General features: G+C 42.5%; 7 protein-coding genes and 4 long non-coding RNA genes across 13 annotated transcripts; 6 read left to right on the forward strand and 5 right to left on the reverse strand.

The window, feature by feature from the left end:
• Window positions 1-811: 811 nt before the first annotated feature.
• On the forward strand, window positions 812-61,903 carry LOC105921344 (stonustoxin subunit alpha-like). The gene is made up of 5 exons (XM_036133748.1): window positions 812-892; window positions 29,847-29,948; window positions 30,076-30,175; window positions 59,955-61,436; window positions 61,671-61,903. Exons 3-5 carry the CDS (start codon window positions 30,085-30,087, stop codon window positions 61,901-61,903), a joined length of 1,806 nt encoding a protein of 601 aa, XP_035989641.1. The 5' UTR covers window positions 812-892; window positions 29,847-29,948; window positions 30,076-30,084.
• LOC118561595 lies at window positions 36,880-40,940 on the forward strand. The gene is made up of 3 exons (XR_004930152.1): window positions 36,880-36,902; window positions 38,384-38,580; window positions 40,646-40,940. It is a non-coding gene; the product is annotated as an uncharacterized LOC118561595 (long non-coding RNA).
• An 18,409-nt stretch (window positions 61,904-80,312) lies between the features above and the next one.
• On the reverse strand, window positions 80,313-84,742 carry LOC105921337 (vesicle transport protein SFT2B). The gene is made up of 8 exons (XM_012857052.3): window positions 84,502-84,742; window positions 83,899-83,988; window positions 82,591-82,676; window positions 82,392-82,473; window positions 82,273-82,308; window positions 82,128-82,186; window positions 82,027-82,056; window positions 80,313-81,949 (listed from the first exon to the last, which is right to left on the reverse strand). The coding sequence occupies exons 1-8, from the start codon at window positions 84,574-84,576 to the stop codon at window positions 81,910-81,912; spliced, it is 498 nt and encodes a 165-aa protein (XP_012712506.1). The 5' UTR covers window positions 84,577-84,742; the 3' UTR covers window positions 80,313-81,909.
• A 96-nt stretch (window positions 84,743-84,838) lies between these two features.
• si:ch211-207l14.1 (E3 ubiquitin-protein ligase MPSR1) lies at window positions 84,839-91,527 on the reverse strand. Its single transcript, XM_012857053.3, has 4 exons — window positions 90,771-91,527; window positions 86,381-86,605; window positions 86,208-86,306; window positions 84,839-85,948 (listed from the first exon to the last, which is right to left on the reverse strand). Exons 1-4 carry the CDS (start codon window positions 91,086-91,088, stop codon window positions 85,841-85,843), a joined length of 750 nt encoding a protein of 249 aa, XP_012712507.2. The 5' UTR covers window positions 91,089-91,527; the 3' UTR covers window positions 84,839-85,840.
• A 723-nt stretch (window positions 91,528-92,250) lies between these two features.
• LOC105921339 (zinc finger protein 2) lies at window positions 92,251-103,363 on the forward strand. 2 transcript variants are annotated; one of them, XM_012857054.3, is made up of 11 exons: window positions 92,251-92,392; window positions 92,864-93,051; window positions 93,126-93,194; window positions 99,423-99,518; window positions 99,598-99,696; window positions 99,773-99,896; window positions 99,962-100,214; window positions 100,285-100,417; window positions 100,486-100,945; window positions 101,019-101,474; window positions 102,659-103,363. In XM_012857054.3, the coding sequence occupies exons 1-11, from the start codon at window positions 92,386-92,388 to the stop codon at window positions 102,877-102,879; spliced, it is 2,106 nt and encodes a 701-aa protein (XP_012712508.3). In that variant the 5' UTR covers window positions 92,251-92,385; the 3' UTR covers window positions 102,880-103,363. The 2 variants fall into 2 exon arrangements, with proteins under 2 accessions (XP_012712508.3, XP_012712509.3); XM_012857055.3 differs by having other exon boundaries at window positions 99,426-99,518.
• Window positions 103,364-103,414: 51 nt separating this feature from the next.
• On the reverse strand, window positions 103,415-121,612 carry f2 (coagulation factor II (thrombin)). Its single transcript, XM_021313279.2, has 16 exons — window positions 121,535-121,612; window positions 121,283-121,435; window positions 119,941-120,021; window positions 119,477-119,556; window positions 119,375-119,399; window positions 118,875-118,940; window positions 118,695-118,803; window positions 116,638-116,774; window positions 116,233-116,532; window positions 116,039-116,155; window positions 112,844-112,970; window positions 112,603-112,770; window positions 110,807-110,980; window positions 107,800-107,978; window positions 107,274-107,344; window positions 103,415-103,638 (listed from the first exon to the last, which is right to left on the reverse strand). The coding sequence occupies exons 2-16, from the start codon at window positions 121,353-121,355 to the stop codon at window positions 103,483-103,485; spliced, it is 1,863 nt and encodes a 620-aa protein (XP_021168954.2). The 5' UTR covers window positions 121,356-121,435; window positions 121,535-121,612; the 3' UTR covers window positions 103,415-103,482.
• Window positions 103,645-106,342, forward strand: LOC118561596. Its single transcript, XR_004930153.1, has 3 exons — window positions 103,645-104,904; window positions 105,240-105,377; window positions 106,031-106,342. It is a non-coding gene; the product is annotated as an uncharacterized LOC118561596 (long non-coding RNA).
• A 14,055-nt stretch (window positions 121,613-135,667) lies between the features above and the next one.
• LOC118561592 lies at window positions 135,668-142,728 on the forward strand. The gene is made up of 3 exons (XM_036133749.1): window positions 135,668-135,982; window positions 136,125-138,318; window positions 139,840-142,728. The coding sequence occupies exons 2-3, from the start codon at window positions 136,330-136,332 to the stop codon at window positions 142,093-142,095; spliced, it is 4,245 nt and encodes a 1,414-aa protein (XP_035989642.1). The 5' UTR covers window positions 135,668-135,982; window positions 136,125-136,329; the 3' UTR covers window positions 142,096-142,728.
• Window positions 142,729-176,276: 33,548 nt separating this feature from the next.
• LOC118561621 lies at window positions 176,277-184,417 on the reverse strand. Of its 2 annotated transcripts, none has more exons than XR_004930173.1 (3): window positions 184,335-184,417; window positions 183,981-184,175; window positions 176,277-176,308 (listed from the first exon to the last, which is right to left on the reverse strand). It is a non-coding gene; the product is annotated as an uncharacterized LOC118561621 (long non-coding RNA). The 2 variants fall into 2 exon arrangements; XR_004930174.1 differs by lacking the exon at window positions 176,277-176,308 and adding an exon at window positions 181,565-182,613.
• Window positions 184,418-229,562: 45,145 nt separating this feature from the next.
• On the reverse strand, window positions 229,563-248,405 carry LOC118561620. The gene is made up of 4 exons (XR_004930172.1): window positions 248,366-248,405; window positions 238,676-238,756; window positions 238,322-238,516; window positions 229,563-229,595 (listed from the first exon to the last, which is right to left on the reverse strand). It is a non-coding gene; the product is annotated as an uncharacterized LOC118561620 (long non-coding RNA).
• Window positions 248,406-264,408: 16,003 nt separating this feature from the next.
• Window positions 264,409-265,937, forward strand: LOC118561616 (zinc finger protein OZF-like; the record flags this gene model as incomplete). The annotated part of the gene is made up of 2 exons (XM_036133851.1): window positions 264,409-264,586; window positions 264,671-265,937. Coding segments are annotated over exons 1-2 (1,404 nt in total), but the record flags the coding sequence as incomplete, so codon positions are not given.
• Window positions 265,938-284,467: the final 18,530 nt, after the last annotated feature.

Consider the following 284,467-nt stretch of genomic DNA (forward strand, 5'->3'; position numbering starts at 1 on the left):
CTTCCACAGGCAGCCAGTTACCCAGAAAACAGAAAAAAGGGTTTATTCGCCTCGTCCGTGGGTCCATAATACCTGTATATAATAAAAAACGTTTTAAAAACATCTAAAGAAATAATAATACTGGCACTTCTGGTACTGGTAATTCTATCACAATTCTATACAGTTCTATCTGAAACCTATCATTTCTAATATCTTCATTTGTCAAACTACAATTAAAAACAGCTGTTTGTGATTTTTAGCCATGGTTTCTAAGAGCCAATGTGGAAATATTCAAACAGCCTCAGATTAAATCATGACTTGTTTCAGCTGTAACTGGGTCCAGGATCGTTCAGGAGCTCATTGAACATTTACAGCTGTAGCCCTGAGCATCAGACATCAGGGAGGCTCCCACTGCCGACGCTCTGGAGAATCATTTAACTGCACATCTGGACTCACTGCCTGTTTCTTTATTTCTTTATGTGCTGGCATTTCTATACCTCTGCACAGCACTTTGTTCAATGTTGCCCTTTTATCTACTTGTTATATGAATAGATGTGAACTTGTGGGTGTTCCAGGAGTTTCAGTGGGTGGAGTTATAAGGATATAAGAACACCTGGCCAGTCAGACAAGTGGAGAAAGCTTCAGCACACCTTCACTGAAGAACTCATCTCCACCAGGTAAGGAAAGCGTCATGTTTCTGAAGAGCTGCATAATTGTCTTCTGGTCTTCCTGGACTTTGTAGAACACCAAAGTAGTTTTATTTCAATTTTCTGGCATTGTTTCTGTGTTGATAGACTCTGTTTGTCCTCTTAGATTTGAGACATGTCCTCACATCAGATTGAGATTGCTGCTCTAGGCCGGCCTTTTGCCTTAGGAATGCTCTATGATGCTCGCAAAGATCAGCTGATAACAGGTGAGAACAGACCTGCTGGTTTCTATGGTTTATTTAGACTCAGAGGGACGGTAGTCATGGTTTAAAACACTTTTTCCCAACACTGGACTTCAAGGCCAACATGTTTTAGGTGTTTCTCTTCTTCAGTACTAAGACTTTTGCTGAACGGCAGTCACCTGAATAAGTTGTGTTAAAGTTGAGTAGCATATACCAGGTAGATGCTGATATGAAATTATATAAAATAAAAAGCTATAATCAGAAGGTCTAAGTTCAGCTCTGGGAGAAGGTTCAATGTGTGCTTATTAAGACTCAACACAGTATTTAAGTGCAAGAATGTGTAATATGTGAAAAGGGAAAGATATTTACAATATTTACAGTTGTACATGATAAGGACAGACAAGTCAGTTCTATTTTTTTTTAATGAACGAAGTCCAACAAAACGGATACTAAATCCACGCGTGGTTTGCGGTCTCCAGCTCATATAGCCCCCACAAGGCTGTATAATTGTCCCAAAAGGTTGGTTGTGAGAAGTGATCAGTGATATTTTAGTGTTGGTATATGGATGTGTGTGGTTTGGGGGAAGCAAGCTGCAGCGTCTCCTACTGAACTTATGGGAGTTGCAGTTGGCTTCTTTCCGGGCTGAGGCATAACGCCTACTTCTAGCTCACCACCCAACGAATGGGAAGATACGAACCTGGCCTGTATAAACATGACCAACAATTAGCACCATAATTAACAATGCTTAGCTCCTAATTGATACCATAAACATTAGATTTGTTATATTGCAATTACACACAGTTTAAAGTTATTTAATGTTTAATAAATAATTATCTGTCTGTTAGGTATTGTCTGGTGAATATCAGCCCAAACAGCTGATATCAGGACAATAGTTGAAAGGGATGATACGAGCACTGGCGATGTTTTAACAGCAAACTCTGCACACATATATAATAAATGAGTGACAACTTATCTTCAAGTTCAATAATTTGTTAACAGAAATAAAATGAACATCACTATATAATGCTGTTTATCTGAATTAACACTATATTTCATTCAATAAATCCTCTCTACTAGGCTAGTGAAACTTAACTAAACTACTAAGCCAAAGAACTATTTACATGCAAAAACAAACAAAACAAAACACAAAACAAACGTGGTTAATCATCATCAGAATAATTCAGTGAATCCTGGTTCACTGCAGATCTGATTTAAAGAACATGGAATGTAGTTAAATTAGCTTAACTAATTTAGAACATTTGGCATGTTTCAATCCATTGACAATGCGAATTCTGAGTAAACAAAACATTATTTGATGAAATAACATTTTGTTTGAGTTAAAGACTGATTTTCTCGGTAAAATCATTACTTTAGGGACGCTCGATTTTATCAATGCGATGGGATTGCTGAAATCGGCTAATGTAAAGTTATACAAAACGCCTTTAAATCGACATTAATATTCAATATTAATGCCGTAATAACGCTCATAGCACTATAGAAACGATGGCGGAGCGAAACAAACAAGCCTTATGCTTGAAACGGGCTTTTGTTGAATAACCGGAAGTTACCAGAAGCTAAATAGCATTTTGGCTAGCGGATGTTCGGCGCTAACTTTAAAAACCTTCAGTTTTTATGTTAGTCATAATGAGTGGCCGGATAACATAAATATTAATATCCCATTAATGTATGAAACCCTTGTGGAGATAACGTTTGTTATAACCATAAAAACACACTCGAATCATATCAGCAATGGCCTGAAACAGAATGTTAGCATGAGCTATGTCTGTTAGCTCTTTGTGTTTAGAAACACCATGTACGCATTACACAAACATTTCCAAATGAACCATTTACTCTCCCTCCCTCAATCCTGCCAGACCTGTCGGTGCCTTGTGTGAGTTCGGTCCACTTTGGCCATCCAAGGAAGAGAGCAGTGATAGGGACTGCCGAAAGGGGTAGCAGCAGCAAACATGCAGCTGTGAGCTAGCCGAAACGTGGTCGAGGGGAGGCCAGGCCCGACGTCCATTTAGTAGTCTGAGCTCTCAGCTTGTCTGGTGAGGGAAGGCATCTGCCGTCTCGCGTCTGCTTTCCTGCCACAGCTGACAAAAATAAACAATGCTGTTTCGGCATTCCTTCACGGCTGGTTGCACAGAAGTCAGGGTGCAACTTAGCTTCGGTCGGGTCGATGAATCCTCGAAACCAGTCGGATCCTCCGCTCCGTGGAGGACGAGTTTCTCCCCAGCTTGTGGGCATTCGAGTCTCCTGAGGCCCGCATGGTGGCCCAGGCACCTCCTCTCCTTCAGATGTCCCAGGCAGAAGATGTGAAGACTGGGAGTCTTAGTCTGTGTGGCTCGCAGGGCGGCTAGCTGCTCCCAGCCCCCTGCGGGCCCTGTCCTTCACAGCAGACCCAGGAAGAAAGTGAAGAGTACTGGGCTTTGTCCTGTGGGAGCAAAGTTTTATAGGATTCGTCTACATGTACATGATTAATCTTAATTCTTTGTTCAAATAAAATATACAAAACAATTATTCATCGAATACTCAATTAAACAGTTCATTACCATATTAAATGGTATTGCAAGTACAAACTAGAAATGCATTTCAAACATTTATACCTATAAATGTAAAGGCTGTTAGCCAATAACCATCATAAAATAAGGTTGTTGATTTTAACCCAATTGGTCAAATGAAAACAAAATAACAGGGTAATGCAACATTACTCTATAACTGTCAGGATGCAGCTTATGGCTGCATGCTGAGCCTCTCTCCCTCTCTCTTGTTCCTGCGCAGCCTGATCGGTTTCACCTGGCAGGCTGCAATTAACCCACAACTGCTTCCACCTGGTTTCACCCTTACTTAAACTCACCTCTTTCTGCTCTCGTCGCCGGTCCGTAGCGTTCACTCCCGCTCCGTCGCTGCCAGAATCCTTATCAGCTCAGTTTTTGTTCCAGTCAGCCATTAGAGTTTCCGTCACCTTTGTTTTGTTCCAGTCGTAGCCTAGATCCAGCTCAGCTCTGTTCCACTCCAGTTCTCCACTCCTGGTGAGCTGTTCTGGTCTCAAGTCCACGGCTCCGACGTTCTGGTTCCAAGTCCACGGCTCCGACGTTCTGGTTCCAAGTCCACGGCTCCGACGTTCTGGTTCCAAGTCCACGGTTCCGACGTTCTGGTTTCAAGTCCACGGCTCCGACGTTCTGGTTCCAAGTCCACGGCTCCGACGTTCTGGTTTCAAGTCCACGGCTCCGACGTTCTGGTCTCTAGTCCACGGCTCTGATGTTCTGGTCTCAAGTCCTCGGCTCAGATGCTCCATCCTAGTCTCAGGTCTTCGGCTCCAGAGTTCCTCCTGGTCAGTCTCTCTGCACTCCTCCTGCCAGCCAGCTTCCGCACCCTTCATCTCCGTCCATCAAGACTCTGGTTCCTCTCGTCATTAACCCTCCATTCTGTACAATAAAACTCACTTCAAGAACAAGCTCTGTGTGTGCGTGCTGTGTCCGGGTTCATCCTAGAAAAATACCATGACAATAACTGTGGAAGCTAGGTAATATAGTTGTTAGCTATGATTCTGTAAACAATGGAAATCCATCAAAACTGCAGCTAGCGCCCACGCTAAGCTAACACTATATCAAACAAGGCATTAGCGTTAGCATGCTACAACAAAACAGTTCAACACTCACCAGTTCCGTCTTTTAGTGAGTTTCACAAGGTTGAAACATACATCGACTTTTCAATGGTAGAGGTATCTAAAAGGTGAGAGGCATACCAGTGAGTGTCATAGCAGTTAAAGATGGAAAATATATACTTTAAGTCGGCTAATTGCCTACCTGCAGCAGCTCCGTACACTCACCAGCCCCACACGAAATACAACACAGTGCGCAGCCATACTTAGTCGACTCTCATCAGGAAGTCTCGTGGGAAAATATCGCGGCAAGTCTCGCAAGATTACAGACTTGTGCATGTATGGAGAAAATTGGAAAGGTAAAAATGGAGAGGAAGAAGCCTAAAACAGATTGGTTACAGAAACCTTTAAAACTTGCGAGGCACAGTGCTTTAAAAGAACCCAGATCCTCAGGCAGTAGCAGGTTTCGTCCCATCAGCAGTGGAGATTAGCCTCAGGCGTCGGCAGTTTAGCTCCCATGTGTAGAGGTCAGTGGGAGGCAGGCGGGGTACATCCTGGACAAATTTCTAGTCAGTCACATGGAGAGAGCAATAGAACCAACAACTATGCACTCTCTGTCATACCTAAGCCCAACTCAGAGGTAACCAGTAGCCACAACAGTAATTTGTTTGCCACTATGTGCGGAAGCTGGAGTACCTCCAGAGAACCTGCATATGCACAGAGAGAAAAGCTCATGTAAAACTAAAGCTAATGGAATATGTTTCTGTGAACTCCACAGGTTTCAGTCTGTGTGATAAAGAAACAATTACGAAGAACACTTCCACTAAGGCTCAGAGCAGCAGTTCCTATCATGTCACTGCATCTGACTCCTTTGAATCCAAGTCTTCTCTGCTGGACGTCAATGTGTCACTTAAAGCCAGTGTCCTGGGTGGTCTAATTGAGGTTGGAGGCTCTGCCAGTTATCTGAATGACACAAAGAGATTCAAGAACCAGAGCAGAATCACCCTTCAGTACAAAGCCACAACTACATATGAACATCTGTCTCTCTCTCATCTTCAAAAGACGGACCTAGATGCTGGAGGTTATAAACCAAATCTCAGTGCAACACATGTAGTGACAGGCATACTCTATGGAGCCAATGCCTTTTTTGTCTTTGACAGCGAGAAGTTAGAGTCCAGCAATCTGCAGAAGATTGGCGTCAGTGCAGAAGTTGCTATTAAAAAGATTCCAATCTTTAGCTTTGAGGCAAAAGTCAAAGTAGAGCTCAGTGAGGAAGAAAAAGCTGTAACCAATAAGTTCTCCTGCAAATTCTATGGAGACCTAATTCTTGATAAGAACCCTGCAACGTTTGAAGATGCAGTGAAGACGTATTCCAGGCTTCCAGAGCTCCTTGGAAAAAGTGGAGAAAATTCAGTTCCTATTAAAGTCTGGCTGACTCCTCTGAAGGATCTGGATCCATCTGCATCAGAGCTGCTGGGAGACTTTTCTGTTGGTTTGGTCAGAAAAGCAACTGATACTCTGGAAAGTATCAAAGAAATGGAAATGAGATGCAATGAAGCTCTGGACGAGAAAGTGGTGAAAAGTTTACCACAGCTTCACAAAAAGTTCAGACGCTTCAAAGATCTCTGCACTGACTACACAACAATGCTCAGACAGACCATCCAGAAGAAGATTCCCCTGATTCGTGAAGGTAAAACAGATGAAAAATCAGTAGAGAAACTCTTTGATGACCACAAAAAGTCTCCATTCAGTGAGGAACACTTAGATAAGTGGTTAGATAACGCAGAGAGAGAAGTCAACATTATCAGGTCATGTGTGGACATCATGGAGGGAGTCAGTATTGTCCCAGATGAGTCTGACGTGGACAGAGAAGCTCTGGCTTCAGGAGTAAAAAGTGCCCTCTGCTATGTTTTCACCTCTGTGGAAACTGATGACCCCTTCACTCAGCAGATGACCAGCTATCTGAGCAGAGACACGGCAGCAGCTCCACCCAGAGTCATTCCACCCACCAAAGACCACTGGTTCTTCATAAATGATGTTGTGACCAGCATGAGGACAAAAGCCAGTGAGTTCTACACGATGGCCAAAAACCTGAGAAGCAGCAGAAGATTTTGTTTCCTTGTAGCAGCTCTGCCAAATGACAAATTCAAAGGAGCAACCATCTACCAATACAGGGACGGCCTTCTGAAGACGCAAGATTTCTCAAAACCTCCTATTACTGATGTTCCAGCCCAGTTAGATCGAAAAGACCTCTTATACTGTAAGTACATTATCTCGATCATTATGTTTTTGTTTGAATATGTAATTTTAATTTGAACTAAGACATTCAACATACAGACTTTTCTTTTAGGAAAATATCAATTATTGTTCTAATAAAGCATGTCTTAAATTAATTTACCGCCAACTTGTATTACCATTTATTGCACTGGTACATTTACATAAATAAGCTAATTCTGCTGTTCTAAAATGAACTACATGTAACTAAATGGACTGTAACAGACTGTCTTCCTCTGTTATCAGACTACTGTGATCTTACCCTGGACCCAAACACAGCCTCTGACTCACTCCGTCTTTCTGAGGGGAACAAGAAGGCAACATGCACAGATGAGAAACCTACAACCAACGTAGTTCCTCATGTTCTGAGCAGGGAAAGGCTGACCGGCCGTCATTACTTTGAGGTCACTTGGACCACAGACATGAACAGTTACGTAGGCGTGGTTCTTGTATGCTCTGGTGGAAACCCTGGAAAACAAACATCATTTGAGTCTTATCATAAATACTGGACTTTTTCTAGTTTTTATTTGCACACTGCAGGACAAAACCATGGCTTGAGTTACACTGTTTATCCTCCACAAGGATGCAACAGGTTTGGGGTGTATCTGGACTGTCCTGGAGGTACCGTGTCCTTCTACGCTGTCTCTGGAAACAATTTCATTCACCTTCATACCTTTGAATACAACATCACTGAACCAGTTTATCCAGGTTTTTATGCGACATTTAAAGACAACTATGTTACCTTTTGCCCTCCTGAATAAGTGTCAGATGTAGACGATGGAGTTGGTTTGTGGTGTTTCATCTTCTGATTCTCATCAAGAATAACCATTTACATTCCTATATTCAACCTTTTTTAAATCATTTGCCTGAACCATACCCTGAAAAACGGAAGCATGATAAACCCCAAGCTCTTTTTAGCTTAAAAGATATAGACCAGATGACAAAGTTTAAAGAGTGACTGAGAAACCCTGATCTGTACTCTGCCTTCAGTGAATGTGCCATCATCAGGCTGCAGAGGACACGCATTTCTGTCATGTGACTTCAGGCAAACTGTATTTAATTTACTTTGCAGTCTGTTTTATATTTAAATACTACAGTTACTGTTTCTGTTAAAGACCTCTGGATGATAAACTTCACAATCTGATCATTATTTGGAAGCTGCAAGTTTCCATACTTTTACATCTTCTAAGTGTCAGACCTTTGTGGACTATTAGAAAAGTATAAAACAGTAAACTGTTTTATACTTGTTTAAAAAGAAAATCTTTTTTATGGAGCTTTAAAGTTTTTCATTCTGTTTTGCATTGAGATTATGAAATCTTGTTTTTTTATTGACAGCTTTAAAACAAATAAAATTTAAATATCCTGTTAAAAATTTAGCTACATGCAAGTGATTTAGTAATCCAATTATTAAGTAAGATTATACAATTCTTGTGTTTTTCTGCGATTTAATCGTAGATTTTTGATATTTTTTAATCTTTTTGTACATTAGGGAAATTTGCTTTATGTTGTCTTCTAACCAGCTTATCTTTAATAGGAATTAGATGCTCGGGTGTATAGGAACATAACTGTATTGATATTGTTTTGTATAAATTCTCGATTTATGTCTTAACTTTTGTTATTCTTTACATGAATCTAATGAACCACTGAGGAAATGTATTCTGGTGGATGGTTTGATCCTGATCAAGTAGATCACCAGCTGAATTTCTGCTTTTAAACCCACAGCATGGACACTAACATGATATTACTGACATGTGCTTTTCAAAGGCTCTTCTGCTTTGGTTTTGGGAAATGCTGCCACCTGCTGGAAATCCTCAATAAAGCTGGATCCTGAGTTAAACTGAGCTTTCTGATTGTCTGTATTCTGATAAATAACCTAGTAATAATGGAAACATGTTTCAGTGACATTATTCAACACTATGTTCAGTTTTATCTCTGAGAATTTTTATATTTCTTTATATTTTTTATAGGAAAGGGACAAAAGTGTCCATAACAAGCATAGATGATTTGGTGATTAACACAATTGTAATGAAATAATACATGTTTATTTTAAGTTTGACAGATTCAGTCTTCTCTAACTCTCTATGAAAAGATGGAACAAATCAAAGTTAACGGCTGAAAATAAAGAGGGATTTTATAAACAATGTCTGATTTCTCCCCACCAGGTGGTGATATGAGACAGGTGTGATGGCTGACATCAGGAGTTTTGACGTCCTCTGTCTCAGCTTCCTCCATCCTCACCTCAGCCTTTGAGAGCTCACCTCTGGCAGCACTCTGTCTAAAACCATCTGATGCTCAACCTGTAACTGAAGAAACTGTTTAGCTTTCAGTTAGGATCTTTGCTGATGCAGCAGGGTGATCTGGCAAAGAACATCTGTAATCACAGCATCTTTAGTTTGGTTTGCAATAAAATTCATTACTTCCTTAATCATGTTATCGCATGCAGCAAGGTTAAAACTGATTAAGTTGCTCCACTCATCTGCAGATACGTTGATGAGGTCGGCTACAACAACCTTCTGCCTCTCTATGTCTGCTTGGTCCACCACCAAGTGTAGCTTCAGATGTGAGACGTTCTGGCTCCATCTTGCTAACACAAAACATACAAAAGTTAAGACAAAACTTTCAAAATAACATAAGATCCAGTCCTTGCACAATTAGCTAAGCATGTGTGTTTAAAAATACATTTTGCAAACACTTGTTTGTGTGTGTAGAAACAGGTGCGCAGGTTGACCGTTCAACATGCAGTTCATGACGACACTATTCTTTCAGTGTTAAGATGCTAAACCTTTAGGAATTACGAGCTCTGTAGCGACTGCTCACCTTTCTTTAGGAATTACTAGCTTTTGAGGAAGGCTTCACCTTTTAGGGAATTACTAGCTTTTTAAGCTCATGCTTCTTACTTTTCTTTAAAGGGAAATTAGCACTTTTAGCTTTATGAGCACCCCCTTTCCACATAAACAGGGTGTCACCTCAGATTAACTAGGAGTTAAATCTGGAAACAAATATGTTCTACACAACACAAACTAAAGTCTTAAAATTTCCTATTAGACACATATGCAAAGCATCTTAGGTTAGGTATAGGAGCATCTAACTCCTCTGGACTGCAAGTTAATTTTGAAAATGCATAACTTTGGACTTTTCATTTAAGACTGGTGGTTTAAGCAAACATGAGGATAAGGCACAGCATCTGAACTCAGACGTTCAACAAAATTTGGTTCAGTCAGTAAGATTAACTTTACAGTTAAATCAATTATCAGACAGTTGGTTACACCAAATATCTTGATTGATTTAAGCATTTGAATTTAAACTTTTCGTAGTACAGTTTATTATCACAAGCTGAAATTCTTATTAGTTAACTTTTATTTTTCTAAAAGTCTAAAAATGTCACAGGTGATATTCTCATATGTGTGCAGAGCAGCTGTGTTTACCATCGTCCACTCGGCGGGACGCATAATATGTAGACGAATGCCCACCCAGGATGCTATAATATGTTGTACAATTATACACTGTTTAAAAGTTATTTAACGTTTAATAAATAACTCTCAGTCTGTTAGGTATTGTCTGATGGATGTCAGCTCTAGAGCTGATATCAGGACAATGGTTGAAAGGGATGATTCGAGCACTGGTGGTCTTTTAATGACAAACTCTGCACACACATAGAATAAAGGAGTGACAACTTCTCTTCAATCCAAAAAAGGTTCTGATGACTTTCCGTCATCAGAACCTTACAACACCGGAACGAGCATGTCCTACTAAAACAGAAGGGAAGCACAAGGAACAGAAACACATCAGAGATGCCCTCCAAATCTGTGGCTACCCTAACTGGGCTTTTGTCAAGTCAGCAAGAAAATCCAAAAGACCCGCTGCAGAACATAATGGTGAGAAGAATAAACGCAGAAACATCGTCATCCCATATGTTGCTGGAGTCTCTGAAAAACTCAAGAGGATTTTCTCCAAACACAAAATCCCAGAACATTTCAAAGCAAACAGGACCCTCAGACAGAGGCTGGTGCATCCCAAGGACAAAACCCCCAAACCTAAGATGAGCGGAGTGGTGTCTGCAGTTCAGTCAGTGAGGAATGTTCTGATCTTTATATTGGAGAAACCAAACAACCTCTCCACAGACGCATGGCTCAACACAGGAGAGCTACCTCCTCAGGACAAGACTCTGCTGTAAAAACAGTGGAGATGGTTGTGGACTTCAGGAAGAACTCAGCCCCAACTACCCCCATCACCCTCTGTGACTCCACCATGGACACTGAAGTCTTTCCGCTTTCTGGGAACTATAACCTCCCAGGACCTAAAGTGGGAGCTGAACATCAACTCCCTCACCAAGAAAGCCCAGCAGAGGATGGACTTCCTGAAGAAGGCAGCTGAAGAAATTCAACCTGCCAAGGACAATGATGGTGCAGTTCTCCTCCTCCATCATTGAGTCCATCCTCACCTCCTCCATCACCATCTGGTACCCTGGTGCCACCGCTAAGGACCAGAGCAGACTGCAGCGTGTCATCAGAACCAGAACCAGAACAGGCTGCGCTCCATCAGAACCAGAGCAGACTGCAGCGTGTCATCCGGTCTGCAGAGAAGCTGATTGGCTGCAATCTTCCATCTCTCCAGGACCTGTACGCCTCCAGGACTCTGAGGCGTGCAGGAAGATTGTGGCTGATCCCTTCACCCCAGTCACAGACTATTTCAGTCACTTCCCTCTGGCAGGAGGCTGCGCTCCATCAGGACCAGAACCAGAACAGGCTGCGCTCCATCAGAACCAGAACCAGAACAGGCTGCGCTCCATCAGAACCAGAACCAGAACAGGCTGCGCTCCATCAGGACCAGAACCAGAACAGGCTGCGCTCCATCAGAACCAGAACCTCACGCCACAACAACAGTTTTTTCCATCTGCTACCAGCCTGATGAATAAGACCAAGAGCCGCCTGTGACTCTGGACACTGTCTCTCTCCCCCGTTCAGGACTTACAAGCTACACCAACGTAGCATCTCCAGACCTTCTGCGTTACATTAACGCTGAGTCTACTGTGTATATATTCTGTATATATATCTATTTTGTCTGCACCATCAACACCAAGTCAAATTCCTTGTAAGTGCAAACCTACTTGGCAATAAACTTGTTTCTGTTTCTGATTCTGAGATGAGCTTTGTCTTGGTTTTGGCAGAACTAAATGCAGTGGATCAACCTTTCTAGACTCCAACAAGGAACACGTGTTTCCCATACACACACAACATTTGGTGAGGTTTTAGAGCATTAATAGGACAATTAAATCAAAATGGTCATTGTGTGGCAGAAAAATAAAAACGTATACATTTAAATGAAATGATGTCTCCTTGAACTCATTCCATTAGTTCATTTATTCTGAGGAATGTGAAATCAACTTACATTGGGAGGCTGTTGGATTTTTTTAGTTGGACATGTAACACTAGCTGATAGTTTGGTTCAATTAAGTCCAAACGCAAAGCTGCAGTGATCCGGTAACTCGCCATCCTGGGTTGAAACAGGGGGTGGAAAAAAAAGCTGACTGTCGAGTGGTTGACTGAAAACACCCAATGTAATCCTTCGTCTATGTTAATTAGGCTTGATTCAGCAATATTCTTCAGCGATTTTGGAAAACCCAACACAAGCAGCTAGCCACAGCGACAGCAATGGAGAGGATTCAAGTTCACCTTTGACCCAGAACTTAAAGTGTGCGGTCAGTTTGACCCGCCAAAATAAAATGTGGGTTGATTATTTTGTGCAGGTTACAGACAGTTATACAAAATGGTATAATAAAAATTAATTAGAAATCTCTAATGCCAATTTGGAGCACCAGGATTATCAAATATTTCCAGCAGAGCATCCCTTTATGGCAGCACAATGATGCTTTGAAGTTCTGCAGTTATGCGTCTATTTTCCCCAGAAGATATTTTATCCGGCGCATTTTCCACAAATCATGCAGGCAAAAATGTCTGAATGGGACAGATGAATGCCACCGCGAACAATATTTAAACAATTAAACAAAAAAGCAAACACATGACTGAACATAAATATTGGGCAACATTACTTCAGAAAACCTGAACATCAACAGCTACCAAAAAAATCATGGAGCAAAAATTATTTCAGTGATAAAAGAAATAAAGAGAAATTACTTGTGCACCAGAGTCCTTTACTGGTCCAATTGAACATTATATACACACACAAATATATCCATCTATCTACCTATTACTTCCGATTTTGTGGTCTGATACACCTTGGAAATGATCAAGGCATGCCATCAGACCCGCTACACTGAATTTTATGAGTCACTTTGTTTAAGAGGGTTAGGGAGAGGGACGTCTGGGCCTCCCTACTGAAGCTGCTACCCCCGCGACCCGAACCCCGGATAAGCGAAAGAAGATGGATGGATGGACTTTGTTTAAGAGACCTCGAGTTTGTGGCTGTCTATTGATGGCAGAACTAGCAGAGACCATGGGGTGTCCATTGGAGGGCGTTCTGACATGCATGCATGCTAGGTTTTTTTGTTGTTGCTGATCATAAAGCTGTATCAGATTCCATGGATTCTCTGAAAGGAGATGGCAAGCCAACCTCTGTTGAAGAACTCCATTCCTCACACTGACCTGAACTTCCCAGTAGTAACAACACCAACTACTGAACAAAAAAAAGAAAAAAGAACTTAACTTGCAACATAATTTGACTTGACTGACGACTAAAAAAGGACGACTGAAATATAGTGAGCTCAAAGATGGAGACAGCTTCTTGATTTTTTATTTTTTTACATACTAGTTTTTCATCAATATTGTACTTGTTAAACTGTATTTTATTTAATTTTATCTTTTGCAAAAAAACTGCTTTTGCTCATGTCTTGCTTCCAGCTGCGTCATTGTGCACTCATTTTAGTTTCTTATGTAATCCTGCCAAACCTAACAACTGGTCCAAAATACGAAGCAGAGATCAAGGTTACAATAAATTTGGGGAGCCAGCCAGGAGGGTTTTTTCAAGTTTTTTCCCCCCAATGTTGTCTTAAGCTTTAACATACCAAAAGATGGACATCGTTGAGCGTTCATAGTGAGTGGAATGGCTGGAAATGAGCAAATAGAGCAAATAACTGAGTTTTTAAAGCAGTTTGGGTCAATCTTGAAAGTCATAAATGTAGAGGACTTTTATTACCTTAAAGAAAGAAACATACTTTAGTGTGACCTTTGACATCATAAACTTGCAGTTTCAGGTATACAAAACAATCTTGACAATTGACCATTCAGTGACCAGGAAAGGGAGGATACACAGCTGGCTGGGTGCAATTCATCACAGATAACATAGAGCTTTACAAAAACAATCAACATTTATGGTGAGGCTGTTTGTTGCACCAGGCCTTACTCTGTAACATAGAAAAAAGAGATATCAGTCCTTTGAAAAACACTAATGTCTGAATAAACTCAAACCTTAAAACCCTTTTTAAAAGTAATTAGTAAATACATCATAAAACATATAGAATAGTAAAATCAATTCAATTAGTGGGGAGTGATACAACTAAGACATATCTCAGTGAAATAAAAAACCTAGCTAAGATGGGTGGCAGAGATTTTGCAGATTTCCTGAAGGATATGATGTCACAGATTTCTGAGTCAATCAGAGAACCTGGAAAGGATCAAACAGAGCAGAGTAACTTTTCTGAGAATCCACCAGCATCTCCCTTGGTGGAGTTTTGGCCTACCACAGTTGATGTCAGTGTTTCAGTTGCACAACCATCGAGTCAGTTAAATTACACTGTGAGTAGCCTGACTCGTAGTGTACCCACCATGTCTGCACATGATTTAAACCCCCAGAAGTGCAGCGTATGGTGGTTGAATACATTGTGAAAAAAGAAGATTACCTAGTGCAACCGTTTTCAAAGACCGCCGGCCAAAATATGAGCCAGATTGTGATAAGTGGTGTTCCAGTGTGGAACTACCCATGAGTGATCTTACCATTTCCAAGTGCAACTAAATGCAACAGTCGCCAAAGATACTTGAGTCTGTAACCATCAGCAACTGATGTAGTTAAGCATTTGAGCCCTAATAGTTCACCCGCAGAGTACCTTAAGAAGGAGAGGGGGTCAGTCATCTTCCCCCTGAGCTTGCAGGAGGAGTTTTAAAGTTGATAAAAGGAATGTTTTGGTAAAACTAATTTTAGACAGACTTCCGACCGCGCGGTGAAATCATCTTGATTGGTAATGTAAACTCTGTCTCCATATTTAATTTCTATGAATTAAATATGCATTTAAACTGTTCTACCTCTTGATTAATGTTTTCTCACTTGCGGTTCCGGATTTCGCAAATCCGGAACCGGGATAAGATGGGTTTTCAATAGACATGTAACAGCAGGCCGGTACACCCAATCTTTAACATGATGCCGTGACCGTCGTATTTTGGCAGTAAGCAGAAGAATTTGAAAACTGGACACGAAAAGAGGACTTTTCTGTAGGGTTGATCGAAAAAGTAAGGAGATTTTTCTCCATTGGCAAAATGTTAGATGTGTAGGCTAAATTAAGTGGTGCTGTGGTTTAAGATACTCTCTTTTCAAACTATCAGAGGCTGAACAGTACAACTAGGTTTGAATGGAATTTATGTTGAAACCGAGAAATGATTGAATGGGAGTAATGTGTATGTCCATGTCAGAAAAACGCAAAATAAGGTAGAAACTTAAAATAGAATAAAAGCCAAGAAGCCGTAAGTGGTGAGGCTGTTGAAAAATACAATAAAACAAAATAGAAAAGATATAACATAAAAGCAAAAAAAAATATGTCCGGGGATTGGCCACACGGACACCACCCCTTCAAACTGGTGATATTAGGGCTGAGGGGACTGTGCTACCTCTTGAGAATTAGGGACACTCAAAAAGAAGCAGGGGATAGGAACTGCCGAGAATACATAAACATCTAAAAGTTGAGGCTAGGACAGCAAGACCTTTAAAGTGAGCTGTAATAGATGAATATAGAGAATTATAAAGGGGCCCCAGGAGAACAACTTGAGTTGTTTTCTAGCATCAGAATGGGATTCTGAATGCACAGCTGTTAGACAAGGCGAATTTTTAAATAGATTGTTCCACTGATATGAAAAGGATGCTGAGATCCTTCTGCTGTCTTTGATCTATGTGTGTTTTGTTTCTGTTTAACAAGTTTGTTTAGGTAAGAATGGGATCCATTGTGTGAATAATCAAGAGCAGTCCGCGGCTCCGGTGTGAGTCTGTCTGTGTGTGTGTGTGCGCGTGGCTTCGAAGTCTCTTGGGTGTGTGTGTCTTCATGAGGGTGTCAATTTCCCCACGTGCGTGGGCCCCAAGATAAGAGGAGTGCTGTGGGGCAGAGTGCATCAGGTTAAGTAAAAATATGGGTAAAAAACTAAGGGGAATTTGGCAATAATGATGTTTGTTGAAGTGCAGGAGAACGTTCAATGCAGTAAAGCATTTGAGGTATTGGCTGCAAGCTGATTGGTTGAGTTGCATTGGAGAGAGAGCACCGCCGGCTGCATCTTGGTGAGTTTTGGAGAAATTTTTTATTTTAAACTGTAGCCTAAAAGTTAGAAAGAGGTTAGAAGTTTGGAAAAGTTGTTGAAAATTTGGGTGAACATTAAACATCTGTTTGAGGCTTTATAAATTGGGAAAAAACAAAAAATGGAAGATGCCTTCTGTAAAAGTGTAATTCTAACTAGCGTTATCTATTGCAAAATAGCATTTTAAAATGCCTAATGAATGTATACACTTAAAATATAAGTTGCGATTAAAATGTGATTAAAATGTCTTCATCGTTTGATAGCCCTTGTTATAATAGATAAATAAATAGATGTAATCCGTCAGACTTAAATCTAGCTGTTTAATAGCGAATAGTAAACCCTATCAGCTTTTGCTCACTTGCAGGCCTGGGAAAACACGAGTAAGCAGAACTAAACAGAGTTGAAAGTTAAGGTTAAACTGTACCTAATAGAGTGGGCAAATGGATATTGCGGTTGATTTGACAGATTTTGTTAACCCTGCAGTTAGTCATGAGTCAGTTTTGAAGTTATCCTCAAATGAAGCAGCTACAATTGAGGAATTTATGACAAATGTTAATGGCTTTTATCATTTTATTATAGATACTGATATTACAGAATGGCAGAAATTAGTAGAAACGGGAAATATTACGGGATAATCACAGGATAGTCCCCATATTATTCAGTATTTGTATCCACATTTTCAAAGTCCTACCAAAATGCAGATGCCCTACTTGTTCACTTGGGGATGTGCAACTTCTGATGAATAAACTCCCCAGTATCAGTGCTGGTGGTCGATCATGGTTGGTTGAATGACAAAATTTAACCAAAGGCTTACAACTGGCTCTCGGTGATTTTAGAGCCATTTTAAAACTTTCTGTGTCTGCGTCTGTAATAGCTGTCATCGAAAATGTTGCTCAAACGTCCCACATGCCTGATGCAACTTTATTGTCTTCAGTAATTTCGTCCTTGGAAGTTGCAATTACACAGCACTTTCCATTATCCACATCAGTAGAGCTTCCTGAATTCGCCTGGGACCCACAACAGTGTCCTAAAGATTACATATTTCAAGATGCAGAGAAATGGATCAAACACACGGGTGTGGATCCTAAAACAAATTGCTCTAATCTGGGTGAATTATTTAGAGGGGCAGTTTTGGATGGGGTTCCTTCTTTAGTGTCCCTGCTTATGAAACAAAATCCTGATATGCCTGGGTGTTCGTATGCTCGCTGGGAAACCCGTTTGATAGACTATTTGCATGTGGCTCAAAGGGAGGACAGAAAGTCTAAGCGAGACTTAGAGGACTTGCAACTTCAATTACTTAAATTACAGTTACTAGAAGCAAAGCAGAAAGTGAGCAAGAGAAAGCAGGAGATGGCACAAAGAAATGTCTCTGCGGGTGTATCATGTGGTGCTCAAACCCTGACGGTTCCACCACAGTCTAATTTCATTCAAGGAGGGGGGCCGCCTCCTCCGCTTTTTTATTCTTCATTTGATTCCAGCTTTGTTGTTCCTGCGCATGGACCCGGATGGCAGTGTGGCGGTCAGCGCAGACATGGGAGAAGGAGCAGAGGACCGAATAGACGAGGTGAACATATCAGCAAGTCATCCTGGCATCGAGTCACCAAATCCTGGCATGAAGTCCCAATACGACCTCACCTCCAGAAGGTCAGTACCCCAGCAGGGGGATAACGCTCCCATGAACAATGTTTTCTCACCCTGGAAAAGTGGCCAGCGCTCATGAACAGCGCAGATCCCAAGCTGTCAAGGGAAGTGACTATGAATTTTCTGCGCACATTGGAACCGGCTGTTTCATCAGACTCTGAGTTGTGAAAAGGGGACTTTGTCACTGAGGTACTCGCAAAGACATTACAGCGATCAGCTCCTGCAACACTGGGGAAGAAATGTGGAGTGTCACACATGAAAGCCTTGAATATGACGTCTTAACTCCGATCTCATGTTTGCCTGGTCTGTTGCATGTCAGTCCGAGTCCATCTCAGGAGCCACGGACTGGTATCAAACATCTTTAAGGTAAAACACAGACAGTTATTTTTAGCCATATACTACTCAACAAATTTAATGGTATGTGATGTTGGATGACCTGTTTCCTCATATTTTCCTTTCTCTCCATCTTTAAGCTCCCAGGCAAATGAATCAGGGACATGGTTAAACATTCTTTTCAGTCAACTGATTGAGTGTATCCCAGCATACAGGTTTGCGGTTTTGAAAAATATTCTAATTTCTATAAAAATTTTTGCTGTGTAACTGATGTTTTCCTTTTAAACATGAGTTTTAATTCTATTATGTCCAGGACGATATTGCTCATAATTAAACAGCAGCAGGTGTATTTTACCATATCTTCTATGGGCAGAAAATCCACTGGGGTGGGAATATTTTTTACATGCTACACTTACATTTAGGTTTCTTAGGTTGTCTCTCTACTTAACAGATGCATGTCATAAATTTACACAAGTGGTTGCGAACGTCATGGGGAGACAGGTTTATTACATGGGCCTCTCTGGTAAGCACAGATGTGTCCTGATTGAGACATTCTGTTTTTTAAACAGAATGTCTGGATGTTGGATAATTGGATAATTAAAATCCAATGTTGGATAATTTACTAAAAAAATAAAGTGAAAGTGAATGTAAACAACATCGGTTAAACGGATCTGTTAGGTCATTTCTTAATAGCTCACAAGTATTGAGAATTTTCTATTGTACAAATAACTGTTGCCTGCTATGATAAACCAGCTTTTCACCAGAAGTTGCTATGTTACCATGTGTTTTATTCAGGTTCCACTCTGTCTCAGTATGTAAGTAACTTGGAACATCCAGCATTCTCACAAAATCAACTTGTGTGCAACTGAGGCCATCAGTCTACAGTCATCATTTCAATGGGTACTCTGATCTTACACAACTTTTGAAGGACTTCTTGCAGATCTATGGTATGATGAAATTCCATTACATTTTGATTTGGATTCAGGATACAGGGAAATGGTCTTCCTACTTCAATAAAGACAAGTGTTTGTAGTTAAATTGTCTCCACTTGTTCTCGCTTGATGTTTTTGTAACAAAATTACTTTTGTTCCATGGAGGGAAAATTAGGATAAGATACAAAAAAAAAACTACACAAAATGGAAAAGGGGATACCGGTAATTGACCTGGATGAAGGGTTCTTTTGCAGGACCCAAGCGGAGGTATGTGACTGCGTTATAAATTAGATAATGGTTGTTTTAAAAAAACAAAACAAAGAACTCTCTGAAATGTTGGTTCAGTCTACTCCCAAAACACAAGCCTGGACCATAAATTAGATTTAATGGGCGAAGTGTCAGATAGAACGTATCTGCTGGACAAAGACTCCACAAGGCCGGTTAGCTCAGCCCCCTTTGGGTTCCTGGAAAGGCTTAAACAGTTTAAGCAGTACAATAAAGTGAATGTTAAATACAATAGAACTACATAAACTAGGAAAAACTGGATAAAATAGAAAAACAGAGAAAAACAGAGGGTAACTTAATGTAAACTAATTCTATTAAAGACCCTGTTCAAATAGGATTCAAAGCCACATATCTCGTGTTGGAATTAACTGGATCAGGGTTTGAACACTTGATAGAACAATAGGTGAACAAAATGGGGGTTTGCTTTTTCTTTCAGATTAAATATAGGAACTTTTTCGTAGCACACAGAATGGGCATCTGAAATTGGAGCAGAGGTTACAGTATTTAATAGAGTGGTGACATGGTGAGTAGTTTTGTGTGCAATGTCTGGTAATTTTTTGAATCCAAAAAAGCATGCTGACATTCTTACAGGATAAATGTACTTTGATTTCAAAACTGCATTAAGTAATTTTTGATTTTACAGACAAGGCGATCCTCACCAAACTATGTGTGCTTGCTGCATTTTCTTACAGGACAATCAGAGGCCCAGCGTACGGAAAGAGAAATTGCGATAGAGTGTCTCATTAACTATTACATTTCTAAAATAGGTTTCCCATAGGATGGAGAAGGAACAATGGAAGGTGGTAAAGATTAATGGGGATAATTCTAAACACAATTGGCTAAAATTCTGTGCACAGTACAAATTGAAAAGGGGTCAAAAGCTTCGATGGGTGTTTCTTGTGGGTGTGTTCAGTTAATTTTATTACAGCGTCTGTGTCGAGAGGAGCCGGGCGGTGAGTGAGTGGTTGCAGCTGGCGATGAGGAATTCAATTAAATTCAATTCAATTTTATTTATATAGCGCCAATTCATGAAACATGTCATCTCGAGGCACTTTACAAAGTCAAAATCAAGAATATTATACAGATTGGTCAAAAATCTCCTATATAAGGGAACCAGTTGATTGCTTCAACGTCCCGACAAGCAGCATTCACTCCTGGAGAAGCGTAGAGCCACAGGGAGAGTCATCTGCATTGTACATGGCTTTGCAACAATCCCTCATACTTAGCATGCATGAAGCGACAGTGGAAAGAAAAAGCACCCATTAGCAAGAAGGAAAACTTCCAGCAGAACCAGAACCGGGCTCAGTATGAACGGTCATCTGCCTCGACCGACTGGGGTTACAGAAGACAGAGCAGAGACACAACAAGACAGACAAACAAGCACAGAAGCTCACATTGATCCAGTAATCTGTTCTACATTAAAGAACAAAAAGTTAAAAGCTGTAATGACAACAGTCATTTCAATGTAATGCAATGCAAAACTGGAGAACAGTAGAAATTAGTATAGTGAGAAAATAGGCCCTGATGTCCTCCAGCAGCCTAAGCCTATAGCAGCATAACTATAGAGGTAGCTCAGGGTAACATGAGCCACTCTAGTTATAAGCTTTGTCACAAAGGAAGGTTTTAAGATTAGTCTTAAAAGTAGACGGGGTGTCTGCCTCACGGACCAAAACTGGGAGTTGGTTCCACAGGAGAGGAGCCTGATAGCTAAAGGATCTGCCTCCCATTCTACTTTTAGAGACTCTAGGAACCACCAGCAGACCTGCAGTCTGAGAGTGAAGTGCTCTGTTAGGAACATACGGGGTAATCAGAGCTCTGATATATGATGGAGCTTGATTATGAAGGGCTTTATACGTTAGAAGAAGAATTTTAAATTCTATTCTTGGTTTAACAGGAAGCCAATGAAGGGAAGCTAAAACAGGAGAAATATGATCCCTCTTGTTGATTTTCAACAGAACTCTTGCTGCAGCATTTTGGATCAGCTGAAGGCTTTGAACTGCATTTTGTGGACTTCCTGATAGTAAAGAATTACAATAGTCCAGCCTTGTAGTAACAAATGCATGGACTAGTTTTTCAGCATCACCCCTGGACAGAATGTTTCTAGTTTTGCCGATATTCCTGAGGTGAAAAAAGGAAACTCTGGAAACCTGTTTAATATGAGATTTAAATGACATGTCTTGGTCAAAAATAACACCAAGATTTTTTTACTTTATTACCAGAGGCCAAGTTAATGCCACCCAGATTAAATGATTGGTTAAGAAGTTTATTTTTTGAGGACTATGGTACAAAGATTACAACTTTGGTCTTGTCAAAATTTAAGCGCAGGAAATTTAAAGTCATCCAGCTTTTGATGTCATCAAGACATGACTGCAGTCGAAGTAATTGATTGGATTCATCAGGATTTATGGATAAATATAGCTGAGTGTCATCAGCATAACAGTGGAAATTAATCCCATGCTGTCTGATAATTTTGCCAATGGGAAGCATATATATAGTAAAGAGAATTGGTCCAAGGACTGAACCCTGTGGTACTCCACAGGTGACCCTAGAGTTTGAAGAAGATTTATTATTAACATGAACAAACTGGAATCTGTCCGCCAGATAAGATTTAAACCAGCCTAATGCTTTCCCCTTAATCCCTACAGTATGCTCAAGTCTTTGTAGGAGAATATTGTGATCAACTGTATCAAACGCAGCACTGAGATCTAACAAGACAAGTATAGACACAAGTCCATTATCTGAGGCCATGAGAATATCATTAGTGACCTTCACCAGAGCTGTTCAGTGCTATGATGAGCTTTGAAGCCTGACTGAAACTCCTCAAGTAGGTCATTACTTTGTAAATGTTCACAAAGTTGATTAGCAACTACTTTCTCTAGAATTTTAGATAAGAAAAGAAGATTAGATATAGGTCTGTAATTTACTAACTCATCTTGATCAAGAGATGGTTTCTTAAGTAAAGGTTTAATAACAGCTACTTTAAAAGCCTGTTGTACATATCCATTTACCAAGGATAGATTAATCATGTCTAAAATAGGACCACTGATCAGAGGGAATACCTCCTTAAACAACTTGGTTGGGATTGGGTCTAACATACAGGTAGAAGGTTTAGATAAAGCTAAAATTTTAGATAGCTCAGAAAGCTCTATTGCTTCTTCACAAAGGAAGTGGGAGCAGCTACGGCAGGAGCAGCAGCAGCGGCAAGAGAGAGATGAGCTGAAGCTAGATCCGTAGCAGGAGCTGCAGCGGACTCGGCAGCGGCAGCGGTAGAAACGGCAGCCGTGGAGGAAGCTGCAGCGGTGGAGAACGAGAGTCTGGGAGGAGGCGCTTTGCTGAAAAGCTGAGCCACTGCAGCCATGTGGTTCCACTCCAGCTCCTCCATCAGCCCCGTAGCCTCAAAGAGAGGGAGAAGCTCGGCCTGATTTTTCCACAGCTTGCGTACCTGGGCGACCACGTCTACCCGCCTCCAAGGTGGACTGAGCGAGGTGCGGATCTCCAAACAACCCCGGAACTGGGCTATGAGCTGCTCCGCTGCGCTGTTGCCCGAGAGTGGAGCAAGATCCCTTCTGCCAGGTCCTGCATGGAGGCTCTGTGTGGGTGTCGGGTTCACGTGGTCGGTTCGTTCTGTCATGTTTTGTAGATTGAACCCGAACACACCACAACCAAAGAGGAATAGTAGTGTTTTTATTGAATGATGATGATAAGTGGAAGCAGGAGACCAGAGAGAGACTGAACAGGACCGGCGCCGGGGGATGTTGATGGCAGGAACTGGCAAACTGGAAGGAGTCAGGACAAGGAAGCAAAACTTGACCAGCAGCACGGCAGAGTGGAGACTTGGAACCAGAACTTGACCAGCAGCAGTAAGCAGCACGACTAGGTGAATACTTGTAGGACCGGTCTGAGATCAGAACCAGAACCACAGCAGGCAGGCGGAGATTAAGGGTCTTCGGGCTGGATGAGAACTGCATGAGGTAAGCAGCAGTAATAGAGGTAGCAGAAGTAAACAGGAATAAGCAGAACGATCCGACGAGGAAGGACTGAATGCAGGAAGCTTAAATAGAGAGGCTGACAGGTGTGATGAGTTCTGGCTGATTAGTGACTAACAGGTGAATGTGATTACTGAACTGTGGGACCAGAGCTGTATGGAAGGTGGAAAGTGTCCTGAAATGTCCATGGTGCCGCAGGCAAAGCTGCAGCATGACAAGGAGCCTTTGTCTACATAAGTGTTCATTTCACATGTAAGTGTTGCTCTGAGAACATGACTTCACTACGTATAAGTAGCTCCCCTAGGGTGATGGGTTAAAAGCAGAGAACAGATTTCATTGTAATGTATGTTTCAATGTATACATTACATTGCAGTGTTGTAGTACTCGAGTCCGAGACTCGAACTCGAGTCCGAGTCATTAGCTAAATTTAGAGACTCGTGACTTGACTTGGACTTGAGCACTGATGACTCGAACTTGGACTCGGACTCCTACATTCAGATCATTCTGACTCGGAAATTGAGAAAAAGACTCGACTTTTTTTATATCATTAGGCTATAATTTTAATATGTCATTAGAATATTATTTGGTGTATGATTTTAATATCTAAATGTCGTACCGCGCACGTGACGTCACCATCTCATGAGCAACGCCCCTTGCCGCTAAGGTAGGGCAAACGGTGTGAGAGCGCTCGTAGCAACCAGCCATTACACATGCAACAGATACAAGGATATGACCGACTTTACAGCTGTTAAACTTTCACAAGAGGATGTCCAGGCGCCCATTTTACTGGTAGAACTGTGGAACAACATACCAACGTTCAGCTCAAACGATGGCTTGAGTGTCGAGGGCTTAGAAAGACTGGGAAACTGGCCGAGTTGATAGAAAGGTAAGTCGTTGTTTTTCTCCTGATCGGCGTTCATGGCGTCATCGGCCGTTTTTTTCTGTTTGTAGTCACCGTCCAGGAATCGGTTTTCATTTTCCGGCCCGCCGAACAATTTAGTCCGGTCCGGTGGCGAAATGCATTATCATTATCCAACGGCTGGATCTCCTCGCTACATCGACCGGTCTGCAGCAAATTTGTTGTGAGTCATGGGGGAACGCTGCCGAACACGTTTGTGGGAATCGCCCGGTGGACGGGCGAGGAAAATGCGTGACAGCATCTGCGGTCGGCGGTGCGCGAACACCGCCCGCCGGCCGGAGCCGCGGCGGTGGCCAATAGGCCGGAGTGCGCTTGGCTGCGAGGGCCGATCGACGCCGCTTGCGGCTTTAACATCCTTCATATGCGGCCTATCAGCGTACCTCGAGTCGTTGTTGCGCGTTCCATAACAACAATGTTTAAAAACCATGGTTAGGAGACGTCTTAGACTTGGAAAAAGCAGTCGTTTTACCGAGTAAAACCAAGGGTAACTACAGCGAAAGAGTTATTGGTGCAATGGAATGTTACTGCTTCATGTCATACATCACACGTCAATAGTGACTCGACTCGGATGAGTAGTGGACTCGACTCGGATTTTTTTTTTAATGACTTGGACTTGACTCGGACTTGAACACTGGTGACTCGAACCTGGACTCGGACTCGAGGCATAGTGACTTGACTACAACACTGTTACATTGTCAATGTAATGACAATAAAGATGATACTACTATTTCTATTACTTTTACTAATTGTCACGGTTTGTTTATCGATGAACTCAGGACACACACACGGGACTAAAAGTTTGAGAGTCTTTATTGCAAAGTTGATGGAAGGAGGTTTGATGAGGCCAGAGGAGCTGGTTGCATAGGAACGGAGTGAAGGTGATGGCAGGAGCTGACGGACTGGAGACAGAGAGTCCACACTTGCTTGGTGTTGCTCGGCTAGCAGGCCTCGTAGCACTCAGGTTAGCAGTTCATTGTAGACACCAGGGCACAGAGCTGAGCTTCTCCAGTGCGGCTAGTCAGGTTAGCAGAACTTGAGAGACAACAGGGCACAGAGCAGAACCTCTCCAGGAACAAACAGTGAACAAACAGTCTTTAGAGTGACTGATTGGACTAACCTTAACAGGAGCAAAAACAAAGCTTCCAAGGCAAAACGGGGACTGGCATGGAGAGGTGTGGAATGATGATGACGGCCCAGTGCTGAACTAAAGACAGAGGGAGGTTTAAATAGAGAACTGACAGGTGACACCAGGGTCTGACTAATTAACCAGCAAATGATATCAGGTGTGACTGACTGCTGAGGAGGTGAGGTGAAAATTGACAGAAAATAACTGATGACTGAAAACAATAAGTAAAAAACCTAACTCAAAAGAGATGAAAAAATGAAAATAACAGAAAAACAAAGCCAAACCGAAACTCAACCATGACACTAATCTTCCGACAATTAAACCACATACCTGTCAAGCTGGTTTATTGCTCAACTTATGATCAGGGCTGTGTGCTGGTAGATCACTTCCCGAGAAAATATGAGACTGAAATTCCTGCTGAACCAGAATGAATCCCTGTACAAAGCATGTAAGAACAGCCTGTAACCATTTTTCTGGAACTCAAATACTATTCTTTGGTCTCCTGACTGAGGGTTTTTTAAAAAAACTTTTACAGTTAAATTTACCAAACCATTAGTTTTCTATCTTTTTAGAACTCTTTCTGAAGTAATCTGAGGACACTGAGTGGATCGATCTTTAGATTTTAATTGTTGAAAGAAATTACTTCTGTAATGAGAACTATAGAAAATCAGTGATTTGTTACAGTCAAAGTCTGAATGAATGTCACAGCAGCTGATAAAACACAAACAAGTTTTAATGTTTAGAGCTCATAATCAAGGAACAACGCTTAAACTTTTGTCCAAAATGTAATTATTTTGGACAAAGAAGACAGATGGTTTGAAAGGGGTGTGAAGGAAGCCATCTACGTTAAGAGAGAAAAACCAACCTTAAACAGAGGAGGAGGCCTTAGGTTCCAACTCTCAAAAACTTACAATACAGCAATAGGATTAATTCTAGTCAATCATCACCTCAGTTCTCACCCTCATATGGGTGATCAAAACATCGCTCCTTTAAGCCAGGCCAATAACAACCCTAACGACTGCCCATTACTAAGGGGTGGACCTGTTTCTGTTGAATCTGCATGTTATCTAAGCCATTACAAGGCCATTGTTAGGCAGTAGTATAAAGATTGGTGCTCCACATTACTCCAGACTTTTTGAATTGAGGAAGCTTCTTGGAGAGGAAGCGAAACGTCTTCAACTACGGAAAACAAGTCCAGTTGCTTTGTTTTTTACTTTTTTTTGGAATGACCATGACCTGATGACTGAGAATCTTCACCAGCACTTAAGAGTGTGATTCCTCTGTAAATGGAACACACCCTCCGGTCCCCCTTTTTAAATAGGGGGACCACCACCCCAGTCTGCCAATTCAGGGGAACTGCCCCCGATGTCCACGCAATGCTGCAGAGCCGCGTTAACCAACACAGCCCCACAACATCCAGAGCCTTAAGGTACTCCGGGCGAATCTCATCCACCCCCGGAGCCTTGCCACCGAGGAGCTTTTTAACAACCTCGGCAACCTCAGCGCCAGAGATGGGAGAACCCGACCCAGAGTCCTCAGGCTCTGCTTCCTCAATGGAAGACGTGTTGGTGGGATTAAGGAGGTCTTCGAAGTATTCCGCCCACCGAAACACGACGTCCCGAGTCGAGGTCAGCAGCACACCACCCCCACTGTAAACAGTGTTGGTACCGCACTGCTTCCCCCTCCTGAGATGCCGGATGGTGGACCAGAATCGCTTCGAAGCCGTACGGAAGTCTTTCTCCATGGCCTCTCCGAACTCTTCCCACGCCCGAGTTTTTGCCTCGGCGACCAGCCGAGCCGCCTGCCGCTTCGACTGCCGGTACACATCAGCTGCTTCCGGAGTCCCACAGGCCAAAAAAGCCCGGTAGGACTCCTTCTTCAGCTTGACGGCTTCCCTCACTCCTGGTGTCCACCAGCGGGTTCGAGGGTTGCCGCCGCGACATGCACCGACAACCTTGCGGCCACAGCTCCGACTAGCCGCCTCAACAATAGAGGCGCGGAACATGGTCCATTCAGACTCAATGTCCCCCGCCTCCCTCGGGACGTGTTTAAAGTTCTCCCGGAGGTGGGAGTTAAAGCTCCATCTAGTGGGGGACTCTGCCAGATGTTCCCAGCAAACCCTCACAGTACGTTTGGGCCTGCCCGGTCGGACCGGCTTCCTCCCCCGCCATCGGAGCCAACTCACCACCAGGTAGTGGTCGGTGGAGAGCTCCGCCCCTCTCTTCACCCGAGTGTCCAAGACATACGGCCGTAGATCAGATGAAACGACAACAAAGTCGATCATTGAACTGCGGCCTAGGGTGTCCTGGTGCCAAGAGCACATATGGACACCCTTATGCTTGAACATGGTGTTTGTGATGGACAATCCATGACGAGCACAGAAGTCCAACAACAAAACACCACTCGAGTTCAGATCAGGTGGGCCATTCCTCCCAACCACGCCCCTCCAGGTCCCACTGTCATTGCCCACGTGAGCGAGAAAATTTTCTTGTGAAAAAGCTTTTGTCAATAGAAGCCTTTGTCTACATAAGTGTTCATTTCACATGTAAGTGTTGCTCTGAGAACATGACTTCACTACGTAAAATGAATCTTCCGACAATTAAACCTCTTACCACATACCTGTCAAGCTGGTTTATTGCTCAACTTATGATCAGGGCTTTGTGCTGGTAGATCACTTCCCGAGAAAATATGAGACTGAAATTCCTGCTGAACCAGAATTAATTCCTGTACAAAGCATGTAAGAACAGCCTGTAACCATTTTCCTGGAACTCAAATACTATTCTTTGGTCTCCTGACTGAGGGTTTTTAAAAAAAACAAAAAAAAAACTTTTACAGTTAAATTTACCAAACCATCAGTTTTCTATCTTTTTATAACTCTTTCTGAAGTAATCTGAGGACACTGAGTGGATCGACCTTTAGATTTTAATTGTTGGAAGAAATTACTTCTGTAATGAGAACTATAGAGAATCAGTGATTCATTACAGTCAAAGTCTTAATGAATGTCACAGCAGCTGATAAAACACAAGCAAGTTTTAATGTTTAGAGCTCATAATCAAGGAACAAGGCTTAAACTTTAGAAAAACTTAGATACCCAGTGTTTCTACACAAAATTATAAGGAACCCTCAAATTCAACCAAAAACCAAACAAATTAACAAGAAAGTGAAAATATCTTCCAGCACCCTCCTATTAAACTATATCTAATCACAGTTGGATAACCGTCAGACCAGTTGTCTTAAAATTTACTGAACCATAAGGTAGTTTAACTATTGCAGAGACAAAATCTACTTGTTTGCTATTTGCATAAGTTAAATTTCTTTTTCTCTCCACTTTAGCTAGTATCTCTTTACTGGGACACTAGTTTCCTCCTCCTGTTATCACTTCCAGTTACCCAGAAAACAGAAAAAAGGGTTTACTTGCGTCGTCTGTGGGTTCATAATACCTGTATATAATAAAAAACTTTTTAAAAAACATCCAAAAAAAATAATATTACCCGTAGTTTTGTAATTCTATCACAATTCTATACAGTTCTATCAGAAACCTATAATTTCTAATGTATTTATTTGTCATACCACAAGTAAAAACAGCTGTTTGTGATTTTTAGCCATGGTTTCTAAGAGCCATTGTGGAAAGACTCAAACAGCCTCAGATCAAACCAGAGGCGGTTCTAGACAGGGGCCAACAGGGGCCCATGCCCCTGTAGAAAAGGCCCTGGCCCCTGTTATGGCCCCTGTACTAAAAGCATGATGTTAAATAAACTTCTCATAATTATTTGCATTGGCAAAGAAACCATAACTGATTGGTCACTTTGACTTTGATATTATTTTTTTTACCTATACAGCTTTACTCTAAAAAGAATTTAAAACTTAAGATGTTTTAGTTTAGCTTTAGCCATATTGAGCAGGGGGCAAAGTTTTCAACTGCTAGATCAGGGGTCTGAAACCTGCAGTTCCAGAGCCACAAGTGGCTCACCTAATATTATTACACAGTTAAATATTGCCATATTATTATTTTTTTTTTTTTTGTTCTGTGCCCCTGTGAAAAAACACTGGCCCCACCTTGGCCCCCCTGGTAAATTTGGTCTAGAACCGCCCCTGGATCAAACGATGACTTGTTTCAGCTGTAACTGGGTCCAGGCTTGTTCAGGAGCTCATTGAACATTTACAGCTGGAGCCCTGAGCATCAGACACCAGGGAGGCTCCCACTGCCGACGCTCTGGAGAATCATTTAACTAAACGTCTGGACTCACTGCCTGTTTCTTTATTTCCTTATCTGCTGATATTTCTATACCTCTGCACAGCACTTTGTTCAATGTTGCCCTTTTATCTACTTGTTATATGAATAGATGTGAACTTGTGGGTGTTCAAGGAGTTTCAGTGGGTGGAGTTATGAGGATATAAGAACACCTGCCCAGTCAGACAAGTGAAGAAAGCTTCAGCACACCTTCACTGAAGAACTCATCTCCACCAGGTAAGGAAAGTGTCATGTTTCTAAAGAGCTTCATAATTGTCTTCTGGACTTTGTAGACCACCAAAGTAGTTTTATTTCAATTTTCTGGCATTGCTTCTGTGTTGATAGACTCTGTTTGTCCTCTTAGATCTGAGACATGTCCTCACATCAGATTGAGATTGCTGCTCTAGGCCGGCCTTTTGCCTTGGGAATGCTCTATGATGCCCGCAAAGATCAGCTGATAACAGGTGAGGACAGACCTGCTGGTTTCTACGGTTTATTTAGACTCAGAGGGACGGTAGTCATGGTTTAAAACGCTGTTTCCCAACACTGGACTTCAAGGCCAGCTGCAACGCATGTTTTAGGTGTTTCCCTTCTTCAGTACTAAGACTTTTGCTGAACCACAGTCGCCTGAATAAGTTGTTAAATCAGGGAAACCTTTAAAACTTGTGAGGCACAGTGCTTTAAAAAAACTCAGTCCTTCAGGACGCTGTCTTTCTTTTGTGGTGTGGAATGTAGAGAGGGAGTAGAGTATTTGTTTATGACTGGGTTAAAAAAAATTAAAGTTCATACTATGAATTTTAAAAACAGCCCTTATTAATTTACACACAATATGCTGACAGTGACTGTTCCCTGATACAGTCTTATGTTATTCTGGAGCAGAGCTGTACTGGGTCTTAGACATCTTGATAGTTATGTCCATCTCTCCATGCTACCTTTCGAATGCTGCTACAGCATACAGGTAGGACATATTGATGAGGAATCTGCTGACTAAGCAACATGTGATATAACATTGGTATCATGGGAGAATGTTCCAGACTTAGTAAGGGGATGAAGAAGACAACAGGACTCAGTCTGACCTTTTGTTACTCCCAAACATTGAACATCCTCCTAACAATGTCAAGAGTGATTATTGTTATAGACAGTACAACAATTATATAAGCATTCCACCTAGAGATGATAGGAAACACCCAACATAAACATCCATATAAATGGAACCTTATAAGAAGCCTTTAGCCTTGTAAAGTCTGGGATTCTGTGGAATGGAACTGTGAATGTAAAACTCGTATTAAAGGGTCCCCCTGCTGGCTGATAAAAAGAATCAGCTTTGTCTCGTCTCGTTTGTTTGTTTTTTTTTTTTAGCTTTTTTTCAAGTTCTTTGCCTCCAACAGTCTGCGCATGGCTACAAGGTAGGACGGATCGATGGGTAGCACAGACAGAACACTAACAAAGTGTGCGGTGAAGTGGAGATGCGCTGCAGTAAATCCAGGCTGATAAAGAAGTGGTTGAGGTCAATGGAGCCGTTGCACCAAGAAGAGTCGCCTGCAAAGACATATATGCACCTCCTAAGCAACAACCAGGATGAGGAAATGTAACTGCACCGTTCACATCCGTCACAACTCGTTATTTACGCATCCAACTGTGGACTGGTTTCTCCAACTCTGGCCTTCTCCCTCTCAGCACTGGTTTAGCGTTCATCATGGCTGCAGATAGTCATGTTTGATTCTTGATTTTTGTGCAACAGCATGAATTAAAATTTTACGCATCAGTTCAAAAGAAGGGGAACAAAAACATATACAAGTCGCTCTGGACCATAAGTTGCAGGACCAGCCAAAGTGAGAAGGACCTCGCTGCAGCAAACAATAAGGGACCACTGTCAGTCTCATACCATATTTGGAAATGGCACAATTCACGCTGGAAATTAAGGGGGTGCTATATGCTATATCCTTCGTGGGCTCCGGTTTATCTGTGATGGTTCACACACAAAATGTATTTTAACTTCTTTCTTTTATTAACCACAGCACAGCAAACAGTTCTTATCAAATCACAGTAGCTTTCTGTGCACTTCTAAATCTGTTCCTTAGTTGCTTCTTTGGGGTCAGCTACTGCCTCTAGTGGCGTGGGGGTGATAACACAACCATTATAAATGCATCATTACATCAGGATACCGCTGAGTCCAGAGTCACGATCTTGTTGCAGTACTTGAGACCTGGACTCGAGTACTGCAACTCTACCAGGTTTTGTCCCATCAGCAGTGGAGATTAGCCTCAGGGGTAGGCACTGAGCTCCCATGTGTAGAGGTCAGTGGGAGGGAGGCGGGGTACATCCTTGTTGTGCAATTATACACTGTTTACAGATATTTATTGTTTATTAAATAGCCCTCTGTCTGTTAAGTATTGTCTGGTTATAATCAGCTCTTAAGCTGAGATCAGGACAATGGTTGAAAGGGATAAATTTGAGCACTAGCGATTTTTTAACAGCAAAACCTGCACACAGCTGAAAAAATCATGTTTGAGTGTAAATGCAGTTTTCAGACAATTCCCTGCTCAAATGTTCGTGTCTCTTGCACCGATTTGTCCTTTTAACATTGTGAAGCTCTACTTAGAACCTTCTTAAGATCCAATAGTGCAAAATGCAAATTCTTGCAATTTTTTGACTGGTCTTAAGATTTTGATCAGGAGTGTATTTCAATCAATAAATCCTCTCCACTAGGCTAGGCATGTGTTTCAATCCATTCACAATACAAATACAAAGTTACACATAGCAATATTTGAGAAAATAGAATTTTAAAGAATGATTTGCTCAGTAAAATGATTACTTCAGGGATGCTCGATTTTATCATGTGATTATACCTCCAGGAGCTAGGGGTCGCTGTAGTTATGGGGTTGCTAAAGTCGGTTATTCCTAAAGTTAAACAAAACACCTTTAAATCGAAATTAATATTCTAAATTAATAAGGGGATAAAGCTAATAGCTCTATTGAAAGACAGCAGAGCAAAACAAAAAAGCCTTATGCTTTAAAACAAGCTCCTTTTCAATGTCCGGAACCAGATGTAACCACAAGCTAATAGCATTTTGGCTAGTGGACTTTTGTATGAAGGTAATTTTGTTCCAATTCAATTTGTGCATTGTAAGCGTGAATTTGAAGTTGTAGAGGGAGTTAAATAAAAAAAAAAAAAATTACAAGTACAATTTTTTTTTACACCTGTTCAAATTTTAAGTACAAGTACACAAATTGTGTTCTGTGAGTTGCACATCAAAAACCTCTTACATTCTCAGTTTTGCTCCAAATGGTCCAGAACTATTGTTGCTAAACTATTTGTGCATTGTAATTGTTTTGTAATTGTAGATTTTTTTAAACCTGTCACAAGTACAAATTAAAGTTACACGTTTTCAAATTCTTGATTACAAGTACACAAATTGTGTTCTGTGAGTTGCACATCATAAGTGTCTGTCATTCAGTTCTGCTACAGTTGATCTAAACCAAATGTTCCAAAACAAATTAAAACACGTGTATTAAAATCTTCAAAAAAAAAATTTTTTTATATTTTTTTTCCCTTAACACAAATACAAATCAATCATTTACAACTGCACAAATCTGCTGCTGTGAGTCACAAATTCAACGTTACAAGTTACGCCTTCATTTTCACTTTTGACACAAACGTGGCGCCGGTAAAAATGATCTGTAACTTGTGGGTAGTACCCTTGATTAGACAGCAGGGGCGCTGCCTGCTCCGTCAGTCTGTACCAACCGGAAATACACACTGCCTTGTTGCCTTTTAAGTATCCTGCACGCATATGCCTCTGAAGGACGCAGCTGTCACTGTCATAAACAAAACCATGTTTTTCTTTCCTGTCACTACAATTTTGAAACGAAAAACCGGAAAATATTAATGAAAAAAACGGCCCGTTTTTGGATTTCGCCAATTCATTTTCCATTTTCTCCTTTGGATTTAAAAGATAAAACCGGTTTCACGGCTGGCCCGGAAGTGCAGGAAAATATTTCAAAATAAAAGCATCGATGTAACATAATGGAAGCCTGAAGAAAAAATATTAATGAAGCGTAGAGATGTCTTGAATAAAAAAAGGACGGTTTTACATTGCAACATGATAGTTTATTGTAGAGACATGAGCTTCATTACATTATTGTGTGTTTTATTAGTGGAACATGAAACATAAAAGCAAATCACATGCTGTAAACCAAAAATATAGAAGCAAAGTTTATTTTTCTTATCAAGCAAACCCCCTCAAGCAAAACCCACCTTCACTATTGGATTACTGTCTATATGTGTCTTGATTTTAGTGAACAGTACATATTTTTTAAGCTAACAGAGAAATTAAGATTTTTTTCATTGATTTATTTGATTTATCTTCACTCACAAATAAATACAAATACTGCCACAGGGACCCAACAAACATGTCCAGGTGGGGCCCATAAGGGTCTCACTTGGGCTAGAAGGGCTTCAGCTGGGCATGGGCTCAGGGTGGGCTCTGTTGCTGCTCTGTTGCTGGGACCCATGTGGGAAGCTTATCTACTGCCCACATGAGTCATGTGGGCAGTAGATGGGCTAGACCAAGCATGGGCAATAGGTGGGCTCCAGTTGGGCACGGTTTACAAATTCCAAATTCGACATGTTATATAACAACAGACACTGAAAGGTCTCCTTTTTTATGCTATTTTATTTATTTATTTTTAATAAGTAAAAGTCTTTAATCGCAAACTAATCCAGCCTATTTCGATGATACATTTATAAATTATTTAAATAATTTAAATTTAAATCACTTCACAACCCCCCTTTCAGTGAAGTGGTTGAAAATTTAGATCTCAAAATTTTACTGAGATGACAGATCAATATGTTTCATAAACCGGCCCTGATCAGTATTTCATATTCTTAAAGTTTTTAATGTCTCTTCCTTTATTGTTTTCACACAGGTGAATTCTACTTTCATATTGATAGACTGGAATTAATGTCAAACCAAAAAGCATGTGCGTTGTTGTTTTATTATTTTATGTGTAGCGTAATGATTTTGTACTCTTTTCATTTAGTTAATTCTGTTCTAACATCCCCACGCTGTGGATTAAGTAGCTTTTAAGAGCTTTTTTAAAAAAAAACATGTTTTGCTAAGATGTCTTGCAAACCAAGCATGCTAAGAATTTATTAACTTTAGAAGAGGAAAAATAAATTACCACAATTCTCAATTCAGTCACTAGGGGGCAGTGAACACGAGACAGGGGAACGTTTATAATGTTCACATTTTAATAATTTCACAACTAAATTAGTATCTTGAAAATCACCCAAGCTAACTAAACAAATACGAAAATTGTTTGAAACAGAACTAAACCTTGGATCGTCCAGGATCATCCAGTAGTCTCGCTAAGAAAACAGTTTAATAGGGGGTTTTCAGCTGACGTCACGCTCACGTGACTACTCAGCGCGTCCGCCATATTGGGTGGCAGTCGTTTCGCACCGTTGACCTGCATTGTATGACGCCTTAGGCAGTATTGGAAGTGAACAATGGGGAAAACGTGTTTAATTGTTGGTTGCACGGCCCGTGGAGGTGGAGATCAACGCTCTTTCTATCGCCTACCAGCCGTAATAGTGAATCAGTGTGAAAAAAAAAAACAGCTGTCTGAACAACGCCGTCACCTATGGCTGACACGGATATCCAGGTCCGATTTGGACGGTGTTAAGCTGGAATACGCCAGAGTCTGCGGTGCTCACTTTGTCACAGGTAATTAACTGTTAAGTATTTAAAACATGTAAGAAGAATATATTAATAATATGGCTTGGGCGTTATGACTTATTACTTTCCGCGGCTGTCATGTTGACTGCCTCCGCCGCCTCTACTGCCTATTACTACCGCATACTGTACTCCCTCTCTCAGCCGTGTTTTAATTTGATTAATTTCACCGTAACTTGATTTCAACCATGGTAAACCGTTGCTGTATTGTGGGCTGTAACAGCGCAAAACATGATCGCCATGGGAAAAACATAGAAACAGATTAATTTTCCACCGCTCTCCTGCCTGGAGGCGCAACCACGGAGAACAACTGTTAGCGATAACAAAGAGTCGTCGGCTCGCTTGGATCGCGGCTGTAAGTCGACCGAACATAACTTTCCACAGTATCCCGATGTCAATGAGTGTGTTCTAAACGTTTGAAACACATAGCAGCTAGTTAAAAGTACATTACATTCGCGAGTGGTTGTTAGCGCTAACGGTTAGCATGTGCTAACCCGTCTGAGCGCAGCTTACCTTTGAACGAGTTACAGAGATACAGAGATCGTCGGCTCGCTTGGATCGCGGCTGTAAGACCGAACATAACTTTCCACAGTATCCCGATGTCAATGAGAGTGTGTTCTAAACGTTTGAAACACATAGCAGCAAGTTAAAAGTACATTACATGCGCGAGTGGTTGTTAGCACTGACGGTTAGCAGCTACTAAACTAGCATGGGCGAGTTGCTGTGTTCCCACTGTTTGCTGGCTTTATGATCTGCAGCTCCTACCGGCGCCAATACGGTAAATACAACTTAATTTTGCACTGGTCATTGTTCTGCTTAAATAATTAAAGCCGCGAGCGGCGTCGATCGGCCCTGCAGCCAAGCGCCTTCGCGCACCGCCCGCCACGGGCGGGCGGTGCAACACATTTGCAACACATTTGCGTCGGATTGTTTACATTTTTACCATCTTATTAAAACTCACCCGTCCACGTATGATGGCGATTTCCTTGATGTACATAACCAGATGTGAACTGGTTGTGAGCCTCTAGACCCTTGTAAGCTCTCATTTCCTCAAGAGTGTGCAGAGGGTTTTCACCGAACACCAGGTAACGCACTATGTCGCCGTGCTCTACATTTGGCCAATCATCTGGATTACGGCTAAACAAGGCACCGTGGAGGGCATACGGGTCCATATGGTCGATCACGGAACATTTCCTCAGATATACGTCCTTATCTGGTCGCTCTAGCGTGCTGGCGTACTTATCCATTCGCGATACGATAATACGTGTAAGACAACTAGAGATAAGGAAGTGTGCCACCCAATATGGTGGACCGGAAGTTGGCCAGTGACGTCAGTGAAAACACCCTATTTCTGCCGGAAGTGGATTTCGACACCACGCTTAGCCGGAAGTTAACAGACGCCATCTTGTTATCCTAGGAGAGGAGACGGTGGTATCTTTCGGACGACATACAGGTAAGAATATGCCTCTACATCTAATAAATACTGTTTTTCGAAAAGTAACTATAAAGAGTGCAGGAGCTAGGTTTAAAGTGTCTGCTGCAGACATAGTTTAGAGAATGCTACGGGTTTGAGAGTAATAACAGCAGCAACAAAAAAAGCCACAGTTTTAGGTGACCACGACCGCAGCTGCTACCGCCGTCGGCTCGGAGCTTCGGCTCTGTGGCAGATTCTACCGTCTTAAGGGAATCGGAGCTGGACTTACACTATTAGACCTTAGCTACTTGGGCTGTTTAGTGTATTTATTTTTTATTGTTTTTTTTGGCAGTCGGTATTTGACTGAAAGTTAAAAGGGCCGTGAGTATACCCCAACGCCGACTGTTTTTAACGCGCATTAATGGCGCTGATGTTTTTTTCCCTCGCTGCGCTGGACTTTTTTTTCTATCCCCTCGATGCGGTAGTTCCAGTGACCCGCGCTCACTGTTTCCAAGCCTGATTATTTCATACGACTTTAAGTTTTTTTTTTTTTTCTATTTGCGGGTTCCTGTTCTTTGGGTTTGTTTCTGAAGTGAAGTCGCTTTTTGACTCTTAAATAAGTGACGATGCAGTGCATATAACCAGCTGAAATCCCTCCGCCTTATAATGCACACATTAGCCTATAGTCACCTCTGTGATGTGATAAACTCAAATCAAATCTAGCTTCATTTTACATGGACTTAGATCTGTGATTAACCACAGAAATACATTTTCTAACCAAATCATTTGCAGTTGTTGGTTGGATTTTATCTCCTGTGTTTGTTATCATAACTGAAAGCTAAAACATTTATTATTATTTTTATTTTTTTAAATAATGGAGAATTCAAAAAGGAGGAAAATATCGGCAAAAGTGGAGGAACATTTGCTTATGCTCAAAAAGGAGTATTTGGCTTTGTTGGCAGTTAATTCTGAGAACTTAGATTCCATGGACACTTTCTACAATGCTTGCGATGAGAATTTATCAAGTAATCATGAAGAAGAAAATTCCACTGATGTTTTTTATGACTGTAACATTCCATCATTTGATCATATCAATGAAAATTGGGATTCATATGATATGCCAGATAGTGATAGTATAGATCTTGCAATGATGGACAGACGCTGATCTCCTCTTCTCTTGGCAATAACAGTTTTTCTGTTGGGAGAAATGTTGTTATTGTGCAAAACATATTGTCACATTCTGGAACCGTTAAAGTACTGTGTAATTCCTTTGAAAACGCCCAGCCGTTTTTCACCTATCCAATTGACTCCTCACTTATTGGAATTCCTTTTGTCTTCAATTTATCTGAACACTTGCAGCTACTACCTGTGGAGGACTTAAAAACAAAAATGGTTCTGTTACCACACAAGACTGGATATGTGGCATTGCCACTCCTGCACTAGTGTGCTACATATTTGTTTTTTTATTTGTTGTGCATGTATGAATTTCTATTGATGTGTATTTTTTTTTCTTCTTTAAGCATGTTGCCTTTTGCAATTGTTGATTTTGAAAATGGTGGAGGATTGGCAGTGATTCCAACCAAATGGTTTATCGGGCCTGAGGAGGATGAATGCTACTGGCCACCAGCAAGAGTTAAAATTGCAAAGGCGGTCATAGAGCAACAGGACCCACACTCTGACTGGGTAACCTACAAGTTGACTGTCAAGAGAAAAGCAGGTAGTGTAACCATCTTTCTTAATTAATGTATGATATGATGTCACATGATGAGCTCACCATTGATTGAGTTAGAATTTGTTCTCTGAAATGAAAGTAATTGTAACTCTTTCTTTTGTATCTCTCAGACAGCAACATACGACATAGCCTGTATAAAATTGGTTGAGTTTGAACAGAACACAGATGTCCCGACAGAGTCTGATTCTGCGGAGAACATGGGAAGGGGGAAGCGCAAAAGAGGTAAGGCTGTTTGGATTATGCATGTACAGGACTGTCTCAGAAAATTAGAATATTGTGATAAAGTTCTTTATTTTCTGTAATGCAATTAAAAATCATGAAATGTCATACATTCTGGATTCATTACAAATCGACTGAAATATCTCAAGCCTTTTACTGTTTTAATATCGCTGATTATGGCTTACAGCTGAAGAAAACTCAAAAATCCTATCTCAAAATATTAGAATATTTCCTCAGATAAAGTAAAAAGAAAAAATTATAACAGCAAAACAAAATGAAACATTTGAAAATGTCCATTAATGCACTCAGTACTTGGTTGGGAATGCTTTTGCACAGATTAGTGCATGAATGCGGCGTGGAATGGAGGCAATCAGCCTGTAGCATTGCTGAGGTGTTATGGATGCCCAGGATGCTTCAATAGCGGCCTTTAGCTCATTTGCATTGTTGGCTCTGGTGTCTTTCAGCTTCTTCTTCACAATAGCCCACAAATTCTCTATGGGGTTCAGGTCAGGGGAATTGGCAGGCCAATCAAGGACAGTAATGCCATGGTCAGTACACCAGTTACTGGTGGTTTTGGCACTGTGGGCAGGTGCCAGATCATGCTGGAAAATGAAATCATCATCTCCATAGAGCTTTTCAGCAGATGGAAGAATGTAGTGCTCTGAAATCTCTTGGTATACAGCTGCATTTACTCTGGACTTGATGAAACACAGTGGACCAACACCAGCAGCTGACATGGCTCCCCAAACCATCGTTGACTGTGGGAACTTCACACTGGATTTCAAGCAACTTGGATTTTGCGCCTCTCCAGCCTTTCTTCAGACTCTGGTGCCTTGACTACCAAATGACATACAAAACTTGCTTTGGTCTGAAAAGAGGACTTTGGACCACTCTGCAACTGTCCAGTGCTTCTTTTCCATAGCCCAAGTCAGACGCTTCTTCCGTTGTCTTGAGTTCAGAAGTGGCTTGACCATTGGAATACGGCTATTGTAGCCCATTTCCCGGACACGTCTGTGAACAGTGGCTTTTGATACCTGGACTCCAGCTTCAGTCCACTGTCTTTGAAGCTCCCCCAAATTCTGGAAGCGGCTCTTCTTCACAATGCTGTTAAGGCTGCAGTCACCTCTCTTGGTTGTGAAGCGTTTCCTGCCACATTTCTCCCTTCCAACACACTTTTTGTGAATGTGCTTTAAAACTGCACTGTGTGAACAGCCTGCTCTTTGAGAAATTTCTTTTTGTGTCTTACCCTCCTGATGGAGGGTGTCAATGATGGTCTTCTGGACAGCAGTCAGATCAGCAGTCTTCCCCATACTTGTGATTTAGTTTACTGAACCAAGCTGAGTGTTTTTCAAGGCTCAGGAAACCCTTGCAGGTGTTTCCAGTTAATTCAAGTGATTAGTTGAATAGCCTACTAGTATACTCTTTCATGATATTCTAATATTTTGAGATAGGATATTTGGGTTTCTTCAGCTGTAAGCCATAATCAGCGATATTAAAACAATAAAAGGCTTGTGATATTTCAGTTGATTCGTAATGAATCCAGAATGTATGACATTTCATGATCTTTAATTGCATTACAGAAAATAAAGAACTTTATCACAATATTCTAATTTTCTGAGACAGTCCAGTATGTTAGTGTCGTCTCCCAGCACCACACACACTGACAGTCTATGGAAACACTGATGGCTACATTGTATGATTATATGCACAACTGTCACCTGTTGTACAAAATATATTGTTTTAGTATTCTGTACCAAACTAATTTTAAAACACTTCCAATTCACTTAACTGTAACAAATGAATTATTTGATTGTGCTGGTATATTTTACAGGTCTAGGAGAGTGATTCTGTCCAGCGAGGAAGAAGATGATGATAGCCCTACACCTCCACTACCTCCATCCACCCTCAGGTCTGTGCTGATGCCTCCATTGCCTTCATCCACCCACAGGCCTACACCTCCTCTGCCTCCAGCCACCCTCTGGTCTGCCCCAACACCTCTACTGCCTCCAATCCTGACACACAGTGATGCGAGTGAAACTGATTAGAATGTGTACTTTTCAATCGGCCCGTTTAATTGTCTGATTGAAGTGTCTGTGCTGACATCTCCTTTGCTCTATCCAACTGGTCTACAATGACACTTTTATGCTTGTACTCCCCCTTAGGTCAGCCATTTCACCACCCGAAACCCCGCAAATGCAAATAAGGGACAACATCCTTGTTCGCATCCTGACAGTCCTTGAGGAACTCAAAGAAGACAATCGAGTCACTAGGAGGATGCTACAAACCATGGCACAGTGTGGCAACAGTGGCGACATCCTTTCTTTCATCCCAGATCAAATCCAGAAGAAAGACAGTTAGGGAGGTCGAAGTAATGGAGGAAAAACTGTCTGACCCAAGCTTCATGTCTGAACTGGTATGTATGTAAAGTCTAGGCTAGTGAAATTTCATTCAGTTTTATTGGGGGGCTGGCAGTAGATGTGTAACCTGACCCAAGCCAGATGCATGTCGCTCCGCCTAGCTCCACTCACATACATCTGGGACATCGCCCGTAGAATGGGATTTCTCCCACCAATTTTATGGTCTGGCCAATCAGGACGCAGGGCTGGAGTTTCATAGATGTGACATAGTGGAGACGCGACCATGACGTGAGACTGTTTTGATAGCAATGGCGGCTCGTTGAGGAAGCAAGCGTTAACATTGATGCTGCTATTTCTTCCGTGTTGTCCAACCTACCTAATATTGTTTTTTTCCCCTGCGTCGGTCTGATCAGCGTCACGGTTAGCTTCGGTGAGAGTGGTTGAAATAGCACGTCGATAAAGATGACATACAAGTGGCTTATCCAATCATATGCAAGAATTTTTGATAAGGCCCAGTCTTCAATAAAGGCAATTCCTATGGCGGTGTCCCAGATGTACAGGTAAAAGCCAGTAAATTAGAGTATTTTAAAAACTTGATTTATTTCAGTAATTGCATTCAAAAGGTGTAACTTGTACATTATATTTATTCATTGCACACAGACTGATGCATTCAAATGTTTATTTCACTTAATTTTGATGATTTGAAGTGGCAACAAATGAAAATCCAAAATTCCGTGTGTCACAAAATTAGAATATTACTTAAGGCTAATACAAAAAAGGTATTTTTTTTAGAAATGTTGGCCAACTGAAAGTATGAAAATTAAAAATATGAGCATGTACAATACTCAATACTTGGTTGGAGCTCCTTTTGCCTCAATTACTGCATTAATGCGGCGTGGCATGGAGCCGATGAGTTTCTGGCACTGCTCAGGTGTTATGAGAGCCAAGGTTGCTCTGATAGTGGCCTTCAACTCTTCTGCGTTTTTGGGTCTGGCATTCTGCATCTTCTTTTTCACAATACCCCACAGATTTTCTATGGGGCTAAGGTCAGGGGAGTTGGCTGGCCAATTTAGAACAGAAATACCATGGTCCGTAAACCAGGCACGGGTAGATTTTACGCTGTGTGCAGGCGCCAAGTCCTGTTGGAACCTGAAATCTCCATAGAGCAGGTCAGCAGCAGGAAGCATGAAGTGCTCTAAAACTTGCTGGTAGACGGCTGCGTTGACCCTGGATCTCAGGAAACAGAGTGGACCAACACCAGCAGATGACATGGCACCCCAAACCATCACTGATGGTGGAAACTTTACACTAGACTTCAGGCAACGTGGATCCTGTGCCTCTCCTGTCTTCCTCCAGACTCTGGGACCTCGATTTCCAAAGGAAATGCAAAATTTGCTTTCGTCAGAAAACATGACTTTGGACCACTCGGCAGCAGTCCAGCTCTTTTTTTCCTTAGCCCAGGTGAGACGCTTTTCGCGCTGTTTCTTGGTCAACAGTGGCTTGACACGAGGTATGTTGAAACCCATGTCTTTCAAGCGTCTCTTGGTGGTGGATCTTGAAGCACTGACTCCAGCAGCTGTCCACTCCTTGTGAATCTCCCCCACATTTTTGAATGTTTTTTTTTTTCACAATCTTGACTAGGGCGCGGTGATCCCTATCGCTTGTACACTTTTTCTGACCAGTTTTTCCTTCCCTTTGCCTTTCTATTAATGTGTTTGGACACAGAGCTCTGAGAACAGCCAGCCTCTTCAGCAATAACCTTTTGTGTCTTTCCCTCCTTGTGCAATGTGTCGATGGTCGCCTTTTGGACAGCTGTCAAATCTGAAGTCTTCCCCATGTTTGTGTAGGCTTCAGAACTGGACTGAGAGACCATTTAAAGCCCTTTGCAGGGGTTTTGAGTTAATCAGCTGATTAGTTTGTGGCACCAGGTGTCTTCAAAATTTAACCCTTACACAATATTCTAATTTTGTGACACACGGAATTTTGGATTTTCATTTGTTGCCACTTCAAATCATCAAAATTAAATGAAATAAACATTTGAATGCATCAGTCTGTGTGCAATGAATAAATATAATGTACAAGTTACACCTTTTGAATGCAATTACTGAAATAAATCAAGTTTTTCAAAATATTCTAATGTACTGACTTTTACCTGTGAGTGGAGCTAGGCGGAGCGACATGCAGCTGGCTTCTGTCAGGTTAGTAGATGTGATCTGAGCTACAACAGATCATCAATAAATTGAACAGTAATCAATAATTCAATTCATTGGCAACTATAGTTTTCTTAAAGCAAAAAAGTCCTAATTCTATGATTTCAGCTTCATAAATAGGTCTTCTTTGTTCATTCATGGCTATAAACCGAGTATCTCTTTGTTTTGTGGACAGAACAAGATATTTGGGAAGCACCAACATATTTCAAAATGTTTTAACATTTTATTATTATAGCAACCAATCGATTAATTGTTGAAATAATCAACAATTATACATTAATCTATATCAATAGATTAATCAACAATGAAAATAATCTAGATCCAGAGTTTGTCTTTTGGTCAGGTTTACTCCAGTGGCTATAAAATGATTTAGCTGGGGGTGCGCTCGTGGCGTAGCTGGTAGCGCGACCCATGTTTGGAGGCCTTTGGTCTGACCCGCGGCCCTTTGCCGCATGTCTCCCCCCTTCCTCCACCCCTTTCCTGTCAGTCTACTGTCAATAAAAGCGAGCCATTAAAAGCTGCAAAAAAATTAAAAATGATTTAACTTTGTACTGACTTTGTTCCCCCCTAGGTCACAGCAGTGGCAGACATTGGAGGGAGCATTGTGGATGAGGCCACAAGACGCATGATGGTCTTCATCATGGACCATGACCTGTCAAGGCAGTATAACTTTGTGGGCCGGAATGGAAAGCGGGAATTCAGGACTTTAAAGCTGTTTGAAGTCATATTTGGTAAGTGCATGATGGATAATAATAACTGTAATATAGTAACTTTTGTCCAGAGAAATTTATACTAATTTATTGTGACCATAGTGACCATAACATATATTTCCTGCAGGAGCTTTAAAGAAGAACACCTTAACCAGCGAGATCACCAGGAATTATGTGAAGATGGCAGTTTAGAAATGGCTGATCGGATCAAGGGACAGGGGAGGCAATAGACAGCTCCTTCTCCCACTAGATCCACTTCTTGCTCAGCGGAAGAAAATTTGTTATGGGACCTTTTTTTTTCCCTGTTCCATTTTTTTTCTTGATTGTAGTGACTACTTGTCTATGAAAAAACTTAAAAGTAAACAAACAAAAAATACATTTAAATCAAATAGTCTCTTGATGAATAGTGGGTTTCTGGTTTTACGCAGTACAAAAAATTCTCAAAATACGTCAAAATGCAGTTCCGTGAGTTTATTCCAGGTTTCTTCAGGAAAAAATAAACTTGATACAAACTGAAAAACTACTTGCCACCTCTCCTGCCCTGGTTTCCTGAAAGGACTGGTAGATTGACAGACTGCAGCACTGGAAGACTGGTAAAAAATCATAAGCCCACCCACTTTCCTCCTGAGCTACCTGGAGTACATGTATTTATACACCAAATGAACTAAATAATCTGAGTTCTAAAACAAAAATAGGGAAATAGCTCCTACATTGATGTATTACACTTTCATAACTGGTTATAATGGTTATTTTAATCGGTATCACATTGTGTGTATTATGCATCTTATTTAATCTGTAAAATACTATTGCTTTTCATTTAATAAAAAAAGCTTGATTAATGGCATGGCATTTTTATTTTATATAGTGGATAGAGGTAACTCACAGTTGATTGCATCAAAGTCTTGACAAGCAGCATTCACAAAAAATAATACATAATACAATAATAAAACAAAATAAAAACCCCCTCCAAAATTAAATAGCCTGAAATAAAAAGGCTAGCCTGGGTACAGTGTAGGACATAAGCAAAGATAGGCAATGCAGCTTATCTAGCTATTGGTTAGATTGGATCTCAGTTGTCTTATAAGAATCTCCATCTATAGGCTATTCAATAAGGGAGATTGTAACTCTTGTTTAGTAAAAATGTAATCAAAAATTTCCATCGTGGAGAGAGAAAACACTGAGGAAGTCCCGTGAAAGCTGCTATAGATGCTTTTCTCGCCCAGACACGGAACAGTGTAACTTTTTATTTAGCATCTTTTGTATGACAAATATGAAATATATGAGGCACTCTATCCCCGTGGCAGTACTTGTATTTATTTGTGAGTGAAGATAAATAAATCAATGAAAAAAATCTTAATTTCTCTGTTAGCTTAAAAAATATGTACTGTTCACTAAAATCAAGACACATATAGACAGTAATCCAATAGTGAAGGTGGGTTTTGCTTGAGGGGGTTTGCTTGATAAGAAAAATAAACTTTGCTTCTATATTTTTGGTTTACAGCATGTGATTTGCTTTTATGTTTCATGTTCCACTAATAAAACACACAATAATGTAATGAAGCTCATGTCTCTACAATAAACTATCATGTTGCAATGTAAAACCGTCCTTTTTTTATTCAAGACATCTCTACGCTTCATTAATATTTTTTCTTCAGGCTTCCATTATGTTACATCGATGCTTTTATTTTGAAATATTTTCCTGCACTTCCGGGCCAGCCGTGAAACCGGTTTTATCTTTTAAATCCAAAGGAGAAAATGGAAAATGAATTGGCGAAATCCAAAAACGGGCCGTTTTTTTCATTAATATTTTCCGGTTTTTCGTTTCAAAATTGTAGTGACAGGAAAGAAAAACATGGTTTTGTTTATGACAGTGACAGCTGCGTCCTTCAGAGGCATATGCGTGCAGGATACTTAAAAGGCAACAAGGCAGTGTGTATTTCCGGTTGGTACAGACTGACGGAGCAGGCAGCGCCCCTGCTGTCTAATCAAGGGTACTACCCACAAGTTACAGATCATTTTTACCGGCGCCACGTTTGTGTCAAAAGTGAAAATGAAGGCGTAACTTGTAACACTGAATTTGTGACTCACAGCAGCAGATTTGTGCAGTTGTAAATGATTGATTTGTATTTGTGTTAAGGGAAAAAAAATATAAAAAAAAATTTTTTTTGAAGATTTTAATACACGTGTTTTAATTTGTTTTGGAACATTTGGTTTAGATCAACTGTAGCAGAACTGAATGACAGACACTTATGATGTGCAACTCACAGAACACAATTTGTGTACTTGTAATCAAGAATTTGAAAACGTGTAACTTTAATTTGTACTTGTGACAGGTTTAAAAAAATCTACAATTACAAAACAATTACAATGCACAAATAGTTTAGCAACAATAGTTCTGGACCATTTGGAGCAAAACTGAGAATGTAAGAGGTTTTTGATGTGCAACTCACAGAACACAATTTGTGTACTTGTACTTAAAATTTGAACAGGTGTAAAAAAAATTTGTACTTGTAATTTTTTTTTTTTTAATTTAACTCCCTCTACAACTTAAAATTCACGCTTACAATGCACAAATTGAATTGGAACAAAATTACCTTCATACTTTCGGCGCTAACAAATAAGAGCTACGTTTTTTATTTTAGTCATAATGAGTGAGGCAGAAAACGTAAACATTAATGTCCCATCAAAGTAGGAAACCCTTGAGGGTTCACAGCTCTCCTACAGCCTGTGTCACGACAAATAATCAAACATCTTCCAGCTTTTGTCTCCAGACGGGCACTAGGCAAGGATGCCCACTTTCCCCCTCACTTTTTGCCATTTTTATTGAACCTCTAGCAGCAACAATTAGACAAACAAAGGTTATTAAAGGTATAAAATGCATGAATATAGAGCATAAGATTAGTCTTTATGCTGATGATGTATAGGGTAGTTCATTGTTATTGTTTTGAGGCGGGTTTTTCGCGCATGCGCGCCGGACTGGTAGGCAAAAGGCGAACACAATGGCGGACGCAAACAGAGAAACTGACGAGTTCTCCGCGTATTTTTCTTCTTTAGATAACGTATCACAAGATCGTTTTAAGAGTAAGTTGATGGTTGATGGTATCAGATTGCCAGATCCACACAGCAAAAGCCTTAAGGGACGGAGCGAGTCTGTGAAATGCTGGCCAAGCGCTCCGTACCATGACATATACAGCTGCCTTATAAACATGGCAGGCCAGTACAGACAGAGAGCACGAAAGCCATGAAACCACTGGACGGCTACAATTATTTTAAATCGGGAAAAAGGCTCCAGCAACGCCCGCGACGCCATGAGGGATTAATCGGTCAGAAAATGGATGGATGGATGGATGTTGTTCACACATGTTTGTGCAACAGCACAAAGCGGCGTCGGACACAGGCCGCGTCTCAGCAGAGGCCCGGTAGGTTAAAAAAAAAAAATTCACTACGGATTATTTAGGTGTTTTTGTCTTGTTAAAATGGGTGGCGGTGTCGGCGACATTGCAGCGTAAACACAGAAATACTAGCGCCCGTGAACCGGGGCGTAATAGCAGCAGCAGCTGCTGTAGCCCCTGCTGCTAGCTGCTGCTAGCCGCCCCGCCCCGGCCCGTGTAGCCGGGCCGGGGCGCCGGCCCGTGTAGCCGGCGGTGCCGGCCTGTGTAGTGTTTACGCAGGAGCCGCTGGCTGCTGCCGCAGCCCGTGAACTGGCAGAGCAGCCGCTGCCTGCTCCGCCGCTGCTGCTTGGCTGCTGCTGCTACCGCTTCTCCGGCCCGTGTAGTGTTTACGCAGCAGCCATTGTCTGAAGCAGCAGCAGCCGTTGCTGCTTCAGACAATGGCTGCTGCTGCTACCGCTTCTCCGGCCCGTGTAGCGATCTGTGTACCCTCCGCCGCTATTTAAGTAGAACAATGACTAGAGCAGAATTAAGTTGTATTTACCGGAGATGAAGTGTAGACTGCAAATTCTGTCGTAGTACGATGCCCCCCCCAGTCCATTGGGAGTGTCTGCCTGCGCTCTTTTCATTGAAAATATCCATTTCTTTCTTCGTCCTTCCTCCTTTGGAAAACGACAGAAACGTACATCCAACGATTTGGAATGCCTCTCTGTGCAACCGGGAGCACAACAAGTCGTAGGCATTGCTTAGATTCCATAAATAAACGAAGTAAAAGTACGCTCTAAATCACCCGTTTTGTCATGTAGTAGACGAGAACAGTACTGTTTTCTGCCTACCAGCGGGACCCGGATGTAGCGCTGACGTCATGCGGGACGTCACGCGTGAACTACCCTATTACTCTATCTTCAGGACTCAAACGCTTCCCTTTCTCAAGTAATTAGATTACTAGAATCCTTCTCAAAGGTTTCTGATTACTCTATAAACTGGTCTAAATCTACAGTACTGCCAATTAATTGCTCTTTCCAAAACCCCCTAGATTTACATTTGTGTTCAGGAAACATCACATATTTGGGTATCACTGTGTCGTCTAAACTTGCAGATTTAGTAAAATCTAATCACATCTCACTTTTAAAAAAGATAGAAGATGACCTGGATAGATGGAAATCGCTTCCAATTTCACTCATGGGTAGGGTAGCTTCGATTAAAATGATGGTCTTACCTAGAATTAATTACTTATTTTCAATGATCCCCAATAAACCATCATCTGACTGGTTTAAATCTCTAGATTCTTCAATCTCTAAATTTCTTTGGAAAGATAAACCGCTCCGTATCAGCTTAAAGACGCTACAGAAAACTAAAGACAGGGGGGGACTAGATTTGCCTAACTTCCATAAGTACTACTTGGCAAATAGACTACAATATATCACTAAATGGATAAAGCATAATCCTTTAGACGAGCCCTGGATAGATATAGAACAGAAAATATGCAATAATATCATGATTTCAGATTTGCCGTTTATTAGCTCAAATATAAAACGGCATACATGCTTTAAAAATATCAATATCAGCTCTACTCTGACAGCATGGTGGGAGTTTCTTAAAATGACAAAGTCGTCACTTATCCCATGCAGTCGTACACCCATCTGGAACAACCCTGACATCCTACAAAATAATAATATGATAAACTTTACATACTGGAAGAATAAAGGTATTGAATATATGGAACATTTACTTGATGGAACCGAGTTCATCAATTTTTCCAAACTAAATATGCAATATGGCATTAGTAAAAATACATTTTTGGAATATGAACAACTTAAATCTATAATTAGAAAGAAATTTAAGCATATTAAAGGTGGTTTACAAATTCCAAGTAATATATTAGAGTTCCTAGATTTAAACCCCCCCAAACTACTGTCTAATTCATACAGGACACTGACTAAAATAGATGATTCAATATCTCTTCCTATTATGAAATGGGAAAAGGATTTATCAGGCACCTTTGAACAAGACTTCTGGGCTCAGATATGTCTAAGAACTTTCAAATTGACTAGTAATGTAACGTTTCTGGCACTGGAGCTGCTGATTGCAATCAGCACACCTGTGTCTGTCTCCGCCCTGGCTGCTTAAAAGATCTGCTCCTCGCAGTCTCCAGTGCCAGAACGTCTTGAGCCACACGGTGAGCGCTTCCAGCCTTCTTTTTGAATTCCTGTCTGCCAGTCAGTCTCTCGACCTGTTTGCCTCTGTTTTTGAAAACCTGTCTGCCCCTTTTGGATTTGTCTGCCTGCCTGGGTCCTGCCTGTCAGCCTCAGAGAACTGGACTGCCTCACCGTGTTTCTGACCCCAGTCTGTCCGTGAGTAAAACAAGTTCGCCTGCCCCCTGTTCTGTCTGTGCTTTCTGGATTGACCTGGACCTGGACCTGGACGCTCTATTGGATTCCCCCTTGGAGACCGCTGCCTGAACTAACGGATTTCCCCCTGACAAAGACCTGGACCGGACCTGGACAAAGGAGCCCTGGATAACCCCCTCTCGGACGCCTTCGTAACAAGGAGTCAGAGTTCTGCCCTCAGCACGTCCAGGTTAGTGACCTCACTTCTTTCTAACAAGCCTGTTAATATCTGCTGGTCACTAACCTGCGACTCTGCCTTCAGGAGCGGCCAGTCGCAGAGTGCGAGCCGAACCAGGGACCGAGCCGCAGCGTCAAAATAAAGACTGATATTATTTTTGTACTCACTTGTTTTCGGGTATTTCTTGGGTCCTCCTAAATTCATCACAGTACGTTCTGGCCAAACATGGACCCTGTACCCGAAACCTAGTGGCGCGCGGGGGTAGAGAAATCCATTTCTGATTTAGAAGCCGGCGTCTCGGAGATTTCAGGCCGTCTTCGAAGTCAGGCAAGCACTCAGCCTCCACTTCCGCAAGCCGCTTCCGCTAGTCCTCCGTCACTTCCGGTGACGTCGTCCTCGTCAGAGCCCGACTCTCCCCGCCGGCAATGTTCTCTGGTGATCCAGAACATTGCAGGGTTTTTCTCACACAGTGTTAGACACATTTCAAATTGCAACCTTCCTCATTCTTTTCAGACCGGTCCAATATTTCTTATGTCATGTCCTGCTTTGCCTCCACTTACTCCGTCAGTGGTCCGACGGATTCGATCCCTTCTCCTCAAGAGAAATCGGCATCCCCGCTGGGTCCGCCTTCCCGTCGCCAGAGGAGGAGACGGCAGCTTTTTGACCAGGCTTCCAGCTGTTCTGAGGAGCGGTCAGCCGGGCCAGTTCAGCCCCAGCCTCTGCCGATCGTCCCTCTGGTTTCTTCAGCCGCTTCCGGTCCAGCGGGGAAGAATTCCTCGCCTTCCACAGCCGAGAAGCCTACAGCTCCCTCTGCTGGCACCAGTGACTCGGAGTATGTGTCCCTGGAAAATAAAATAAGGACATTTGCGCCCCTCATAAAACGCCTCAGAGAAGCCCTTCTCTGTCAATATTCAGAGGGACTAGAGGAGAAATTAAGAGAGGTAGAGGGACATTATAGGTCAGCCCTCCAGGCTTTCTACAGCCGACCTAAACCAGTCCCAGAGGGTCCGGCCAATGCCTTGGCTCCCGAGTCTGTCTCCGAGGGTCCGGCCGATACCTCGCCTCCTGAGTCTGTCCCTGAGGATCCGGCCGACGCCTCGCCTCCCGTGAAGCCCAACGAGGGGGTCCAGGAGGATCTGCATCTGCCCAAGTCCAGAGAGGTGGTCCAGGAGGACCTGCCTCTTCTGACCTGCGACGTGGGAACCCAGAGGGGTCCGTCACTGACGTCCGACGTGGGAACCCAGAGGGGTCCGTCGCAGACGTCCAACGTGGGAACCCAGAGGGGTCCGTCACTGACGTGCGACGTGGGAACCCAGAGGGGTCCGTCGCAGACGTCCGACGTGGGAACCCAGAGGGGTCCGTCACAGACGTCCGACGTGGGAACCCAGGGGGGTCCGTTGCAGACGTTCGACGTAGGAATCCAGAGGGTTCCGTCGCAGACCTGCGACGTGGGAACCCAGGGGGATCCTTCATTCTTCGGTCACCCGGGACCTCAGAAGGGGATTCAACAACCGTGGCCCCCTGGTGACTTTGATCCTCTCAGAGTTGTGTTTAAGCAAGGACCACTTTTTACCCTCATGGACAGCCAACTCTGGGAAAGACTTTATTGGATGTCTCTTTCTGAGACTCTCTAGGAGTTGATCCTGAGACTCCTGGTGGCAAAGGGTCTGACTTTGCCTCCTGAAGCTTGTAGCCCGGGTCCTCCTGAAGCCTGTAGCCCAGGCCCTCCTCAAGCCTGTAGTCCTGTGGCCTCTGTAGTCTGTAGTCCTGTGGTCTCTGTAGTCTGTAGCCCTGTAGTCTGTAGCCCTGTGGTCTCTGTAGTTTGTAGCCCTGTAGTCTGTAGCCCTGTGGCCTCTGTAGTCTGTAGCCCTGTGGCCTCTGTAGTCTGTAGCCCTGTGGCCTCTGTAGTCTGTAGCCCGGTGGCCTCTGTAGTCTGTAGTCCTGTGGCCACCTCAGCAGCCTGTAGCCAGGCCCCCACCTTAGCAGCCTGTAGCCAGGCCCCCACTTTAGCAGCCTGTAGCCAGGCTCCCACGTTAGCTGCCTGTAGCCAGGCTCCCCCTTCAGTCGCCTGTAGCCAGGCATTCCCTTCAGTCGCCTGTAGTCAGGCTCCCCCTTCAGTCGCCTGTAGTCAGGCTTCCCCTTCAGTCGCCTGTAGCCAGGCTTCCCCTTCAGTCGCCTGTAGCCAGGCTTCCCCTTCAGTCGCTTGTAGCCAGGCTTCCCCTTCAGTCGCCTGTAGCCAGGCTTCCCCTTCAGTCGCCTGTAGCCAGGCTTCCCCTTCAGTCGCCTGTAGCCAGTCTCCTTCGTTAGTCGCCTGTAGCCAGGCTCCTTCGTCGGCCGCCTGTAGCCAGGCTCTTTCCTCCGTCGCCTGTAGTCAGGCTCCTTCGTCTGTCGCCTGTAGCCAGGCTCCCCCTTTGGTCGCCAGTCGTCAGGCTCCCCCTTTGGTCGCCTGTTGTCGGGCTCCCCCTTCGGTCGCCTGTAGTCAGGCTTCCCCTTCAGTCGCCTGTAGCCAGGCTCCTTCGTGGGTCGCCTGTAGCCAGGCTCTTTCCTCCGTCGCCTGTAGTCAGGCTCCTTCGTCTGTCGCCTGTAGTCAGGCTCCCCCTTCGGTCGCCTGTAGTCAGGCTTCCCCTTCGGTCGCCTGTAGTCAGGCTCCCCCTTCGGTCGCCTGTAGTCAGGCTCCCTCGTTAGTCGCCTGTAACCAGGCTCCTTCGTCAGTCGCCTGTAGCCAGGCTCCTTCGTCCGTCGCCTGTAGCCAGGCTCCTTCGCCCGTCGCCTGTAGCCAGGCTCCTTCGCCCGTCGCCTGTAGCCAGGCTCCTTCGTCCGTCGCCTGTAGCCAGGCTCCTTCGTCCGTCGCCTGTAGCCAGGCTCCTTTTTCAGTCGCCTGTAGCCAGGCTCCCGCACCGGGAACCAGTGACCAGGCGCCGCCGCCTGTAGCCACTAACCAGGCGCCGCCGCCTGTAGCTACTAACCAGGCGCCGCCGCCTGTAGCCACTAACCAGGCGCCGCCGCCTGTAGCCATTAACACGGCGCCGCCGCTTGTAGCCACTAACCAGGCGCCGCCGCCTGTAGCCATTAACCAGGCGCCGCCCCCTTTTGCCTGTGGTCCGGCGCCCCCTTTAGCCTGTAGTCCGGCGCCCCCTTTAGCCTGTAGTCCGGCGCCCCCTTTAGCCTGTAGTCCGGCGCCCCCTTTAGCCTGTAGTCCGGCGCCCTCTTTAGCCTGTAGTCCAGCGCCCTCCTCAGCCTGTAGTCCGGTGCCCTCCTCAGCCTGTAGTCCGGCGCCCTCCTCAGCCTGCAGTCCGGCGCCCTCCTCAGCCTGTAGTCCGGCGTCCTCCTCAGCCTGTAGTCCGGCGCCAGGTTCTATTTTCTCCCTCTTCAGGCCCCGCCAATGGTCTCTGAGGGTCCTGCCGCGCCGACGACCTCCGAGGTTTCTGCTCCGCCGACGGCCTATGAGGTTCCTGCTCTGCCGACGGTCTTCTGTTGCCCTGCTCCGCCAGGGCCGCCCGCCGGAGAACCTGTCACGTCGGGGCCGCCCGCCGGAGAACCTGTCACGTCGGGGCCGCCCGCCGGAGAACCTGTCACGTCTGGGCCGTCCGCCGGGACGTCCGCCGGAGAACCTGTCACGTCTGGGCCGTCCGCCGGGACGTCCGCCGGAGAACCTGTCACGTCTGGGCCGTGCGCCGGGACGACCGCCGGAGAACCTGTCTCGCGTGGGCCGTCTTTCAGGATGACCACTAGACTCTCTGTTCTAGAGATTGGTTTTTAGAAGCATTTCAGTTAGTGGTTTTTGCCCTTCCGAGGGTTGTTTTTTGTTCTGGACTCTTGTTTTTCTTTTTCCTTTTTTTTTCTGACCCTCCTGCCTGTAGCCCCCTCCACCCGCCCGGTCAGACTTTTATTTAGTTTTCTTTTGTACTCTTAGAGACATTTAAGGGCGTCTGGAATCCGCCCTTGAGGGGGGGGCTCTGTAACGTTTCTGGCACTGGAGCTGCTGATTGCAATCAACACACCTGTGTCTGTCTCCGCCCTGGCTGCTTAAAAGATCTGCTCCTCGCAGTCTCCAGTGCCAGAACGTCTTGAGCCACACGGTGAGCGCTTCCAGCCTTCTTTTTGTATTCCTGTCTGCCAGTCAGTCTCTCGACCTGTTTGCCTCTGTTTTTGAAAACCTGTCTGCCCCTTTTGGATTTGTCTGCCTGCCTGGGTCCTGCCTGTCAGCCTCAGAGAACTGGACTGCCTCACCGTGTTTCTGACCCCAGCCTGTCCGTGAGTAGAACGAGTTTCGCCTGCCCCCCGTCTGTCTGTGCTTTCTGGATTGAGACCTGGACCTGGACCTGGACGCTCTATTGGATTCCCCCTTGGAGACCGCTGCCTGAACTAACGGATTTCCCCCTGACAAAGACCTGGACCGGACCTGGACAAAGGAGCCCTGGATAACCCCCTCTCGGACGCCTTCGTAACAAGGAGTCAGAGTTCTGCCCCCAGCACGTCCAGGTTAGTGACCTCACTTCTTTCTAACAAGCCTGTTAATATCTGCTGGTCACTAACCTGCGACTCTGCCTTCAGGAGCGTCCAGTCGCAGAGTGCGAGCCGAACCAGGGACCGAGCCGCAGCGTCAAAATAAAGACTGATATTATTTTTGTACTCACTTGTTTTCGGGTATTTCTTGGGTCCTCCTAAATTCATCACAAGTAACACCAACTTACAACTAATACAATACAAAATCCTTCACAGAGTACACTACACAGGACAAAGATTTTTCAAGATGGGTCTGGCACAATCTAATATCTGTCCACACTGCATAGGCAATCATCCTGATAATTATTTTCATGCGTTATGGTTATGCACACCAGTCCAGAGGTTCTGGACACAGATATGTAAGGACTTATCAAAGTGCTTGAGCTGTAAAATTACATCTTCCCCATCAGTTTGCTTGCTCTGTAGTTTTGAGGAAAGCCCTCTGGGGAATAAAATAGTTTACATGGTTTTCACTGCACTATGTATCGCAAAGAAAACTATCCTCATGAATTGGAAAAGTAAGGAGAATCTCAGTATCAATCAGTATAGAGGTCTTTTGTTGGATCACATTAATCTTGAGACAGCATCTGCATCCACATCTGATTGGTCTCTTTGGGCTCCTTTGATTAGCACTATCACTTAGTGGAATGGGGGGCGGTGGGTTGCTTCCTGCAGGGCGCAGTGGCTGGGTGGAGGGGGTCCTGGGGCTCTGGGGGCACTTGGAGTGGGGCGTTCGGTGGGTCTGACTCCGGGGTCTGTTGCCCCCATCCGGGAGGAGCTTGGGAGGCCTACGGGTGGCCCACGGCACCGCTTGCGGTGCTCTTGGGGAGCTACGCGGTGGCGGACGTGGGTTACTGACCTGGTAGCTGTGCTGTCGCTGGGTGGGTCCTGAGTGGGTCTGGGGGCCTGGGGTCCCTGGGGCGCGCCGCCCTCGGGCGGGGGCCCCGGCGGGGCCTCGGGGGTTCCGGTTCCGGGGGGTGTGCCGCTTGGGGTCTGGGCCGGCGTGCGCCCGGGTGTCCGCCCCTGCACGGGGCCTCTGGTGCGCTGGGGGTCCTCAGGGCCTGTTGAGCTGGTAGGGGGGCATGGTCATTAACATCTCAGGGCAGATGCTCTTCCCCTTCTTTGGGTTGGCATTCTGCTAGTGGGGGGAGGGGAGGGAGGGGGAGTAGTGACTTACCCAGCCTGGTGCCGCTGGAGGGGCCCCTTTCTCCGGGTGGAGCTTTTGGGGAGCGGGGGTGCCTATTGGAGTCAGTAGGGGAGCTGGCTCCCTGGGTTGGCTCCCCAGTCCTTTGCTCCCCATCCCCGGACTCCTTCCTCTGCCTGCTCCATCACGCCGCCACACATGTAGGTCCTTGGGGAGAGGGCGTTACTGGAGGTTGCCACCTTTTGGTGACGTCCCTCTCCCCAATTTCATCATGCATTTTAGACACTTTCACTCCAAACATTTTCACAACGCACATTCATGTAGGCCACGATATGAGGGGGTGGGGGGAAGACGTCTGGGGGGGGGGGCTTATGTTGTGTGAGCCTCGCCCCGGGCGGCTCCCTTCACCCCCTCTCGCATTTAGACATTGAGGGTTCTGGGTAGTTGCTTGGAGGGGGGGCGCTGGCACCAGCTCCCTTCCGGAGGGGGGGGGTGGGCTGTGCCGTGCACCCCCTTCGGTGCTTCCAGTTTTAAACAGACCTGAGATCAACATGCAACAACACAACATCTGAGCGGGCGTAGGGAGGATCGGGGGTCTTTTGCACACCCCCGTTCTCCGATCGCGGCACGGAGTCAGGGGCCTGGAGGAGGTGCGGGCCACTGGGTACGGGGTCTTGGCGGGGGGCTGTTGCGGCTAGCCAGCGGCTTACCGGATCTGGGGCTGACGCCTCTGCTCTCCCCAGGAAGGGATGGGGGGCAGGGGTGGCTAGGGTAAGGTCGGGGTGGGAGGGGGTTTATTAGGTATATAGTGGGTGAGGGGGGGCTCTGGTCGGATGGCCCGTACGGGTCATGTCGGCCCCCCCTCTTTGGGGGGCCTGGTCCGGGGGGCGCCTGGTCCGGGGGCGGGGCCGGGGGTCGGGCATAGGCAGTTGTATTGTTGAATTGTGGTGACCCCCCCACTTGGGATTTTTGGATGTGAATGCTATGTGGGAATGTGTGTACAGCGTCCTTTTTTTATTTATTTTTTATTTTATTTTATTTTTTTTCATTTATTTATTTATTTATTTTTTTATTTATTTAATTTTTTTTGTGTCTGTGTGTGGCGAGTGGGGCACAAGGGAGGGATGGTGTGAATGAGTTTTTTTTTTTTTTTTTTTTTTCAGGTTTGGGTTCGGTCCGCTCCCTCTCCCAAGATCATCTCAAGTCTCCGATAGGTGCGGAGCCCATCCCCCCACGTCCTGCCCTCCTCCGCTGCGTTGGCGGGCGCCTTGACCCTCTGGCGCGTTGACGGTCCTCGGGTTTGGGGCGGGTTCCCGGGTGGGCGCCGGCCCATTCCCGGCGGTGGCTTCGCGGGGCCTGGCCCCCCGGGGGGCGGCCGGGGCCCCTGCCGTTGGGCCGGGGCGCCCCTGGGGCCTCTGGCCCCCAGGGCCCATGGCCAGGACCACTTCAGCGCGGCCGGCTGCCGGCGGAGCCCACGGGCTCGTCCCCGTGGCTCTTGGGGGCGTCAGCATTGCGGTGGCTGGGGGATTTCCTCGGGGTCGTCTCTCCTCTTTCCTCGGGGGGGGGGGGGGTGCAGATTTCCTGTGAAGGCCCCTCTCGGGCGCACTGCTCACAATCACTATCAAGCCATTTCCTTCTGGATCATTTTCACCTAAACTAGTGCACTCTCACAATCTCCCACAGGTGCTGGGTCCCAGGTATTAAATGTTCACTTATATACAGAAAGGCTATAATTTATTTACTTTCTTTTACTTTTTTTTTTAGGTATCACATTACACATGTCGGCTTAAATAATAATACATATGATTTAGCAATGGTATCAAGGTGTTACACGATTGTATCTGTTGCTTTATGTCTGTTGGTTGTGCTGTTTTTTTTTGTGTCTCTTTCCAAGTGATGGAGCAGACAGAGGACGTTTTATCATTCTCTCCCTTTTATCTCTTCTTTCTTTCACCTCTTCTTTGTCTTTTTTTTCTCTTCTTGTTTTTCTTTTACTCTCCTACTTTCCCATTGTAGTGTCCATATAATTTGAAATACTCCCTGCAGGAATCACAATAAAGCTATTTACACGCACAAATCAAGCGGAGCATTATGGCGAAAGCTGTTTGCTCCACTTGTGAAAGTAAAATCTGTCGAGCTCTATTTGGCATTAAGATATCAATTTTTATTGCCACATTGCTAGACAGGACACTGGGGGAAAAAAAAAAAAAAAAAGGGAAACCCTTGAGGAGATAAACTTTGTTATAACCATAAAAACACACTCGAATCACATCGGCAATGATAGGGTACCGAGTGATAGCATGAGCTAATTCCATTAGCACTTTGTTGAAAACACCAACAAAGTGCTAGCGAGCGGTGGCTCACTAGCCACAGCCCCCTCTCCTCGAGGGCTCCAGAAAGAAGTGGTCTGAGAGAAGTGAGAGCCTGGTCAGAAGTGGCCTTAATGTCCTGGCATAACATCCTGGACAAATTACTAGTCAATCAACCGACAAGAACAATAGAACCAACAACTATGCACTCTCTCAGTCATGCCTAAGCCCCACTCTAAGCCCCCCACTAAGCGGCCACGGGGAGTGTTGGCCTAGTGGTTAGAGCAGCGCGTTTGCAGTCAGAGAAGGATGCAAGTACCCGGTTCGATCCCCAGTGCCTGCACTCTGGGTCCCTGAGCAAGACCCTTAACCCCCAACTGCTCCCCGGGCGCCGCACATGGCAGCCCACTGCTCCCCAAGGGTGATGGGTTAAAAGCAGAGAACACATTTCGTTGTAATGTATGTTTCAATGTATGTTTCAATGACAATAAAGATGATATTACTATTACTTTCTTTTCTGTCTCTCTTCGAGGTCGGTCGTGTCTTTCTGCTCTGCTCAGAGCTCCTTATCTGCTCTGCCTCCCTGCCCCCCCCTCTCCTCTCCTGCTATTGCTTCGTCTTGTCTTTTTGAGCACTTTCTTCATAATAGCCGAACTCTAAAAAATCATGGATCCGGTAAGCTGGTCTCTCAATGTTACTGATCAAATTTTCTCGACGGGTAGGCAACGAAAGGGGGACCCGTCCTGTCCCGATTGGACTCATTTTGTGGGAAACACCCTATATTCTTGGATGGAAAATGGTGTGTCTTTCGACTTTGTCATTCCTGGACGATTGAAACGTTTGCATGTTTGGATTCAGGATAGTTGGATTTCTACTGATTGGATCTGATGGATTTTTGATGTATCAGCAAAAACAGCGGATGTCGGTAGCTATTTGGCCTTGATCAGTCTGCCGGCTGCATGACGCGCTCACTAAGGCGGTGAACGGACAGTTCTGGAAAGTGGAGGAGCAGAGCCGAAAAGCTGGCTGTACTGGAACGCAGACTGGCTTTGGTGGTTGAACTCAAGGGGAGATGGGAAAAAATCTGGAAGTGAAGCGCGGAAAGGCCCAACAATTTGGAATATTGGATTCGCTATTTGGAGCCAGCAAAGACTTAAAGCTGACAGGAAAGTCAGAGCAGCTCGTCTCATATACAAATAAAATATTTAGATTCTGCCTTCCCTTATCAAATGTTACCCCTGGATTGTTATGGCCGGACTGCTCAAAACTCCCCCATGCCCCTGTTTTCCCGCTGACATCTCTGGATACTTTTCTGAACTGTTGGCCGGCTGCTAACATCAAGGACAATGGCCTCTAGAGAGTGTTCATGGAAATATAAACACTTTCACCCAAACAGTCACACATAACTTATGCTCACAAATACAGATGAACTGACACGCGACTAGTCTCTAATGTTTACCTTTCTGCATATATGTGTCTCGTGTTATTTGTGCTTCTCGTGCAATAAGTTTTTTTGTCAGATGCTTCACTCTTTATTTGTGAGAGCTTAAATTGTCAAGCATCTGTCTTTTTTTATCTCCCTCCACTTCCCCATGTTGTTGTAATCTTCTTTCTACAGATTCAAGGGCAGCGCCTAGTGGACACTGTAGTGTCCTTGGCAGCACGGCCCCAGTGAACCGTCTACCCCTGAAATGTTTGTGATGTTTATGTTATGGCGATGGTACTGAAATAACAATTTCCCTCTGGGATTATTAAAGTATATCTGATTCTGATCTGATTCTGATTACTATTATATTATTACACTCAGAGGTAACCAGTAACCACAACAGTAATTTGTTTGCCACTATGTGCGGAAGCTGGAGTACCTCCAGAGAACCTGCATATGCACAAAGAGAAAAGCTAATGTAAAACTTAAGCTAATGGAATATGTTTTTGTGAACTCCACAGGTTTCAGTCTGTGTGATATAGAAACAATCAAGAAGAACTCCTCCACTAAGGCTCAGAACAGCAGTTCCTATCATGTCACTGCATCTGACTCCTTTGAATCCAAGTCTTCTCTGCTGGACGTCAATGTGTCACTTAAAGCCAGTGTCCTGGGTGGTCTAGTTGAGTTTGGAGGCTCTGCCAGTTATCTGAATGACACAAAGAGATTCAAGAACCAGAGCAGAATCACCCTTCAGTACAAAGCCACAACTACATATGAACACCTGTCTCTCTCTCATCTTCAAAAGACGGACCTAGATGCTGGAGGTTATAAACCAAATCTCAGTGCAACACATGTAGTGACAGGCATACTCTATGGAGCCAATGCCTTTTTTGTCTTTGACAGCGAGAAGTTAGATTCCAGCAGTCTGCAGAAGATTGGCGCCAGTGCAGAAGTTGCTATTAAAAAGATTCCATCCTTTAGCTTTGAGGCAAAAGTCAAAGTAGAACTCAGTGAGGAAGAAAAAGCTGTAACCAATAAGTTCTCCTGCAAATTCTATGGAGACCTAATTCTTGATAAGAACCCTGCAACGTTTGAAGATGCAGTGAAGACGTATTCCAGGCTTCCAGAGCTCCTTGGAAAAAGTGGAGAAAACTCAGTTCCTATTAAAGTCTGGCTGACTCCTCTGAAGGATCTGGATCTATCTGCATCAGAGCTGATGGGTGAAATTTCTGTTGGTTTGGTCAGAAAAATCACCAATACTCTGGAAAGTATCAGTGAAATGGAAATGAGATGCAATGAGGCTCTGGACGAGAAAGTGGTGGAAAGTTTACCACTGCTTCACAAAAAGTTCAGACGCTTCCAAGATCTCTGCACTGACTGCACAACAATGCTCAGACAGACCATCCAGAAGATGATTCCCCTGATTCGTGAAGGTAAAACAGATGAAAAATCAGTAGAGAAACTCCTTGATGACCACAAAAACTCTCCATTCAGTGAGGAACACTTAGATAAGTGGTTAGATAACGCAGAGAGAGAAGTCAACATTATCAGGTCATGTGTGGACATCATGGAGGGAGTCAGTATTGTCCCAGGTGAGTCTGACTTGGACAGAGTAGCTCTGTCTGCAGGAGTAGAAAGTGCTCTCTGCTATGTTTTCACCTCTGTGGAAACTGATGACCCCTTCACTCAGCAGATGACCAGCTATCTGAGCAGAGACACGGCAGCACCCCCACCCAGCGTCATTCCACCCACCAAAGACCACTGGTTCTTCTCAAATGATGTTGTGACCAGCATGAGGACAAAAGCCAGTGAGTTCTACACGGTGGCCAAAAACCTGAAAAGCATCAGAAGATTTCGTTTCCTTGTAGCAGCTCTGCCAAATGACAAATTCAAAGGAGCAACCATCTACCAATACAGGGATGGCCTTCTGAAGACGCAGGATTTCTCAAAACCTCCTATTACTGATGTTCCAGAAAAGTTAGATCGAAAAGACCTCCTCTACTGTAAGTACATTATCTTCATGATGTTTAAATATCTGACTTTACCATCCAGCATAGAGACCTTACTTTTAGGAAAAGATTAATTCTTGTTCTAATAATGCACATGTGTCTTAAAGTAATTTACTGCCATCTCGTATTACCATTTATTGCACTGGTACATTTACATAAATAAGCTAATTCTGCTGTTCTAAAATGAACTACATGTAACTAAATGGACTGTCTTCCTCTGTCAATCAGACTACTGTGATCTTACCTTGGACCTAAATACAGCCTCTGACTCACTCCATCTTTCTGAGGGAAACAAGAAGGCAACATGCACAGATGAGAAACCTACAACCAACGTAGTTCCTCATGTTCTGAGCAGAGAAAGTCTGACCGGCCGTCATTACTTTGAGGTCACTTGGGGCGCAGAGATGAACAGATCCAAAGGCGTGATTATGAAATTTAAATACGGCCTTTTGCCCTCCTGAATAAGTGTCAGATGTAGACGATGGAGTTGGTTTGGTCAAGATTTGTGGTGCAGCAGGTAAAGGTAAAGAAACTTAAAAATATGAGATGTTCAGCCTTCTGTGGAGTTTCATCTTCTGATTCTCATCAAGAATAACCTTTTACATTCCTATATTCAACCTTTTTTTAATCATTTGTCTGAACCATATCCTGAAAAACGGAAGCATGAAAAACCCCAAGCTCTTTTTAGCTTAAAAGATATAGACCAGATGACAAAGTTTCAAAGAGTGACTGAGAAACCCTGATCTGTACTCTGGCTTCAGTGAATGTGCCATCAGGCTGCAGAGGACACGCATTTCTGTGATTTGACTTCAGGCAAACTGCGTTTAATTAACTTTTTTTATTTTTATTTACTTTGCAGTCTCTCTTTTATATTTAAATGCCACAGTTACTGTTTCTGTTAAAGATCTCTGGATGATAAACTTCACAATCTGATCATTATTTGGAAGCTGCAAGTTTCCATACTTTTACATCTTCTAAGTGTCAGACCTTTGTGGACTATTAGAAAAGTATAAAACAGTAAACTGTTTTATACTTGTTTAAAAAGAAAATCTTTTTTATGGAGCTTTAAAGTTTTTCATTCTGTTTTGCATTGAGATTATGAAATCTTGTTTTTTTATTGACAGCTTTAAAACAAATAAAATTTAAATATCCTGTTAAAAATTTAGCTACATGCAAGTGATTTAGTAATCCAATTATTAAGTAAGATTATACAATTCTTGTGTTTTTCTGCGATTTAATCGTAGATTTTTGATATTTTTTAATCTTTTTGTACATTAGGGAAATTTGCTTTATGTTGTCTTCTAACCAGCTTATCTTTAATAGGAATTAGATGCTCGGGTGTATAGGAACATAACTGTATTGATATTGTTTTGTATAAATTCTCGATTTATGTCTTAACTTTTGTTATTCTTTACATAAATCTAATGAACCACTGAGGAAATGTATTCTGGTGGATGGTTTGATCCTGATCAAGTAGATCACCAGCTGAATTTCTGCTTTTAAACCCACAGCATGGACACTAACATGATATCACTGACATGTGCTTTTCAAAGGCTCTTCTGCTTTGGTTTTGTGAAATGCTGCCACCTGCTGGAAATCCTCAATAAAGCTGGATCCTGAGTTAAACTGAGCTTTCTGATTGTCTGTATTCTGATAAATAACCTAGTAATAATGGAAACATGTTTCAGTGACATTATTCAACACTATGTTCAGTTTTATCTCTGAGAATTTTTATATTTCTTTATATTTTTTATAGGAAAGGGACAAAAGTGTCCATAACAAGCATAGATGATTTGGTGATTAACACAATTGTAATGAAATAATACATGTTTATTTTAAGTTTGACAGATTCAGTCTTCTCTAACTCTCTATGAAAAGATGGAACAAATCAAAGTTAACGGCTGAAAATAAAGAGGGATTTTATAAACAATGTCTGATTTCTCCCCACCAGGTGGTGGTATGAGACAGGTGTGATAGCTGACATCAGGAGTTTTGACGTCCTCTGTCTCAGCTTCCTCCATCCTCACCTTGGTCTTTGAGAGCTCACACCTGGCAGCACTCTGTCTAAAACCATCTGATGCTCAACCTGTAACTGAAGAAACTGTTTAGCTTTCAGTTGGGATCTTTGCTGATGCAGCAGGGTGATCTGGCAAAGAACATCTGTAATCAGAGCATCTTTGGTTGGGTTTGCAATAAAATTAATTAGTTCCTTAATCATGTTATCGCATGCAGAAAGGTTAAAACTTTTTAAATTATTCAACTCATCTGCAGATAAGTTGATGATAAGCAGATAAGTCAGCAACAACAACCTTCTGCCTCTCTATGTCTGCTTGGTCCACCACAGGTGCAGCTTCAGGTGTGAGACGTTCTTCAAAACCTTCAAAATATCTCCAGTCCATGCTTTTATGTTTAAACATACATTTTGCAAACACTTATTTGTGTGTGTAGAAACAGGTGCGCAGGTTGACAGTTCAACATGCGGCTTATGGCGACACTGTTCTTTCAGTGTTATGATGCTAAACCTTTAGGATTTACGAGCTCTGTGGCGACTGCTTACCTTTCTTTAGGAATTACTAGCTTTTGTGCAAGGCTTCACCTTTTCAGGAATTACTAGCTTTTTAAGCTCATGCTTCTTACTTTTCTTTAAAGGGAAATTAGCACTTTTAGCTTTATGAGCACCCCCTTTCCACATAAACAGGGTGTCACCTCAGATTAACTAGGAGTTAAATCTGGAAACAAATATGTTCTACACAACACAAAATAAAATCTTAAAATGTCCTATTAGACAAATCTGCAAAGCATCTTAGGTTAGGTATAGGAGCATCTAACTCCTCTGGACTGCAAGTTAATTTTGAAAATGCATAACTTTGGACTTTTCATTTAAGACTGGTGGTTTATGCAAACATGAGGACATGTCACAGCATCTGAACTCAGACTTTCAACAAAATTTGGTTCAGTCAGTAAGATTAACTTTACAGTTAAATCAATTATCAGACAGTTGGTTACACCAAATATCTTGATTGATTCAAGCATTTGAATTTAAACTTTTCGTAGTACAGTTTATTATCACAAGCTGAAATTTTTATTAGTTAACTTTTATTTTTCTAAAAGTCTAAAAATGTCACAGGTGATATTCTCATATGTGTGCAGAGCAGCTGTGTTTACCATCGTCCACTCGGCGGGACGCATAATATGTAGACGAATGCCCACCCAGGGACGCCATAATATGTTGTACAATTATACACTGTTTAAAAGTTATTTAATGTTTAATAAATAACTCTCGGTCTGTTAGGTATTGTCTGGTGGATATCAGCTCTAGAGCTGATATCAGGACGATGGTTGAAAGGGATGATTCGAGAACTGGTGGTCTTTTACCAACAAACTCTGCACACACATAGAATAAAGGAGTGACAACTTCTCTTCAATCCAAACAACACCGGGCCGAGCATGTCCTACTAAAACAGAAGGAAGCACAAGGAACAGAAACACATCAGAGATGCCCTCCAAACCTGTGGCTACCCTAACTGGGCTTTTGTCAAATCAGCAAGAAAATCCAAAAGACCCGCTGCAGAACATAATGGTGAGAAGAATAAACGCAGAAACATCGTCATCCCATATGTTGCTGGAGTCTCTGAAAAACTCAAGAGGATTTTCTCCAAACACAAAATCCCAGAACATTTCAAAGCAAACAGGACCCTCAGACAGAGGCTGGTGCATCCCAAGGACAAAACCCCCAAACCTAAGATGAGCGGAGTGGTGTCTGCAGTTCAGTCAGTGAGGAATGTTCTGATCTTTATATTGGAGAAACCAAACAACCTCTCCACAGACGCATGGCTCAACACAGGAGAGCTACCTCCTCAGGACAAGACTCTGCTGTTAAAACAGTGGAGATGGTTGTGGACTTCAGGAAGAACTCAGCCCCAGCTACCCCCATCACCCTCTGTGACTCCACCATTGACACTGTGGAGTCTTTCTGCTTCCTGGGAACTATCATCTCCCAGGACCTAAAGTGGGAGCTGAACATCAACTCCCTCACCAAGAAAGCCCAGCAGAGGATGTACTTCCTGAAGAAGGCAGCTGAAGAAATTCAACCTGCCAAGGACAATGATGGTGCAGTTCTACTCCTCCATCATTGAGTCCATCCTCACCTCCTCCATCACCATCTGGTACGCTGGTGCCACCGCTAAGGACAAGGGCAGACTGCAGCGTGTCATCAGGTCTGCAGAGAAGGTGATTGGCTGCAATCTTCCATCTCTCCAGGACCTGTACGCCTCCAGGACTCTGAGGCGTGCAGGAAGATTGTGGCTGATCCCTTCACCCCAGTCACAGACTATTTCAGTCACTTCCCTCTGGCAGGAGGCTGCGGTCCATCAGGACCAGAACCTCACGCCACAACAACAGTTTCTTCCCATCTGCTACCAGCCTTATCAACAAGGCCAAGAGCCGCCCGTGACCCTGGACACTGCCTCTCTCCCCGTTCAGGACAAGCTACACCAATGTAGCATCTCCAGACCTTCTGCGTTACATTAACAAAGTCTACTGTGTATATAGCTCTAGATTCTGTATATATATACACTACCGTTCAAAAGTTTGGGGTCACCCAAACAATTTTGTGTTTTCCATGAAAAGTCACACTTATTCACCACCATACGTTGTGAAATGAATAGAAAATAGTCAAGACATTGACAAGGTTAGAAATAATGATTTGTATTTGAAATAAGATTTTTTTTACATCAAACTTTGCTTTCGTCAAAGAATCCTCCATTTGCAGCAATTACAGCATTGCAGACCTTTGGTATTCTAGCTGTTAATTTGTTGAGGTAATCTGGAGAAATTGCACCCCACGCTTCCAGAAGCAGCTCCCACAAGTTGGATTGGTTGGATGGGCACTTCTTGCGTACCATACGGTCAAGCTGCTCCTACAACAGCTCCATGGGGTTCAGATCTGGTGACTGCGCTGGCCACTCCATTACCGATAGAATACCAGCTGCCTGCTTCTGCTCTAAATAGTTCTTGCACAATTTGGAGGTGTGTTTAGGGTCATTGTCCTGTTGTAGGATGAAATTGGCTCCAATCAAGCGCTGTCCACTGGGTATGGCATGGCGTTGCAAAATGGAGTGATAGCCTTCCTTATTCAGAATCCCTTTTACCCTGTACAAATCTCCCACCTTACCAGCACCAAAGCAACCCCAGACCATCACATTACCTCCACCATGCTTAACAGATGGTGTCAGGCATTCTTCCAGCATCTTTTTATTTGTTCTGCGTCTCACAAGCGTTCTTCTTTGTGATCCAAACACCTCAAACTTGGATTCATCCGTCCACAACACTTTTTTCCAGTCTTCCTCTGTCCAATGTCTGTGTTCTTTTGCCCATCTTAATCTTTTTCTTCTTTTGGCCAGTCTCAGATATGGCTTTTTCTTTGCCACTCTGCCCTGAAGCCCAGAACCCTGCAGCCGCCTCTTCACTGTAAATGTTGACGCTGGTGTTTTGCGGGTACTATTTAATGAAGATGCCAGTTGGGGACCTGTGAGGCGTCTGTTTCTCAAACCAGAGACTCTAATGTACTTATCTTCTTGCTCAGTTGTGCAACGCGGCCTCCCACTTCTTTTTCTACTCTGGTTAGAGCCTGTTTGTGCTGTCCTCTGAAGGGAGTAGTACACACCGTTGTAGGAAATCATGGAATAGCCTTCATTTCTAAGAACAAGAATAGACTGTCGAGTTTCAGATGAAAGTTCTCTTTTTCTGGCCATTTTGAGGGTTTAATTGACCCCACAAATGTGATGCTCCAGAAACTCAATCTGCTCAAAGGAAGGTCAGTTTTGTAGCTTCTGTAACGAGCTAAACTGTTTTCAGATGTGTGAACATGATTGAACAAGGGCTTTCTAATCATCAATTAGCCTTCTGAGCCAATGAGCAAACACATTGTACCATTAGAACACTGGAGTGATAGTTGCTGGAAATGGGCCTCTATACACCTACGTAGATATTGCACCAAAAACCAGACATTTGCAGCTAGAATAGTCATTTACCACATTAGCAATGTATAGAATGTATTTCTTTACAGTTAAGACTAGTTTAAAGTTATCTTCATTGAAAAGTACAGTGCTTTTCCTTCAAAAATAAGGACATTTCAATGTGACCCCAAACTTTTGAACGGTAGTATATATATATATATATATATATATATATATATATATATATATATATATATATATATATATATATATATACCCAGTTTTGGTCCGTGAAGCAGACACCCTGTCTAATTTTAAGACTAATCTTAAAACATTCCTTTTTGACAAAGCTTATAACTAGAGTGGCTCATGTTACTCTGAGCTACCTTTATAGTTTTGCTGCTATAGGCTTAGGCTGCTGGAGGACATCAGGGTCTATTTTTCTCACTCTACTGATTTCTACTGTTCTCCAGATTTGCATTGCATTACATTGAAATTACTGTTGTCATTTCAGCTTTTAACTTTTTGTTCTCTCTCTTTTTTCTTCATAGTAGGTACACCTGGTTTGACGTTCTGTTGACTGTGAAATCATCCAGGGAGGACAGATCACCTGCTACTACCATCTAATGTAGAACAGATTACTAGATCAATGTGTGCCTTTTTGTCTCTTGTTGTGTCTCTGCTCTGTCTTCTGTAACCCCAGTCGGTCGAGGCAGATGACCGTTCATACTGAGCCCGGTTCTGCCGGAGGTTTTCCTTCCCGTTAATGGGGAGTTTTTCTTCCCACTGTCGCTTCATGCTTGCTCAGTATGAGGGATTGCAGCAAAGCCATGTACAATGCAGATGACTCTTCCTGTGGCTCTACGGTTCCCCAGGAGTGACTGCTGCTTGTCGGGACTTTGATGCAATCAACTGGTTTCCTTATATAGGACATTTTTGACCAATCTGTATAATCTGACCCAATCTGTATAATATGATTGAACTTGACTTTGTAAAGTGCCTTGAGATGACATGTTTCATGATTTGGCGCTATATAAATAAAATTGAATTGAATTGAATTGAATTGAATTAGCGCAAACCCATTTTAACGCCGACAATTTTTCTCTCGCCGTTAATTGCGCGTCAAAACACACACACCGTTCCCTAATGTTTTTCCCCCCGCCGCGCTCTCCGGACTGTGTTTCTTTTACCCTCGGCGCTTTGCGTAGTTTCAAGAGTGCTAGAAAACTGTAGCAAAACACACCCGCCCCGAAGGGTTTCTTTTACCCTCGGACACATGCGACTTTGGGCTTCTTTTTTCTAAAAGCGCTTCTAAATTTCATGAGTCACGGGTTGCGGTTTTTTTTGGGCAGGTTTCTGAAAGTGAAATCGCTTATTTGGGCTCTAAAATAAGTGACGAAATAGGGGTTATTATGAGACCTGCCTGCACTGCCCAGACTTTGTATCCAGCTGAACTATCCCTCCGCCATAGGAGCCGTCGGTAGTAAAGGCAGACAGAGCAACTCTGCACGTATTTTCTGCAGTTTACGGTGCAATAACCGGTGATAACTGCTGAAAGTAGATTACATGGTGCAGATCACCATTTTATCAGACATTGGTTCTGAAGATGAGTTTTTACACGTTGATAACATTGCAGAAACCCAACCCATAAACCGTACTTTAATGCTTATTAATTTGTTTTCTCTGTATTTGACAAACTAAGGCTGAATCACATTGCCAAACGAAGGACCTGGAGTTACTAAACAGTTCCTAAACAGTCTCATTCAGGGTATTAAGCTCCTGGCCAGTTGCAAGCAAAGACTGGAATGACCTGGAAATTTAAAACCTTTTTCCAGGCTTAAACTCTATGAATATGGATAGAAACAGCAAGCAAAAATATTCAAAGAGATTATTGTTGTTGGTGTGAAAGCTCAGAATTAGATGTGTGAGAGAGAGTGAAGAAATGAACAAAACATATGACTTTATTGAAATGTACAATTTTTATTAATTTATATGTTTATGCATAATACCATGTCTAGCTTTGTTTAAGAGGCAAAAAAAATATATCGGCATGAAAACAGGTATTTATTTACACATTTGTTTACACATGGTGTAAACATCAGGGCGTCATAATTAGTCATTTAGCCATTATAGTCCAGAGTTTAACATTTGGCACCAGGATGTTTTCATTCCAATTCTGAAAAGTGCTTGAAAAATAACATAAAAATATGTTTTGTACAAGCATGTATTTTATTAGTGTCATTTATTGCAAAATTGCACATTAAAATGCTCAAACAGGCTATTACACTTTCAGAAATAAAAGGATAAAATATGCGATTAATTGCGATTAATCTCGAGTTAACTATCGACATTATGCGATTAATCGCGATTAAAATTTTTAATCGTTTGACAGCACTAATATATATATATATATATATATATATATATATATATATATATATATATATATATATATATATATATATATATATTGTGTCTGCACCATCAACACCAAGTCAAATTCCTTGTAAGTGCAAACCTACTTGGCAATAAACTTGTTTCTGATTCTGATTTTGAGATGAGCTTTGTCTTGGTTTTGGCAGAACTAAATGCAGTGGATCAACCTTTCTAGACTCCAACAAGGAACACGTGTTTCCCATACACACAAAAGTTTGGTGAGGTTTTAGAGCATTAATAGGACAATTAAATCAAAATGGTCATTGTGTGGCAGAAAAATAAAAACTTATACATTTAAATGAAATGACGTCTCCTTGAACTCATTTCATTAGTTCATTTATTCTAAGGAGTGTGAAATCAACTTACATTGGAAGGCTGTTGGATTTTTTTAGTTGGACAAGTGGTTGCCAGAAAACACCCAACGTAATCCTTCATCTATGTTAATTAGGCCCGATTCAGCAATATTCTTCAGCGATTTTGGAAAACGCCAACACAAGCAGCTAGCCACAGCAACAGCAGGAACAGCAATGGAGGAGATTCGAGTTCACCTTTGACCCATAACTTAAAGTGTGCTGTCAGTTTGACCCGCCAAAATAAAATACGGGTTGATTATTTTGTGTAGGTTACACTGTCCCCTCCTGATCCCATGTACGTCCTCGTACATGTACCAGGCTGGCAGCAAATAGGTGGCTGTCTGGGATATGGAGCAATCAACTTGTTCTTCTTCATCTTCTTGGAGGGCGAAGAAGAAAGCAGAACTCAACCCACGGTGCAAAGTCTGGATGCTTTTCAATAATGGTGTACCAGGTTTAGTATACTGCAGCCGCTCACATGGATTTCTTGTGCGGCTGGAACGTCTCAGGGGTTGGTCCTCAGTATCCACAGCTACTGATTCCACTGGTGAATGAGGTTCTTCAGCATAGCTGGAAATGTCTGGCACGGTGGGCTCTTGTGTATCAAGTCCTGCTTTGTCAGACTCCAGAGTATCAGGATCTGGAGAGAGATTTCCTTCAACTCTGGAGACCTCTGCAGGATTGATTTGTTCAGAGTCAATATAAGGTTCCTCACTGTCCATTGCTAGTTGTTCCCATTTAATAGTTGTGGGTTCCCCTTCCACAGGTTTAGGTTCATCTTTCTCAGCATCACTGTCCTCTTCAGTGACAGGTACTGGAGATTGTGAGATTCTGGTCTGACTGTGTACACAGGAAGATTGCCGGCTTTCTTCACAACAATATACACAGACGACTCCCACTTATATGCGAGCTTGTGTTTCCCTCTTATTCGCACGTTCCACAGCAAAAATCTGTCTCCAATGTCCACTTCTGATGCAGTAATTTTTGGTCGAATCGGGTCTTGTTATGTTTCGTCACCTTAGCTGAGTTCCTACTGGTCAGTTTGTAACTTTCCTCCAGGTGGGATTTTAACTTCTGCACATGTGTGTGTGGGAGGTAAATCCATCCTTACTTAATGGCAGTCCAAAGGCTAAGTCCACTGGTAGGCGAGGTTGGCGTCTGAACATCAGCTCATATGGTGAGTATCCTGTAACATCGTTTTTCGTGCAACTGTATACATGCGCTGGTGGTTTTAAAAAGTCTCTTCAATGAGTTTTTGCCTTTTCAGTTAACATTCCCAGCATGTCCAGCAGTGTTCGATTAAAGCGTTTGGCGGATTTCCTCTTGGATGGTATGGAGTGGTTTTTTGAATATCAACTAGTATTTGGGATATCAACTAGTTGATATGTTTGTTCACTTCCCACTCGTCTCCTCCTAACAAGAAGGTTGTTTTGGAGCTCCATCTTGTTTACTTCTCACAGAAGAAGGGGCAGTTCAGGAAGTTCTTCCCTCACGAATGGTGATGGTGACTCTCCTCGTTCAGGCTGAGCTATGACATGGTGCATAACAGGGTCATCACGCTGCTTGGCTGCGATGTCATCTGCTGAGAATCGAGGAAGTAAAGAGGAGCTGAATTGTTCATCGTCAGTAAAACTGTCAGGTAGACTGTTGACATGACTTGCGGACATATACAACACCAGAGCATGGTCAAGATGTACACCTGCGCTGTACACCATGTGACAAGCAAAAACCGCTGCAATGATGTGCTGGTCGATGGAAACATAATTTCAATTCGTTCATGTTCCTTCCTGGAGGTTGGATCATCAGACAGCTCACCATGAGGTCGCCGAGAAAATCCATCAGCATCTATGTTCTGCTTTCCAGCTCTGTAGATGATTTTAAATGTGAAAGGAGACATAGCTGAAAGCCATCTGTAACTGGTAGCATTGAGTTTTGCTGAGCGGATTGCTGTCTGTGACAACTGTGAACTGAGCACCGTAGACATAATCATTAAATTTCTCCGTCACCACCCATTTTAGAGTGAGAAACTCTAATTTAAGAGCAGGGTATTTGGACTCACTTCGCGAGAGACCTCTGCTGGTATATGACACAACTATGTTCTTTCTGTTCTGCTCCTGATGCAACACCGCACCAAGACCGGTGGAACTGGCGTCGGTGTGGAGTGTGTAGGGCTTTTGTGGATCAGCAAATGCCAGTACAGGCACAGATGTTAGTTTCTCAATGATGGTTTCAAAGGCCTGCTGGCACACTGATGTCCACCGTCCTCCAAATGGTGCTTTGGGGTTCAGGTAATCCTCTGATTTTACAGTTAATCTCAGTCTATTCTGGGATGGCGGATAACCCGCAGTCAGGTCATGCAATGGCTTAACTATGGCTGAATATCCTTGGACAAAACGGACAAACGTATACTGCCGTTCTCTTGCATACGAATGTGACGGCACCTATGCTTTCCCGATTGGCAGCTTGAATTTTAAGACCACTGATTTAATAATATGGTAAAGTTACCCTTAAGGCACACAGGCCCGCTACATATGAGGCGTGAGACAATTCCACAAAATCCAATCAGTTTATTTATTTCAATTTTCTAGTCCGAAATATATTAATTTAAAATCACTCACACATTAAAATGACATTTACGGCTCAACGCGAAGCTGGCAGTGACCTACAAAGAAAACACAGCAAACAAAGAAAAAGAAATCGTGCACCAAACCAAAGAAAGTACCACCACCAACACCACGGGCTGGACGTTCCTGTCAAAATAAAAGCGACATTCAAATTACATATATTTCACGGTTATACCGTTCAGTCCACAGGAATCAAGCCGCAGCAGTCCAAGTTAGGAGTCCGTCCTGAGACTAACAGCCGCCGCCCAGAGCAGCGCTAGAAGGGTCAGGATGAGCTGGTCACAAACCAGCCCGAATCAGCCGCACCGGACGAGGGTCAAAAGCCAGCTTACGCCGACCAGGACAGCGGGCACGAAGTCGACGACCAGGGCGACGGGTAGGCAGCCGTCAGCGGATAACCAGGTCCCAGGCGGACGGACCGTCAACCAGGAACAACAGAGTATGGGCGAGCAGCCGGTCCAGGACAAACAGCAGCGTCTACCAAACATGCATGTCAAAAATAGAATTTGGAAGCATACGTACTTTGAGCTTTCGCTTACCACTGAGCTTGACGAGTTATGCCTCTGGCAGGGAGAAGAAACAGGCAGCTTGTACGAGTCACCTAGATGTTACAGGTAAATCTGAGCTAAAGTCAGGCTAACAAATATTGAGGATGTAAGAAGCTTCTTACCAGAAGGAAGGCTTGATCTGCAATTAGTGTTTAAGCGCATCAGTCGTATAGCGCCAGCAAACAGTGAAGTCTGAACCGGAAGGACAACGTGTTGTCTACCAGGTGAGGGAGGACCCTTTATATGCAGACAGCGCCACAACCAATTAGAGTCAGGCACTTGTGTGGTGCGTTCAGAGCCCACAGGGCATACTGCCACACAACCACAATTGGAGAAGCAAATGGTGAATCAGACTCTCTTAGACTTAGACTTAGACAACTTTATTTGTCATTTTGTATGCACAGAGTGCGTACAGAACGAAATTCCGTTTGCATACAGCTTGAAAATTACAGTAAATTACAGGATAAAGTAAATTACAGGATAAAATTACAGGATAAAGTGCAGCAGTGATTTAACAGTAAAACAATTGAAATGTAAACAATACAGGAGAAAGAGACAGTGTGCGATCACAGTGTACAGGTGAGTATTTTTAAAAACCATTTGTATGTGCAGAAATGATTTGTGCGAGAATGCATTTTAGAAACTGAGTTCGGCAGCATTTGTAATGCTAGATAGAGATGCAATGATGCAAATGTGCAAATATGCGAGTGTGGTGCAGAGTCCAGTTTATAGTTCAGCAGTTCAACAGTCTGATGGCAACAGGGAAAAAGCTTTTGCAGAACCTGGTGGACCTGCAGCGGATGCTATGGAACCTCTTCCCAGAAGGCAGCAGGGAGAACAGTCCATGGTGGGGGTGTGAGGGGTCTCTGATGATGTTACGGGACACACAGCGCTGAGATGAGATGTCCTTGATGGAGGAAAGAGGAGCCCCGATGATCCCTTCTGCTATCCTCACCACTCTCCTCACGTTCTTCCAGTCGGAGGCACTGCAGCCTCCACACCACACAGAGAGACAGCTGGTCAGAATACTCTCTATGGTGCTTCTGTAGAAGGTCGTGAGGATGGGCGGGGGCAAGTGGGCTCTCCTCATCCTTCTGTGCCCTCTTCACCAGTGATGTGGTGTTCACAGACCAGGTGAGGTTGTCCGTGATGTGCACCCCCAGGAACTTGGTGCTGCTGACCACCTCCACAGCTCAGCTGTGAGCTCAGCTGTGGAGCTCAGATCCACAGCTGAGCTCTCGTATGACTCCTGATTCAGAAAGTTCTCGCAAGTGCTTTCTTACAGCGTCGACATCCTGAGGGTGGATTGGTCTTGGCCTTTGTTTAAAAAGAGTGGGATCAGACAACTTAATTTGATGTTTAATTTTGTCTGTCCGGCCAAAGTCCAGGTCGTGCTTTGCAAACACCTCAGGAATACTGGTTGTAGAGACTCTGTAGACTGGGTTTAATTCTGGACTTTTTGCTCTTGTTAGATTACACTCTAAAAAGTGCTGATTTCTGCTATGACTGCCCCTGCTGGAAAATGAATCTCATGCTCAAACTCATTGCTTACAACTGGCAGATGGCAAGGCCGGTGTTGAGGCAAGTCAATGAGGCAGGTTTTCACCATGAGCCCACCAGGGAGGCCATATGAACTTGGATGTTCAAGGAGGAGTTGTTTTTCATCTTACCATAGTCTTGAATCTAAGCATCCTTCTACAACTGTGGTTTGGCCAGCAGTGATGATTTGAGGCTGATTATACTGCAGGGTGACAGTTGCAGTGTGGTCATCCGAACTCTGAATGTAGCGGTGTTGGAGGATGTTGTACACTGCTATATAACCAGAGAGTATAGGTTGAAATGACTGGTCAGGATGAGTATCAAAATGTTTGCTTTAAGCCACATCTAGGGTGTTGGTGCCAATTAGAACCAAATGTTGAGATGGTTTAATATCAGGCACTACAAGAGCAAGTGTGTTGACTTCAACAGGTAAACCAGAAACTTCAGGCGGGAAGGTTATGTTGACCTCTACATATCCCAGGTAAGGCACTGTTTGTCCATTTGCTCCTTCTATTTCCAACAGATTGTTTATTTGTTTGATTTCATGATCCGTGAGGTAAGTATTGCAGAAAGAGTAGGGGATGGTGGTAACCTGTGAGCTGGAATCAAGGAGGCAGTTGGACTGATCTCCTTTTATTTGGACTTGACCTGGGCTCTTTGTGCCGAAGACCTCGTGGCAGTGTTCTTATCTTGCGTTCTTTAGAACTGTTCATATACACAGCTTCTCTGTGAAGCCGTCTCTAGTTTAATGATTTTGAATTCTTGGCATCCCATGCTTGCTGCTTTTGGCGTAAAAGTTTCTTTTTCTGCTCAACAAGACTGGGGTTTGCTTTATTTGTGCAGGAGAAGGAAAGATGGCTATCTTCTCCACAACTAAAACAGTACCAAGGCTTGGGCTTAGTTTTTAACTAAGGTGAAGGAGAGTGTGATTTGTTCTGTCTTGACATGGACTTGAATTCAGCTGGACTCTTCCTGGACAGAAGTTGAGACATTTGCTGCTGTATTTTCTGAACTTGTCTTTTCATTCCTTTCAGCTCTTCATTCGACGTAAAATGTCCACAAGGAGAGGCACTTTGGGACTGGATGTGGAGTTTCTGTTTTGATGTGCCAATGTGCTTTTTCATAAGTGATTCTTTAGCTTGCTGTCTATCTTCTTCTGTCCTCAGTAGCAAAAACAAATCAGAGAAAGATGGTGGGTTATCTTTATTTTGTTCCAGCTGTAACTTGGTTATGACAGTGTTGCCCCAACACCCACGACAAACTGTTTCGGTAGATGTTTATTAATGTCGGCAGGTGAAATTCCTCCTTGCTTCACAACAGTGTTGACAGTGAGCAGAAGCCTTTGAAGGTAAGTGGACGGTTGTTCTCCTGGATTCTGGAGAATGTTAAGGTATTGGGCATACAATTCTTCACCGTCCTGCACTGTTCCAAAGGCAGAATCCAGTAGATTTAGCAAAACCGTTAGTAATGTGTTGGGGCTCAACCCTTTGACCAAATCAGCTGCAGGTGATGACAGGCTCTCTGTGATTCGTCTGGTGACGTGCAGCGCTGGAAGGTTGCGCTGGAAGCATTTATACCGGATTGCGCAACAAAATCCATCTTTTATTTTGAATATTTTACTCAAGATTTTCTTCCCCAAGACGAAAATAAATGTTCAAAATGTAAATGAGTAACCCAGAAAACATTCACACCCACAGGCTCCTGGCTAGCTCGCCACGTGTAACGCTAATTAAGGCTAGGCGCCTGACTGTGGCCAAATACGATAATAGGCAAACAGAAAGGTTCGGCTGAGGAGCCCGTGTGTGTGAATAAAATACCAACAGGTTGTAACTTTAAAGTATTGTATTCAAACTTATATTCTTGCATATATTTAGGGAGGTATTCGATAATAATATTAACATTTTCCTATAAGTATAAACAAAAAACACAACAGGAAAACAACAAAAATAAATAAATAAACCCTGATAACACCAAGTTTTTTTCTCTTATTCAAGTCCTTTCTTTTGTTTGCAGGGGATTAATGGTCCATCAATCAATAATCCGACTTTTTTTTGGTCTATGATGCAAGGTAATAAAATTAAATAGTTTGGTTCAATTGAGTCCTACCGCAAAGCTGCAGGGATCCGGTAGCTCGCCATCCTGGGTTCAAACAGGAGGTGGAAAAAAAACCCTGACTGTCGAGTGGTTGCCAGAAAACACCCAATGTAATTCTTCGTCTGTGTTAATTAGGCCCGATTCAGCAATCTTCTTCAGCAATTTTGGAAAACGCCAACACAAGCAGCTAGCCACAGCGACAGCAGCAACAGCAATGGAGGAGATCCGAGTTCACCTTTGACCCGGAACTTAAACCGGTTATGAAGTGTCCATCAGTTTGACTTAAACTTCCGTATATATATAGCAAAATATGAAAAAATAAATATACCACCGAATTTTTAAAAAAAAAAATTCACATTTAAGAGAAAATCGTTAAAGATTCTGATAACTTTTCATGCGCCCTCCAACCCGGAAGTGGTGACGTCATGTCGTGAACGTTCATCTGAACATGGCGGATTACTGCACTACGACGACTCGACGACAAGAAGTCTGAAAGTGAAATTTCGACTTCAACCGAGCGATTCCTACCAGGTGACGATTCTGATGTGTCGGAGGAAGAATGTTTGTTTCTCGAGCCTCACATGTTGGACCCAGACGTTTCAGATGAAGAGAAGGCAGCGGACGAACTACAGCCTTCCGAATCGGACAAGGAGTGGAGATTAGATGTCGGGAGATTAGATGAATGGTAGGACACGTTTTTTCTTTTAACTACGCAGTTCAAATATTTATTCGTATGTTGACATCATTTTCTTTTAGGCACCATAGATATTTAATGGATAAAATGCCGGTGTTGTGCGAAATTCAGTTCCCCTGTGAAAATCTGTTTTCCCCCCTCCCTTTGTCGGGAGCGCGCATTGCTGCCGTTTTCACGGCTCGTATAATTGATTTTTAGGTAAAACAACGCATATAATCGTGTCAAGGTTGTAACCTTCAGTTTAATCGGCAGCTGTTTACAAAATTATAAAATAAAAATAAATAAACGAGGTCTTCTTGTGCTGTTTTGTGTTATTTTAAACGCCAAGATAATCGGTCTTTTTCCAACTTTTGTCACTTTTACTGAGCCGTCCATCTTATCTTATCTTAAATGAAGAGGTGAGGACAAAATGTATCACTACAATGAATGAGCATGTATTCACAGCTAAAAATGAATTTATGCCATGGCCTAGTTAGGCCCAATGATGACGTGCTACTTATCATAAAGAATCACTTGACAACAATTTATAAACAGTATCGGTACATATAATTATATTTAGCCTACCTACATACTAGCATAACAAAAGTCAAAAATAATAATATATCAAAAATATACACTGAGTAATATTGAGGCCTAAAGATTTCCTTAATGTAAATCCATTTCCAACTTACCATAAATGCATTAATAGTGAATTTAGCAAATCAGTTATGGTGTGTAATTCATATACAAATATACAATTAATCAATCTTATTTTTTAGGTGTTCCTGTTCTCACTGCCAATAATGGATTCTGTGAGAGAGTGCATCTGTTGCCAGAAAATCGACTTGGTTGTTGCTAAGATGGAAGAAGCCAGAGAGGAGATGGATGGAGAAACCCCTGACACAGACCAACCTGGCATGGAAGCGGTGTGTCTAAATGTTTGGACATTGCAGGTTGCTTGGTCCCAATACAAGCAACAGCATAGACATATAGCCTATAGACAATCTGTGAGATGGTGTCAGGACTATTTAGGCAAAGATACCAGGGCTGTGATACCCTCGTGTGCAGTCAGCTGGATAAGGGCTCACTTCCCACCCCCAGGACATGAAGATGACTTTACCTTTAGAGCTCACCTGTTGGCAGTTAAAAAAAATACCCAAGCTGAAAGAATAAAATCTAAAACATGCATGTAAACAAAATTGTTGTGGTTATTATGTAATATAAGCAATTACTAATAAAATGATTTCATGGTCTTTTGGAAAATCGACTGAATGAGAGATTGATGGCATCATCTTTTGTTGGTTTCACAAATGAACTTGTCAGTGATCATCATCTGTGAGAAAAATCTCTGATCTGCCACTTCAACGATTAATGCTTCATAACCGGTTTAAAGTGTGCTGTCAGTTTGACCCACCAAAATAAAATATGGGTTGATTATTTTGTGCAGGTTAGAGACAGTAGTACAAAATAAAATAGTACAAATTGATTAGAAATCTCCTCCACCTATGCCAATTTGGAGCACCAGGATTACCAAATAATTCCAGCAGAGCATCACTTTATGGCAGCACAATGATGTTTTGATGATATGTGTCTATTTTCCCCAGAAGAGATAATGCAGAGTTTATCAGCTGCATTTTCCACAAATCATGCAGGCAAAAATGTCTGAATGGGACAGATGAATGCTAACAATATTTAAACAATTAAACCAAAAAGCAAACACATGACTGGACTTAAATATTGGGCCACGTTACTTCAGAAGACCTGAACATGAACAGCTACAAAAAAAAAAAAAAAAAAAAAAAAAAAAAAAAAAATCGAGCAAAAATTATTTTAGTGATAAAACAAATAAAGAGAAATGGCTTAAACCAGTCCCTTTACCTAACTCTCAAAGTTCCTTTACCGGCCTGAACATTATACATACACATATGCTAGCTTGATTATTAAGGGCTTTATACGTTAGAAGGAGAATTTTAAATTCTATTCTTGATTTAACAGGAAGCCAATGAAGGGAAGCTAAAATTGGAGAAATATGATCCCTCTTGTTGATTTTCATCAGAACTCTTGCTGCAGCATTTTGGATCAGCTGAAGGCTTTGAACTGCATTTTGTGGACTTCCTGATAGTAAAGAATTACAATAGTCCAGCCTTGAAGTAACAAATGCATGGACTAGTTTTTCAGCATCACCCCTGGACAGAATGTTTCTAATTTTGGCGATATTCCTGAGGTGAAAAAAGGAAACTCTGGAAACCTGTTTAATATGGGATTTAAATGACATGTCTTGGTCAAAAATAACATCAAGATTTTTAACTTTATTACCAGAGGCCAAGTTAATGCCATCCAGATTAAGTGATTGATTAAGAAGTTTATTTTTTGAAGACTCTGGCCCAAAGATTACAACTTCTGTCTTGTCAGAATTTAAATGCAGGAAATTTAAAGTCATCCAGCTTTTGATGTCATCAAGACATGACTGCAGTCGAAGTAACTGATTGGATTCATCAGGATTTATGGATAAATATAGCTGAGTGTCATCAGCATAACAGTGGAAATTAATCGATTTTGTTTCACTGAAACATTAAAGAGCACGTTACAGGTAGTTTAAGGATCAACATTCATCAGTCAATTTGATGAAAAAACACAGAAAATCCCTGAAAACTGGGCTTGAACCGCTGCTAATATTTATTAACACCCTGATAGAAAACACACACTGCGGTTTGTTCAACGGCAGATTTATAACCAGAACATCTGTGGACCCATGTGGCTGCTAACGAGAGGCTTAACGAGCCGGGGCCTCCGGACTGGGCCCACAGGGGGACCATGTCTGAAATAGTTTCACACCAGATAAACCCGGAACATAAAGGTTCAATACTGAGACCCGACAGCATGGAACCACAGCAGAACCAGAACAAGATGCATCAGATACATGTGGTTCTGAAAACAACAGAATTAAATCCAAAAACCTTAAAATTTAAACAAACATTAAAAAAAAAGAACATCACAAAAATATAAAAACACATTTTGCTGTGAAATCAAACTTTTAAATGACATTTTTCTCATTTTTTCTAATTCAGGACATTTTCCTTCACGTTATTTTTGGCCCTCCTGTTGTTCCGTAGCCTCTGTGCCTCCCACTGCTTTAAAAGTCCTTATTTGTTCCTGATTGGACCCGTTTGGGTCGAACCGAGCCTGAAACGCAGCTGGACCCGTCTGCTACACATTTAGAATGAGTAATCTGATCACATGGAGGCGCTGTTTCACCCAGATAAGCCGACATGGACCGGTCCTGGTACCACACAGAACCTACATCAGGTTGGAAACGCTGGACGAACCGGATCAGCTTCCAGCAGAACCGGGTCGTTCTGCTCTGGATCGGACCCCACCAGAGGAACCAGCAGGAACCACAGGAGGTCCGTTGGACCACAGCGTGCGGTCCTCCTGCAGGCGGATCCGGGTCAGACCAGAGGAGATGCCGGGCTCCACGCTTTCCTGGATGCTGCCGTCAGAACCGGACCCAGATCTTTCCCCTAGTTAAGCAATCGGATCAGCTGGACCAGAACCGGCAGCGCTTGAAGAGTTAAACTACAGATGAGTTCCTGGAGGAACCGCGACCGCAGGAGGAGAAAAGTTACATTTTACTGATTAATCCGTTCATTTGTTACTTTTAATTATTTATGATTTAGTATTTTAATAAAAAAATAAATCCGTGGTTCCGTTCTTGTCTCCTCCGGGTCGGGTTTTCAGGAAGTCCCGTACTTTTCACCTGAGAAGCCAGAAATTACCCCAAAAAAACTAACCTGCTCCACAAAATAAGAGCGTGAAATGTTTTAATTAAAGAAACGAGTCGCTGCAGAACCAGAACTTAGAAATGTTTTGGGTTTCCCTGAGAACCAGTTAGTGGCCCCACAGAGTCAGTCCAGGGGCCGCCAACGGCCCCCGGGCCGCAGGTTGGACACACCTGCCAGGTTTTCCTCTTAAGGCCTCGATGTGAACAAACATGAAATAAATGGAGTATAAAACTGTTTTAAATCTTAACTTTCAGCCCTTTGGGTCTAAACGACTTCACTTCATGAACAAAGAGACAATAAGCAACAAAACGGAATCATTCTGGGTTAAAAACAGGATTAAAATGTGACTTTAGGTAAAAACGTGATCACTTCTCTGCTGAAATAAATAAAAGCTGCTGACGTGAAGCCAGGACCTCCTGATTGGACCGCGCCCCCGTTTCCTGCGTCCTGATTGGTCGGAATCAGCTGACGCAGACGGAGAACAACTTGAGGACGGCGTCCCTGAAAGAGCAGAGAGAAGACGTGAGGACGTGAAGGTTCTGGAGCCCAGAGGCCGGACCGGCTCAGGTGTGCCTTACCTGGCGAAGGGGATGTAGGAGAGGCCGTACCTGCGGCACAGACAGCGGCGGTCAGACAGGTGAGGCTGGCGTGGGAAGCTGAGAGTGTGTGAGTGCTTTACCAGGTGAAGGCCAGGAACTGCAGCACGCAGAAGAGCAGCGCCAAGCCGTTGTTCTTCCACTGCAGAACCAGAACCAGAACCAGAACCAGAGATGTAACAACCGACAACACAAGCTGCTCGCTTTCACTCAGAGCCGCTTCCTCACCCAGAAGGCGGCGCACAGCGTCAGAACCAGGCACACCTGCGGACGCCAGGAGAGTTAAAGCGGGTCAGAACCAGAACCAGAACCAGAGCTAAACAAGAGAGCAAGGAGGCGGGTCTGACCAGCATGACGGCGGTGGCGAGCGCCCGGACCTTAGCGCACATGTTCTTCAGCTGCCGCAGCGGCCCGATCAGGAACATGGTGCTGAAACGACACAGCAGACAGCGTTCACCACCGGGGGGCGCCATCGCCCCAGTTCTGTCTGGGTTCTGCTGCTCAGAGCTTCTGGGGTCGGTCAGAACCTGCTGGTTCTGGTCGTACCTGGCCAGAGCGCTGACGTTGCCCAGCGTGTAGAGGACAGCGAACACGGGGAGCCCGAAGCCGGGGATCCACAGCAGGCAGGTGGCCTGTTGGAGACGAACAGTTTAGTCCAGCCCAGAGGCTAAATGCTTTATCATTTAAAAAAATTAAAGTTTTTGATTTTTTCCCCAGTGTTCTGTCTGGCAACGTGCAATAAGAATTGTTGTCTTAATGCCAAAAAGAGCTCATCAGATTTGACTTTCACAAGTGGAGCAGTTCTGCTTTTGCCATAGTGCTCCGCTTGATTTATGAATGTGAATAGTTTTATTCTCAAATATCTCAAATGATATGGACACTACAATGGGAAAGTAGGAGAGGAAAGGAAGAACAAGAAGAAAAAAAGAAAAGGCGAAAGAAAGAGGAGATAAAAGGAAGAGAATGATTAAACAATTATTGAAAAAAACATGTACTCTGTTTAATTGAAAATCTGCAGTTCCTATATTGTCCACGAGGGGCGCTGTGTTTTAATCAGCAGATGGAAGCACTTAGCTTCAGATGTGGAAAATTTATTTTAAATCATGTCTTAATTTTTATCTGTTTGATGTATTTTGTCATGCAGGACAGTGTTTTTAAGTTCCAAAAAATGTGAATAAATGTTTTTCAACATTGTACAATCACTGTGATCAGTTCTTATGCATAATGCACAAGTAAATGTTTAACTGAGTAAAAGTATTGTTGAAATTGGCCCTATTGAGATCAGATTAAGCTGTATGCTGTCCATAAACCAAAATGAGTTTGACACCCATGGTGTAAAACCACCAGCAGCCAATGTCATTATTATTATTATTATTATTATTATTATTCTCCCTTTTTACAGCGGCAGGGCGGCCATCTTGTTTTACCAGCACGCCTCACAGCTTGGATTTAGCGGCGCTTTGATTTCAGGTCGACTCCCAGACGAAATGCTGGACATAAAAACAAAGTTTTTAAAATGATTTCTTTCATATCTTTTTGTGAAACGAAAAACTGATTATTGGGATTTGGTGAAATAAAATAAGCGATTTTATTTTTCAGCCTTATCACCCGGCCCTACTTTCATGCTAAACGCGCTAAAATGACCCAACAGAACCAGGACATTTGCTTCCCCAGCAGTAAAAACCCTGCAGGATCATGAGTTGGTAGATAAAAACTGTTTGGAAAGGCTCTCTTCCTCTGCCCTTGAGCAAACACATAATTTATTTATTTATTATAAAGTGCTGCTGCATCTTTTCATGCCCTCTGCCATGAATAAGGTGAAGGGAAGCTGACGGCGGCTCATGATCAACTCACCAGGATGGAGCAGAAGGCCCCCAGGAGGAAGCAGATCAGGAAGCCCTTCATCCTGGTCCCCCAGGCCAGCGTCGACGCCTGATTGGCTGTCTGCGGGAGTGACGTCATTCTCATTACAAACAGCTTAATGACACGGAGTAGATGATTTAAAGGATATAATTGGCTTTCTTCTGTAAATGTCACCAGAAGCTGACCTAAGCACCTGAGAACAACGACAGCAGCAGCTTATTGGCATGAAAGTCAAACATGTTTAACTCCTTTTAATTTAACATTCTGGTCTCAACATTATGTTGTTAATGACGCCGAATTACCCGACAGGAAATGTTATTAGTAATAAACCTACGGATGTACCAACAATATGCAGTTAGCGCCACTAAAACTCCACTAAAACTTTAAATTATGAAGATTTTTAATGGAGTTCTGCAAAACCTTCATCCTGGCCTTTCTATTTGACTTTATAGCGCTTATATCTTTACAAACCCCCGTTTTAAACGTATGACAAGAGTTTAATGTGTGAGAGTGACTCCAGATGGAACCAGAACCGCCGGTTCTCCGTGGTTCCGACCCGCTTTCCTCCACTCAGCGGCTAACAGCTAGCAGCACCTCCAGAATGCCGCTCCCATCCGCGCCGCCGCCGCCGCCGTCCTGGCCGCTCAGAACCTGCTTCAGTTTATCCATGAACTCTGTCTTCAGGCACCAGAACCCCTGCAGAACGTCCAGAACCTCCCCGGCAGTCCGCGGTTCCGTGGCTCCAGGTAAGACAGGTGAGCCCTCAAAGTTTCTGAAGGAGGAACAATTTTTAACATCAACAGGTGCGGCACTTCCGCCTGCAGTACCGCTCCTGGCCACCATGTGTTAAAGGGGGGCGCTGTTTCATCACGAACACTTAAAAGCGACCATTAAATTTTTTCTTTTAACTAAATCATTCAGTTATTTCAAATAAAACCACAATGGATATCTTTATTAAAGTACAGGCGCTACTTTACATCAGCCTGGCATCTTTAATAAAATATTAAAGCAAAATGCAGCATCTGTAATCAATAAAAAATATATAATTTAAAAAGCTGTAAAAAAAAACACATTATAATGAGGTTACCATGGTTGCACTTCAGCTTAAACATTATTGACAAAAGCCACAGTTTTATTTCATAACAGTTTTTTCTTCATTATCTATTGGGCCTTTAAGTACATTTAAAAACAAGCTTAGTTACATTATAATGTCGTACAGGCCAACTATAAATAAATGTAGCCCAAAGTATGGAGCTTATTAAATATAATTGTGTACAAAATCAATAGATAAGGGAAAAAAATTATCCAAATGATGAAATAGCCAGAGTAACAAATTCAGTCTTAGCAAATTAGGCTGTCTGGGGTTATTTTAAGGAGGATTTATGCAATGTTTTGCAGTCCTGAGCAGATCTTCTTTGTTCCAGAGCATTGGAGCTGCGACCAGAAGAATCTGTCCCATCTGGGTTTCTGTCTGGACCAATAGGAACCTCTGGACGGCTTGAGCATCTCAAAACTATGTCGTTGAAGATCTGTAGACTCTCAAAAACAAACGATGACCTTTTAAAATGTTTTTTTGCAGTAGATCAGGTGCAAGGATGCTAAAATAAGGGTGATGGGGTGAAGTCATTTAGCTCTAGGGTGAAGGCAGGCGGCTGAATTTCAGAAAACATGCAGGTCTTGCGGTGAAGACAGATCCAGCCCAGTAAACAGTTACGTAACCTATGCAAGCAGAAACAAAGACCTGGGTCCATCTCAGAGTCCTGGTGTTGTGGGAAGCCTTCACCTTCAGCTGGACGAAGCCTGTCTAAACAGCTGAGCTGCTCCAGTAGCACGTACTGGTCTCAGAGAATGGGTAGCGAATATCTCTGTCCTCTCCTCAGAAGGCTGATGTCGGACGACCCGTTTGAGGACTTAGTTGTGTCTCGGGGAGGTGTTAGGGGACCTTGACCCTGGTGGAGCTCCAGTAGAGGGGCTGAGGCATGGACACCTGAACGTGACAGGTGGGACAGCAGCGTTTCCTCCACAACCACTCCTCGATACACTGCAGGGAGACAAAATGTATTTACAAGAACGGACCGACTGTAAAACTACTGAGGTAGACGGGTTCTGGTTGTTTCGCCCACTTCTGTGGCTACTTTGTGCCTCATTGTAAATGTATTTACACATTTATTTCCTTTTTGATTGATCAAAAAAACACAGAAATAGTCTGACCCTTGGCTAAACCCCTGTCCACCATCACTATACTGCCTCCAAACCAACAGAAAGGTGGTCTACTTGTGAGGGTGTCATCATTGAGTTACCTCTTTGTGGAAGGTGTGAGTGCACTGCAGCTCTCTGGTGCCTCCTGATCCTTGACTTAGATCATTATGACAGATCAAACACACGCTGTACGCATCACTCTGCAACACAAACATTTCATTTTGAGTCACAGAGATCGTGTAACAACAAAACATTGACCCGGCTTTCCACGCACCAATGACATGAAGTTACGTCTTCTGAAATGGCCCCGCCGCTCAGGTGCCACGGCTTCAGGGATGGTCTGTATGAGTGAAGCTTGTCGCACTAGCGGGGGGACGGCAGAGTCCTGTGAGGATGGAATGAGGCGGCGGGAGGAGTGGCGTCGCAGCAAAACCCTCGCTGTCACTGGAGCACATGTGGAGGAGTGAAGGCGGGACAACTGCATGGATGAGAGTGTGGCCTGGACACAGGGATGGTCAATCAATTAGTCTACCAATTAATCAATTAATCTACCAATTAATCAATCAATATATGAAAAATCAGTCAAACAAGCTACTGACGAGTGAATGGACCAGCCAATAAAGAAACAAGTCTCATAGCCAAACAATAACATTTACCCCAGAGCTCAGCCAGTGAGTTATACCAAACATCTAATCAACTAGTAGGGAAACAGCTGCAAACCAGCCAACAAAAAGTAGTGAGGCAATATGTCAACCAACCAACCAACCAACCAACCAACCAACCAACCAACCAACCAAACAACCAACCAACCAACCAAACAAACAAACAAACAATCAAACAACCAATCAAACAACTAACCTAAGAACCAACCAATCAAACAACTAACCTAAGAACCAACCAATTAAACAACTAACCTAAGAACCAACCAAACAAACAACCAACATAACAACCAACCAATCAAACAACTAACCTAACAACCAACTAACCTAAGAACCAAACAAACAAACAAACAACAAAACAACCAGCCAAACAACTAACCTAACAACCAAACAACCAGCCAAACAACTAACCTAACAGCCAACTAACCTAAGAACCAACCAAACAAACAAACAACAAAACAACCAGCCAAACAACTAACCTAACAACCAAACAACCAGCCAAACAACTAACCTAACAACCAAACAACCAGCCAAACAACTAACCTAACAACCAACCAACTCACCTAACAACCAAACAACCAGCCAAACAACTAAACTAACAACCAACGAACCAATCAAACAACTAACCTAACAACCAACTCAACTGCTGGTGGTTCCTAGAGTCTCTAAAAGTAGAATGGGAGGCAGATCCTTTAGCTATCAGGCTCCTCTCCTGTGGAACCAACTCCCAGTTTTGGTCCGTGAGTCAGACACCCTATCTATTTTTAAGACTAATGTTAAAACTTTCCTTTTTGACAAAGCTTATAGTTAGAGTGGCTCATACCCTGAGCTATCTCTATAGTTGTGCTGTGATAGGCCTAGGCTGCTGGAGGACATCAGGGTCTAATTTTCTCACTCTACTGATTTCTACTGTTCTTCAGTCTACTGTTCTCCAGTTTTGCATTGTATTACATTGAAATGACTGTCGTCATTTCAGCTTTTAACTTTTTGCTCTCTTTTTCTTCATAGTAGGTACACCTGGTCTGGCGTTCTGTTAACTGTGACATCATCCAGAGAAGACGGCTCACCCGCTACTACCATCTAATGTAGAACAGATTACTAGATCAATGTGTGCTTCTGTGCTTTTTTGTCTCTCTTGTTGTGTCTCTGCTCTGTCTTCTGTAACCCCAGTCGGTCGAGGCAGATGACCGTTCATACTGAGCCCGGTTCTGCCGGAGGTTTTTCCTTCCCGTTAATGGGTGGTTTTTCTTCCCACTGTCGCTTCATGCTTGCTCAGTATGAGGGATTGCAGCAAAGCCATGTACAATGCAGATGACTCTCCCTGTGGCTCTACGGTTCCCCAGGAGTGAATGCTGCTTGTCGGGACTTTGATGCAATCAACTGGTTTCCTTATATAGGACATTTTTGACCAATCTGTATAATCTGACCCAATCTGTATAATATGATTGAACTTGACTTTGTAAAGTGCCTTGAGATGACATGTTTCATGATTTGGCGCTATATAAATAAAATTGAATTGAATTGAATTGAACAACCAACCAACCAACCAACCAAACGAACAAACAAATAAACAACCAACCAACCTAACAACCAACCATTTAAACAACTAACCTAGCACCCAATCAATCAAACAACTAACCTAAGAACCAACCCAACAACCAACCAACTAACCAACCAACCAACCAGCCAAACAAACAACTAACCTAACAACCAAACAACCAGACAAACAACTAACCTAACAACCAACCAACTAACCTAACAACCAAACAACCAGTCAAACAACTAACCTGACAACCAAGGAACCAATCAAACAACTAACCTAACAACCAACTCAACAACCAACCATTCAAACAACTAACCTAGCAACCAACCAATCAAACAACTAACCTAAGAACCAACCAAACAACTAACCTAATCACCAACCAACCAAACAAACAACCAACCAACCAACTAACCTAACAACCAACCAATCAAACAACTAGCATAAGAACCAACCCAACAACCAACCAACCAACCAGCCAAACAAAAAACTAACCCAACAACCAACCAACCAGCCAAACAAACAACTAACCCAACAACCAACCAACCAACCATCCAACTAACCTAACAACCAAACAACCAGCCAAACAACTAACCTGACAACCAAGGAACCAATCAAACAACTAACCTAACAACCAACTCAACAACCAACCATTCAAACAACTAACCTAGCAACCAACCAATCAAACAACTAACCTAAGAACCAACCAAACAACTAACCTAATCACTAACCAACCAAACAAACAACCAACCAACCAACTAACCTAACAACCAACCAATCAAACAACTAACCTAAGAACCAACCCAACAACCAACCAACCAACTAACCTAACAACCAAACAACTAACCTAAGAACCAACCCAACAACCAACCAACCAACTAACCTAACAACCAAACAACTAACCTAACAACCTACAAACCAATCAAACAACTAACCTAAGAACTAACCTAGGAACCAAACAAACAACCAAACAAAAAACTGACCTAACAACCAACTAACCTAACGACCAACCAAACTAACAACCAACCAAACCTTACGTTCCTTCTTGTCTCGGTTGCTTCGGGTATGAAAGCCTGATTAGCAGCTCTCAGGTCACGTTTCTCTTTAACACCCAGATAAACTACAGCGCAGTGATCCTGAGCTAATAAAAGCCGTGAAGCCGCTCTGAATGGTTGGAGGGAGAGTTTCGCCGCCCTCACAGAGATCAGAGGCTGTAAACCCTCGGAGGATTGAAACATCTGACTAAATAAAGTGAAGTGACCCGATGTGACTGTCTAATTCTCCTGGTTATCATCTGTGTTGTTGTGGAAGAGCAACAAAGCTAACTGGACACTTTTATGCATTTTCAGAAATTAGGAGAGGGTTGTCTCCACTTTCCTTACCCAAGAGAAAACTGTTGGGTAGGTTAAAGGTTTATCACCAGTACCTTCAAAACGGCAGAACCCAACTCATATTCACCTCTGTTTATCTGGGTCCTGCTCTTTTTAGGGCCAGGATTTTAAAAGTATGTTCAGGGCATGGTTATTGTTTGAGACATGACCTCCAACACGTTCTGGTCTGGGTCATTCAGCGTCCAGATCTTTTACTCCTTGACTCTAACCATAGCTTTATTGGTTTACCAACACCACACCACCATGGAGAGCCCTTTACCAGGAGACTTTTAGGAATAATCTTATGTTTGTGTCTTTTTAAACCTCCACCCCCAGGAACCTCAATAGACCTCTGGAGGAGAACCACAAAGCACCGTCATTGGAAAAACTGCCTGTATTTCTGTAGAGATAATAGGTTTGTTGGTAATAGAGAACATAAAGGGACTGTCCACCCCAACCTATGACAGAAACCCACCTAGAATACAGACTAAACCCTTAAAATCCACATTTGTCATCTAGGTGCCTTTAAAGCGTTTTGAAACCAGGACATTAGCGAGTCTAGGAGTGTGAGGAGGATGCAGACAGCAGTAAACTCATCAATCACCGATCATTCAAGGCCTGCGTGTTGCTTATAAACTCGAACCACAACGCATTGCTGATAAAAGCTTAAACTGCTGAGTCGGGGGTTCCTGTCAGTCACTGTTCCTTTCCTTCCCTGGTTTACATGCAACTAAAGCTCCTTTAGACAAGATGGTCCAATACGGCAGTCCTGTTCATATCACCTGGTCCCAGTGGACCCAAAGAGTCCGTCCCTGTCAACTTCCAGGCCCGTCTAGACTCAGAGGCTTCCAGAGGCTTCCAGAGTCTTCCATAAGGCTTCATAACTAATCCCATCTCTGGGTTAGGTAAGCCAGCGGTTGACCTTGGCAGGAGTTTAGCTGTTCTAGAACCTGGGACAGAACTCTGGCAGGCTAATCCATCGCCCAAGCCCAGGGAACCTCCCCTGAAAACAGAACCATCAGAAGTCCTGAACACCCCTGGAAGGCCCTCCTTACCCCACCAGCAGTAAAACTCGGGGTTCTCTACGTCTCTCACCGGACAGGGCAAAGACGAGCGGCGGTCAAGCCTCATCTGGACCGGTGGCTCCAAGCTGCACCTGCTCTCAGGTCTTCCTCCCTCCGGCTCCCTGTCCTCCTCCTCCTCCTCCTCCTCCTCCCCCTCCTTCTCTTTCTCTTCCTGCACCGGCTTCTTCTGATGGTCTCCTCGGTACTGCTGCATCCAGGCATTGAAGATCCGGCCTCCTCCTTCTTCTTCGTCCTCTTCGTCCTCTCCCTCCTCTTCTTCCAGGTCTTCCCTCAGGGGGAAGGGGTCTTCAGCGTCTGAAAACACATCCTCCTCTCTGTCTAGATCCATGTTCCTCACCAACGCTGACTAACGGGAGACCAGGAGCAGGATTATTCAACAATAGCACCCCCGACGTGTCCTGAAACTGCAGCGGTGCTCCAGCAGGTACGGAGGAGCCAGCGAGGTGGACTAGTTACACCAAACACCCATCCTGAGCTGGTCTTCTGCTCGTTGTTGCTTTCCTCGGCAGAATGTGCCGCTCTGACCTCAGGTCTGCAGTAATCCCCTCAGAGAAGCCCAGCTGGAGGAGGAGGAGGAGGAGGAGGAGGAAGATTACACCTGCTTACAGGATCTGTGTCACATGAGCTGAAAACACCTCGCTGCACTTCAGCTGCACATGTAGTGGCGCTGTGGTTGGTCTGATAAACGCCGCAGGTTCCCTCTGGTAGGACCAGCGCTGGTCTCACCCACGAGGCTCCAGGAAGGTCAAGTCAGGTTCTCTGCAGCCTCCACATGTCTTTCTGCCACCTCTGCTCCAACACCTCCAGAGATAAATCCCAAACATTCACATGTAAACTAACCCTAAAGCACACGCTTAACGCCCTAAAATGTTCAATCTAGAACACTATCGTCTACATGATATCCAATGTTCTCCATTTTCCCAGGCCGTGTGATAAAACACTGATGACAGTTTGAAATATTATCATGTACCATGATTATAATTACACATACATATTTTCATATAAAAAGAAAGCTTATCCCATTTATAAAACATGTAATCATACATTCTGGTGAGATTTATTCATCTGGTTTGAATTGAAATAAAAAAAAAAGACCTTCTTAATATGCACTATTTGGAATCTCTGAAATGTTCTTTATGTTCTGTATGTTTGCTTTGAATATGCATACAACACAGTATATTATATGTGAATATATAATTATATATATGTACACACAAATGCACATCTTAAATATTATTAACAGTAGTATTAATAGTAGTAGTAATATTAATAATCAGCTAAAATCTAACCTACATTTAAATTCTGTGTGGAAAACTTAGTATTTTATATTTATAAACTGCATAATCATTTATAGTAAATGTGTATTCTTATTTTTATATATATTACATATATTTATATTACACATGTTTCTCATTACATGTAGTAAATATTTACTGTATAACGACCAATCTTATCTATGTTTGTTGAGGTGAGCGCGGGTTGAAGCGCTTTACTACAGGCGCATGCGCACCTCACTAAGTGGGCGGAGCCATTAGCCGGACCGGCGGATTGTAAACAGCAAGCTAGCCATTAGCTGGCATCTAGAGGGCGGATATAAGAGGAGAAAAGTGTCGGTGAGCTCCAGGATGAAGGGTGAGGCTCTCTGGCTGCCTTTAAGCGGCTTCAGTGGAATAAAACGACTTTAAAGCCTTTAATTATAAAGCTGCGGTCAGTCGCAGCGGCTTAGCATGGCTAACGTTAGCCTGAACCCCCATGAGAAAACGTCTAATTCTGCTTCTTTGCTGCTTAGAGGCGCTGTATACCCGCCATAAACGAGTAATAACTGTTTTTTCTCATTCAGCTGCAGTTTATCTTTAATTCGGCGCGTTTATAAGTAACATATCGGCAGAAAGCAGGTTACACCCGACATATAGGCTGTTGGTGAAGTTAACTAGCATCAGTTAGTCCCGGTAAACCCGCATTCCTGACAACGTCGTTCAGTCTCGTTTATACCGCGCTGTGCGTGACGTCACAGCTCACTGAGCTTTGACCCTGAGCTCTTCAGCTGGGCCCAGGTTAGACGAAGCTAGAACCAAGCTGATCCAGAATGAACCTCCTCCTCAGCTTCCTGTCTGCGCCTCCTGCTGCCTCCTCTCCGCCTGCTGACCGGCGCCATGTGGCAGGTGGTCCAGCAGCAGAGCCTGAAGCATTATGGGATGCTGGAGGAGTTTGTGTCCATGGTGACGGAGGCCGTCCCCCAGCTGCTGACCGACAGGCAGAGAGGTCTCCTGCTGCTGGCTCTGAGGGCCAAGGTGGGTGCCGGGGTTCCTCCGGGTTCTGGGTCAGAGTGAGGCAGAGGAACATTGTTTGTCCGTTTGCTCCCCAGGCCTCCCTCTGCGGTCCCGCTGACGACCCGACCCGCCTGGAGAAGATCCGCTCCGTCTGCCACGCTGCGGTGAGCACCTCCTGTTATCGGCTTCCCTGATGTAGCAGAGGAAGCTGGGTCCAGTAAGAGAAACCAGGAAGTGGAGAAATCAGGAAGTAGAATAACCAGGAAGTACAGAAATCAGGAAGAGGAAACCATGAAGTAGAATAACCAGGAAGTACAGAAATCAGGAAGTAGAGGGACCAGGAAGTAGAGAAACCAGGAAGTAGAAACCAGGAAGTAGAGAAACAAGGAAGAGGAAAAACCAGGAAGTAGAGAAACCAGGAAGTAGGAAAACCAGGAAGTAGAGAAACCAGGAAGTAGAGAAACCAGGAAGTAGGGAAACCAGGATGCAGGGAAACCAGAATGCAGGGAAACCAGGAAGTAGGGAAACCAAAAAGTAGATAAACCAGGAAGAGGAGAAACCTTTTTTTTTTTTTTTTTTTTTTTTTTTTTTTTTTTTTTTTTTTATTAAAGATTTGAGCAAATGTACAAAATAACGTGGCATGTACAGATATAAAGAAATGAGGTTGTACAAGGTTAAGGCACACATATTAGAAGATAATGATAAATCAAAAAAACGGGAAAAGCAAACAGAAGACAAAACAAACAAAAAAAAATAAAAAATTTATAAATAAATAAAAGACAAAACAAAACAAGAAAAAAAGAACAACAATGGGGCATTAGTTCTCAAAAAAATTTAGATCAATATAGGCATTCAGGAGTTGTAGTCCATGCTTGTTTTTTATCCGTTTTAAGGTCCTTAAGTGGTTGTCCATTAGAAGGTTTTTAAAGGCTGAAAACACAGGTTTCCTATTACCCCATTTACAGGAATGGATGAAGAATTTCGCTAAAATTAGCAGGTTGTTAAGAATGAGGTCAGTTCTTCTGTCTCTATGGGTGGTTCCAAATATTACATCTTCTCTTTTAAAGGGATGATGGAGGGAAAGTTTTGTTGAGAACCAGTCCTGAAAGTTTCTCCAAAATGTATCAGTATGCACACAATAGAAGAAGAGATGATCTGTTGTTTCAATGTCGTTATCACAAAAGGTACATGTGTTGGTATCAAAGTTGAATCTTTGCCTTAATAGTTCTCTGGAAGGAAAAATGTTATTGAGGATTTTAAAATGAACTTCTTTAGCTTTAGGACATAGAGGGTATTTAAGGTAAGTGGTTCTCCACTTATTAACCTCTGAATAAGAAAACAAATTTAAAATGGAGTTTTTATTTGGTCTGATAGTAAATATAAAATTAGTTAGATGTTGACGCATCCGTTTGTTAGAGTTACTTTGGTCCAAAAGGTCAACTCCAAACAGTTGAAGAGTGGGTAACTGAAGGTTAGCTGACTGAGTGATTATATTTTGAACCAGATTTTTGACTGCAGTTGGGATAGAGTTCATTACTGTGTTAAACTGAGTGCGTGTGCAATCCAAATTATATAATAAGCAAAATTCGTCATAAGACAGCCAGTCTCCATTGTCATTAAGAAGATGTTTTATGGACCAAATACCTTTTTCCATCCAGTGATCTAAATACAGAGACTTGTTTCTGTGTAACACATATCTGTTGTTCCAGATTGGCGTTTGGTGAGGAGTAAAGTTGTGTGTGTACATAAGTTTCCAACACAACAAAACCTGCTTATGAAAGGCAGATAACTTAACAGGAAGTCTGTGGACATTAAAGTCACATCTGAGAACAAAATCTAAGCCTCCAACTTTTTTAAACAAACCTTTGGTGAGACAGAACCAGATACTATTTACATTTATTAAAAAGGATTTCAACCAGTTTACTTTTAAGACTGCATTTAAACAATCAAAGTCAATAGCTTGTAAACCACCATCATTATAGTCTTTAACCATATTTGCTTTCTTTAAGTAGTGGATTCGATTTCTCCAGATGAAATTAAAGTTCAACTGATTTATAGCTTTAATGTATTTGTTGGGTATGGCCATAGAGTAAGCTGGGTATATGCACCGGGACAGGGACTCCATTTTGGTTAGATAGGTTCTCCCAAACAAGGTCAGGTCTCTTTGGAGCCATCTATTTAACTGAGATTTGCAATTCTGTATTTTATTATCTATGTTAACAGTTTCACTGAGTTTAGCATCTTTAGTAATTAAAATTCCAAGATATTTAACTGAGGATTTAATAGGAATATTATAAGCTTCCGTCAGATCAGAGTCATGAATCGCCATCAGTTCACACTTCTGTAGGTTTAAGGTTAATCCAGATGCTTTGGAGAAAGTATTAATTAACTCAAGAACTTTAGGGGTTTGGTCTAGATTCTTCAAAAAAATTGTAGTGTCGTCAGCTAGTTGGCTGATTATAATTTGGTCATCAAAAACTCTCAATTTAGGTATATTTGAGTTTTTGATGAAAATACTCAACACTTCAACAGCCAAGATGAAGAGAAAAGGGGAAATATTACAGCCCTGTTTTACTCCCCTATTTATGGTGAAACGTGGAGACGTACCGTGTGGCAGTGCAACTGAACTTGTGGTGTCATTGTAAAAGCTTTTTATTATTCTACAGAAGTTTGGCCCGAATCCGAACAAGTGCAGAACTTTGAAAAGAAACTGATGTTCCAACATATCAAAGGCTTTATAAAAGTCTAGGAAAAGGATGAATCCTTTATCCTCAATCAGTTCACTATATTCCAGTAAATCCTGCACCAGTCTGATGTTATCATGTATAGATCTTTTGGACATAAAACCTGTCTGTGTTTCAGAAATAACATCCTTAAGACCAGTCTTTAATCTGTTCGTATAGATATACGTTAACAGTTTATAATCGCAGTTTAGAAGGGTGATAGGACGGTAGTTGTCTAGGATCTTGTTGTCTCTTCCTGGTTTGGGTATAAGGGTGATAACCCCTTGCTTCATGCTGTGTGGAAGTGAATTGTTACATAGGATCTCTTTAAAAACCTGGAATAAAAATTCTCTGAGATAATCCCAGAAATGCCTATAAAAATTGGCGGTAAGGCCATCTGGGCCGGGGGATTTATCAAGTTTCAGGCATAAAATGGCGTTATCTAGTTCCTCAATATTAATATCTTTATCGCAATTTTCCTTAAAATCCTCAGTGATTTGAGGGATAAAGTCTTTGACTTGGTTTAGCAGAAGGTCACATTCTTGGGGTGAAAAAAAGAGCAGTAAAGGTTTTGATAAAAGTTACTAATTTCTTTTGCAATAACAGTTTGGTCTGTACATTCATTGTTGTTAATAATTAGGGACTGAATGTATTTTTTAACTTGTCTTCTCTTTTCCAGTCTGCAGAAGTATGAACTGTTTTTTTCCCCTTCCTCGATCCACTTAGCTCTGGATCTGACAAAAGCTCCTCGGGCCTTTGTTTCGTAGATGCTGTCTAATTTAGCTTGTAAGATCAGGAGGTTATTTTTATCATCATCAGTCAACGTCTGTTTAACAAATAGTAGGTTTAACTCTTTAACTAACCTTACTTCTTCCATGTCATTGTTTCTTTTTAGATTTTTGCTAAAAGAAATTGAGTGAGCCCTTATTTTATATTTTAAGAATTCCCATTTTTTGGCGTAGGTTATTATTGAATCGTCTAACAGAATCTTTTTTATTAGTTCTTTGATTTCCTTGCAGTACAACTCATATTTTAAGAGATTTGCATTGAATTTCCAGTACCCTCTGTGTCTCAGACCTTCAGGAAGAGGAGTAATTAATAAATCGATGCTGCAGTGATCAGTAAGAGGAGTTGGAGACATATTACAGTCTGATGTTAGCTTCAGAATATCATCTGTTCCTAGCCAAAAATCTATTCTAGATCTGCTTGAAGCATCTGATTTAAACCAAGAGAACTGTTTTTTGTTAATATGTTTATCTCTCCATAAATCAATTAATCCCAATCTCTCACAGAAATCAGACAGAATTCGGTTTGGATGGATATTTGAGGATTTGTTTGGGTATCTATCAAGATTTTCGTCCTTTACCATGTTCCAATCCCCGCCTAATAAAACATATTTAGTATGAAATCTTTGTTTAAGTTGTTCGATATTTACTTCAATAATCGTAAGTAGCTCTTTATTTTTAGAAATGTTACAGTGACCATAAATATTGCCTAGGAGTATTAATGTGTCCTCCGTATGTAATACGGAAAGAGACCAATGGCCATCACTATCATGTTTTGTATGAATTATTTTGCCTGGAAAATTATTCAGTAATGTAGCCACACCTGCTGATTTAGAAGTACCGTGGGAATAAGAAATCTGATCTCTCCACTGATTTGACCAAAATTTTTCATCAGAGACCATTGAATGGGTTTCTTGAAGAAGAATACAATGTGGATTCTTGTTTCTACAATACATAAACATTGCCTTCCTTTTGACATTTTCTCTCAAGCCCCTTACATTTAACGACAAAAACCTAAGATTAGATTTTAAAGACATAAAAAAGACAAAGGAAAAGAAAAGTTTTAAAGACACAAACCTTAATAAAGAACTTTTGTTAAGGTAGAATGAACTAAAGGCAAGCCCCTGAAAAATATGAGTGCCCTTTACAATATAACATGGGAAAAAAAACATCTACCTTGCATCCACAACTTTCACTAAACTTAACTTAAAACGACTTAGTTTTCATTTAAACAAGAGGAATAACCTCTGGAGTGCAGATAAGAGAACTGTAGCAAGCATCTTAGAGATATAACTCAATATTAAAGGGGAAAAACAGTGTTGATTTTTTTTTTAGCCCTATAATAGGGGGATGTTATAAACAGAGAAACATCTGTAGTCTCAGAAGGGAGATGAAGCTTTGAACACTTTGCCGTCAATCACTGCAATATGACCTCTGTAAAAGGCCACCTTACCCTGGGATCTGGCTTTTTTAATCTTAGGCCAAAGTTCTTCTCTTGCCAGCCGGTCTTCCTTAATGAAATCCTGAGCAAAACGCAGACCTTGTTCTTTGCATACCGCTGAATCCTTCGTCACTTTCCAGACTGCGTCTCGATGGCGCCTCCTAGTGAACTGCAGGATGACCTGACGGCTCCGTCCCTCTTCTTTTCTTCCCAACCGGTGGATTGTATCAATCATATCTCCTGCCTGTTCCGCCCATTGTGGTAAGATTTTTGAGAGAAGTTGTTCAGCCTTTTCTCTGAGGTTTTCTCCTTCTTGCTCTTTGAGCCCCGACAACCGCAGGTTCCATTGACGCTTGTTTCTTTCAGCCTCCAGGAGTTTTTCTTTCAGATTTGCGTTTTCTTTATTCATTAAATCAAACTTTTGTTGAAGGTTTTCTACTGTAGATTTACATTCAGCAACGTAGAGTGTGTTCTGCTCCACTTGGAGGGTAATGCGGCCAAACATGTCAGCATTTTCCTTTAGCTGTTTTCCAAAGTCATCAACTTTGCTATCCAGTCTTTTAATAGCTTCTAAGACGGCAGCTAAGGAGACCTCAGTCTCAGTGGCTTGTTTTTTAGCAGGTGGCAGTTTGGTTGGAGTTGCATTCAGTTGCCGTCTTGTACCGGAGGCATTTCTTGACAACTCCATCGGTGTTTCAACGCTAGCAGCAGCAGCAGCAGCATAGTTATGCATTTTTAGCTTAGCATCATTAGCCTTCTTCAGACTAGGAAAATCTTTCTCATTAACAGCCGACATCTCTTATAAGACTCTTATTTTTCCCTCTTACTTTAGAGCGTGGATGTTCAGGTTCACCTTGTGGACGAAATTATGTGCAAAGGGCCAGTTCAAGTAGCTGGTTGAGGGCTGCACAGATGGAGCTCAGAATAATACGTGTGCCCACATCGCCATCTTGCCGGGAGTCGGAAGAGGAGAAACCATAAAGTAGAGAAACCAGGAAGTATAGAAACCAAAAAGTAGATAAACCAGGAAGAGGAGAAACCATAAAGTAGAGAAACCAGGATGTATAGAAACCAGGAAGTAGGGAAACCAGGAAGTAGGGAAACCAAAAAGTAGAGAAACCAGGAAGAGGAGAAACCATAAAGTAGAGAAACCAGGAAGTAGAGAAACCAGGAAGTAGAAACCAGGAAGTCGGGAAACCAAAATTAGAGAAACCAGGAAGAGGAGAAACCAAAAAGTAGAGAAACCAGGAAGAGGAGAAACCAAAAAGTGGAGAAACCAGGAAGTAGGAAAACCAGGAAGTAGAGAAACCAGGAAGTAGGGAAACCAGGAAGTGGAGAAACCAGGGAGTGGAGAACTTCCTTTATGTTCTGTTCTTCCGGTCACAGACTGCAGCTTGTTTAAAGTGAGCAGAACCTTTACACGTGTTCCTCCTCCTCCTCCAGCAGCAGGACCAGGAGCTCTCTCACTGCTGCTCCGCGCTGCTCGCTCTCACCACCCAGCTGGCCGAGGCTCCTGCTGACTCTCGCCGCCTCCTGCAGGTCGGTGGTCTCGCTGCAGCTCTCCTCCGGCTCTCCTCAGTCCGGCGCCTCATGCTCTCCTCTGGTGTTCCTGTTGCAGGAGGTGTTCAACCGGAGCTTCGACTCCGCCCTGCAGTCCCTGGTGTCGGACCTCCTGTCCCGGCTGGAGCAGCTGTTTCCGGTGCCAGACTTCAGACAGGTGCTCCGAGCCTCTCTGCTCCTCCTCCTCCTCCTCACATCTCCACCCGCTGACCCGCTGCTCCGTCTCCCTGCAGGCTGCCTCTTGGCTCCTGGACGCCCCCGGCGCTCTGGAGGACTCTCTGCAGGAGACGGACAGGGAGCACCTGAGGGAGCTCCTGGCCGATCAGAGCTGCCACCTGGGCCGAGCGACGACCACAGGTGAGTCTTCATGGCCTCCTCTGACCTCCTCTGACCTCCTCTGACCTTCCCTCCTCTCTCCCCAGTCTGTGGAGAAACGGAGGAGACGCTGCTCTCAGCCTGGTCCCACCCCCTCCTCACCAAGCCCCGCCCCCCCGGCCCGGCCCACTACCCGGAGATCTCTCCTCAGCAGCTGAACGCGGAGCTGATGAAGGTGGAGGTGGTGGTGCTGATGGAGGAGGAGCAGCAGGTGGGGGAGGAGACTGTGATTGGCCAGGAGGCGTCAGAGGAGCAGGCGTCCAATCAGAGCTCAGAGGGGGACGGCCGCAGCGAGGACAGGTGGGTCTGCTTCCTGCTGTGGGGGCTCAGCAGTCCAGACGCTCGTTCTGACCTCACCTGTCCCCGTCAGGACCGAGGAGTCACCTGGAGACGGCGGCGGCCAATCAGAGCGCTGCGAGGAGTCCAGCAGGATTTCCCACAGTCCTCAGCGTGTGGCTCATAAATGCCCGCAGTGCAGGAAGTGCTTCATCTACAGGTCTCAGGTGAGTGTCTACCTGTGTGTCCTCGGCTTTCACCTGGAAGTCTTTAACACCCCCCCCCCCCCCCCCAGGTGATCCGCCACCTGCGCTCCAACAGGACCTGCCGAGTGGGAGCGCCCAAGGAGGCGCCTGAGGAGGCGCCCTCGTCCCCGCGGCACACCTGCTTCCAGTGCGGCGCCACCTTCCAGAGCGGCGGCGAGCTGCTGACCCACCGGCGGCGCCACCAGAGCCGCCCCGTCTACCGCTGCCCCCAGTGTGACCAGACCTTCCAGCAGCTGTCCAGCCTGACCAATCACAGGAAGGCGCACCTGGACGCGGAGGCCTTCGCCTGCGGCAGGTGCAGCCGCACCTTCCCGTCCTCCGAGGAGCGGGACGCCCACCGCCTGCAGCACCGCCAGCCCGACCTCAGCTGCTCCGTGTGCGCGCAGACCTTCGGCTCGCAGACGCTGCTGCTGCGGCACCTGCAGACGCACGCCGCCGCCGGCGCCCCGTGCGCCTACAGGTGTCTGTTCTGTGACCAGAGCTTCTCAGGTGAGTGCTCCTCCGTCAGCCCGCTGCCGCCGCCGCTGAGAAACGTTATGACCCCGCCCGCCTCCGTCCGCAGGAGTCACCCTGCTGCGGATCCACCAGCGCACCCACAGCGTGCGCTCCTACCGCTGCGACCGGTGCAGCAAGTCCTTCGGCTCGGCGGCGGGGCTGCAGTCCCACCGCGCCACCCACGCCAGCGGCAGCCGCTTCCTCTGCCCCCAGTGCGGCAAGTGCTTCAAGACCCGCGACGGCCTGGAGGGCCACCTGAGGACCCACAGCGGCGAGCGGCCCTTCCGCTGCCCCTACTGCCCCAAAGACTTCACCGCCCTGGCGGGCCTCAACGTGCACGTGAGGCGGCACACGGGCGAGCGGCCGTACGCGTGCACGGTGTGCGGCAAGGCGTGGCCGTCCGGAGGAGACCTGCAGAAGCACATGAGGGTCCACACTGGAGAGAGGCCCTACGTGTGTCAGGAGTGTGGGAAGGCCTTCTCCATCTCCTGCCACCTGACCGAGCACCGCCGCATACACACAGGTGAGCTGGTCACATGACCGCCAGGAGCCCGTAGGTCAGCTTTAGGTTTAACGGTAAAATGCTGCGAGCGGGTTGGTCTTTAGTGATAGTTACAAAGCAATGTCTGCTTTCAGTTTACTGACATCATCACCAGCTGAAAAGTTCTTAGAAAAAAATAACATTTTGTTGATTAAATCCTTCTTTTTGATGTTGGATGAAACAGAAACTCTAATGTTGAAGGAATCTAAAATTTACATACAATTATTATCATTAACCCTCTGTTAGCTTTTCTGTTAGCGTCTTTGTTAGCCTCTGTTAGCTGCATTTAGCATCTTTGTTAGCGGCTCTGTTAGGGTCTCTGTTAGCGCCTTTTTTAGCCTCTATTGGCAGCTCTGTTAGTGTTTCAGTTAGCTTCATTTAGCATCTCTGTTAGTATCTGTTAGCCTCACTGTTAGCGGCTCTGTTAGCCTCTGGGTTAGCGTCTGCATTAGCAGCTCTGTTAGCATCTGTTTGTGTCATTGTTAGCATTGTTGCTAGCAGCTCTGTTAGTGTTTCCCTTAGCCTCATTTAGTCTCTCTGTTAGCTTCATTTAGCATCTTTGTTAGCGGCTCTGTTGGGGTCTCTGTTAGCGTCTTTGTTAGCCTCTCTATTGGCAGCTCTGTTAGGGTTTCAGTTAGCTTCATTTAGCATCTCTGTTAGTGTCTGTGTTAGCACCTTATTTAGCATCTGTTTGCGTCATTGTTAGCATTGTTGCTAGCAGCTCTGTTAGAGGCTCTGTTAGTGTTTCCCTTAGCCTCATTTAGCTTCATTTAGCATCTTTGTTAGCCTAACTGTTAGCGGCTCTCTTAACCTCTCTGTTAGCCTCTCCCATGTCTTGGTTAGCTTGTCTGTCAGCATCTCTTAGTGTCACATGTCTATTTTTAAACAGTTTAGCATCTGTGCTAGCCTCTCGGTTAGTGCCGTTGTTAGCCTTTCCGTTATCTTAATTTAGCATCTTTGTTAGCCTAACTGTTAGCGGCTCTGTTAACTTCTCCCAACGTCTTGGTCAGCTTGTCTGTCAGCATCTCTTAGTGTCACATGTCTGTTTTTAAACAGTTTAAGGGACATTTTTTTTAAAACAGATCGAAAGTGAGGCACATTTCCTCCTCCCGTCCGACTCTTTTCTCGCTGTCCGCTTGACGGACGTCTGTCTGGTTGTCCTCCAGGAGAGAAGCCCTACTCGTGTCCTGAATGTGGGAAAGGTTTACGGCGGAAGTTCGACCTGAAGAAGCACATGATGTCCCACAGCAACATCCGTCCCTACGCCTGCACCTTCTGCTCCAAGAGCTACACCCGACAGACTCACCTGAACCGACACCTGCTGACCCACAGGACGTCTGACGGGCAGGTGGAAAAGGAGGCGGAGCCTGCCGACAAGATCCCATAGACCTGCTGCTGTGGTGTCTGGTTAACCCTTGGAGGAGATGTTCAGTCTTCTGATGGAGTTTTCTACTTTTCCACTGAGTTAAATACCTGTTGTGATGGCTGGATAGACCGCATACCTGTGGCTACGCTGCGTTTAAAGACCACCTGGAACTCTGGCTTTCTGAGCGCCTCACAGGATCTGAACGTTCCTTTAGGAACATTTAAAAACATCCCTTTGAAGGGAAAATCTGATATTTAGCCCAGCGGCGCTTCAGTCTGACTACATGGTGATAAGCAGGATTATTTCCTGACCACTTGGTGTTTTCGCCTTCAGTTCGGGTTCTTTTAGCCCATTTAGCCAACATGTAAATATGGGAATTTGTTGTGTTACAGGAACCTCAGCATGTAGAACATTGATTTATCAGGCATCTTTGCAGAACTTCACTTGTTTTGATGTTTCTTTCTGAGCAGAACCTGTCAATAAAACACCAGGAGGTCCGATCGGATCAGACGTGTGTCTGTGGTTCTTAGCTGGTTAATCAGACGGCAAACACTGATCAGCGGGATGTGGATAAGCTTTTATTGCATCATCGTGTTTGACAGGAAGTGGAGGATCTTGTGGCGTCTAGTCGTCGCCGTCGTCTCCAGACCGCTCGATGACTTTCTTCATCCACCTGCCCATCCTGAACAGGTGGGTGTAGAAGCCGTACTTGCCGTCTCGGTCGCAGCCCTCGCCCCAGGACACGATGCCGATCTGATACCAGCGGTTCTCTGCCGGGTACTGCACAGAGGGACAGACAGTTCATCATCAGGTCCTTTATGTCTCACCTATCCTCAGGTCCTGGTCTACATTCAGTTGTTTCAGCTTTTTGTAGTCCTAGCAGAGGAATTCGGCTCTTTTTACGCCGATAAAACTACAAACCCCATGATGCAACCCTGAGAAAATGTATCTTCTGTCTGTTCGGTTGAGGAAATTAAAATCTGAAGCCTGTTTCCACCAGCAGCTGCTTCCTCGCGTCAGAGTTCAGGTTTAACACCAGACTCTGCTAGAAAAAAAGAGGATTTTAATTGATGCCTGAAGCCTTCGTCAGTAACGGCGACGAAGATGATGTTGACACCTAAAAATATCCAGTATGTTCAGTGTGACTGATTCAAGGTGTTTTTCTCTATTTAAGTCTTGGGTCTAAATAATAAGGGTCCAAAACCTTGTTTTATGAAGTCTTACAGAGTATTTCTAAAAACACTGAGCAGCAAAGCTCCGTTTTATTTGACATTCAACATAAACATGCAGAGAAGACTGGAGACTCTTCTGAGACAATACGATAATTACAAAAACCCACAAGACTGTCAGACTTCCTTCACAGCGCCCCTGCTGGCCACTGGACGCATTGCAGGCTCAGGGCCCAAAGTCCTGCAGCCTAATCAGGTTAAACTAAACTAGTCCTGCAGCCTAATCAGGTTAAACTAAATTAAACTAGTCCTGCAGCCTAATCAGGTTAAACTAAACTAAACTAGTCCTGCAGCCTAATCAGGTTAAACTAAACTAGTCCTGCAGCCCAATGAGGTCAAACTAAACTAAACTAGTCCTGCAGCCCAATGAGATCAAACTAAACTAGTCCTGCAGCCCAATGAGGTCAAACTAAACTAGTCCTGCAGCCCAATGAAGTTAAACTAAACTAAACTAGTCCTGCAGCCTAATCAGGTTAAACTAAACTAGTCCTGCAGCCCAATGAGGTCAAACTAAACTAGTCCTGCAGCCCAATGAAGTCAAACTAAACTAGTCCTGCAGCCTAATGAGGTTAAACTAAACTAAACTAGTCCTGCAGCCCAATGAGGTCAAACTAAACTAGTCCTGCAGCCCAATGAGGTCAAACTAAACTAGTCCTGCAGCCTAATGAGGTCAAACTAAACTAAACTAGTCCTGCAGCCCAATGAGGTCAAACTAAACTAAACTAGTCCTGCAGCCTAATCAGGTTAAACTAAACTAGTCCTGCAGCCCAATGAGGTCAAACTAAACTAAACTAAACTAGTCCTGCAGCCCAATGAGGTCAAACTAAACTAGTCCTGCAGCCCAATGAGGTCAAACTAAACTAGTCCTGCAGCCCAATGAAGTCAAACTAAACTAAACTAAACTAGTCCTGCAGCCTAATCAGGTTAAACTAAACTAGTCCTGCAGCCCAATGAAGTCAAACTAAACTAGTCCTGCAGCCCAATGAAGTCAAACTAAACTAGTCCTGCAGCCTAATGAGGTGAAACTAAACTAAACTAGTCCTGCAGCCCAATGAGGTCAAACTAAACTAGTCCTGCAGCCCAATGAGGTCAAACTAAACTAGTCCTGCAGCCTAATGAGGTCAAACTAAACTAGTCCTGCAGCCTAATGAGGTCAAACTAAACTAAACTAGTCCTGCAGCCCAATGAGGTCAAACTAAACTAGTCCTGCAGCCCAATGAGGTCAAACTAAACTAGTCCTGCAGCCCAATGAGGTCAAACTAAACTAAACTAGTCCTGCAGCCCAATGAGGTCAAACTAAACTAAACTAGTCCTGCAGCCTAATGAGGTCAAACTAAACTAAACTAGTCCTGCAGCCCAATGAGGTCAAACTAAACTAAACTAGTCCTGCAGCCCAATGAGGTCAAACTAAACTAAACTAGTCCTGCAGCCTAATGAGGTCAAACTAAACTAGTCCTGCAGCCCAATGAGGTCAAACTAAACTAGTCCTGCACCCTAATGAGGTCAAACTAAACTAAACTAGTCCTGCAGCCCAATGAGGTCAAACTAAACTAGTCCTGCAGCCTAATCAGGTTAAACTAAACTAAACTAGTCCTGCAGCCTAATGAGGTTAAACTAAACTAGTCCTGCAGCCTAATGTGGTCAAACTAAACTAGTCCTGCAGCCCAATGAGGTCAAACTAAACTAGTCCTGCAGCCTAATTAGGTTAAACTAAACTAAACTAGTCCTGCAGCCCAATGAGGTCAAACTAAACTAGTCCTGCAGCCCAATGAGGTCAAACTAAACTAGTCCTGCAGCCCAATGAAGTCAAACTAAACTAAACTAAACTAGTCCTGCAGCCTAATCAGGTTAAACTAAACTAGTCCTGCAGCCCAATGAAGTCAAACTAAACTAGTCCTGCAGCCCAATGAAGTCAAACTAAACTAGTCCTGCAGCCTAATGAGGTGAAACTAAACTAAACTAGTCCTGCAGCCCAATGAGGTCAAACTAAACTAGTCCTGCAGCCCAATGAGGTCAAACTAAACTAGTCCTGCAGCCTAATGAGGTCAAACTAAACTAGTCCTGCAGCCTAATGAGGTCAAACTAAACTAAACTAGTCCTGCAGCCCAATGAGGTCAAACTAAACTAGTCCTGCAGCCCAATGAGGTCAAACTAAACTAGTCCTGCAGCCTAATGAGGTCAAACTAAACTAAACTAGTCCTGCAGCCCAATGAGGTCAAACTAAACTAAACTAGTCCTGCAGCCTAATGAGGTCAAACTAAACTAAACTAGTCCTGCAGCCCAATGAGGTCAAACTAAACTAAACTAGTCCTGCAGCCCAATGAGGTCAAACTAAACTAAACTAGTCCTGCAGCCTAATGAGGTCAAACTAAACTAGTCCTGCAGCCCAATGAGGTCAAACTAAACTAGTCCTGCACCCTAATGAGGTCAAACTAAACTAAACTAGTCCTGCAGCCCAATGAGGTCAAACTAAACTAGTCCTGCAGCCTAATCAGGTTAAACTAAACTAAACTAGTCCTGCAGCCTAATGAGGTTAAACTAAACTAGTCCTGCAGCCTAATGTGGTCAAACTAAACTAGTCCTGCAGCCCAATGAGGTCAAACTAAACTAGTCCTGCAGCCTAATTAGGTTAAACTAAACTAAACTAGTCCTGCAGCCTAATGAGGTTAAACTAAACTAGTCCTGCAGCCCAATGAGGTCAAACTAAACTAGTCCTGCAGCCCAATGAGGTCAAACTAAACTAGTCCTGCAGCCTAATTAGGTTAAACTAAGCTAAACTAGTCCTGCAGCCTAATGAGGTTAAACTAAATTAGTCCTGCAGCCCAATGAGGTCAAACTAAACTAGTCCTGCAGCCTAACGAGGTCAAACTAAACTAGTCCTGCAGCCGAATCAGGTTAAACTAAACTAGTCCTGCAGCCTAATCAGGTTAAACTAAACTAAACTAATCTAGTCCTGCAGCCTAATGAGGTCAAACTAAACTAAACTAATCCTGCAGCCTAATCAGGTTAAACTAAACTAAACTAGTCCTGCAGCCCAATGAGGTCAAACTAAACTGAACTAGTCCTGGAGCCTAATGAGGTCAAACTAAACTAGTCCTGCAGCCTAATCAGGTTAAACTAAACTAAACTAGTCCTGCAGCCTAATCAGGTTAAACTAAACTAGTCATCCTCAGAACGGGTCATTACCTTCATCACAAAGGGGCCCCCGCTGTCCCCCTCGCAGGCGTCGCCTCGCTGACTTTCTTCTGGTTTATAACCTGCAAACAAAACCTCGTTTTAAAGCAACCAGGACGTCTGCAGGGTTCAGAGGTCAGGCTGACTGACCAGCCAATCCCTGATGGGCAGTCAGGGGGAGGTGGGGCAATGGCCCTAGAGAAGCTACTGCCGCTGCCCTTGAGCCAGGGAAGTGGAACCCAGCAGAACCGTGCTGCAGATGACGGGTGGTGGACCGTTTGGGTTCTCAGCCTCCTGCTCCAGGCCGTGGAACGAGCCGTCAGACGCTCGGGTTACTGCAGCTAGACATGCAGCAGCCATATTGGATTCTGAGGTCAGGGTTGGCCAGAATGTCTGGACTCTAAACCAGAACCCCAACTTTCTGCTTTCCATCGCGGACCTCCTGACTGGGTGTCCCAACAGAGGAGACCTCAGGAACATCATGAGGAACCTCTTACAGGAACCTAGGCAGCGGGGCGGGTTCAGCCGAGAAGATTACCTGCACAGAACATGTTGCTGGTGATTCTCACTGCCGTGGACTGGCGGCAGACGTCTTGGTCCACTATGGGAAGGTGGATTTGTTGGAGGACTGACGGTAAGTTCCTCGCTGCCGGGTTCCAGCTCTCCTGCAGGTTTCCCCAGCCCGTCACTCGGCCCTTGAAGCCTTCGCTCATTAAGCTGCGGGGACAGACCAGGTATCATCAGCTGATCTTTGTTGTCATCGTATTTATCTCTAAAGCGCTTTAAATACAATATAGCAGCTCGCCGAAGCGCTGTACAAATACAGAGACAATAAAAAACAACAAATAAAAGGAAACGGTGCATTAAGACACAGATATTAACTTCCTCTGGGCTGAAAGCCAATGAGAAATAATGTGTTTTTAAACGAGTTTTAAAAACAAAGAGATGATGCCAGCCTGATCATCAGCCGCTCTTTCCATAATTTAGGAGCCAGAGCTGCAAAGGCTCCGTCTCCTCGGGATTCATGCAAAGTTTCTGGAACTGGAAAAGCATCTGGTCAGACGATCTAAGAGCACGTGATGGCGGCATATAAATCCGCTACAGTTCAGACAAATAAGAAAAGCTAAGACCATTCATAGACTTAAAAACAAGCAAAATTATTTTAAAAAGGATTTGAAACTGAATAGGAAGCCAATGAGGGGACGCCAAAGTCTCTCGTCTACCTGTACCGGTTAGAAATGGCTGTGATCGTAGGAGGGAGGCGTGACTAACTCTGATCAAAAGAGAGGAATCCACTAATAAAAACGAGGATCTCTAAGTGAGTTTCATATGGGGGCAAAGAAGTAAAATCAAAGGTGGGATGTTACCTGAACCAGCAGATTAAAAAATCATGACCTTTTTTCATTGAAATGGAGCAAATCAAGTGCCATCCATCCAATAGACAGTCCAGTAGAACCATTATGATTCACGGGTAAGAAGACTTGACAGTCATCTGCACATAGCTCTCAACTCTCACGCATTGACCGTGTGACACACGCATTTCACTAACCTCACACGCTCACACGCAACACATGGCATTTCACACGCAAACATGGAATTTCTCACGCATAAAAATCCCAACGCCCATCTGGGCAGCGGACAATAAAAACTCCGCCTTCTGCTGAGATGTTTCAGCTTCTTTCACAACTTGTGGCCATCAGTAATTCCTGCTGCAGTTCGTGTTAACAGAGCAGCAGGAAGAGTGATCAGAGTTATGAATAATTTTAGTCTTAACAGCGGTGAAAGTGAGCCGGTAAGGTCCTGTACCGCGTACGCAGGAGGGGAGGGGGCGGGGGGAGAGAGCTGCTGCCAAATGACCGGTCCATTCAGAACCGGTCATGGCTGCACGCTGATCATAAAAACAGTTCTGCTAACCAGATGCAGTTTAAAACGCCACTTGGTCAGTTTATAAGTTTCGTTTTTATTAATTCAGCATTTTTTTAACTACATGCACCGTATTTCTGTGCCTCCGCGCTTGCTCCTCTCCCTCCCCTCCTTTCCCTCGGAGCAGGTGCTTTCTGGGCGCCCAGAGCGCACTGACGAGAGCAATAGAGATTTGTCTGGTCAGCGCGGCGACTGACTGAGAAACCTGTCGCTATGAAAGGTGATGAGAATGTTATAAACTGTAACAGTCTAGAAGTGCATTGAGCTGAAAGGAGGGACACATCAGCAGCAGGATCGTGCGTAAAGACGCAGCGGGAACCTCTGTGTGCTTCAGTGTTGCTGCTGAGGGGATCATAAAGGCTTGATGAAACTCAGCCTGATTCACCAATCAGGTTATAGATTTACAATGATAAACAACCCATAGATGAATGTGTAACAGTATAATTATTCGGTCAATAATTAAAATCTACTTAATTTTATTCAGTATTATTTGAACAATTGTGTATTATTTATGTTTTAATCCATTAACTGAAAAATTAATTAAGTATTATTATTATTAAGTATTAATATGTCTCTTTCTCTTTTTAACACAAGTAATACATGTCTACTTCATTGTCTGGTGGGATAAAAATGAGATGGAGTTGACTCCACCGGCTCTTCCAGGGTCCGGTTAGCCCCGCCCCCAAACAAGCCCCGCCCCCAAATTAGCATAATCTCACTCCTAACTTTTGATAAAAGTTGAGAGGTCTGCATCTGCATATAAATGGAACTGCACACCATGCTTTCTAAAAATACAACCTAATGGCAGAAGGTAAAGTGAGAACAGGAGAGGACCAAAAATAGAACCCTGGGGGACCCCCCCGCCCCGAAAAAGAACAAGTAAAACACCAAAATCCAGGCTAATGCTAGCAGTCTAATGCCTGCTAGCATTAGCCTGCAGAATTAGCCTGCTAGCATTAGCCTGCAGCATTAGCCTGCTAGCATTAGCCTACAGCATTAGCCTGCTAGCATTAGCCTGCAGCATTAGCCTGCTAGCATTAGCCTACAGCATTAGCCTGCTAGCATTAGCCTGCAGAATTAGCCTGCTAGCGTTAGCCTACAGAATTAGCCTGCTAGCATCAGCCTGCTAGCATCAGCCTGCTAGCATTAGCCTACAGCATTAGCCTGCTAGCATTAGCCTGCAGAATTAGCCTGCTAGCGTTAGCCTACAGCGTTAGCCTGCAGAATTAGCCTGCTAGCATCAGCCTGCTAGCATTAGCCTGCTAGCATCAGCCTGCTAGCATTAGCCTGCAGAATTAGCCTGCTAGCATCAGCCTGCTAGCATTAGCCTGCAGAATTAGCCTGCTAGCATTAGCCTGCAGCATTAGCCTGCTAGCATTAGCCTGCTAGCATCAGCCTGCAGAATTAACCTGCTAGCATTAGCCTGCAGCAGACAGGCAGCTGTGTCCGGCTTACGTTCTGGCCACCTCCTTGCTGGGCAGGCAGATGCGTTAGCCTACAGCATTAGCCTGCTAGCATTAGCCTGCTAGCATTAGCCTACAGCATTAGCCTGCTAGCATTAGCCTGCAGAATTAGCCTGCTAGCATTAGCCTGTAGCAGACAGGCAGCTGTGTCCGGCTTACGTTCTGGCCACCTCCTTGCTGGGCAGGCAGATGGGATGGATCTCGTTGGTGAAGACGACGGGCCGTCTCATGTGCAGCAGAGCGATGTCCCGGTTCAGGTTCTCCTTCCAGTTGTACTTGGGATGGACGATGATTTCATCGATCGCCACAATCTTCTCGATGCCCCGCTCAAACCTGGAAAACACCAAGAAACGCACAGGTCCGGTCAGCAGGTCTGGGTTTTAGGGATTTCTCTGAGCTGTTCTTGGTTCCAGGAATAACTTTCTCTGGTGCACAGGGTCAGGATTATACGTATGCCTAGCAGCTTGGAGCCTGGTGGCTTTGGTAGCTGGCCTAAGCGGGCTGGTTCCCAAACCCAAACCTGGATTCTGACCCAGGTATGAATCTCTGATGGGGTTGAGGTTAGATTTATTTTTTTTATTTGCTTTTTCTAGGCAGGAACCAGTTCTGATGGCTGTTTATGGACACACGGCTGGAACGGTCCAAGTTTGAACCATCTAGTTCCTGGTTTGGGGTTCAGCTGATTCTCCCTTTGGTCCTCCACCCGCTATCTGTAATGCACCAGCGGCAGCAGAACGTTCCCTCAGCCTGATTGAGGATTGAGCTTGATTCTTGGTCCCAGCCCATGATGACTGGCTCCACTCTGGACCGGGACACCTCCGGCATGTGAGCCTTGTTGGTTCTGGCCTGTTCCAACACATGGATGGTAATTAACCTGACGAGTTAATAGAATAGAATTTAAAATTCTCCTTCTAACGTATAAAGCCCTTAATAATCAAGCTCCATCATATATCAGAGCTCTGATTACCCCGTATGTTCCTAACAGAGCACTTCGCTCTCAGACTGCAGGTCTGCTGGTGGTTCCTAGAGTCTCTAAAAGTAGAATGGGAGGCAGATCCTTTAGCTATCAGGCTCCTCTCCTGTGGAACCAACTCCCAGTTTTGGTCCGTGAGGCAGACACCCCGTCTACTTTTAAGACTAATCTTAAAACTTTCCTTTGTGACAAAGCTTCTAGTCAGAGTGGCTCATGTTACCCTGAGCTACCTCTATAGTTATGCTGCTATAGGCTTAGGCTGCTGGAGGACATCAGGGTCTAATTTTCTCACTCTACTGATTTCTACTGTTCTTCAGTCTACTGTTCTCCAGTTTTGCATTGTATTACATTGAAATGACTGTCGTCATTTCTGCTTTAACTTTCTGTTCTCTCTCTTTTCTCTTCATAGTAGGTACACCTGGTCTGGCGTTCTGTTAGCTGAGACATCATCCAGAGAAGACGGCTCACCCGCTATTACCATCTAATGTAGAACAGATTACTAGATCAATGTGTGCTTCTGTGCTTTTTGTCTGTCTTGTTGTGTCTCTGCTCTGTCTTCTGTAACCCCAATTGAATTGAGTCAGTCTGGGTCAGATGCTCAAAGGTCGGACATGGCTGGAACGTGATCCCAACACAGATCCAAAGCCATTGAGGGATGTAGCCAACACCAGTCACCTGGAATGAGCTTAACCTGGACCTCATAGACCATCTAGAGACTGCTGAGAAGTTGGACCTGAACCAGTGAGAATGAGCCAGTTCTGCAGAGCAGGAAGGTCGGACAGGAGGAAGCTTGTTGGTGGCTGCAGGACATTTGACCACATGTCTCTGGGGGTGCATGTATGGTTCTGACCCTGTGCTGCGTTTCTCATTCTGGATGGTTTCTCATTACTCCATCCAGGAAGAACAGCTCAAAGTGCTTTATGTGGAGAGTAAGGAGGAGTGGATGGGAACTGTGGAGAAGAGAGCCGGCGGGTCGACTCACTTGGCACGTTGGTGTTTTCCCAGTCGGACCAGAATGTCGTTGACGGTGAAGTTCTTGTTCCAGGGCGGGTAAAGGACGCAGTGGGCTGCAGTCAGGATCCACTGGTCGCTGACCAGGCTGGCTCCACACAGCAGCTCCTGCGGGCTGCGTTTGTACAGCATCACCTGCCTGCAGACACAACGGTCCTGGTTTTATTCCCCAGCGTGGGTCAGCATGTAGGCGGATGTAGGTGAGGTGTTACCATGGTGCTGAGGCCACCTCGGCATCGCTGCCCCCAACGATGCGTTTTTCTCTGTAGGAGGCCAGAAGCTCGCTCTCCGTCTTGTCCTGTTTGCCCTGCTGTTCGTAAAGAGGCCGCAGGCCGCACACTGAAACACAACGAGTGAGAAAACCAGTCAGACGTGTCCAGAACCCGACCTGACCCGCCAGCACGCCCTTAATATCAACCCGCCGGTGCAGTTTAATGAACACAGGCAGCCGTGAATACAGCAGAACGCTGCAGTACATGATATTAAACTAGTTTATCCTTAAATTATCCATGAATGGCAGCAGACCTACAGACAGCCCGTTCCAAGCGTACCCCACAGTCCACCAAGGCTTCAGAAAAGGTCCAAATAAAACAGGACAAGTTACGCCAATCAGTGGAAAACCTGGATAAACCACGTAGCATGGTAGCCGTGTGCTGCTGTTCTGGTCTAGTCTGTATATTTAGCCACTAAACATGCTTTTCTACCAGCTGCTGAATAGTTTTAGGGGTAATTTTACATATAAACCGTGTTTGATCCAGTTACTTAGAGCACATCTCAGGTTTACTGGACATCCTCCCTGCAATATTGTTTTAAAGCTTTTCCCTGTTTTCCCTGTTATTGGACTCTGCACCACATTTTGCACATCTGCACATCTGCGTCACTGAATCTCTATCTGGCATTACCAATTCTGATGAACTTTTAGCTTTCCCTTTACTCAGTGTAAATGCATTTTTGCACAAATGCCTTCTTGCACCATTATTTTGCACATAAAAATGGTTTGAACATTCTCCTGCATCTGTGATTGCACAGTTTTCTCCTGCACTGTTTACATGTTGATCACTGCTGCACTTTATATTATAATCTTACTTTATTCCACCTGGAATCTGACTATAATCCATAAGCTGTATGCAATGAAATTTCGTTTTGGATGCACTCTGTACATGCAAAATAACAAATAAAGTTCTCAAACCCCTAACCTCTATTGGCCCTTGTAGAGATTTACCTCACTTTCTACAGATGTGGTTCCAGGTTCTTTAAAGCCGTTCCTTTTAAAAAGTGAAACTTGGATCCCACCCAGCTGAATAATTACAGGCTTATCTCTAAGATTCCTTTATGTCCAAGGTTCTTGTAAAGTAGTAGCAGAACAGCTGATTTATTTGATGGAAAAACATGAGCTCTTTGACATTTTCAGTCTGGATTTTGTAAGCTACATTCCCCAGAAACTGCCTGACTTAAAGTTTTTAGTGGCATTTTAATGTCTGCAGACTCTGGAGCATCAACAGTAACGGTTCTCCTGGATCTTACATCCTCCTTTAATCACTATATTTTGATTAAAAGGCTTCACAATGTTGTCGATCTGTCGGCTAAGGCTCTAGAATGGTTTAAATCTCTCTGGAATATTTTTTAGTGCTTTTAGAAACCAGTTCATGCCAGACTCAAAATACCTGCTATGTGGGGAACCACAGGGCTCTGTCTTTAGACCTAATCTTTTTCTTTTATATATTTTCCCCTCCTGGCCAGATAATCTGGCTGTTCCCTGATGCATCTCATCATTTCTATGCTGATGACATTCAGCTCTATTATTATTCTAAGCCAACTGAATATTTTAACTAGTCAAGCGTAATAAACTGTGTTTAATGATATTAAACAGTGACCCTGTGACAACTACTAGCAGGTAAACTTTATCTTTTTATGCAGGTAAACTGCCGTGTCTCCAGAGTATCAAGCCGCTCCGTATAGCTAAGAAATATTTCTAAGCTTCGAACCTTGGTATCAAAAGCTGAATTAGAGATGGTTATTCATGCTTTTATCTCATGTCGTCTTGACTAACAGCCTTTTTATACGTTTGACCAACAAAGATCTTGGCTGTCTGCAGATAGTGCAGAATGCTGCTGTAAGACCTTTAACCAACACAAAGAAAGAGAAAGCACATTAGCCCAGTTTGAATCTCTTTACATTGGCTACCAGTACATTTTAGAGTTCATTTTAAAGTTTTAGTCTTTACTGTTAGAGCCCTGAGTGGCCAAGCTGCAGTTTATTACCAACCTTTCACAACCTTCTCATAGTCTGAGATCCTGCAGCCAAAAGCTGTTAATGGTTCCAGGAACTAATTTCAGGACCAGAGGGGGTCGGTCTGTTAAAGCTGAGGCCCCAGACTGAGGAAGGTGTTTTCTTTATCTTTACGCTGTCTGGACTCTGTTTGTTCTTTAAGAAGCAGCTGAAAACCCGTTTGTTCTGGCTGGGTTTTAACTAGTTTCTAAATAGTTTTATGCTGTGATGTTGCAGTTATGCTGCTTTATTTTTTTATGTTTGTGTTGTTTTATGGTTGTTTTTATTGTGACGCACTTTTTATTTTTTTTATTAAAATTTTTATTTCATTGATTGTGTTCAAACACAATTAAACATAAAAACAAACATTCTAAAGTCCTGAATGAAAGGGAGCAGAAAGAAGAAGAATCTTATGTTATTTGCCTCCTTTACCTAAAGCAATAGCATCAAAATGTACATAACAAAAACAAAAGATGAAACTTTGTGTTTTTTATCCTGTGAAAGTGCTATATAAATAAAGTTTACGTACTTACTAAACCAATTAAAACGGTAAATTAACGGTAAATTACTCACACAGGGCTTTAACTAGCCTGACGACCCTAAAGCGGTTCACACAACAATCAGTCCTTCACACCCTGACGATGCTAAGCTAACACCCACACTGCACCACCGGACCCTCTGACCACCGCCAGCAGGCAGTGTCTTGCCCAAGGACACAACGACGGAGGCGATTGGAGCGAGGGATTGAACTGGCAACCTGCTAATAGCAGGATGAACTCCCTAATTCCTGCGCCACTGTAGCTAGTAGTAACTTCTTATTTAACCAACAACTAGCACAGGGGCCACCAACTTTATTTTATCTAGTTGCTCTTCCTTTTTAAGCATACTGGTATTTAGATAGATTTAAATGATACATTACATTCATACTCGTTGCATTAATGCCTCTGAATCACTGTGGGTAGACGGTTAGTTAACCGGCCATTTCACCAACGCCTAAACATTCTGACTTTTAGCCAGTCGTCTGGAGGAAATGACTGAAGCAACGAGTCAACAGCCTTCCTCTGGGTCTGAGTTATGGTTGGTTAACAGGTTAACAGGTTAACCAGCGAAGCCGCGGCGAGGTCACCTGACTGACTCACCACTTTCTCCTTCACCAAAGGTGCGAGGACTGAAGAAGAGTTTCTTTTCAGCACCTAGGACGGTTCGCTCCATCCCCTGGTCCGCCGTCGTCTCCTCCTCGCCAATCAGTGGATCCTCTGAGACACACAGGTAGAGAGCGACAGGTGAGAGGCGGGCGCACCTGTGTGCTGAATATCACGGTTCTGTACCGTACCGCACAACTCCAGGTCGCAGTAGTCAACCGTGACGTTTCCAGAAATCTCCACGTAGCACCAGGGGCCCTCGGGGTCACCGTCAGGGTTCCGGCACTTGTTCCCATCCAGAACCATTTCCTGGATAAAGTCCTTGTCTTTGCTGAGGGCCACGGCCACAGGCGAGGACCACTGGAGACAGGTGTGGCCCCCCATGGTAACACTGAGCTCACCGGTGTAGTCAATGCCGTGATTCGGTAAACACGCCTTGGTTCTGACTGCTGGTGGTTCTGGGGCCACAGTCGCCGGCACAAACACCTCACCTTGTGGACAAATCAAAGCAAACCTCCACAACCAAGCATCACGGAGCTTCTAGAGCAGAAGACTCTGCCAGCAGAGCCAGGACGGGGCTCCAGGTGGACACTTACCACATCTAGGTACTCTGCAGCTCTCTTTCTGGACCGTCGGGTCTGTGGTGAAACACCAGGGTCCTTCTGGACGGTTGTCCGGGTTCCTGCAGAAGTTCTCCTTCAGGACGCTGTTTGGTTCTGAAGCGTTATACTCCCTGCAGACCACAGGTGGAGACCACAGGTGTCCTTAACGAAGCTTGATTGATGTTAAACTCATTACTTTAGGATTTATCAGCTGGAGTTAGTCCTGAATTATTTAACAGATCTCGTTTGGGTTCATGTCGTGTCAACGAGTCAGGGGAGCAGGTTGCTCCTGACCTTCTAGTTGGTTCTGGTTGGTTGAAGAGTTGGTGTAGGGGTGTGTCGAATGAAGTTTAATACTAAACTTGTTCTACATCTAACAATTTTCAGATCATTTCCTCATGCAGCTCCTTTCTGTCTCCTTTCTGGTTCCTGTGCATTTTGATTTATTCTCTTATGCTAATGTTTGACTTGCTCTGATTTTAATTTGGAGATGTTTTTCTACTTTAGGGCCTCATCTTTAAACCTCTAGTGGGTCAGGACTCTTTCAGCCAAAGTGTGTCGGCGGTCTCCATGATCAGGAGCCTGGATGCTTCCTACCATAGCTCCTTTAGCATAGGAACTTTGTGACGTCCCTTACTGGTGTTAAGGAGCTACAAGGAATCCCACAATCCTTTGTGTGACATGAAGTTCATTATAGGAAGGATCTGACTCCATCCTCCATGTTTCCGTCATGTAAAACATCGGAGTTTGAAGCTCCTTTCCTTCCCGCGATAGATTTCTGACCTAGTGAAAGGAGCTAGGAGCTAGGAACAGGAGCTAGGAACAGGAGCTAGGAGCTAGGAACAGGAGCTAGGAACAGGAGCTAGGAGCTAGGAACAGGAGCTAGGAACAGGAGCTAGGAGCTAGGAACAGGAGCTAGGAACAGGAGCTAGGAACAGGAGCTAGGAGCTAGGAACAGGAGCTAGGAGCTAGGAACAGGAGCTAGGAGCTAGGAACAGGAGCTAGGAGCTAGGAACAGGAGCTAGGAGCTAGGAACAGGAGCTAGGAGCTAGGAACAGGAGCTAGGAACAGGAGCTAGGAGCTAGGAACAGGAGCTAGGAGCTAGGAACATGAGCTAGGAACAGGAGCTAGGAACAGGAGCTAGGAACATGAGCTAGGAACAGGAGCTAGGAACAGGAGCTAGGAACATGAGCTAGGAACAGGAGCTATGAACAGGAGCTAGGAACATGAGCTAGGAACAGGAGCTAGGAACAGGAGCTAGGAACAAGAGCTAGGAGCTAGGAACAGGAGCTAGGAGCTAGGAACAGGAGCTAGGAGCTGTTATTTTACATCCAGCTCTCTGTAGTCACTGCTCTCTCTCTCCCACAGCGGCTCTGGATCCTCTGATTCAGATCGCCTGGTTTCGCTCTCCAGCTCTTTGAACCGTCTTGTTTCTGAACTATGCCACATAAATAAACGTGCCTTGGCTTTCATGAGTGTTTAAGGTTTTCATTGTTCCTGGCCGGGACCTTCTGCTGCCTTTTCTCCAGGTTCAGGCCCGCTTATTGTAACTTCCTGCTTCTTTTTATTGGTTAAACCTTCTTCATCTTCAAGCGATCAGTGTTAGTAGTTTATCCCATTCTGTAAATAACTGCCTGGATGACTAACGAACTGAATGATTAGTTCATTAGTTGGTTGGTTAGCTGCTGAGAGATAAGAAGGTTAGTTTCAAACCCACTGTGGTAGTTTAACAGCTAACTAGTTGATCATTGGTTAGTTTAGCTGGTTAGCCAGCCAGGTGGTTGGTAAATAGTTGACTGGTTGAGCTGTTGGATCCTGGTTGGTTTGGGCGCTGGTTCTGGTAAAGCTGGGTGATTTGTTGTTGAACTGGTTGGGTGGTTGGTTGTGGGGGTTTTTCTTGGTGTATTTGTCCTCTAGTTAACTCAGCTTAGGTTAGTAGGTTAGTGTGAGTTGTGTGCTGCAGCTTGTGGGGCCTCCGGTCTTTGGATCGGGTCCAGAGGCTGTGAGGATCTTCAGGTCTTGGGGTTCTGCTGACGGTGTGGTGGACCTACCTGTGGATGGGATGAGGGAAGCTGCTGCTCCAGCGTTGGCATCTTTTGCCGGACTCTGTGATGTTGACGTTTCCTTCATAGCTAACGCCGCTACCAGAGACGCACTGACCTGCAGCAACAGAACCGGGTCAGAACAGCCACACGACGACCCGGTACCCGGTTGTACCCTCTGGGTTTTACCTTCCACGCATTCCCTGACGAGCTTGATGTTTTCTTGCGTTCTCAACCTCTCGGTTCCTTTGCAGTCTGTTGAGAACAAACACACAGCAGCTGCATGTTTGTGTGCTGAACTCCTCTGGACTTTGTTCCTGTTTGCAGTTCTGCTCTCAGCTGAATAAACTATGATTCACCGCACAAATAAGATTTTAAGATCGGCACCGGTAGCAGCCAGGGTCCTGGCTCACGGCGCCAGTTAAGGTTCAAGTTGGTTTAATTAGGTCTAAACGAGAAAGCTGAGCAGAAACCCAAAACTGACAAAATGTCCCGTTAGAGAGGCTAAACAATCCTCAGAGGAAGAACAGATTAATGAATTAGAAATGAATATTTATTCCAAGCTTTAAACTCTGGTTAGTTGGATCGTCTTTGTGAGGTTTTTCAGCAGAGAGCTGGAGCTAAAGGGGAAAAGCATCAGTGATTAACATGGCGGTGGTTCCCTGCAGGAGGTAGGGACTGGTACTTACCCAGGTACTTGGCCCAGAACTTTTCCTGCAGGAAGAAAGAGGTTATTGGAGTGGGATCTGATCTCAGAGCAGCTGGAGGTAACAGTGTGAGTGAAAGCGTACAGTTTTATCGTTCTGCTCGAACACTTCTCGGGCTTCTTCATGGTCACAGATTTCCTCCAGACACTCCCTCTCCAGGTTCCCTGAGGACAGACGACACATAAGTATGTGCACCCGCTGCCATGGAGAGGGAACGGGATTAACACACACCTGATGCATTCGTTGGGCCTTAATGCATTTTAGATTTCAATATTTGTTATCTGTGATTTGAAACGTTAAAGCTGCACTAATTGAGAGTTTTATTGGAAAACGGGGATTTGCACTTCGCCTGCTAATAAACGGACATCCTAACTGCTGTAATGTGATAATCTGGTACGTATGCCAGTGTTTGTGAACCTCAGACTGTTTTCTATGGGATTCTAGTTGTTTTCTTTTCTCTTTAAGTCCTCTGAGAAACAATTTTACATCCGGTTTCATCTCCCCACTAAATGCAGATTTTCCATTGAGGACCTTCTGGATCCACTTACCTGGTTTCATCTCCTCCCACAGCTGATTGGCTCGGCGGTTGCGGGTCAGCACCTGTGACGCCAGCTGGCTGCTGAGAAAAACTGTAAAAACACAGAAAATAAGAGGAAGACTTGAGGCCCACAGCCGGAAACACTGCAGGTGTGTCTCCTAGAGACGCTTCACATAAATCATGATAGCTTTAATGTTTGTAAGTTAGATTTTATCCCTGGGGAGGGTTGGAAGTGTAATTATTATCGTAATGTTTAATTTTACAGTTAGGTTCTAGTTTCAATTCAATTCAATTCAATTCAATTTTATTTATATAGCGCCAAATCATGAAACATGTCATCTCAAGGCACTTTACAAAGTCAAGTTCAATCATATTATACAGATTGGGTCAGATTATACAGATTGGTCAAAAATGTCCTATATAAGGAAACCAGTTGATTGCATCAAAGTCCCGACAAGCAGCATTCACTCCTGGAGAAGCGTAGAGCCACAGGAAGAGTCGTCTGCATTGTACATGGCTTTGCTGCAATCCCTCATACTGAGCAAGCATGAAGCGACAGTGGGAAGAAAAACTCCCCATTAACGGGAAGGAAAACCTCCGGCAGAACCGGGCTCAGTATGAACGGTCATCTGCCTCGACCGACTGGGGTTACAGAAGACAGAACAGAGACACAACAAGAGAAACAAAAAAGCACAGAAGCACACATTGATCTAGTAATCTGTTCTACATTAGATGGTAGTAGCGGGTGAGCCGTCTTCTCTGGATGATGTCACAGTTAACAGTTCCTGAAAGTTTCAGAGGAAACTTTCAGGAACTGCGGAGTTAAAGTAAATATCAGCGTCATCTGCAAAAGGTGCGATCGCAGATTATTTATCTGAGGAAATGAATTGTAGTATTAGTATGAATGCTGCTTGTCGGCACTTGGATGCAATCAACTGGTTTCCTTATATAGGACTTTTTTTTTTTGACCAATCTGTATAATATGATTGAACTTGACTTTGTAAAGTACCTTGAGATGACATGTTTCATGAATTGGCGCTATATAAATAAATAAATTGAATTGAATTGAATAGTAATGAAGCCCAGCTGCTTGGTACTGGCCGGGTCCAACAGTCACAGCAACTCGGTTCCGTTGCGGCCTCAACTAGTTCAACTAAATGTTTAAACAGGTGACTTCCTGCTGGACACCGTCTGGTTATTAAAGGCAACAGAAGGACTCCAGAGATAAAAACACAAATTACAGATTTAGTCTAGAAAATGAACAGTTTGGCTTCAACAATCCCAGCAGCGTCCCGACCAGAACCGGCCCAGTAACCCCTCCCAGCGTTAATAACAGAGTAAATGTTCGGTACCATTGTCGGCCAAACAGCTGTGCAGCGCAAACAGCAGCAGAACGGCGATGCGTTTAGACGTGGGCTCCACCATGATCCAGAGCTGCGGGCAGAACCTCAGAACCTGATCCAGCAGCGTCCGCTCCGTCTCTCAGAGTCTGTCTGTGTCTGATCCTGCTGGGGCGGGGGGGATGGGGGGGGGGGTTATTGACAGAAGGGTCAAAGTTTGGGTCTGGCTGATGAGTGTTTAATGGAAGTTCCTGTCATGTTTACCTTCATCAAGCACGTAATCTGGACCTGAGCCCAAAGCGGACCTGTTCTCCAGCCTCAGCCTCGTGTTTCTCAGGACCAGGGTTCAGTCTGGTGGCGTTGCCTTAAAACGGACGGCCTGCTTCCTGCCTGGCCAGAGGTCAGAGGTCAGAGGTCAGGTTCACCTCCGCGCTCTCTAAGCCGAGCTTTACGGGAACAGCAGCAGAGGATAAAGTAGCAGATGTGTTCCTATTGATCGGACCTCCGTGTGACTCGGCCCGGCTCACAGATCAAATATTTACCTGCAGATACGGAGGTGAAAGTCTCGCTGCACAGTTCTGCTGGTTTCATACAGAACCAAGCAAACACAACCCGGATCAGGAACGCTGGGTCAGAAAAACGATCCAGAACATCTCCACATTCCTGCTTCATCTAAAATGTTCCCTCCAGTTCAGACCATAGAACTCTTTACTGTCTGAGAAGGAGCAAACGCTGCCCCCTTTGGGTAAAGGTTGTCATTGCAGCTTGATGCCGTGTGATTGGGCCTCTCCAGAACCTTCTGGTCTCGGTTTATTCCCCGAATGAAGGATTTCAGATCTGGCATGTCCGGTTGTACTCTGTAACGCTGTCAGATAACGGTTGTAGGTTAGTTTCTATCCTTAGAACTATGTTTAAAACGGAATCAGAGGGTTTCTGCTTACTTCAGCTGCCACCCTTTCTGTCGTTACATGACCTATGACCTATGACCTATGACTATGCAGACCAAATAAACAACTAGTTTGTCTAGTCGTATCCACTTTTGGTCTCAGTGCAGCTCGTCTTCAGGAGGAAAATCAAGGAATGTCCTGATGAAGGTGACTTCCCTTCACCTGAACCCAAACGGGCCTGCTAGACGGGCCGATGCCCCCCACAGCCCGCCGCGTCGCAGGGAAGGACCCAACACGACAGTGATTCTGCTGATGCAGCAAGATTTAGGCTGAGATCTGCAGTTTTTGACATTTTCTGGCCAGTTGTTGAAGACTCGGAGCAAAAACAGAACCAACCAACAGAACCAACCACAGTCAAATTGCTGCTCAGACGATGGATTAGACTCGCTGCAGCAACCAGACGGCGACTGTGGCCTCTGAGAAGGACACAAACGAAGGAACCTTTCATCAGCAGACCTGCAGGACACGAGCAGCAGCTGAGGCTTTGGTTGACCTGCAGGTTCAGGCTGAAATGAGTCTTTAAGGCCTCGGATCTCATGAACACGTTCAGAGACACGGATCTGATGATTTATAAAATCAAAGTCCGTTTCACCAAACCTGCCGACTTCTGAGGAACATATCCAGAACCGTGGAAAGGTGGAAGTGAATTAAAGAACAGGAAAAATAGACTAAAGTTTAGACCTCTAACTATTCACCCTCTCCTTCAAAGAACCAGGCTGTCCTCCTTCCTGCTCCTTCATCCCCATCAGAACCACCAGAACCTGAGGGAGAACCTGAGGGAGAACCTGACGGAGAACCTCTGCAGGAGGAAAAATAAACACTGGATCCACCTTCAGAAATCTGTTTCCCTCTAAACTTCATCAGTTGTTGTAAATTCTCATTTTAATGAACTTCACAGCAGCAGGAACGTCTGTGTTTCAAGGTTCAACAGCTCCCCCTGCTGGCCATAAAGAAGCGGTGCAGTCTGCCTGGGGTGGACTCTGTCATTGAAGTGTTTACAGTTGGAGCTTAATTTCTTTCCCATCAGCCACTGCGGCTGGTGGGATAGAAATGGCACGAGCCTCTACAACATTTCACCGGCCACTATTTATTTTATTTGGTTACAAACCCTCTCAGTACGATCTAATCATCTAAATCCTACGATTCATTCTTAATTCTGACAGAAAAGATTTGAAATCAAGACTTAAATGTGTATTTCTAACAGTATGTGTCTTTTAAGCCCTTTCCTTACTTTGTCGCTTTAATTTGACTCATAATCAGATTCTGGTAAAGGTATTTAATTTAAATTCAGATACATTTTTATTGTAATGAATATAAAAAGTTGCTGGTCCTGTGGGGGTGAAGCTGCAGCCTCTGTAGTGATGCTACAGGGAGAACTGCACCATAGCAGGTCCAGTTCTGTTTTCAAGCAGGGAGCCCAAACACTAACACAATCATCAATAATGTAACGCAGCACTGATATAACTCTACAGAGGCTAGAAAAATAAAAGCATGCATAGTTGTGCATCATTCAAAAGATAACATGACAAGAAATTAGGGCTGGACGATATATAGAAAAAAAAAATCTGATTGATCGATATCAATAATTAGCAGAAAATGTAAAACATGCAGCTCTGTAAATGTAAAACATGCTGTTGCTTTTGAACCATTTTTAAATAAAGAACTTTAATGACTTTAATGACAAAACTGCAAGTGTTTAGAACAGAAAAACACATGCTCTCTGAACTGGCATAGGGTTCCGTATATATTGTTGTTGAATTATTCTCCAGTCCTACAAGAGAATGTGTATCCATATGCATGAGAGAGAGTCATTCTCTCTTCAAAGTTTCATAACAGTAAAAAGTTTAAATGGCCTACAGTTTTCCACAGTTTCCCTGCTGAGTTGTCCCGACTCCACAGACTTCATGCAGAAAACTAAATTCTGCTCTTTCAGTCACATGGAAATGCTCTCTGCTTCATCTCTGCTGTGAGACCTTTTAAATCTGCTGCTTCTCCCAGCAGGACGACAGGAGGAGATCCAGCTGTCTGTGTCGCAGAGAGGGAGCAGCAATAGGGTGGGGCAGCACCAGGCAGCGCCGTGGTCTGACAGCAGCTAATAAAAAACACACAATCAGCTGAGAGGGTGAATAAAACACCTTCAACGGTCATTTTACCTACAGATACAGCTGCTTAAACTATCTGCTTCAATGCATGCAGGATCTGGAGCAGCTGGATTATGTTAGTGAGGTCAGCAGTGATGGCCGACTTTCTGGAAAGCTCACATGAGCTGTAAAATCTAAACTTGCTAAGAGCGCTGCGGTTTTTGGGCAGTCTTAGTTCAAAATCGCTGCCCAGGCTTTACTTCAGAGATTTAAGGTAACACACCTAAAAAAAATAAGCTATAGGCTCCATTCTTTCTTCAGAGAAAAGCAGAATAATCAGCTGACATGAAACGGCAGCAATAACTTTCACAGCAAGGACGTCGCCAGGCAAGCTGCAACGATTATACGCTGGTCTGAGGTGAACTCCACCTGAAAACTCTTCCTACCCGCTTAACGCTAAAAACACGTGCATCTCAAGCTGTGGAGTAAAATGATGGAAACAATAGGATATGAAAATGAAACAAATATAATTAAATTCCAAAGAAGACGTGTTCAGTCGGTACAAGGAGGGAAACAGGCTGCAGTATATTGTACTGTATGATAACTCTGTTAGTATTTAATACCTTTATGTACTTGCTGTATGTCAGCCTGCACATTTATTAGTGTTGTGTAGTAATCTATTGCCAGTAATAATAAACATTTATATAACAGCTGCTCATTAGTAGACAGAATATTTATTAGAAAAAAGTTAATTACGTATAGTTATAGAATATACAGTACATTGTTGCGGTTTGATAACTGTATATTGAAGTACATTGTATAATAGTTATATTATAAGTATTATCAACAGGGACGTATTATTCAAGTAAATTGGGACTCGGGGGTAGGAGTAAATAAACTTGTTCCTGTATATTTATCTCTCTTGTGTTTTTATGTCTGTTCGTAGTTATTGTTGGAAATAAACAGAAGTTATGCTGTAGCTGCGGTTCTGTGAATGCTGCCAGTGGCGATAAAAAAGTGGATGTGTGGAGGTTTAACGCAAACAAATGTGATGTATAGCTGCAGCGCCGGACCGGGCACCGCAGCATCTGCCGCCCTCTGGCCCTCAGACAGCACCGGGGGGGGGGGCTGTGTGCCGCTGTGTTTACACGACCTGGGGCGGCACCGTAGGGAGGAAGGCCACGGTGGCCATAATGTCACTGCAGACCCAGCGCAGGCAGGCTGCAGCACTCCCCTGCCTAGCTGAAGCCACTGCCAGCAGGAAAGCTCAAAGGGTGGCCTGCCCAAGGCCCTAAGGACTACTGGGGGAGTCCCATGCTGCCTCCATCAGGGGGGACACGGTCTCCAGGCCCCCTGAGGAACTGTGTCGCCCAGCCGTCGCTCATCAGTCTTATGATGACACACCGAGATCACAGCCAGGTGAACCTTCAAGGTTAGCGCTGCCTGTCCAGCCTCCAAGACTCTGGAGGTTATCATTGTTTTGCTGTTATTCTTACTTTGCTGTTGTTATCTTTGCATTGATGTGGTTATTATTACGTTTCTGTGATTATTATTATTATTATTGCTGTTATCTTTGCATTGATGTGGTTATTATTATGTTTCTGTGAATATTATTATTATTATTGCTGTTAATATTATTTTGTTGTTATCTTTGCATAGATGTGGTTATTATTATGTTTCTGTGGTTATTATTATTATTTTGCTGTTATCTATGCATAGATGTGGTTATTATTATGTTTCTGTGATTATTATTATTATTATTGCTGTTATCTTTGCATTGCTGTGGTTATTATTATGTTTCTGTGATTATTATTATTATTATTGCTGTTATCTTTGCATTGCTGTGGTTATTATTATGTTTCTGTGATTATTATTATTATTATTGCTGTTATCTTTGCATTGATGCGGTTATTATGTTTCTGTGGTTATTATTATTATTTTGTGGTTATCTTTGCATTGCTGTGGTTATTATTACGTTTCTGTGATTATTATTATTATTATTGCTGTTATCTTTGCATTGATGTGGTTATTACGTTTCTGTGATTATTATTATTATTGCTGTTAATATTATTTTTCTGTTATCTTTGCATTGCTGTGGTTATTATTATGTTTCTGTGATTATTATTATTATTATTGCTGTTAATATTATTTTTCTGTTATCTTTGCATTGCTGTGGTTATTATTATGTTTCTGTGGTTATTATTATGTTTCTGTGGTTATTATTATTATTTTGTGGTTATCTTTGCATTGCTGTGGTTATTATTACGTTTCTGTGATTATTATTATTATTATTGCTGTTATCTTTGCATTGATGTGGTTATTACGTTTCTGTGATTATTATTATTATTATTGCTGTTAATATTATTTTTCTGTTATCTTTGCATTGCTGTGGTTATTATTATGTTTCTGTGATTATTATTATTATTATTGCTGTTAATATTATTTTTCTGTTATCTTTGCATTGCTGTGGTTATTATTATGTTTCTGTGGTTATTATTATTATTTTGCTGTTATTTTTGCATTGATGTGGTTATTATTATGTTTCTGTGATTATTATTATTATTATTGCTGTTAATATTATTTTGTTGTTATCTTTGCATTGCTGTGGTTATTATTACGTTTCTGTGATTATTATTATTATTATTGCTGTTAATATTATTTTTCTGTTATCTTTGCATTGCTGTGGTTATTATTATGTTTCTGTGGTTATTATTATTATTTTGGGGTTATCGTGTTGCTGTGGTCAATCCCTCAGGTTTATTTGGAGCATATTATGGTGGGAGCAATAGTTTTGGTTTTAAATGGCACAGTTTTGTACTTTTGTATTTTGAGTTTTTGTCTAAGTTTTCTTGAAATTCTATTAACTTTTCAACATAAAATACTTTGTTCCACGCAATGTGCCTGAAAAATGCTCTAAATAAGAAAAAACTGATTAACTTGAGGACATTTGATTAAAGAGAAGCCAGAGGATTCTTTTTCCAATATGAAACAAGAAATTTTGGCAAAAGGTTTGTATGCTCAGAACTGAATTAATAAACTAAACCACCAGATCAAGCAGAGAGATACCAACGTTCCTTCAGCTCAGAACTAGCTGCTGGCAGAGGAACTGGTTTGTTTAAAGCAGCAGATGGGCGGAGCTGAGAAACAGAAAGCAGCTCCGTACTCAGACGACTTCTACGCAGTAAGTTTGTTTGTTCATACTTTCATTCCTCTGAACTTTCCTGTCTGAACTGTTTCAGACTCTAGAGCAGCAAACACCAGAAACAACAAGTATTGACAACTATCTGGTCCATAGACAGCAGAAGCTTCAGTTTCCGGATAGAAACAGGATGGTTTTCACCACAATGTCTCTTATCTGTATCCATACATGTAATGTTCTGCTTTAATGATGGCCAAAGGTCAGAAAATGGGAACCTAAACGACACGCTGGGTGTTTAGCTGAGCTGAAAGACGTTGGACTGGTTGCTGCTGGAGAAAGAAGCAGTTTTCCTGTGTGGGGGGGTCACAGAGGAACCATCTGGCTGATTCTGGTCACTACAGGCTGGATGATTCAGCCAAGGGTGGTGCTTCTGTGTCAGAGGAACACTGGGAGGTGAATCACTGCAGATCTGGGATCCGCCCTCTGTGCTTCACCTGAGCAGGGTTGGATGAGGTTTGACTGAAACAGGAGAGGAAAGCAGAACTCTGAGGTTCCTCTGCTGCCGTTCAGGACGGTGGAACAGCTCGACACGTTCCGCTCAGGTCGTCAGAACCGACTCACGGCTCCTGGCATGTCAGCTCCAGCTAATTATCAGGACAGGTTGCTTAAGACATTTTCTGAGCAAACCCAGCAGCACACCTAAGGAGGCCAAACTAACGAGAACAGGGGGCTGACAGACGTGGTTCATGTGTTCACCAGGATGTTCACACCTCAAAGTCCGGTTCTGCTGATAAGACGGCTTAGTCCCAGCTGATTACAGCTCTATTTACTGGCTTTATCACACTGAGAGCCAAGCACAGGCTCAGTTAGGCTCCGTTCAGTTTTTAATCGGCATTTAGGAGCCAATGAGGGGAAAGCTTTTAATCCAGCAACTATTCAGCAGAAAGTCTGCAGTTATCGTCTAGTATGAAAGGTTTTCCTCCAAATGAACTCCATCTGATCCGCCTCATTGCTGCTTTTATTCCACCAGAACCGGGTTCTGTTCTGCCGGGTTTTCTCCTCAGCTGCTTCCCAGGATGTTGAGTCCATGAGGAGCCGCCATGAGTCCACCGGGGTTATTTAAGAGCAGACTTTCTCAGAATAAGCGGTGAGTCAATGTAGGGCTGGGAAGGAAAATTACTTTTATTCATTGTTGCTGTTCTAGTACTGCCTAGATTAGGTTGTGTTGCATTTCAGTCCATATACGAGTTACATGTGGGAATTTATCAGTTATCCAGCAAAATTCAGGGAAAAAGGCAAACCGGGACAACCTGGAAGAAGCCTGGTTATTCTTAAATATAATCACTTGTTCTCTACTTATAGTCAATAACAATATTTAATATGGAATTATATAGATCCGTTTTTAATTTGCAAAACTCTTTTTAAAGTAACCAATTTGATGTTTGATATTAAAATAAAAAAGGCAGAAAGCAACAAAAGATGTTTGTTGGTTCCTATACATTAAAAGACTAATTTATCAACGTCAAATTGACTAATTTGACCATATTTGTTTATTAATTCACATTTGTTTTTCTGCCTGTTCTCCAGAATCCGTCTCTCTGACCCAGAACCAGATGCCATCCTTCGACCTGAACGCAGCTGTTTGTCATTTAGGAGCAACCAGTCTGAGAAAACACCGAAGTTACTCACAAAACCTTTTTTTACATTTGAAAGTTTTCAAAATTTAATTTCCAAATTGCTCTTTTCCCTTTTTTTTTTTTTTCAAATTTTGATTTAAACGTGTTCTTTAATGTGTTCTTTGCTTTGAACAATAATGGAACAGAATTCAGTCCACAGAGGTCCGGCTGGTACTGTGATCCAGACCGGAACATCATGCAGGAAAGAGCCCATAAAAAATTAACTCCAACCTAAACAGTCTTTCTTCACAAGAATTCCTCCTTTGTGTCTCCCAGCGTCCATCAAAGTCCAGGTTCTGGTCTCAAACCAGGAGTCCAGCCCGAAGCCAGTTGTTTGTCCCTGAAGACCAACCAGTCCAAAGAAGAACCTCTGCTTCTGAGCCCAGGAGAATGGAGATCCGATACGCACCTGAAGTGACTTCAGATAAAACATTAAGAGGAGAAGATTTTCAAAATAAAAGCAGCAAACATTAACAGATGAAGTCCAGCACTGACAGAGAAGGACATTACAACAACTGTCCAAATTAATTTTTAAGTTTTTGAAATAAAAACAAACATTTTATAACTTATTAAAAGGTTTAAATCATTTTTAAACTGGATGTTTTTAGACTTAATGAACTAAATTAACCTTCCAGAAGCAGGGATCTCATTAAATTATTCAGTCAGTGTAATGCTTTTAATAATTCGGGAAGTTTATGATGTAGAGTCTTTAATCCCATCATGTCTTTTATTCACTGAAACCCAGAGACAGACCAGAACCGCCCTGGATCGGTTCCTTTGTCTCTTGTAGGTTCTGGTTATGTTACTGCTTCGTCCATTAAAGCTGTTTATTTAAAATATTTCCTTCACTTTATCCCCAAAGTTAAGCAAAACATCTTTAGTCAAGAAAAAGAGAAATCAAGTCAACCAAACATTTTGATGCTTTTTTCAGTTTCTCAGTTTAACATGATGTAAAACATCTGAAAGCAGATGTTTCAGCTTAATTGTTTTCAACTGTTTTGAATTGGAAATCTATCTATGACTCTGCTTCGGTTCACCGACCTTCATCATGACACCATGTGAACATTAACTGGTTCTGATTGGTCCATGTGAACATTAACTGGTCCTGATTGGTCCATGTGAACATTAACTGGTTCTGATTGTTCCATGTGAACATTAACTGGTTCTGATTGGTCCATGTGAACATTAACTGGTTCTGATTGGTCCATTTGAACATTAACTGGTCCTGACTGGTCTATGTGAACATTAACTGGTCCTGACTGGTCCATGTGAACATTAACTGGTTCTGATTGTTCCATGTGAACATTAACTGGTTCTGATTGGTCCATGTGAACATTAACTGGTTCTGATTGGTCTATGTGAACATTAACTGGTTCTGATTGTTCCATGTGAACATCAACTGGATCTGATTGGTCCGTGTGAACATTACCTGGTTCTGATTGGTCTATGTGAACATTAACTGGTTCTGATTGTTCCATGTGAACATCAACTGGATCTGATTGGTCCGTGTGAACATTACCTGGTTCTGACTGGTCCATGTGAACATTAACTGGTTCTGACTGGTCCATGTGAACATTAACTGGCTCTGATTGTTCCATGTGAACATCAACTGGATCTGATTGGTCCATGTGAACATTAACTGGTTCTGACTGGTCCATGTGAACATTAATTGGTTCTGATTGTTCCATGTGAACATTAACTGGTCCTGAGTGGTCCATGTGAACATTACCTGGTTCTGAGTGGTCCATGTGAACATTAACTGGTTCTGATTGGTCCATGTGAACATTAACTGGTTCTGAGTGGTCCATGTGAACATTAACTGGTTCTGATTGGTCCACGTGAACATTAACTGGTTCTGGTTGGTCCATGTGAACATTAACTGGTTTTGATTGGTCTATGTGAACATTAATTCAATTCAATTCAATTCAATTTTATTTATATAGCGCCAAATCATGAAACATGTCATCTCAAGGCACTTTACAAAGTCAAGTTCAATCATATTATACAGATTGGGTCAGATTATACAGATTGGTCAAAAATGTCCTATATAAGGAAACCAGTTGATTGCATCAAAGTCCCGACAAGCAGCATTCACTCCTGGAGAACCGTAGAGCCACAGGAAGAGTCATCTGCATTGTACATGGCTTTGCTGCAATCCCTCATACTGAGCAAGCATGAAGCGACAGTGGGAAGAAAAACCACCCATTAACGGGAAAAAAAAACCTCCGGCAGAACCGGGCTCAGTATGAACGGTCATCTGCCTCGACCGACTGGGGTTACAGAAGACAGAACAGAGACACAACAAGAGAAACAAAAAAGCACAGAAGCACACATTGATCTAGTAATCTGTTCTACATTAGATGGTAGTAGCAGGTGAGCCGTCTTCTCTGGATGATGTCACAGTTAACAGAACGCCAGACCAGGTGTACCTACTATGAAGAGAAAAGAGAGAGAACAGAAAGTTAAAGCAGAAATGACAACACATAATGCATAATTGAAGAACAGTAGAACTCAATATAGTGAGAAAATTAGATCCTGATATACTCCAGTAACCTAAGCCTATAGCAGTAAAACTATAAAGGTAGCTGAGAGTAACATGAGTCACTAGTTATAATTTTTGTCAAAAAGAAAAGTTTTAAGCCTAGTCTTAAAAGTAGACAGGACATTAACTGGTCCTGACTGGTCCATGTGAACAATAACTGGTTCTAATTGGTCCACAGGGAGGACCAGCAGAGACCAGAGGTCCCCAGAGGTTCGTCAGCCCAGCAGCATCAGACACAGCTGGACTCCATATTTATGGTCTGTACCTGAACAACAGCTGGTCTTCCATCGGTTCTGTTCAGTCGACTCCATGCTGGACTTTGTGGACCAGAGGACTCCATGTCCGTCCAACCTGGTCCTCAGGTTTGGCTCCATGGTCTCATTCATATATTGTTCTGTTCCAGCTGCTGGAGGACAACATGGTCTCTTTTGTGAAGAAGGAGCTGAAGAGGATCCAGAAGGTTCTGAGTCCAGATTACCCAGAATGCTCAGAGAGTCGGTGGGAGGATGAGGAGGTGTTGGAGGGGGAGGATGAAGAGCAGAGGAGGAGCAGCAAACGAGCATTATTGAAGATCACGGTTTTCTTGTTGAAGAGGATGAAACAGGAGGAGCTGGCTGAGCGTCTGCAGACCAGTAAGAAGACCTGGTTTCTTAAGAGCAAACAGGCTTAAATCAAAGGCAGCAGGACTTTCTCTCAGTTCTTCTGAAGACGTTTCCACACCTATCCAGGAGTCTATCAGTTCTGGAGGCTCTGATTAACCTATAGGTGGAGCACTGTTGTTTCCACGGACTTGATCCAAAGAACCAAGCCATCAGTGAACAGAGGGAGAGGATGGGGCTTCTTCTCCCCAGAGTTTACAGCTTGGTCCTCCAACACGTTCCAGAAAGATTACACCAGCATCTCATCATGGTTCAGGAGGCCAAGTCCTCCACTCACACCAAGCAGCAGCTTCTGACCACCAGGACAGTGATGGTGGGTCACTGGTTCTGACCTGGACTGGTTCTAGGAGGATGGACCTCCATGTCCTTAGAAACAGCAGCGCTCCACCTGCAGGTAGATCAGAGCCTCCAGAACTGACAGAGACACCTGGACAGGTGAGGAAACGTCTTCAGGAGAACTGGGAGGAAGTCCTGCTGCCTCTGATCTAAGCCTGTTTGCTGTTGCTGTGACCCGTATAACTGAGAATTTGGACAGGCATGTTCCTTCACTATTTCTTCATTTGTTTTAGTTTTGGTAAATTTCATTTCAATTTAGTTTTATTTATATGGCGCCAATTCATGAAACATGTCATCTCAAGTCTCTTTCCAAAGTCAGACTCCATCAGATCCTCCAGGTTGGTGAGAAAGTTTCCTCTCTAAGGAAACCCAGCAGGTTGCATCAAGTCTCTCCAAGCAGCATTCACTCCTCCTGAAAGAGCGTAGAGCCACAGTGGACAGTCGTCTGCATTGTTGATGGCTTTGCAGCAATCCCTCATACTGAGCATGCATGAAGCGACAGTGGAGAGGAAAACTCCCCTTTAACAGGGAGGAGAACCTCCAGCAGAACCAGAACCAGGCTCAGTGTGAACGCTCATCTGCCTCCACCCACTGGGGCTTAGAGAAGACAGAGCAGAGACACAGAAAGCACAGAAGCTCACATTGACCCAGGAGTACTTTCTATGGTAGAGAAGACAGAGCAGAGACACAGAAAGAACAGAAGCTCACATTGACCCAGGAGTACTTTCTATGTTAGAGAAGACAGAGCAGAGACACAGAAAGCACAGAAGCTCACATTGATTCAGGAGTACTTTCTATGTTAGATGGTAATAGTGATCTGTCTCCCCTGGATGATGTCATAACTAACAGAACGCCAGACCAGATGTACCTTCTATGAAGAGAAAAAAGTTAAAAGATGAAATAACATTAAACAATACAAAATTAGAGAACAGTAGAACTCAGCCGAGTGAGAGAAATAGACCCTGATGTCCTCCAGCAGCCTAAGCCTATAGCAGCATAACTATAGAGATAGCTCAGGGTAACATGAGCCACTCTGACTAAAAGCTTTGTCACAAAGGAAAGTTTTAAGATTAGTCTTAAAAGTAGACGGGGTGTCTGCCTCACGGACCAAAATTGGGAGTTGGTTCCACAGGAGAGGAGCCTGATAGCTAAAGGATCTGCCACCCATTCTACTTTTAGAGACTCTAGGAACCACCAGCAGAGCTTGATTATTAAGGGCTTTATACGTGAGAATAAAATCATGATGCAGCTTGGACATACAGTCAGTGATGAACTCAGGGTCATTGGGTCTTTTAGGTCTTAAATTATCATTAAATTATTTTATGGCAACCTAACCGCTCAGTCCCTGGTTTATGTCCAAGCAGCTTGCTACTCCAGGTATGATCTACAGCCATGTTGAACTTTTTGGTAGCTCTTCTTTGTAGCAACCCTCTGGTGCCAAGAACAATGAATGCCTGGTGTAGACTGCCCTAGAAAACCCCTGCAGCCCCCTCAGTTGGCTCTCAGCAAGCCCTCCAGCCTCTCACCATGCAGGCATCTACCAGATACAGGCATTAGAGCTTCTTACAATTGTGGGCTTCCCCCTTTGGGTCTTCCCGGGGGACTGTTAGCTTTAGAAGGACTACTTGCCTGTTGGATTCAGATGTTTGAAACAAGGCTGGCCTGAGTTACCTCCTTGCAGTATGCTCTGGGAACTTCAGCTGCCTTGCAGGTTAATTTCAGCTTTCAGCCATGAGCTGTGGCTAGTAGCCCCCACTAGACCTTGTAAGCCACCTGAGGTTTCTCACCTGCCTTGACAAAGGGGATTTTGTGCCTTGATGTTTGCTGGATTCTAATGCAGATGGTGTCAGCTACTTCAGCGCCTAGTCAATGAGCCAAGTGTACCATCCCCTCTCCCAGGATTTTATGGCAGCAATTTAGGACATTTGCTTATGAGCCTTGTCCTGGGCACAATGGACCCATTAGTGTTTCTGCTAGCCCCCAGTAATGGCAGCTGGATGAGCTTAGGAGGACACCAACTTGATCAGAAACTTTAGTCTTGTAGTCTCTGACTTCCAAAAGTTGGACCAGGTGATTTTTTTGTTTACATGCATTACATTTAATCCAGTGTCCCTCTTGGTTAATATCCATGATCCTGCTGCAGCGTTCATTTTTCACCTTCACCCAGATCTCTGCCTTGACCATCTGTTGTATCTCTTTCCCCTGGGCTCTGTCATACTGTGGTCTTGTGTAGTTACGAAGCCTGTCCAACTGTCACTGAGCCAACAAAATGCCATGCCTCAGCCTGGCTTCAGCCTGTTTGACTGCCTGCTGCACCTTCCACATCCTTCTGATAATGAAGCCTGCTGAAGAGACGCTGTTGCTGGCAGAGTCTCTGTAAAGCAGCACCTCCCAACTTTTTCCAAACTATAAAACTGACTCTGCACTATAACCCTCTACCATAATCCTAACTTGTCTAAACTATTTAACTAATCAGGTAATTATTTGATGTTCTACATGCAGTACTTTGTTTATATGTTTAAAATATTAAATCACTTTGAAGTGTTAAGTTTAACGTCCTATGTTTTGTCCCAGTAACTCCATCAATATGTCAAGATAAACTTAAATATGGTCTGAAGAAGAAGTTCCAGTGTGTGTTTGAGGGCATCGCTAAAGCAGGAAGTCCAACCCTCCTGAACCAGATCTACACAGAGCTCTACATCACAGAGGGAGGGACTGGAGAGGTCAATGAAGAACATGAGGTCAGACAGATTGAAGCAGCATTCAGGAAACCACACAGACCAGAAACAACCATCAGACTAGAAGACATCTTTAAAGTCCCACCTGGAGGAGATCAACCAACCAGAACAGTGATGACAAAGGGAGTGGCTGGCATTGGGAAAACAATCTTAACCCAGAAGTTCACTCTGGACTGGGCTGAAGACAAAGCCCACCAGAACATCCACTTCATATTTCCATTCACCTTCAGAGAGCTGAATGTGCTGAAAGAGAAAAAGTTCAGCTTGGTGGATGTTCTGTCTTTTGTTAAGACAGTAAGAAATTCATACCATGAATAAATTACATAAATAAGATATTAAATAAGTTCATAGTTAAAAATTAGTTTGAAGAAATCCAGGGTAAAAACCGTTATAACAGTTTGTGGTTTACATTTAATCCGAGTGAGACATCTCTTCTCTGTTAAATGTGTTGGTTATTTATGTGAGGTAGTGAGTGCTCTCACTTTGACAAAATCTTTGACGTATTTTTTCTCTGGGATAACGTGCTCATGAAACTGCTCGTGTTGGATTGTAGATTTGTTCTTCGCGCTTCTGCTTTGGGAAACATTCGTCTTTGTAAGTATTGCTTTGCTCTGAAAGCACTTAAACATGGTTTGGAAGTACTTTGTAAAAGACTAAAAAACAAATGTCTCATTGTCATAGTTGTGCTAAAGCTAAGCTATTGGTCAATTACTTTTTTCTCTTCTGTATATTTCAGTTACAAGATAAATTAAGAAATATTCAACCGGATTGGTGAATAAAGGTTCTTCCGAGAACACAAGAAAAGAAAGCCTTGTGTGGGGAACTTTTTTCTTTAATTGTTCGCTGGCTGTCTAGCAGCACATAGGCACGTGGTGTGAGGACAGCACAGTAAAAAGACGACTACTCAGCGGGCTAAAGCATACAGAGCAACATCCATCAACATGAGTCTTCGGTCAGGAAGAAATTATCTGAAAGACTACGCTGCTGAACAGCAACAGGAAGCTACCGGTGATGACCAACAGCCAGAAGATGCCACTCAAGAAGCTACGACGCAGCAACCGTCTCAACCATTGGACACCATGTCGCAGGTCTCCAGAGCACCCACGAGAAGGTCTCAACGGACATCCTCATCTTCAACGGGTTCCTCTGCAGCAAGGGCCTACGCCAAAGCTCAAGCAGCGAGAGCTCAACTGGTTTATGCCAAAAAGGAAGCCAGCATGATGAAACAAAAAGCCGAATTGGATGCACATCTGCATATCCTTCAGTGCGAAAAAGCAATAGCGGCAGCCGAAGCAGAGGCCACGGCTTATGAAGAAACAGAGAATGAAAGCGGGGAGCTTCACAAAGAACTTTGTGTGGATGCTGAACCCTTTAGCAATGTGCAGCGTACCAGTGAGTATGTTAAACAACAATGTGACTTATTCTTTCCAGATAACCAGCACAAGGCAGTACCCCCTCCTGACAGAAATGTCGCTGCAATATATATGCGAGACATTGCACAGGTAACCAATCCTGTTACAACCAACACTCAAACCAACCCACCATCAGGAAACAGGCTAGTTAAGCAGGAGCCATTAGTAAATACATGTGGCACAAACAATGCTCAGGATTTTGCAAACTACCTCATCCGCAAAGAGCTAATAAGCACAGGGCTCATGCATTTCGACGACAAACCCGAAAACTATTGGGCATGGAAAACCTCGTTTATGGATGCGACCAAAGAGCTAAATCTGTCGCCCAGGGAGGAATTAGACTTGTTAGCGAAGTATTTGGGTCCAAAATCATCCGAACAGGCTAAACGCATTCGCGCTGTACACATCCTTAATCCAGCTGCAGGTTCTTTGATGGTCTGGCAGCGCCTTGAAGAGTGCTACGGCTCACCTGAGGTTATTGAGGACGCACTCTTAAAAAAGGTGGAGGACTTCCCAAAACTAACAAATAAAGACAATGTTAAACTACAAGAGCTTAGCGACATCTTAATGGAGCTACAGTGTGCTAAGCAAGATGGCGCTTTACCAGGACTAGCATACCTGGACACAGCTCGAGGAGTCAGACAAATAGTTGAGAAACTACCCTTTAACTTACAAGAAAAATGGACATCTGTAGGAACGCAGTACAAAGAGACCCATAGAGTGTCGTTTCCCCCTTTCTCAGTTTTTACTCAGTTTGTTCAGCATCAGGCGAAAATGAGAAACGATCCCAGCTTTATGTCTAGTCCAAACAGCCACGTTCCATCTCATGCAGAAAAACTGAGACCATATAGCCGCAAAACTACTGTGTCAGCTCATAAAACTGATATCACAGCAGAGCCTAATCAAAGTAGTCTAAAACCATTGGAGGAACCGGATCGACAGTGTCCGATCCACAAAAAACCACACCCACTTAAAAAGTGTAAACTTTTCAGAGAAAAACCTATTGAGGAAAGGCAGGCATATCTGAAAGAGCATCACATCTGCTACAGGTGCTGTGGGTCAGTCAGACATATTGCAAAAGACTGCAAAGCAACAGTTAGGTGCACAGAGTGCGATAGCTCGAAACACTTATCTGCAATGCACCCAAGTTCTCCTCCCGCTCCAGAGAGCGCTGAACGGGAAAATTTTGTACATGAAGAGCAAAATGAAAGTTTACTTTCAGGCTCTCTTTCAGTTGTTTCAAAGTGCACAGAAATATGTGGCCAAAGTGATTTTTCGCGTTCGTGTTCGAAGATATGTTTAGTTAAAGCATACCCTGCTGGGCAGAAAGAGAAGGCCATTAAAATGTACGCTGTGATAGATGAACAGTCCAACAGGTCACTAGCTAAATCAGAGTTTTTTAACCTTTTTGATATCAGGGCCAGACCTGAGCCTTATATGTTAAAGACTTGCGCAGGAAATGTACAGGTTTCCGGAAGGAGAGCTGTAAACTTCTCCCTTGAATCTCTGGATGGAAAGGTTAACATACAGCTACCACTATTAATAGAATGTGACTCTGTTCCAGATGACAGAACTGAGATACCTTCTCCTGAAATCGCGCAGCATCACCCACATCTTCGCCCAGTTGCAGATAAGATCCAACCTGTTGACCATCAGGCTCCCATCCTTTTACTCTTGGGTAGGGACATTCTCAGGGTCCATAAGGTACGGGAGCAAATCAACGGGCCCAATAATGCTCCTTATGCCCAAAGACTAGACTTAGGTTGGGTAATTGTGGGGGAGGTGTGTTCGGGAAAAACGCACGGTCAGCCAGAGGTAAATGTTTACAAAACACACACCTTAGATAATGGTCGTGCATCCTACTTTCAGCCTTGCCCGAACATAATTCATGTTAAAGAGAATTATGGGGTTGTGTTAGATGCTTTCTGTGACACAGATGATTTAGGACACACTGTGTTTGTTAGATCTGAGCGTGATGATACACGAGCTATGTCGATCGAAGACAAAGATTTCCTAATGGTGATGGACAAGGAAGTCTACCAAAACGAAGAGAACAGTTGGGTTGCACCTTTACCCTTTCGTTCTGAGAGGAAGAAACTCCCAAATAATAGAGAACAAGCTCTAAAACGTCTCTCCTCGCTGAAAAAGACATTGATAAAAAAAACAGAGATGAAGGCTCACTATGTCCAGTTTATGCAGAAAATGTTGGACAACGGCCAAGCTGAACTAGCTCCACCTGTCACAATAGATAAGGAACTCTGGTATCTGCCCACATTTGGCGTATACCATCCTCAGAAGCCAGAACAAATCCGGGTAGTGTTTGACTCGAGTGCAGAGTGTGACAGGGTGTCCCTTAACCAAGTGCTTCTCAGTGGACCCGATTTGAACAACTCTTTGTTAGGAGTTCTGCTACGGTTTCGTAAAGAGCCAATAGCCCTGACAGCCGATGTGGAGCAAATGTTTTACTGCTTTGTTGTTCGAGAAGACCACAGAGATTATTTGCGCTATTTGTGGTTTGAGGACAACGACATTACAAAAAACATAGTCGAGTTCCGAATGAAAGTTCACGTATTTGGAAATAGCCCGTCCCCTGCTGTTGCGATTTACTGCATGAGACGAGCAGCACAAGAGGGTGAACGAGAACATGGCTCTGATGCGCGTCAGTTTGTTGAGCGTCAGTTTTATGTCGATGATGGTCTCACATCGGTTGCCACATCTCAAGATGCAATCGATCTGCTTAAGAGAACTCAAAACATGTTGGCGGAATCAAACCTACGCCTTCATAAGATAGCGTCAAACTGCAGTCAAGTCATGGAAGCCTTCCCTTCCGAGGATCGTGCAAAGGACTTGAAACATTTAGATCTAGGAGTAGATCCCCTCCCAATTCAGAGAACCTTAGGACTCTGCTGGAACCTACAAGCTGATAGCTTCACTTACCGTGTATCAGTTGCGACCAAACCATTCACACGTAGGGGCCTACTGTCAGTGGTAAATAGTCTCTATGACCCCTTGGGCCTGGTTGCTCCTGTCATAATGCAGGGCAAAGCATTACTGAGGGAGCTTTCATCCGAAGTTAGGGACTGGGATGAACCGCTAAACCCCATAAAACATGAAATGTGGGATGCATGGAAAAACTCATTGAAAGCCCTTGAAAATCTCCAAATACCAAGGTGTTACAGCTCAGGTACTTTAAGCACAGCTAAGCTAAAAGAGCTTTGCATTTTCTCTGATGCTTCTACTGTGGCTATAGGGGCAGTAGCTTATCTGCGAACAGCTAGCGATGAAGGACAGTGCCATGTCGGCTTTATAATGGGAAAGTCTAAACTTGCACCCCGTCCCGCACACACAGTACCGCGCCTAGAACTTTGTGCTGCTGTGCTTGCCGTGGAAATGTTTGAGCTCATTAGGGAAGAGCTAGACATCAAAGTAGACTGTGTGAAGTTCTACACAGACAGTAAGATTGTGTTAGGATATATACACAACACTTCCAAGCGATTCTACATGTATGTTGCCAACAGGGTTACACGTATCAGAGCGTCCACACAACCAAACCAATGGCATTACGTACCAACCGAGTTGAACCCAGCCGACCAAGCCACTAGGTTTATCCCAGCAGCTGAACTGCAGAACACTTCCTGGTTCTCAGGCCCACCATTTTTGTATCATGACACAAATTCAGAACAACCCAACATTGGTTCTTTCACGCTCATTGAACCTGAGAAAGACAAAGAGATACGTGCAGAAGTGAAAGCACTAAAAACTACAGTTTTAGGGTCACATCTTGGCTCTCAGCGTTTTGAGAGGTTCTCCAGCTGGACCAGATTGTGCAGAGTATTAGCCAGACTCATTCATATCGTCTCATCTTTTAAACAAAAGAAAAGTGGATGGAACAGTTTCAGGGAGACTCCAAGCATCCAAGAACTCAAACAAGCCACGGTCGTTATCATACGGGCTGTCCAGCAAGATGCCTACGAGGAGACAATTAGAAACCTTAAAGAAGTCAAACAGGCAAATGTGAAACTTGACACGCTCAGAAAGCTCAACCCTTTAGTTGACAAAGACAACCTCTTGCGAGTAGGGGGACGTCTCTCCTCAGCTGATCTCACTGAGAACGAAAAGCACCCTCTTATTTTCCCGTCCTCCAGTCATATCGCCACACTACTAGTAAGATACTTTCATGAACAAGTGTCTCATCAGGGGAGACACATAACTGAGGGAGCTATCCGGGGTGCTGGGTTTTGGATTGTTGGAGCGAAGCGCCTTGTATCTTCGGTCATTCATAAGTGTGTTACATGTCGAAAGTTGCGAGGAAAAATGCAGGTTCAGAAAATGGCAGATTTGCCTGCTGACCGACTCATTCCTGAACCACCTTTTACCTCTGTCGGTCTAGATGTGTTTGGACCATGGACAATTGTGACTCGTCGGACAAGAGGTGGTTGCTCTCAAAGTAAACGTTGGGCTGTGTTGTTCACGTGCATGTCAACCAGAGCCGTGCACATCGAGCTGATAGAGACTATGTCTACTGATAGTTTTATAAATGCACTGAGAAGGTTCTTCGCTATTCGTGGCCCAGCCAAGATGCTACGCTCGGACAGAGGCACAAACTTTACAGGGGCTTGTAAAGAGTTGGACCTGGAAAAAGAAAACTCAGGTGTAGGGAAGTACCTGCAAGGAAGAGGTTGCAGTTGGATTTTCAACCCTCCCCATGCGTCGCATATGGGAGGTTCGTGGGAGCGCCTCATAGGGATTGCCAGGCGCATTCTGGACACAATGTTGTCACAAACTGAATCAACACGTCTCACTCATGAAGTCTTAAGCACCTTTATGGCTGAGGTGACGGCAATTATTAATGGAAGGCCACTGGTTCCCATCTCCACAGACCCTGATTGTCCTGTAGTACTCACCCCAGCAATGCTAATTACACAGAAGGTGAGTGCTGTTTCTGCACCATCTGGGAACTTCTCCACAGGACAGTTGTTTGGGAAACAGTGGAAACATGTTCAGCACCTTGCTGATACTTTTTGGAAAAGGTGGAAAGGACAATATTTGCCCACCTTGCAAAGTCGCTCAAAATGGACTGAAAACAGACCCAATGTTAGAGAAGGAGATGTAGTCCTGCTGAAAGATCCTCAGGCCAGCAGGAATGAATGGCCTATGGGACTAATAATACAAACCTTTCCCAGCAGGGACATGAAGGTCCGCAAAGTGGAAGTGAAGGTTGTACAAAACGGGACTGTAAAGGTGTTCTTAAGACCAGTTTCTGAAGTTATTGTTTTGCTTTCTGAAACTGAGTAATCATCATTTGTTCCTCAACATCCGAGTGTTGTTATTTTTGTGTGTGACTATGTTATGATGGTTGTTGTGATATAATGTGATTATATCAAGCGGGGAGTGTTCTGTCTTTTGTTAAGACAGTAAGAAATTCATACCATGAATAAATTACATAAATAAGATATTAAATAAGTTCATAGTTAAAAATTAGTTTGAAGAAATCCAGGGTAAAAACCGTTATAACAGTTTGTGGTTTACATTTAATCCGAGTGAGACATCTCTTCTCTGTTAAATGTGTTTGTTATTTATGTGAGGTAGTGAGTGCTCTCACTTTGACAAAATCTTTGACGTATTTTTTCTCTGGGATAACGTGCTCATGAAACTGCTCGTGTTGGATTGTAGATTTGTTCTTCGCGCTTCTGCTTTGGGAAACATTCGTCTTTGTAAGTATTGCTTTGCTCTGAAAGCACTTAAACATGGTTTGGAAGTACTTTGTAAAAGACTAAAAAACAAATGTCTCATTGTCATAGTTGTGCTAAAGCTAAGCTATTGGTCAATTACTTTTTTCTCTTCTGTATATTTCAGTTACAAGATAAATTAAGAAATATTCAACCGGATTGGTGAATAAAGGTTCTTCCGAGAACACAAGAAAAGAAAGCCTTGTGTGGGGAACTTTTTTCTTTAATTGTTCGCTGGCTGTCTAGCAGCACATAGGCACGTGGTGTGAGGACAGCACAGTGGACCTTGTTCATCACTTCTTTACTGAAACCAAAGGAATCTGCAGCTTTGAACACTTCCAGGTTCTGTTCATCTTTGATGGTCTGGATGAGAGTCGACTTCCTCTGGACTTCCAGAACCAGGAGATCCTGACTGATCCTACAGAGTCCACCTCAGTGGATGTTCTGCTGACAAACCTCATCAGGGGGAAACTGGTTCCCTCTGCTCTCCTCTGGATAACCACACGACCTGCAGCAGCCAATCAGATCCCTCCTGAGTGTGTTGGCATGGTGACAGAGATCAGAGGGTTCAACGACCCACAGAAGGAGGAGTACTTCAGGAAGAGATTCAGAGACAAGAGTCAAGTCAATAAGATTGTCTCCCACATGAAGACATCAAGAAGCCTCCACATCATGTGCCACATCCCATTCTTCTGCTGGATCACTGCAACGGTTCTGGAGGATGTGTTGGAGACCAGAGAGGGAGGAGAGCTGCCCAAGACCCTGACTGAGATGTACATCCACTTCCTGGTGGTTCAGACCAAAGTGAAGAAGGTCAAGTATGATGGAGGAGCTGCAACAGATCCACCCTGGAGTCCAGAGAGCAGGAAGATGATTGAGTCTCTGGGAAAACTGGCTTTTGATCAGCTGCAGAAAGGAAACCTGATCTTCTATGAATCAGACCTGACAGAGTGTGGCATCGACATCAGAGCAGCCTCAGTGTACTCAGGAGTGTTCACCCAGATCTTTAGAGAGGAGAGAGGGCTGTACCAGGACAAGGTGTTCTGCTTTGTCCATCTGAGTGTTCAGGAGTTCCTGGCTGCTCTTCATGTCCATCTGACCTTCATCAACTCTGGAGTCAATGTGTTTGAGGAACCTGAGACTGTACAAAAGAAATCAGCTTTGACAAATTTGCATCAGAGTGCTGTGAACATAGCTCTAAAGAGTCCAAATGGACACCTGGACTTATTTCTCCGGTTTCTCCTTGGTCTTTCGCTGCCAACCAATCAGATTTTCCTATGGGGTCTTCTGACACAGCCAAGAAAAAGCTCACAGAGAAACCACGAAACAGTTTGGTACATCAAGCAGAAGATCAGTCACTATTTGTCTGTGGAGAAAAGCATAAATTTATTCTACTGCCTTAATGAGCTGAACGATTGTTCCCTGGAAGAGGAGATCAGAAAATACCTCAAATCAGGAAGTCTCTCTACAGATAAACTGTCTCCTGCTCAGTGGTCGGCTCTGGTCTTCATCCTACTGTCATCAGGAAAAAATCTGGATGTGTTTGACCTGAAGAAATACTCTGCTTCAGAGGAGGCTCTTCTCAGGCTACTGCCTGTGCTTAAAGCCTCCAAGAAAGTCCTGTGAGTAGATTGACTATTTAATTTACATCACTTACTTATTTTGATCAGACATCAGCATTTTCATAAAAATGGCATTAAGTAATTATAGCATAACATAAAGCCATGCAATATGAACCCAAACCTCTCACATTCATACATATTAGTCCCATAAACAAGTCCAATTCCTTATTGAGACTGTTTTTGAGTGATGCTCAGAGAGGAATGCTCTCTTTGTAAGTTGTCTAAATACATTAAATTAAAACGGCTGTGGGTATAGAGAATTGGATCAGTAGTCAAAATGTTTTATTGGCCCAACTATGGCTCATTTATTTCCAGGTTGAGTGGCTGTAATCTTTCAGCAAGAAGCTGTGAAGCTCTTTCCTCAGTCCTCAGCTCTCACTCCTCCAGTCTGACAGACCTGGACCTAAGTAACAACAATCTGGAGGATTCGGGAATAAAGCTACTGTCCCATGGACTGAAGAGTCCAAACTGCAAACTGGAAACTCTCAGGTCAGATTATTTTTGGGTTTTATTCATCTTTTATCCCATTGTTTCTCACTTTTTTGTCAAGTAATTAACACGGTTTGTCAATAACATGCATAGTCTTCAACTCTGCATCATAAATGTGATTGATGCAAACATTTACTATATAATGCATATGTTATATATGTTAGCCATTCATTCCAATATAATTAAGAGATTACATTCCAAACAACAATATCAATGAGGAACTCATGGATCTTCAGTGTACTTATCACCACGTCTACCAAGCCATCCCATGGAAGAGAATTTGGGGGTCACTGGGAGAGCCTGTCAGGTGCCATCATGCTGTGACTGTATCAACCTCGGTCCCCATTGCAGGCTGGACTTCCACAGAGATGCCCAGTGTTACTGACCCTGTAGTGTTCTTAAGACGGAGACAGAGCACTTCTTGCTTGGCAGCCTCAGCGTCTGTTCTTTGCAGATGATGTGATTCTTGTGGCATTTGCAAGCCATGACCTCCATGATGCTCTGAAACGGTTTAAAGCTGAATGTAAAGCTGTCTGCAAATGTTAGGTCATCCAAGTCCAATTATGTGATTCTTGATGAAAAAAGGTGAACTTCTCCTGAATAGTGGGAGATTCTGTTTCAAGAGGAAGAGCTCAAACATCCGGGTGTATCATCCATGGATAATGGCAGAGTGGACATGCAGTAATTTAGGTGCCTCCTGCGTCCGTCTTAGTGAAGGGCAAAGCTCTTGTTGAACTAGTCTTCCAGATAACCTTCACATATGATTATGAGATATATGAATCATAAAGTAGAATTAAGTTAGCTTCCTCAGTAGTGTGATCAGGACCTGTCAGAGATATTTTGAGGAACTTTCTAATCCAGGGGAGAAGACAGCTACCACTTTCAGCGCATAAAGTAGTACAGTGATTATTTCAAGTTTTTAAGCATATACTATCAGAAGAAAATTCAAGGAATTTTGTTTAGAGGAATTTGATGTTCTATCTGGCCAGCAAACACCTTGGGAGTGTCTAGAACCACCTGGAGCGTGTTGTTGGGGATGATGATACCTGGGTTTCCGTACTAAACGTGTTACCTCTGGGACTCAAACCAAAATGAACAGAAGAAAATGACTGGATGAATGAATAGTTTTAAAACAGGAACATCGGAGACAGAGTTAAGTATGTCTTGGTGACCAGTAGTTGGAACAACTGATTAATTTATTGGTTGAATAAATCTAATTAAATGGCAAATTTAAGGTAACAATCACATTCTTCCAAAAAATCTAGTTTTGACAGTGAATGTGCATTTTTATCTAGCACATGGATTCTTAGAATATCATCACATTCAAATTAATGACTTCAAACAGTCGTTCATTATGAAACTTTTGTTTTAAATTGTAATAGTGTTCTCAGTTTTTGACAGAAGCCATGTAATTCCAAGTCTTTGCTACTTTTATGTAATGGTTTTATCTCTTTGTTGTTAGTCTTTCAGGCTGTCTAATCACAGAGGAAGGCTGTTCTTCTCTGGCATCGGTCCTGAGGTCCAACCCCTCCAATCTGAGAGAACTGGACCTGAGCTACAACCACCCAGGAGAGGCAGGACTGAAGATGCTCTCAGCCAGTGTGAAGGTTTCTCATTGCAGACTTGACACTCTAAGGTCAGGACTCATCATATGGTCAGAAATGCCTGGCAGCAGATGCCTACAATCTGGTCCTCAATTGCTGGTGTTCTGGATGCTTTATGTTTGAATCAAAAAGTGGATTCAGCTTAGAACCATATTCTGACAGACTGAATTTACAGTAAAACAGATGGGTTCAAGCTGGGAAAAAGCAGGGCAGAAGCCCTGAGGAACAGATTTGTCTACCTCACATTTCAAAGAGGTTTAATTTGTCCTTTGCCACATGGTGAAGTCATTTTGTCTTTTCTTTTCATGAAAGGATGCCTAAGTTATTATATTGGCCAAATAGAAGTGGCACATGATTTTACAATGTATTGTGGGATGTGGTTGCCATTTTCCAGGGCGTTGTTTTTGGTTTATACCTGCAGCTTTTGTTTACTTTGCTGATTCTGATGCCATGCTGTGAGAGATAGAGACCCACAGTGCTTAAAGAATGGACCGTAATAAAGAGAATAGCTTTGCTATTTTGAAAAAACCTTTAGGACTGATGGGAATGATCCATATGAGCATGGTAACTGGGCAAAGGATTATATGACCTTCAGAGGGGCTGGGGTCCATCCAGAAAATTTGTGTACCACCTCCGGAGGATCCCACACCATTTTTCTTAGCGTGTTCTGCTGCGTGCCTGGCATAATCCATGGTGCGAGTGACAGAGGTTCCCAGGTCTATAAAGTGCTTTTTTACCCATGCACTGATATGCGGATGGAAACCATTTAAGAGTCCATTCTTTAATTGGTGTTGGTACGCATTGTTCAATTCAATTCAATTTTATTAGCACCAATTAGCACCAATTTATGAAACATGTCATCTCAAGGCACTTTACAAAGTCAAGTTCAATCATATTATACAGATTGGTCAAAAATTTCCTATATAAGGAAACCAGTTGATTGCATCAAAGTCCCGACAAGCAGCATTCACTTCTGGGGAAGCGTAGAGCTACAGGGAGAGCCGTCTGTATTGTACATGGCTTTGCTGCAATCCCTCATACTGAGCAAGCATGAAGCGACAGTGGAAAGAAAAACTCCCCATTAACGGGAAGGAAAACCTCCGGCAGAACCTCTGGCTCAGTATGAACGGTCATCTGCCTCGACCGACTGGGGTTACGGAAGACAGAGCAGAGACACAACAAGAGAAACAAAAAAGCACAGAAGCACACATTGATCTAATAATCTGTTCTACATTAGATGGTAATAGCGGGTGAGCCGTCTTCTCTGGATGATGTCACAGTTAACAAAACGCCAGACCAGGTGTACCTACTATGAAGAAAAAGAGAGAGAGCAAAAAGTTAAAAGCTGAAATGACGACAGTCATTTCAATGTAATACAATGCAAAACTGGAGAACAGTAGACTGAAGAACAGTAGAAATCAGTAGAGTGAGAAAATTAGACCCTGATGTCCTCCAGCAGCCTAAGCCTATAGCAGCATAACTATAGAGGTAGCTCAGGGTAACATGAGCCACTCTAACTATAAGCTTTGTCAAAAAGGAAAGTTTTAACATTAGTCTTAAAAATAGATAGGGTGTCTGCCTCACGGACCAAAACTGGGAGTTGGTTCCACAGGAGAGGAGCCTGATAGCTAAAGGATCTGCCTCCCATTCTACTTTTAGAGACTCTAGGAACCACCAGCAGACCTGCAGTCTGAGAGCGAAGTGCTCTGTTAGGAACATACGGGGTAATCAGAGCTCTGATATATGATGGAGCTTGATTATTAAGGGCTTTATACGTTAGAAGAAGAATTTTAAATTCTATTCTTGATTTAACAGGAAGCCAATGAAGGGAGGCTAAAATTGGAGAAATGTGATCCCTCTGGTTGATTTTCATCAGAACTCTTTCCGCAGCATTTTGGATCAGCTGAAGGCTTTGAACTGCATTTTGTGGACTTCCTGATAGTAAAGAATTACAATAGTCCAGCCTTGAAGTAACAAATGCATGGACTAGTTTTTCAGCATCACTCCTGGACAGAATGTTTCTAATTTTGGCGATATTCCGGAGGTGAAAAAAGGAAACTCTGGAAACCTGTTTAATATGGGATTTAAATGACATGTCTTGGTCGAAAACAACACCAAGATTTTTAACTTTATTACCAGAGGCCAAGTTAATGCCATCCAGATTAAGTGATTGATTAAGAACTTTATTTTTTGAAGACTCTGGCCCAATGATTACAACTTCTGTCTTGTCAGAATTTAAATGCAGGAAATTTAAAGTCATCCAGCTTTTGATGTCATCAAGACATGACTGCAGTCGAAGTAACTGATTGGATTCATCAGGATTTATGGATAAATATAGCTGAGTGTCATCAGCATAACAGTGGAAATTAATCCCATGCTGTCTGATAATTTTGCCAATCGGAAGCATATATATAGTAAATAGAATTGGTCCAAGGACTGAACCCTGTGGTACTCCACAAGTGACCCTAGAGTTTGAGGAAGATTTATTATTAACATGAACAAACTGGAATCTGTCCGACAGATAAGATTTAAACCAGCCTAATGCTTTTCCCTTAATCCCTACAGTATGCTCAAGTCTTTGTAGGAGAATATTGTGATCAACTGTATCAAATGCAGCACTGAGATCTAACAGGACAAGTATAGACACAAGTCCATTATCTGAGGCCATGAGAATATCATTAGTGACCTTCACCAGAGCTGCTTCAGTGCTATGATGAGCTCTGAAGCCTGACTGAAACTCCTCAAGTAGGTCATTACTTTGTAAATGTTCACAAAGTTGATTAGCAACTACTTTCTCAAGAATTTTAGATAAGAAAAGAAGATTAGATATAGGTCTGTAATTTACTAACTCATCTTGTTCAAGAGATGGTTTCTTAAGTAAAGGTTTAATAACAGCTACTTTAAAAGCCTGTGGTACATATCCATTTACCAAGGATAGATTAATCATGTCTAAAATAGGACCACTGATCAGAGGGAATACCTCCTTAAACAACTTGGTTGGGATTGGGTCTAACATATAGGTAGAAGGTTTAGATGAAGCTAAAATTTTAGATAGCTCAGAAAGCTCTACTGCTTTTAAACAGTTCAGACACTGCGCAGGTTCTAAGGATTCCTCCAATGCTGCCTCACTTACTGAGGACGAGGTAATCATGTTTGGGAGGATGCCAATTATTTTATTTTTAATGGAATCAATTTTATTTATGAAGAATCCCATAAAATCATTACTGCTAAGAGCTAAGGGAATGGATGGATCAACAGAGCTGTGGCTCTGGGTAAGTTTGGCAACTTTACTGAAGAGAAATCTAGGATTATTCTTATTCTCCTCAATTAATGATGAAAAATATGCTGCTCTAACTCTGCGAAGGGTCTTGTTATACAACAATAGACTGTTCTTCCAGATTAGGTAGGATTCCTCTTGGTGTGTAGAGTGCCATTTTCTCTCCAATTTCCTAACATTGTGCTTCAAGGAACGCAGCTCTGAATTAAACCATGGAGCCAGCTTCCTGTGAATAATCACCTTCTTTTTCAAGGGAGCTACATTGTCTAATGCAGAACGCAATGACAAAGTCACACTGTTAACAAAGACATCTATTTGTGAATGGGAAGAAACAACATTGCTGCCATCTACAGGGCATTTCTGCAATACGGAGGATATTAAAAAGGGGACAGACTCTTTAAGTTTTGATACAGCATTATCCGATAAAGATCTACTATAATGGAACCCTCTTTTGGGGGTGGAGAACTCAGTTAGATTAAACTCAAATGTTATTAAAAAATGATCAGATAGGACAGGGTTGTGAGGAAATACTGTTAATTCTTCACAATCAATGCCATATGTCAGCACAAGGTCTAAAGTATGGAGCCAAGAGTGCGTCGGTTTATGCACATTTTGAGCAAAACCAATTGAATCTAGGATAGTTTTAAAGGCTACACTAAGGTTATCACATTCTGTGTCAACATGGATGTTAAAATCACCCACTATAATAGCCTTATCAGTATTTAACACCAAATCAGATAAGAAATCTGACAACTCATCCAAAAACTGAGTGTAAGGGCCTGGTGGACGATACAAAACAACAAACAGAAGAGGTTTTATTTCTTTGCAGTTTGGATGAGGGAAACTGAGGGTTAAATGTTCAAAAGAACTGTAGTTATTAATTGGCCTGGGACTAATTAATAAATCAGACTGAAAGATGGTTGCCACTCCTCCTCCTCTTCCCACAGATCTGGGAATGTGGAAATTTGAATAATTGGAGGGAGTTGACTCATTTATACTAACGTAGTCCTCTTGTAGCCAGGTTTCTGTGAGACAAAACAAATCAATCTGTTTATCAGAAATCAATTTGTTAACTAACAAAGTCTTTGGAGGGAGAGACCTTATATTTAATAGACCACATTTAATTGTTTTATTTTTAGGTTCAAGGTGAACCGTATTGATTTTTATTAGGTTTTTATGATTTGTTCCTTTTAGATAAGTTTTTGATCTGTTAAGTTTTGGCCGTGGGAAAGACACCGTCTCAATAGGATAATGGATGGGTAACAGTACAGAAGCTGCAGAGAGGTGTGTTAAACTAAAGTTATAAAGTGTAAATGAAAAAGTTAGTATTTGTGTGACACAAAGGCATCATAGAACATTTTTCAGATGGAACCATTATTGCAAATGTCACCATGTTGGATTTATAGGTAATCTAAGTGAGAAAAACAAAACAAAAAGTTTCAGGCCAGGTTAAATCTCTTCGAAAATTAACTCTGCAAAACATCATGAAAACTCCTTTGAAATTATAGGAGAAGCCTCAGACTTTATATATCCACATCTTGATTATAACTGCAACAAATCTGGACAGAATCAGTTTAAGTATATTTTTTCTATAGACCAGTTCACGCGTGACGTCAGCGCTACATCCGGGTCCGGCGGGTAGGCAAAAAACAGAACTGTTCTTGTCTACTACATGACAAAACGGGTGATTTAGAGCGTACTTTTAGTTCGTTTATTTTTGGAATCTAAACAATGCCTACGACTTGTTGTGCTCCTGGTTGCACAGAGAGGCATTCCAAATCGTTGGATGTATGTTTCTGTCGTTTACTGAAGGAGGAAGGACGAAGAAAGAAATAGATATTTTCAATGAAAAGAGCGCAGGCAGACACTCCCAATGGACTGGGGGAGCCATCATACTACGACAGAATTTGCAGTCTACACTTCATCTCCGGTAAATACAACTTAATTCTGCTCTAGTCATTGTTCTACTTAAATAGCGGCGGAGGGGAGGTGGCGATTGCTACATGGGCCGGAGAAGCGGTAGCAGCAGTAGCCGCTGTCTGAAGCAGCAGCAGCCGCTTCCTGCTGCTCCAGACAGCGGCGGTTCTCGGGCCAGTGTAGCGATCGCCACGTCCCCTCCGCCCATTCACGGGCGCTAGTACTTCTGTGTTTACGCTGCAATGTCGCCGACACCCCCACCCATTTTAACAAGACAAAAACACCAAAATAATCCGTAGTGAACAATTTTTTTTTTAACCTACCGGGCGGGTCTTCCTCTCTGCTGAGACGCGGTCTGTGTCCGACGGCGCTTTCTGCTGTTACAAACATGTGTGAACATCCATCCATCCATCCATTTTCTGACCCGCTTAATCCCTCATGGCGTCGCGGGTTTTGCTGGTGCCTATTTCCCGATATAAAATAATTGTAGCCGTCCAGTGGTTTCATGCTTCCATGCTCTCTTGTGTGTACTGGCCTGCATGTTTATAAGGCAGCTGTATATGTCGCGGTACGGAACACTTGGCCAGCATTTCACAGACTCGCTCCGTCCCTTCAGGCTTTTGCTGTGTGGATCTGGCAATCTGATACCATCAACCATCAACTTACTCTTAAAACGATCTTGTGATACGTTATCTAAAGAATACAAATACGTGGAGAACTCGTCAGTTTCTCTGTTTGCGTCCACCATTGTGTTCGCCTTTTGCCAACCAGTCCGGCGCGCATGCACGAAAAACCCGGATGAAAACAATAGCAGTGAACTACCCTATAAATGTTTTAGTGGGCAATGTGCAAGGCGGACCTGTGACATTGGCACAGTTGTCCATACAGTTGTGCCAAAATGGGCCAAAACTGTGCCAAATGTGTTTTACACCTCATTGAAGGGAATCAGGTCAGATAAAAGTGCTGATTTCCATTGTAAGACTCCAGCATATGACAAAGTATAAGTTCATAAGATTTATCGCAGTTTAATCTAAATGTACCATTGTGCACAGCATATTATCAATAAAATGAAGAGAAAATTAGCTGAATTGTGTCCTTTTTTCTATTTTATCGAGAAAATACTTATCAATGAAAGAAAACCTAACATAAGAAAAATTAAGTTATCAATAAAACAAGAATGTGAAACACTTTTCAGTAAGTAGCTATCAATAAATGTGTAAATCAATATGTAATAAAAAGCTATCAGTAACAACCTTGTAAATAAATGTGCATCAAAAAATGTACAAAACTTACACAGTAAAAATGTAAGTATCTGACTCAGTGTCTGGTTCACCTGGAGAGTGCCACATATCATCACTGTCATCAATAGGCCAAGGGGTAGCTTGATTCGCCTGCCTGGGGATAGGCCTGGTTGAAGTACTTATTTTTTCTTGGGGCAGAGGCAACCGTGCGCTTTATGGGGTTTGGAGCAGTCTGTAGCTGATGGGCAGGTTGTTGATACCTTACATCTTCTGCTGCACTATTGTCACTGGGGAAGTAAAGATATTTTAAAGATTAGATTTGACTGTGTTTATCTAAATGGAAGGCTAAAATTGCATCTGACACTGGTTTATTATAAATGTAGGAATAAAATGGTAATCACATAAGGACATTTATTTTGCAACCATAATTGTATCCAAAATAGACCTCACCTTGAAGAAAAACAGGAGGCCTCAACTGAAGTTGTTGGATGTACGGTCCTTTCTGTGCCTGATGGTCCTGCTTGTTCTTTGCTGTAATAACATACAGTAGAGGTAGGTTAGTTCACTGCTAAGTTTTCAAAAAATTGGATGATTCATTATGTCCTACTGTTCTCCAAAAAAAGCAAAACAACTAAATAAGTTTTGTAAAACAGCAGTGTATTGGAAAAGTGTAAACAATATAACCACCTCATAAATTGCTTTTAGATCATCCAACATACAGTACAGGTAAATGTTCCTTTGATCTGCAGAAGCAGGGGTAGGGGGTAGAAACTAAACTATCTCATTACAAGACAATTAATTTCTTATTACTCCAAAGATAGCAAAAATAACACTAAACATTGGTATAAAACAGCAGTTGTATCTGTTGTAAAGTGTGAATGATATAAACACTTCATACAAGGCTTTTTAGACCATCCAACTTACAGTAAAAGTAATTGTGCTGCTGGAGTGGAAGGAGGAGTGAAGCTAATCACACCACGATAGATTATTACCTACAGCTCTGCAGAAAAAGCAAAATATTGTTATGCCATTATGACATGACAAACTGCAACTCCCAGCATGCTACACAGTTGAACTGGCCGCCCCGATGGAAACCATATCTGGTCACCATGGTGACAGACTTTAAAAGGCGAAGGCAGCCCATTCTCGTTCTTCTTCTGACAGTTTGCCTTGTTGAGAAGACCTTTAGCTGTCTCTCGCGTTGGGCCCCCCCATGTGGCACGTGATTCAATTCCCGGGTGGTCCGAGCTTCACCGAATCACTTTTCCCATTCACCCAATCAGGGAGGTCTTGAACTTAAAATTAACATTAATTCATTTTTGATCCAACTGGAAGCTTCGTTATCGTCCAGAGATCCACGAGATCCGGTCGTTTTTGTTTTGGCCAAACAAGTCGTCGGAGAAGCGCCCAGAGAACGTGGTGTTCCCTGCTCCTTTCAGTGAACTGTGCCAAGCCTAGCCGAGACTCCGACTGGAAGCGGCGGGCGCTGGGTCAAGCCGCATCAAGCTCCTTGCTGGAGCAATACTTTCCCAACATGATGTCCCAGGCGCACGGTTTACTGGTCGCACAGTCGAAGAACACACCAACCTTCAGCTCAAACGATTGCTTGAGTGTCGAGGGCTTAAAAAGACCGGAAAACAGGCCGAGTTGATCGAACGGTAAGCTTTGTTTTTTTTTTTCCTGCGCAGCGTTCATTGTGTCGTCGGCCATTTTTTTTGTTTGTAATCAACGTCCAGGAATCGGTCAAAACAACTGTTTACATCTCAGAATCTTTACCTTAAGAGATTCATGGCGAATTGTTTGTTTAATGTTTGTCTTATTTGAAATGTTTTTGAGTAGGCTATCCTGGTAGCAGGGAAAGTAATGAAGAAAACATCCTTCATATGCAGCCGATCAGCGTACCTCGAGTCGCTGTTGCATGTTCCATAGCAACAATGTTTAATAACCATGGTCTTAGATTTTGGAAAAAGCAGTCGTTTAAACGAGTAAAACCTAGGCTAACGCACGTCTCTTTTACAGCAAAACAACGGCGGACTATGCAAGTTTTTCCTACCACGTACCACGTGATGTGACGTCATCATGACGTTACGTTTCTAAAAATAGCTCGCTCGCGGTACTCTATTCTAAGTGATCTTTGCAGTGTTGGTTTTGTTTCAGGATAAACTGGCCGCGCTGATCGGCTAAAATTAGGGGAGTATTTCTACCCTTAACCCCCTGAGCCCGCCCATACCGGTATGGGCGGGCTCAGGGGGTTAAGGACAGACAAATCATTATACTTTTTTTATACTTTGTCAAGAATATGTTGAAGTGGTGTGTGATTGCATTGGTTAGAGTCGAATTGGAACTGATAAAACCCCTAGAATAGGCTGCCATCTCAGGGTTAATGTTTTATTGTGCAATTACACACTGTTTTAAAGTTATTTAATGTTTAAAAAATAATTCTGTTAGGTATTGTCCGGTAATATAAGCCCAAACAGCTGATATCGGGACAATAGTTACAAAGGATGATTCGAGCACTGGCGTTCTTTTAACAGCAAACTCTGCACACATGTAGAATAAAGGAGTGAGATCTCTTTAAGTTCAAGAATTTATTAACATAAATAAATGAAAATCCAGAGAACATCACGATGTAATGCTTTTTATCTGAATTATCACAATATTTCAACCAATAAATCCTCTCTACCATGCCAGTGAAACTTAAACTACTAAGCAAAATGAAGATTTTTATGCCATTACGGGACGTGACAAAAACGGCATTAATTCGGGACGTGACAGACCGCATTACCCATGATGCAATGTGGTCAAAATGGCCACCAACTCCCATCATGCAACGCGGCCCAAAATGGCCGCCGCCCTAACAATGGAGCGGAGAGATAACGTTGCTCGGCAAAGTTGATAAAACTCGTTCACGTACGAAAATCTGCCTTCTTTCTCTGGCACACCGCCAACCTGAGAAGACACACAGCTATATACTCCATGGGTTAATTACCCACACGCCACGTGCTCGAGTTTCTCACTGGACCGAGATTTTTCGAAGCAAACTTATCCCTGCATTAATTATAGCAGGAGGTTGACTTAAAAAGGTACTTTTAATTCCCTCTGATCAAATACTGGAAGCCGCCTTATCTCCCAGGGATCGAAAGAGGACTACGTTTTTGCTGGGCCAAGCAAAGCGACCGTGAGCCCGGTGGAAGAGACGAAGGAGCTTTTTCATCCTCGCCGTCCCTGCTGCTGCCCGCTCCAGTGCATTCAGGACGCCGCGTTATTCCGAGCGCTCACGGACCCCGAAGCCGGGACTTAATTCCGGGATCACCTCAAAGTAATGGGGTTTTCCCCTTTTATTTCTTTTTCATCCATAGGGTGTTTAGAAGTGCATGGGCAGACGTTAGAACGTTGTAGGTGTAGGTTAATGCTTTTATTCCACGACGAAGTGGGAATTATTTTGCTGAATATTTTCTTTGTATGTGCATGCATTTTACAATTGATTTTGCTGTGTTGATTTGTGGTTTATCAATAACCCCGCCGTGGGTCACTGTTTCAGTTCTTTTCCATCTTCTTCCATGCTTTTCCCCTTATCAGCAAATTTAATCTAGTTGTCCGAGCCCAATTCGCGGTCTTTGCTTAAACTCCCAGTTAGCCGCGCCCTCTCGAAGCTCCTATCAGCATAAGCGTGGTTACGTCATTAGGACCTCCCCTCACGCATCACGTAAATTGGGTGTTTTCAGCTGACGTCACGCTCACGTGACTACTCAGCGCGTCCGCCATATTGGGTGGCAGTCGTTTCGCACCGTTGACCTGCATTGTATGACGCCTTAGGCAGTATTGGAAGTGAACAATGGGGAAAACGTGTTTAATGGTTGGTTGCACGGCCCGTGGAGGTGGAGATCAACGCTTTCTATCGCCTACCAGCCGTAATAGTGAATCAGTGTGAAAAAACAAAACAGCTCTCTGAACAACGCCGTCACCTATGGCTGACACGGATATCCAGGTCCGACTTGGACGGTGTTAAGCTGGAATACGCCAGAGTCTGCGGTGCTCACTTTGTCACAGGTAATTAACTGTTAAGTATTTAAAACATATAAGAAGAATATATTAATAATAGGGCTTGGGCGTTATGACTTATTACTTTCCGCGGCTGTCGTGTTGACTGCCTCCGCCGCCTCTACTGCCTATTACTACCGCATACTGTACTCCCTCTCTCAGCCGTGTTTTAATTTGATTAATTTCACCTTAACTTGATTTCAACCATAGTAAACCGTTGCTGTATTGTGGGCTGTAACAGCGCAACACATGATCGCCATGGGAAAAACATAGAAACAGATTAATTTTCCACCGCTTTCCTGCCTGGAGGCGCAACCAAGGAGAACAACTGTTAGTGATAACAAAGAGTCGTCGGCTCGCTTGGATCGCGGCTGTAAGTCGACCGAACATAACTTTCCACAGTATCCCGATGTCAATAAGAGTGTGTTCTAAACGTTTGAAACACATAGCAGTACATTACATGCATGTACATTACATGCGCGAGTGGTTGTTAGCGCTAACGGTTAGCATGTGCTAACCCGTCTGAGCGCAGCTTACCTTTGAACGAGTTACAGAGATAACAAAGAGATCGTCGGCTCGCTTGGATAGCGGCTGCAAGTCGACCGAACATAACTTTCCACAGTATCCCGATGTCAATGAGAGTGTGTTCTAAACGTTTGAAACACATAGCAGCTAGTTAAAAGTACATTACATGCGCGAGTGGTTGTTAGCGCTGACGGTTAGCATGAGCCAGAGCCCGTCTGTACGCAGCTTACCTTTGAACGAGTTACAGAGATAACAAAGAGATCGTCGGCTCGCTTGGATCGCGGCTGTAAGTCGACCGAACATAACTTTCCACAGTATCCCGATGTCAATGAGTGTGTTCTAAACGTTTGAAACACATAGCAGCAAGTTAAAAGTACATTACATGCGCGAGTGGTTGTTAGCACTGGCGGTTAGCAGCTACTAAACTAGCATGTGCCAGCCCGTCTGAGCGCAGCTTACCTTTGAACGAGTTGCTGTGTTCCCACTGTTTGCTGGCTTTATGATCTGCAGCTCCTACCGGCGCCAATACGGTAAATACAACTTAATTTTGCACTGGTCATTGTTTTGCTTAAATAATTAAAGCCGCGAGCGGCGTCGATCGGCCTTGCAGCCAAGCGCCTTCGCGCACCGCCCGCCGCCAGCCACCGCAGAAGCATGCGACACATTTGCGTCGGATTGTTTACATTTTTACCATCTTATTAAAACTCACCCGCCCACGTATGATGGCGATTTCCTTGATGTACATAACCAGATGTGAACTGGTTGTGAGCCTCTAGACCCTTGTAAGCTCTCATTTCCTCAAGAGTGTGCAGAGGGTTTTCACCGAACACCAGGTAATGCACTATGTCGCCGTGCTCTACATTTGGCCAATCATCTGGATTACGGCTAAACAAGGCACCGTGGAGGGCATACGGGTCCATATGGTCGATCACGGAACATTTCCTCAGATATACGTCCTTATCTGGTCGCTCTAGCGTGCTGGCGTACTTATCCATTCGCGATACGATAATACGTGTAAGACAACTAGAGATAAGGAAGTGTGCCACCCAATATGGCGGACCGGAAGTTGGCCAGTGACGTCAGTGAAAACACCCCATTGGTAGACCATACGTCATCGTAGCGGCCATCTTGGGAGGGTGACGTGTATCTGAACAGTAGGGAGCTTAGCTGAACTAGCTTTTGTAAGACCTCAAAGCGTCCAGTGGGACTCTCGAAGCTGTTCTGTCTGTCAATGCTGATACGTGAAATGCCGGTGTTTCGAGGGCGGTGTTAAACAACTGTGAGTTAAGTTAAGATCTGCTAACCGCTCATTTTAATCCATTGTTTATTTTTGTTTTGTTCTTTATTTCCACATATATACTTTGCATGTTTTAGTTTAGTAATGAGTAAGAATTCCAAAGTTGTTGAATCAGAGAATTACTGTAACAGGGAATTGCTTTTGGGTCAATAAAACCAACAACTGCGGAATAGACATTGTTTTGTGTTCAGTCCAATTCACAGTTGCCTGGGTATTCAGAAATCAGAGCTAACCTCCTTTGGAGTTAACATCTGATATTAATACAGAGACAATATCATTGGATGGTGATAAGGAATAAGGATTTAAACTCTAATTGCAGTTACATTGGGGTTCTCACAGCCTGCCGGATAAACCTCGTCGGTTAACAGTCCGACCTGATAATTTATTCCAGTATAAATGAGTTCATAACAGCAAATTAACTAATGCATTAGTGGTATAAATGCTTACAAGCTTATAGCTAACATCACCACCATTTGAACTATATTTTGTTATAGCGGAATTTTGAGTTCAATGATTTATTTAAATTATAATACCAAATTATAATTAATAATAATAATAATAAGCATATTCACACAGCTTCTGGCATAACAAAGATAAAAAGAAGTTAAGGAGCTATGTAGAGTCATGGCCAAAAGTATTGAGAATGACACAAATATATTTTCTCATGATCTGCTGCCCTCTGGTTTTTATGTCTGTATGTCATCACATACATACAGAAATACAATTGCAATCATATGAGTAACAAAAGCTTTTAATGACATTTAGAATGAGTTAATGCAGCAAGTCAATATTTGCAGTGTTGAGCCCTCTTCTTCAGGACCTCTGCAATTCTCCCTGGCATGCTCTCAATCAACGTCTGGACCAAATCCTGACTGATAGCAGTCCATTCTTGCACAATCAATGCTTGTATTTTGTCAGAATTCCTAGGTTTTCTTTTTTCCACCCGTCTCTTGATGATTGACCACAAGTTTTCAATGGGATTAAGATCAGGGGATTAAGATCAATACTTTTGGCAATGACTGTACACATAAAAGAAACAAAAGAAACTATAAAATTGTTGATCACCATCAGAATGATTCAGTGAATTCTTATCGTACACTCTCATGTAGATTATGAAGGAACAAAGACTTAAAAAGTGGGTCCTCTTCAGGACCTGGAGAATTACATCCCTGAGAATAAACGTTCCTTAAACGATAGTAATACTCTCTGGGTGTTTCATTTTCCTGTTGAATAATGCTGAAAGCATCAAGAGTTATTGAAGCCTGATCCCTGTAAACAGAATATTCTTCTCTTAAAGCTTTGCAAAGAGCTGAATAACTGTCACAAATCTCTGGAAGAAGAGCTTTAATGAAAACATGAACGCTTCTAGCTGTTGTTCTCCAAATAAGCTTTAGTTTCTCACGAGATGAGGGAGATGGCAGGTCAAAGAGACAGCATTCGACTTACTGCAGATAATTATGAATGTTGGAATCATGATTATCTGGGTCAAAATGTTCTATGTCCGGAGCAAGGGACTCAAGTTGGAGAATACAGAGACCATGATTATGAGGTGGACCTGGACCACCTGGGAAGTCAAACTGGTGATGTTCATGACCTGATGGAGGTCTGTGAACTAACCTTTGATGTAAGGAAGGATGTTCCTGATCTAAGTGAGGGTTTTCCAAGGTGTGAACTCTGACATGTGGTGGGGGTTTAGGTTGATGTGGACCACCTGTGTGACTCTTCTGGCCCTTAGGGGGCGGCACAGAGTCAGGACAGGTGGTGGTATGAGTCAGGTGTGATGTCTGCTAATCCCTCCAATCTGAACCACCTATGTCTGCAGAGTTAAGCCGGGCATACACTGTACGATATTTTCAATCGTGGTACTCATAAACAGCTCAAACTGTCCAACGACATCGCAGGGTTTTAAAGTTCACAGCTCTCCATATCTGTTCTTACACTGTGCGGCCTGACGCTCTGATGCCACCTGACTGCTCACAATGTACATTCAAAATCCACGGGTCGGACTCAGCCCCGTAGAGAGATGGCGCTACTCGGACTAGTCTACCTGGAGCCCAAATCGTCGTGAGAGGGGAATCGTCCCTCGTTACCCCCCCCCCCCCCAAACACCCCCCCGTATACTACATGACGCAGGATGCACTATCTAGCTGAAACTCAGGCCGATCCAAAAAATTCTCGCACGACTAAAGAATCAGCCCAAAAAGGGCAAAAACTCGTACAGTGTATGCCCAGCTTTATCTTTGGGGCATCTCCCATGGGCTAACCCAGTTTTACGATGCGAAACCAATAGAAACTACGAGCTCTTTATCGCCTGCTTTGACCTTTCTTTAGGATTCAGTAGCGTTTCTGCGCAAGGCGTCACCTTTTAGGGAATTAGTAGCTTTTTATGCTTATGCTTTTTAACTTTATTTTAAGGGAAATTGGAAATTTTAGCTTTATGAGCACCCCCCTTTCGACATAAACAGATCTTTGATCCATAGTTTTTTCCTCAGAATTGAGTGATTCCATATTCTTTTCCCTCTGCTTGGTCTAAAAAAGTAACCGTTACTAAAACATTTTTTCTTGATTTCTTTTAGTGTTTCTTAAAGCCAGACAGCTGCTATTTGAAATTAGTTTAGTTATGTGTCATGTCTGTTCATTCTTAAACAACTGAATGAACATTCTCCGAGGCTAGTGATTCCATAAGTTTTGCCAGGGGTTGTACATGGTCAAGTGATGAAAATAACATTTGATCATAAAAGGATTTATAATAAACAATGAAATAAGTGTACAAAAGGTAAAAATGATTAGATCATTTACATGAATGTCTTGTAATTGTTTTTTTGTAATTTCAGCTCTCTTCCTGAACAATTACAGTTATAAAACACATGGATAAAAATCGCAAATGTAAAAATGAAAGAAACATTTTGGCTATATGAGCTACTCATTTTATTAAAAAGGTAGAAAAAAAAAAAACAGGAAAAATTTAAATCGGGAACTTAAGGTTCGACTGCATCGTTACATCTCTGCACATCACTCACCTGTCAAGGATAAACATTCATGTTCCTACAACTTAAATTCTGAGGTGTGCTGTACACCAAGAACACACCTGTGTAACCGCTCCCTCTGAAAATTAAAAACAAATAAATTCTTTAAAATGTTTTAAAACAAAACTAAAAAATAGCAGCTAGAGAAATGCTTAAACTAGCAAGTGAACACTGTTGCCTTTAATGACAAACATCTCGCAGCAAACAACAGCTGTGCAGTTTGGGTAAATATTCATAGTTATTTCTCTCCACCCCCGTGGCCTAGTGGTTAGAGCAGCGCGCTTGCACTCAGAGAAGGTCACAAGAACCCGGTTCGATCCCCAGCGCCTGCACTCTGGGTGTCTGAGCAAGACCCTTAACCCCAGATTGCTACCCGGGTGCCCCACATGGTATCCCACTGCTCCCCAAGGGTGATGGGTTAAAAGCAGAGAACAAATTTCGTTGTAATGTATGTTTCAATGTTTTCCCTCCTGTATGGATTCTCATGTGTGCGTTTAAATTAGATTGTTGCCTAAATCTTTGTCCACATAGATTAAAATAGAAAGGCTTCTCTTCTGTATGGATTTTCATGTGTTTGCTTAAATCTGATTTTTGGCTAAATCTTTGTCCACATAGATCACAATAAAAAGGCTTCTCTCCTGTGTGGATTTTCATGTGCTTGCTTAAATCTGATTGTTCCCTAAATCTTTGTCCACATAGATCACAGCAGAAAGGCTTCTCTCCTTTATGGATTCTGATGTGTCTATTTAAAGTTGATTTGTCGCCAAATCTTTGTCCACATAGATCACAGCAGAAAGGCTTCTCTCCTGTGTGGATTCTCATGTGTGTGTTTAAAGCTGATTTTTCTCTAGATCTATGCCCACATAGATCACAGCAGAAAGGCTTCTCTCCTTTATGGATTCTGATGTGTCTATTTAAAGTTGATTTGTGGCTAAATCTTTGTCCACATAGATCACAACAGAAAGGCTTCTCTCCTGTGTGGATTCTCATGTGTGTGTTTAAAGCTGATTTTTGGCTAAATCTTTGTCCACATAGATCACAGCAGAAAGGCTTCTCTCCTTTATGGACTCTCATGTGTCTATTTAAAGTTGACTTTTGGCTAAATCTTTGTCCACATAGATCACAGCAGAAAGGCTTCTCTCCTTTATGGACTCTCATGTGTCTATTTAAAGTTGATTTGTGGCTAAATCTTTGTCCACATAGATCACAGCAGAAAGGCTTCTGTCCTGTGTGGATTCTCATGTGTTTGTTTAAAGCTGATTTTTCTCTAAATCTCTGTCCACATAGATCACAGCAGAAAGGTTTCTCTCCTGTGTGGATTCTCATGTGTTTGTTTAAATTTGAGTTTTCGCTACATCTTTTTCCACATAGATCACAGCAGAAAGGCTTCTCTCCTGTGTGGATTCTCATGTGTCTGTTTAAATGTGATTTTTGGGTAAATCTTTGTCCACATAGATCACAACAGAAAGGCTTCTGTCCCGTGTGAATTCTCATGTGTTTGTTTAAACTTGTTTTTTGTCTAAATCTTTGTCCACATTGATCACAAGATAAAAGCTTCTGTCCTGTATGTATTCCCATGTGTGCTTTTAAATTAGAGTTTTGATTAAATCTTTTTCCACATAGTTCACAACAGAAAGGCTTCTCTCCTGTGTGTATTCTCATGTGTCTGATTAAAGCAGATTTTCTAATAAATGTTTTACCACAGTCTTCACAGCTAAGCTTCCCTCCAGTCTGGACTTTCCTTCCTGAGTCCACATTTTTCTTCTCTGTATAACATTTCTTATATCCAGAGTCTGACACGTGTTTCAGCTCAGACAGAGGGTGCTCTACATCACTGTCCTCTTCATCCTCCTCAGTGTCTTCAGCCTCTGAAGAAGTGGAAGCATCTCCATGATCTTGTATCCTGATGGATTCTTCTCCATCATTCTCTTCTGGAAGCTCTCTGCCTTTAATCTGGTCTGGATAAAGCTGTGAGAGCAGCAGAGACTGTTCATCATCCAGACTCTTTATGGGAGGAGCAGAGACTGGAAACCTGATGGCATTAATCACCTCCTTCCCATTGAGCTGCTCTCCTGGCAGATTGATGTAGACTCCCTCCTGTTCCTCCTTGATGTGGGGGGGCTTTGGATCATGCAGGTCATCAGGAGGTCTGTGGTCTAAAGAAGCTTCTTTAACAATCAGCTTCTGCTGAACATCTGCAGGAAACATTGAATCACGTTATGCACATTAGAAAGTATTTTGATCCCAGCCTGAACTGAGGCACATTTTAATCAAGACATATTTAGGTAATTTAGTTTGATTTAATTATTTCATTCAGGGTTCCTACAGCATAAAGCAAGTTAAATTCAAGACTTTTTAATGCCACTTGATACAAAAAGTTAAGACCAACTTCACGATAAACAAGATAAACCTGGTTGCAACAACTTCACCCAAATGTTTATTTTAACAAACCATTACTTTCTGGCCCAGCAGATATGTTTAAATTTTTGAAAATCATTCCATATAGGAAGAAAGCTAAAAAACACAAATTACAGATATATTTTTTTCAATTCAATGGGGTACCGCCAACGAGCCATTTTTAGAAACACAACGTCACGATGACGTCACATCACGTGGTACGCAGTGGGGCAAACTCTGGAAACCCGCTGCTGTTTTGCTTTAAAAGAGACGTGCGTTAGCCTAGGTTTTACTCGGTAAACGACTGCTTTTTCCAAATCTAAGACCATGGTTTTAAACATTGTTGCTATGGAACGTGCAACAGCGACTCGAGGTACGCTGATCGGCCGCATATGAAGGATGTTTTCTTCAAGACTGCCGAGGAGAAATGTGTGCGGTGGGTACACCGGTCCGGTCGGCCTACATATGTAGCAAGCATTTTGTCGGAGGAAAGGGCACAACCGAAGAACATCCTGACCCAATTCCAGCGACATCAAGTCAAGGTAAGAGTATTTTGGTGGCCGACATGTTAATAAAGAACCGCCTGCTACCATGACAGCATATAGGCTGTCATGGTAGCAGGCGCTAACATGATAGCCTGCTACCATGATCGCATATAGGCTATCATGGTAGCAGGCGCTAACATGATAGCCTGCTACCAGGATAGCCTACTCAAAAACATTTCAAATGAGACAAACATTAAACACGGACGGTGATTACAAAAAAAAACGGCCGAATACGGCATGACCGCCGCGCATCCCCCACACCTGATATGATCGCCGCGCAGGAAAAAAAAAACAAAGCTTACCGTTCATCATCTCGGCCCGTTTTCCGGTGTTTTTAAGCCCTAGACACTCAAGCCATCGTTTGAGCTGAAGGTTGGTGTGTTCTTCGACAGTTCGACCAATAAACCGTGCGCCTGGGACATCGTCTTGGGAAAGTTTAATGGCTGCAAAGTCGGTCATATAGCTGCGTTCTTTATCTGTTCTTTATGTGTGCCCTACCTAAGCGGCAAAAGGGGCGTTGCTCTTGAGACGGTGACGTCACGTGCGCGGTACCCCATTCAATTTTATGTATATAGCGCCAAATCATGAAACATGTCATCTCAAGGCACTTTACAAAATTAAGTTCAATCATATTATACAGATTGGTCAAAAATGTCCTATATAAGGAAACCAGTTGATTGCATCAAAGTCCCGATAAGCAGCATTCACTCCTGGAGAACCGTAGAGCCACAGGGAGAGTCGTCTGCATTGTACATGGCTTTGCAGCAATTCCTCATACTGAGCAAGCATGAAGCGACAGTGGGAAGAAAAACTCCCCATTAACGGGAAGGAAAACCTCCGGCAGAACCGGGCTCAGCATGAACGGTCATCTGCCTCGACCGACTGGGGTTACAGAAGACAGAGCAGAGACACAACAAGAGAGACAAAAAAGCACACATTGATCTAGTAATCTGTTCTACATTAGATGGTAATAGCGGGTGAGCCGTCTTCTCTGGATGATGTCACAGTTAACAGAACGCCAGACCAGGTGTACCTACTATGAAGATAAAAGAGAGAGAACAGAAAGTTAAAGCAGAAATGACAACACAAAATGCATAATTCAAGAACAGCAGAACTCAATAGAGTGAGAAAATTAGATCCTGATGTCCTCCAGTAGCCTAAGCCTATAGCAGTAAAACTATAAACGTAGCTCAGAGTAACATGAGCCACTCTAGTTATAATTTTTGTCAAAAAGAAAAGTTTTAAGCCTAGTCTTAAAAGTAGACAGGGTGTCTGCCTCACGGACCAAAACTGGGAGTTGGTTCCACAAGAGAGGAGCCTGATAGCTAAAGGATCTGCCTCCCATTCTACTTTTAGAGACTCTAGGAACCACCAGCAGACCTGCAGTCTGAGAGCGAAGTGCTCTGTTAGGAACATACGGGGTAATCAGAGCTCTGATATATAATGGAGCTTGATTATTAAGGGCTTTATACGTTAGAAGGAGAATTTTAAATTCTATTCTTGATTTAACAGGAAGCCAATGAAGGGAAGCTAAAATTGGAGAAATATGATCATTCTTGTTGATTTTCATCAGAACTCTTGCCGCAGCATTTTGAATCAGCTGAAGACTTCGAACTGCATTTTGTGGACTTCCTGATAGTAAAGAATTACAATAGTCCAGCCTTGAAGTAACAAATGCATGGACTAGTTTTTCAGCATCACTCCTGGACAGAATGTTTCTAATTTTGGCGATATTCCTGAGGTGAAAAAAGGAAACTCTGGAAACCTGATTAAGTGATTGGTTAAGAAGTTTATTTTTTGAGGACTCTGGCCCAAAGATTACAACTTCGGTCTTGTCAGAATTTAAGTGCAGGAAATTTAAACTCATCCAGCTTTTGATGTCATCAAGACATGACTGCAGTCGAAGTAACTGATTGGATTCATCAGGATTTATGGATAAATATAGCTGAGTATCATCAGCATAACAGTGGAAATTAATCCCATGCTGTCTGATAATTTTGCCAATCAGAAGCATATATATAGTAAAGAGAATTGGTCCAAGGACCGAACCCTGTGGTACTCCACAGGTGACCCTAGAGTTTGAAGAAGATTTATTATTAACATGAACAAACTGGAATCTGTCCGACAGATAAGATTTAAACCAGCCTAATGCTTTTCCCTTAATCCCTACAGTATGCTCAAGTCTTTGTAGGAGAATATTGTGATCAACTGTATCAAATGCAGCACTGAGATCTAACAGGACAAGTATAGACACAAGTCCATTATCTGAGGCCATGAGAATATCATTAGTGACCTTCACCAGAGCTGTTTCAGTGCTATGATGAGCTCTAAAGCCTGACTGAAACTCCTCAAGTAGGTCATTACTTTGTAAATGTTCACATAGTTGATTAGCAACTACTTTCTCAAGAATTTTAGATAAGAAAAGAAGATTAGATATAGGTCTGTAGTTTACTAACTCATCTTGATCAAGAGAAGGTTTCTTAAGTAAAGGTTTAATAACAGCTACTTTAAAAACCTATGGTACATATCCATTTACTAAGGATAGATTAATCATGTCTAAAATAGGACCACTGATCAGAGGGTATACCTCCTTAAACAACTTGGTTGGGATTGGGTCTAACATACAGGTAGAAGGCTTAGATGAAGCTAAAATTTTAGATAGCTCAGAAAGCTCTACTGCTTCTAAACAGTTCAAACACTGCGCAGGTTCTAAAGATTCCTCCAATGCTGCCTCACTTACTGAGGACGAGGTAATCATGTTTGGGAGGATGCCAATTATTTTATCTTTAATGGCATCAATTTTATTTATGAAGAATCCCATAAAATCATTACTGCTAAGAGCTAAGGGAATGGATGGATCAACAGAGCTGTGGCTCTGGGTAAGTTTGGCAACTGTACTAAAGAGAAATCTAGGATTATTTTTATTCTCTTCAATTAATGATGAAAAATATGCTGCTCCAACTCTGCGAAGGGTCTTGTTATACAACAATAGACTGATTTTCCAGATTAGGTAGGATTCCTCTTGGTGTGTAGAGCGCCATTTTCTCTCCAATTTCCTAACATTGTGCTTCAAGGAACGCAGCTCTGAATTAAACCAGGAAGCCAGTTTTTAACAACTACTGAACTGAATTCACAAACTTTGTTTTGTTCCCTACTAAAATAAACTATAAATCACTTTTAAAAACCACAACATAACCAGTGCCAACTCTTTTTCGCAGCTATGGTCCGGCCGCAACAGTTTTTATTGGTTCCGCTATCGGGACGGAACCAATAATGGTTACATTGAGCCTTTCGGTAAATCTAAAAAATTATAATTGTGTCAATTATTTTATTGTTTGGTAAAGATTACAAAAATAAAATCCTATTTATGACCTGGTAACAATTTTAAGACCTAAGAAAGACATTTTAATGCCAATTAAGGCCTTAATTTTATATTACAGAATTCAACGCCTTTTAAGACTTTTTAAGGATCAGCAGGAACCCTGTTCATTAAACTACTACTTTTTGTTGTTGTTTATTTTGCAGCCATCTAAATCAAACTACAACTCTGATCTTATGTGCTCTAACAAAGGCAACTCCAAGTCCCTCCTCTCTTTAAAGGGGAAGTCCGGTCAACAAGGATATCATTAGCTATAACTAAAACTAATACGTTTGTGGTTATTTAATGAACTTATCTTTAATCAATAAGAAAATAAAAACATAAATTGTCGTCTGAATCACTGTGTATGGGGGCTGACATGACTGCCCATATTTGGGCAGTAAGGGGCGTTTGACATCACATCCTGCGACGTAGAAAAGCGGAAGCGGCGACACTATTTCTCTCCGCTTTCCATGCAAAGTCAATAGGAGCCGTTCTACACAGCTGCCATCATCAATATTTTTTTCGGATTTCCAGAGGACTTCACCGCTGACATTCCCACGAGCTATTGCTGAAGCAACACTGCCCACGTACATGGCCATCGGATGTTCCAACACAACTGGTAAAAGTGGAAAAAAACATTGCTTATTTCAACACAGTCACTTCAGCGATCTCTTCCCCGCTGTGTGTGTGTGTGTGTGTGTGTGTGTGTGTGTGTTTGTGTGTGTTTGTGTGTGTGTGTGTGTGTGTGCGTGCTCCGCTGCAGCGCCTGCCGTGCTCCGCCCCAGCATGTGCTGGAATGCTTTTATATTTTAATACTTATACAATAATGACCACCTGCCCTTTTTACTAGGGGGCAAATATGTAACTTAAGTCACTTCAGCGATCTCTCCTCCGCTGTGTTTGTGAGTGTGCGCTCCGCAAGCGCACACACACACACACACACACACACACACACACGCGTGTATAGATATATACTGTAGGACCCGACTGAGTTTGCACTGGAAATAGGTATGCTGGATTCCGTCAAAAGTCCGGTTTCTGTCAAGAAACTCTTCTAAAACATCCATATCACTATCAGATGATGATGACTCCACAGAACTCTCATCACTGTCACTAAGTACTTCATCACTCTCTGCTTCGTACAGAGCACCAGCCGTCGCCATCTTGGAAAATAGTGCGCGTGACAAACAGAGCGTTGAAACTTGCTCAACAGCGGGTCCGCCGAGTGACGTCAAAAAATGGGAGGTGACAGTACTATTCTTGACCAAGATGGATTCCTCCAAATAAACATGATTAAATGAGAATTATTATTAATTAAAAAAACGTATAATTTTTTACACAGTATGTAGTAGTTTTATATTTAAAGTACTTTCAGCAGTTTGAATTCTGATTTTGACCGGACTTCTCCTTTAATGCACAAGATTTTTCACCCCCTGATTCCCTGCCTTCTCACATGTATTCAAGTCAGCCTTGTAATTCATTAATTATCTTTTTTAATAAAAAATAAATAAAAATCAGCTCGATTCACATACGACCCCCTTCTCCTCCCCCATAGCCAGTCATTTTCCTGCTTCCTACTACCCACCTCCTCTGAAATTTCTGATCTCATCCATAAATCCAAGTCCTCAACCTCTTGAACCCCCCCCCCCACACACACACACACACACACACCTCTGGTCAAAACCTGTCTCACCTTTCCTCCTCCCCTTCATTACATACATTATTCATTCCTCCCTCTCCTCTGGTATTGTCCCCTCACTTTTCAAAACTGCATCTGTCTCTCCGATTATGAAAAAAAACTGGTTCTGACCCCACTGACTTTAATAATCTTGGTCCCATCTCAAATCTTCCCTTTATTTCTAAAATCCTCAAAAAAATAGTGTATCCTCAACTCCACACCTATTTTACCCTCAACAGCTTTTATGAGCCTTTGCAATCTGGTTTTCGCCCCTCCCATAGTACTGAAACTGCCCTAATTAAAATCACTAATGATCTCCTCATAGCTGCTGATTCTGGACTCCTCTTCATCCTCCTGATCTTAGTGTGGCCTGTGATACCATTTCTCACCCCATCCTCATCAATAGATTATCCTCTCTTAGCATCTCTCACATCCTATTGACTGGTTCCGCTCATATCTCTCTGACCGGACTCAGTTTATTCAACTCAAATCTTTCACATCCCACCCATATATAGTTCAGTTTTCATGCACTGAACTAAATATGGAATAGGGTGTTTTCACTGACGTCACTGGCCAACTTCCGGTCCGCCATATTGGGTGGTACACTTCCTTATCTCTAGTTGTCGTACACATATTATCGTATCGCGAATGGATAAGTACGCCAGCACGCTAGAGCGACCAGATAAGGACGTATATCTGAGGAAATGTTCCGTGATCGACCATATGGACCCCTATGCCCTCCATGATTGGCCAAATGTAGAGCACGGCGACATAGTGCATTACCTGGTGTTCGGTGAAAACCCTCTGCACACTCTTGAGGAAATGAGAGCTTACAAGGATCTAAAGGCTCACAACCAGTTCACATCTGGTTATGTACATCAAGGAAATCGCCATCATACGTGGACGGGTGAGTTTTAATAAGATGGTAAAAATGTAAACAATCCGACGCAAATGTGTCGCATGCTTCTGCGGTGGCTGACGGCCGGCGGTGCGCGAAGCCGCTTGGCTGCAGGGCCGATCGACGCCGCTCGCGGCTTTAATTATTTAAGCAGAACAATGACCAGTGCAAAATTAAGTTGTATTTACCGTATTTACGCCGGTAGGCGCCGGTAGGAGCTGCAGATCATAAAGCCAGCAAACAGTGGGAACACAGCAACTCGTTCAAAGGTAAGCTGTGCTCAGACGGGCTCTGGCACATGCTAACCGTTAGCGCTAACAACCACTCACGCATGTAATGTACTTTTAACTTGCTGCTATGTGTTTCAAACGTTTAGAACACACTCTCATTGACATCGGCATACTGTGGAAAGTTATGATCGGTCGTCTTACAGCCGCGATCCAAGCGAGCCGACGACTCTTTGTTATCACTAACAGTTGTTCTCCGTGGTTGCGCCTCCAGGCAGGAAAGCGGTGGAAAATTAATCCATTTTCTATGTTTTTCCCATGGCGATCATGTGTTGCGCTGTTACAGCCCACAATACAGCAACGGTTTACCATGGTTGAAATCAAGTTAAGGTGAAATTAATCAAATTAAAACACGACTGAGAGAGGGAGTACAGTACTGCGGTAGTCATAGGCAGTAGAGGCGGCGGAGGCAGTCAACACGGACAGCCGCGGAAAGTAATAAGTCATAACGCCCAAGCCCTATTATTAATATATTCTTCTTACATGTTTTAAATACCTAACAGTTAATTACCTGTGACAAAGTGAGCACCGCAGACTCTGGCGTATTCCAGCTTAACACCGTCCAAATCGGACCTGGATATCCGTGTCAGCCATAGGTGACGGCGTTGTTCAGAGAGCTGTTTTGTTTTTTCACACTGATTCACTATTACGGCTGGTAGGCGATAGAAAGAGCGTTGTTCTCCACCTCCACGGGCCGTGCAACCAACCATTAAACACCTTTTCACCATTGTTCACTTCCAATACTGCATAAGGCGTCATACAACGCAGGTCAACGGTGCGAAACGACTGCCACCCAATATGGCGGACGCGCTGAGTAGTCACGTGAGCGTGACGTCAGCTGAAAACCCCCTATTAGTGAGTAGTGAACACAATGTTATGTTTGTTTAGCATGTTGGTGGTGTTAGCCAATGCGAATTGTTTATCAATTGTCACACGATTTAACTTCTTAAATTCAAAGTATGTGTTTAAGATAATGAGATAAATGCTGATATCTTTATTTTGTCTGAAATACTAGATGGTGGATACAATTGAATTTATTTCTGTAAGATGAAAAAATGTCTAGTTAACTACCAGGCTGGTAATTTAGTGGTCCTGATAATTTAAATACAGGCCAGGTGACCCTTTTTAGGGTTAAAGTTCGGTGAGCTTCTGGCAACTGGCTGGGGCAGGAGAACCTGAAATTAACTCCATACTGATCTGGTAGGAGGCTGATGGTCTGTAGCATTTCCCCTTCCATCTCATCATACAGACACAATCCATTATTCATCTCTTCTCCATTGGAACACAGTTTACGTTTGGACATTTTCACTACAAATAACTGGACAATCAAACCATGGCCTTTTTAAATGTGTGTCAGTCAGACATTGTGCTGACTGGTGGGGAAATGTAGGATTTTCGTGCACATTCATACGGAAGATCTACTGCAGTACTGTATATATTGTATTTATATGTTTTTTTGGATTCTATGTATGGTTGGTTTTGTGGTGTTTTTTACTTTTTTCCCTTCTATAAAAATACACAATGTTGAAAGTAGTTATTCCTTTGTATTGTCTTTTTATTAATTACTCTATTAATTTAATTAATTAATTATTAATTGCTCCAGTAGAATTTGGACTTCTGATATTATATGCCTGCTAGTCCTTAATACATAAACTAGTGGTACACTTACCTCTCACCTTCCTCTTACGCTTAAAAACAAATAAAATAACTTTAAAACCAATTTGGAAATCAACAGGAATCTGTTTTAGATAACAAAACAGAAGCCATAAATTCTCATTTCTTTGCATCAGTTAAAGGTATACTTTGCAACCGGGGTTGATTTTCCAGCGAGGCTCCCCCCAGAGGGCGAAAGTAAAAGTGCACTGTCGTAAAGATGCTCAGCTGTTCTGGGTTCTCAGTCAAGTCAGGCGCGGTTGTTTTGAGCTTAGCAGACAGGCGAACGCAACGAAAAGTGGAAAAAACGGCAGTACAAACAATGACTAACACAGTGAAGGTATGAACATCAAGCTTCCCGCAGCACTATCTTGGCGAGGCGGCCGCCGCGGCCGCGGCTCGCCAAGCCAGCCGCGGCCGCCTCGCCAGTTTTTTTATTATTATTATTATTATTATTATTATTATTATTATTATTATTATTTTTTTTTTTTTTTTTTTTTTTTTTTTTATGTTGGCAAGACGCCACCGCCTCGCCAAGCCGCAGCCTCGCCGCTGCGGTAGCGTCTCGCCAACATAAAAAAAAAATAATAATAATAAAACACATGGAGTTCTCGCCGTAAAGCGAGACTTCTGTGTGTGCGGGTCGTGAGCTCTTGCAATGGGGAACCGCGCGCGAGCTATTTTTAGAAACACAACGTCACGATGACGTCACATCACGTGGTACGCAGTGGGACAAACTCCGGAAACCCTCCGCTGGTTTGCTGTAAAAGAGACGTGCGTTAGCCTAGGTTTTACTCGGTAAACGACTGCTTTTTCCAAATCTAAGACCATGGTTTTAAACATTGTTGCTATGGAACGTGCAACAGCGACTCGAGGTACGCTGATCGGCCGCATATGAAGGATGTTTTCTTCAAGACTGCCAAGGAGAACTGTGTGCGCTCGGTACACCGGTCCGGTCGGCCTACATATGTAGCAAGCATTTTGTCAGAGGAAAGGGCACAACCGAAGAACATCCTGACCCAATTCCAGCGACATCAAGTCAAGGTAAGAGTATTTTGGTGGCCGACATGTTAATAAAGAAGCGCCTGCTACCATGACAGCATATAGGCTATCATGGTAGCAGGCGCTAACATGATAGCCTGCTACCAGGATAGCCTACTCAAAAACATTTCAAATGAGACAACCATTAAACATATACCCATTCCTGGACGGTGATTAGAAACAAAAAAAAAAATGGCCGACGCTGCCTTGATCGCCGCGCAGGAAAAAAAAAACAAATCTTACCGTTCATCAACTCGGCCAGTTTTCCAGTCTTTTTAAGCCCTCGACACTCAAGCCATCGTTTGAGCTGAAGGTTGGTGTGTTCTTCGACAGTGCGACCAGTAATCCGTGTGCCTGGGACATCGTCTTGGGAAAGTTTAACGGCTGTAAAGTCGGTCATATAGCTGGTTCTGTTGCGCTTGTAATAGCTGGGTTATCCGTGCGTTCTCTCCTGTATGCCCTACCTAAGCGGCAAAAGGGGCGTTGCTCTTGAGACGGTGACGTCACGTGCGCGGTACCCCATTGCAAGTACGGTATTTCCCCCACAGACCCCCAGGGCGGCCGAGAAAACCTTACTTTGACCTGAAATGACTTATTTATTCATCCAAAACGGTATGGAACACATTAATTAACTGAAAAATGTTGCATAGTATGCCTTTAAATGACGTGAAACAGTGTTTTGAAATGGCTGAAGTAGATTAAAGACTGGCTAAGCCATTCATAAAGTCCATTACAATAACCTAAATGGGTCGTAATAAAAGCATTAATTATAATCTCTGGATGGTGATGTGAAAGAAAAGGTTTAATTTTATCCAGTTGTTTTAGATGATGAAAAGGTTATAATCTGGACTAGATTACAGATTTAATCTGTGGATCAAGTTTAAAATCATTGTCCAGTCCCACATTCAGGTTTGTTGTCGTCTAAGGTAAAATAATGTGATAAAGAACCCAGATGAGCCAGAACTTTAAAAGCATTACAGGGCAATAACTTCATTTTTACTCTTTTTTTTCATTTTTACTTCATTAAAATGAAAACACCTGCTGTTGGGGTTGTATTATCCTGTATTATGTTCTTTATGCTGTTTTAAAATCTTTAAAATCAATAAAAGTGATTTCAATATTTTTTCTCGTCCTTTCTTTCTCTTCCACTTTTCAGTTTGTGTCCATTGAATGTGAAATAAGCCCAAAATAAGCCCTAATAAAGTTTTTATCAAACGTATCCCACAGAGCACTATAGTGAAAGCAGTAATGCTCCACTTGTGAAAGTAAACCTGTTGGCCTCTCCTTGGCATCAAGACAGCAATTCTTGGTGCTCCACAACCAGACAGGACACGTAAAAAACTGACAGAATCAAGGCTGCCAGACAACCGGCGCCACCGGGTCCTCTGACTACCACCAGCAACCAAAGCAGGTGGAGTGTCTTGCTCAAGGACACAACGACAGAGGATCGGTGTGGGGCTTCAAACTGCCAACCCACCAGTTACAGGAAAAACTCCTAGCTCAGATATTTTGTCTAATGAATCCAGAGAGTTTTGGCCTTTAGCTGCAACACAGGACCCAGAAACAAAGTAAAGCCTTCCTTACTGTTGATAGGAGCAGCAGTTAATGGAAAGCTGCTATCAGTCTCCTCCTTCACAAGGAGCTGCTCTCCTTCCTGACGGGCCCCGGGTTCCTCCTGTTCCTCCTTTATGTGGAGGGGCTCTGACTCCTGCTGCTCCCCCTCAGGACTCTGTTCTTCAGGAGCCTCTTCTTTAACATCTGCAGCCAACACTGAAACACATTACATGCTTTATCAACAACTAGATCTTTACAATGTTACAACCATGGGAAAGATTCAGTTTAGGGAAAAAGATTTGATCAGCAGTGTAGAGAAAACTGAACCTCAGGAACTGACAGTTTCATCCTAGAAATGATCACCGGTAACTTTAGTGTCATTCTGTTGTGGAAATTTAATGTAATTATTCTGTTAAAACATTTAATAACAGCTAAATTGCTTAGAATATGACAGTCAAATAAATACCAGTGATACAATATGACAGTTAAACATTGATTTATAGGTACATATTTGTTATTTGAATATATATTTGTAGCTGATTATTTGAAGAGTTATTGAGTAAAGACTTTTTTATTGTTTTGTTACATTTAATGACACAGTTTTATATTTGTAGCTACTTTTTGGCCCAGTATTTTTTTAAGTGAGTCATTGATTTTTTTTTGGGATTGATTCATTCATTCATTGATTCTAAATTTTGGCAGGATTGGTCCTCCATAGAAAAGGCCAGAAGAAAACATGCGACCCTCTTTCTAAACCAGATAAACCAAAAAACGTTTTTCGGATGAATTTTTTCAAGCACAAAGAAAAACTTGATGCTGAACGTTGCTACATGCTAAGCTAGCATTAGTTCCTCCTATGCTACATGCTAAGCTAGCATTAGCACCTCATGTGCTACATGCTAAGCTAGCATTAGCTTTCCTATGCTACATGCGAAGCTAGCATTAACACCTCCTAAGCCACATGCTAAGCTAGCATTAGCACCTCCTAAGCAGAGCTGCAGGCTTAGCCAGTTTTCTGGGGGAAAGCCTGCAACGAGTTGTGATGAAGAGGAGGAATCCATCAGCTGCTGAAAACGGCTCCTAAACTTTAGCTCCATCCACACAGTTAGCATGAAGAAGGAAATCTCCAAACCTGATGGGTGCAGCAGAACTCTGGGCTGGAAAACATCCCCCATCATTGGTGTCTCCTCTGCTGCGTCCTGCCGCTCTTTGAGCTCCTGCTTCCCTCCAGTTTCTCCGCTGTGCCTCCAGCTGCTGGACTTCTTTCCAGACTTCATCACCTGCAGCAGCTGCTGCTCTCTTCCAGCCTCACCAACACTCCCGCTTCTGGCCTCACAGCAACACAAGGACAAAGAACCCGGAAGTGATCAACGCGTTGGGACGATGTGCGTCACCATAGACATAAAATAGAGGAGACCTCGCATTGACTATCATGGCGCAGGAATTACGGCCGCCATCTTGGGGCGGTGTACCTGCTACCCTATCCTGCTGTTTCAAGCTGAACAGACTAATGATGCCTCAGCACTGTGAGTCTTATTTGTTTGAATCGACGGATTATTGACGTCAGGGGTCGAGGGATAACTTTTCACACTAAGGTGAACTGATATTGTTTATTTTTTTATTAGAATGGGATGTTTCCAATATTAGGTAGAGAGATACAGGTATACATGTGGATGCTATAAACAGTTTTTGTGACTTAGCCTCTTCTCCATATTATATATATATATATATATATATATATATATATATATATATATATATATATATATATATATATATATATAAATAAGATAGGCATTTTTTCCAGTTATTCCTTTGTTTTTGTCAACACCAGACACAATAAAACGCAAATTGTTTTTTTTATTTATTTAGTCTAATATGTATTAAGAGTTTTTAAATCATTATCTTGCATTGTTAGTACACATATATGCTGTTAAATGTTGAATATTTATTTTTGTTAATTTTATATACTATTTCACATCATACAACGTTTACTTTAAGCCTAAATAGAAAAGTCATGTTTTTTTATTTAACAAACATATTTTTGTATTAAAAAAGACTTTTACTTTAATGCCAGAACAGCACTGAAGAAACATATTGTAGGAGCCTGAATTAATACTTTGTGATTTTCTTGGTATGCATTATGGTTAAAGTTTTGTGTTTTGTTTTTCTTGCTATATATTTTTTTTAATTATTAGATATTATTGGTAATTCACAATAATTTGGGGAATTTGTATATTTAGTTATTGTGGACATTGTTATTATTTTCATTACTTTTTTGGGTTTAAGGAGGCATACGTGTCACTTTTTAAGGATGATGCATCATGGGAGTTTTGTGGTTTGTGTAGCTCACAGAGTGGAGCCAAATGGTTTGTTGACCTCTGTCGCCCTCATATTTTGTATGTTTGGCACCATTTTTTCTTCCACCTACTCACTAAAACGTTTTTAAATGCAATAACATCTCCGTGGATTTCTTGGACGAATCATCTGGACAACTTGTTGGAAGTCTTGAGGCCGCAGCCAGTCAGGCCGGCTTCACTTATTTTTGAACTCTACAATTAGTCAAAAAACCTGCTCCAAATGGATTTCTCAAATCGATAAGTGCCAGTGGATAATGAACTTTTGTAAATACGTGGAGATCTGATGAAGAAAACGCCAAAGGTGAAGCCTTTGTTTGCTGCTGAATGGGACCACGCCATGATGACACTTTTACGCACAAGTGGATTACTTTGATTAAAGTCGGATTTCAGGACCTTTTGGACTTTTTCTGTGGATAATTCGTTTCTTCCCAATTTTTGGATTATTATTGTGGATAAAAATGATTAAAATGTCGACACACTCAGAGTCAAGTCAAAGAAAGCGGAAATTAAAAATGACAGAAAAAGCCTTTAAGGCGGCCAAGGAGAAACATTTAAATGCGCGCAGATACAAGTTGTCCCAAGTATCAGGTATGATCAATCACCTTGATAAATTAATGGAAAAGGATGAAAATGTGGACATGATTAAAAACAAACTGCGGGTTGATTATCACCGTTTGCACCAAGAATTCTGTGAATCAAATGCAGTGCTTAAGGACTATACGGTGGAAGAGGATTACGTACACAACAAAAACCTCAAAAACTAACTGCTCAAACAAACAAACTGACCTCTTTTAAGGGCCCTATAACTATTGTTTGGAATTTTTGTTACTTTGGGAAATAAACCCAGTTTTGAAAATTATCACTGTGTCCTCATGCTTTACCGGCTCGGTCCCTCACACCAACCAATCCATGGACTCAAGTGACTGTAGATAGGATTTCAGCTGCCAGGTTGGAGGAGTTGTGGCAGCTGCAACTTAAACAGGATTTTCCTGATCAAACTGAGGAGATTGAGATGTCCAAAGATGACAAGCAGTTTATTTCTATGAGGTGTAAGTCTGTGGAGCTGAAGAATGGACATTACAAGGTTTGTCTCCCAGTGAAAAATGCAGAACTGCAAATGCCAAATAACAGATCAGTGGCAGAGCAACGTGTACTTAATTTAAAGAAAAGATTTTCCAAAGATGGCAGCTACTACAAGGAGTATGTGGCGTTCATGGACAGCATCTTGGAGAAAGGTTATGCAGTGGAATGCCAAAGATGCTTTTGAGATTCCGTCAGGAGACTGTTGAATGATGGCTGACGTGGAGGCCTTGTTTTATCAAGAGCAAGTGAGTGATGAAGACACAGACCTCCTTAGATTCCTCTGGTGGCCTGATGGTGATTACATTAAGGAGCTGGTGGATCATAAGATGCTGGTGCACATTTTCAGAGCGACGTCATCACCAAGTGTAGCAACTTTTGCCATGCAGAAATGTGCTTCTGATTTTGAACGAGGGTTTGGTTGAGACGCAGCTGTAACTGTATTTAAGAACTTTTATGTGGATGACTGCATTAAGTCTGTTAAGGATCAAGGTAGTGCGATTTCCCTTGCTGCTGCTTTGACAGAAATGCTGGCAAAAGGCGGCTTCCGGCTGACAAAGTGGTCCAGTAACTGTCGAACGTTGCTTAACACCATACCAGCAAATGAACGAGCAACTGGATTTCAAGATCTGGATTTGGATCATGATTCCTTACCAGTGGAGAGGGCCATGGGAATACAGTGGTGTGCGGAAACAGACCAAGTTTAAAATTAATGTCAAAGAGCGCCCACACACCAGAAGAAGACTACTTTCACTGGTTACTTCTATCTTTGATCCAATGGGTTTGCTCGCTCCCGTCATTTTACCAGTAAAGAACCTTCTTCAGGAGTTATGTCGTTTAACATACTCCTGGGATGAAGAGCTACCAGACGCCATCATTAAAGGTTGGAAGAAGTGGCTTTCTGGACTCAAGCTGCTGGAAGAATTTGGAGTGGACAGGTGCATTAAAACCAAGCATTTTGGTAGACCAGTCTTTGCACAACTTCACCATTTTGCTGATGCAAGCGAAGATGCTTATGGCACAGTAAGCTACCTGGTGCTAGATAATGACTCAGGTGAGGCACAATCCACTCTGCTGATGGCCAGAATCAGAGTCGCTCCTCTAAAAACACCCACTGATCCCAGGCTGCAGCTCACAGCGGCTACAGTGGCGGTTAAGATGGATAAGTTGTTGAGAAAAGAGCTGGAGTTAGAGTTAAAGGACTCTGTATTCTGGACTAACAGTACAGCTGTCATTAAATATTTGAACAGTGAAACAACAAGGTTCAAGACATTTGTGGCGAACCGTATTACAGCCATCCTGCAGCATTCACAACCATGTCAGTGGAGGTATGTGAATTCTAGCTCTAATCCTGCTGATTTTGTCTCCAGGGGACTGACAGCCAAAGCTTTGCTGCTGTGTGGAGACTGGCTGTCTGCACCAAGTTTCCTTCTTCTGACATCTGATCTGTGGCCCACAAATCCTGATATATCATGTACGCGAGAATAAAATCATGACGCGGCTTGGACATACAGTCAGTGATGAACTCAGGGTCATTGGGTCTTTCAGGTCTTAAATTATCATTAAATCATTTTATGGCAACCTAACTGTGAGTGCCCAGTCCCTGGTTTATGTCCAAGCAGCTTGCTACTCCAGGTATGATCTATAGCCATGTTGAACTTTTTGGTAGCTCTTCTTTGTAGCAACCCTCTGGTGCCAAGAACAATGAATGCCTGGTGTAGACTGCCCTAGAAAACCCCTGCAGCCCCCTCAGTTGGCTCTTAGCAAGCCCTCCAGCCTCTCTCCATGCAGGCCTCTACCAGATACAGGTACTAGGGCTTCTTACAATTGTGGGCTTCCCCCTTTGGGTCTTCCTGGGGGACTGTTAGCTTCAGAAGGACTACTTGCCTGGTGGATTCAGATGTTTGAAACAAGGCTGGCCTGAGTTACCTCCTTGCAGTAAGCTCTGGGAACTTCAGCTGCCTTGCAGGTTAATTTCAGCTTTCAGCCATGAGCTGTGGCTAGTAGCCCCCACTAGACCTTGTAAGCCACCTGAGGTTTCTCACCTGCCTTGACAAAGGGGATTTTGTGCCCTGATGTTTGCTGGATTCTAATGCAGATGGTGTCAGCTACTTCAGCGCCTAGTCAATGTGCCAAGTGTACCACCCCTCTCCCAGGATTTTATGGCAGCAATTTAGGACATTTTCTTGTGAGCCTTGTCCTGGGCACAATGGACCCATTAGTGTTTCTGCTAGCCCCCAGCAACTTGATCAGAAACTTCAGTCTTGCAGACTGACTTCCAAAAGTCGGACCAGGGGATTTTTTTGTGTACATGCATTACAGTTAATCCAGTGTCCCTCTTGGTTAATGGCCATGATCTTGTTCTACATGCAGTCATTTGTTTATATGTTTAAAATATGGTTCATCTAAATTGTTTACATAAATCGCTGCTGTATCTTTATCCTGAAAAATAGTGCAATCTACTGTGATTTTTAGAGTGATTTCTAGAGTGATCCTTTTCAAGCTGTATGCAAACGAAATTTCGTTCTGCACGCACTTTGTGCAAGGAAAATGACAATAAATCTATCTATCTATCTATCTATCTATCTATCTATCTATCTATCTATCTATGTTCATTCTTCACCTACACCCAGATCTCTGCCTTGACCATCTGGTGTATCTCTTTCCCCTGGGCTCTGTCATACTGTGGTCTTGTATATTTACCCAGCCTGTCCAACTGTCACTGAGCCAACAAAGATGCCATTCCTCAGCCTGGCTTCAGCCTGTTTGACTGCCTGCTGCACCTTCCACATCCTTCTGATAATGAAGCCTGCTGAAGAGACACTGTTTCTGGCTTATTCTCTGTAAAGCAGCACCTCCCAACTTTTTCCAAACTATAAACTCACTCACTCTAAAAGTCTATACTATAACCTTCCACCATAATCCTAATTTGTCTAAACTATTTAACTAATCAAGTAATTATTTAATGTTCTACATGCAGTGATTTGTTTATGTGTTTACAATATTAAATCACTTAGGTCATCCAAGTTCAATTATGTGTTTCTTGATGAAAAAAGGTTCTTACGAATAGCGGGTGATTCTATTTCAAGAGGAAGAGCTCAAACATCCGGATGTAAGATCCATAAATAATGGCAGAGTGGACATGCAGTAATTTTGGTACCTCCTCCGTCCGTCTTAGTGAAGGGCAAAGCTCTTGTTGAAGTAGTCTTCCGGATAACCTTCACATATCATTATGAGATATATGAATCATAAAGTAGAATTAAGTTACCTTCCTCAGTAGTGTGATCAGGACCTGTCAGAGAAATTTTGAGGAACTTTGTAATCCAGGGGGGAAGACAGCTACCACTTTCAGCGCATAAAGTAGTCCGGTGATTATTTGAAGTTTTTAAGCATATACTATCAGAAGAAATTTCAAGGCAGAGCCAGAATACTTTAGAGGAATTTGATGTTCTGTCTGGCCAGCAAACACCTTGGGAGTGTCTAGAACCACCTGGAGCGTGTTGTTGGGGATTGTGATACCTCGGTTTCTGTACTAAACGTGTTACATCTGGGACTCAAACCAAAATGAACAGAAGAAATGACTCGATGAATGAATAGTTTTAAAACATGAACATCGGAGACAGAGTTCAGTATGTCTTGGTGACCAGTAGTTGGAACAACTGATTCATTTATTGGTTGAATAAATCTAATTAAATGGAAAATTTAAGGGAACAATCACATTCTTCCAAAAAATCTAGTTTTGACAGTAAATGTGCATTTTTATTTAGCACATGGATTCTTAGAATATCATCACATTCAAAATAATGACTTCAAACAGTCATTCATTATGAAACTTTTGTTTTAAATTGTAATAGTGTTCTCAGTTTTTGACAGAAGCCATGTAATTCCAAGTCTTTGCTACTTTTATGTAATGGTTTTATCTCATTGTTGTTAGTCTTTCAGGCTGTTTGATCACAGAGGAAGGCTGTTCTTCTCTGGCATCGGTCCTGAGGTCCAACCCCTCCAATCTGAGAGAACTGGACCTGAGCTACAACCACCCAGGAGAGGCAGGACTGAAGATGCTCTCAGCCAGTGTGAAGGGTCCTCATTGCAGACTTGACACTCTAAGGTGAGGACTCATTATATGGTCAGAAATGCCTGGCAGCCGATGCCTACAATCTGGTCCTCAATTGCTGGTGTTCTGGATGCTTTCTGTTTGAATCAAAAAGTGGATTCAGCTTAGAACCATATTCTGACAGACTGAATTTACAGTAAAACAGATGGGTTCAAGCTGGAAAAAGCAGGACAGAAGGCCTGAGGAACAGATTTCAAAGAGGTTTCATTTGTCCTTTGCTACGTGGTGAAGTCATTGAGTCTTCTTTTCATGAAAGGATGCCTAAGTTGTTATATTAGCCAAATAGAAGTGGCACATGATTTTACAATGTATTGTGGCATGTGGTTGCCATTTTCCAGGGCATTGTTTTTGGTTTGTACCTGGAGCTTTTGTTTACGTTGCTGATTCTGATGCCATGCTGTGAGAGATAGAGACACAAAGTGCTTTAGGAATGGACTATAATAAAGAGAATAGCTTTGCTATTTTGAAAAATCTTTATAAATTATACCTCAATTATACCTAGCTTTTTGTATATTCATGTTATTCCTTGAAATAAGGTGGAGTATCTAAACCTACTTAGTATCTAACGTATATTTAACATATATGAACTTGTGTATATTTCATTTTATACAGTTTCTGTAATCTAGAAAAATTATACAAGTTATTTTATAGTACCAATTTTTGCCTGAAATTACATATCTGAAAAAATAATAATTACTACTAAAGTTATAAAGTGTAAATGTAAAAGTTAGTATTTGTGTGACACAAAGGCATCATAGAACATTTTTCAGATGGAACCATTATTGCAAATGTCACACTGTTGGATTTATAGGTGATTTAGGTGAGAAACAAAACCAAAATGTTTGAGGCCAGGCTAGATTTCTTTGAAAAAAAAAACTCTGCAAAGCATTATGAAAACCCATTTGAAATTATAGGAGAAGCCTCAGACTGTATAGATCCACATCTTTGCTATAACTGCAACAAATCTGGACTGAATCAGTTGAAGTATATTTTTTCTGTAAATGTTTTAGTGGGCAGTGCGCAAGGCAGACCTGTGATTTTGGCACAACTGTGCCAAATGTGTTTTACACTTCATTAAAAGGGATTCAGGTCAGATAAAAGTGCTTATTTCCATTGTAGGACTCCTGTATATGACAAAGTATTGGTTCATAAGATTTATCCCAGTTTAGTCTAAATGGACCATTGTGCAGAGCATATAATGAATAAAATGAAGAGAAAATTAGCTGAATTGTGTCCTTTTTTCCTATTATATTAAAACATACTTATCAATGAAAGAAAACCTAACAACATAAGAAAAACAAAGTTATCAATAAAACAAGATTGTGAAACACTTTTCAGTAAGTAGCTATCAATAAATGTGTAAATCAATATGCAATAAAAAGCTATCAGTAACAACCTTGTAAACAAAACTTTTACAGAAAAAATGGCTCAGTGTTTGGTTCACCTGGAGAGTGCCACGTGTCATCGCTGTCATCAGTAGGCCAAGGGGTAGGTTGGTTCACCTGCCTGGGGATTGACCTGGTTGAACTGTTCTTTTTTTCTTGGGGCAGAGGCAACCGTGCGCTTTACGGGGCTTGGAGCATTCCGTAGCTGATGGGCAGGTTGTTGATACCTTACATCTTCTGCTGCACTACTGTCACTGGGGAAGTAAAGACATATTTTGAAGATTAGATTTGACTGTGTTTATCTAAATGGAAGGCTAAAACTGACACTGATTTATTATAAATGTAGGAATAAAATGGTAATCCCATAAGGACATTTATTTTGTAACCATAATTGTATCCAAAATAGACCTCACCTTGAAGAAAAACAGGAGGCCTCAACTGAAGTTGTTGGATGTACGGTCTTTTCTGTGCCTGATGGTCCTGCTTTTTCTTTGCTGTAATAACATAGAGGTAGAATAGTTTACTGCAAAGTTTTCAAATAATGAGATGATACATTATTTTCTACTGTTCTCCAAAAACAGCAAAACAACTAAATATGTTTTGTAAAAAAGCAGTGTATTGGAAAAGTATAACCACCACATAAATTGATTTTAGATCATCCAACATACATTACAGGTATAAAACAGCAGTTTTATCTGTTGTAAAGTGTGAATGATATAAACACTTCATACAAGGCTTTTTAGACCATCCAACTTACAGTAAAAGTAATTGTGCTGCTGGAGTGGAAGGAGGAGTGAAGCTAATCACACCACGATAGATTATTACCTACAGCTCTGCAGAAACAGCAAAATACTGTTATGCCATTATGACATGACAAACTGCAACTCCCAGCATGCTACACAGTTGAACTGGCCGCCCCGGTGGAAACCATGGTGACCGATTTTAAAAGGCGAAGGCGGCCCATTCTCGTTCTTCTTTTCTGACAGTTTGCCTTGTTGAGAAGACCTTTAGCTGTCTCTCGCGTTGGGCCCCCCCATATGGCACGTGATACAATTCCCGGGTGGTCCGAACTTCACCGAATCACTGTTCCCCTTCACCCAATCAGGGAGGTCTTGACTTAACATTAACATTAAATAATTTTTGATCCAACTGGAAGCTCCGTTATCTTCCACGAGATCCGGTCATTTTTGTTTTGGCCAAACAAGTCGTCGGAGAAGCGCCCAGAGAACAAATCATTAAACCTTTTTTTACTCTATCAAGAATATGTTGAAGTGGTGTGTGATTGCATTGGTTAGCGTCAAATTGGAACTGATCAAACCCCTATAATAGGCTGCAATCTCAGGGTTAAGGTTTTATTGTGCAATTACACACTGTTTTAAAGTTATTTAAAGTTTAAAAAATAATTCTGTTAGGTATTGTCCGGTAATATAAGCCCAAACAGCTGATATTGGGACAATAGTTACAAAGGATGATTCGAGGACTGGCGTTCTTTTAACAGCAAACTCTGCACACATATCTAATAAAAGAGTGACAACTTCTCTTCAAGTTCAAGAATTTATTAACAGAAATAAATGAAAATCCAGAGAACATCACTATATAATGCTGTTTATCTGAATTTACACTATATTTCAATCAACAAATCCTCTCTACTCGGCTATTGAAACTTAACTAAAACTACTAAGCAAAATGAAGATAAAAAAGAAGCTAAGCAGCTATGTACACACAAAAGAAACAAAAGACAATAAAATTGTTGATCACCATCAGAATGATTCAGTGAATTCTTACCGTACACTCTCATGTAGATTATGAAGGAACAAAGACTTAAAAAGTGGGTCCTCTTCAGGACCTGGAGAATTACATCCCTGAGAATAAACGTTCCTTAAACGATAGTAATAATCTCTGGGTTCAACATTTTCCTGTTGAATAACTCTGAAAGCGTCAAGAGTTATTGAAGCCTGATCCATGTAGACAGAATATTCTTCTCTTAAAGCTTTGCAAAGAGCTGAATAACTGTCACAAATCTCTGGAGGAAGAGCTTTAATGAAAACATGAACGCTTCTAGCTGTTCTTCTCCAAATAAGCTTTAGTTTCTCATAAGATGAGGGAGATGGCAGGTCAAAAAGACAGCGTTTGACTTCCTGCAGATAATTATGAACGTTGGAATCATGATTAACCGGGTCAAAATGTTCTATGTCCAGAGCAAGGGACTGGAGTTGGCGAAAATGGAAACCGTGATTATGAGGTGGACCTTGACCACCTGGGAAGTCAAATTGGTTATGTTCATGACCTGATGGAGTTCTGTGAACCAGGGCCGGCGATTGCTATAGGCGAGCTAGGCAATTGCCTAGGGCGACAAATGTGTTGGGGGCGCCCTCTAGCGTCGCCCTTAGTCTTACTTCCCATTAATCATAGAATTAGAAAAAAAAGCGAATTAAACCGGTTTTGAAGCGTACATCAGTTTGACTTAACCTTACATATATATATATAGCAAAATATGAACAAATAAATATACCACCGATTTTTTTTAATTTTCTTTTTCACATTTAAGAGAAAATCGGAAAAGTTTCTGATCACTTTTCAAGCGCCCTCCAACCCGGAAGTCGTGACGTCAGGTCGTGAGCGTTGATCTCAACATGGCGGATTACTGCACTACATGCGATAGCCAAAACGAGAAATCTGAAAGCGAAATTTCGACTTCAACCGAGCGATTCCTACCAGGAGACCATTCTGATGTATCGGAGGAAGAATAATTGTGTCTGGAGCCTCACATGTTCGACCCAGACGTTTCAGATGAAGAGAAGGCAGCGGACGAACAGCAGCGAGTCGGACAAGGAGTGGAGATTGGACGTCGGGAGATTGGATGAATGGTAGGACACGTTTTTTCTTTTAACTACACAGTTCAAATATTTTTTCGTATGTTGACATAATTTTCTTTTAGGCACCATAGATATTTAATGACTAAAATGCCGGTGTTGTGCGAAATTCAGTTCCCCTGTGAAAATCTGCCCCCCCCCTTTGTCGGGAGCGCGCATTGCAGCCGTTTTCACGGCGCTTATAATTGATTTTTCGGTAAAACAACGCATATAATCATATCAAGGTTGTAACATTAGTTTAATCGGCAGCTGTCTACAAAATTATAAAATAAAAATAAATAAACGAGGTCTTCTTGCGCTGTTTTGTTTTATTTTAAACGGCAAGATAATCGGTCTTTTGTCACTTTTATTGAGCCGAAGTGACACGTGAAATTCTCCACTGCGAGATCAATAAAGTCTATCTTATCTTATCTTAAATAAAGAGATGAGGACAAAATGTATCACTAAAATGAATGAGCATTTATTCACAACTAAAAATGAATTTATGCCATGGCCTAGTTAGGCCCAATGATGAGGTGCTACTTATCATAAAGAATCACTTGACAACATTTTAAAAACAGTATCTGTACATTAATATTTAGCCTACCTACATACTAGCAAAACAAAAGTCAAAAATAATATATCAAAAATATACACTGAGTAATATTGAGGCCTAAATATTTCCTGAAATGTAAATCAATTTCCAACTTACCATAAATGCATTAATAGTGAATTTAGCAAATCAGTTATGGTGTGTAATTCATATACAAATATACAATTAATCAATCTTATTTTTTAGGTGTTCCTGTTCTCACTGCTAATAATGGATTCTGCGAGAGAGTGCATCTGTTGCCAGGAAATCGGCTTGGTTGTTGCTAAGATGGAAGAAGCCAGAGAGGACATGGATGGAGAAATCCCTGCCTGTATCACAGACCATCCTGGCATGGAAGCGGTGTGTCTAAATGCTTGGACATTGCAGGTTGCTTGGTCCCAATACAAGCAACAGCATAGGCTTATAGCCTATAGACAATTTGTGAGATGGTGTTGGGACTATTTAGGCAAAGATACCAGGGCTGTGATACCCTCGTGTGCACTCATCTGTATAAGGGCCCACTTCCCACCCCCAGGACATGAGGATGACTTTACCTTTAGAGCTCACCTGTTGGCAGTTAAAAAAAATACCCAAGCTGAAAGAATAAAATCTAAAACATGCATGTAAACAAAATTGTTGTGGTTATTATGTAATATAAGCAATTACTAATAAAATGATTTCATGGTCTTTTTGAAAATCGACTGAATGAGAGATTGATGGCATCATCTTTTATTGGTTTCACAAATGAACTTGTCAGTGATGGGGGCTCTTATGCTGCATCAACCTGCTTAGTTTTTATTTTCTCCAGCTCTGCTAGCAGCATCTAAACAAAAAGCAGCAGTGGGTAAACTTTCTCACAATTGTTTTTGATTGCTGGGGTGCATTTACACACAAGTGAATAAACAGATACAGGAAAGTAAAAGACAACACATGTAGACATAGATATATGAAAATAAAAAGACAAAGAGTGAAGCAACTAGTATAGCGGTGGTCATTCCTGACAAAGATTATTTCAAAAAGGACATCTAATTATCTCAGTATATATGCAGCAGAATTATGTGCTATATTATTAGCTTGAGAATGGGTGGAGGATACTAATATAAATAAAATATTTTGTAGTGATTATCTGCATTGAGTATTCAAAATGGATGTACAAATCATCAAAATCCAGTTTATTAGTTATACTTTACCTAAGTGTCCTTACAGATGGTTAAGAGTGTTTTTGCACAGTCCTAACTTTGAGTGTGTAATAAATTATTTAAAATAATAAAAAAGAAAAGGTTCTGAAACCTATTCTGGTATTTGTTGTCTATGCATCACTCCATGCTAAGTTAGTTTTTTCTGAATGCTTAAACACAACCCTTGATTCTTATAGCACAATTTCTAAAACTATTAATACTTATAGCAAATCCACGCACTGAGTTCACAAAACTAAAAGAACAAACACTGCTTTGCACTCAAAATGCAATTTTGTAACACACACTTTGCACAACTGTAGGCACAATTCACCGCACAGCATTCTTTGTGGAACTGTAAACAGATGCTGAAAACAGTACTGGTATTTCGCACGGCAAAAGTGAGGGGGGGGGGGGGGGCGCAAAACTCAATCTCGCCTAGGGCAACCAAAGGGCTAGAACCGGCCCTGGGCTCCAGGAACATGTGATAGATAATATCTACATTGAAAGTTAACATGAACTGCTGCTGAAGATGACCACTCTGATCTACCCTGATGTTCTCTGGAGGACTGAAACGCCTCAGTCAGTGACATCAGTCTGTGGGTCTGGGTCTGTAGGGGCAATCAAAAAAGTTTCATCTCCTCTCTCCTTTTCTGTCTCTAGACGTTTTCTTGCTCATGGTTTTTGACATGCTTATATAAATTTGTTGTGTTTCCACTAAATTTAACCGGCTTTTTACAAAACATACAGCTTGATTTCATTTACGGTATTAAAATAGAGCCAAACAACGCTTCTTTCCCTCTTCCGTGAAATTGCCATGACAATTTCACGGAATGCAGTTTCAGTACCATCACCATTACATAAATATCACAAACATTTCAGGGGGGAGACGGTTCACTGAGGCCGTGCTGCCAAGGACAAATTCTGTCCACAAGGCGCTGCCTTTATCTGTTGAAGGAAGATTACAACAACATGGAGGAAAAGGGAGGGAAAAAAGGCAGCTGTTTGAACATTTAGGCTCACACTAGTAAAGAGTCAAACAACGGACAAAAAAACCCTCATAGCACAAAAAAGCACAAATAACACAAGACAACATATATGCAGAAGGTAAACATTGAGACCCGTGTAAATTCATCGGTTTATATGAGTATCAGTTATGTGTGTGTGTTTGGGTGAAAGTGTTTATATTTCTGTGAACACTCTCCAGAGGCCATTGTCCTTGATGTTATCAGCCGGCCAACAGTTCAGCAAAGACATCCACAGGTGTTAGCGGGGAGGGAGGTAGCCGGGAACTTTTCTGAGCACTCTCTGCCATAACAATCCGGGAGACAGGGAGGGCATAATCCAAATGTGTTTTTTGTTGTGTGGGCAAGCTGCACTGCCTTTCCTGTCAGCTTTAAGTAATTTTGCTGGCTTCACACAGTAAATCCAATTATCCGAATTGTTGGGCTTGTCCACGCTTCACTTGCAGATTTTATCCCTTCACCCCCTTGAGTTCAACCACCAAAGCCAGTCTGCGTTCCAGCACAGCCAGCTTTTGGCTTCCAGGTCTGTCCGTTCACAGGTCTGTCCGTTCACAGCCATAGTGAGCGCGTCATATGCAGCAGACAGCCTGGTCAAGGCCAAATGACTACCGACATCTGCTGTGTTTGCTGATACTTCAAAAATCCACAAAACCCAATAAGTAGAGATCCAAGTATCCTTTATCCAAATGTGAAAGTTTCAAACGTCCAGGAATGACAAAGTCGAAAAGACACACTGTTTTCCATCCAGGAATTTAGGGTGTATCTCACAAAATGAGTCAAAACAGGACCGGACCTCTTTCGTTGCCTACCCGTCGAAAAAAAATAAAAATAAAAACTGATCAATAATATTGAGAGACCAGCTTACCAGATCCAACTGACCCGTTTGTCCCCCCCTGTAGGCGGGCGTGTATATAAACATGTATATGCGGTGACATGCAGTCAAGTGAGGCCAGGCTGAGAAACTTAGTCCATGCAGCGCTCTTTTTTGTGCAGAAAGAGTGCCGGATGGACTTCATTTATAAGTAGAGGTAAGACAGCAATAATTACTCATGTTTTGTTTTTGTGTTAACAATCAAATGACAAATAATTTTGTATTTATTTTTTTAATCAAAGAATCAATGTTTTTCCATGTCTCTTGGTGAATCGATTTGGCTCTTATTTTTGCTCTTTGACAATATATTATGGGAAGAACTGGTCATTTGTATAGCTGTTATGATATTCACACCTGAGTTCACATAAAACTAAGAACAACATGTGTTATTATGTTATAACTTGTTTTAACTTGCGGTGGAAACTTATGACAATGTGTTGTGGTAAAGACTGGTCACACCTGGGTTCACAGGAAACTAGGAGCAACATGTCTCATTTCACACACTGATTCGCGCTCTGTATCCCTTTTTTTGTTCATATTCCCAGACTGATTTCACTATGTTATTTTGTTTCTCACATCGAGTGTGTTCATGTTATTTTGTATCACACACTGCTTAGATGCTGGGAACGGTTTCTGTTTCGGAAAAATGTTTACAAAACGGGACGAATGGGTCGACGAGGACTGGCCGCCCTTACCTCTCATCTGATCCTTTGTTTGAAAGTATTTAAAGAGGAGACTGCCCTCAATCCGGTAGAGTCTGCCGTGGATTTCGTACGGATGTCTGGCCACGTGAATGCGGCTTTACCTGGACTGAACGGCTCTCCGGTCCTGTTCCGATGGTAAGAGCGATTTTAGAATCTGTTGAGCATCACGTCTGTTTGAATGCTTGCTACTTTACTATATTCTGTGGGGAATAAAAGGGACATTTATGCTAGCAGAATTAGTGTTTAAGAAGAGCTTGCTGTTTTTGCTGTATTCTGTGGGGAATAATAAAAGGGCACAATTATTCTAGCAGAAGCAGTGTTTGAGTTATTTTGTCTGTCACCAATCTCTCCCGATCCTGAAATAAACCTTTCATAAAACAATCAGACTCATCCTGTTTAATTTTTATTTGCTTGTAGTTTTTGCAACTCCAGTGACATAAAGTAGCTACATGCATGGTAGTTATGCAGATGATTTGAAAGGAGATGTTTTGAACAGAATTACTAAAAGGAAGGGAACCTACTAACATAAATGCTTTTCTGAGCTATTGCTTTCCACAAGCTGGATGGAGATCGTGAAATGCCACCTCTCTTCCAACAGAAGACTGAGAAGTGAGCTTTAGAAGGCGTATGGTAAAAAGTCAATCAAATTTGGACATGCAGGGATAAGCGGATATGACTAAATTATGCTACGTTTTAACCAACTTACACAAGGTAATATTGAGATCTTCCAGCGGAGAAAGGTGGTGGCTTTATAATTATTGTTGGTACACCTTTCTGCTGACCGGTATTAACACTTCTATCCTGCTTTCTGCTCTTTTCATTGCAAAGAAACCTGGTCACTATAATTGGAATGTGCTAACAGAGAGATTTTAGTCTCTTCTCATTCTCAGATGCAAGTGAGTACCAAACTGTGCAGTAATGACACGAGGGGCTGATTCTGGGGACAAAGAGAAAGGTTGAGGTCATTGACTTCTGCCTAATCCAGCTAATCCAGTTTTGATTAAAAAAAAATTGGAAGAGGAAAATTTAGTTTTTTGTTTTGTTTCTTACTTTATTTCTTTTTATGTGTTTTTTTTTCAGAGGGAACACTGTGGTTAAAACTTTTGTTTGTGACTGGTTTATTATATTTTCTTTTCAACTGATGGAGCTTCTTTGGCAAAAAATGTTGGAGGAGTGGGTTTCTGCTTTCAGAGATGAAGGCGGGATCATGGGGGTTCATGCACATTGCTCTGGCTGTAGGGACGGTGTGAGGCTGACCAGAATTCAGACTTGGGAGCAGGAAAGGACTCTGAAAATGAACAACAACTGGCAGGAGCTAAAACAGAAGCGTTGGGGTACCATCAACGGAATAGTCGGTAACAGAAACAAAGATGAGTTTGGCTAACACACCTTCTGCATTTTACTTCAGATTTTCTTGTACACAATTTAAAACAAACTCACATTAGAAAACACATTGATGAATGTGTAAAGGCGAAAAACTTTAAAGAAGCAACTTTAAGATTTAACAAGCTTTGTAAACCACAACATGCATGACAAAATAGGGAAGACCATTAAGAAAATTATTTCGCATCAAAATGATCATTTACGTAATGAAATCATAGAGCAACTTAATAAATTAGGCGGGCTACACATCAACAGTTTAATAGGATAAATGAATGAATTTTTCATTATCTAAGTAGAGTAACCTGAAGCTTTATACTATACTGCTGATGCCAAGGAGAAATTGAGAAAAGCGCATTTACTGGACGTTTTGAAGTAAGCAAAGGTGCAAATAAGACGCAAATAATTAGGATGCAGCTGAGATCTGCCACTCTGGAAGACATAAAAAAAGCGCAAAGAAAAGGTTACAGGCTAAAATGGATAAAACTGCAAAATTAACATAATGATTTTTGTACTAACATGGGTAAATTGGGGATTAAAACACCAGTGAACAATTGTTTTGGAATTACACGCAGTTACCTACAAGATTTATGGAGATTTAATATTCCTCAGCTCACGCAAATAATCCAATAGTTCTCTTTTAACCAGGTGTTAAAACATCCTAATGAAGGAATAGACATATTAATGAGTTTAGCTAACTATTGGTTGAGATGGCTTTTAGGCCAGGATAATATAAAGACTTTCCTCTTAATATACATAAGGTAATATCCTGGGCTTAAAACGACAGACATTTCACACACAGGGGGTGTGGAGACGCCCAGGACAAGCTGCTGTGGTTTGTATAGAATGATATCTATGCCTTCTGGTTGAGCGTGCAGGAACCAACCCTAGGGCGCAGTGAGACAACACGCGCAAGCTCAAAACTGGTCTGGGGCACGCTCAACTCTGAAAAACTCTTCTCAACCCACTGTCCTCGCCTCTCGCTTCCATCTCTGCTCGCGTGCTCGACCTGCTGCTTCCATGCTCAGCATCAGCTGTGCACTTGCTCGGCTGTTTTTGCGCTCGGGACCAGCCAATCACAGACAGGTTTCTTTCCATCCAATCAGAGTATGGCTTGCAAATACTGAATTCAGATGGATTAACTCAAAATGCTGCAGCCTTTGGCAGAAATTACTAAATATAACGGTGAGATTGAAGAAAAAAAAGAAAAACAAATAGAAAGTTTAATATTTTAGCCTAAACTATTTAGTCTAAAATATTTAGACTAAAATATTTGACTTACTAAGAGTTACTAAGTAAGGTGTGAAAATGTTTGTGTCTCTTTTCAGCTTCTGGGAGGTGATGCAAAAGTTTCTTCTAGTCATAATCATCATCATTGTCATCATTATTTAAAGAGCACTTTAACACAAGGTAAAACAAAGTGCCAAACATCAGAAAACATCAGATAAGAGATATCTAATAAAATGACTTGGCTAAACTCTCAACAAATTAAAAAAATAATAATAATAATAATAACTAGATATAAAGCACAATATAACCAGCTGACACAGCAGAAATACAAGTACCAAGAAAAGTTGAGAAAGATAAAATCTCAGTAAGGCTGAAGGCCAATGAGTTTAAAACTGGACAGCAGAGGAGCCTGTCAAATGTACAAAGGTAAGTCGTTCTATAACTTACCTGTTGTGCCAGTTCAGACGTGACAGAAAGCGGTAACGGACTACGTTACCCACGATGCAATGTGGTCAAAATGGCCACCAACTCATGTGGTCAAAATGGCCACCAACTCCCATCACGCAACACGGCAAAATGGCCACCGATCAAGGAAACAGCATCAATTCGGGACGTAACGGACTGCGTTACCCATGATGCAATGTGGTCAAAATGGCCACCAACTCCCATCACGCAACACGGCAAAATGGCCGCCGATCAAGATAAGGTTGCTATGATGATGGCTATAAAAGCCGATCACACACGATGAGCTTCCTTCTTCCCTGGCTTTTAGCCAACCCGAGAAGACACGCACAGCTGATTCCCACGCCACGTGTTCGATTGCTCGCTGGACCGAGATTTTTCGACGCAACGGTTATTCCCTGCTTTATAACAGGAGGTCGACTTAAATAAGTACTTTTAAATTCCCTCTGATCAAAAGACTGAGAGACGCCGCATCTCCCACTGATCGAAGAGGACCCCGCTTTTGTCTGGCCAACAAAGCGACTGTTGAACCCGGAGGAAGAAACGAAGGAGCTCCTTCCCCGTGCCGCTGCAGCCTGTGGACAACTGCGCTCGTCGAAGCGCGTCCAGTAAGCCACACTCGGAGCGTTCCGGACCAGCCCCGAGGCAACTCAAAGTAACGGGGTTTTCCCCCTTTCATTTCTGTCTCACCAACAGGGTGTTTAGAAGTGCCTGGGCAGGCGGTAGAACTTTGTAGGTGTTGGTTAATGCTTTTATTCCACGACGAAGTTGGAATTACTTTCCTGAACATTTTCTTTGTATGTGCATGTACTTTACAATTGATTCTGCTGTGTTGATTTGTGATTCATCAATAACCCCGCCGTGGGTTACCGATTTATCTCTTTTCATCTTCTTCCCTGCTTCCCCCCTCTCTCTCTTTTCGCTCCTTATCAGTTTAATTTCTTTGTCCGAGCTCAAGTCGCGGGCTTTGCTTTAAACTCCTAGTTAGCCCCCCCCCCCTCTCGAAACGAGGCATTGTCCCATCAGCGTAAGCGTGGTTACGTTATTAGGACCTCCCCTCATACGTCATCGTAGCAGCCATCTTGGGAGGGTCACGTGTATCTGGACTGTAGGTAGCTTAGCTGAACTAGCTTTGTGTAAGACATCAAAGCGTCCAGTGAGATTCCCGAAGCTGTTCTGTCTGTCAATGCTGATACGTGAAATGCCGATGTTTCGAGGGCGGTGTTAAACAACTTTGAGTTAAGTTAAGATCTGCTAACCGCTCATTTTAATCCATTGTTTGTTTTTGTTTTGTTCTTTATTTCCACATATATATTTTGCATGTTTTAGTTTAGTAATGAGTAAGAATTCCAAAGTTGTTTGAATCAGAGAATTACTGTAACAGGGAATTGCTTTTGGTTCAATAAAACCAACCACTGCGGAATAGACATTGTTTTGTGTTCAGTCCAATTCACAGTTGCCTGGGTATTCAGAAATCAGAGCTAACCTCCTTTGGAGTTAACATCTGACATTAATACAGAGACAATATCATTGGATGGTGATAAGGAATAAGGATTTAAACTCTAATTGCAGTTACATTGGGGTTCTCACAGCCTGCTGGATAAACCTGGTCGGTTAACAGTCCGACCTGATCATTTATTCCAGCATAAATGAGTTCATAACAGCAAGTTAACTAATGCATTAGTGGTATAAATACTTATAAGCTTATAGCTAACATCACCACCATTTGAACTATATTTGTTATAGCGAAATTTTGAGTTGAATGATTTATTATTTAAATTATAATACCAAATTATAATTAATAATAATAATAAGCATATTCAACCAGCTTATGGCATAGCATAAATTGGCGTTTCCCTGTGTGGGCGAGTCTACTTATTGGCGTTCCTTTAGACTAAATCGAATAACCAGCAACTTATGAATTGAATGAACACAATCCATATTCCAGCATTTTGACTGCTCACCTTGCCAAAAGGACTATTCAGTCATAATTGATTAAGGAGGTATCATTACTAAATATATACGTGTTTGTGGTGGTTTGAGGTTGTTAACCTGAGGTTTGAATATTGATTTCTGGACTGGAAGTCAGCTAGATTGAAATACACAGCAGCCAGCGTCTGCTACTTGTCAATCAGAGTCTGTGTCGTGTTCTGCTTTGAAAAGAGAGACCTTGCCTCCATCTGGTGGCCAGGATAGGTAGTTGCAGTCACGGTTTTAAAGACAGCTTAGATCGCTCAGTGTCCCGGAGGGACAGTTTTGAAAGTCAGTTTCTTTAAACTTACCTTACGGTTACGCCCCTTTGTCTTTTTAATTTTATTTTATTCATTTTTTTTTTTCTTTCCTCCCTTATCCCCCTTCTGCTCATCATAAGTGGTCAAAATTGAGCTGTGATTTTGAAACTAAGGTTGCAATTTAGCGGTTTTTAACTGTCATTCTTTGCCACCTCTGAAGCTCCAAGACACTGCTATTTTCCACACATGTGTAGAGCACCTGTTCTGAAATAACTTACATCACAAACAAAGCCACAGCTTTATCATTTAATCACTGGCCGAAAGGTTAGTGGCCCATGTCACTCAAAGTTAATATTCTCAAAGTTAAACAAGCATATTAACCGTTCCTAAAACTAAGGAGTTGTAAGTCGCAGGGTTGATTCTCCCCTGCGCAGCCTAATTAAACGCACGTATTTGAACCCACTTACTGCAGTTAAAGTGCCAGTCATAGTGCGTGTTTGCTGTTAACAGTTAAAGTGAAGCCACTTAACAGTTGTTGTTAGCAGTTGTTGTTTAGCGCTGAGCTAAATTAAAGTGTATGCGTTGTTACCTAGTGCTAAGCTAGAATACAGCGTTGTTATTTGTTGTCTGTTGTTTAGCGCTGAGCTAAACTACAGGTTGTTACCTGTTGTGTTGTTATCCATAGCTGACAAAGAATGGATAGTAGCGGTTCTTCAGTCAAAGGAGCTGAAGGTCCAAACCATTCCATTGGAATGGAGGCCCAGGATGTCATTAGCTCACTGCTTAAAATGACACCGGACGAACAAACCCGTCTGAATCAGTTTAACATAAAGGACTGTGAGAGGAGAATTCAGGAATTGGTGGAGGAGGTCCAGACCAAACCTAAACATAGATTGATAGCAGATGTTTTGGGTGAATTAACTGCGTTATACCACCGAAGGTTAACGCTAGAGACCGATCTGCGTAACAGAGAGGTTGAGATGCGGATCGTAGCTGAGGAAAGAATCAGGGAGCTAGAACAGAGAAGTGTTCAGGGCAGCTGTCATCTCACAGAGGAGCGAGAGGAGGATCGCATTAGCTTGCAGACAGAAGGATCTGAGTGTGAGAACTCCAAAGGAAAACATGGAGATCACACCTGGAGGACATTGGATGAACTGGGCCCTCAGACACCTTCTGAGCGAAGGGTAAGCAAAGGTCAGGACAGATATAGCAGTGTGATACAGAAAGAAATGCCTAAACAACTTACGGTGGCAATCAGGACTGATCCACATGATGTAAATCATGGGAAAACACCTGTTTCCCACCTGACCCCTGACACGGCTCGCTATGATCTTTTCCCCCCACCAGGGCGACGAGAGCACCGTTCCTGGGACACAGGTGAACCCCACTCCTCTGAACTGCGTCCACAGACAAGAGTTCATGACAGGGGGGGTCCCCCGGCGTCCCACGAACGGCCGCCGATGCCAGGTAGGTGGTCAGAACTGGAGCCTCCCTCCTATCGTGGTTACCACAGGCAGGAGTCGTCAGGAGAGGACTCAGATGGACCAGCTCCGATCCCTGAACAGGGACTGCGGATGCGTCAACTTGAGTCCCTGGCCCGAGACATAGAGCGTTTTGATCCTAGCAATACAGAATCCACCATTGATGACTATCTCAGAGAGGTAGAGCGCTGTCTGCTAGACTTATATAGCCCCTCAGCTCAAGAAAAGTTGAAGCTTATCTGGAAAACCACGTCCAGAAGTGTCCATGTTTTCATAGAAAGCCTCCCTCCAGCTACACGTGACCGTTATTCAGCTCTTTGTCAGGCTTTAAGAGAAGAATATTCTGTGTTTACAGACCCAGCTTCTGCAACTCTTGGAGCTTTTGCAATTCAGCAAAAGAGAACTGAAGCACCAAAAGCGTACTACCGTCGCTTGCGGGCTGCTTACTTTCAGGGACGAAATGCTCCCGGCCTGGAGGAAGACCACACTTTCAAATCTTTGTTCCTCCATAATCTTCATGAAAGCGTGCGTTATGAGGTTACCATGCATTGTAGAACCAAGAAACTTACCATGCAGGAAATCAGGAAATACGCGCAGGTGGCATGGGAAACACGTGTCCGGCCCAACAAAGGAGCCGATAGTGATAAAAAGGTTCTGCAGATTCAAGCCGAACCAGAAAAGAGTTTAGGTCTGGAGGGACATGAGATGCCTCCCCTCAAACCTAAAACTAGATTTGGCCCTGAGAAGCAACATGGTTTTGAGCCGCAGCAGAAGAAAGCTTCCCAGGATAGGAGAGGTCAGCATGGCAGCATGGAAGGTGAGAGGTTTCAAAAATGGCACAGGCCGGATCCAGCTCGATACGGTAAGCAAACTGACAGGCCAGAAAGGTCGAAAAGTACACATGACAACAAAGGCTGGAACCTGCGCATGGAGGAGTCAATGAGAAAGGAGATGGAGGAGATTTGTCGCAGGTTGCTAGCCGAAACAGTGCATCAGATCGCGCCGCAGCCATCCCAGCCAACATCCAATCCTGTCGACCCTCCTGGAAAACCAGGCTCAAAACACCCGCCAGCATGACTAGGCGTGGACCAGGCTTCCCCTTCTAACAGAGTGTATTTGATTAAGTGGGGGAACCAACCGAAAAATCACCAACAACCTTCTAAGATCCCATCAGCAGGTGATCAGAAAGCCCCTTTTCTAAGGTTTCTAGGTGAGCTAAACCACCATGAAAATGCGCATCGCTTATACTGCTCAACAGTCATAGGAGGATGTGTAACTGCAAATGCTCTTTTAGACACGGGTTCCGAGATCAGTCTAATGTGCTCAGATTTGTTTGATGAGGTGACCAGAGCTATGGTGTCTCTTGGGAAACCGTTCCAGGTGGAGACCTGTAACGTGGGCATCACCAGCTACACTCAGGATCAGTCATGCATCACCAAACGGGCGTGGTTAGATATCACTTTCCGTGACATGACCCTGGTGCACCCCATCTACATATGTACCTTGGACACAGAACCTTTTCTTGTGGGTCAGGACCTGTTGAACAGGTTAGCCCCACTCATTGACTGCTATCATGGTCATCTTTGGGCCCAAGTGGGGACTCCCAAGCCCCTCACTTCTGGAAGTGGACTGTCCGTCCCTATCAATCAGGTGACATGCTCCGAGGAGCCCAAAGAACTTTTAGCACCATTTCTGCCTTCAACAGAGCCGATTTCCAAATCCTCTGACATACCACCGCTTCTCAGCGATCAGAGAACTTCTCTCAGCAGCCACACATCTTTCCTCTGCTCACTTAAACACTCTGGAGTTGAACCCTATAACCCCAGAGTGGCCGAAGGTGTCCACCTGGAAAGCACATTCATGACAGACGTGTTGCTGGCCCTTTGGTCAGAGAAGTCTGCGATCAGCAGAGATCTGTACAACTCTCTGTGCCGTGAAAAGCCCCATCTGGCTGAAACAAAACACAGCCACTACTTGCTCTCAGCAGACTGGCCTCGCCGGCTCCTGAAAGCAACAGGGGTGTGCATACTTTATGCACAGATTGGCACAAGACAGCTCTCTCATCCTTTCAGCATTGTGGAGAATTTACATCCTCCAGTATTTGTTGGTGCTGACCTTCTGATACGGCTGGGTGCACAGCTGGACACTTGTAACCAGGTCCTGTGGGCCCAAGCTCACGTGACCCCAAGTTCCTTCCTGAGCACCCCTGAAGCCATGCGATCAGGGCAGACCATCCCACAGGCTTGCCAGGTGGCTAGCGAGACAAACATGCTAATACCACCACAGACTGCAGGTGTACCTATCAGATTAGCCATCCTGAAAGGACAACAAATACAGAGCACACAGGTTTACTTTCAACCCCTTTCTTATTTCCAGGAATCCAACCTGGTCATCCGGGGCACACCCCTGCTTGAGCTGAACAATCGCTCAGCTTACCTGTTAGTGGAGAATCCAACCCACATGCCGATCCAAATGGTGGCGAAGAAACCTCTTGGGGTGCTCATCGAAAGCTCTTTCCACGACTTTGAGCTGAGCATTCCCGTCATCGGAGACCTGCCCTTATCCTTGACCGGCAGACAGGACTCTCCAGACACCGTGTTTACTTTTCCTTCCAACATGATCCAAATCAGGCGACATGAAGCTCTGCCTGCTGGATCCATTTGTGGTGCAACGCTTGAAGCTGAAGGAAATCTGTTGGTGTATGCGATAGCAACCGGCCCAACAGAACCAGCACCAAATCAACCAGGGGACCGGGACTCACCCACTGAGCCCTACCCTGGCTTTGAAGCAGAAATCATGCAACAGCTGGAAAAAGCTGATGCGCTGACCACTGAAACTGAGAGGACAGCACTTAAGGAGCTGTTTTATGAGTTTCAGTCGATTCTATCCAAGGATCCTAATGATTGTGGGGTCACAGATTTGCACACGGTTCGGATCCCAACGAATCCAAACTCACCCCCTACTTTCGTGCGTCAGTACAAAATTCCCCTGGCAGCTTATGAGTCGATACAGGAAATCCTCGATAAACTGCTGGAAAAACAGATAATCCGGGAATGTAACTCAACTTACAACTCCCCCATCTGGCCGGTGTTAAAACCAACTGGGAAATGGCGTCTGACAATCGACTATCGCGCTCTTAACAAACAAGTACCTCTTTCGCGCTGGCCTATGATCCATTTAGACCAAGAACTAGCGAAGGTTAAAGACGCGCGTTTCTTTTCCACTGTGGACGTGGCTAATGGCTTTTGGACAATGAAGGTGGATCAGGCTGACCAGTACAAACTAGCATTCTCTTTCGGGAGCCGCCAGTACACCTGGAACAGATGCCCGTTTGGGTACTCTAACTCCCCAGCCGAGTTCAACATCTTTCTCCATAAAGCCATGTCAGATGCTGCAACACGCGGGAACCTCATTTATGTCGACGACATCCTTATGAGAAGCCGAACGTTTGAAGAACATTTGGCAGAACTCAGACACGTCCTAAGACAACTGACCGCTGCAGGAGCTAAGCTAGCTCTGACCAAAGGCCAGTGGTGCAGGACGAAAGTCGACTATGTGGGTCTAACAGTAGGCCCAAATGGCATTGAACCCCAAGCTAATAGGATCCGAGCCATCCAAGACATTACCGCTCCAGGAAATGTCTCCGAACTCCGAAGCTTCTTAGGGGTCTGTAACTACTCGCGTCAGTTCATTGAGGATTATGCCGACATGGCCAGGCCACTCACTGAACTGCTACGTAAAGACGTGCCGTTCAACTGGGGGGAGCCTCAAGAGCTGGCATTCCAGCTCTTAAAGCAGAAACTCGTTTCTGCCCCCTGCCTGGCATACCCAGACAAAGACAAAGAGTTTTATCTGGAAGCCGGTTTCTCTTCACAGTGCCTGAGCGCCGCGCTAAAACAGAAATACGACCAAGACACGCGAGTAGTGGCATACGCGAGTAGACCACTGAGCAATGTAGAGGTCAAATTCTCAGACTGTGAGAAAGCACTTCTATCAACAGTTTGGGCAGTGGAACATTTCCGCAGCTACATCGGAGGTCAGAAAGTGATCATCGAGACATGTCATCAGCCAGTTACCTTCCTGAACAGCGAACGCTTAAGAGAAGGCAGGGTGTCCAACAGTCGCATTGCAACATGGATGATGGCACTCCAAGGCTACAACGTTGAGGTAAAGTACAGCCAGAACAACAGAATGGTGCTGGGGCAGGGGTTAGCAGAGTGCAAACACTGCGAGTGCGACACAGAAACCATGACCCTCAGCGTCCCAGCCACCTTTGGGAGCCCCCCATCGACCCACCGTTACTTTGACGAAAACGTGTGTCATGGGCTCCCAAAAGTCTACACAGATGGCTGTGCTTACATGCATGAACACCAACTCCGAGCCGGAGTAGGGATTGTCTGGGTGGGATGTGACTCCGCCGAACCTAACCACTACCGGTTGGGACCCAAGACCAGCCAGTATGCTGAAGTCGCAGCAGTGCTCATCACCATCCAGCAGGCAGCGGCCATGGGTGTGAAACAATTGGTGATCTGCTCCGACTCCAACTATGCTCGGCTCAGTTTTGTCTCCCACCTCCCATTGTGGAAAGGAAACGGGATGAAAAACGCCAGAAACAAGGAGGTGAGACACTCGAAGCTATTCCTGGCGTGTGACCGTCTAACCACCAACAGCGACATGATCGTCTACTGGAAAAAGGTAAAGGGACACTCCCGTACTCTGGGACCAGACAAAGACGGAAACGACGAAGCAGACCGTTTGGCCAGACTGGGAGCCGAAAGCGGAACCCCATGGGAATTCCAAGAAGACGTCAGCTCCCCTCCAGATCCACAGACCGTCTGCGCCATCACCAGACGACAGACCAGGGAAAGGCAGGAGAACCCCCAAAACTCTGGGGAGATCCTCTGTCTGGGACGCAAACCAGACGACAAGGACCTGTGTACGATGCAGGACCATGACCCGACCCTTCACGTCATCCGAGGTCTGGTGGCTAACGGCCCACCAACAGGAATAACTCCGCTTCCAAACGGAGGAACTAAAGAACTGAGGGCGTTCCGCCGCAGCTTACCTCACCTGAAGCTGGAGAAAAACCTATTGGTTTACTCCCAAAACGGAAATGGCCCACCCCGATGGGTCGTTCCGGTGAACCATCGCGGGATCATATTGGCACACGCCCATGACTCACCGGTAGGAGGACACAGAGGCTACAAAGCTACTCTAAAAACCCTCCAACAGGTGGCGTACTGGCCTTCAATGGCGCAAGATACCCAGGAGTACGTACAGGGCTGTTTGACCTGCTGCCAATTTCAACCTACACGACCACTCAACCGAGCTCCGCTTCAGCGAAGGGGGGTTACATTTCCGTGGTCACATTTGCAGATTGACTGGATCGGCCCAGTTCCCAAATCGTCAAGGGGTAACAAATACCTCCTGACAATAACGTGTGGCTTCACAAAATGGGTCGAATGCTTGCCGGCACCAAATGACACCGCTGTCACCACTGCAGTCCTGCTGCTAAATCACGTTTTCAGCCGGTGGGGCCTTCCCCTGTCCATCGACTCGGACAGAGGAACGCACTTCACATCAAACGTCATGACCGCGCTTCTCGATATGTTGGGCGTGGAAGTTAAATTCCACATTCCCTACCACCCACAGTCATCCGGACAGGTAGAACGGATGAACCGCACCGTGGTCGGCATGTTAAAGAAATATGTCAACAGCCACGGCAGGGACTGGGACATAAAGCTTCCCCTGGTCCTAATGGCCATCCGCTCGACCCCACAATGCTCCACAGGGGTGACACCTTTCGAGATGATGACGGGGAGAGAAATGACCCTTCCCCTGCATCTCATCTACCAGCCCGAAGACGTCAGTGTGACAACCGCCTACACGGCACACCAGTACGTGACCGATTTAAAAGACCATCTCCGAACGACTTTTGCGTGGGCTCAACAGAACTTAGAAGCCAGCGTGCAAGGTGCCAAAGCCTACTACGATCGGAAAACATCCCATAGGGAATATGAAATAGGAGACAAGGTTTTCTATTTCCGTTTTACCCAGCCGTCCGGTCGGTCTAGGAAGTTTCTTCCGAGCTGGGCTGGCCCTTTCGAAATTGTCGGAAAACTCTCACCGGTGGCTTACCGGATAAGAATCCCGAAGCCCCGGCAAAGTCCAGAGTACAAATGGGTTCATGCGAACCAAATTAAACCGTCCACCAAACTCTCCTCGCAGGGAAGGGAGCCTAACTCCACCCCCAGCGAAGAGAACAATGCATAGCATTACATAGGACAAGTGCATGTTCAAATAGGGCATTTTAAACATGCACTAATAAACGAATAACCGCCCATATACAATTTCACGTCTGTAATTCAGATCTCTCTGTTGCAGGATGGAGATCATCTGGATGGTTATTATCCTTGTCGGATCATCAGTGAGCCGATCGACTAACGTGGTGGAAATGGGACCCCCGACCGGTACTGCCCTCCAGGACACGCCCGGGCTCCTTATTACCCACTGTAGACTTCACACTCAAAGAGTTTTTGTGCGATTAGATCCATGGGATGTGTACAGGAAACACGTACAACTCCCCCCACAGCTCAGTGAAGGAAGACCGCGCGGAACTCAGGTCCATGACGCCGTAGAACACACCAAACAGGTTACCATCCATATTCTCAGACAACTGCAGAAATTCATGGTAACTGAAGAAGACCTTGGTGGCAGTAAACGCCCAAAAAGATTTTTAGGAGGACTGATAGCTTCCGTAGCAGCGATCGGATCGCTTTTCTCAGTTGGTCTTTCAGCAGCGAATTCCGTCAGCCTGAAGACCGTCCAGAGACACGTACAAGAGCTAGATGAAGAAATGCCAGAAATCCAACAGAGACTCCTCCTACAACAGACCTTGTTGAATATTCAAACTAAAACACTTCAGGGTACAATGGTTACTGTAAATCTACACTCTGCACTCCTCAATAACACCATGCATGCTTTGGAAACGCTCACAGAAGTGGTAAAGAATGACATGATGTATACTCAGGTTGTTAGAGATTTAATGCAGGATCTCACTCGAGAGGTTAGTTCATCCATAAATAGCCTTGCTGAAGGACGGATTCCCCCGTACCTGGTACCAATAGATTTGGTCGAAAAGGTTCTCAAATCTGCCTCCAGTGAAACACTACAACCACCACAAACACACCTGGCGTATAGCCTAGGTAGTGCAATTCCGATATTTGTAAATCCTGACAACTTGGAGATAGGATTTATGCTAAACCTTCCCATCATTGAAAGAGCTAATGTGTATAGGCTTAAATCAGTATTGAATGTCGGTTTTTGGCAAGGTGAGACCCACGTACACCTACAAACCCCCTCAATATTGGCCTATCATGATGCTGATCCCAAACTTTATTTAGTCCCTAATTTGGATTTGTGTACCAAAACCAAAGACATCCACTGGGTATGCCCAAGCAACCCGTTTATCAGAGACGTTACCAATTACCTGTGTGGTCTAAGGAATGAATCTCCTGAACAAAACTGTCAGGCTAGAATGACCCTTAAAGATGCAGGTGTGGAAACCAAAATTGAGCGGGCAGGTAACCGCTGGCTCGTTAGCACCCCAGAGGCAGAAGCCCTGTTATCCTACGAGCAGCACGACACAGTTACTAGACTCAAACTGCCCAACCAAACCATTTTCTGTTCCCCACCTCAAGGCGCTGTAGTCCACATTGGAAACATGGTTCTGCATCACCTTGACGTTGACAAATATGACTCAGAGATTGAAATAATAGATGTCTTTAAGGGATACAATTTCAGCATTGATGTCGGCATTGAAAGACAGCTTTTACTTGCAGGCACCCAGCTGATTAAATTCAGTCTCACTCCATCAGAGTTGAGCTCGGTCCCTCTGCTTCGCTTCCCCAGAGCTACAGAGTCGACCGACACTCACATTATGACCATTATTGTGGTTCTCCTTGTATTTGGATGGGCCATCACTACCGCGATGGCGTATGCAGCATACAAGCAGATCAAACAGTTGCAAACCAGGATTGACGCCCTCACCTTTGTCGCTCCCAGGTTCGTAGCACCAGCTCCTTGAAGGCCATAAGCTGATTAGACTACGAACCGCTGTCTCTTTCCTTTCCCTTTTTCCCTCTCTCCTTTCTTTGGTTCAAAGTTCAAACCTGACGACCAATGAATGTATTGACAATGGTGATTGTGAAGTTTGCATTTCTCTTTTTTTTTTTTTTATATTTTTTTTTATTATTACTTTATCGTTGCCTTATTAGCCAATAGAAATGACTAGCTATAGCTTAGTCCTGCCCAGGCTAGGTCACTGACCCAGGCACAATGAATGCTTTGTTTTTCCTCCTCTTGGATGATGAACTGAACTGCATGAATCCCAATGGACTACTAGAAAGACTATTAGGTTGTTCCACTCATGCACAACGGATTTTCGTCACGCCAGAATGGACTTGGTTGTAGCTTTAAAGACTGTGACCAGCATCCCACTCTTCAAAGCTAAAGGGGGGTATGTTGTGCCAGTTCAGACGTGACAGAAAGCGGTAACGGACTACGTTACCCACGATGCAATGTGGTCAAAATGGCCACCAACTCATGTGGTCAAAATGGCCACCAACTCCCATCACGCAACACGGCAAAATGGCCACCGATCAAGGAAACAGCATCAATTCGGGACGTAACGGACTGCGTTACCCATGATGCAATGTGGTCAAAATGGCCACCAACTCCCATCACGCAACACGGCAAAATGGCCGCCGATCAAGATAAGGTTGCTATGATGATGGCTATAAAAGCCGATCACACACGATGAGCTTCCTTCTTCCCTGGCTTTTAGCCAACCCGAGAAGACACGCACAGCTGATTCCCACGCCACGTGTTCGATTGCTCGCTGGACCGAGATTTTTCGACGCAACGGTTATTCCCTGCTTTATAACAGGAGGTCGACTTAAATAAGTACTTTTAAATTCCCTCTGATCAAAAGACTGAGAGACGCCGCATCTCCCACTGATCGAAGAGGACCCCGCTTTTGTCTGGCCAACAAAGCGACTGTTGAACCCGGAGGAAGAAACGAAGGAGCTCCTTCCCCGTGCCGCTGCAGCCTGTGGACAACTGCGCTCGTCGAAGCGCGTCCAGTAAGCCACACTCGGAGCGTTCCGGACCAGCCCCGAGGCAACTCAAAGTAACGGGGTTTTCCCCCTTTCATTTCTGTCTCACCAACAGGGTGTTTAGAAGTGCCTGGGCAGGCGGTAGAACTTTGTAGGTGTTGGTTAATGCTTTTATTCCACGACGAAGTTGGAATTACTTTCCTGAACATTTTCTTTGTATGTGCATGTACTTTACAATTGATTCTGCTGTGTTGATTTGTGATTCATCAATAACCCCGCCGTGGGTTACCGATTTATCTCTTTTCATCTTCTTCCCTGCTTCCCCCCTCTCTCTCTTTTCGCTCCTTATCAGTTTAATTTCTTTGTCCGAGCTCAAGTCGCGGGCTTTGCTTTAAACTCCTAGTTAGCCCCCCCCCCCCTCTCGAAACGAGGCATTGTCCCATCAGCGTAAGCGTGGTTACGTTATTAGGACCTCCCCTCATACGTCATCGTAGCAGCCATCTTGGGAGGGTCACGTGTATCTGGACTGTAGGTAGCTTAGCTGAACTAGCTTTGTGTAAGACATCAAAGCGTCCAGTGAGATTCCCGAAGCTGTTCTGTCTGTCAATGCTGATACGTGAAATGCCGATGTTTCGAGGGCGGTGTTAAACAACTTTGAGTTAAGTTAAGATCTGCTAACCGCTCATTTTAATCCATTGTTTGTTTTTGTTTTGTTCTTTATTTCCACATATATATTTTGCATGTTTTAGTTTAGTAATGAGTAAGAATTCCAAAGTTGTTTGAATCAGAGAATTACTGTAACAGGGAATTGCTTTTGGTTCAATAAAACCAACCACTGCGGAATAGACATTGTTTTGTGTTCAGTCCAATTCACAGTTGCCTGGGTATTCAGAAATCAGAGCTAACCTCCTTTGGAGTTAACATCTGACATTAATACAGAGACAATATCATTGGATGGTGATAAGGAATAAGGATTTAAACTCTAATTGCAGTTACATTGGGGTTCTCACAGCCTGCTGGATAAACCTGGTCGGTTAACAGTCCGACCTGATCATTTATTCCAGCATAAATGAGTTCATAACAGCAAGTTAACTAATGCATTAGTGGTATAAATACTTATAAGCTTATAGCTAACATCACCACCATTTGAACTATATTTGTTATAGCGAAATTTTGAGTTGAATGATTTATTATTTAAATTATAATACCAAATTATAATTAATAATAATAATAAGCATATTCAACCAGCTTATGGCATAGCATACCTTTGCTTTGTTCCTTAAATGATAAAAATGGCTCAGCTGAGGTCGTTTTTTGATTGTCAAGTGTTAAATCACTGTCCATTTTCAATTCGAGGTTCATAAATGTGAGCTAAACATTTATTGCCAGGGGGTCTAAATCAACAGGAACAACACTTCTTTGGGTGTTTCAACTGGTATATTTGACAACTAATGATTTGCAGGACAAAGTGATTTGAGTTTGTTCTCCTCGTCTTCACCTTTATCTCTTTCTATAGATTTTCTTTCTCATTGAATTTGGGACTTTACATGCACCTTATCATCTAGGTCTTTATTGAAAAACCCACAGTAAAGTAATGGAATGTTGATTCTGGATGTAGTGTAGGAATTCCTTTAATATGAACCAAAGAAAAATTTACATCACCTGCCATAAGCTGGAGATTTTTCTATTTTTTTGAAATAAAGAGAGAACAGTATTTTTACACCTCACTTAGTAGCTCAAGGGAATATTTTAATCAAAATATTTTAGCCTTAATAGTTTAGGCTAAAATATTAAACTTTCTATTTGTCTTTCTTTTTTTTTTCAATTCCACAGTTATGTTTAGTATTTCTGCCAAAAACTGCAGCATTTTGATTTAATCCATCTAAATGCAGTATTTGGAAGCCATTCTCTGATTGGGTGGAAAGAAACCTGTCTGTGATTGGCGGGCTTTTGAAGTGAGACAAAACAGAGACAGAGGCCGTTTCTCAATATGCGTTCTTGAGCGTTCTCGTGTGCTCGTGACACGTCATCAGCCTCAGCCCGAGCACTGTTCCAATGCCGAGAACGCCAAATCGAGAACGCGCCGAATTCCCCGGATGTTGTTCTCGCCCGCCCTCTTTATCGAGCATGCATCAGAGCAGACTTGTGCGTTCTTCAGATTGACCGCTTGCCCATAATGCACCGCAGCCGCAGCTTGTTTTGAGACAGCGCAAACAGAGCTCACAGCGGTAAGTTAAAAAATTCCCTTTTCTGCTGCTATTGTTGTTCAAAAGTACGTTTTAAGATCGTTTGAGGCGAGAATATTACACTTTTAAGCTTCCCTATGTGGCCTGTTTACAGAGTTAGTGCGTAATTTAAAAAAAGTAGTGTGCATAATACCGCTGGTTATGATTTATTTGTTTTGTGTTTATCTGACTGACGTGTGTTGCTTTATTAACTCAATACTTGCTGGAATAAATTGTAAATGTCTCCCTAGGACAGCAGCAGCATATAAAATAAATAAATAAATACATTCTATAAATGTTTTTCCTATCTAAGTGAGTTTCTTCTGAGTCAGGACACGAATAATTGAGAGGAGAAAGAGGGAAAGAAAATAATAGTAATAATAGTATATGAAAAAACAGACATTTATTTTATACAAATGTTTTATCTTTGGAACAGAATGAAGGTGTAATATATTCAACAAATTATTAACAGTTACTAACATGGTTTAAAACAACGAAATAACTCATTAAGATCTTATACAAACAGACAATGCCTATAAACTTACAATTAAAAATAGTTGGAATGGAAATTAATTTACGCATTATTTTATGTATTTTTCCAGGTGGTGAAAACAAAAGAAATGAAGCAGAATGTGAACAAGACTCCAACTGATCTACATTAGGTCAGGTGTAGTCATGTTCACTGAAGACAGGAAGCAGCTGGAGCAGCTTCCTGTCTTCAGCCGCTGGATGGTCATCCTCCTCTGGGTCAACCTCCTCATCCTCCTCTGGATCAACCTCCTCATCCTCCACGTCCAGCTGGTCCCCTGCCTCTATACTAATATTGTGAAGGATGCAGCAGGCGGCGATTACTTTTGGGGCAAACGTCAGGCAGACCTCCAGCGCCCTGAAGAAGATGGAACGCCACCGTGTCTTCAGACCACCAAAGACACGCTCAATGATGTTTCTCGCCTTGGCGTGGTGTCTGTTGTAGCGTGCCTCCACTTGACCTGTACCAAATATAAAATTAACTTGTAATTTAGGTAATATGCTGATCTGTCTTAATCTTCTATCCAATTAATATCATCTATCAATTGTGTGTCATTGTTGGCTCTATGTAAGGACAAGAAGGTAAGAGATCTTACTGGCAAGCTGTTTCCCTATAAGATGCACCGCAGGCCAGCCAGCAGAGGGTCACCAGAACCTCTATCTCCTGTGGCCATCCATGGACCTTCTGGATGGACAGCAGCTGAAGGAGGAGGACGATGGTGGCCCTGTTTAGCCTGAAGGCTGGTTTCAGGTCTCCTTCATTAAAAAATATTTGGAGGATTGGCACAGAAGTGTTTATCCTCACATATTCTGTTTCTGTTTCTTCCTGTAAATAAAAAATGCCAAATGTTAATTGTTTTTTGTCACGTTTTCTATGCATAAAACTATACCTGTTTAACATGCAGATTATTATAGTTCTCAAGAAAGAAAAGATAAAATGTATAGTGTTGTAAAACTAGTCAAGTATTGTAAATGTAACAAATGGCTTCCCTTCTCTGGTATTTTTACCATTTCACTGAAAAAATGGGCTGAACTAACTGCACATAATTTATAGATTAATCACTGTAAAGGTGGACAGACATAATGTTTTTTTTTTTTCCTTTCTTAATGATCAATGCTGTGAAGGTCAGGAGGTGCAATAAAGTAGCTTAACCCTACTGTTATTAATGTTAAAACTGGGTCTTCATTTTTATCAATATAGGAAAAATAGTCACAATTTCAACCTGATCACGTTTTTAATATCATCATCAATGGGTTTTTTTAAAGATAAAAGTAGGAAATAGGCTGTCAATCTTAAAATGCCTACCAGTTGCCAATAGATGGGCGAGCAAAGCCTACCTTCTGAGCCTCTGCTGCATCAATCTTCTCCTTGCTCGGATTTGCCTCCTCAACTGCATCACCTCCTCTTCAGCCTGCTGGTAAAGCTGACCAACGACCGAAGCAACAGCAATATTGCTCGTATCGCTCATTTTGCTTCTACAAAGTGCTGATTTTTAAAGAATCAATCGCCTCTGCAACTACAACAATTACAACTCCCCACAAAGAAATTCACGCTATTGCTGGTTTTATACCCACAGTTCTGTAATTATTTTAGATTTTTTTTATATACTTTTTAGAAATTAATTTAAATAAATGTTTTCAATAAGATATGATGGTGTAGTGTATAAATAGTTTTGAACGTTAAAGGAATGCTCAAGCGCTCTGGGTGTGATGACGTCACGAGTATACTTCTGTTCCAATGCACAATGCGTGCTGCGTGCTGGCGTTCTCGTCAAGTCCGATCTTCCTGTGTTCTTACCAAGAACAGACTTGACGAGAACGCGAGTACGGACTCGCGTTCTCGTGAATTGAGAAACGGCCAGAGTCGAGCAAGCACACAATTAGTGTTACACGTGGAATGAGCAGGTGGAGCACGCAAGCAGAGATGGAACTGAGCGCGAGGACAGTGGGTTGACAAAAGTTCTTCAGAGTTGAGCGCGTGCCAGAGCGGCATTGAGCGTGGGAATTTTGTCTAACTGCGCGCTCAACCAGAAGGCACAGATATCTCTCCATAGTTTGGAGCTGTTTTAAACGTGTCACAGGTGGTGAAAATGTTTCGAGGGCCGAGGCACTTGGAACCAGGTTGGACACAGGAGATGACAAGGTGGTCCCACATGGATTACCTGAAACCTAACACTGGCTGTAAAGGGTTTTTGTTTTTTTGGGGTTGGAAAAAGAAGGAGCATCAGCTACCTACTCTGACATGACCAGGTCCTTTCTGAAAACACAAACATCCAATTACTGAGGTCTAGACAAATACGAACGCAGACTTCATCCATGAACTTCTTTAATCTACAGATTGAAATGCAGCTACTACGGCCAAACAGAGAATTAAAAAAGGAGCGGAATTAATGCTGATGATTTAAACAGGTGGTCAATATTTAAAGAGATTTAAGGGACACAATTTCACAATTTCTTCAATATTCATGATAGACAGCGATTAATAATGATTTAAATATGCAAATTGTAGGGTTGGAGAAAACTTTAAATATATTAACCTGATTAATTAGCTGGGACAAGATGTAGTGCAAACATGACACAAGATATGTAGGAATGCTTCTGATTAAAATACAATGAAATTGTGGAACTCTACATTGTGGTACATCTTTTTACAAACTTAGGGGTTTACTGTTTGGGTATTAAGACCACAAAGTATTTTAGAGCTGATTCAGCAAGGAGTTGTGCAATTATACACTGTTTAAAGTTATTTAAAGTTTCATAAATAACTCTCTGTTAAGTATTGTCTGGTGATGATCAGCTCTTAAGCTGATATCAAGACAACGGTTGAAAGGGATGAATTCAAGCACTAGCGATCTTTTAACAGCAAACTTTGCACACATATAGAATAAAGGAGTGACAACTTCGTTTCAAGTTCAAGAATTTATTAACAGAAATAAAATAAACATCCAGAGAACATCACTATATAATGCTGTTTATCTGAATTAACACTATATTTCAACTAATAAATCCTCTCTACTTGGCTAGTGAAACTCAACTAAACTATTAAGCAAAATGAAGATAAAAAGAAAGCTAAGCTATTTACAAGCAAAAACAAAACAAAAGAAAAAATAAAAGTGGTTGATCATCATCGGAGTAATTCAGTGAATCCTGGTTCACTGCAGATCTGATGTACAGTACATGGAATGTAGTTAAATTAGCTTTACTAATTCAGAACAACATTTGGTGTGTTTCAACCCATTCACACTACGAACACGAAAAAAACGTTACTTGATGAAATAACATTTGTTTGAGTTAAAGAACCAAAGTTCATCTTAAAATATCTGAATTGAGATTAAATTAGCTTTACTAATTCAGAACATTTGGTATGTGTTTCAACACATTCACCATGCAAATCCTGAGTTACCCAAAACATTTGAGGAAATAACGTTTTAAACAATGGTTTGCTCAGTAATATCATTTACTTTAGGGACAGCTGAATATATTAATGCGACTCTACCTCCGGGTGCTAGGGGTCGCTGAGACGATCGGTCGCTAAAATTGGTTACTTCTAAAGTTTAACCAAAACGCCTTTAAATCCACATTAATATTCCATATTAATGCGGGACCAAGGCTTATAGCACTACTAAACGATGGCGGAGCGAAACCGAGCAAGCCTTATGCTTAAAACGGGCTTTTGTTAAATAACCGGAACCGGAAATTACCAGGAGCTAAATAGCATTTTTGGCTAGTGGATTTTCGGCGCTTACTTTAAAAGCTTCGGCTTTTATTTTAGTCATAATGAGTGGGCCGGATAATGTAAACATTAATGTAAAGGCATGTGAATGCCTTACAAAAACATTTTCCAATGAACATGTAACCTTTCCCTGTTGGGTCTCTCTGTCCAACCTGTCGGTGCCTCGTGTGAGTTTGGTCCACTTTGGTCATCCAAGGAAGGCAGTGGAAAGGGAAAACGTCATTTCATCAGCAGACTGCGGCCATGCAGTTATGGGCTAGCCTGCGGCTCTGCAGCCTAGCAGCAGCAACATGTGATCGGAGGCCTTGGCTCTGCGGCGTCCTCTGACCCGGTTGCAGCCACGATTTCAGCAATTTTCTCCTCAGCATGGGAAAGTAGGTGCTGTGTCGGCTTTCCAGCTCCGTCTGGAGTCCGCTTTCCTGTAAAGGCTGAGGAGAAATAAACAACACTTCCTTCTTGCGCTTAATGCTGAAGTTAAGACGGCAGACTTAACTTTTATTTGCCTGGTGATGTCCCCTGGGCAAAGAGAGATTTCTTCAAGGTGCTGGATGGTGTGTCTTTCAGGCCCTGAAACAAATGTTGTTCGAAGACCGTCTGATTTCCCTACGTTAGTGGCAGTAGAGCTTGCTCCAGCTGCTGCTGTGCTGTTTGCGGTAGCTAAGGCGGACGTGACTGCGTTGGTTACAGAAAAGTAACTTGACATTGTTAGCTGTTGTCTGCCCTTTGCAGCTGATCTGTGGCTGTCTGGGGTGGTGTAGTGGTCCCTGGAGAAGTGGGTATACTCTCAATGTTTGGCCTTTTAGATGCAGCTCAGAAAATGCTGTTTTAGAAACAATGACATGCAACACTGCTCTATTTAGTTTACCCAAAAATCCATCACTAGGGTTTACTCATTTTAGCCTAAAATATTTAGCCTAAAACATTTAGATTACAATATTTCCTTGAGCTACTACGTGAGCTGTGAAAATACTGTTGTCTCTTTCTTAAAGATTTTATCCAGCTTCTGGCGGGTAAAGTAAAATTTTCTTTGGTTTATATTGAAGGAATTCCTACACTACATCCAGAATCAACATTTCATTACTTTACTGTAGGTTTTTCAATATAGACCTAGATGATAAGGCATATGGAAAGCCCTAAATTGAATGAGAAAGATAATCTATATAAAGAGATAAAGTTAATAACGAGGAGAACATCAAAACTCAAATCTCTTTGTTTTTGCTAATCATGAATTGTCAAATATACCAGTTGAAACACCCAAAGAACTGTTGATCCTGTTGATTTAGACACCCTGACAATGAATGTTTAGCCCCTCGATTTTAAAATGGACAGTGATTTAAAACTTGACAGTCAAAAAGGACCTCAGTTAAGTCATTTTTATCATGTAAGGAGCAAAGCAAAGGTAAAACCTATTCTTTCAAGTCAAAAATATGGAAACACTACTCTAAGCCTTCATTTCATCATTGCTGGATTAGTGTAATTCTCTTTATCTCTGTCAGTCCTCACTCAGAAGTCTGCAGCTGGTTTAAATGGTGCTGCACACCTTTTAATGGAAAAACATAAAATAAAGCATATTAGCCCATCCTGCCTCCCTTCACTGGTTGCCTGTTTATCTTAGAGTTCAGTTTAAAGAACTTCTGTTTGTTTTTAAGGATTTAAACAGCTTATTATTATTGTTGTTTTAAACTGTTGATTCTTTACTCCAGTTATTTCATTAGATGTTATTTTGTTGTACCTCGTGTTAAAGTGCTCTTTAAACAATGATGACAATGATGATGATTATGATCACAAACGTTTGCATCATCACCCAGAAGCTAGAGAGAAAAGAGACAAGATTTTTCACACCTCACTTAGAAACTGAAGGAATTATTTTAAACTAAATATTTTAGGCTAAAATATTAAACTGTTTATTGGTTGTTGTTTTTTCTTCAATCCCACTGTTATGTTTAGTAATTTCTGCCAAAAGCTGCAGCATTTTCATTTAATCCATCTGAATGCAGTATTTGCAAGCCCTACTCCGATTGGATGGAAAGAAATCTGTCTGTGATTGGCTGGTGAGGTGGACCGTTTTTGAAGTCAAGAGCGCACAGACAGAATCCCGCGAGCAGTGTTGCCAACTCAGCGACTTTGTCGCTATATTTAGCGACTTTTCAGACCCCTCCAGCGACTTTTTCAAAAAAGCGACTAGCAACAAATCTAGCGACTTTTGGAGACTCTTACGTGAAAGCACGTATCGTTGATACTCTTGTCCTCCAGCGGCAGATGCTGCCGTGGGGCGCCTCTCCCCTCCCAACCCCGTTCACCCGCTCCCGCAGGTCTCCCTCTCAGCGCTGCAGTCAGAGTCACAGCATGTTTACCCTCAGCATCCAGACTGCAAATGAAGTGCGTATGCGCTAGGATTGACGCCCTAAATGTAAATGTAAATGTAAAATGTAACATTTTACATTTACATTTACATGTAAATGTAAAATGTTATTTGGTCTAAAATAAATAACTGAATTTGAAATGTTTTATCTTAAATAAATAACGGCATTTGATTCACACAGCCACATGTTCATGTTTTACCGTGATTTGTAGGCTCCTTAGTGGACCACAAGGGAAAAAAGAAAAAGTAAAATAAAAAGTAAAAAAAAACATTTAAAAAAAAACATTAAAAAATAATTGCAACTCCACCATAGAGTCTCTTTATGGTTCATTTTGCCGTTCCCAAGCCCGGGTAAAGGAGGAAGGTTAGTATTGTAATAAAATAAACATTAATTTAAAAAAAATAGAGCTGTCGCCTTGCAGCAAGAAGGTCCTGGGTTCGAGTACACCCCTGGGTCTTTCTGCATGGAGTTTGCATGTTCTCCCTGTGCATGCGTGGGTTCTCTCCGGGTACTCCGGCTTCCTCCCACAGTCCAAAACATGACTGTTAGGTTAATTGGGTTCTCCAAATTGTCCTTAGGTGTGAATGGTTGTTTGTCCTGTTTGTCTCTCTGTGTTGCCCTGCGACAGACTGGCGACCTGTCCAGGGTGTACCCTGCCTCTCGCCCAGTGAACGCTGGAGATAGGCACCAGCAACCCCCGCGACCCCATGAGGGATTAAGCGGTTTGGAAAATGGATGGATGGATGAACATTAACGGACAGAAAAAAGTAGCTCTATATATTGTGAGTGTTTTTACTCACTTTTTGTCTCTCTCTAACGACGTTATTTCTCCCACAGCGTCAATAACATGCACATCACATCATGTGGCAGATTATGCAAATTAAGTGATGACGTCATTCAGCTACTTTTAGCACAGCCAATAGCTACTTTCCTTACTGAGGAGTTGGCAACACTGCCCGCAAGCCGCGCACAGCTGGTGTTGAGCGTGGAAGTAGCAGGTCACGGGCAGACACGGAACCGAGCGTGAGCAAAGTGGATTGAGAAGAGTTTATCAGTTTTAAGCACGCGCGCGTGATGTTTAAACGCTGAATACCTGTCTCACGGCGCGCTCAAACAAAATACACAAATATCGCTCAAGAAGTGGGTATACGCCGTATACCCGCGTACACCCTGGACTACACTGTCCGACTTCCGTAAAGCATTGACACCCATTGTGCAAAGCGTCATTTTCTGTTACAAACAGCAAAATTCTTCGTCATCTTTACCGTCGACAGGCTGCAGCCATGTCCCCAATTCCTCGTTTTCCATCCACTTTTGTTGAAATTAGCATTTTCCCATTCTCTATCCCTTTTCCGAACATTGTAAAAACATACGGCTTTACGATCAACTGGAAGCAGTTCCGCGCACAACGCACAATCAGTTATATCTGATATAATATATCTGACAAAACTGTTTTTATGACCATATTTTTTTTAGAAAAACATAAGGCATTTTTAATGCCACAGATAATCACATTTATTGACTTGTAATGCCAATTAAGGCCTTAATTTAAAAAATAATAATTTAATGACTTTTAATGCCCCGCGGACTAACTATGCATTTATGTTTAAATACACATTTTGCGAATACTTATTTGTGTGTATAGAAACAGGTGCACAGGTTAACCGTTCAATAAGCGGCTTATGACGACACTATTCTTTCAGTGTTAAGATTGCAAAAGCTTTAGGACTTCCGAGCTCCGTAGCGACTGCTTACCTTTCTTTAGAAATTACTAGCTTTTTATGCTTATGCTTCTCACCTTTCTTTTAAGGTAAATTAGCAATTTTAGCTTATTCAACATAAACAGATCTTTGATCCAGAATGTTTCCCTCTGCTTGGTCTAAAAAAGTAACCGTCACTACCACATTTTTTTCTTGATTTCTTTTAGTGTTTCTAAAAGCTAGAAAGTTGCTATTTGAAATGACTTTAGTTTTGTGTCATGTCTGTGATGCTTTTTTCTGCAATATTAAAGAACTGAATGATCATTCTCCGACGCCTGTGATTCCATAATTTTTGCCAGGGGTTGAACATGTTCAAGTGATGAAAATAACGTTTGATCATAAAAGGATTTATAATAAACAATGAAATAAGTGTACAAAATGTAAAAATGATTATTTAATATTCATGAATGTCTTGTAATTGTGTTTTGTAATTTCAGCTCTCTTACTGAACAATTACAGTTATAAAGACAAGGATAAAAATCGCAAATGTTAAAATAATATAAACATTTTGGCTATATGAGCTATTCATTTTATCAAAAAGGTAGAAAACAGGAAAATTTTAAAATCGGGAAGATCCAATCAGGTTTAATTGCATTGTTACATCTCTGCACATCACTCACCTGTCAAGGATAAACATTCCTTTTCCTACAACTTAAATTCTGAAGTGTGCTGTACACTAAGAACACACCCGTGTAACCGCTCCCTCTGAAAATTATACATAAATTAATTTTTTTAATGTTTTAAAGGCATACTATGCAACATTTTTCAGTTAATTAATGTGTTCCATACCGTTTTGGATGATTAAATGAGTCATTTCAGGTCGAACTAAGGTTTTCTCGGCTGCCCTGGTGGTCTGTGGGGGAAATACCGCACTTGCAATTGCAGGAGCACTCGGCCCGCACTCACAGGCTCAGTAGTCTCGTGTGCATCGCGAGAGTCGGTCTTGCTTCACGGCGAGAACTGCTATACGCCCCCAGTGAAAGGCATGCTCGTTGCTAGATTTGTGCAGTTATCATGGCGGAACCAGCGAGAAAACAGCGAAGCCCATGTCAGAGAAGGCAAGAAAGAGGAAAATGGCTCTGGACAGAGAGAAGAGTCCTACACGGCTGAACATCGGGCAAGCTTTTTCAGAATGCCGAGAACTAAAAGAAAAAGAAGGCTGCAAGGCTGACGCGGACCTCGCGTTTTTGCTGATGCGATTGTAAGTAACATTGTAAGGTTACCCTCACCCTACCGCCTGACCAACATTCCAAAAAAAAAAAAAAAAACCTAACTCCATATGCGCGCAAAGCTTGTCTCCCCCGCTCTGCCGGTCGCGCAAAGCTTGTCACCCCCCCACTCAGCTCTGCCGGTCGCGCAAAGCTTGTCTCCCCCCCCCCCAGCTCTGCCGGAAGCGCAAAGCTTGTCTCCCCCCCCCCCCCAGCTCTGCCGGTAGCGCAAAGCTTGTCTCTCCCCCCTCTGCGGGTCGCGCAAAGCTTGTCTCCCCCTGCTCCATCGTGCTAAGCTTGTCTCTCCCCCCACCCCCCTGCTCCGCTCATCCGGTAAGCAAATTCCTAGGAGAAACACTTCATTGGAATGGTTTCTCTCTCTCTCTGTGCATGTTCATACTTTCACTGTGTTAGTAGACATGGTGATTCGTTGCGTTCGCCTGTCTGCTTAGCTCAAAACAACCGTGCCTGGCTTGACGGAGAAACCAGAACAGCTGAGCATATTTACGACAGTGCACTTTTACTTTCGCCCTCTGGGGGGAGCCTCGCTGGAAAATCTACCCCGGTTGCATAGTATACCTTTAAGACAAAACTAAAAGAACAGCTAGAAAAATGCTTAAACTAGCAAATGAAGACTGTTGCCTTTAATGACAACAAACTAACATCTCAGCATACAACAGCTGTGCAGTTTGAGTAAATATTCATAACAGAGTCACTTTCCCTCCTGTGTAGGTTTCTCATGTGTGTTTTTAAATTTGATTGTTGCCTAAATCTTTGTCCACATACATCACAACAGAAAGGCTTCTGTCCTGTGTGAATTCTCATGTGTGTGTTTAGAGTTGATTTTTGGCTAAATCTTTGTCCACATAGATCACAACAGAAAGGCTTCTGTCCTGTATGGATTCTCATGTGTGTGTTTAAAACAGATTTTTGGCCAAATCTTTGTCCACATAGATCACAACCGAAAGGCTTCTCTCCTGTATGGATTCTCATATGTATGTTTAGATATGATTTATGGCTAAATCTTTGTCCACATACATCACAACAGAAATGCTTCTGTCCTGTGTGGATTCTCATGTGTGTGTTTAAAATAGATTTTTGGTTAAATCTTTGTCCACATAGATCACAACGGAAAGGCTTCTCTCCTGTGTGGATTCTCATGTGTGCGTTTAAATTAGATTGTTGCCTAAATCTTTGTCCACATAGATCACAACATGAAGGCTTCTCTCCTGTATGGATTCTCATGTGTCCGTTTAAAGCTGATTTGTGCCTAAATCTTTGTCCACATATATCACAACAGAAAGGCTTCTCTTCTGTATGGATTCTCATGTGCGAATTTAAATATGATTTTCGGCCAAATCTTTGTCCACATAGATCACAACAGAAAGGCTTCTCTCCTGTGTGGATTCTAATGTGTTTGCTTAAATCTGATTTTTGGCTAAATCTTTGTCCACATAGATCACAACAGAAAGGCTTCTTTCCTGTGTGGATTATCATATGTGTGCTTAAATCTGTTTTTTGGCTAAATCTTTGTCCACATAGATCACAACAAAAAGGCTTCTGTCCTGTGTGGATTCTCATGTGTGTGTTCACATTTGATTTTTGTCTAAATCTTTGTCCACATAGATCACAGCAGAAAGGCTTCTCTCCTGTGTGGATTCTCATGTGTGTGTTTAAATGTGTTTTTTGTCTAAATCTTTGTCCACATAGATCACAACAGAAGGGCTTCTGTCCTGTGTGGATTCTCATGTGTCTGTTTAAAGCGTATTTTCTAATAAATGTTTTGCCACAGTCTTCACAGCTAAGCTTCACTCCTGTCTGGACTTTCCTTCGTGAGTCCACATTTTTCTTCTTTGTAGAACATTTCATATATCCAGAGTCTGACCAGTGTTTCAGCTCAGAGAGAGGGTGTTCTACATCACTGTCCTCTTCATCCTCCTCAGTGTCTTCAGCCTCTGAAGAAGTGGAAGCATCTCCATGATCTTGTATCCTGATGGATTCTTCACCATTATTCTCTTCTGGAAGCTCTCTGCCTTTAATCTGGTCTGGATAAAGCTGTGAGAGCAGCAGAGACTGTTCATCATCCAGACTCTTTATGGGAGGAGCAGAGACTGGAAACCTGATGGCATTAATCACCTCCTTCCCATTGAGCTGCTCTCCTGGCAGACTGATGTAGACTCCCTCCTGTACCTCCTTGATGTGGGGGGGCTTTGGATCATGCAGGTCATCAGGAGGTCTGTGGTCTAAAGAAGCTTCTTCTTTAACAATCAGCTTCTGCCGAACATCTGCAGGAAACATTGAAACATATTATACACATTAGAAAGTATTTTGATCCCAGACTGAACTGAGGCACATTTTAATATAGACATTTAGGTAATTTAGTTAGATAATGATTTGATTAAACTACTACTTTTCCTTATTGAGTCCCTCCTCTCAAAAATGCACAAGATTTTTGACCCCCCCCCCCCATTCCCTCCCTTCTCACAGGTATTCAAGTCAGACTTGTAATTCATTAATTATCTTTTTTAATAAAAATAAATAAAAATAAATCAGCTCGATTCACATACGACACCCTTCTCCTCTCCCATAGCCAGTCATTTTCCTGCTTCCTACTGCCCACCTCCTCTGAAATTTCTGATCTCATCCATAAATACAAGTCCTCAACCTCTTGACCCCCCCCTCCCCCCCCCTTAGCTCTGGTCAAAACCTGTCTCACCTTTCCTCCTCCCCTTCATTACATACATTATTCATTCCTCCCTCTCCTCTGGTATTGTCCCCTCACTTTTCAAAACTGCATCTGTCTCTCCGATTCTGAAAAAACCTGGTTCTGATCCCACTGACTTTAATAATCTTCGTCCCATCTCAAATCTTCCCTTTATTTCTAAAATCCTCGAAAAAATAGTGTATCCTCAACTCCACGCCTATTTTACCCTCAACAGTGTATTTATTTTTTTGGAACTTTTTATTTTTCCAGAATTTTCACAACAAAAGAACATTCCATGAGCCAAGAGCAATGAAATCAATAACAGAGATACTGATGCCACATATGCAATATTTCAAAATAAATGCAGCACAATAAACCAGATCACCTGAAGCTTCGAATACCCTAAAAGAGAAAAATGTACATACACACAACCATATGTATACATACATACACACGAACCCACACCCTTCCCCTTTCCCTCCAGGGTGCCCACACACGGGCCAAAAATGCAACTTAAAGTAAACAAATAGCAAAAAATACATATAAAATATATATACACATAAACGTATACCAACATATATGTACACATATACAAATACATACCATAAGAATACCGATGACAGAGCAGGTTGCAATTCATTCGAGTCACTACAGCCCAAAATCATATACCCAAATATAATTTCACCAAATACCATCTTTGATTGAACTTGTCCACTTTGAGTTGTAAACATGCGGTCATTTTTTCCATCCTATACACTTGTTTAACCCTATTCTTCCACTCTGCTATAGATGGTGACAAAACTTGTTTCCAATTAGTCGTAATATTTTTTTTTTGCTACTAATAGTAAGATGTGCAAAATATACTTTTGGTCTACATCAAAAATAATCTGGTATTATACTTAGTAAATAAAACAAAGCATTTGAAGGTATTTCTCTGTTTATAATTGTCTCTATTTCATGCTTAATCCCCTTCCAGTACTCGCTGATAACAGGATAGTCCCAAAGAATGTGCGTATGATCACCAATCTTCCCATGCTGTCTCCAACATATGGCTGCTGAAAGGTTTTTGACAAATCTAGAAATTACAAACGGGGTGCGAAAGAATCTTATTACAATTTTCCAACTGAATTCTTTTCACATTTGGCTGTTAATTCCTTTGTGACTTCCCATCGGTACAAGTCAATTTTGATTTTCTTTATCAATTTGTTGTAATTAGCATCGAGCATTTGTGAGGGTTTGGGTGTAAGAATTATCCCCAAGTACCTGATTCCTTGTTCTGACCAATGAAAGATCTCACCAAGTTGGCTTGGTCGTTGGCCAGATGTCATTATTGCTTCTGACTTACTTTGGTTAATTTTGTATCCAGATATATCGCGATATTCCTTTAAGCAATGCATGAGCCTGGGGACTAATGTAAGAGGGTGCTGTATAAATAATAAAATATCATCAGCGAAGCGGGCAATTTTATGAGTTAGCCCTTCCCCATCCCTGATTCCTTGTATGTGGTCGTCCTGACGTATGGCCTCTGCCAGAGGTTCAATACTCAGGGCAAACAAGATGGGGAACAACAAATCTCCCTGACACCCCCCTCCCCCCCCGCTCCATGTTGAAAAATTCTGAACAACACCCATTAACTCTAACCTTGGATTTGGAATTTTTATAGAATAACGTAACCCAACTAACGAATGTTTCGCCAAAGCCCATTTCAATTAGTGTATGTTTAAGAAATTGCAATCAACACGATCAAACGCTTTTCCGGCGTCTAAACCAAGAAGCATGGATGGTTGGGGATCTTTTGTCATCAATGATTGTAAGTTTAGGGCTCTTCTTACATTACTAGATCCCTGTCGACCCAGCATAAGCCCAGTTTGATCTGGATTAATGAGTTATTTTATATATACTTTTGAATTCGAGTGGATATAATTGATGTCAATATTTTATAGTCCACGCAAAGAAGACTAATCGGACGGTAACTTGCACATTGCAGTGGATCTTTTCCCTCTTTGTGTAGGACTGTGATGATCGCCTCAGACCAGGACTCCGGAGGGGTCCCTGAATTTAGGACATAATTATAAAGCCTGCATAGTATGGGTGTGAGATCATTATTAAAGACCTTGTAAAATTCTCCTGCGAACCCATCCGTTCCTGGAGTCTTGTTCTGTTTCAATTTACCAATAGTCTCTCTAATTTCATCTTCTCTAATAGGCTCAACTAGCCTTGAGGCTTCATCTGTTGACAGTTTAGCCATTTTCACTGATTTAAAAAACTTATGGATTTTGTCTTCTTTTGGTTCCTGGTTATGACTCTTGTATAGCTGTTCATAAAATTTAGCAAAATTATCTGATATTGTTTTTGGACTAGTTGCAATTGAATTACTATTAAGTTGCCTAATTTCTGGGACGATACGGCTCGCCTGAGCCTTTTTCAATTGAAACGCTAATAAACGGCTAGCCTTATTTCCAAATTCATAGTATTTCCGGTCAATAAATCTGAGGGCTCCCTCCGCCCTGTAAGTCAACAAGTCATCCAACTTATTTCTATTTTCTTTAAGTTTATCTAAAGCCTCTTTTTTCCCTTGTTGTTTGTGTTCATTTTCCAATCTTTTGATTTCATTCTCAACCTGGAATTGTTTTTGCATCCTTTGTTTCTTTAATCTGGATCCTATAGAGATTATTTTGCCCTTTATTGTGGCTTTTGCTGCATCCCATAAGACGGAGGGTGAGACCATTCCATTATCATTAAAAGCAAAATATTCATTTATGGCTGTCTGTATTTCTTCTCGAATAAGCGTATCTGTTAATATTGATACATTTAACCGCCAATACCAAAAACAAGGTTTCAAACCCAAGTCAAGTTTCATTGTCACAGGGCTATAATCCGAAATTGTAATTGATTCTATTAAACCTTCCTTAACCTGATGAATGTTCTTTTTTGTTATTAAGAAGTGATCTAGTCTGGAGTAGCTGCTGTGTACCTGTGACATAAATGTAAAATCTTTCTCCTTTGGATGGAGATGACGCCAAATGTCAATTAGCCCGAGTTCTGTCATCATTGTCGCTAGACTTTTTGACATTCTACTTTGGGATTTGAATGTTGAGGGTAATTTGTCTAATTTATTGCTAAGAAAACAATTCATATCCCCACCTATAAGTAGTAAACCCTCTCCTTTCTCTGCCAGAAGATTTGCGAGTTTTTGAAGAAAAATGGACAATCCTCGTTCGGGGCATACACATTTAAAATACTCAATTTTATCCCTGCAACGGTTCCCACTACCATTATATAGCATCCCTCTGGGTCCTGATGAACTTTCTCAGTTAAAATAAACAGACTTATTAATCAAAATGGCTACCCCACATTTTTTACTATTTCCATAAGAACTGAAATATGCTTGGTCTACCCATTCCCTTTTTAACTTTAGATGTTCCTTTTCCGTGAGATGTGTCTCTTGAAGCAGGGCAATCACACACTGCATCTTCTTTAATTGTGTCAGAATTTTCTTCCTCTTAATTGGGCTGTTTATACCTTTTATGTTATATGTTATTAAAGTCAATGGTGTCATCATTAAGGTTAAATTTAATAAGATGATAAATAAATTGTCGTTCTGTCTTAGAATACGTATCTCTCATACAAAAATATAAAAGCAAAGTAACCTTCCTGTAAAATAATCTTGGATAAAGCTTTCGAATCAGGGGAAACACATAAAGAACACTTTGAACACATAACAGAACTTCCAAAAGTGCAGCCAGCCATAGTCCCTGAGCTGTAACCATGCCTGACCCTCTATAACATTGGGACAGAGAGTGGTGGGCTCTCTGCGACATAGACTGTAACCAGTATTACACCAGGATGTAAAAAAGGTATCTGTGAGTGTAGCTCACTCATGTAACTAAAACAAAAGGTCTCCTTTTTTTCTTTTTTTTTCCCTTATTTGTGACAACTTATAATGTTCTCAATCAACAATTATACCTCCAGTCTTTTCTCATCATACTCCTACATGGCTTTATGTTACCTTTAACCAGCTTTAATCTTTTATCTTCACCTGTCTTATCTTCATGCTCACTCCTGTTCCATCATGGCCTTCAGATCTGCTACAGAGAACGTCCCGCCCCTCTTTCTCTTCGAGCTGATGCTCCATCCGTCTGCTAGCCTTTCTTCGAGGCGCTCTCTTTCTCCGTGAGACACCTGGACACCCAACCGCTCCAAGGTGTCCGACGCCTCCATCAGCAAAGCAAAAGTGCGGTCTCCCAAGTCCATTTTAATCTTCAGGCGTGCTGGATACAGACACTTCGCCTGTACGCCCTTCTGTTTCAGCTGCTTGACAACTGCATGCCCGTCTCTTTTGTAACTCAGGGGAGTAATCTTGATAGAAGAAAATCCTCTTGTCTTGAAACAAACCTGTCCTTGTCTCCACGCTTGCTGTAAAATAACATCTTTCACCGCTGCATCCAGAAATCTCACAATTGAGCGAGGAGGCGCCGCTGGGTTTAACGGCCTGGACAGGAGCGACCGGTGCGCTCTCTCAATACTTATGTCCAGATCTGGTGGCAGCGTCAGTACTTTAGGCAGTAGATCTTTAACGAACTCAACCACGTTCCCTTCCTCACTCCCCTCTGGAATCTGGAAAATGCGTAAGTTGTTTCTCCGTAACCTGTTTTGTAAATCGTCACATGTGGCTGTCAGTTGTGTTTCTCGCTGAAGCAGGTATCGCAGCACCCGATGTTGCCTGCCTTTTACCTCCTCAGCCGCAGCCACACGGTCCTCCAGCTCCTCAGTCCTCCTCCTGTGGTCATTCAGTTGTAAAGTTGTCTTTATTTCGGTCACAGATGTCTCCAGGTGTCCAAGTACGTCCTTGGTTTGCTTATGTCCCTCGGCGTTTTCCTGTCGCATCTTTCTCATCTCTTCCAGCATAGACGTCTCGCCCGCTAGCTTATAATGTTTCTGGCTAGCGTTAGCATCTGGTGGGTCTGAGCCTGAGCTAATGCTGCTAGCCGGGCTTGGCGATCTTCGTTTTTTGTCGTCAAATTCCTTAGAATTCGCTTGTTTGTTTCCCAATCTGGTCTTTGAAGGGCCACTAATTTTGTAGTCATGTATTGTATAATTTGAATGGTATTTGTTAATAAAGTTGTCGTTACTTTTCCAAATCTTAACGGAGCTTAATGTTTAAGCTGTTGCTTCCATCATGACGTCACCGGAAGTCCATATAGTTCAGTTTTCATGCACTGAACTAAATATGGAATTGGTGAGTAGTGAACACAATGTTATGTTTGTTTAACATGTTGGTGGTGTTAGCCAATGCTAATTGTTTATCAATTGTCACACGATTTAACTTCTTAAATTCAAAGTATGTGTAAATGCTGATATCTTTATTTTGTCTGAAAGACTAGATGGTGGATATAATTGCATTTATTTCTGTAAGTGGAAAAAAGTCTAGTTAACTACCAGGTTGGTAATTTACTGGTCCTGTTAATTTAAATACAGGCCAGGTGACCCTTTTTAGGGTTAAAGGATGGAGAGCTTCTTGCAACTGGCTGGGGCAGGAGAACCTGAAATTAACTCCATACTGATCTGGTAGGAGGCTGATGGTCTGTAGCATTTCCACTTCCATCTCATCATACAGACACAATCCATTATTCATCTCTTCTCCATTGGAACACAGTTTACGTTTGGACATTTTCAACTCAAATAACTGGACAATCAAACCATGGCCTTTTTATTAATTACTCTATTAATTAATTGCTCCAGTAGAATTTAGACCTCTGATATTATATGCCTGCTAGTCCTTAATACATAAACTAGTGTTACACTTACCTCTCACCTTCCTCTTACGCTTAAAAACAAATAAAATAACTTTAAAACCAATTTGGAAATCAACTGGAATCTGTTTTAGATAAAACAGAAGCCATAAATTCTCATTTCTTTGCATCAGTTAAATGACGTGAAACAGTGTTTTCAAATGGCTGAAGTAGATTAAAGACTGGCTAAGCCATTCATAAAGTCCATTACAATAACCTAAATGGGTCCTAATAAAAGCATTAATTATAATCTCTAGATGGTGATGTGAAAGAAAAGGTTTAACTTTATCCAGTTGTCTCAGATGATAAAAAGATTATAATCTGGACTAGATTACAGATTTAATCTGTGGATCAAGTTTAAAATTATTGTCCAGTCCCACATTCAGGTTTGTTGCCGTCTGAGTCAAATAATGTGATAAAGAACCCAGATCAGCCAGAACTTTAAAAGCATTACAGGGCAATAACTTCATTTTTACTCTTTTATTCATTTTTACTTCATTAAAATGAAAACACATGCTGTTGGGGTTGTATTATCCTGTATTATGTTCTTTATGCTGTTTTGAAATCTTTAAAATCAATAAAAATTATTTGAATATTTTTTTTCTCTTCCTTTCTTTCTCTTCCACTTTTCAGTTTGTGTCCATTGAATGTGAAATAAGCCCAAAATAACCCCTAATAAAGTTTTTATCAAAGGTATCCCACAGAGCACTATAGTGAAAGCAGTAATGCTCCACTTGTGAAAGTAAACCTGTTGGCCTCTCCTTGGCATCAAGACAGCAATTCTTGGTGCTCCACAACCAGACAGGACACGTAAAAAACTGACAGAATCAAGGCTGCCAGACAACCAGCGCCACCGGGTCCTCTGACTACCACCAGCAACCAAAGCAGGTGGAGTGTCTTGCTCAAGGACACAACGACAGAGGATCGGTGTGGGGGTTCAAACTGCCAACCCACCAGTTACAGGAAAAACTCCTAGCTCAGATATTTTGTCTGATGAATCCAGAGAGTTTTGGTCTTTAGCTGCAACACAGGACCCAGAAACAAAGTAAAGCAATCCTTACTGTTGATAGGAGCAGCAGTTAATGGAAAGCTGCTATCAGTCTCCTCCTTCACAAGGAGCTGCTCTCCTTCCTGACGGGCCCCGGGTTCCTCCTGTTCCTCCTTTATGTGGAGGGGCTCTGACTCCTGCTGCTCCCCCTCAGGACTCTGTTCTTCAGGAGCCTCTTCTTTAACATCTGCAGCCAACACTGAAACACATTACATGCTTTATCAACAACTAGATCTTTACAATGTTACAACCATGGGAAAGATTCAGTTTAGAGAAAAAGATTTGATCAGCAGTGTAGAGAAAACTGAACCTCAGGAACTGACAGTTTCACCCTAGAAATGATCACCAGTAACTTTAGGGTCATTCTGTTGTGGAAATTTAATTTAATTATTCTGTTAAAACGTTAAATAACAGCTAAATTGCTTAGAATATGACAGTCAAATAAATACCAGTGATACAATATGACAGTTAAACATTGATTTATAGGTACATATTTGTTATTTGAATATATATTTGTAGCTGAAAAATTGAAGAGTTATTGAGTAAAGACTTTTTTTTATTTTTTTGTTACATTTAATGACAGTTTTATATTGTTAGCTACTTTAGGCCCAGTATTTATTTAAGTGAGTTATTGATTTATTTCTTAATATATTCTAAATATTGGCAGGATTGGTCCTCCATAGAGAACAGCCAGAAGAAAACAGGCGACCCTTTTTCTAAACAAGATCAACCAAAAACCGTTTTTCAGAGGAATTTTTCCAAGCACAAAGAAAAACTTGATGCTGAATTTTGCTACAGGCTAAGCTAGCATTAGCGCCTCCTATGCTACATGCTAAGCTAGCATTAGTACCTCCTAAGCAGAGCTGCAGGCTTAGCCAGTTTTCTGGGGGAAAGCCTGCAACGAGTTGTGATGAAGAGGAGGAATCCATCAGCTGCTGAAAACGGCTCCTAAACTTTAGCTCCATCCACACAGTTAGCATGAAGAAGGAAATCTCCAAACCTGATGGGTGCAGCAGAACTCTGGGCTGGAAAACATCCCCCATCATTGGTGTCTCCTCTGCTGCGTCCTGCCGCTCTTTGAGCTCCTGCTTCCCTCCAGTTTCTCCGCTGTGCCTCCAGCTGCTGGACTTCTTTCCAGACTTCATCACCTGCAGCAGCTGCTGCTCTCTTTCAGCCTCACCAACACTCCCGCTTCTGGCCTCACAGCAACACAAGGACAAAGAACCCGGAAGTGATCAACGCGTTGGGAGGATGTGCGTCACCATAGACATAATATAGAGGAGACCTCGCATTGACTATCACGGCGCAGGAATTACGGCCGCCATCTTGGGGCGGTGTACCTGCTACCCTATCCTGCTGTTTCAAGCTGAACAGACTAATGATGCCTCAGCACTGTGAGTCTTATTTGTTTGAATCGACGGATTATTGACGTCAAGGGTCGAGGGATAACTTTTCACACTAAGGTGAACTGATATTGTTTATTTTTTTATTAGAATGGGATGTTTCCAATATTAGGTAGAGAGATACAGGTATACATGTGGATGCTATAAACAGTTTTTGTGACTTAGCCTCTTCTCCATATTATTTATATATATATATATATATATATATTCATAAAATAGGCGGGGTTTTTTTCCAGTTATTCCTTTGTTTTTGTCAACACCAGACACAATAAAAAGCTATTTTTTATTTATTTTTTATTTGGTCTAATATGTATTTAGAGTTTTTAAATCATTATCTTGCATTGTTAGTACACATATATGCTGTTAAATGTTGAATATTTATTTTTGTTAATTTTATATACTGTTTCACATGTAGTCATTTAAAAGATCTAACATCATACAACATTTACTTTAAGCCTAAATAGAAAAAGTCATGTTTTTTTATTTAACAAACATATTTTTGTATTAAAAGAGACTATTACTTTAATGCCAGAACAGCACTGAAGAAACATATTGTAGGAGCCTGAATTAATACTTTTTGATTTTCTTGGTATGCATTATGGTTAAAGTTTTGTGTTTTGTTTTTCTTGCTAAATTTATTTTGCTTGAAATTATTAGATATTATTGGTAATTCACATTAATTTGGGGAATTTGTATATTTAGTTATTGTGTACATTGTTATTATTTTCATTACTTTTTTGGTTTAAGGAGGCATACGTGTCACTTTTTAAGGATGATGCATCATGGGAGTTTTGTGGTTTGTGTAGCTCACAGAGTGGAGCCAAATGGTTTGTTGACCTCTGTCGTCCTCATATTTTGTATGTTTGGCACCCTTTTTTCTTCCACCTACTCACTAAAACGTTTTTAAATGCAATAACGTCTCCGTGGATTTCTTGGACGAATCATCTGGACAACTTGTTGGAAATCTTGAGGCCGCAGCCAGTCAGGCCGGCTTCACTTATTTTTGAACTCTACAATTAATCAAAAAACCTGCCCCAAATGGATTTCTCAAATCGATAAGTGCCAGTGGATAATGAACTTTTGTAAATACATGGAGATCTGATGAAGAGAACGCCAAAGATGAAGCCTTTGTTTGCTGCTGAATGGGACCACGCCATGATGACACTTTTACGCACAAGTGGATTACTTTGATTAAAGTCGGATTTCAGGACCTTTTGGACTTTTTCTGTGGATAATTCGTTTCTTCCCAATTTTTGGATTATTATTGTGGATAAAAACGATTAAAATGTCGACACACTCAGAGTCAAGTCAAGGAAAGCGGAAATTAAAAATGACAGAAAAAGCCTTTGAGGCGGCCAAGGAGAAACATTTAAATGCGCGCAGATACAAGTTGTCCCAAGTATCAGGTATGATCAATCACCTTGATAAATTAATGGAAAAGGATGAAAATGTGGACATGGTTAAAAACAAACTGCGGGTTGATCATCACCGTTTGCACCAAGAATTCTGTGAATCAAATGCAGTGCTTAAGGACTATATGGTGGAAGAGGATTACGTGGAGGATTACGTACACAACAAAAACCTCAAACTAACTGCTCAAACAAGCAAACTGACCTCTTTTAAGAGCCCTATAACTATTGTTTGGAATTTTTGTTACTTTGGGGAAATAAAACCCAGTTTTGAAAATTATCACTGTGTCCTCATGCTTGACCGGCTCGGTCCCTCACACCAACCAATCCATGGACTCAAGTGACTGTAGATAGGATTTCAGCTGCCAGGTTGGATGAGCTGTGGCAGCTGCAACCTAAACAAGATTTTCCTGATGCAGGTCAAAGTGAAGAGTTTGAGATGTCCAAAGATGACAAGCAGTTTATTTCTATGAGGTGTAAGTCTGTGAAGCTGAAGAATGGATATTACAAGGTTTGTCTCCCAGTGAAAAATGCAGAACTGCAAATGCCAAATAACAGATCAGTGGCAGAGCAACGTGTACTTAATTTAAAGAATAGATTTTCCAAAGTTGGCAGCTACTACAAGGAGTATGTGGCGTTCATGGACAGCATCTTGGAGAAAGGTTATGCAGTGGAATGCCAAAGATGAAACATCAAGTAATCGTAAATGGCACTTACCTCATCATGGAGTCAGACATCTTGTAAAGCAAAAACTACGCGTCGTCTTTGATTGCGTCGCTAGTTTTGGAGGAACATCTTTAAATCAGGAGTTGGTGCAAGGACCAGATTTAACAAGCTCATTAGTTGGAGTGCTTTTGAGATTCCGTCAGGAGACTGTTGAATGATGGCTGACGTGGAGGCCTTGTTTTATCAAGAGCAAGTGAGTGATGAAGACACAGACCTCCTTAGATTCCTCTGGTGGCCTGGTGGTGATTACATTAAGGAGCTGGTGGATCATAAGATGCTGGTGCACATTTTCAGAGCGACGTCATCACCAAGTGTAGCAACTTTTGCCATGCAGAAATGTGCTTCTGATTTTGAAGGAGGGTTTGGTTGAGACGCAGCTCAAACTGTATTTAAGAACTTTTATGTGGATGACTGCATTAAGTCTGTTAAGGATCAAGGTAGTGCGATTTCCCTTGCTGCTGCTTTGACAGAAATGCTGGCAAAAGGCGGCTTCCAGCTGACAAAGTGGTCCAGTAACTGTTGAACGTTGCTTAACACCATACCAGCAAATGAACGAGCAACTGGATTTCAAGATCTGGATTTGGATCATGATTTCTTACCAGTGGAGATGGCCATGGGAATACAGTGGTGTGCGGAAACAGACCAAGTTTCAAATTAATCTCAAAGAGCGCCCACACACCAGAAGAAGACTACTTTCACTGGTTACTTCTATCTTTGATCCAATGGGTTTGCTCACTCCCGTCATTTTACCAGTAAAGAACCTTCTTCAGGAGTTATGTCGTTTAACATACTCCTGGGATGAAGAGCTACCAGACACCATCATTAAAGGTTGGAAGAAGTGGCTTTCTGGACTCAAACTGCTGGAAGAATTTGGAGTGGACAGGTGCATTAAAACCAAGCATTTTGGTAGACCAGTCTTTGCACAACTTCACCATTTTGCTGTTGCAAGCGAAGATGCTTATGGCACAGTAAGCTATCTGGTGCTACATAATGACTCAGGTGAGCACAATCCACTCTGCTGATGGCCAGAGTCAGAGTCGCTCCTCTAAAAACACCCACTGATCCCAGGCTGCAGCTCACAGCTGCTACATTGGCGGTTAAGATGGATAAGTTGTTGAGAAAAGAGCTGGAGTTAGAGCTGAAGGACTCTATATTCTGGACTGACAGTACAGCTGTCATTAAATATTTGAACAGTGAAACAAGGTTCAAGACAATTGTGGTGAACCGTATTACAGCAATCCTTCAGCATTCACAACCATGTCAGTGGAGGTATGTGAATTCTAGCTCTAATCCTGCTGATTTTGTCTCCAGGGGACTGACAGCCGAAGCTTTGCTGCTGTGCGGAGACTGGCTGTCTGCACCAAGTTTCCTTCTTCTGAGTTCAGTGATGAACTCAGGGTCATTGGGTCTTTCAGGTGTTAAATTATCATTAAATTATTTTATGGCAACCTAACCGTGAGTGCCCAGTCCCTGGTTTATGTCCAAGCAGCTTGCTACTCCAGGTATGATCTACAGCCATGTTGAACTTTTTGGTAGCTCTTCTTTGTAGCAACCCTCTGGTGCCAAGAACAATGAATGCCTGGTGTAGACTGCCCTAGAAAACCCCTGCAGCCCCCTCAGTTGGCTCTCAGCAAGCCCTTCAGCCTCTCACCATGCAGGCCTCTACCAGATACAGGTACTAGGGCTTCTTACAATTGTGGGCCTCCCCCTTTGGGTCTTCCTGGGGGACTGTTAGCTTCAGAAGGACTACTTGTCTGGTGGATTCAGATGTTTAAAACAAGTCTGGCCTGAGTTACCTCCTTGCAGTATGCTCTGGGAACTTCAGCTGCCTTGCAGGTTAATTTCAGCTTTCAGCCATGAGCTGTGGCTAGTAGCCCCCACTAGACCTTGTAAGCCACCTGAGGTTTCTCACCTGCCTTGACAAAGGGGATTTTGTGCCCTGATGTTTGCTGGATTCTAATGCAGATGGTGTCAGCTACTTCAGCGCCTAGTCAATGTGCCAAGTCTACCACCCCTCTCCCAGAATTTTATGGCAGCAATTTAGGACATTTTCTTGTGAGCCTTGTCCTGGGCACAATGGACCCATTAGTGTTTCTGCTAGCCCCCAGCAATGGCGGCTGGATGAGCTTGGGAGGACACCAACTTGATCAGAAACTTCAGTCTTGCAGACTGACTTCCAAAAGTCGGACCAGGTGATTTTTATGTGTACATGCATTACAGCTAATCCAGTGTCCCTCTTGGTTAATGGCCATGATCCTGTTCTACATGCATTCATTTGTTTATATGTTTAAAATATGGTTCATCTAAATTGTTTACGTAAATCACTGCTGTATCTTTATCCTGAAAAATAGTGCAATCTACTGGGATTTTTAGAGTGATTTTTAGAGTGATCCTTTTCAAGCTGTATACAAACGAAATTTCGTTCTGTACGCACTTTGTGCATACAAAATGACAATAAAGATATCTATCTATCTATCTATCTATCTATCTATCTATCTATCTATCTATCTATCTATCTATCTATCTATCTTCATTCTTCACCTACACCCAGATCTCTGCCTTGACCATCTGTTGTATGTCTTTCCCCTGGGGTCTGTCATACTGTGGTCTTATATAGTTACCCAGCCTGTCCAACTGTCACTGAGCCAACAAAGATGCCATTCCTCAGCCTGGCTTCAGCCTGTTTGACTGCCTGCTGCACCTTCCACATCCTTCTGATAATGAAGCCTGCTGAAGAGACGCTGTTGCTGGCTGAGTCTCTGTAAAGCAGCACCTCCCAACTTTTTCCAAACTATAAACTGACAGTCTAAAAGTCTGTACTATAACCTTCCACCATAATCCTAATTTGTTTAAACTATTTAACTAATCAAGTAATTATTTGATGTTCTACATGCAGTAATTTGTTTATATGTTTACGATATTAAATTACTTAGGTCATCCAAGTTCAATTATGTGATTCTTGATGAAAAAAGGTTCTTCTTACGAATAGCGGGTGATTCTGTTTCAAGAGGAAGAGCTCAAACATCCGGGTGTATCATCCATGGATATTGGCAGAGTGGACATGCAGTAATTTTGGTACCTCCTCCATCCGTCTTAGTGAAGGGCAAAGCTCTTGTGAACTAGTCTTCCGGATAACCTTCACATATGATTATGAGATATATGAATCGTAAAGTAGAATTAAGTTACCTTCCTCAATAGTGTGATCAGGACCTGTCAGAGAAATTCTGAGGAACTTTGTAATTCAGGGGAGAAGACAGCTACCACTTTCAGTGCATAAAGTAGTCCAGTGATTATTTGACCTTTTTAAGCATATACTATCAGAAGAAATTTCAAGGCAGAGCCAGAATACTTTAGAGGAATTTGATGTTCTGTCTGGCCAGCAAACACCTTGGGAGTGTCTAGAACCACCTGGAGCGTGTCGTTGGGGATCGTGATAACTGGGTTTCCGTAATTAACGTGTTACCTCTGGGACTCAAACCACAATGAACAGAAGAAATGACTGGATGAATGAATAGTTTTAAAAAAGGAACATCGGAGACAGAGTTCAGTATATCTTGGTGACCTAGTAGTTGGAACAACTGATTAATTTATTGGTTGAATAAATCTAATTAAAAGGCAAATTTAAGGGAACAATCACATTCTTCCAAAAAATCTAGTTTTGACAGTGAATGTGCATTTTTATTTAGCACATGGATTCTTTGAATATTATCACATTCAAATAAATGACTTCAAACAGTTGTTCATTATAAAACTTCTGTTTTAAATTGTAATAGTGTTCTCAGTTTTTGACAGAAGCCATGTAATTCCAAGTCTTTGCTACTTTTATGTAATGGTTTTATCTCTTTGTTGTCAGTCTGTCAGGCTGTCTAATCACAGAGGAAGGCTGTTCTTCTCTGGCATCGGTCCTGAGGTCCAACCCCTCCAATCTGAGAGAACTGGACCTGAGCTACAACCACCCAGGAGAGGCAGGACTGAAGATGCTCTCAGCCAGTGTAATGGTTCCTCATTGCAGACTTGACACTCTAAGGTCAGGACTCATCATATGGTCAAAAATACCTGGCAGCAGATGCCTACAATCTGGTCCTCAATTGCTGGTGTTCTGGATGCTTTATGTGTGGTAATGTGGTCTTGTTTTCTTTAAGTTAATTGCATGTCTTTGACTTTTCTGATTTGGATTTGCTTGTTATTTCCTTTTGGTGTTGCATGTCTTTTTGATTGTGTTTTGATTTTGAAGTGATCACCCATACCTGGCGACGCCCACCGCGATCACAGGTGTTCTCTATTACCAAAACTGCATGCAGATTCTGAGACGGGCAATAAAGAGAGCTGTGCAGCTGAAGCGGGGATCGGAGCCGGACAGATCAGGTGTGAGAACGGCAGGGCGACAATGCTGGCGGATTGATGGCTGCAGAGGTTCGTCCAACCGGTCGCTGTCAAGGAACAGACGACCGGGCGTTGGAGTACGAGTGGCCGGTTTGCCGTCGAGGTTCGCCGTGGTCGTGGAGGATTGATCAGCTGGTGACAAGCAAGGCTGGAGGACTGGCTGCTGCAGAGGTTCGTCCAACTGGTCGCTACCGAGGAACGGATGACCGGGCGTTGGAGTATAAGTGGCCGGATCGCCGCTGAAATTCGCCCGTGGCCGTGGAGGACCGGTCGGCGGGTGACGGGAGAGGCTGAGCACCGGAGGGGACCGTGGCCGGATCGCCGTCGAGATTCGCCATGGTTGTAGACGATCGACCAGCTGGTGACGGGAAGGACCAAGCTGAGGAGAGGATCACGCCCCCCCCCCTTTCGGGGAAGCTAAGAGACAATTTGTCCTTTTTAACAGACTTTTTTTTTATTGACTCTGCTGCTCCTTACTACCTTACTTTTTTACTGACTTCTTTTTTTCAAATAAATTATTGTTAACTCTTACGGCTCGTTTCGTTAAAACCCTGCCCACAGTCACTGCAGTTCCTATTTATTAAATTCACCACTCAGGTGCCACATATGTTTGAATCAAAAAGTGGATTCAGCTTAGAACCATATTCTGACAGACTGAATTTACAGTAAAACAGATGGGTTCAAGCTGGAAAAAGCAGGACAGAAGGCCTGAGGAACAGATTTCAAAGAGGTTTCATTTGTCCTTTGCTACGTGGTGAAGTCATTGAGTCTTCTTTTCATGAAAGGATGCCTAAGTTATTATATTAGCCAAATAGAAGTGGCACATGATTTTACAATGTATTGTGGGATGTGGTTGCCATTTTCCAGGGGATGGTTTTTGGTTTGTACCTGGAGCTTTTGTTTACTTTGCTCATTCTGATGTCGTGCTGTGAGAGATAGAGACACAAAGTGCTTGAAGAATGGACCGTAATAAAGAGAATAGCTTTGCTATTTTGAAAAATCTTTATAAATTATACCTCAATTATACCTACCTTTTTGTATATTCATGTTATTCCTTGAAATAAGGTGGAGTATCTAAACCTACTTAGTATCTAACGTATATTTAACATATATGAACTTGTGTATATTTCATTTTATACAGTTTCTGTAATATAGAAAAGTTAATTATACAAGTTATTTTATAGTACCAATTTTTGCCTGAAATTACATATCTGAAAAATAATAATTACTACTCAAGTTATAAAGTGTAAATGTAAAAGTTAAAAAGTATTTGTGTGACACAAAGGCATCATAGAACATTTTTCAGATGGAACCATTATTGCAAATGTCACACTGTTGGATTTATAGGTGATTTAGGTGAGAAACAAAACCAACATGTTTGAGGCCAGGCTAGATTTCTTTGAAAATAAACTCTGCAAAGCATTATGAAAACCCATTTGAAATTATAGGAGAAGCCTCAGACTTTATAGATCCACATCTTTGCTATAACTGCAACAAATCTGGACTGGATCAGTTGAAGTATATTTTTTCTGTAAATGTTTTAGTGGGCAGTGCGCAAGGCTTTCCTGTGATTTTGGCACAACTGTGCCAAATGTGTTTTACACTTCATTAAAGGGATTCAGGTCAGATAAAAGTGCTGATTTCCATTGTAGGACTCCTGCATATGACAAAGTATTGGTTTAAAAGATGTATCCCAATTTAATCTAAATGTACTATTGTGCAGAGCATATTATGAATAAAATGAAGAGAAAATTAGCTGAATTGTGTCCTTTTTTCCTATTATATTAAAAAATACTTATCAATGAAAGAAAACCTAACAACATAAGAAAAACAAAGTTATCAATAAAACAAGATTGTGAAACACTTTTCAGTAAGTAGCTATCATGTAATAAGTAAATCAATATGCAATAAAAAGCTATCAGTAACAACCTTGTAAACAAATGTCCAGCAAAAAATGTACAAAATATTCACAGAAAAAATGGCTCAGTGTCTGGTTCACCTGGAGAGTGCCACGTGTCATCGCTGTCATCAGTAGGCCAAGGGGTAGGTTGATTCACCTGCCTGGGGATTGACCTGGTTGAACTGTTCTTTTTTTCTTGGGGCAGAGGCAACCGTGCGCTTTATGGGGCTTGGAGCATTCCGTAGCTGATGGGCAGGTTGTTGATACCTTACATCTTCTGCTGCACTATTGTCACTGGGGAAGCAAAGACATATTTGGAAGATTAGATTTGACTGTGTTTATCTAAATGGAAGGCTAAAACTGACACTGATTTATTATAAATGTAGGAATAAAATGGTAATCCCATAAGGACATTTATTTTGTAACCATAATTGTATCCAAAATAGACCTCACCTTGAAGAAAAACAGGAGGCCTCAACTGAAGTTGTTGGATGTACGGTCCTTTCTGTGCCTGATGGTCCTGCTTCTTCTTTGCTGTAATAACATAGAGGTAGAATAGTTTACTGCAAAGTTTTCAAATAATGAGATGATACATTATTTCCTACTGTTCTCCAAAAACAGCAAAATAACTAAATACGTTTTGTAAAACAGCAGTGTATTGGAAAAGTATAACCACCTCATAAATTGCTTTTAGATTATCCAACATACAGTACAGGTATAAAACAGCATTTGTATCTGTTGTAAAGTGTGAATGATATAAACACTTCATACAAGGCTTTTTAGACCATCCAACTTACAGTAAAAGTAATTGTGCTGCTGGAGTGGAAGGAGGAGTGAAGCTAATCACACCACGATAGATTATTACCTACAGCTCTGCAGAAACAGCAAAATACTGTTATGCCATTATGACATGACAAACTGCAACTCCCAGCATGCTACCAATTGAACTGGCCGCCCCGGTGGAAACCATGGTGACCGACTTTAAAAGGCAAAGGCGGCCCATTTTCGTTCGTCTTTTCTGACAGTTTGCCTTGTTGAGAAGACCTTTAGCTGTCTCTCACGTTGCCCCCCTGCGTCGATCGGCTGAAATTAGAGGAGTAATTCTACCCTTAACCCCCTGAGCCCGCCCATACCGGTATGGGTGGGCTCAGGGGGTTAAGGACAGACAAATCATTATACTTTTTTTATACTTTATCAAGAATATGTTCAAGTGGTGTGTGATTGCATTGGTTAGCGTTGAATTGGAACTGATCAAACCCCTATAATAGGCTGCAATCTCAGGGTTAAGGTTTTATTGTGCAATTACACACCGTTTTAAAGTTATTTAATGTTTAAAAAAATAATTCTGTTAGGTATTGTCCGGTAATATAAGCCCAAACAGCTGATATCGGGACAATAGTTACAAAGGATGATTCAAGCACTGGCGTTCTTTTAACAGCAAACACTCTGCACACATGTACAATAAAGGAGTGACAACTTCTCTTTAAGTTCAAGAATTTATTAACATAAATAAAGGAAAATCCAGAAACATCACTATATAATGCTATTTATCTCAACTAACACTATATTTCAATCAAAAAATCCTCTCTACTCGGCTATTGAAACTTAACTAAAACTACTAATTAAAATGAAGATAAAAAAGAAGCTAAGCAGCTATGTACACACAAAAGAAACAAAAGACAATAAAATTGTTGATCACCATCAAAATGATTCAGTGAATTCTTATCGTACATTCTCATGTAGATTATGAAGGAACAAAGACTTAAAAGGTGGGTTCTCTTCAGGACCTGGAAAATTACATCCCTGAGAATAAACGTTCCTTAAACGATAGTAATAATCTCTGGGTGTTTCATTTTCCTGTTGAATAACTCTGAAAGCGTCAAGAGTTATTGAAGCCTGATCCATGTACACAGAATATTCTTCTCTTAAAGCTTTGCAAAGAGCTGAATAACTGTCACAAATCTCTGGAACAAGAGCTTTAATGAAAACATGAACGCTTATAGCTGTTCTTCTCCAAATAAGCTTTAGTTTCTCACGAGATGAGGGAGATGGCAGGTCAAAGAGACAGCGTTCGACTTCCTGCAGATAATTATGAACGTTGGAATCATGATTATCTGGGTCAAAATGTTCTATGTCCCGAGCAAGAGACTCAAGTTGGTGAATACGGGTAACGTAATTATGAGGTGGACCTGGACCACCTGGGAAGTCAAATTGGTGATGTTCATGACCTGATGAAGGTCTGTGAACTAACTTTTGATGTAAGGAAGAATGTGAGAGTTTTCCAAGGTGTGAACTCTGACATGTGGTGGGGGCTTAGGTTGGTGTGGTCCACCTGTATGACTCTTCTGGCCCTTAGGGGGCGGCACAGAGTCAGGACAGGCGGTGGTATGAGTCAGGTGTGATGGCTGCTTATCCCTCCAATCTGAACCAACTATGTCTGCAGAGTTAAGTCGGGCATACACTGTACGATATTTTCATACTGTACGTTCAAAATCCACACACTGGACTCAGCCCCGTAGAGAGATGGCTCTACTCGGACTCGTCTACCCGAGCCCAAATCGTCCCTCGTTAACCCCCCTCGCCGTATACTACACGACGCAGGAGGCGCGATCTATCTGAAACTCGGCGCCAATCCAAAAAAAATTTTCGCATGACTGAAGAATCAGCCCAAAAAGGGCAAAAACTCGTACAGTGTATGCCCAGCTTTATTTACCTGGTACTCTCTTTGGGGCTGTCTACTGCAGCAGGGTGGTGCAACGCCCCACTGTGGACGGTCTGACTTCCAGCTTCTCCCATGGGTTAACCCAGTTTTACGATGCTAAACCAATAAAAATTACGAGCTCTTTAGCGACTGCTTTGACCTTTCTTTAGGATTTAGTATCGTTGTTGCGCAAGGCTTCACCTTTTAAGGAATTACTAGCTTTTTAAGCTTATGCTTTTCTTTCTTTTAAGGAAAATTAGCAATTTTAGCTTTATGAGCACCCCCCTTTCGACATAAACAGATCTCTGATCCATATTTTTTTCCTCAGAATTGAGTGATTCCATATTCCTTTCCCCTTGCTTGGTCTAAAAAAGTAACCGTTAGAATAGAATGAATTCAATTTTATTGTCATTGCACTGTCACAAGTACAAGCAACGGAATGTGCTATCTGCTTTTAACCCACCTCCTGGGGGAGCAGTGGCCTGCCACTCTGTGGCACACAGGAAGCGTTCTGGGGTTAAGGGTCTTGCTCAGGGACCCAGAGTGCCGGCACTTGGGATCGAACCGGGTACTTGTATCCTTCTCTAAGTGCAAGTGCGCTGCTCTAACCACTAAGCCAGCACTCCCCAGCATTTACTATTCCCAGCACTTACTATGTGTTACTGGCTAACACATTTTTTTCTTTATTTCTTTCAGTGTTTCTTAAAGCTAGACAGTTGCTATTTGAAATTACTTTAGTTTTGCCAGGGGTTGTACATGTTCAAGTGATGAAAAAAAACATTTGATCATATGCTGGAATTTACTCCAGAAATTATTTTGAATATCCACCAACCCAGCTTTCTGAAACAGGGCCCTGTTGCATGTCACTGCTTGTGTGGCTGTGTGGAATCTGCTTATCTGAGTCCTTAAGTGCTGTTTTTCAACCAATTTGTAATTTGACGCTCCATAAATTTGGTTGGTTTTTGAGCGCTACCCCTGCTGTTTGTTTCTGGAGGACTGCAGTTGAAGTCCTGTGCAGAGCACAGCTTCTGCTGGTTTCTGACGTGCCTTCTTGTTCTACCTCCGTTTATGAAAAGCAGCTCTGTTGATACGTTTCTATCTGAGCGCATGCCTGAGGACTATAGCAATGTGTGTATGGCTTGGTAAATGGCTCGCACTGGTACAGAGCTTTATCAAGTCTGACGACCCCAAAGCGCTTTACACTGGTCAGGTATTCACTCATTCATGCACACATTCACACCCTGATGGTGGTGAGCTGTGTTAGTAGCCACAGCTGCCCTGGAGCAGACTGACAGAAGAGAAGCTGCACTGTACCACAGGCTCGTGCTAAATCTCCCTGCAGACAATGTAAATAATTTAATGGCAATAAAATTTTAACTCTGAATGATAAACATGTCTCAGGTCGTCCTTATCCCACCCCCCACCCCCTACCCCCTGAAAAATGAAATAACTTTTTTTTTATTTTTTTCCAAAGTTTGAAGACGTTACGCTTCCCCTCCAGAAAGCTTTCTCAATTCAAATGTCTGGAGTAGTGTGGAGTTCCAGGCTTTACTTTATTGCCCAATAATTAATTTCTTGCTTAAGTGGAAGCTTTCACAAGACACATCAATTCTGTGGACTCAGTGGACAACAGCATCAAGTTTACCAGAGAGGATGCCAACGACAACAAGCTACCTTTTCTGGACTGTTTGGTGAGCATGGAAGGAGATGGAAACCTCAACATTAAAGTGTATAGGAAACCCACTCACACAGACCAATATCTTCTTTTTGACTCACACCACCCACTGGAGCACAAACTTTCTGTCATCAGAACCTTACAACACCGGGCCGAGCATGTCCTACTAAAACAGAAGGGAAGCACAAGGAACAGAAACACATCAGAGATACCCTCCAAACCTGTGGGTACCCTAACTGGGCTTTTGTCAAATCAGCAAGAAAATCCAAAAGACCCGCTGCAGAACATAATGGTGAGAAGAATAAACGCAGAAACATCGTCATCCCATATGTTGCTGGAGTCTCTGAAAAACTCAAGAGGATTTTCTCCAAACACAAAATCCCAGAACATTTCAAAGCAAACAGGACCCTCAGACAGAGGCTGGTGCATCCCAAGGACAAAACCCCCAAACCTAAGATGAGCGGAGTGGTGTCTGCAGTTCAGTGCAGTGAGGAATGTTCTGATCTTTATATTGGAGAAACCAAACAACCTCTCCACAGACGCATGGCTCAACACAGGAGAGCTACCTCCTCAGGACAAGACTCTGCTGTCCACCTACACCTTAAGGACAAAGGACAAAGAAGACAGATGGTTTGAAAGGGATGTGAAGGAAGCCATCTACGTTAAGAGAGAAAAAACAACCTTAAACAGAGGAGGAGGCCTTAGGTTCCAACTCTCTAAAATTTATAATACAGCTATAGGGTTAATTCCGGCCAATCATCACCTCAATGCTTATGGGTGATCACAAGATCGTTCCTGTAAGACAGACCAATAATGACCCTAACATGACCCTCCCCGTTACTAAGGGATGGACCTGTTTCAGTTCAATTTATGTGTTTATCTAAGCCATAACAAGGCCTTTGTTGGGCAATACTATAAACAGGGTTCCCACACCTTGGTGAACATCAAATTCAAGGACCTTTCAAGGACTTTCCAGGACCAATTTCCTCAAATTCAAGGACCACACGTGGCGGCATTTACCTACTGTGACCGCTGAATAGGTTATCATAATTTAATACAATGCAAATTCAATAAAAGACTAAACGGCATAGAAGTTGTTGGGTCAGAAGCAATGCAAGAAAGTGGACTTAATTTATAGCCTACATTGATATTGATCATCATTGCTCTGACTGCAGCGCTGAGAGGGACTCCTGCGGTAGCGGGAGAATGGTGTTGGGACAAGGGAAGGCGCCCCACGGCAGTATCTGCGGCTGGAGGACAAGAATATGAACAACACGTGCTTTCACGTAAGAGTCTCCAAAAGTCGCTACATTTGTTGCTAGTCGCTTTTTTGAAAAAGAGTCGCTGGAGGGGTCTGAAAAGTCGCTAAATATTGCGACAAAGTCGCTGAGTTGGCAACACTGCGTGAATGTAACCCATTGGACGCACGTCGGCCTAAACCGTAGCCTACCAACTAACGAAGAAGAGTGAACGTACTTTTGCAAATTAAAAGTCTCCGGAATCAACATAATTTTAAAAGATCGCGTGGTAGTAAAATAATGACACATGAGTCGTCATCCGTGTGAACTTTCAACCCCACAAAAAATTCAAGGACTTTCAAGGACAAGGTGAATTTTTGGCTATTTTCAAGAACTTTCAAGGGCCTTGAATTTATTTTTTCAGATTCAAAAACTTTCAAGGATTTCAAGGACCTGTGGGAACCCTGTATAAAGCTTGAAACTCCACACATTTGAATTGCGAAAGCATTCTGGATAGGAGGCGAAATGTCGTCAACCTTTGGAAAAAAAGTCCTGTTTTGTTTTTTAAAAAAAATTGGAATGATCAAGACCTGGATGACTGAGAATCTTCACCAGCGTCTGCATGCAAGTTAAGCTTTATTTAACAGGTTTAGATTGATATTGAGAAATACATGTTCAAGTGATTAAAATAATGTTTGATCATAAAAGGATTTATGATACACAATGAAATAAGTGTGAAAAATGTAAAAATGATTTGTTAATTTTCATGAATGTCTTGTAATTGTTTTTGTAATTTCAGTTCTCTTACTGAACAATTACAGTTATAAACAAGAACAAAAACGCTAATGTTAAAGCAAAAGAAATGTGTTTGTTATATGAGCTATACATTTAATTAAAAATGTAAAAAAAAAAAAAAAATAGGTAACTTAAAATCGATATCTCTGAACGTCACTTACCTGTCTAGGCTAAACATTCATTTTTCTACAACTTAAATTCTGAAGTTCGCTGTAGCTCAGTTTGAAAAATTAAACAAAATAAAAAAACTTGTAATGTTTTTAAGCCAACTAAAATGAGCTACTAGAGAAATGCTGAAACTAGCAAGTGAAGACTGTTGCCTTTAATGACAAACATTTCACAGCAAAAAAAGCTGTGCACTTGGAGTAAATATTCACAGAGGAGTCATTTTCCCGCCTGTGTGGATTCTCATGTGTATGTTTAAATCTGATTTTCGGCTAAACCTTTTTCCACATAGATCACAACAGAAAGGCTTCTCTCCTGTGTGGATTATCATGTGTGTGTTTAAATCTGGTTTTCGGCTAAATCTTTTTCCACATAGATCACAACAGAAAGGCTTCTGTCCTGTATGGATTCTCATGTGTTTGTTTAAACCTGATTTATCGATAAATCTTTGTCCACATTGATCACAGCCGAAAGGCTTCTGTCCTGTGTGGATTCTCATGTGTATATTTAAATCTGATTTTCGGCTAAATCTTTTTCCACATAGATCACAACAGAAAGGCTTCTCTCCTGTGTGGATTCCCGTGTGTCTGTTTAAATGTTGTTTTAGGCTAAATCTTTGTCCACATAGATCACAACAGAAAGGCTTCTGTCCTGTGTGGATTGTCATGTGTGTGTTTAAATGTGATTTTCGGCCAAATCTTTGTCCACATAGATCACAACAGAAAGGCTTCTGTCTTGTGTGGATTGTCATGTGTATGTTTAAATGTGATTTTCGGCTAAATCTTTGTCCACATAGATCACAACAGAAAGGCTTCTCTCCTGTGTGGATTGTCATGTGTGTGTTTAAATGTGATTTTCGGCCAAATCTTTGTCCACATAGATCACAACAGAAAGGCTTCTCTCCTGTGTGGATTCTCATGTGTCTGTTTACATGATATTTTAGGCTAAATCTTTGTCCACATAGATCACAACAGAAAGGCTTCTCTCCTGTGTGGATTCTCATGTGTGTGTTTAAAGTTGAGTTTCTAATAAATGTTTTGCCACAGTCTTCACAGCTAAGCTTTCCTCCTGTCTGGACTTTCCTTCGTGAGTCCACATCTTTCTTCTCTGTAGAACATTTCTTATATCCAGAGTCTGACAAGTGTTTCAGCTCAGACAGAGGGTGTTCTACATCACTGTCCTCTTCATCCTCCTCAGTGTCTTCAGCCTCTGAAGAAGTGGAAGCATCTCCATGATCTTGTATCCGGATGGATTCTTCTCCATCATTCTCTTCTGGAAGCTCTCTGCCTTTAATCTGGTCTGGATAAAGCTGTGAGAGCAGCATAGACTGTTCATCATCCAGACTCTTTATGGGAGGAGCAGAGACTGGAAACCTGATGGCATTAATCACCTCCTTCCCATTGAGCTGCTCTCCTGGCAGACTGATGTAGACTCCCTCCTGTTCCTCCTTTATGTGGGGGGGCTTTGGGTCATGCAGGTCATCAGGAGGTCTGTGGTCTAAAGAAGCTTCTTCTTTAACAATCAGCTTCTGCTGAACATCTGCAGGAAACATTGAAACATGTTATGCACATTAGAAAGTATTTTGATCTCAGCCTGAACTGAGGCACATTTTAATGAAGATATATTTCGGTAATTTGGTTAGATAGAACGCTTTGATTTAACTACAACGTTTCTTCTTGTTTATGTTGCACAGTTGTTTCTCATGTCTTGTTTGTTTACAGTTCCTTGCAAAAGTTTTTACGACCCTTGGCATTTTTCAGGTTATTTTGCTTCACAACCTGCAAAGTAAAATGGATTGTTGGATGATTTAGTTTGCACCATTTCATTTACAGAACATGCAGACAAGTAAAACACAGAATAAGCCAATAGAAAACTGGGCGATATGTCCTACAATCAATATAGAGATATAAAAAGCAGTTCACCTCGATAACGATAAGTGGACGATAAAACACAAAAACCACAAGCTACTTCAAAGCCAGGGATATTGATGGTATAATCCACCTAGACAATCATGGCGACTGCCCTTGTCCCATCTTAAAAAATGGTTTGGGTCACACCGCAGTTCATTCCTCCTCAAAAAGCTTAAGTCCAGACACCAAGAGAAGGAGGCTAGGAGAGGTATCTTCCATAAGTTGCCGCTGCATGACTGAAGGCTTTCCCTGGAGCCGCAGCATCAGAGCGCTCTGAGGTCTCGTAGAGCCGATTGATGCAGTCAGAATCCAGCAGCGTGAACATCGGACTAGTTTTAGCTTGAACGGACATCAGCCTCCATGAATACCAGGTCATCCGTGTTGATATTTATTAACACCGATCCAACTCTTTCACTGCGGAGGTTCGCTTCGGTAAAGTCGCACAGCAGAGCCGTCCGCACCAAGTAACGACACAAAACAGGTTAAAATGTCCTCGTACGTTATATGAGGCCACTTCTTTGTATCATCCACTCACTCATGAATAGTTTGAAGCTGTGCCCCTAACCAGCCACTTCGATTGCTCTGCAAGTTTTGACACTGTTGCCGCGACAGTTGATCATTTCAGTCAAACTAATGTTATTTGGCCGAGGGAAGCGCTGAAACGGAAGTGCGGCACACACAAACGGAAGTTGGACAGACCTTCACAAAATAAAAGCATGTGAGCAACATGCGTTAACGCGCGTTAAAGAAAATATCGCCGTTAATAGTCTAATGAGTTAACGCGAAATTAACGCGTTACCTTGCCCAGCCCTAATATATATATATATATATATATATATATATATATATATATATATATATATATATATATATATATATATATATATATATATATATATATAATATGTTGTTTGTATATCTGGAGCGTGTTTAATAGTTTAATAATCCCTCTGGGATTATTAAACTATTTCTGTTTCTGATTCCCCAAGGGCCTACATGTGTGACAGCCTGATGGAGCAGGCAGAGGGAGGAGTCAGGGATGGGGAGGGAAGAACCGAGGAGCCTCATGCTCTCCCAGGGAGCCAGCGCCCCTACTGACTCAGATAGGCACCTCCATTCCCCGAAAACCCCCCCGGAGAGGGAGGCTCCACCGGCCGCAGCACCTGGGGCCAGGGACAGGCGGCAGGGTCCGTGAGCCAACCACTCACCAGGACCAACACCACCACCGCCCAACCCACCCACCAAACCACCTGGCCGTCCTGGAGGTAAAGAAAAAAAAAAGAAAGCCCTCTGGTTAACCAGCCGGCCCGAACCACGCAGACCCCCATCCCCCGGAGGGAGCCCGCACCAGGAGACGACATGGACCTGGACCGAGACAGGGAGCTGGACACGGAGCACTCCAAACATCCACATCCCCCCAAATGTAATCCCACCCCAACACTACCATTCAAATAACTCACACATACGACAAAAGACACCCAGGCTGGGTTCGTCCCCAATTCCCCTCCCTCCCCTCCCCCCACTGGCAGAGTGCAAGCCCCTCGAAGGGGAAAGCAGTTAGATGGTAATGTTCATGCTCCCCAACCAGCTCAACAGGCCAGGGCCCCCCAGCACACCAGTGGACCTGGTAGGGCCAGAACCCCATAAAGCAATCCTTACTGTTGATAGGAGCAGCAGTTAATGGAAAGCTGCTATCAGTCTCCTCCTTCACAAGGAGCTGCTCTCCTTCCTGACGGGCCCCGGGTTCCTCCTGTTCCTCCTTTATGTGGAGGGGCTCTGACTCCTGCTGCTCCCCCTCAGGACTCTGTTCTTCAGGAGCCTCTTCTTTAACATCTGCAGCCAACACTGAAACACATTACATGCTTTATCAACAACTAGATCTTTACAATGTTACAACCATGGGAAAGATTCAGTTTAGAGAAAAACATTTGATCAGCAGTGTAGAGAAAACTGAACCTCAGGAACTGACAGTTTCACCCTAGAAATGATCACCGGTAACTTTAGGTGATTCTGTTGTGGGAATTTAATGTAATTATTCTGTTAAAAACGTTTAATAACAGCTAAATTGGGTAGAATATGACAGTTAACTAAATACCAGTGATACAATATAACAGTTAAACATTGATTTATAAGTATATATTTGTTATTTGAATATATATTTGTAGCTGATTAATTTATCAGTTATTGAGTAAATGTCTCTTTATTGTTTTGTTGCATTTAATGACACAGTTTTATATTATTAGCAACTTTTTGGCCTGGTATTTATTTAAGCGAGTCATTGATTATTTTCCGGTATGTATTCTAAATTATGACAGGATTGGTCCTCCTTAGGAAAACGGCCAGAAGATACCGTTTTTCTGAGGAATTTTTTCAAGCACAAAGAAACGCTTGATACTGAACGGTGCTACATGCTAAGCAAGCATTAGCACCTGTCACTACCCGATCCGTACCATCAGCTCATTTGCGCACGCGCAAACAGAATAACTTCCGGGTCGCCAAAACAATAATGTAATTACGGTACTGAAAATACTTATTTCTATACTCAAATCATTAAAGAATGCTAAACTATATTGTATAGAAAATATTTAAGATTTTTCTATAAGAAATTGATACGTTTTACATTCTTCATTGTATTGCTTGACGTCATCATCGGATATGCTCAGAAGTCGGGGAATCTATCATTGCATAACGATTTGTCTGAATGTACTCTATTAGTTTATTTATTTGTTCAAACAGAACTGGGAAAAATATTTTCATCCTTAATTATAAGGTGAATTTTGTTATACAAATACTCTTGTACTAAAAATTAGTTTTATTAGAAAGTTAAAACTATCGATTAAGAGGTTAGCGCCCTCTGGTGTACAAATCATGAACAAGAGAAGACCCGGTCATAAAATTACCCGCATTATTTTTTTTTTTTTACAAAAACCAAACAGGGAATGGAAAAAAGAACACATAACAAAGCCAAGGCATACTTTTTTAAAATGCATTTATTAAGTACAAAATACTCAAATACATATGCAAATCAAATAAATGATAAAAAAAACCCTAAAGAATATTCGAAATAAAATTCGTTTCTATACTCCTAAACGTGTTTATAGCTGGGGGGTTTTATGTATTTTAAGAAATGGTGTATATATTCTTATTTCCCAAACAACAACTGGGAAACATTTTTGCTATTAAAAAAACTAAAAAAAAAAAAAAAAAACTAAAAAATATAGATATTTCTGTATTTATTTGTAAAATATGCAATATTTATGCAAATACAAAGATATACATAAAGAAGCCCCAGTGTTGAAAAAATACAAAAGAATAAAAAAGTAAGAAAAACTAAATATTGCCTACCGGAAGTTATTCTGTTCGCGCGTGCGTAAATGAGCTGATGGTACGGATCGTGCTACCGGTACGGATCAGGTAGTGACAGCCATAGACATTTATAAAGAGTAGACCCCGCATCGACCGCTCTCGCCTATAGGCGCTGACGAGATTTAGGGGCGCCATCTTGGGGCGGTCGACAACTCCGCTCAGTGTAATGTTTTAACCAGGTGCAGAATCAATTTTAGTCAACTATACTCGCTGATTAAGGAACTAATTTTCACGTTGTTGTTTTTTTCTGAAAACTTTAAAGCTCTAGCTATTATAACAAATGGTTCAGTGGCGCCTCCTGGCGTCTCAGGAGGGCGAAGCAGTGCAGTACCAACACTGTTCACAGTGGGGGTGGTGTGCTGCTGACCTCGACTCGGGACGTCGTGCGTCGGTGGGCGGAATACTTCGAAGACCTCCTTAATCCCACCAACACGTCTTCCATTGAGGAAGCAGAGCCTGAGGACTCTGGGTCGGGTTCCCCCATCTCTGGTGCTGAGGTTGCCGAGGTTGTTAAAAAGCTCCTCGGTGGCAAGGCTCCGGGGGTGGATGAGATTCGCCCCGAGTACCTTAAGGCTCTGGATGTTGTGGGGCTGTGTTGGTTAACGCGGCTCTGCAACATCGCGTGGACATCGGGGGCAGTTCCCCTGGATTGGCAGACTGGGGTGGTGGTCCCCCTATTTAAAAAGGGGGACCGGAGGGTGTGTTCCAACTACAGAGGAATCACACTCTTAAGCCTCCCTGGTAAGGTCTATTCAGGGGTTCTGGAAAGGAGGGTCCGTCGGATAGTCGAATCTCGGATTCAGGAAGAGCAGTGTGGTTTTCGTCCTGGCCGTGGAACACTGGACCAGCTCTATACCCTCAGCAGGATTCTGGAGGGGGCATGGGAGTTTGCCCAACCAGTCTACATGTGCTTTGTGGATCTGGAGAAGGCATTCGACCGTGTCCCCCGAGGGATCCTGTGGGGGGTACTCCGGGAGTATGGAGTACCGGACCCTTTAATAAGGGCTGTCAGGTCTCTGTACGACCGGTGTCAGAGTCTGGTCCGCATTGCCGGCAGTAAGTCGGACTCGTTTCCGGTGAGAGTTGGACTCCGCCAAGGCTGCCCTTTGTCACCGATTCTGTTCATAACTTTTATGGACAGAATTTCTAGGCGCAGCCAAGGTGTTGAGGGGATCCGTTTTGGTGGCCTTAGGATTGCGTCTCTGCTATTCGCGGATGACGTGGTCCTATTGGCTTCATCAGGGCGTGATCTACAGCTCTCACTGGAGCGGTTCACAGCAGAGTGCGAAGCGGCCGGGATGAAGATCAGTGCCTCCAAATCCGAGACCATGGTCTTGAACCGGAAAAGGGTAGAGTGCCTTCTCTGGGTTGGGGAGGATGTCCTGCCCCTAGTGGAGGAGTTCAAGTATCTTGGGGTCTTGTTCAGGAATGAGGGGAAGATGGAGCGGGAGATCGACAGGCGGATTGGTGCAGCGTCTGCTGTGAAGCGGGCGCTGTACCGATCCGTTGTGGTGAAGAGAGAGCTGAGCCAAAAGGCGAAGCTCTCGATTTACCGGTCGATCTACGTTCCTACCCTCATCTATGGTCACGAGCTTTGGGTTGTGACCGAAAGCACGAGATCCCGGATACAAGCGGCTGAAATGAGTTTTCTCCGTAGTGTGTCTGGGCTCTCCCTTAGAGATAGGGTGAGGAGCTCAGTCATCCGGGGAGGACTCAGAGTAGAGCCGCTGCTCCTCCACGTCCAGAGGAGCCAGTTGAGGTGGCTCGGGCATCTGGTCAGGATGCCTCCTGGACGCCTCCCTGGTGAGGTGTTCCGGGCACGTCCCACCGGGAGGAGGCCCAGGGGAAGACCCAGGACACGCTGGAGGGACTATGTCTCCCGGCTGGCCTGGGAACGCCTTGGGATTCCTCCTGAGGAGCTGGCCCAAGTGGCCGGGGAGAGGGACGTCTGGACCTCCCTACTGAAGCTGCTGCCCCCGCGACCCGACCCCGGATAAGAGGAAGAAGATGGACGGACGGTTCAGTCCATTTAAATGTTCTTAGTGTGGTTAAAAGTAATTGAATATTCTGACAGAATTTATGTATGCTGCAAAACACACACACACAAATATATATTATTGATATCTCTCTCTCTCTCTCTCTCTCTCTCTATATATATATATATATATATATGTGTGTGTGTGTGTGTGTGTAAAATTATTCCCCAATGTCTATAGCTCTGATGCCCTCACGGAGTAGATGCAATTTTGGAGAGACTGAGTTACAAAAACTTGTAGACGTGTAGACCTGTATCTCTCTATCTAATATTAGAAAAATCACATTCTAATATAAACAATATTTTTTAATCTTACTGGTGATACGTTATCCCTCAAACCCTAACGTCAAAAGTCTGACGATTTAAAGAAAAATATGCCGCACAGTGCTGAGGTATCATTAGTGTGTTCAGCTTGAATCAGCAGGTTAGGGTAGAAGGTCGACCGCCCCAAGATGGCGGCCGTAATTCCTGCGCCGCGACAGTCAATGAAGGGTCTACTTTAATGTTATGTCTATGGTGACAGCACCTCCTAAGCTACAGGCTAAGCTAGCATTAGCTTTCCTATGCTACATGCTAAGCTAGCATTAGCTCCTCCTAAGCAGAGCTGCAGGTTTATCCAGTTTTCTGGGGGAAAGCCTGCAACGAGTTGTGATGTAGAGGAGGAATCCATCAGCTGCTGAAAACGGCTCCTAAACTTTAGCTCCATCCACACAGTTAGCATGAAGAAGGAAATCTCCAAACCTGATGGGTGCAGCAGAACTCTGGGCTGGAAAACATCCCCCATCATTGGTGTCTCCTCTGCTGCGTCCTGCCGCTCTTTGAGCTCCTGCTTCCCTCCAGTTTCTCCGCTGTGCCTCCAGCTGCTGGACTTCTTTCCAGACTTCATCACCTGCAGCAGCTGCTGCTCTCTTTCAGCCTCACCAACACTCCCGATTCTGGCCTCACAGCAGAACAAGGACAAAGAACCCGGAAGAGATCAACGCGACTGCGCTTTGAGGAAGAGGCGCATAAAACACGGCCGCCATCTTGGTGCGGTCATCCTGCAAACAGCACCAGGAAGCAAGAGGCAGATTCTCAGGATTTCTCATCAACTTGTTTGTAAAATGTATGTCAAGGTTGCCTCTTTGCTTTAATTTAAATATTGTACTTAAAAATCTAAAAAAAATAATAATTAAGATATTTTTGTTGTGTTTTTGAGTCATTCTATGACAATGGGTAAAATTGGACAATGATATCCTCACGTTTTGTACCCAAAAGTATTGTTTCCTATTACATTAGGGATATATTTAACTTTCAGAAAAACATATTTTTCATCTCAGGCATTAGTTTCTTTTTAGTTTTGATAATATCTTCAAGATGTTGTCACTCTAATAATTCCTCAACCCTTTTATTGAAACTTTAAAGGCTCTCTGAATATTATAAAATAAATTTGGAGAGAAAACATAATGTCCACGTATATCAGATGTCCCCTATACTAATTTAATAAATTTAAACTTAAAGATGACATAAAATCACACATTTGTATCTTCTTATTTTCTGAAATGTGATTGATCAGGGTAAGAAGGTTGGCTGCAATCTTCCATCTCTCCAGGACCTGTACGCCATGCAGGAAGATTGTGGCTGATCCCTTCAGCCCAGTCACAGACTATTTCAGTCACTTCCCTCTGGCAGGAGGCCACGCCACAAGAACAGTGAACAAGTCTATTTTTGTTTAACAGGCTTAAAAATGTGCATGAAAGCAGGTATTTATTTACACATTTGTTAACACATTGTGTAAACATCAAGGCGTCATGATTAGAGATTTAGCCATTATTGGCCAGAGTTTATCATTTTATGGCACCAGGACAAAAATATTTTTTTGTATAGGCATGTTTTTTATTAGTGCCATTTATTGCAAAATTGCATATTAAAATGCCCAAAACAGGCTATTACATTGTCAGAAATAAAAGAATAAAATATGTGATCAATTTACCATTAATCTCGAGCTAACTATCGACATTATGCGATTAATCCCGATTTAAATTCTTATTCGTTTCACAGCCCTAACAGAAACAATACTTCTGGGTACAAAACGTAAAAGTATCAGTGTCTAATTTTCAGTGTTGTATAGTAATGAAGTAAAAATATTTCACTACTGTACTTAAGTATATTTTGGAGTACTTTATACTTTTCTCGAGTATAATTTTTTTTTATAACTTTTACTTTTACTTTATTATATTTCTGAACTTAATTGCATACTTTTACTCCAATACATTTTCAATGTTTGGTTTAGTTACTCGTTACAAAAAGAGAGAGAGAGGAACAAGTGTTTTGACCCCACCTACTGATTGACTGCGACAAAGTCGGGACTTGCTCATCACCACCAACAGGATAATAAGCTGGTTCAGTGATAGGGCAGGTTAAATTAACCTTGTGTTATGGGTAAAGCATCTAATAGCAGAGAGTCCTAATTTTCTTAACTAAATGACACCTGCAGCTTTGTCTATTAGCAGGTTTACCACTTCCTGAAGGTTAACTAGACCTGGTTTATCACCTAAACATGGTCTTAGTATACACCCCCTTTGCCTGCACTTGGTTGTGTACAATTTTAAAGTGCATAGCACTGACCTTGAAGAAGGAAAACTGAAAGCTTACAAAAAGGTTTTATTTTCTGTCTAAACTTGGTATAATTTTTTCCTGCACTTGGCTGTTTATATTATTTCAAGTGAATTTGACTTTCAAAGTTTACCAAAATCTAAAAAATGTCATTCAAACTGCATTTGCTTTGTTTTACTTTTTACTTATACTTTTTATTACATTACTTGAGTATATCTATTTTTACAGTAATTTTCATACTTAAGTACAAGACATTTCAGATACTTTAAGACTTTTACTTTAGTAACATTTCAGTCAGTGACTTGGACATTTACCAAAGTCATATTTTGGAGAGGTACTTATACTTTTACTTGACTCCGATATTTCAGTACTTTATACAACACGGCTAATTTTACCCATTCTCATAGTAACTCAAAACACTACAAAACCAAGCTTAATTATTCTTTTTTTTTGGGGGGGGGGGGGTAAATACAAAACTTAAATTAAAGAAAAGATGCAACCTTGACATAATTGCGTTTCGTTTTACAGACAAGTTGATGACTGTTGATGACTGAAGACTTTGGAATCCGCCTCTGGCTTCCTGGTGCTGTTTGCAGGATGACCGCACCAAGATGGCGTCCATGGTTTATGCGCCTCTTCCCCAACATTAAACTAGAAGAAGAAGAAGAAGGTATTTCCGGTTCTTTGGTCCTTTTCCAGGCAGCACAGCCACGGTGATCTCCTCCATGTTCTTTGTCCTTGTGTTGCTGTGAGGCCAGAATCGGGAGTGTTGGTGAGGCTGGAAGAGAGCAGCAGCTGCTGCAGGTGATGAAGTCTGGAAAGAAGTCCAGCAGCTGGAGGCACAGCGGAGAAACTGGAGGGAAGCAGGAGCTCAAAGAGCGGCAGGACGCAGCAGAGGAGACACCAATGATGGGGGATGTTTTCCAGCCCAGAGTTCTGCTGCACCCATCAGGTTTGGAGATTTCCTTCTTCATGCTAACTGTGTGGATGGAGCTAAAGTTTAGGAGCCGTTTTCAGCAGCTGATGGATTCCTCCTCTTCATCACAACTCGTTGCAGGCTTTCCCCCAGAAAACTGGATAAGCCTGCAGCTCTGCATAGGAGGTGCTAATGCTAGCTTAGCATATGGCATAGGAGGTGCTAATGCTAGCTTAGCATGTAGCATAGGAGGCGCTAATGCTAGCATAGCATGTAGCATAGGAGTTGCTAATGCTAGCTTAACATGTAGCTTAGGAGGTGCTAATGCTAGCTTAGCATGTAGCACCGTTCAGTATCAAGTTTTTCTTTGTGCTTGGAAAAAAATCCTCCACAAAATGCTTTTGGGTTTCTCTTTTTTAGGAAGAGGGTCGCATGTTTCCTATGGAGAACCAATCCTGCCAAAATTTAGAATACATACTGAAAAAAATGCTAACTCCTCAAGGCCAAAAAGCAGCTAATAAATAAAACTGTGTGCCATTAAATACAACAAAACAATAAAAAGACATTTATTCAATAACTGTCCAATTAATCCAAATATTTATCCAGCCATGTTGTTTGGGACAATGTTAAAAAGAAATTGGTCTTTACTGTTGTGCTAATAGACACGGTTTTAAGTTATTCAATGTTTAATAAATAACTCTCGGTCTGTTATGTGTTGTCAGCTGAATATCAGGACAATAGGTGAAAGTAATAATTGAAGCACTGATGTTCTTTTAACATGAAACTCTGCACCATATGGAATAAATGAGAAACAACTTCTCTTCAAGTTCAATAATTCATTAAGAGAATTAACAAACATCCGGAGAACATCACTATATAATGCTGTTTCTGAATTAACACTCTTTCAGTAAACAAATCCTTTCTACTAGGCCACTCTAAACTAATATTATTGGAACTATGTGTACAAATGTTTGTGTCAACATTGTTGCTTTTTCTTCATTGGTAACTGCAGTTGTTTGATCATTAACTTAAACTGGATAACTATAATCCCTTCTTATACCATTCATTCTTTTAATCATGTTCCATACTTTATCTATATCTGTTTCTCTTCCTAATGAATTACAATATTTTCTCCAATATTCTCTTTTTTTGTATTTCTTATAACCCTTTTTACTGATTTATTTTTAAAACTTGGAAAGCTTTATTTCGAGACTTAATAATGTTACATTCTGTTGTGCACCATGGAACAATCTTCTTTTTGTCTTTCCCTCCTTTTTTTGAAACTGACTTTTAAACAGCTTCTATAATTGAATTGGAAAACATTTGCTTTAATTTGACCCTTTTTTGTCCAGATTTCTACCACAATATACTGAAGCATCTTTCCATTATCTAAGAGTCTAAATTGTATCCATTGTTTTAGAAAAATCACACAGTAGTCCGTGGGCCAGAATCCGTAGGATGACTTTTCGTATGAACTGTCAGGGTGCAACTTTCTTCCACCGGGATAAGTTGCTCACCCAGCGGGGAAAAGAGTGTTAGAAAATGGACGGACGGATGGATGGCTGGATGGACTGGGTTTTTTATTTTTCTTGCCATCAAGATCTCTGCCAGCTGGCACCAGAAAATGCTATTATTGGGCTTTCTTCGTCTGGAAACAAATGCATACAAACATCTTACGGGCGCAGCAATGATGAACTGATGAACTCAATCAGCTGACAATACAGCGATCTGATTGGCTGAGCAGCAAAAATCATGACCTCTTGGACCGGAGTGCCACATTTTAGATTTTTTTTAATCGGCTATTACTTATTAATGTGCAAGTGCAAACGTGGGAACATTGGTGTTCTGAGATCATTGCTAGGTGTAGCAACTTATCCCAGTGGAAGAAAGTTGCCCCCTGACAGTTCATACGAAACTTCTTAAGGAGACGTCCTACAGATTCTGTCCTACGGCCTACAGCCACCTCCATTACCCTCCTCTCTATCTCTACGAATACTATTGTAGCCATTGATAACAAAATCTAAGGTAGGTTTTAACCATGTTTCTTGAACACATAGAACGTAGAGCTTTCTGAGCTATCTAAAATTTTAGCTTCATCTAAACCTTCTACCTGTATGTTAGACCCAATCCCAACCAAGTTGTTTAAGGACATATTCCCTTTGATCAGTGGTCCTATTTTAGACATGATTAATCTATCCTTGGTAAATGGATATGTACCACAGGCTTTGAAAGTAGCTGTTATTAAACCTTTACTTAAGAAACCATCTCTTGATCAAGATGAGTTTGTAAATTACAGACCTATATCTAATCTTCTTTTCTTATCTAAAATTCTTGAGAAAGTAGTTGCTAATCAACTTTGTGAACATTTACAAAGTAATTACCTACTTGAGGAGTTTCAGTCAGGCTTTAGAGCTCATCATAGCACTGAAACAGCTCTGGTGAAGGTCACTAATGATATTCTCATGGCCTCAGATAATGGACTTGTGTCTATACTTGTCCTGTTAGATCTCAGTGCTGCATTTGATACAGTTGATCACAATATTCTCCTACAAAGACTTGAACATACTGTAGGGATTAAGGGAAAAGCATTAGGCTGGTTTAAATCTTATCTGTCGGACAGATTCCAGTTTGTTCATGTTAATAATAAATCTTCCTCAAACTCTAGGGTCACCTGTGGAGTACCACAGGGTTCAGTCCTTGGACCAATTCTCTTTACTATATACACTCCTGATCAAAATCTTAAGACCAGTCAAAAAATTGCAAGAATTTGCATTTTGCACTATTGGATCTTAAGAAGGTTCTAAGTAGAGCTTCACAATGTTAAAAGGACAAATCAGTGCAAGAGACAAGAACATTTGAGCAGGGAATTGTCTGAAAACTGCATTTATACTCAAACATGATTTTTTCAGCTGATCAAAAGTTTAAGACCATAGCTCAAAAAAACAGAAATCAAAATGTCAAAAAAAAGGACTCAGTAATGAGTAGCTCCACCATTCTTGTTGATGACTTCAAACAATCGTTTAGGCATGCTCGATGCCAGTGTTTCCAGGAGGCTAGTGGGAACGTTGCTCCAAGTGTTGAAGATGGCTTCACGAAGGGCATCCATTGTCTGGAACTGATGTCCATTTTTGTAAACTTCCCTTGCCATCCATCCCCAAATGTTCTCAATTGGGTTTAGATCCGGGGAACATGCAGGATGGTCCAAAAGAGTGATGTTATTCTCTTGGAAGAACTCCTTTGTCAGGCGGGCATTGTGAACTGCAGCGTTGTCCTGTTAAAAAACCCAATCATTACCACACAGACGAGGGCCCTCAGTCATGAGGGATGCCCGCTGCAACATCTCCACATAGCCAGCCGCTGTTTGACGCCCCTGCACAACCTGAAGCTCCATTGTTCCATTGAAGGAAAACGCACCCCAAATCATGACGGCGCCCCCACCACTGTGCCGTGTAGAAAACATCTCAGGTGGGATCTCCCTGTCATGCCGGTAACGTTGGAAGCCATCAGGACCATCAAGGTTAAATTTTTTCTCATCAGAGAAGACAACTTTCTTCCACTTTTCAATGTCCCATGTTTGGTGCATCCTTGCAAAGTCCAAACGGGCAATAGGGGGTTTTCACTGACGTCACTGGCCAACTTCCGGTCCGCCATATTGGGTGGCACACTTCCTTATCTCTAGTTGTCGTACACGTATTATCGTATCGCGAATGGATAAGTACGCCAGCACGCTAGAGCGACCAGATAAGGACGTATATCTGAGGAAATGTTCCGTGATCGACCATATGGACCCCTATGCCCTCCACGGTGCCTTGTTTAGCCGTAATCCAGATGATTGGCCAAATGTAGAGCACGGCGACATAGTGCATTACCTGGTGTTCGGTGAAAACCCTCTGCACACTCTTGAGGAAATGAGAGCTTACAAGGGTCTAGAGGCTCACAACCAGTTCACATCTGGTTATGTACATCAAGGAAATCGCCATCATACGTGGACGGGTGAGTTTTAATAAGATGGTAAAAATGTAAACAATCCGACGCAAATGTGTCGCATGCTTCTGCGGTGGCTGACGGCCGGCGGCGGGCGGTGCGCGAAGGCGCTTGGCTGCAAGGCCGATCGACGCCGCTCGCGGCTTTAATTATTTAAGCAGAACAATGACCAGTGAAAAATTAAGTTGTATTTACCGTATTGGCGCCGGTAGGAGCTGCAGATCATAAAGCCAGCAAACAGTGGGAACACAGCAACTCGTTCAAAGGTAAGCTGCGCTCAGACGGGCTCTGGCACATGCTAGTTTAGTAGCTGCTAACCGTTAGCGCTAACAACCACTCGCGCATGTAATGTACTTTTAACTTGCTGCTATGTGTTTCAAACGTTTAGAACACACTCTCATTGACATCGGGATACTGTGGAAAGTTATGTTCGGTCTTACAGCCGCGATCCAAGCGAGCCGACCACTCTTTGTTATCGCTAACAGTTGTTCTCCGTGGTTGCGCCTCCAGGCAGGAAAGCGGTGGAAAATTAATCTGTTTCTATGTTTTTCCCATGGCGATCATGTGTTGCGCTGTTACAGCCCACAATACAGCAACGGTTTACCATGGTTGAAATCAAGTTAAGGTGAAATTAATCAAATTAAAACACGGCTGAGAGAGGGAGTACAGTACGCGGTAGTCATAGGCAGTAGAGGCGGCGGAGGCAGTCAACATGACAGCCGCGGAAAGTAATAAGTCATAACGCCCAAGCCCTATTATTAATATATTCTTCTTATATGTTTTAAATACTTAACAGTTAATTACCTGTGACAAAGTGAGCACCGCAGACTCTGGCGTATTCCAGCTTAACACCGTCCAAATCGGACCTGGATATCCGTGTCAGCCATAGGTGACGGCGTTGTTCAGAGAGCTGTTTTGTTTTTTCACACTGATTCACTATTACGGCTGGTAGGCGATAGAAAGAGCGTTGATCTCCACCTCCACGGGCCGTGCAACCAACCATTAAACACGTTTTCCCCATTGTTCACTTCCAATACTGCCTAAGGCGTCATACAATGCAGGTCAACGGTGCGAAACGACTGCCACCCAATATGGCGGACGCACTGAGTAGTCACGTGAGCGTGACGTCAGCTGAAAACCCCCTATTCTGTGGCGTTGAAGAAGACGTGGCCTTTGAAGACGTTTTTTGTTTCTGAAGCCCTTCTCTCGCAGATGCCGTCTGATGGTTATTGGGCTGCAGTCAGGACCAGTAATGGCCTTAATTTGGGTAGAGGATCGTCCCGTGTCTTGACGGACAGCCAATCGGATCCTGCGGCTCAGAGCTGGTGAAATTTTTTGGGGTCTACCACTTGACTTTTTTGTTCCATAACCCTCAGGATCATTTAAAAAATGCAAAATGACTGTCTTACTGCGTCCAACCTCAGCAGCGATGGCACGTTGTGAGAGGCCTTGCTTATGCAGCTCAACAATCCTACCACTTTCAAAGTCAGTGAGCTTTTTTGCTTTTGCCATCAGGAGGTCTTGACAGTGTAAAGACTTCACAGAAAATGACATGGAATCCAGATGTTTGCACAGCTTTTGGCTTTTAAAGACTATGGTCTTAAACTTTTGATCAGCTGAAAAAAATCATGTTTGAGTATAAATGCAGTTTTCAGACAATTCCCTGCTCAAATGTTGTTGTCTCTTGCACTGATTTGTCCTTTTAACATTGTGAAGCTCTACTTAGAACCTTCTTAAGATCCAATAGTGCAAAATGCAAATTCTAGCAATTTTTTGACTGGTCTTAACATTTTGATCAGCAGTGTATATGCTTCCGATCGGCAAAATTATCAGACAGCATGGGATTAATTTCCACTGTTATGCTGATGACACTCAGCTATATTTATCCATAAATCCTGATGAATCCAATCAATTACTTCGACTGCAGTCATGTCTTGATGACATCAAAAGCTGGATGACTTTAAATTTCCTGCACTTAAATTTTGACAAGACAGAAGTTGTAATCTTTGGACCATAGTCCTCAAAAAATAAAGTTCTTAATCAATCACTTAATCTGGATGGTATTAACTTGGCCTCTAGTAATAAAGTTAAAAATCTTGATGTTGTTTTCGACCAAGACATGTCATTTAAATCACATATTAAACAGGTTTCCAGAGTTTCCTTTTTTTCACCTCTGGAATATCGCCAAAATTAGAAACATTCTGTCCAGGAGTGATGCTGAAAAACTAGTCCATGCATTTGTTACTTCAAGGCTGGACTATTGTAATTCTTTACTATCAGGAAGTCCACAAAATGCAGTTCAAAGTCTTCAGCTGATCCAAAATGCTGCAGCAAGAGTTCTGATGAAAATCAACAAGAGGGATCATATTTCTCCAATTTTAGCTTCCCTTCATTGGCTTCCTGTTAAATCAAGAATAGAATTTAAAATTCTCCTTCTAACGTATAAAGCCCTTAATAATCAAGCTCCATCATATATCAGAGCTCTGATTACCCCGTATGTTCCTAACAGAGCACTTCGCTCTCAGACTGCAGGTCTGCTGGTGGTTCCTAGAGTCTCTAGAAGTAGAATGGGAGGCAGATCCTTTAGCTATCAGGCTCCTCTCCTGTGGAACCAACTCCCAGTTTTGGTCCGTGAGGCAGACACCCCGTCTACTTTTAAGACTAATTTTCAAACTTTCCTTTTTGACAAAGCTTATAGTTAGAGTGACTCATGTTACCCTGAGCTACCTCTATAGTTATGCTGCTATAGGCTTAGGCTGCTGGAGGACATCAGGGTCTAATTTTCACACTCTACTGAGTTCTACTGTTCTCCAGTTTTGCATTACATTGAAATGACTGTTGTCATTTCAGCTTTTAACTTTTTGCTCTCTCTCTTTTCTCTTCATAGTAGGTACACCTGGTCTGGCGTTCTGTTAACTGTGACATCATCCAGAGAAGACGGCTCACCCGCTACTACCATCTAATGTAGAACAGATTACTAGATCAATGTGTGCTTTTGTGCTATTTTTCTCTCTTGTTGTGTCTCTGCTCTGTCTTCTGTAACCCCCAGTGGGTTGAGGCAGATGACCGTTCATACTGAGCCCGGTTCTGCTGGAGATTTTCCTTCCTGTTAATGGGGAATTTTTCTTTCCACTGTCATATTTGCTCGGTATCCGGGATTGCTGTAAAGCCGTGGACAATGCAAGATCCTCAACCCCAGATTGCTCCCCGGGCTCCACACAAGGGTGATGGGTTAAAAGCAGAGAAGAAATTTCGTTGTAATGAATGTTTCAATGTATGTTTCAATGACAATAAAGATTATATTACTATTACATTACTAATGTCATAATGTCTAACAATATAAATGTGAAAAGGCCAAATGTATATGCCACTGAAACAGGGAAAACAGCACTACATAATTCACTTTCTGGATTGCATTGATGATGTCAAAGCATAGATTTGTTTTTATTTTAATGAACTAAACACTGAGCTATATCCCTCTGTTTTTGTCCTGGCTGATCTTTGTTCTTAATCAGATTATTTGATTTGGACGGCAACAAACCTGAATATGGGACTGGACAATGATTTTAAAATTGATTGACAGATTAAATCTAAATTAGGAGTTAAATCAATTATTTTAATCTAGCTACATTACCTTAATATATTGTCTATATAATATGCCTCAGGTCAAGCTGAGCTCAAAATACTTGCTAATGGCATAATGTGTTTCAATGTTTCCTGCAGATGTTCAGCAGAAGCTGATTGTTAAAGAAGAAGCTTCTTTAGACCACAGACCTCCTGATGACCTGCATGACCCAAAGCCCCCCCACATCAAGGAGGAACAGGAGGGAGTCTACATCAGTCTGCCAGGAGAGCGGCTCAATGGGAAGGAGGTGATTAATGCCATCAGGTTTCCAGTCTCTGCTCCTCCCATAAAGAGTCTGGATGATGAACAGTCTCTGCTGCTCTCACAGCTTTATCCAGACCAGATTAAAGGCAGAGAGCTTCCAGAAGAGAATGATGGAGAAGAATCCATCAGGATACAAGATCATGGAGATGCTTCTATTTCTTTAGATACTGAAGACACTGAGGAGGATGAAGAGGACAGTGATGTAGATCACCCTCTGTCTGAGCTGAAACACTTGTCAGACTCTGGATATAAGAAATGTTCTACAGAGAAGAAAAATGTGGAGTCATGTAGGAAAGGCCGCACAGGAGGAAAGCTTAGCTGTGAAGACTGTGGCAAAACATTTATTAAAAAATCAGATTTAAACAGACACATGAGAATCCATACAGGAGAGAAGCCTTTCTGTTGTGATCTATGTGAACAAAGATTTAGCCAAAAATCAACCTTAAACAATCACATGAGAATTCATACAGGAGAGAAGCCTTTCTGTTGTGATCTATGTGAGCAACGATTTAGCCACAAATCAACCTTAAACAATCACATGAAAATCCACACAGGACAGAAGCCTTTCTGCTGTGATCTATGTGGAGAAAGATTTAGCCGAAAACTTACTTTAAACAGACACATGAGAATCCATACAGGAGAGAAGCCATTTTGCTGTGATCAATGTGGACAAAGATTTAGTCAAAAAGCGAATTTAAACAGTCACATGAGAATCCATTCAGGACAGAAGCCTTTCTGCTGTGATTTATGTGGACAAAGATTTGCCCACAAATCGGGTTTAAACACACACATGAGAATCCACACTGGACAGAAGCCTTTCTCTTGCGATCTATGTGGACAAAGGTTTAGCCGAAAAACAATTTTAAACGTACATATGAGAACTCACACAGGACAGAAGCCTTTCTGTTGTGATCTATGTGGACAAAGATTTAGCCAAAAACCTACTTTAAACACACACATGAGAATCCACACTGGACAGAAGCCTTTCTCTTGCGATCTATGTGGACAAAGATTTGGCCAAAAATCTAGTTTAAACATACACCTGAGAATCCACACAGGAGAGAAGCCTTTTTGCTGTGATCTATGTAAAAAAAGGTTTGTTGAAAGAGCACATTTAAACAGTCACATGAGAATCCACACAGGAGTGAAGCCTTTTTGCTGTGATCTATGTGGACAAAGATTTAGCCAAAAACCTACTTTAAACACACACATGAGAATCCACACAGGACAGAAGCCTTTCTCTTGCGATCTATGTGGACAAAGGTTTAGCCGAAAAACAATTTTAAACGTACATATGAGAACTCACACAGGACAGAAGCCTTTCTCTTGTGATCTATGTGGACAAAGATTTAGCCAAAAATCTAGTTTAAACATACACCTGAGAATCCACACAGGAGAGAAGCCTTTTTGCTGTGATCTATGTAAAAAAAGGTTTGTTGAAAGAGCACATTTAAACAGTCACATGAGAATCCACACAGGAGTGAAGCCTTTTTGCTGTGATCTATGTGGACAAAGATTTAGCCACAAATCAACTTTAAGCAATCACAAGAGAATCCACACAGGAGAGAAGCCTTTCTGCTGTGATCTGTGTGGAAAAAGGTTTAGCCAAAAAACAATTTTAAACGTACATATGAGAACTCACACAGGACAGAAGCCTTTCTGTTGTGATCTATGTGGACAAAGATTTAGCCAAAAACCTACTTTAAACACACACATGAGAATCCACACTGGACAGAAGCCTTTCTCTTGTGATCTATGTGGACAAAGATTTGGCCAAAAATCTAGTTTAAACATACACCTGAGAATCCACACAGGAGAGAAGCCTTTTTGCTGTGATCTATGTAAAAAAAGGTTTGTTGAAAGAGCACATTTAAACAGTCACATGAGAATCCACACAGGAGTGAAGCCTTTTTGCTGTGATCTATGTGGACAAAGATTTAGCCAAAAACCTACTTTAAACACACACATGAGAATCCACACAGGACAGAAGCCTTTCTCTTGCGATCTATGTGGACAAAGGTTTAGCCGAAAAACAATTTTAAACGTACATATGAGAACTCACACAGGACAGAAGCCTTTCTCTTGTGATCTATGTGGACAAAGATTTAGCCAAAAATCTAGTTTAAACATACACCTGAGAATCCACACAGGAGAGAAGCCTTTTTGCTGTGATCTATGTAAAAAAAGGTTTGTTGAAAGAGCACATTTAAACAGTCACATGAGAATCCACACAGGAGTGAAGCCTTTTTGCTGTGATCTATGTGGACAAAGATTTAGCCACAAATCAACTTTAAGCAATCACAAGAGAATCCACACAGGAGAGAAGCCTTTCTGCTGTGATCTGTGTGGAAAAAGGTTTAGCCAAAAAACAATTTTAAACGTACATATGAGAACTCACACAGGACAGAAGCCTTTCTGTTGTGATCTATGTGGACAAAGATTTAGCCAAAAACCTACTTTAAACACACACATGAGAATCCACACTGGACAGAAGCCTTTCTCTTGTGATCTATGTGGACAAAGGTTTAGCCAAAAAACAATTTTAAACCTACATATGAGAACTCACACAGGAGAATCCACACAGACCAGAAGCCTTTTTGCTGTGATCTATGTGGACAAAGATTTTACCGAAAAACAAATTTAAACAGACACATGAGAATCCATACAGGAGAGAAGCCTTTCTGCTGTGATCTATGTGGACAAAGATTTAGCATAAGTGGAAATTTAAAGACACATGAAAACCCATATACCATACAAGACAATAGCCTTGCTCTTGTGATCTATGTATGTGGACAGAGATTTTTACCAAAAACAACTATAAACACTAACATGAGAATCTACACATCAGGGAATACGACTCATCCAAGAATATTTACTCAAACTGCACAGCGGTTTGCTGGGAGCAGTTTTCAGCATTTCTCTAGTATCTAATTTTTAGTTTGGTCTTAAAACCTTTAAAGTTATTTTAATCTATTTAATTTTTCAGACTGAGCTACAGCGATGTTCAGAATTTAAGTAGAAACATGAGGGGAGTGCTGGCCTAGTGGTTAGAGCAGCGCACTTGCACTCAGAGAATGATGCAAGTACCCGGTTCAATCCCCATATCCTGCACTCTAGGTCCCTGAGCAAGACTCTTAAACCCTAGATTGGTCCCTGGGCGCCGCACAAGGCAGCCCACTGCTCCTCAAGGGTGATGAGTAAAAAGCAGATAACAAATTTTGTTATAATCTATGTTATGACAATAAAAACTATATTATTATTATTATTATTAATTTTTTATCCTTGACAGATGACATGCAGAGTTGTAAGGATGCAATCAAGCCCCGATTCCTGATTTATTTTTTTCTGTTGTGATTTACTGAATTATTTTTACTATTTTCTACATATTTTATGTTATTTACTATGTTAATTGCATTTATCACATGTATATACTCTTTACTACCAAGAAGTTTTAAGGTTTTAGTTGTTCAGAAATTAAAGTGTATTTCATGTGACTGATTTCTCTGTTATTGCTGTTTGTGTTTATTGTGTAAATCATAGTTTTACTGGAATATATAGACCAGTGGTTACCATTTTATTTTACTATGTATGTGTATTGATTTACTCTCATCGTTGCAGAAAGCAGAGAAATATGTTGTGATGATAATAAGTGTTTTTCTAAATGTATGAAACTGTTATGAACTGTATTCAGCCATCCGGACTGCTTACACATAACTGTCCTGTATGGACTACTTGATATTATCTCAAAGGTTGTTTTGCTTATCTCTACCCATAGATTGACAATGTTACCAGGGATTCCTTTGGATAATAAAAAGAGAGGAGGCGACGGAGTATGCTTCAGAGCGAATTTGGAAATCTGTATTAAACTTCTCCGTTGGCTCTCTTTGCAAGATTTGAAAACTAACTTCTCTGTTGTCTCTCCTCCTTGTGTTGTTTAATTAATGTTTTAGGTGTTTGAACCTGACATTTAACTTTTTAAAAAAAAAATTGTTCATACAACCAAAATGTTTATTTTGTTTTAACATCAAATGAGGGCTTTTTCTGGGTCCCCCGCCTCTCATCGTTACAGGTATATTTTAATGTTGGTAATTATGTTTTTGATTATAATTTTAGAAATTCTAATAAAAAAATTTAAATTGGTAATTTTAAATTTTGAGATTTTTTTGGGTCTTGCAGCTGTTGGTAATTGCAAGTTATTACCTGTATGTTGCAGTTAAAATTATTGACTGAATTACCTTACAATCTCTTATTAACTGGTAACTCGAAAAGGATAATTGGGTCGGTAACCCTTGGACAGCAGGATAAGAAAGACTTTATTGATCTCACAGTGGAGAAATTAACTTGTCACATCAACTCAATAATCAATGAAGGTGCCAAAAGGAGGAAATGGTGCATGAGGTATATACAGTGCGTCCACATATATACAGTGAATTGAGAAATTAATAAATAAAGAAGAGATTTAAGGTGACTTATATACATATGGATTTGACGTACATGAAAGTGGTACCAGGTAAAGAACAACAGTGAGGTAGTGAGATAAATAACAGCTGAATTCACTTATTTACCAGGATTATTGCACAGGGTATCAAATAGTAAATGCACATTAACTATTACAGTTATGGTTGCAGTTATAGCGCAGCAGTATAATCTGGTAGCAGCAGGAATGAATGACCTGCGGTAGCGCTCCTTTTTACAGACAGGATGTCTAAGTCTGGCACTAAAGGAGCTGCTCAGCTCCTCTACAGTCTGGTGCAGGGGGTGGAAGGTGTTGTCCATGATGGATGTGAACTTGGACAACACCCTCCTCTCAGCTACTTCCTCCACAGAGTCCAGAGAGCAGCCCAGGACAGAAGTGGCCTTCCTCACCAGCTTATTCAGCCTCTTTCTGTCCCGCTCTGTGCTGCCAGGAGCCCAGCAGACGACAGCATAGAGGAGGGCTGAGGCCACCACAGAGTCATAAAAAGTTTTTAGCAGAGGCCGGCTCACTCCAAAGGACCTCAGCCTCCTCAGGAGGTGGAGCCGGCTCTGGCCCTTCTTATACAGGGCGTCGGTGTTATGAGTCCAGTCCAGCTGAAGGTCACTAATGATATTCTCATGGCCTCAGAAAATGGACTTGTGTCTATACTTGTCCTGTTAGATCTCAGTGCTGCGTTTGATACAGTTGATCACAATATTCTCCTACAAAGACTTGAACATACTGTAGGGATTAAGGGAAAAGCATTAGGCTGGTTTAAATCTTATCTGTCAGACAGATTCCAGTTTGTTCATGTTAATAATAAATCTTCCTCAAACTCTAGGGTCACCTGTGGAGTACCACAGGGTTCAGTCCTTGGACCAATTCTCTTTACTATATATATGCTTCCGATAGGCAAAATTATCAGACAGCATGGGGTTAATTTCCACTGTTATGCTGATGACACTCAGCTATATTTATCCATAAATCCTGATGAATCCAATCAATTACTTCGACTGCAGTCATGTCTTGATGACATCAACAGCTGGATGACTTTAAATTTCCTGCATTTAAATTCTGACAAGACCGAAGTTTTAATCTTTGGGCCAGAGTCCTCAAAAAATAAAGTTCTTAATCAATCACTTAATCTGGATGGCATTAACTTGGCCTCTGGTAATAAAGTAAAAAATCTTGGTGTTATTTTTGACCAAGACATGTCATTTAAATCCCATATTAAACAGGTTTCCAGAGTTTCCTTTTTTCACCTCCTGAATATCGCCAAAATTAGAAACATTCTGTCCAGGAGTGATGCTGAAAAACTAGTCCATGCATTTGTTACTTCAAGGCTGGACTATTGTAATTCTTTACTATCAGGAAGTCCACAAAATGCAGTTCAAAGCCTTCAGCTGATTCAAAATGCTGCAGCAAGAGTTCTGATGAAAATCAACTAGAGGGATCATATTTCTCCTGTTTTAGCTTCCCTTCATTGGCTTCCTGTTAAATCAAGAATAGAATTTAAAATTCTTCTTCTAACGTATAAAGCCCTTAATAATCAAGCTCCATCATATATCAGAGCTCTGATTACCCCGTATGTTCCTAACAGAGCACTTCGCTCTCAGACTGCAGGTCTGCTGGTGGTTCCTAGAGTCTCTAAAAGTAGAATGGGAGGCAGATCCTTTAGCTATCAGGCTCCTCTCCTGTGGAACCAACTCCCAGTTTTGGTCCGTGAGGCAGACACCCCGTCTACTTTTAAGACTAATCTTAAAACTTTACTTTGTGACAAAGCTTATAGTTAGAGTGGCTCATGTTACCCTGAGCTATCTCTATAGTTATGCTGCTATAGGCTTAGGCTGCTGGAGGACATCAGGATTTAATTTTCTTACTTTACTGATTTCTACTGTTCTCCAGTTTTGCATTGCATTACATTGAAATGACTGTCGTCATTTCAGCTTTTAACTTTCTGTTCTCTCTCTTTTCTCTTCATAGTAGGTACACCTGGTCTGGCGTTCTGTTAACTGTGACATCATCCAGAGAAGACGGATCACCCGCTACTACCATCTAATGTAGAACAGATTACTAGATCAATGTGTGCTTCTGTGCTTTTTTGTTTCTCTTGTTGTGTCTCTGTTCTGTCTTCTGTAACCCCAGTCGGTCGAGGCAGATGACCGTTCATACTGAGCCCGGTTCTGCCGGAGGTTTTCCTTCCCGTTAATGGGGAGTTTTTCTTTCCACTGTCGCTTCATGCTTGCTCAGTATGAGGGATTGCTGCAAAGCCATGGACAATGCAGACGACTCTCCCTGTGGCTCTACGGTTCCCCAGGAGTGAAAGCTGTTTGTCAAAACTTTGATAACCTGGGTTCCCTTATATAGGAACATTTTTTGACCAATCTGTATAATCTGACATGACAGAAGTCCTTCCACTAAGACTAAGAACGTAGAGAACATGGACCCGGTTCTGAAGTCCTTCCACTGAGACTAAGAATGTAGAGAACATGGACCCGGTTCTGAAGTCCTTCCACTGAGACTAAGAACGTAGAGAACATGGACCCGGTTCTGAAGTCCTCACTAAGACTAAGAACGTAGAGAACATGGACCCGGTTTTGAAGTCCTCACTGAGACTAAGAACGTAGAGAACATGGACCCGGTTCTGAAGTCCTCACTAAGACTAAGAACGTAGAGAACATGGACCCGGTTCTGAATTCCTCACTAAGACTAAGAACGTAGAGAACATGGACCCGGTTCTGAAGTCCTTCCACTGAGACTAAGAACGTAGAGAACATGGACCCGGTTCTGAAGTCCTTCCACTGAGACTAAGAATGTAGAGAACATGGACCCGGTTCTGAAGTCCTTCCACTGAGACTAAGAACGTAGAGAACATGGACCCGGTTCTGAAGTCCTCACTAAGACTAAGAACGTAGAGAACATGGACCCGGTTCTGAAGTCCTCACTAAGACTAAGAACGTAGAGAACATGGACCCGGTTCTGAATTCCTCACTAAGACTAGGAACGTAGAGAACATGGACCCGGTTCTGAAGTCCTTCCACTGAGACTAAGAACGTAGAGAACATGGACCCGGTTCTGAAGTCCTTCCACTGAGACTAAGAATGTAGAGAACATGGACCCGGTTCTGAAGTCCTTCCACTGAGACTAAGAACGTAGAGAACATGGACCCGGTTCTGAAGTCCTTCCACTGAGACTAAGAATGTAGAGAACATGGACCCGGTTCTGAAGTCCTCACTAAGACTAAGAACGTAGAGAACATGGACCCGGTTCTGAAGTCCTTCCACTAAGACTAAGAACGTAGAGAACATGGACCCGGTTCTGAAGTCCTTCCACTAAGACTAAGAACGTAGAGAACATGGACCCGGTTCTGAAGTCCTTCCACTAAGACTAAGAACGTAGAGAACATGGACCCGGTTCTGAAGTCCTTCCACTAAGACTAAGAACGTAGAGAACATGGACCCGGTTCTGAAGTCCTCACTAAGACTAAGAACGTAGAGAACATGGACCCGGTTCTGAAGTCCTTCCACTAAGACTAAGAACGTAGAGAACATGGACCCGGTTCTGAAGTCCTCACTAAGACTAAGAACGTAGAGAACATGGACCCGGTTCTGAAGTCCTTCCACTAAGACTAAGAACGTAGAGAACATGGACCCGGTTCTGAAGTCCTTCCACTAAGACTAAGAACGTAGAGAACATGGACCCGGTTCTGAAGTCCTTCCATGGCGCCCTGTATCTCAGAGAATAGACTTTAAAATCCTTCTGTTAGTCTATAAATCTCTGAATATACGTGATGAGCACGTACATCTAGGCACACAGCAGTGCAGTGATGAGCCATTAATCCACTGGTAACGCGGTCTCTTACTCTGGACTCCCGACAAGCTCATTTTTCTCGTCCCTCTGACAACAACAGGTCTATTTCAACCGGAAGCGGATGCCATCACCACGCTTGACAGGAAGTTAGCGGGCGCCATCTTGTGCACATAGCCTATTGGTCCAGACATTATTACTTCAGTTTAGTTTTTATTCAGTTAAAGAACATTTAGTCTCCTCCTGCATTGATTTCTTCTATTTCCTCAGAGCCTGAACTGGTTCATAGTCACCTGGTGACATGGTGATGTAGAGCTGTGTGTCGTCTGCATAGTGATGGTAGCTGATGTTGTTTATGATCTGAGCTAGAGGAGCATGTAGATCTAGAACAGGAGGAACCCAGGATAGAACCTTGGAGAACCCCACATGTGATTTATGTCGTCTCTGATGTAAAGTTACCTGCTGACACTAAAAGTCCTTTAAGTAGGATTTAAACCAGTAGAGAGCTGTACCAGAGAGGCCGACCCAGTTCTCCAGATGTTCTAACAGGATGGAGTGATCGACAGTATCAATGCTGCACTGAGGTCCACCAGAACCAGCACTGAGGTTCTGAGGTCCAACAGAACCAGCACGGTGGTTCTTCCACAGTCTGTATTTATATGGATGTCATTAAACACCTTGATCAGGGCGGTCTCTGTACTGTGGTGAGGAAACCAGACTGGAAAACATCAAAGCGGTTGGTCGTTGTTAAGAAGGTGTTTAATTGTTGAAACTCAGCTTTTTCTATAATCTACTGATAAAGGGGAGGTTTGAGATGGGCCTGTAGTTCTGGAGGAGAAGTTTGTCTAAATTGTTCTTTTTCAGCAGTGGTTTGATAATTGCTGTTTTTAGGGACTGGAGGAAAACTCCTGACAGAAGGGACGCGTTTATTATCTGAGTCAAATCAGACGCTATGACAGGCAGAACGTTCTTAAGGAACGCTGTGGGTAGAACATCAAGGCAGCAGGAGGAGGAACTTAACTGCTGAATGATCTGCTCTAAGCTTTTGTGGTTTATTTGGCTGAATTGGGACATTTTGTCAGAAGTAGTTCCAGCTGAATAAAGCATTGGTTCTGGTGTTGATATGGAAGTACATAATGATCCTCTAATTTTTAGCATTTTCTCAGTAAAGAAGTTAGCAAATTCATTGCAGGCCCTGGTGGAGCTCAGAAGCCACGGACACAGGAGGATTTGGTAACCTATCGACTGTGGAAAATAAGACACGAGCATTATTAATGTTTTTCTTGATGATCTCTGCGTTGGTTGTTTAACATGTTGAGTTAAACCAAAGTTTCTAAGTGTGTCACAGTTCTTTTGGACCTTTGTCTTCAGGGTTGTCAATGAGAAAGTTCAAGTCTCCCACAATCAACAGTAGTAATTAACACATATAAAACCTGCAGCAACTAGAGGTACCCGGCTTTTTGTGTTCTTTGCTTCCACTGTGAGTTCTAATTATACAAGTGAGGTGCAGCTTGATTGGGGGCCAAACTCAGAAGCCTGTGGATTGTACAGATGGTCGAAACCAGACTTTATTCCCCCTGAAATACGATGGACATCAGAGCCTCTGTTCCCACCGCCTCTTAGGCATCAGGTTAAGGAGGAAATGCAGAAGAAGACGCAGCGGCCTTCGTACCAGGCTAAAGACTAATCCACACAGGCCAGCCCTGCCCGGTCTCCTCATGGCTAATGTTAAATCCCTAAAATAGACGAGATCCAGCTCAGGATTGCCTCACATAAGGACAGCTGTGCAGTGATCTTCTCAGAGACCTGGCTTAGTGACAACATGCCTGACGCTGGAGTGAAGCTAGCAGGCTGCTCTTTGTTTGGAGCAGACCGGAATGAATAGGCAGAGAGAAGCAACGGTGGAGGCTTAATAATGTACATTCACAACAGCTGGTGCACAGCTGCTAAAGCTCCCAGAAGCCTTTGCTCCACCAACCTGGAATACCTAGACGTTAAACTGGCTCAAGAGTTCAGCTCTGTGGTTATACATCCAGTCTAAAGCTAAAGCTAAGCTAACTCTGGACGAGCTGTGCTGCTTTATCGGTAGCCTTATGAACAGCAATCAGGAAGCAAAGATCAAAGATTCTTGATTGTCACCATGTGTTACCGTGGTGACATTTCTTTTGGACACTCATCACCTCGGCTTCCTTTAATCATTGGGTAGAAAGAAAAGGGAAAACAGTTGGACCTCCAGAACGGTTCGCCCTGAAACAGACCGGCCTGTCAGGAATCCTCCCTTGCCTTTGTTGGAGATTATTAAACTTATTAAAACTTATTAAAAATGAAGACTCAGGAGAAACAATGAGGTCGCAGCTCTTCTCCTTGCCAACAGGAGGACTCATTTATTAGCTGTACATACAACAAGTGACATCTACAAAGTCGTAACTGCGCATCTCTGACTCCCTCTTTTAAAGATGAACCTGTGTGTGTGTGTAAAACTTTGGTATGTGTGTTTCTGGGAACTCTTATCTAAACATTCTCTTAAAAAAAACTTGACTAATGTCAATGTTTGACAGATGTTTGGAAAAGCAGGAACAGAGTGTGGGGGTCACGTTCTGGCCAGATATCCTCACATCACCTCTTGCTAAGGAGACCACAGAACAGTCTGGAAAACACTGCAGTCACTCACACCGCTCAGAGTTGGTCCTGCTGGAAAAGCAGCACTAATTCTCTTAGACAATCAGCATGTAGAGTGGATCCCCCACACTGGTCCATTAGAGAGAGCCAGAGGTGAAGCTCCTCATGGCCTTTCCTCGTCTCCTTCAGCCTCCAGCCTCTCTTGGCAGTGTGCAGGGCTGCAGCCTCTTCTCACAGCAAGCAGGGCGTCTGCAGCTGCAAGGCGCCGATTCCTCACACAGTGACATGACAGCTGCTGGTCAGGTTAGAGTGAACATGACTTTATTCTCTCACAGATTAAAAAACAACATGAAACTATGGATAAAAGAGTCATTCCACAGAAATGGCTCATTGTGAGGCCCTTTAACCTCTTCAGGTGCATTTTATCTGTTGTGTCACTAAACTTTATATTTAAACAGCTTCACATATACATTGAAATGCATTCTTCAATGCAGTATAAAAATTATTAACTTTTTTCCTTTGACTCCCCCCCCCCTCTTTTGTGATGTCCTTTGTGGTCATAATGAAGGTTAACTTTGGAAATATCAACAAAAACTAATTTAAAAGTCTATAAATTTTACATCTACTTCTGCTCTTTTGCTGGTGTTGATGTATTTTTCAAAATGAATCATTAAATATTAACTAAAGATCACATGACTTGTTTCCCTGGGTCACCCCTCAACCCCGTTACACAAATGATCTCACCCTCACAAATAGAATGGTATGATCCACAACTGTTCACACATCAGGAAGTGACAGCACTGAAAGCTTTGGACAACTGGAGCACAGAGACAGGCAAGTTGCTGCAGATTTTCCTCCAATCTGGTCATTTATCCTGTGATATTGTGGTCGTCAAACTAAATGACTCAACACTGTTACATAAAAAGAAGATAGAAAACTACTTGTAGCCATTTAATGCAAAAATCTCAACCCCGTTATGGGTTTGATTGTAACGGGGTTGTGAGATTGTGATGGGTTCAGATTTTACTGCTTTGTTTGTTAAGTTGTCCAATTGTTTAGATTGATTATTATTATATTTTATCAACATTTTTATACTGTATGCATGCTGAATGTGATTTATGTTCTATGTTAAAGCTGTGAGTAAGATGGCACCAACAACAGCAACAGAAAGACAGAGAATGTATGGGGAACGCCTTAAAGCTGATCCTGAAAGAAGGGAGAGAAACCTGCAGAGTGAGAGAGAGAGATGGAGAATGAATGTAGAGGCAGGGAAGGAAAAGGTAATTCAGGAACTGAGTGAAAGAGAACAGCGTAAAAAAAGAAAAATGTGGAGAGCAGCTAACCACAGGAGCAAGAAGAGGAAAGAAGTCCTCAGGAACTTTAGCACTCCACCACAGAGTCCAGATCAGAGAGATGAGCCAGAGCAGCCTTCACAGCCAGGATGTTCAAGGTTAGGGCAATAGGTAGTTAACAGCGTTATAAAAGTGTCATTTACCCAAAGTCATGTTGGAAACAGGGAGGGCTGGAGAAAAAATGACTTACATTTCCATGCCCAGATCAACTTTTATTTCTTTGTTTAGTTTTCACCGTTCTGTGGCTAGGAAGAAGTCCAGAAGAGAAAAGAATAATGTCAAGAGGCTAATAGTGGAACTACAGAAAAAACTTGAAAAAGAAAGAAAATGGTGGCAGAAAATATTCAGATTCACCACAGTCAAAAGTAACATGACTCAATTCAAGTTAGCCAGTTAACCCCATAAAAAAAAAAATATATATATATATATATATAACTTTACCATCAGGAATAAACACAAAAAGTCACCAAGGACAGAGAAAAGCAGCTGATGCTAAAGTCACAACAGGGAGAGTCATGAAGAAATGGTTGCAAATATTTGCAAGTGACGCAGAGTAGGAACGCCCACACGGAGTGCAGTTTTTCCTTATTAGGAAATCCAGAGAAGACTGAGGAATGTGCCTCTGGCATCCTGCTGCTGTTTACAGGATGACCGCACCAAAATGGTGGCCGTGTTTTATGCGCCTCTTCCCCAACGCGCAGCAGGACGCAGCAGAGGAGACACCAATGATGGGGGATGTTTTCCAGCCCAGAGTTCTGCTGCACCCATCAGGTTTGGAGATTTCCTTCTTCATGCTAACTGTGTGGATGGAGCTAAAGTTTAGGAGCCGTTTTCAGCAGCTGATGGATTCCTCCTCTTCATCACAACTCGTTGCAGGCTTTCCCCCAGAAAACTGGCTAAGCCTGCAGCTCTGCTTAGGAGGTACTAATGCTAGCTTAGCTTGTAGCATAGGAGGTGCTAATGCTAGCTTAGCTTGTAGCTTAGGAAAGCTAATGCTAGCTTAGCATGTAGCATAGGAGGTGCTAATGCTAGCTTAGCTTGTAGCTTAGGAAAGCTAATGCTAGTTTAGCATGTAGCACAGAGGTGCTAATGCTAGCTTAGCATGTAGCACCGTTCAGTATCAAGTTTTTCTTTGTGCTTGGAAAAATTCCCCCGAAAAACGCTTTTTGGTTTATTTTCTTTATAAAGAGGGTCGCATGTTTTCTTCTTGCAGTATGGAGGACCAATCCTGCCAACATTTAGAATACGTACCGAAAAAATCATTGACTCACTTAAATAAATACTGGGTCAAAAAATAGCTGACAATATAAAACTGTGTGTCATTAAATGCAACAAAACAATAACAAGACATTTACTCAATAACTGTTCAATTAATCAGCTACAAATATATATTCATATAACAAATTATATGGATAAATCAATGTTTAACTGTCATGTTTTATCTCTTGTATTTATTTGACTGTCATATTCTACCCAATTTAGCTGTTATTAAACGTTTTTAACAGAATAATTACATTAAATTTCCATAACAGATTATTCATCCATCCATTTTCTGACCCCGTTTAATCCCTCATGGGGTCACAGGGGGTTGCTGGGGCCTATCTCCAACGTTCACTGGGTGAGAGGCGGGGTACACCCTGGACAGGTCGCCAGTCTGTCACAGGTTTAACAGAATAATTACATTAAGTTTTCACAACAGAATGACACTAAAGTTACTGGTGATCATTTTAGGGTGAAACTGTCAGTTCCTGAGGTTCAGTTTTCTCTACACTGCTGATCAAATCTTTTTCTCTAAACTGAATCTTTCCATGGTTGCAACATTGTAAAGATCTAGTTGTTGATAAAGCATGTAATGTGTTTCAGTGTTGGCTGCAGATGTTAAAGAAGAGGCTCCTGAAGAACAGAGTCCTGAGGGGGAGCAGCAGGAGTCAGAGCCCCTCCACATAAAGGAGGAACAGGAGGAACCCGAGGCCCGTCAGGAAGGAGAGCAGCTCCTTGTGAAGGAGGAGACTGATAGCAGCTTTCCATTAACTGCTGCTCCTATCAACAGTAAGGATTGCTTTACTTTGTTTCTGGGTCCTGTGTTGTAGCTAAAGGCCAAAACTCTCTGGATTCATCAGACAAAATATCTGAGCTAGGAGTTTTTCCTGTAACTGGTGGGTTGGCAGTTTGAAGCCCCACACCGATCCTCTGTCGTTGTGTCCTTGAGCAAGACACTCCACCTGCTTTGGTTGCTGGTGGTAGTCAGAGGACCCGGTGGCGCCGGTTGTCTGGCAGCCTTGATTCTGTCAGTATTTTACGTGTCCTGTCTGGTTGTGGAGCACCAAGAATTGCTGTCTTGATGCCAAGGAGAGGCCAACAGGTTTACTTTCACAGGTGGAGCATTACTGCTTTCACTATAGTGCTCTGTGGGATACCTTTGATACAAACTTTATTAGGGCTTATTTTGGGCTTATTTCACATGTTCAATGGACACAAACTGAAAAGTGGAAGAGAAAAAAAATATTCAAATAATTTTTATTGATTTTAAAGATTCAAAAACAGCATAAAGAACATAATAAACAGGATAATACAATCCCAACAGCACGTGCTGACAGATGAGATTCAGCTATCAGGTTCAACAAAGAGGTAAAAAGGAGGGGCTGGGTAAGATGTTACTCTTAAGAGAATTAAGTCCCAAACATGAAATAAATGGCTGCCAGGTTACTCTAAATCTATGAACAGAGTCGCTGACAGTATGTTTCAAGCTTTAGATGGTTCATAACATCTTCCATCCACCGTTTGAGTTGGAGGGGCAGCTTTTTTCCAGCTGAGCAATATAACCTTCATCATGTCTTAAGTCCCAAAACCATAAGAAAGGGTTTATTAGAGGCATATTTTGGAGTTTTGTGTTTAATTTCCTGTTTGCTGTATTACCTTGTTGGATCAATTAGAGTCTGAGTCGTCAGAGCATGTTGAACGCTTTGTCCATTTATTTTACTCTTTGCATGTCAAATGTCCATCACAACACGAACACATCTCCAGGCCCGCATAGAAAGCAAACTTGCTTGTATTTACGATTTCAGCGGTCAGAAACTGTTTTCCTCATCCAAGTGGAACACCTAACAAAGGAAAGTTCCTACCTTAAATAGACATGACCGCTGATTACCCAATGAATGCATTTGTGCACCTGCAGTTTGCTCAGTTTTATTAATGCGATTATTCCTCTGGGAAGCTAGGGGTCGCTGTAGCAACTTGTCGCTACATGGGCTAATCATAACGTTATACAAAACATCAAAAAATCGATATTAATGTTCCATATTAATGCAGTAACAACGCTCATAGCACTATTGAATGATGGTGGAGCGAAGCGAAAGCCAACCTTATGTTTGCAATAAATGGTAGTTTCTTGGTAGTGTGAATGATATCCAGGGAGTACCGCAAATTGGTTCCGCCATGACGCGAAGCGTCCGGACGCGTGCGTTTCAAGAGTGAGATTTTCATTGTAAGATTGAGATTTTCAAAGTAATGCGTGTGAGCGTGTGCAATTGATGAAATGCGTGTGTCACACGGTCAATGCGTGAGAGTTGAGAGCTATGTCCAGGGAGCTTATGCTAGAGGACATTTAGAGCTAATTTTAAAGGGCCTTAAGCTCTTTTTTGGTCGTAATGAGCAGACCAGACAACTCAAACATCGGACAGTGCATAAATGACGGTCAACAGAAAGTTTCTCTCCAAACTTACCCTGCCGCCATAATCCAGGTCCCTGTTGAATCTAATGAGGACACAAGTTAATACTGATGCACACCAACGGCGCCACCCACAGATGCTGGCGAGATAAGATAAGATAAGATAGGCTTCATTGATCTCACATTGGAGAAATTCACATGTCACATCGGCTCAGTAGTCAGTAATCAGAAGAAGAAGAGGGTTCCAAAGTAGGACAAGGTGCATCAGGTATACATAGTGTCCGCTAACGTCACATGTGCGTGCACATGCAGCCATAGAGAGGAGATTATCAGAGGAGCACAAGACAAACATAGCACAATGTATGGCTCCTACAAACCCCTTATGGGAATAAAGTTTGTTATAACCATAAAACACACTCATGCTACATCAGCAGAGCACAGTTTCAAAATAGCTAGCTGGAGCTATCCTGTAAGATCCCGGGTTTTTACCAAGTCAAACCTCAAAATAAAAAAGTAAAACCATTTTAAACCTTCCCAGTTTATTTCTGATTCAACCTCTCCCATTTTCTCCGGTTGTGGTGACGGGCGTCTGGTTGCCAGTGATTTACTCCAAGGGCAAGCTGGTTCTCTCAGCTGCTATCGGCGGCCACGGCTAGCTAGTTCTTAGGAGGTGGCTCCGGGTCCTAGGCCGTAGGAAACTCAACGGTGTGGGGGTTGCAGCATGTGGAAGCGGGGACCTCTGCTCGGCTTGCCTGGTGTAGCTGTTCTTGTGAGGGCCTGTGTTTAGGTTGCAGCAGGTGACGTCAGATCACCTCTCAGTTTGGCCTGTCCGCATGAAAGGAGACTGCTCTGTGCCGTCTCGAGCTGAAAAAGCTTACATGCAGACCGTCTCCAGGGCAGTTGGCTATAAGTTCCAATGCTGGTTTCTCAGAAAAAAGGACTGCTTAACCTGGCTGGCACTGCAAATGTTTATGGGTGTCCAAACACATTCTGACCCAGGTGGCTGTGGCTTGAAGATGTGAGGTATTATCTAAATAATTGTTACTAATATCATAGTTTATATTGTTAATTATTTGACCTGTTTGCAGTCACACCAGGTTATTTTATCTGATAATGTGGTGTTTCTATTGTAGATTTCAGTAGTCATAAAGACTCTTCAAACCGTAACTATATTTTACCATATTTGATCTAAAAGGTAGAGGGATGTTTCTAGTTTCAGTACTGGACTCTCATACACAAAAGACGCTGTGGCCTGATATCTGGTCGTCAGAGAGCGCCCTGTTCTTTCTCTCACACAGACATTAAGTAGGACCGATGTGTACACCCATTCAGGGGTGTGTACAGTATATCAGTGCTTTGTTCATCACATTGGTAAAGAAGATCATGCTGTAATGCAGACATGTACTTGCTGAAACATTTACCCCTAATCAGTCATTATTTCCAATCTAAGTATGTCAGACTCTGTTCCTCCAGAGTGCGTTTATCTGTTATTTCCGTGGCAACCAATTTTGCAGTCCAGTCTCCTGTAATGACATAATCTCTAACAATATAAATGTGAAACACCCAAATGTATATGACACTGAAACCGGGAAAACAGTACTACATAATTCACTTTCTGGATTGCATTGATTAAATCAAAGCACAGATATTGCAGATTTTTTTTGATTTAATGAACTAAAAACTGAGCTATTGCCTGTAATGTTTTTAAGGTGCTGGTTGATCTGGGTTCTTTATCGGATTATTTGACTCAGACGGCAACAAATCTGAATGTGGGACTGGACAATTACTTTAAACTTGATCCACATATTAAATCTAAATTAGTAGTTAAATAAATAAATCTAACTAAATCACCTAAATACATCTTTATTTAAATGTTCCTCAGTTCAGTCTGGGATCAAAATACTTTCTAATGTGTATAATATGTTTCAATGTTTCCTGCAGATGTTCAGCAGAAGCTGATTGTTAAAGAAGAAGCTTCTTTAGACCACAGACCTCCTGATGACCTGCATGACCCAAAGCCCCCCCACATCAAGGAGGAACAGGAGGGAGTCTACATCAGTCTGCCAGGAGAGCAGCTCAATGGGAAGGAGGTGATTAATGCCATCAGGTTTCCAGTCTCTGCTCCTCCCATAAAGAGTCTGGATGATGAACAGTCTCTGCTGCTCTCACAGCTTTATCCAGACCAGATTAAAGGCAGAGAGCTTCCAGAACAGAATGATGGAGAAGAATCCATCAGGATACAAGATCATGGAGATGCTTCCACTTCTTCAGAGGCTGAAGACACTGAGGAGGATGAAGAGGACAGTGATGTAGAACACCCTCTGTCTGAGCTGAAACACTTGTCAGACTCTGGATATAAGAAATGTTCTACAAAGAAGAAAAATGTGGACTCACGAAGGAAAGTCCAGACAGGAGTGAAGCTTAACTGTGAAGACTGTGGCAAAACATTTATTGGAAAATACGATTTAAACAGACACATGAGAATCCACACAGGACAGAAGCCTTTCTGTTGTGATCTATGTGGACAAAGCTTTAGCCAAAAACATGGATTAAAAACACACATGACAATCCATACAGGACAGAAACCCTTCTGTTGTGATCTATGTGGGCAAAGATTTAGCCAAAAACATGCTTTAAAAACACACATGACAATCCACACAGGACAGAAGCCTTTCTGTTGTGATTTATGTGGACAAAGATTTAGCCACAAATCAGCTTTAAACACACACATGAGAATCCATACAGGACAGAAGCCTTTCTGTTGTGATTTATGTGGACAACGATTTAGCCAAAAAGCAACGTTAAACACACACATGAAAACCCACACAGGACAGAAGCCTTTCTGTTGTGATTCATGTGGACAAAGATTTGTTGAAAGAGGACCTTTAAACAGACACATGATAATCCACACAGGACAGAAGCCTTTCTGTTGTGATCTATGTGGACAAAAATTTAGCCGTAAATCACATTTGAACAGGCATATGGGAATCCACACAGGAGAGAAGCCTTTCTGCTGTGATCTATGTGGACAAAGTTTTAGCCGAAAATTAACTTTAAATGGACACATGAGAATCCACACAGGACAGAAGCCTTTCTGCTGTGATCTGTGTGGAAAAAGTTTTCGTGAAAGAAGAACTTTAAACACACACATGAGAATCCACACAGGACAGAAGCCTTTCTGCTGTGATCTGTGTGGGAAAAGGTTTGGTGAAAGAGGAACTTTAAACACACACATGAGAATCCACACAGGACAGAAGCCTTTCTGCTGTGATCTGTGTGGGAAAAGGTTTGGTGAAAGAGGAACTTTAAACACACACATGAAAACCCACACATGACAGAAGCCTTTCTGTTGTGATCTATGTGGACAAAGTTTTAGCCGAAAATTAACTTTAAATGGACACATGAGAATCCACCCAGGACAGAAGCCTTTCTGCTGTGATCTGTGTGGAAAAAGTTTTTGTGAAAGAAGAACTTTAAACACACACATGAGAATCCACACAGGACAGAAGCCTTTCTGCTGTGATCTGTGTGGGAAAAGGTTTGGTGAAAGAGGAACTTTAAACACACACATGAGAATCCACACAGGACAGAAGCCTTTCTGCTGTGATCTGTGTGGGAAAAGGTTTGGTGAAAGAGGAACTTTAAACACACACATGAGAATCCACACAGGACAGAAGCCTTTCTGCTGTGATCTGTGTGGAAAAAGTTTTTGTGAAAGAAGAACTTTAAACACACACATGAGAATCCACACATTAGGAAAATTGACTCTGCTATGAATATTTATTCAAACTGCAAAGCTTTTGTTTGCTGTGAGATGTTTGTTGTCATAAAGCCAACAGTCTTCACTTGCTAGTTTCAGCATTTCTCTAGTAGCTATTTTTTGTCTGGTCTTAATACATTACAGGTTTTTATTTTGTTAATTTTTTTAGACTGAGCTACAGAATCCAAGTTGTAGAAACATGAATGTTTATCAAAGATAAACATTCATGAGTGCGTGCAGAGATGTAACGATGCAATCAAGCCCCGATTCGATTTTAATTTCCCAATTTAAATTTTGTTCTGTGTTTTTTTACCTTTTTATAAAACGAATAGCTTATATAACCAAAATGTTTCTTTGTTTTAACATCTTTGTTTTTATCCTTGTGTTTATAACTGTAATTGTTCAGTAAGAGATCTGAAATTATATATAAAAAAACAATTATAAGATATTCATGAAAATTAACTAATCACTTTTACTTTTTTACACTTAATTCATTGTTTATCATAAATCCTTTTATGATCAAATGTTCATCACTTGAGCATGTATGTCTTCATATCAATGTAAACCTGTTCTAGAAATATAATTTTCCATAACTCTCTGTAACTGGAAAATAAAACAAAAGTTATACCCAACACCAATGTTCCCCCTAATTCTTCATGTCTCTGAGTAAACACACAAACTCCCTGAGTATTCACCTGACCTCTGTGAGCAACATCACATGTTCACACTGAGGCTACATTACGCCTGTCCAACACCTGAGATTATAACAAGTTACATGGTTTACTAAAAGAATCAAATTACAGCAATAATCTCTTTTAGATTACCTAGTTTAGAAACAATTAATTTAACCTGATTACATAAATAAGACAAGAATCTTTCTTTAGAGCTGTACTGTTTTATTTCAGATTAGGGGTCCTAAGGAAGACCTGAGACATGTTCATCATTCAGAGTTAAAATGTTATTGCCATTAAATTATTTACATTGTCTGCAGTGAGGTTTAGCACAAGCCTGTGGTACAGTGCAGCTTCTCTTCTGTCAGTCTGCTCCAGGGCAGCTGTGGCTACTAACACAGCTCACCACCATCAGGGTGTGAATGTGTGCATGAATGGGTGAATAACTGACCAGTCAAACAGCAGGGGTAGCGCTCAAAAACCAACCAAATTTATGAAGTGCTAAAATACACATTGGTTGAAAAACAGCACTTAAGGCCTCAGATAAGCAGATTCCACACAGCCACACAAGCAGTGACATGCAGCAGGGCCCCGTTTCAGAAAGCTGGGTTGGTGGATATTCAGAGTAATTTCTGGAGTAAATT

Source organism: Fundulus heteroclitus, unplaced genomic scaffold (genome assembly GCF_011125445.2).
Source record: "Fundulus heteroclitus isolate FHET01 unplaced genomic scaffold, MU-UCD_Fhet_4.1 scaffold_68, whole genome shotgun sequence".
Classification (NCBI taxonomy): domain Eukaryota; kingdom Metazoa; phylum Chordata; class Actinopteri; order Cyprinodontiformes; family Fundulidae; genus Fundulus; species Fundulus heteroclitus.

Excerpts from the sequence above, each read along its gene's own strand:
- LOC105921344 (XM_036133748.1), top strand. The coding sequence starts at position 30,085 with ATGTCCTCACATCAGATTGAGATTGCTGCTCTAGGCCGGCCTTTTGCC. Across the intron at positions 30,176-59,954 it reads CAAAGATCAGCTGATAACAG|GTTTCAGTCTGTGTGATATA; the intron begins GTGAGGACAGAC and ends TGAACTCCACAG. Across the intron at positions 61,437-61,670 it reads TCGAAAAGACCTCCTCTACT|ACTACTGTGATCTTACCTTG; the intron begins GTAAGTACATTA and ends TCTGTCAATCAG.
- LOC105921337 (XM_012857052.3), bottom strand. The coding sequence starts at position 84,576 with ATGGATAAACTGAAGCAGGTTCTGAGCGGCCAGGACGGCGGCGGCGGC. Across the intron at positions 82,309-82,391 it reads TCGCCACCGCCGTCATGCTG|GTGTGCCTGGTTCTGACGCT; the intron begins GTCAGACCCGCC and ends TGGCGTCCGCAG. Across the intron at positions 82,187-82,272 it reads CGCTGTGCGCCGCCTTCTGG|TGGAAGAACAACGGCTTGGC; the intron begins GTGAGGAAGCGG and ends CTGGTTCTGCAG.
- si:ch211-207l14.1 (XM_012857053.3), bottom strand. The coding sequence starts at position 91,088 with ATGGATCTAGACAGAGAGGAGGATGTGTTTTCAGACGCTGAAGACCCC. Across the intron at positions 86,606-90,770 it reads GCTCGTCTTTGCCCTGTCCG|GCCACACTCTCATCCATGCA; the intron begins GTGAGAGACGTA and ends CCCTGTGTCCAG. Across the intron at positions 86,307-86,380 it reads GACGTAACTTCATGTCATTG|AGTGATGCGTACAGCGTGTG; the intron begins GTGCGTGGAAAG and ends TTTGTGTTGCAG.
- LOC105921339 (XM_012857054.3), top strand. Across the intron at positions 93,195-99,422 it reads GCTCCGTCTGCCACGCTGCG|CAGCAGGACCAGGAGCTCTC; the intron begins GTGAGCACCTCC and ends CTCCTCCTCCAG. Across the intron at positions 99,897-99,961 it reads GGGCCGAGCGACGACCACAG|TCTGTGGAGAAACGGAGGAG; the intron begins GTGAGTCTTCAT and ends CTCTCTCCCCAG.
- f2 (XM_021313279.2), bottom strand. The coding sequence starts at position 121,355 with ATGGTGGAGCCCACGTCTAAACGCATCGCCGTTCTGCTGCTGTTTGCG. Across the intron at positions 119,400-119,476 it reads TCGAGCAGAACGATAAAACT|GAAAAGTTCTGGGCCAAGTA; the intron begins GTACGCTTTCAC and ends TTCTTCCTGCAG. Across the intron at positions 116,156-116,232 it reads CTGCGACCTGGAGTTGTGCG|AGGATCCACTGATTGGCGAG; the intron begins GTACGGTACAGA and ends TGTGTGTCTCAG.
- LOC118561592 (XM_036133749.1), top strand. The coding sequence starts at position 136,330 with ATGAGTCTTCGGTCAGGAAGAAATTATCTGAAAGACTACGCTGCTGAA. Across the intron at positions 138,319-139,839 it reads TTGAATCTCTGGATGGAAAG|GGCAAAGCATTACTGAGGGA; the intron begins GTTAACATACAG and ends GTCATAATGCAG.